This window comes from Dreissena polymorpha, chromosome 10, assembly GCF_020536995.1.
Source record: "Dreissena polymorpha isolate Duluth1 chromosome 10, UMN_Dpol_1.0, whole genome shotgun sequence".
Classification (NCBI taxonomy): Eukaryota; Metazoa; Mollusca; class Bivalvia; order Myida; family Dreissenidae; genus Dreissena; species Dreissena polymorpha.
In genome coordinates, this window is record NC_068364.1 from 42,159,917 (window position 1) to 42,448,274 (window position 288,358).

Sequence of the window (288,358 nt, forward strand, 5' to 3'; positions counted from 1 at the left end):
CATGTTACTACGATAATATTACATTATGTGGCCTTATAAATTTTAGATCAAATAGGTATTGTTGTTCAACAAACTGATTTATGCTTTGACAAAATATTAAAATTGTTTCCGAAATTGACCAATAAACGCGTAAATGTATAAAGCTATAAATAAGCCGTCGTTCAAGCAGTGGAATTGTTACCTTACTTTAATACATTGCTTTCAAACCCAAGGTATCAAGGTCAGCTCGCATAAACTATGTACACATTTTTAACAGAAAGATATTAAAAGAAGATATTCGGCAATATAATTTGGTGTGTCAATCTAAATTTTGAATGTGTTTTCAACAATTGAATAATAAGTACCAGTTTTGATTAATTAATTATTATAAATATAAACCATATAGACCAATTTATTAAGCATAGGCGCGATTATTCACGATAGCATTAATAATGGAATCAAATTACAATGTCCGACAAATCACATAAACAGGGTTTCATCCAGAGCGTGAGATCTCGAGTTTTCGTTGACTTTCACCGCACAAAAATGCAAATCAAAAGCCTGCAATTTACCGCATGATTGAAATGATGCCAGCATTTATAAACAGCTGCGCTTGTTTTTAAAAATAAATTTAGACATTTTTTGAATCCTGAAAAGATAATTTCTTACCCATTAAACATTGTTCGACCGAAAATCATAACATTACTAAGTTGTTTTGTTGACAATTACAACAATTGCTAACGATCATTTGTTATTTCCCATGAAAATCACTTATTTCCCGAAAAAACAACTATTTTGATTGGCTAAAAAAGTATTAATGAGTAACTTTCCCTTTACAGTCGATATGCGACTTCAAAGAAGATTTAGAAAGTGAGTTGCAAATTCCTGGAAAAATGGATGCTTCTAACGCAAAGGGAAAACAAAGCAACAAAAATTAACATAATTCTTTAGAAAAGAAAGCGAAGAAAATAATGTAAGCTCAGGAAATGACCAAATGTTAGGTTCGCTATCAGATGATGTCTCAAAAAGTACAGAATTCAGAATCGGAAATGGAATCGGTGTCGGATCTTATAAACATAACCACAAAATTCTTATCTGATCAGTGTATATAAACAGTTTAAACAGTTTTAAAGTTCTACAGTTAACTATATTTTGGAATTTATTTCTTCAATGTTAATGAACTGACAAGTTCAGGATAGTTTCAATATGAACTTACGTTGAACATATTCCTAGTTTAAACAATGTTGGTTCTTAAAGAGATTTGTGGGACAGGCAATAACTTTTCAGGTATATGCTGATACTGGTAGATAGAGTGTAGTTTCATTTATATAAAAGGGTTTAATTAATCTTTTCTTTGAGTCCCCTATTTTAAATGTATGATGGGATCAAGCTCCCCTTTTTCTGAAGTGAGGGGGCCAGAACTCCTACCGGGTATCTACGTTTTTCTAGATGCAACCCTGTAAAAACAGGTCTGTTCGAAGAACGCGCTTATAAATATTTCAAATATGTATGAATGATATATGTGTTGCCGACTGACCTATATGCTTTCATTTATGTTCATTCTTCTTGTGTTTTTCTATTCTGTAAATATTAATATCTGATCAATAAAATCCAAGAAAGCGAAATAAGCCACGAAATCTGTTCATATTTCTATTGTACAGGAAAAGAACTGTTGGTCTGGTGCGGAGACGAATTCGCAAGAGAACTTGGCCTCATCAGAGACAAAAACGTGTGCAGTGATTCCAGTAAGCACAGAAGTCACTTGAAGATACCCATGAGGAAACATACAGGAGAAAACATTACAAGTGTGAGGTTTGTGGCTATTTATGTAAACAGAGTGGTCACTTGAAGGCACACATAGGATACATACAGGAGAAAAACCGTACAAGTGTGAGGAGTGTGATTATGCTTGTAAACGAAGTTGTGATTTGAAGAGACACATGAGGATACATACAGGAGAAAGAGAGTACAAGTGTGAGTTGTGTGGCTATTTATTTAAACATAGTCATCACTTGAAGACACACATGAGGATACATACAGAAGAAAGACCGTACAAGTGCGATGAGTGTGATTATGCTTGTAAACGAAGTGGTGCGTTGAAGATCCACAAGAGGATACACACAGGAGAGAAACCGTACAAGTGTGAGGTGTGTGGCTTTCAATGTAAACAGAAGGTACACTTGCAGAATCACATATTGATACATACAGGAGAGAGACCGTACACGTGCGAGGTGTGTGGCTTTCAATGTAACATAAGTGCAAACTTGAAGATACACATGCTGATACACACAGAGAAAGAGACCGTATAACTGTGAGGAGTGTGGCTATGAATGTAAACGTAGTAATGATTTGAAGATACACATGAGGATACATACAGAGAGAGACCATACACGTGTAAGATTTGCCATTATGCATGTAAAGTGAAAGGTTCGTTAAAGAAACACATGATGATACATACAGAGGAAAGACGGTTCAAGTGTGGGGAATGTGGCTATTTATTTAAACATAGTGGTCATTTGAAGACGCACATGAGGATACATACAGGAGAGAGACCATACAGGTGTGAGGAGTGTAATTATGCGTGTAAACAAAGTGGTGATTTGAAGAAACACTTAAGTATACATACAGGAAAGAGACGTTACAAGTGTGAGGTGTGTGATTATGCAGGTAACAGGAGTGATACATTGAAGACACACATGCTGATACATACAGGAGAGAGACAGTACAAATGTGAGGTGTGTGGTTATGAATGTAAATTGAGTTGTCACTTGAAGACACACATGGGGATACATACAGAAGAAAGACCGTACAAGTGTGATGAGTGTGATTATGCCTGTAAACGAAGTGGTGCGTTGAAGATCCACAAGAGGATACACACAGGAGAAGGACCATAAAAGTGTGAGGAGTGTGATTTTGCATGTAAAAACAGTCGTCACTTGAAGATACACATGATGATACATACAGGAAAAGACCGTACAATTGTGGGATGTGTAATTATGCGTGTAAACAAAGTTGTTTGTTGAAGACACATATGATTATTCATACAGGCGAAAGACCGTACAAGTGTAAGGTGTGCGGTTATGCATGTATCCAGAGTGATCGCATGAAGAGAACATGAAGAAACATGCTTGGTTATACTATTAATCTATATGGAAGAAAAACTCTTAAAAGAGTAAGGTGTGTGGTTATCCATGTATCCATAGTAGGAAGACTTTACAGAGTGTTAGGTGTGCGGTTATCCATGTATCCATGGGAGGAAGACTTTCAAGATTATTAGGTGTTTTGTTATCCATGTATTCATGGGAGGAAGACTTTAAAGAGTGTTAGGTGTCAGTTATCCATGTAACGATAGTGGTCCCTTGAAAACTTAAAGAGGCACATGAGAATATAATATGGTATAAGAGAAGAAAGAGCTTAAACATGAACATATAAACAAATCTCTGAACTAGTAGAGACTCCGTGACGCACGTTATTTTCATGACAATATGAAGCAATAAAACAATGTTTTGTTAGAGTTGCTTTCAATCTGAATTTTAATTCACTCGTCTTTTAGTTTTTAGCTCGACTTTTCGAAGAAAAATGAGAGCTATCCTACTCGCCTCGGCGTCAACATTGGTTAAAGTTTTTTTTTATGCCCCCGGATCGATATATCGTTGTATATTGTTTTTGTTCTTTCTGTCAGTCTGTCTGTCTGTCATTCCGTCATTCTGTCATTCTGTCACTAAAACTTTACCCTTGGTTAATGTTTGATAACTTTTTTTAATATTGAAGGATAGAAACTTGATATTTGGCAAGCATGTGTATCTCATGGAGCTGCACATTTTGAGTGGTGAAAAGTCAAGGTCAAGGTCTTCCTTCAAGGTCGAAGGTCAAATATAATTGTATTTTCCTAAAACTTTGACCTTCTTTACAGTTTTGTCATAACATTTTGAATATTGAAAATAGAGACTTGATATTTGGTGCATGTGTATCTCACGAAGCTGCTCATTTTGAACGGTGAAAGGTCAAGGTTGTCCTTCAAGGTCAAAGGTCAAATTATGGCTGCGCAATAGGGGGCATTGTGGTTCTGACAAACACATGTCTTGTTATAAAGTCAAATAACTTAAACACTATCAAAGATAATTAAATCAAACTTGGAGTACTTCTTTATGGCAACAAGACATTGTGTATGCTAAGTTGCATAACTCTGTCAGCATTTTTTTTTAGTTATGTCCCGTTTCATACTTAGAAAATTGAAAATTGTTAAAGTTTTGTGTTTGGGTCCATTTATTCCTAAAGTATCAAATTATTGCTTTCATACTTGCAACACTTACTATCATCTTACTAACTATCATAAGGGAACTGTGCAGGCAAAGTAATGCAACTTTAACTGGCATTTTACAGAATTATGGTCCCTTTTATACTTAGAAAATTGAAAATTTGTTTTAGTTTTGTGTTTTGGTCCATTTTACTCCTTTAGTATCATAGCTATTGCCTTCAGACTTAAAAAAACACTCGCTAACTATTATAAGGGGACTCTACAGGACGAGTTGCCCAACTCTGGTTGGCATTTCGACGGAATTATTTCCCTTTTTTGACTTCGTAACTTTGAATATTTTGTTAAATTATGTGTTTAGATGCACAGGGGGGCACGCGTATACGGGAGCTTACCGCGTTTAAGTGAGAAAGTTGTTGCAAAACTTCAAAGATGGCGTCGTTTGTTGGATTTTCTTAAAGGAAGGGAGGATATTTTCACCCGGTTAGCCCTTTGTATTTATAATTATTTTAAATGAATACGCCGTTTCGGCTCTCCGTGTGTGTGCTTCGCTCGGTTTTTTGTTTCAAGATCGTAGACGTCGGGATAAAAAAGTTATTGAAGGAAAACCGTCCACAAATCTGTTGTCTACTTACGGGACGTTCGAGAAATTGGATGTACAAATATCATTTTCTCTTATAATACACAGTATTGACACACGTGAACAGTAAAATATAATAAAATCATGATTATTTCATTTTACCGACGCCGTTTTATCACTGATAATTAATTTATTGGCAAACATTATTGGTTTAACCCCCTTATTTGGAACTGACTTCCTTTTAAGCACATTTTGGGACCTGACTTCTATATGACAAACAGCTCTTTCATATGTAAAAGAGCTTTACATGATATACCTACCCATCTCAAATAAAGTGTATATGTGTACTTCAATATTGTAGTTTATAGCATGTTACATGGTGCAATATAAGTGTTTTCTTAATCACGTTACTTACTGTAGAATAATAATAATGCTGTTCGAAAAACCTGCCGACCAATTGAATCAATTCACCTATTTTCAAGAAGATGGGTTGTGTGGTGGCTGATGTACGAGATAATAGAACGTTTATCTTTCAGTAATATTATAATTAATTTCATGTATTTTATTACGTGTCTGCTATGAACTTTTTTTAACCATTCTTTTACTGTCTTTTCAGATGATGCAGGTTAAAGGGCGAAAATAATTGCATCTTTCGTTGCAGTATATGTAATGAGGAATTTTACATCAGGGGAGGATTGAGATATCATGCCCCACTCATGGACCACATGAGTTTAAATGTAGAATATGCAAGAAAGAATCCTTCAACAGAGCCGGACTAAAACAGCAAATAAAAAACACGAACATAACAAAACATGTACAGCTGATGTTTGTGTAGTGTTTTGTTTTATTTATAAGTCTACATAGACACGTCTGACACATAATTGCTATGAGTGCTACTTACTTACACGTTTTATTTCGTATATGTCATGATGCTAGTTTCTCTCTTTGTTATGAAATAAAACCATTATCTGTGTTACGTCATTTCTTCTTCCTACGATGTCTCTGCATAAATTTTCAATTGTATTCAGCACTTACATACATGATAAAAAAAGATTTGGGTCGGATTTAATTCGTTATGCATTTGACATATTAAAATTACTTACGATTAGAAGGCAATGTTAGGAACAAACGAAATAATCTTTCTAAGTGCAACCAATACTTTATTCCCTCAATACAACAGTCATAAATAATATGTATTCACATAGGTATAAAAGAGTAAAAACATACATGTATAATAATTATATTGATCACTTCTACTGAAATCATATCGTGTATTGCATTTGCACAAATCTTTCTATCCACTACAAATTCACTTTTTGCGATTATAATATAGTGACCAACTCAGAACTGGTTCAAAAGAAGGTCGACCAAAACGTGCACATCAAAGTCACATACATGTATCAGTATCGTTATGGTAAAACGCGTCAAATGTCATTGTATTAAATAAACAATTCATATTTAAGTATCATAAACAAGAAATATCTTTGAAAAGATATACGGCGTTGATTGTGGTTGGAGTTTATGGAAGGTAAAGATTTAAATGAATGAGATCAAGGATAGCTAATATCTTTTTCTGTGCAGTTTTTAGCTGCATCAAACGCAGTACGGGATGTTACGCGGAGTTTTCGCGGCTTATTTAACATTATTAAATATTGCTGGTCATAAACCTATAGATACAAAACAGAAAACCAAAGTCAACCGGCCACACGCGAAGTCTCCGTACATATTTTAAATATGTATACGCGCGTTCTTCGAACAAACCTGTTTGAGTGGTTTATCGGGCATTGCTAGTGTATTTGATTCGATTATTACAGTATCGAGAATCATCGCGCTCATACTTAATACATTAGTCAATATGCTGCAATAATACATTAGTAAATATGATGGAATAATTCTTGTTAATTAATTAAAAATCATATTATCATGGTATTGTTGAAAACAATTAAGAATCTATTATTGACATGCCAGTAAAATAATATCGCTGGATATCTTCATTTCACATCTTTCTGGTGGTAAAGAAAATTCACGGTTTACCTAGTTCACGCTATAGCGTCTTATTATATAACTATTATGTTACTGACCGCGAACTCCGAACAGCACATAAGGTCTGACCTGTATATAAACTCTGTCAGTCAAACACACTAACCGCGAAACATATATTTCCGCAAATTGCTCCTTATGTATGTCGCTTATAATATTGCTCTAGCAGTAATAATTAACAAGCAACTTGTTTACATCAAATATACTTGTACTAAATTCCCACAGTTTCACCTAGCGATAGCGTCGGGGCACAAGCTATGTGATAAAGGTACTTTTAATTAGCAAATTTAATTTAAAAAATAAGTACGGTGTATTCTTTTTTACGCCCTATTTAAAAACTAATTTATAATTTTAATGCTTCACGTACATTATGTGAATACTCTGTTTTACGCCAACTGTACACGACCAAGGCAACAGCTGTGCCTAAAATATGGATATATCGACAAAGCGACTAAACGAACTATTTACTCCATCAGACAAAAAATAGCATAGATTCCAATTTTTTCCTTCAATGAAAAGATCGCAACCCCTACTGCGAACTCCGGTGATGAACTGTATATAAACTCTGACTTCCACACACTGGCCGCGAATTGACCCGAAACCTCGCGAGTTGAAATGCAATGCAAGTAAGTACTAAATATGAGAACATAGCCTTTAGTATAAACGCTTTTGCGCTGGTAATTCTCTGAAAATAAAAGGTGAACACACAAACTGTATTTATGTCGAAATTGATTGTAAAACTGTTCTATCTATTGAGCCTTTTCATTAGAGAATAAAATTGTTTCATGCAGTAAAACATTGTTACAAAGACGCGGATATGTTTCCAATGTTCTGGTGTTATACTCAACTCAGCCAATGGAATAAATGAAGTGTATTCATCGTACCTAGCCGCGGGGAATTTTATTTGAATATTATTGGACACTTACAAAGGTCAAGTCAGGGTGAAAAGCTGGCTTAATACAGCTTACGCACGAAAAAAACATCCACCGATATGCATCTTCTAAGCAGATGTCAGGTATTCCAAATTGCTTCATGTATTCCGAATCGCAACAATGGCAGTATTTGGTTACATCAACCTTATACTAGTATCAAAACCGGCTTTACCCTCTTCTGTTTTTCATTACACTTTTATTGCACGTATATGTGATTGTTTGGCAATGGTACTTCGACGTAATCTTTTTTGTTTGATTGGTGGGTTTTCATGTACCTATTGCATTCTAGAGCGGTACACACTTCCATACGCCGTCTTTTTTAATCCTGGCATCCTCAACATATATAACTGGCGTCTAGATATCTGGAAATAGTAAGCATAGTATTCCGTTGGATGCATATTCAAACATAAGTATGTCCATATGTGTTAAAATAAACAGGTAAGAATTACACTGTGTTAATAATACCGTCGAATGTCTTATATTACACACACTAAACGTTAGCGTTAAGTACGCGATAATAGCCGATAAAACATATAATAATAAAATTAATAATATAACAATTAATAGAAAAAAGATAACTCTTGATTTCTTCAAGTGAAAATATTTTCCAAGACATTCGCACCAATGCGGAATTCATTCACGAAAGTTATTTCGCATAAAACCTTCTAACATAGGAAAGAGCTGTTTATCAGTTGGAAGTCAGGTCCCAAAATGTGCTTAAAAGGAAGTTTAGTTCCAAAAATGGGGGTTAACCCGTTATAATTCGGCAATTGAATGAATTAATAGACATAACAACGCGTCGAGATAATAAAATATTCGTGATTTATGCTATATTTTACTATACACATGCACAATACTGTTTATTATGAGAGAAAATGATATTCGAACTTCCAACATCTCGAAGGTCAAGAAATTAAACAACAAATTTGTCGACGGTTTTGCTTCAATAACTTTTTTATTCCGACGTCTACGGTTTTGAAACAAAAAAACCGAGGAAAGCGCAAACACCGTAGAGCCGAAAGGGCTTATTCATTTAAAAGAAATATAAATATAAACTGGCTTACCGGGTGAAAATATCCGCTACTCCTTCACGACAAACACTTAAACGACGCCATCTTTGAAGTTTTGCAACAACTTTCTCACTTAAACGCGGTAAGCTCCCGTATACGCGTGCCCCCTGGATGCACTTAACTTCTAAAGTAGCAATGCTATTGCTTTCAACTTCAAACACTTTTTGAGTGATGAAAGGTCTAGGTTATCCTTCAAGGTCAATGCCAAAGGTAAAATTTTGCAATATTGAAGATAGCAACCCGATGTTTGGCATGCATGCGTTTCTCATGATAAGTGCAGATTTTGAGTGGTAAAAGGCAATGTCATCTTTCAAGGTCAAGGTAAACGGTCAAATATTGCTGTGTTGAAAATAGCAAATTGATATATGGCATGCCTGCATATCTCATGGAGCTGCACTGTTTGACTGGTGAAAGGTCAAATTGAAGGTCATCCTTCAAGGTCAAAGGTCAAAGTGTGCAATAATGAAGATAGCAATTTGGCATGCATGTGTATCTCATGGAGCTGCACATTTTGCGCGGTGTAAGGTCAAGGTCATCCTTCAAGGTCAAAGGTCAAATTTGCAATATTAAAGCAGCGATAATTTTAGGTCTGCGTCCTGTACGCATAAAAATCGCAGGGGACGCAAACATTTGCTATATATGAGTCCCGCAGACGCATGTGTCTTAAAAGTGTATAAATTATGATACTAAAAATTATTTCGCGAATGGAGAAAAAAGAATTTAAGACCAAAAAACTTGCAAATCGACCAAAAATGGCCGCCATTTTACTATTGCGCAATCTATAATCTGGGTCATTGACAAGCTTAATTGTGTTTTCAACAATAAGACACGTCATTATGATATGGAGCATGGGTTGCATTGCACTATATTTTTCTGACAATTTTGTAATTTTCTTGCAACAAATTAACAGTGCATTTCATGTAAAACATGCGAAAATACCTAAGAAATCATGAAATTCTTCCTCGGCGTAAGCCTGGACTTTCAATTTGAATGTTAAATAAAAAAACCTAATGCTTTGTTTGGAAACTTTTAATGTTAATTACGTTTCATCTTAATGGCTATAGCCGTTGAGATATGTAAGTAAATCTACTCATCTAATATAATGGTCAAGTGGGGTTATTGTTTGTCGTACCACACACGCGTGAATGTTATGTACACTGGCCTGTTCAAGTCTTGAAAAAAGTCATACAACTGATGAGTAACCCAACTTAAGCCCTTAAGGCGGAGCGTCGTTGTGTTGGAAAATCGCTATTGGCCGATGAGAGCGCACGCTTTGAGTGAGTGACAGCACTCGTAGGCAGTCAATACCTGAATTAAAATTATGCAGACGAGGCGTGACGTAATTGACATAAGTGTCTGGTTTTGAGGCACTTTGTTTGCTTTGTTACACCTAATACACATGTATTTTAATATTTCGCTTCGTTTTTCACCTACACGATGAAATCGTGGCTAGTTAGTTAGATAACTGATGATGGTAACCGGGTGTAATCATGGTAGAAATTGTGCATCTCATGCGTTATATTGTCGAAACGTTTATTCGACTTGTAAACGGTTTAAACAAATTATATATGAATTGATTTCGCATAACTGTAAACGTTTTTTTTAATTCGCAAATGGGCATAATAAAATTAGTAATTTGAAAAATCCTAATTTTGATGTTCAACATTAAATGTTAACTCGACTGGATTTTGGGTAATGGATAGAGTTAAAACATGTATGCATCTATTGATCAATACGTACGATAGAGTTAAATGTATCTGCATATAAGCATACGTTAATTTCTGTTGGAGGTTTGAATAGAAAATTCTTACACATCAGGAGAGATCCACTATTAATTGTATCATTGAAATTCTCGCTTTACATTTAGTTGTCCTCGAATGTTTTGAGCTTTATGAGTACACACGTACAGCTCATAAGGAAGGTCTCTAGCTGGGAATAGGATTGTTGCAACTAACTTTACATTGTGGCACTTGATAATAAATTTTAATATTGATAAATTTCTTACCTCTTTAATTGGTCATTTTTACCATCACGGATTTTCTATTAAAATATCAGACTCTTAAGCTTTGAGAAACAGGTTAAACCCATACACTCAGGACATGGATAAGTATAAGTGGCAATATTAGTGGCAAGGCTAAACCCATCCACTCAGGACATGGATAAGTATTAGTGGCAATATTAGTTGCACGGCTAAAGGACCTCTTTTGAAGCGGCCTTAGAGGCATGGGAAAGAGCTGTGCTTAGGAAATAGTTTTGACCAAGAATAATTGAAATCTCCTAAGTCTATAGTTAAGTATTATCTGAAGTAAAATTATATTGGATTTAGTTTTGACTTGTTTTTTTGTTATAAGTTGTACGATAGCAAAACTGTAATCTGAAAGTTTTTTCATGATTTACAACAAATGTCCGAAAAAAATTACCATTTAGGACCAAGGAAATTGATGTCAATAAGAAATACTCTGACCACAATGTTTTTCTTGTGCTCATAGATGGGTCCCGTACTTTTTCTCTGGGACCCATAGATTTAAAACCTTCGAGTCCTTTGGACTCATACTTTTGATTTCTAAAATTATCCCTGATTAAAGAAAGCAACTCGATATTTGGCATGAATTCGTATCTCATGGAGTTGCACATTTTGAGTTGTGAAAGGTCAAGGTCATCCTTCAAGGTCGAAGGTAATATTTTGCAATATTAAATATTATCATCTCATACACCCAAGCGATTGCTGTCAAACTTGAAATATAATCTTATTAGTTTGTTTTATGTCTATACGCATGTTCAATAGATTGCCGAAAATATACCTGAACTCAGAATCGTTTATAATGCCCTACTTCTTTAAGACATTAGCGATCATTATGTTTCACTTCTGGTCTTCTTCCAGTTGGAATACGACTATATTACCTTAACCTTATTGAATATAAAGATTTCCCCCATGATAGCCTACGCTATAATGTCAAGCACTCGAAAAATCGAGCGTGATGACTTCTGCAGGTCGTCAACTGATTCCTATATTCCTATATGTTCCTATATTTCGGAGAATTTTCCCATATTTTTCAAAACCTATATTTCCTATATTTTTAACTTTTTCCTATATTTTGTTCTGAAAATGTCCTCACTTTAAAAAAATACTTATAAGAAGTAAGTCTGCCTTTAGATATTTTAATTTACAGAGTAAAAAGCTGTCCCTCCTCTTCCAAAGCATCACCATCTTGCAGGAGTGCTGTTGTACACCATTCTGATATCTATATGGACACCTTTGATGGAGAATAATACAACCATTTCAAAGGTGAGAACAAATCCTAGCAGATAGTTGTAACAGGTCTTTCCCCAGGGATCCTGTTCTGAGGGGATATTTAATGTTCTTCCTGATCTTAGATAGAATTAAGTGTATCTACAGGCTGCCAATTCTTTTGAATATTTGGTGTTAATAACACAGTGCAATTTTGTTTAATTAATTATTTTGTTATTCAACTTCAAATATATTTATATGCAGAAGCTGCCAGAAAAATCTTATATTCTGTATGTACATTTTATCATATAGGATTTTTTGGTGTTCCAAATATGTTTGATAAAAGAGTATATAGAAATTTTAATGTGCATAAAATACAGAATTTATATTATATACCATGGTATGATACTACATGTATGTGATTCATGTTTTTGGTTGCAATAATTTCATATTCAATGTTATGTTGCGTTCTTATGTTAGGTTGTTAATCTATGTTTCATAATGTCTTGTGTTTGGTTGATTGTTAACTATTATAATAAAAAACTGCAGGTGTCCACATTGATGTCCACATTGATGTCCACAGTGTTTTACTTCATAAGCATATCTTCCTTGTTGGTGAAGATGAAAACCAGTAAGTAAGAAGTTCTCTACATATCTCTAGAACATTACTTTTTACCATAAAATTCCTATATTTTAACCCTAAACAAGCCCAAACCTCCTATATTTTGATGAAAAAATTCCTATATTTTTTCCTATATTATCACCTTAAGTCAGTTGAACAGTGCGTGATGCGCACACATCTCGTTACCTGCTTTTCCCATCTTCAATTCGAAAATCCCCGTCGCATAATTTACTGTACACTTCACTTCGAAAAGATGGCGTACTTTTGTTCATATTTCACATGAAATGTCATAATTTGCATTTAAATAGATATTTTTATCCTAGATAAACAGCTTTTATTTTCATGGACAGCAGAAGAAGGAGTACTTAAATTTGGGTAAGTTTAAACTCGCGTCCGTTTGTAGGGGTTTGCATAACGTAAGCATTGCTCTTCTGGTTGTAGTTATGTTGGTTACTGGAATGTCATTTACGACAAGTTGATTGCTTTGTTCATTTTTACCTTTTTCAAAGTTTGCAAAATATTTTAGCTAGTTTTTTTTTCCATAGTATTTTTTTACTCTCAATCTTAGGAGTATTCCATCAAGATGTTTATTGTTAATGTCTTTTTACACTTACTTTTAATACAAAACACATTTATTAGTGTGCATATACTAAAATGCACATTTATATAATTTTCATAATTGTCATAAAATGCACATTTATTAGTGTGCATATAGTACAATGCACATTTATTAGTGTGCATATACTAAAATGCACATTTATTAGTGTACATATTATAAAATGCACATCATATAATAAAATGCGCATTTATTAGTGTGCATGTACTACAATGCACATTTATAAGTGTACATATTATAAAATGCACATTTATTAGTGTTCATATAATAAAATGCACATTTATTAGTGTGCATATACTACAATGCACATTTATTAGTGTGCATATACTAAAATGCACATTTATTAGTGTTCATATAATAAATTGCACATTTATTATTACACGCTTGACTTATTCTTGGCGACTCACACTTGCATAATGTTAATGTGTGTACTTATGCTTTAACATTTTATTGCATGTATGCTGTTTCAGGGCTTCCCCTGGATCAAAAATTTCTTTAGCCAAATTGCCTTGCTATTGCAAAATATTTCTATTTTTGTTATTTTTTAAGTTTTAATGAAGAAAATTTTGTTGCCAAATAAATTAGTTTTAGCCAAATACATGTAGGTCAATTTGTAGGCATTGGCTAATTTGGCGAATGACAGAGTAAGCCCTGCTGTTATATATATTTAAATGGACTTTTTAACATGGCTAAATGACAATTTTTAAAGATACGTCATGGATTCAAAAACAAATATGTTCATTACAATTGAACAAGCAAAATAACACTCCGGATTAAGACAAACGCTAAAAATACATGAAGTTGTTCTTTTATTGATACACATCAATCGCAGTCGGAAAAATTGTCGAAACAGAACGTGAAATGGTTTACATTTGCATTTATAATTAAGCATTGTATGGACTAACAACCATTCAAATTTAAAGCCCGCGTTTAGTAATGGTAGCACGTTATCTATTCGTTCTAGTGGTACCAGGTTCTAACTGAAGGGCATGCACATGTTTGTCCCCTACCTGTTTCAGAATGTGAAAAGGTTTACATTTGCATATATAATTATTCACATAAGTGTTTTATAGACAAACAACCATTCAAATTCAAAGCCTGCGTTTTGTTATGGTAACACGTTATCTATTCGTTCTAGTGGTGCTAGTTTCTTACTTAAGGGTAGGAACATTTTTTGGTGTTCTCTTGCAAACAAAACTTAGGTTAATACTACGCGTTTCGCCACCATTGAAATATATATCGTATGTTAATATGTTATCAGGTTTCTTTTCAAAACATTCAAATCACACTTTCATAACCGCATCATACGAAAATAGGTCATAGAACTTTCGGCCAGCGTAGCTCAAGCCCAGCCTGTGCATTTGCGTACGTAGTATGGTCAGAGGCGATGCTGTCCGCTATAAAACACTCAATGTATTATGGTCTAATCATGTATCTCTCGACAAGACTGAGACATGTACAGGCTGGGTGGGCTATAGCTATGATGGACACGTATGGCATAAGACCCATTTTAGCATGGCACGGGTCTTTTCAAAACAAATTGCGAGTTGTAAATGGTATATTTTAGCACAATGCATTTCGATATAAAATTGAATTCAACAAAGCAAATACAGCAAACTTACAAGTAAAGGTAGCCTATTCCGGCGTTCATGAACGATTTCCAGACGTGCGGACCGGGTACGGCAAACATTTGTATTTAGAATGTATTAATTCGTGCCTGCTGGCATTATTCAGAGCTCATTTAAGGTGAAAAGCTGGGTAAAACAGGTATGCCGAAAAAGCGAGTGTTCTATACCGATGATAAGCTCATAGACTGGTTTACACCGTGTGAACTTTAGGGTAACAAGTAATGCATAAACAACAAAGTAAGGGCCAACAGCGCTGTCTTTATGACTACCTAATTTGGGAGTAAAAAGTATTGCTTGCAAATTTTTTATTATTTATTTTGATCAACTAACTTGTTGTTGTTTTATTCGACTATTGACAATGCCTTTGTTTTATATTCAATAATAAGTAAATGTTTATGTCGTAAAAAACGAAAAAATATATGTAGCATTTGTAGATTTTAAAAAAGCATTTGATAACGTCAATAGGAGACGGCTACTTTTAACTCTAGTGAAAAATAATGTTGGAGGCAATCTTTTTTTGGCTATAAAAGCTCTTTACAAGAACGTTAAAACACAAGTAAGTCAAATAATACATTGAGTGATGTTATTGAATGTAATATCGGACTTCGACAAGGCTGTAATTTAAGCCCTATCCTGTTTTGTTTGTATATCAATGAATTATATGAATATTTAAAAAGCAAAAATATAAGAGGTATACAACTAATACCAGATTATGATGAAATATTTATGTTATTATTTGCTGACGATGTAGCACTTGCTTCGGATAGAGTTTAAGGTCTACAACAGCAGCTAAATTATCTTCGTGAATTTTGTGTTGTCTCAAAATTAAATGTAAATGTTGATAAGACAAAAATTGTTGTATTAAACAATGGTGGTCGACCTGCTTTTAACGAAAAATGGTATTAGAATAATACATTATTAGAATGTCTGCAAGATTTAATTATGTAGGTGTTCATTTTTCGTCTAGCCTGTCTAAGCTTAAAATGGCAGAAAACAGGTCTTGTAAAGCATAACGCGTCATTGTATCTATGCTTTCGTCCATGTACGACTATATGCATATGCCATATGATTGGTACTTTAAGATTGTTGATGCCAAACTGATGCCTTTTTGTCCCCTACCGGTGAAACCGAAGGGGACTTATGGTTTGCACTACGTCTGTCTGTCAGTCTTTCTGTCTGTCAGTCCGTCACCCTTTTCAGGATCCTGCGATAACTTTAAAAGTTTTTCATATTTTTTCATGAAACTTGAAACATGGATAGATGGCAATATGGAGAGTATGCACGTCATTTAATTTTGTTCCTACGTCAAAAATTCTGGTTTCCATGGCAACAAATATAAAAAATAAAAAAATACTGATTTTTTTTCTGACAATGGTGGAGTTTCACCGGTAGGGGACCATATTGCATGGCAATCTCTTGTTTATTATATGGATCGGAAATATGGGGGCTAAACTATTTTGAAGTTGTAGAAAGAGTTCACACATATGCATGTAAAAGATTTATGTTAGCACTAATATTCTTTGTTAATAATGCTTTTTAGGTGATTGTGGCAGATATTCAATACATATTAATTCATCTATGAGAGTTATAAAATATTGGTTACAAATACTGGATGCACGTCACTCCCGTCATATTAAAAAGTGCTATGAAATGTTGAAATGCTTTGATGGCATAGGACATGAAAACTGGGTCACCTTATTACGCAATAAATTGCAATCCATAGGTTTCGGATATGTGTGGGCACAAAAATCGGTTGTTAATAAACCATTGTTCTTGCATAATTATGCTCAACGATTGAAAGATATTTTTGAACAGCAGTGGGTAGAAAAGTGTAATAGTGCCCCCAAACGTAAAACATACCATGGATTTAAAAGTAACTTTGATTTTGAGGTATATTTAAAAAATTTAACAATTTGTTAATTTCGAAATGCATATGTATGTCTTCGAATTTCTTCCCATATGCTCATGATTGAAATGGGCCGCTATTTGAATATAGACAGGGACCAAAGGTTCTTTCCTTTTTGCAAAACTGATATTGAAAATGAATTTCATTTTCTATTAATATGCACGTCATACTTAGACCTCCGAGAAAGGTATATACCAATTAAGTATCTTACACCCGCTAATATAAATTTAATATAATCATGAGCTCCCGGGAAGAAAAGGTGTTCAGGGTTACTGCTATGTTCTTGTATTATGCTTTTGAAAGAAGAAATGAGTTACTAAATAGCAGCTAATTATGAATAGCTGTACCATTACATATGTATGTTTGCTTATACTTTGTATATTTTGAAATTTTGTTACAATACGATGTTATTTGTACTTGCAAGGGCCGGAGGCGAGATAGCAATAAACATCGAAACTGAAACTGTTCATTTTGAACTGTATATGGTGTCAAAAAGATTTAAAAAGGGAATTTCCATCATAAAATATGTTCTTAGTGTGATTGGTATTCGATATTCACTCAATATTCATTGAATATGATGGTGATTGCAATTTTTTTTTTATTTACTGGTTCACATTATACCATTTTCATTATATTTTAATCCCAGGTAACTTCCTATATACGGGTATATAGTGATGTGCCGATTTTATGGGGTGTGTTTTTCGACTAAAATTATAGAAATGGGTATGGTTTTGAGAATCTAAGTACAGATATGGGTATTGAAATCAGAAATTTGCTTGTATATAAATGCATATAGATTTGAAAGTATCAGTATCAAAATGGGTATGATAAATGTCATTCATCTATATAAATGGGTATCAAAAGTAAATTTCGGTAGCGGGAAAGATACAGAAACATGACTGTTTTTATCTGTTGCTTGATTGACCAAGATGATACTGTGAAGTCATATATTACATACATCATATATTAAGTGACGAAATCGTAACATAATCAAAAAGTGCCGGGAAAGGTGCAGTTACTGCAAATGATATATGAAAATTGTGTCGGAATTAGACGACTGTCAAAATAACCGACTTTACGCTTCGTGTGTACACGGAATTATACTCTGTCATTCCCGGCTGTCATTGTGACATCTTGGATAATATGTTTTTTAGAAAATTTTGATTATGTGTGGAATCAAGAAATCGTTATCACAGGCTTTGAAAGTAAATTAAGAAAACATATTTAATTTCCGGTCATATTTAAATATAGGATTTTATTAAAAGTTGAAAACATATTTAAAATTGAGATTTCTATTAGGATAGACGAATAGGAAAGTGACCAATCTGTTTTCGTAGACAGTTTAGATATATCTCTAGCTCAACTAATGGTCCAGTAAATCAAAATTCTTGTATTGAAATGGGTCCACTTTCTAAATGGTATCGTATACAAATGGGTATGCTTTTTCAAAAATCTTGTTTGAAAATGGGTCTACTTTATCAGAGTTCCGGTATAAAATGGGTAACATTTCGAAAGTCTCAGCGGGACACTCCTACCCTAAAATTTTGGAAGTTACCACCCCGGGATTTTAATGCTTTTAGAATGTATAAAAAAGAGACGTGCTGTTAATCTTTTGTTTAAGTTATCTCTATAACATCAATATGATGATAAACAGTGCACACACATATCGACCTGTGCGTTGTGTTCATTTTCCAACTTGCAATTTGAAGAGCTATAAGATCATTTTGAAAAAATGAGTTGCGTCTAAGATTATGCAATAGCGAACAATTTCAGTGCCTTCAGCGCTTTGATTTTCTATCTTTAAAGCTTACCTGATTAGTCAGGTGAGCTTTTGTGACCGGTCTTTGTCCGTCGTCTGTCCGTCCGTCCACATTTGTTCTTTCACACTCTAGAGGCCACATTTATTGTCCGATCTTCATGAAACCTAGTCAGAAGATTTGTCCTAATGATATCTCGATCGAGTTCGAAACTGGGTCATGCTTGGTCAAAGCCTGGGTCTCTAGGTAAAAAAAAAGAGAAAATTCGTATTTTATGCCAAATCTTCATGTAGCTTTGTCAAAATGTTTACCTTAATGATATGTTGGTTGAGTTCAAAAGAGTAGTTCTGATCCGATGAAAAACATGGCAGCCAGTGGGCGGGTCAGTTTCCTTATTAGGATAAAAAGGAACCTTTTGAACACTCTAGAAGTCACAATACTACTGCTTTACTCATTAATCATTCAAAAAGATTTTTATTAAATGAACAATTGAATTATATCATTACATTATATGTCACAATTACGTCAATTTGACATGTAGAACCCATACATGTCTGTGTAGTTCTACGTTAAATAACGTTTATTTGATAATGATTTGTATATAGTATGCGATACAATCAAGTGGACCACTTCATGTATGTAATATTCCCTGTAAAGGATTATGTATTAACATAAGATTATCTTTTAATTAGTATTTATTCAATGAATTCAGGCCTAGAGCCCCCCCCCCCCCCAGCTGGCTGGAAGCAACTGATACAGGCCGTTGCAAAAATAAATAATGTTGGGGCCAATAAAAGAGGTATTAATAGGCGTCAATTTTATAACGGGTTAGTTTCTATGTCTTAGTTTAAGAACCATAACTTCGCAAAAATCAATAGACCGGAACGTAACTCATATTTTATCTGTAAGTTATATAGTTAGACTCACACACCAAATATCAGGTCAATATCTTAAAGCGTTTTAAAAAAAAATAATTCCGGAAAATAAAATGCCGGATGGACAGATGAACGCAGAGACGAAGTGCAATATGCCATTCTATCTGGGTCATCAAAACTAAATCAACGTATGAAAGAGTTGCGTAAATGCCTCTGGACATCGGTTACTGTAGTAAAATGTTACTGTAAAATTATTAAGTCCAAGGCCCATAACTTCGCAAAAAATCAATGAACCGAATCGACTTTCGCAAATCTGAAGGTCATGTAGGAAGACTCACATACTAAAAATAAGCTAAATTTCTGAAAGCGTTGCGACAAAAAAACACCGTAAACGGTTATTATATAGAACATTTCTGACTGCAATCTAATGTAGGAGTTGTAGACAATTGTGATAGTGTATCTGTGTTGATGATGGTGAAAGTAAAAATGCGTTTTAGTTGGGAAACATTTTATTGGGGAATTTACTTTAAAACTGCATAGGAGGTTTGAATTCAAAGCGAAAATGATATTATGTTTATATGTCAGTCATACTTTATGATACATTTCTTAATAAAGGTTTTTAATTTTCAAAGTGTTCTTTCCTTTTTCACCAAATTTCTGAAATCTAAAGCTTTAAACATTGTTATGAATTTCAAACCAATTTTTAAAGCTTAAGACTTCAGATAGGTACACAAAATAAGTTTTTTAAGCTTTTAAACTCGCATGGCAAAATGCCAAATTAAAACATATTCGGTCGAGGAGACCCATCTTGCATCCTTCCCGGTTCACCCCCACCCAAGTAAAAAATTACTGCGTACGGCCCTGATGATTGCTTAACGGTTTATCAATAGACTCTTAAGAAAATTAGCCACTCCATTCATTATGTTATCCTTCAGTCTCATAACTCTAACGTCATGGTAACAATTCAAGGTGAACAGTAAAATTTGGCCATGAAAAGATTTGTCAAGACTTAACTTTATTATGCATTTAAAATAGATATTTACCACATTTTCAAATTTGGTAACTGAATGCCATGTTTAACAATCTTCACCTTAGCATTTAGGTCACACTCAAAAGATGGGTTAAACCAAAATGTACAAGTCAAATGTTCAATCTCAGCAAATTACAATTTGTCTTTACTGCAATTTAATTATTCATCATGAAACTGTCATGGGCATGGCATAGATTGTTCAAGAATTGCAAGCATTTATAGCTCGACTATTACATATGGAATATATACTGTGAAACCATTATTAATCGTCAGGCATTAATTTTCATAAATTTCGTCAGTCGACCGATCAGCGAATTTAAGATCCTAACGAACAATCATGCTCTATGTTTGAACAAAAACAAACACCAAGTTGAACAATATTTTAAAACTTTACCGTAGACATGAGGCATTAAATTCCATCATAATCCATGCACACATTCACTGCTGTTTCGTAATCAAGATTAATCCGGTTTTGACACTAAGGGATGTCGATTACACAAGGTACTTAACTGACACGTGACACTTCTTAAAACGCGTGTGCAGTACAGCTGTATCGAATGCGTTGACTTCGTTGATGTAGTATGGTAATGAATTAGCGCTAATTGTTTATAACTTTATTACCCATTAGGTGCATTGTGTTTTTCAGGGGTGTTGCATATTAGCCATCACGCAGCGAATGCCAATGAAAGACAATGAACCAAATGAAAAGATGACGATGTGTGATCAACATGCGTATTTATCACAAATTAATAAAGAATATTTTAATTGCTGTTTGTAGTTTGATTGTTTGCGTTTAACCACACTTATTACTATTTTATATGTATCAATTTATTTATTTTTCAATTATTGACATTATTGATTTATATACCGGTAGTTTACTTTTAAGAACAAACACACTCATAGAGTTTATAATTTTAATGTTGATATCAGAATAAAAAAAGCAATTTATTTGGAAAAAAAGCACTTAACAAACTGGAACCTCTTTCGTATAACACAAACAGTTTTAAAACGGTATTGACAGCATTTTAATAAAAATCATACCAACTAGAACACATACACAAGAAAATGAACAAAAGTGACTAGTTTGATTTGCTTGCAAAAAAAAAATACTTCATTTTTGTTAGAGAGCAAAAAAAACAGGAAACAGCATTGTTTCATCAACACAACATGGACATTTTTTTTAAATCAGTCCAGCTTTCCTAAAGCCTGCCGTAATTAAATCTGCTCTTCCTTCCATCTTGGAATGGGTTGTGATGAGCCATTCGGCATGGATCGGCTTGAACGTGTGAATGGCATACATTAAGAGGGTCCATTACTGTCCATTGATAACAAAAGACTAGTTAATTGGCATGTGACAAACAGGCCCCACCTCCTGCAGTGATTCTCAAGTGTGTTCCCGCATTCGTACCACGATTTTTCGCAATTGCGCTTGATCCAAATATGTATTACACACAAATCGGATATTGACTGACGCATTTTTTATAAATTCAAAATCAGAAATCGGCGAATTTAAGTGCTGACGAAATCGTCATTTTTATAAAAATTACGAAATTTTGTGCTGTCGAAAATGAATGGTTTCACAGTATAGTGGAGCTATCCTTCTCACCCCGTCGTCGGCGTAAGCGTGAGCGTGCAAATGTTAAAGTTTGCGTACCACCCCAAATATTTCCTATGTCCCTTGACATATTGCTTTCATATTTTGCATACTTCTTACCAAACCTATAAACAAATGCAGGCAACTGTATCAAGCATTTGGTAATAATAATGACCCTTTTTCCACTTAGAATATGCACATTATTGATAACTCTATGTTAAATTTTGCGTACCACCTCAAATATTTTCAATGTCTCTTGACATATTGCTTTCATATTTTGCATACTTCTTAACCAACATGACCCCAACCGATAAACAAGACAAGAAAACTGTATCAACCATTTTGTAAGAATTATGGCCCTTTTTCCATTTCAAATAAGCATATTATTGATAACTCTATATTAAAGTTTGCGTACAACCTCAAATATTGTCAATGTCCCTTGACATATTGCTTTCATACTTTAGCAAACTTCTTTACCAACATGACCCCAATCTATAAACAAGAGCAGACAACTGTATCAATCATTTTGTGAGAATTATGGCCCTTTTTTGTCTTAGAAACTTAATATTTTGTTTGTGTTTAAATCAACTTGACTTCTAAAGTATCAAAGCTATTGCTTTCAAACTTTTCTTACTATCATGAGGGTACTGTACCTGGCAAATCCAATTTGACCTTGACCTTTGAATGACCTTGACTCTCAAGGTCACAAGAATAAATTTTAGTTAAAGTGACATAACTTCTTTATTTATGATCAGGTTTTATTAATACTTTGACAAAACAACACTTACGTTAATACCACAATTGATTCCACCCAAACAATACCCCACGCCCCACCCAAGGATCCCTGACACCCCCTCTTTTATTTTTGAAAGATCGTCTAATAATGACTACACCACACATTATACCCCCCCCCTTTTCAACCCCCCCCCACCCTACCCAAAAAGAATATTTTTTCTTTGAAACATGACATGATTAAAAAATAATAATATTTATTTACTTTATTTTTGAAGGACCGTCAAAACTTCCCATCCAAGCTATTGCTATCAAACTTAATATAAAATCGTATTAGTTTGTTTTATGTCTTTAAAAATGTTCAATAGATTGTGGAAAATATACCTGAACTATTACCTTGACCTTATTGAATAATTTGAACGATTTCCCCATGATGGCTTACGTTATACTATCAAGCACACGAATAGTCGAGTGCGTTGTCCTCTGACACCTCTTGTTTATAATGGGTATATTATACCGCCAACAGGGCATCTGTCTATTATAGGGAAAACTAATTATTTATAATTTAAAAGGGCAACTTCACAGACATGATAAAATAAGTAATTATTTTATTATTATTAATGAGATGTAAGCGACATACCGCTCCATACATACTATTTATCCGGATTTTCCTAACATACATAGGCACAGCCTGTGGTAAGGCAGCTTAAATAAAGAGGCAAATTCTACGTTTTGACAGTTAAAGTAATGATGCAAAGCCTGCGCTTATGCAGCCGTTGTAAAGAGGCCAAGGCCTGTGGTTATGCAGCTAAATTACAGATTAAGCCTGTGGTTAGGCCGCACAAGTACAGAGGCAAAGCCTGAAGTTATGAAGCTAAAGTATAGAGGCAAATCCTACGGTTATGCAGCCGTTGTACAGAGGCAAAGCATGTTGTTATGCAGCTTTATTACAGATAAAGCCTGCGATCAGGCCGCTCAGGTACAGAGGCAAATCCAACGGTTAGGCAGCTGTTGTACAAAGACAAATCCTTCGGTAAGGCAGCTTAATTACAAATTAAGCCTGTGGTGAGGATGCTAAAGTTTGGGGGCAAAGTCTGCGGTTTTGCAGTTATTTGCGGAGGCAAAGCCTGCGGTTAGGCAACTCATGTACAAAGGCAAAGTATGCGGTTAGACGGAAAAAGTACAGATGCGAAACCTGTGGTTCGGCAGCAAAATCTCGGAGGCAAAGTCTTCGGTTAGGAAGCAAAAGTTCAGAGGCAAAGCCTGTGGTCAGGCAGCAAAAGTACAGATGCAAAGCCTGTTGTCAGGCAGCAAAGGTACATAGACAAAGCCTGGGGTCAGGCAGCAAAAGTACAGAGGCAAAGCTTGCGTTCAGGCAGCAAAAGTACACAGGCAAAGCCTGTATTTAGGCAGCTAAAGTAGAGAGGAAAAGCATGCGGGTAGGCAGCTAAAGTACAGAAGCAAAGCAGATAAAATGGATTGTTCTCATGCCACTTTGATTCTTATTTTAGGCATTTTTCTTAGGCACTTAAGTAACAGCGGTATCCCAGCTATTGACAACATGACAGTAGTTGTGCAAAACTCTGTAGTTTTGAGTTTAAAAAAAATGTCAACATATTATTGTGACTGCAAAAAACATATTATTACAATATTATTTTATATGTTGGCATGCCAGTTATATTTATGAATTTGACGACTGCTGTGTTAAACAAACAATAATTTCATCAATAACATTGAGTTTACAACAGAAGTGAATACTTGAATGGATTTTAAAAAAGAAACTATATCAGTGTTTAGGACCACAGTCTAGAATATAGATCTTATTATTATTTTAGTACATCTCATCTGTGATTGTAAGTTGATGTCTTTTGTTTATTATAAAACAAATTATCAATATAATATGTCTAATCATTAAGCAGGTAGCCTGAAGAACAATGTATAAAGAGTTGTGTTGACTGGTGTTAAAGAGACAGTTCTTGCTTATAGAATATATTTTTTAAATATCATTATATTAATTATTTGAAAAAAAGGTGTACCAACCCTTTGGATCATACCAAAGCCATTTTTGAATTTGTAACGCAGTGTAAAAAAAATCTATAACTGCATATCAAGCATTTGCTAAATTAGCAATGAAAATCTTACAAACGCTATATAATTTAATATTTCAATGATAAACATTCATAATAAAAACATTTTAATTAAATTCAAATTTTAAACATTTTTGTAAGGGGTGTTAGTTTGCTCCTTCGAATATAATCCATACATTCTGTTTTTGAATATTTGACAATGTTTGTGCAAAGTGGCGTTTTTTTTTAAGTGTGAACAAGTCTGTGTAATGCTTTTCGTGTATAGGAAGCCCTTTACCTTACACACAATCATTTTCAGCAATATTTATATTACCAAATGTCGACTTCGAATCAGCAAAACGCATGGTATGTTTTCCCTTTCATGAATCAGTATGACACAGAAAAGCATATAAGGACAAAATGGATTTCTTCCCTTGTTTGTTAATTAAAACTGATTTTTTACTTAATTGAAGAGGCAGCCTAATGCTTATTGAAACACTCTCGAGTCCGTTTCCTTGGTAGCATCAGTATTTTGTGCCTATGGACGAGATCTAAATACCTAAAATGTGGTGAAATACGGCGACAAAATCGGTATTTTTTGTGACATCATGACAAAGAGTAGGGATATCTGCTTCAAGGAATCTTCATGTCGCAATCAGGCGTGTACAAACAGCAGTTGATAAAACGAATTGCGGTCGACGTGGAAAATGACGTGAATCTTATCAGCTGTTCGGTGGTAGCGAACTCTATCGTGTTATGCTATATTAAAAGATAAGTTAAAACATTTGTTGAATTAAAAATGTTAGAAGAAATTAACTTTTTGCAATTCATATCAAAACGCACCTCAATATCAAGGGATGTTGGGTTTGTTTGACAATGCTTTTCTTAGGTACGGTTGAGAGTTTGCGTCAAAGTCTGAAGGTTGAACTCTGTTGCGCTAAAACGTTCATAGCCTCTTCTACTATTCGTGACCTTTCAGTTGCTATGCGGACACCATCTCGAATACGCAACGATGTTGACGATTTCTTTAATCATTCGTGTTTCTCCTATTTCAACATGTTAATAGTCATTACTAGCAGACTTCATGTTTGAAACAAAAATGCGTTTAAAAGTATAAACTTTGATCACATTGTTTTTTTCATTCGAAATCATAGATATGGACGATCATTTCCTCAAAGGCAACCATTTTGACATTTTTTATCCAATACATTAGTTATAGCGGAATCGATAAAATGGGCCATAGCTATTTTGTACTTATTACTTCAGGGGTATTTCGTTACTGTAGATTCTAATATATTGACGCATTGTTCGTCAAAAATCTTATTGTGTGTATACATTTTTTATTTTACAATAACAAAACACATTTAACGAGCTCAGTTACAAACACAGTTGAATTTAACCTCCAGTTCGAGAGCGATGGTAGATTGTCGAGCTCACATTCACCAAGGGAGATAACAAGAACTTTCACTACAGGGATTTATATTGGATGCAACAAACTCTAAATATAGTTAATTAGCTGGTAACTTTCGATATATTTTGCTCAATATATACTATATGGGCAACGTTCTTTCATGATAGTCACAAATATGTGCATTTAAATTAAGAAGTGATGCGATCGAAATTCGTGCCGGAACTCTCACTACTAAAAAAGATAGAGGGGACTATTGACGCCGGGAGTTTGCTAAAGCAAAACTCATCAAAATACTCTATGACGGCAATTTTTATTGACTAATTTCGATTGAAGCAAATATATGTAAATTCATATTCATTCACTGACATTTGATAGCAGCTGATGCTTTTACATTTAAATAGATGAAAACGTAAATAAGTAGATTATTTAATCTTACCTTAACCATGGGAACCAGACTGAGTGTTGCTACCGTTTTTAAAGGTGACCGTATTGACTCATTTAGAACTTGTGCTTCCGGTTAAATGTAAACATTCCGTTTTTGGCAATTTTCATGACAATAATTGTTCAATCAGTCCGCAAGGAGGTTTACAATGTGCAGTTCTTACTGTGTGTAGTGTTACTACTGCTTGCACATACAGGTAGGGGTCATTATAGGTTAATTAACTATAAATAGTTATGGACATATCACTTTCTGAAATGGTCAGAAGTGGGTGGGTGATATAAAGCAATAATTCCTTATAAAAACATTCTAAATTAATTACAGTTTGGAACAGTGTGTACAATTAAAATAACATATACTTCAGTGATACATTAACCAGTTTTATTGAAATCTTTCAAAAATAGTAAATAATCACATGTTATCACCTTAGTTGCAAGAATTCAACTCTCAGCTTAGGCTGAGAGTTGCAATGCGCTCTCTCTTGTCCATGGGTGCAAAAAGTTATCAACAATTCAAAGGTTAATGAACACTGAAACTGCAAGAGCTTATTAAAATTTACCTATCTAAACCACAAACTCATCCAAATGGTACCATTAAAGGGGCCTTTTCACAGATTGTGGCATATTTTGAAGATTGTCATTAAATGCTTTATATTGATAAATGTATACATTGGATCTTAAAAGCTGCAGTAAAAAATCAAGAATAAAATTTAAAAAAGGGAAAAAAAGTAGCCGGTACAAGGGCTCGAACCAGTGACCCCTGGAGTCCTGGAGTAAGTCTGAAGTAAAAACGCATTAGCCCTCTCGGCTATTCCGCCGGGTATATACAGTTGAAGTATTTTATACCTTATATAAGCAATCTTCGTTGTTTCGTAAATTTGAACGACAACAACAGAACTCTCCAAATTATTCAATTGTTTCCCGTTACAACGTTTTATAATTTTTAGGTTTTCAAATCGTCAAAAGATGCATATAATGGCTATATTGGACTATGGTAAATGTTCAGTAATACTGTTTCCTCACAAATATCATAACTAAAACGAAAATTTGCGAATCTGAACCAACTTTTTTCAATTTTGTCCATATACCACTCCGTGAAAAGATCCCTTTAAAGCAAGAAATAATTGATATGCATTGACTAAGGTTTTGTTTTGTACGCTGTATCTGCCATATTTGAAAATTGACCCATTATACTTATAGGTCAGGTCGCATTACACCAATATTTTGTACGTCGCGTTATGTGTTGGAGCCAAAATGTCCATAACGATGTGGTATTTGATACAGAATACACTGTTTCAAATTTAAACATAACAATGTCAGCGAGAAAAGTGTTTTTAAACATCGTTGTGTTTTTATCGGATGCATGCAAAGGATAACATCCGTAGGTTTCCATTCAAATATATTTAACATGGTTATGAAGTTTATTCATTATTTTCCTTAATTTGTCTCGAACGGTGTCTGTAACTCTGTTTAGTGAAGCGCACGGATTCCGTGCGCTGAACTGCACCCATGTGTATGAAGGAGTGCATATGGACTCCCAGAGCCGCCATAGCAAAAATTATCAAAGGTTCTGGGAGTCCGTTTATATGGACTAGTTATCACCTTATAAACAGCTTTTTTCTTGGGCGTTGGAAGTCCTTATTTTCTTATTTTGTTAATAAATCCATTGACACCAGCTGGAACCTACACTATTATAGAAGATAATGTTAGAGTTTTATTAAATATAACACAATAGAAACACTGAAAAAGGGATACTTGTGTGCACGAAAAAATCGTTTACGTCTTATTTGCAAGGATAGAGGTCTACCCTATGTAAAAGATCACTATATGGAGTGCTATAGACATTGTTTATAAAACGAATTGCCCTTTCCTGAAGTTTTTCCATCTTTTTAATATTAGTTTCTGAACAGAAATACCAGGTCATTGAGCAAAAATTAAAATTTGATAAAACAAAAGTATAGAAAATTAAAAGCTTGTTTGCTACACTTAAATTTTTGCCAACTCTTTTTAAGATGTTAATCTGAATGGCTACCTTCTTACATAATCCTTGTATGTATATGTGTATCAAAATTAAGTTTATAGTCTATGTCATTACCAAGTAGTTTAACAACTTTTTCACAAGTAATATCTGCATCACCTATCTTATATGAGTTTTTTTTACTAGAAGTTGATTTGCCTATTGCAAAAGATTAAAATTTGTCAGGGTTAGCTTGCATTTTGTTAAAGTGAAACCAATCAATAAGAATGTTGCATTGATGTTGTAAGACATCATCATTATTGTTGTGTAAAATGAAAGATTAGTGTCATCTGCATAATTAAAAAGGGTAGATTTCTTAATAAAATAAAAAAATATCATAAATAAAGACGTTGAACAGTAGGGGCCCCAGGATATAACCCTGGGGGTACTCCTTTTGTTATACTGGTCCATGTACTAACTGTATCTCCTATTTTAATTTGCTGTTTTCTGTTAAAAAGGTAAGACTGGAGGAGTTAGGATGCAGGCTCTGACATACCATATGCTGACAGTTTTGACAGTAATATATTTTGCGGCAGGCAATCGAAGGCCTTGGACAGGTTCATGATAATTGCTGCAGTGTAATGGTTTTTATCCAGAGCCTGCCTCCATTCCTCCAGAAGTTTTAATAGGGTGGTTTGACAGCCATGTCCCTTGACTTAAGCACACAAAAAATTATTAAAAATTGTATCAAAATGAGAGTTAAGATGTTTAGCAATAACTTTCTAAAGAGGGCATTGGTAAAACACTTACTGGTCTATACTCTATAGTTAGATTTGCTGAAAGGGTCATTTTTCATGTATAATGGTGTGACTTGTGCCATTTTGAGTTTATCTGGAAAAGTACTTGTGGCAATAGAAATGTTAACAAGATTTGTAATAGGCCGGTTTATCAATATAAGCCGGTTTATCAATTTTAAAAAGCTGAGCTGATTAAGTATTGTGGGCCAGAAATGATAATTTAAAAATATAAAAAAATATAGAAATATTGAAAACATTTAAAAAAATCAATTTAATTGTATAGGGTATGTTAAAATATGTAGATAATGATATATGAATGTGTTTGTTAAAGTGATGTTTTACACTGTTTCTAAAAGTTTCAATCAAATTTATAGTTGTCATTTCTGGTCGACAATACTTTATCCTACTTTTTATGCCCCCGGATCGAATGATTTGATTGTTTTTGGCCTGTCTGTCTTTCTTTCTGTCTGTCATTTCGTCATTCTGTATCAAAACTTTACCCTTACATTAAAGTTTTGAAATAACTTTTGAAATAATGAACATAGCAACTTGATATTTGGCATGCATGTGTATCTCATGGAGCTGCACATTTTGAGTGGTGAAAGGTCAAGGTCGTCCTTCAAGGTCAAAGGTAAAAAAAAAAACTTTAACCTTACATTAAAATTTTGCAATAATGGGCTACCTCCCATGCGTCGTTTATCTTATCTCTTTTGATAAATATGTCACCGTCTAGTATATTCTTGAATCTTTTTCTATAAATATAAAGAAGTGAAACTCCAGCTGCTGCAGTAGTATTGAATTATTATTATAAACAATTAGTAGGTCCTTTATTTAAGGCAAGTGACCGATTGCCCAAACAGTACAAAACAGCACAATACAGCACAATACAAAACAACATAAACACAAATAAGAATAAAGCTGGAGTCACCGCCTTGGAACGATCAATGCAAAGCATTGGGGTTTCAAACCGGTTTTGGAGCGCTCAATCTCACAATTGGCCCAGCAATATTAATAATACATTTAAGTGTAAATAAAATTTAACCTCATAGCATTGTAACTCAAATTAAACAATAATAAAAGGGAATTAAAACGCATTCAATTTAATAACCATTTAATTACTCAATGGTATTGAAGATACCAGAGCAACAGAGTTACAACTTTTTGAGGAACGATGTAATGAAACTATGAACAAGTGTCAACTACATTCCTTCTTTATAGAAAAAAGATTTAAAAAGATAGCATCATGAAGTTTATAGTTTAGATCATCATCGCACTAATACAGGAAGAAGCAGCAATAATTGGTGTTAAAGTTCCAGATTACATTTTTTGGTTGTTTATGTACTGCTAAAAAATAAATCAAACAAGAAACGCTTGTCACAGAGAAAATAAAAATAAAATTATAAACCCAATAAAAGGAATGTAGTTGATACTTGTTTTTAGTTTAATTTCATCGTTCCTAAAAAAGTTGTAACTCTCTTGCTCTGGTATCTTTCCTACCATTTAGTAATTAAATGGTTATTAAATGGAATGCGTTTTAATTCCCTTTTATTATTGTTTAATTTGAGTTACAATGCTATGACGTTAAATTTTATATCAAGATCAGTTTTAAGCTCACCTGATTGCTCAGGTGAGCTTTTGTGACCGGTCTTTGTCCATCGTATGTCCGTCCGTCCGTTAACATTTGCTCGTAAACACTCTAGAGGCCACATTTCTTGTCCCATCTTCATGAAACTTGGTCAGAAGCTTTGTCCTAATGAAATCTCGGCCGAGTTCGAAACTGAGTTGTGCCAGGTCAAAAACTAGGTCACTAGGTCAAAAAAAGAAAAACCTTGTAAACACTGAAGAAGTCACATTTCATGCCCAATCTTCATGTAACTTTGTAATAATGTTTGTCTTAATGATATCTTGGTTGAGTTCAAAAGTGGTTCCGATCCGTTGAAAAACATGGCCGCCAGTGGGCGGGGCAGTTTTCCTTATTTGGCTAAAGAGAAACCTTTTAAACACTCTAGAAGTCACAATTTTTGTCCAATCATTATGAAAGTTGGTCAAAACATTGGTTCAATTGATGTCTCGGACGAGTTCGAAAATGTTCGAGATCGGTGAAAAAACATGGCCGCCAGTGGGCGGGGCATTTTTCTCTATATGTATATAGTGGCAGTTTTCCCTATTTGGCTATAGGGAAACCTTGTAAACACTCTAGAAGTCACAATTTCTGCCCAATCCTCATGAAAGTTGGTCAAAACATTGGTTTTATTGATATCTCGGACGAGTTTGAAAATGGTCGGGATCGGTGAAAAATCATGGCCCCAGTGGGCGGGTCATTTTTCTATATATGTATATAGTGAAAATATGTGAACGCAGTAGAAGTCACATTTTTGGCCCAATTTTCATGAAATTTGCTCAGAACATTTGTTTTCTTGATACGAGAGTTGAGTTTAAAAATGGTTCCAGTCAGTTGAATAACATGGCTGCTGGGAGGGGGGCAGTTTTCTCATTATGCCCCCCCTCTCCCCTTTCGAAGAAGAGGGGGTATATTGTTTTGCTCATGTCGGTCCGTCCGTCCACCAGATGGTTTTCGGATGATAACTCAAGAGCGCTTATGCCAAGGATCATGAAATTTAATAGGTACATTGATCATGACTAGCAGAGGACTCCAATTGATTTTCAGGTCACTAGGTCAAAGGTCAAGGTCACGATGACCCAAAATAGTAAAATGGTTTCCGGATGATAACTCAAGAACACTTATGCCTAGGATCATGAAACTTCATAGATACATTGATCATGACTCGCAGATGACTCCTATTGATTTTCAGGTCACTAGGTCAAAGGTCAAGGTCACGGTGACTCAAAGCAGTAAAATAGTTTCCGGATAATAACTCAAGAACGCTTATGCCTAGGATCATGAAACTTCATAGATACATTAATCATAACTCACAGATAACCCTTATTGATTTTCAGGTCACTAGGTCAAAGGTCAAGGTCACGATGACCCGAAATAGTAAAATGGTTTCCGGATGATAACTCAAAAACGCTTAGGCCTAGGACCATGAAACTTAATAGGTACATTGATCATAACTTGTAGATGACCCCTATTGATTTTCAGGTCACTAGGTCAAAGGTCAAGGTCACGATGACCCGAAATAGTAAAATGGTTTCCGGATGATAACTCAAGAATGCTTAGGCCTAGGATAATGAAACTTCATAGGTACATTGATCATGACTCGTAGATTCATCGGTACATTGATCATGACTCGAAGATGATCCCTATTGATTTTCAGGTCACTAGGTCAAAGGTCAAGGTCATGGTGACCTGAAATAGTAAAATGGTTTCTGAATAATATCAAGAACGCTTATGCCTAGGATCATGAAACTTCATAGGTACAATGATCATGTCTCGCAGATGACCCCTATTGAATTTCAGGTCACTAGGTTAAAGGTCAAGGTCACGGTGGCCTGAAATAGTAAAATGGTTTCTTGATGATAACTCAAGAACGCTTATGCCTACGTTCATGAAACTTCATAGGTATAATGATCATGACTCGCAGATGACCCCTATTGATTATCAGGTCACTAGGTCAAAGGTCAAGGTCACAGTGCCAAAAAACGTATTTACACAATGGCTGTCAAGGTCACGGTGACTAAACTTAGAAAAATGGTTTCCGGATGATAACTCAAGAATGCTTACGCCTAGGATTATGAAACTTCATAGGTACATTGATCATGACTCGCAGATGAAATAATGATGAAACTTGACCAGGATGTTTGTCTGGACAATAACTAGGTCAAGTTTGACATTTGGTAAATGTTGAATGAATCGACTCCTCTCAGGTGAGCGAACTAGGGCCATCTGGCCCTCTTGTTAAGACTAGTTTGCGTTATGATTGTAAATGTCAAGCAAATGGTAATACCTTTACAGATTTATAAGTTTTGTGGCCATAGCTTGAAATTTGCTGTGAATGAACATGTTTTATCTGTAAATTATTTCCAGAATGACGCGTACATAGAGGAGTCCTCTTCTGGCGACCTCCAAAAAGTTCAAAATAAGAAAACGAATGACAGAAACCAATACCAGGGAAAGTGATATGGAAAGGGAGAGTACGATTCTAAAGGAATTTTAATTCCACAACCCAAACTAGCGTTAACACTATGTCTGATACGGTGAGTGTGGTAACCTTAAATTCAGACCAAGAACAAGGTGACCTGAACTCTGTTTGCGTCAAAATCGAGACTGATGAGTGGTATAATGCGGCTGCTGGTTTGTATTCTGTGTGTGCCAAATCAGAACAGGTTGTATGTGAAGAGAGACAACCAGATTGCAACAAACAAGATGGCTTGAATGTAGTACATGAACAAACAGTATGTTTACAGATAGATCAATATTGCACCAAACAAGATGGCTTCACTTTCAAATGTGTTCAATCAGAACAAACAGAATATGAAATTATGCATCAAGATGCCAACGCACAAGATTTCGTCAAGTATACAAAAAATGATCCCAATGCTTTATGTGATCATACCTTTGACCAATATTGTTCTAGACCAACTGTGGGTGGGGAGACAATACAAATGGACCATTGCTCGAACTTCAATGTTCAAAGACATTCAAACTCCGACAAAAATTACTCAGGTATTTTCTATTTAAGCTCATATTGAGCTCTTGTAAACGCCGTTTATCCGTCGTGCGCCATCAACATTTTCTTTGCTAACAGTCCAGAGGCCACATTACTTGTCTGACCTTCATGAAACTTGGTCAGGATTTGTTTGACAACTATATCTTGGGACAAGTATAAAAATGGTTCTGATTGATTGAAAAACATGGTCACAACAGTGCAGGACATTTTTCCTTTAATGGCTCTAGTAAAACTTTGATAACACTCTAGTTGTCACATATATTGGCAAACCTTCATGAAACTCGGTAGGAGCATTTGTTCTTACTATATCTTAGATGTTTTGAAAAATGGATGCGGTGTGTTAAAAACATGGCTGCCAGGGGGCGTGTCATTTACCTCATATTGCTATAGTAACACCTTGTTTATACTTTAAAATTTACATTTATAGTCCAAAGTATATAAAACTTGGTCAGGACATTTGATATATTTGATTAGTTTTAAAATGAGTATGAATATACAAAAATAAAGCTGCCAGTGAGCGGGTCATTTTTCGCTCGGCTATTTTCGGAGAAAACCTGACGTATTGTCATAGCCAGCTCGCCGTCCGCGTCGTGCTTAAACCTTGACATTTGTCTCTAAAATCAAAGTGCTTCCACAGAGCTCCAGATAAGGATTCGTGAAATAAGTAACGGTACTGCCACTGACAGAAAGAAAAGGAGTAACGCTGAAAATCAATTAGTACCCGTACTGCCATATCCAAAAATACAGGTAGTACTGTACTACCAGTGGGTAGTAGAGTACTAGGGTGTTCTAGGGTGTATAATAGACTTTACAGAAACATTTGCACCAATTATAATAAATATATTTAGCTTCTAAAACAGTTACTTTATTAGGTTTTCCATTCTGAATTATGATGCAAATACAACTACACATTAAAACTCATGACTAAATACTATTTCTTCATTTTTCTTGACAAGAAAACACAAGCAAACAAGTAAGCTAAGTAAATGAACACCAATGTCACTGTCTCAACTCAAATGAATCATTGCTTTAGGAGTTAAATGTCAAAGTTGGCATAGTCTTCGATGAAATCAAATCGATTAATATCGGGTCGACGATGTCTTTTTCTGGGTTTACACGATTGAATGTAAGGATGGTTAGACGACCGTATGAAGTCATTATATGACAACAAAGTGTTTTTTAAACCGCTTTTGGTTTAGCCGGCCTTACCCACGCGCAGACATATTGTTTTTGACGGGTTTACGAGTTACCGGAAATCACGCGACAGAATAGACAATAATACCCAACCCAGTCTACAACTTTTCGGTAATTTAAATTAACGAAAAGCGCCGTTAGGTTAGAGACCAACAAATCACGCCGCGCTGATGCAGACGTATCAGTACGGCCAGATTTTTTTTGTAAATGCGTAAAAGGGATAGTAAAGTCAAAATTGTACGTCCAGTTTATAAAAATAAATGCGTAAACCTTCATGAAAAAGCCGTATTTACGGCTGTACGGCCTTTACATGTATCTGGAGCTCTGCTTTCACCTACAACTTTGCAACTTAATATGTAGGTGCACCTTGGTGAGTTCTACACGCCACACCCATTTTTGGGGTCACTAGGTCAAATGTCAAGGTAACTGTTACAGGACCCAAGAAAATTTACATTAAAATTTATATTTTATTTCACAGAATGCTGTATAAATGTGTAAAGTATGGATTCTCAACACACTTCAGTAATTTTTTTCGTTCAATTTCGGATGTAGTTGGGAACGCATTTCTTATTTTAAAAAGTGTAAAATTTTCCCAATCGAAAAACAAACAATCTTAATTTTAATCTTATTTTTAAGCCCCATTTCCATAATTGTGAAGAAAAAAAACACTGCTAAGTGGTGCATGGGTATTATTTATGTTTATGCCAAAGCTCTAGTTGAACATTCCTTATTGAAGGTTTCCAAAAAAGAATTATTGTTTTGAAAAAAAAGAAGTTTTTAATAAGTCTAAACATGTCATTCATCTCCTAATCCAGCTCCATTAGTTGAACCTTAGAAAAAATAATATTTCATTCACTTTTGTTATACTATTTTTAAGTATGTGACATTGTGTAAGCATTAAAAGGGTCACAATGAAGATTATTTTGGCTAAACAAGAGAGTTTCTTAAAACTTACGTAGCAATTCCGTTAGTTAAATTCTAATGACATATTTTCAGAGAGTGCAGAGAATGCTGTGACAACGGCTGTTCCTGTTTTTCTGAAACCAGCTAAGAAAAAAATTAACAAAAAGGGTGACCGAGTGAAGATAGTTAAGGTATATATTAGTATGGGGTATTTTGTTTTCCTCTTATCCCAACCACAGATATGGATGTATTAAGCATTGCGCTGGTCCATACGTACGAGAGTCCGTCCGTCGTAGGACTTGTGTTTCGAAACTATCTTTTACTACTGTGTGGCTCGTGATCAATCGTGCACAGTTGAATGACATTTAATACATGTGCGTTAAGTGTCGTCTCATAAAGCATTTGCAGTCTGCACAGGCTACTTATGGAAGACACTTTCCACTTTTATGATATTTTTCGTTTAAAGACTTTTCTTAGCAAAAATCCAGTTCAGCTGGAAAGTGTCGTCCCTGATTAGCCTGTGCGGACTTCACATATAATCCCTCAATTTTATGTTTTAAAGGGATCTTTTCACGCTTTGGTAAATTGACAAAATTGAAAAAAGTTGTTTCAGATTCGCAAATTTTCGTTTTAGTTATGATATTTGTGAGGAAACAGTAATACTGAACATTAACCATGGTCTAATATAGCCATTATATGCATCTTTTGACGATTTTAAAACCTAAAAATTATAAAGCGTTGCAACGCGAAACGATTGAATAATTTGGAGAGTTCTGTTTTTGTCGTTAAATTTTGTGAAACTACGAAGATTGCTTATATAAGGTATAAAATACTTCACGTGTATGTATTCGGCGGAATAGCTCAGTAGGCTAGAACGTTTTTACTTCAGGACTCTGGCAGGACTCCAGGGGTCACTGGTTCAAAACCTGGTCCGGGCAATGTTCTTTTCCTTTTTTAAATTTTATTCTTGATTTTTTACTGGAGCTTTTACGATCCAATGTTTACATTTATCGATATAAAGCATTTAATGAATAAGTTAAAAAATGCCAAAATCTGTGAAAAGGCCCCTTTAAGTCTTTAGCTGCTAGGCTGAATAAGCTCATACTTTCACTGCTGGATAAACCTTAATGTGTAGACGATGATAAGGATAAAATGTGGTGAACATTATTCGTAATCTAAATGCCCATAATCTGTGTTTTTTTATTCTCGCACTTTATAAGGGGAATATTGGGGAGAGCTATATAGATTCGCCAAGGACAGTCGTAGCATATTAACTTGTGCAAATCCATATTTTGGTTCGGATATTTTTGGCAGAATATTGAGTAAGAACTCTCTTTTCTCCAGTAACTCAAAAATTATTGCTAATGAAGAGCTGAAACTTAACATTATTATATCATCTATTGCAGAGAATTAAGAAAGCCAAGATCCCAGAAAAAGAAAAGACTATGTACAATCTTCAAGAGAGGAACTTAGCCAGCTGTATGAATCTAGCTGCTCGAGATAATGACCATTTTCTCTGTAAGCCCTTAAACAAAATATCCGTAAGCTCACACTACCAAGTCTCATTAAAGACAAACAAACATAGTGATCATGTTAAGCTCCCTGAACACTTACTTTAGTTATTTGATTCCTATTTATTTACGCTTTATTGCACCTAAAAACCTAAGATCATGTTATGAACAACTATAAATTAGTTTAATATTTAAATTGGATTTTTTTTATAAATCTTTCATTGAAAATTATTATACCCCCACTAAACGAAGTTTAGGGGGGGTATATAGGAGTGAGCTTGTCTGTTGGTTGGTCGGTCCGTGTCCGCTCTCTTATTCAAGTAGTTTCCATCCGATCTTTACCAAACTTGGTCAGAAGTTGTAACATGGGCCTTGCCGGGTCAAAAACTAGGTCACGGGGTCACTTAGTGCGTTTTAAACATTCAGCATGTTGTCCGCTCTCTAATTCAAGAGGTTTTCATCAGAGCTTCACCAAACTTGGTCAGAAGTTGTATCAAGATGATGTCTAGGCCAAGTTTAAACATGGGTCATGGCAGATCAAAAACTAGGTCACGGGGTCACTTAGTAACTTTTAAACATTGATAAAGGTGTCCGCTCTCTAATTCAAGTACTTTTCATCCAACCTTCACCAAACTTGGTCAGAAGTTGTATCTAGATGATGTTTAGGTCAAGTTCAAACATTGGCCATGCAGGGTCAAAACCCAGGTGACGGGGTCACTTAATGTGTTTTAACATATGGTGTGCGCTGTTCTTTCTGAAGACAACATGCAAAATATTCTGTGTCAATGCGGCATGTGGGGGTATTCGTCACGTCTGTGACCTGGGTTGGCACTAATCGACCGCCCTCGGTTTTAACCGGCGGTTTTTACCGGTTAAAACCGCCCCGGTCAATACTCCCAAAGTGGTCATAATTGGTCAATACTGGTCGATTAAACTTTACTCCCAATTTTGATTAATATTCCATGCTTAATTAAACAATATTGATAATATAAATTAAACAGACATGTTGCCAATAATGTCTTAAGCTATTAAACCCACTATTTTATACCTGTTCATGCAATTTTTAGACCAATCTCTCAAAATTTTGCAAATGAGTCAAGTTGGTCAATTGGATTTTGCTGGTCGATTGAATTTTTTGTTCAATTCTAACGAATTATGAATGCTCAGAAAATTCTGATTCAACAAGAACCTGTCAATTACTGTGTATTAGTTGTTCCTCATTCCCCACTGTCTCCACAGTCTTTCACAGTCTTCAAACATATACAGGTTAGAGCACCCAAAACTGATAATAGGGCCTTACATGGCTCCTTTGACACAACCCTTACTTGTCATGTATTCTTGCCTGGATTTCTTTAACAAAATAGTGAAAAATATTTTATTTTACCATTGATATAAAAAAAAACTTAATAGGAAATAATTATTAAAAGAAAGAAATAATTGAAAAGAAGAGTCTAGAGTAGACACACAATTGGTAAACATTATTTGTTGCCAAAATCAAGAACTTTGATTGCTTATTCATTTGAAGACCAATTGAACTTTAAAATAAGAAAACCCTCTTAATATAGAAAAGAGACAAGTTAGAAGTAACTATCAAATTAATAACATTAATAGCAAGTTATCTCATTTTGTTTGAGTGAAATGAAATAGCATAAGGGCAGATTTGCTTCATTGTCACTATCAGAGACATACCAGTGCATGCATTTTATTACCATTTACGGCTTAGGGGCCAGATCATTTATGACCCTAGAAACCACAAGAGTTCTGTTTTTCCATCAGCTTATCAAATAGAGATATCAATAGATCAGTGAAATACTATGGTAACTACAATAGTAATAATACTTCAGTAACAGATGTGATACACTGAGATAAAGATATTGCCTTAGTTCTTTTGTATTTGAGACCGTTTCCATAAATAATAAAGAAGTATTTTTTACAGCTTTAAAGCTTTTTTTTTACAATAGATAACTCAAAAAAAGTTTATCAATTACAGAATAATGATTGATTTAATATAGAATAGATTAAATTCTTCCTTTGTCATGTTTAAATGCTACAATTTTCAATCGACCAGTATTGACCAATAATGACCAGTATTGACCGGTTTTAACCGGGAATTGACCGCCGGCCCGGTCAATACTCAATTGACTGGTCAATATGCCAACCCTGTCTGTGACAAAGCTCTAGTTTATAATAGAATACTTGACTTTTGGAAATAGATTGACTTATTAGATCGACTATTACATTTGTATGTATGAAACATATATAGTAGAGCTATCCTACTCACCCCGGTGTCAGCGTTTGCGTTAGTGTGAGCGTGCAAATGTTAAAGTTTGCGTACTACCACAAATATTTTCAATGTCCCTTGCCATATTGCTTTCATATTTTGCATACTTCTTCACCAACATGACCCCAACCTACAGTACAGCCAAAGCGGAACAAACGTATTTCGCGATCCGCGGCGGCAAGGCGAAACGAGTCGATGCCGCGTCAGTCGTTGAAGCCGCGTCAGTATGCGGCGGCAAGTCGCATTTCGCCGCGAAACTTCGCATCTGTCCGCCGAGGCATGCTGCGGTCCGCGACATGATGCCGAGTCGATGCGATCATGAAATATTTTTTTTTTAATTATTAGTTACATGTAGTTAACAAATTTTGAAAGAACAATTATAATAATAATTAAAATCATAATAAATTTATTGTGCGCGGATTGTATTAGCATATACATGTAAGCATAGTTAATGTGTCTGGCCAATTATTAAGTTTGTTTCCCGCCCGTAGCGTATGTATTTCACACATAAACAAGGTCACGTAATTATGTTTTCGCACATACAAGTGGTCAAGGCTCCAGCATATGGTGGATTTATAAATTAATTGCATGTTGATTCCGCTATTATATTTTAGCTGAGAAAATTAGCAGTTTGAAGCCACATCAATAATCAAGACGGTGACGACGTATTTGTAGTTTTGTTAATTATCAGCTTATTACAACTATTGTTTGAATATGCGTATATAAACACGTTTTATTTTGTTCATATTATACAGTTAATATCGCTACTAATTACCCGATAATCCCGTATATTCCAGTTTTAAAGCAAATGCTGGTAAATATTTACGATACACAAACATTCTCGATATTCACTTAAGTATCAAATACATTTGGGCATTTGTTACTATTTATAGAGATGATGAAATAACGTCTAATCGGGGCGTTTTTTTTCTCCACTGAACACGCGATTTACGCCTGACGTGATGTTCATGTATTTATACAACACAAAATACACCCAAACTTTCCAAACGACGTTCTACATGTCTGCATAATTTTCGCGCGCTTTTTATGAAACAAAGGATATTTTAGCACTGTTTATTTGACGCATGAATTTGCCAAAGGACGCGTTAGCATTAAAATTCTGAAGTGTGTTTCGGATTACAAATATAATAATGATAATCGAACGAAGATAAACAGTTGCGCGTAATTAATTCTACGCTACACATACATGTATGCACATGTAGGTGGATATCTTTTCACTCGATCCGCCGCGTACGTATTCGGCGGATTTACTCCGCGAAAGTACGCGAGGTTAATACAGACTCGGCGTCGTTGCGCGGATCGATGCCGAGTGCCACGGCGATACGCCGCGTGAACACACGATTCGGCCGCCGCGGACTAATAATCTGGCCGTGGCGTAGCCGCGGATTATGTTTGTGCCGCTTTGGCTGTACTGTATCAACAAGAGCAGACAACTCTGTCAAGCTTTTTGTACTAATTATGGCCCTTTTTCACTTAGAATATGCATATTATATTGATAAATCTATGTTTAAGTTTGCGTACCAACCCAAATATGTTCAATGTCCCTTGACATATTGCTTTTATATTTTGCATACTTCTTAACCAACATGACCCCAACCTATAAACAAGAGCAGACAACTGTATCAAGCATTTAGTAACAATTATGGCCCTTTTTTTCACTTAGATTTCCTATGTTAAAGTTTGCGTACCACCTCAAATATATTCTATATCCCTTGACAAATTGCTTTTATATTTTACATACTTCTTTACCAACATGACCCAGATTTTGTAAGAATTATGGCCGTTTTTTCATTTACAATATGAATATTACTTTAGTTACATTGCCATAACTTCTTTATTTATGATCAGATTTAATTTACACTTTGACAAAACAACACTTCCCTGAATACCACAATGGATTGCACCCAAACAATACCCGACGCCCCAACCCAGAATCCCTGCCTCCCCCCCATTTTTTTTGAAAGATCATCTTATCAATGACCACACACCAAATTAAACCCCCTCTCAACCCCCCTCCCACCCTACCCCCCCCCTCCCAATTTTTTTTCCTTTGTTTGTTTTTTTTAATCGTCTAATACTAGTAAATTATTGAATATGAACCATTTCCCAATGATTGCTTACGTAATACTGTCAAACATTCGAATAGTCGAGCGCGCTGTCCTCTGACAGCTCTTGTTTTAATAAATGTACCTTGATATAATGTTAGTGCTTTAAAGGCATCATGGCTTCCTCATTACGCTCCTTCTTTTGGATGGGAGTATTTTCACTTTTCTGTCATACTATGTGTTGCATATAACTTAAAATTTAAAAGAACATTACATTTTGATGAAACCATATGAGCCTTATCTTGTGTCCTGAAGACTCTGGGAATATTTATAATAAAGAGTGTTGTGACCCAAAGCAGTCTTTCAGATATGTTTCTAAATTAGCAGTTTAATACTATTTATAAGATATTATTATTTGAATACTATTTCACACCCACCCCTGAATCTCCTGTAGACTCATGTTCTATTGTTGTTGTGTATTTCTGATCATCAGCAGCATGGAGTTCCTCCGTCGTCAATTTTTTGCCCCTGAACCATGGACATCTTGGGAAAGAGGAGCCATCGTAGCTTCAGTGTGAATGTCGATAGCTCTACTTCTTCCGAGCTGCTTCATCTCGCCTCAGTCACAGCCAGCTGGACGACCGCTCTGCAGCTTGGCATAGTTTCTGGATAGTCTGCCGTCTATCCCTGCCATTAGACCGGACTGCTGACATCAGTCGGGAACAGGAATTGTGCACAGAACCCTCCACCGCCTTCTTCCATGCGGTAAACCAGCCTCTTTGGTTGCAAGCTTCTAGCAGGTCTGTATACTTGGACTCTTTCCTCGCATATGCCTCATCTCATCTGGTTTCTAAAAGTACAGTTAACTCGATTATGATGAGTCGTTTCTTTGCCTTTGACCACATCACGATTTCAGGGCTGAGTGTTGTCTGCACAATACATGGGAAGAGCAGCTTGTTGTCAAGGTCGACCTTCATGCTCCATCCGATTGCGCCGCTGAGGATTGAAGTTTTCTGTGTCGGCTGTTTCTGTGCAGTTTTATTTGGCTTTGCCAAGTTGATCAACTGTTGTCGCGGTGTGCTACTGCGTTCCTTTTTTCCATTCTTGTTCCAGCCAGTCATTTACCTCCCAGAGGACATTGTCGTGGCGCCATCTGTATCTTCTTTATGAAATAGCTGTAGGGCAGCAACAAAAAAAACATGTTCTAGAGTGCTTGGACGGTCACACAGTTGGTATTTAGGGTCTGGGACATAATGAGTCCCCAATGGTAGAGGTTTGCGGGTGATGGCAAGACTTTATGGACTGATCTAAGGAGGAAGGAAAGTCTGATGGAGTCATACTTTAAGATGTCGTCCCAGGACAATTTCCTGTCAAATTGTTTTCCATGTTGTCCATGATACCTGTGTTCCCATTAATACCACTCTAGCTTGTCTCTTGTTTTCTACTGGCTTCCTGACTTCTGCCTGGATCATGGTGCGCCTCTCTTTTTTGTCTGCTCGGCTCCACAGAAGTGTTTCTGTCGCGCCAATCCCTTGACGTCCAACAGCAGTCAACCCTACAATGTCTCTGTGCTTGAGCAACTCCTTCGCTTGGCTGACGGTCTCTGTAGCCGACCATTTCCTGCTGGTGCGGGTTACAATGCCTGCTTCTCGTATCTGCTCATCTTTGGAGTCTCTCAAGGTTAGTACCAGTCTGGTCTTGGCTTTCTTGAATTCCGCCATCAGTGAGGACAGTGGAAGTTGAAGCTTGTTACTCTTTCCGTACAGTCCTACGCTTGAGAAACTAGGGGGTTATTCCTAGCAACTTTCTTAGGTGTCGGCTCATGGTCCTCTCTAGGGCTTTTTTAACTGAGCTTGATACCTCATACAGCATCATTAGCCAGATAATGATTGGTTGTAAGGCATGCTGGTATAACCAGGGTATGCACTTTCCAGGGATGTTGCTACGGCCTATCTTCTTCAGGCCCTGATTAATCTGGGTTTCAAGATTTCTGATATTGTTTCTGTATTGTTAGCTTGCATCAAACCATTTCCCAAGAAATTTGATAGGGCTCTTCATTATCGATGGTATCTCCTCGTTTTGTACTAGGCGTGTGAATCTGTCTGTTGGGTTGCCCTTCTTGATGATCAGAGATCTAGACTTAGCTGCCTTGAATTTCATCCTGGCCCATAAAGCAACATGTTCCAGGACATTTTACATCCATCTCGCCTGTACATAGGTGGTAGTGGTGAGATTGAGGTCATCCATGAAGCCTCGACTGGATGGCTGGTAGATCCTTGATTCCATCTTTGGTCCACGTATCTCTCCTACGGCTGCATTGATCAGAAGATTCACTCCCATGATAAAGAGAACTACAATAACTGTGCACCCGGAGATAAATCCAACTACTACCAGTTCGTCAGCTGGTCCCCTACGGAGAACCTGAATTGACATGGCGCCTTATCTATGATCGCTCCGCCCACTAAAATTGATCCACCAATCAGCGATCGATTAATCGGGCGCACTCGTTAGCAACGACCTGTCCGCCATTTTCTAGACAAGCTATATGTTTAGGTTCACTTTTATTCCAACGAGTTTCTTTTCTTTTCCTCTTTAAAAAAACGATTAAAAATGGTTAAACGGTGTCAATGGGGATTATGTAACTCGGACAATCGATATCCTGGCAGATGGTGACATTGAAGATAAGTTAGATGAATTAGATTTATACCATTTCCAACGCGGCAATGCGGTCTTGACAAGAGCGAGTGGAAGCTTCAAGAATTACCGAGATCCCCTTTATAGAACATTAATTTATTTCACAAACTTGAAATGTCATATAAGCAATAACTAAGCATTATTATAATTTATAATAGCCTGACCGTAATCCATTTCGTACAACGCTAATTTTATTCAGACAATATCCAAACTTACTGTGTTGTTTTTGCGCTTTAAATTATAGTGATTGATAAATGTCCAATAAGCAATGTTTAAAATGATTAATATCACTGTTATACGCAATAACATGTGGGATTGAGGTACCCATCCGGCGTCAGAAAGCGCGTAAAACTTCACCGAATTCCCAGTTATAAAGCGCTATTTCGTGTCAAATACACGGGTAGGGGGGAATGTTTCGGTAATAATTTTTTTAATCACACGGGTAAACACCGGTGAAGTGTTAATTTATTGCAAATACCACCATTACACGTAATAAAGAGTTCGATTTCGGTAAGCGCGCAAGCGTGTTTAATGTACCGATTTACCCGTTATAAATAGCTGATGTTCTCTTTAATCGTATATTTTTTGCATTTGCAGAATAACTAAATGACATCAACCCCTTTATAAGTGTAATATGGTGTTAAACAAGTCCATAAAATCATCCGGAATATCGCGTAAATCTATATGCAGTCTATAGGCAACGAAGCCATTTTGGTGTTAGCTTGTCTAGGTTTTCTTCCCGCTGAGCCACGTGATTAAGTGGGCGGAGCGATCACTGATAAGGCGTCATGTCGATTTGATACCATTAAGGTAGCTCGTGATGATTTTCGTGGTACTTGCTTGGGCATGGTAATGCTGGAGGGCTGTGAAGATCAACTGGTGATGGATGGGACCATAAGCATTTGCGAGGTGAAGCCAGACGACTGTAAGGTCCTTCTTACTTTTCTTTTGCATCTTGAATCAGTTGGGTGATCGCCTTGGTGTGCTCTACTTAGCATGAGAAACCGGGAACATCTTCCTTCTGCAAAGAGGTGTTGATGTACTTGTTTGCTGTGAGGTAGCTCATTAGTCTTCTAGCGAAGTTAGCAAAGAAAGACTTTCCTTCCACGTGTAGCAGTGAAATGGTCCGGAACTTGTCGATGTTCTTAGAGTTCTTTTCCTTGGTTGTGACGATTTCTTCTGCTTTCTTCCAGGCTGCTGGTACTTTGCTTTTCCTCCATACCACCTTCACCAGTCTCCATAGCCTGTTTAGTAGACGAGTGCTCATCTTATAAACTTTTTACGGGATTGTGTTAGGTCAAGGGGCAGAACCAAATCTTGCCTTTTTGATGGCGTCCTTTATTTCCCCCAGTGTTGGCTCTGAAGTAATTATATCTCTGGAGGTGCCACTGGTTTTATATGCGATCACAGATTCCTAGTGCGTCATTTCTACTCGCGTCGGAATGCGTCTCGTGGAGGTAACTTTCTACCTCTTCCACTGGGATTTCGAGGACCCCTGACTGCTCTTTGTCCAGAAGGTTATGCGCAAACTTGTATGGGTTAGCAGTGAACGCTGACATGTTTTTGGTCCACTCCCTTGCTTTTTCAGTCGAGTGTGAGCTGTATCCCTTAGTTGGGATATACCAAGACGTTCCAGCGATGAACTCACTCTGTATCGTCGCTTCAACTGTCGGAGTTTCCGTGTCAGGTTCACAATGCGGGTTTGCCATATGGAGAGTCTCGTAGGCTCCTGGCGTACCTTCGCTTCCTCTAGTCCAAACCGCTCCTTTCTAAGTACTGAGTAGACTATTGCGGTGAGGATTCGAAGCTTCCGGTACGCTTGTCCTTGCATGGATACTTCTATGAAAGATGCGAGGTCCTCGTGTAGCTGTTTCCACAGACTCCTGTCAGATGCCTTGAGCCACTTGATCCTTGGTCTCTTATGTCTACTGGTCGGGTCTTGTCGTGGTCTATCCAGAACATCTTCCTGTCGCGTTTCTTGACTGCGGTCGAGCTCAAGAAGCTCCATAAGGGGTTTTCTTCATCCAAATATGGTTCCTGGATAACATTGTGCGTTGTCTCGAAGACCGAGAGTTCCTCAGTACTGTTTGCTGACTCCTGCCTGGGGTACTCCTGCGTCTCAATAGTCAAGGTCACTAAGCACTGTGTTCTAGGCTCCACACGTTGACATCCAGATTTTCGTTGGTGTATTCGCAGACCGTGTTTGGTCTTGCAGACTTTTCGGTATAAGCAGGTCACTGTACCTGGTGTTGTATTCGTAGTCGATTGGGCAGTCCGTGTGGATTCCATAAAATCTGTCCATGTGAGTCTCTTCCACTCTGTAGACTTTGTGGGTATCTTTAATGATGGTCTGTAGCTGGGTGGTGGGTGTCCTCTCACGAGAAATGCACGTAGGGCTACTAACCCTAGTGTCCCGGTGCCTAATACCTGCTATGGTTTTCTTTAAATCTGATGTTCAAGTGCCTGAAATTTTGTCTTTTTCTTGGTTTGATTATTGCCTTTTGTTCATTTTGCACTCTTAGACTGTGGAGAATGCAACACGGAGTTTGAAGGGGACTGCCCTGTCCATGGACCCTATAACTACATACTGGACAAAGAGGTGAAGTTGTGTTCATCTTAAAAACATTAACTACATGTGGTGGAGAAAATAAGGGAAAACAAACATATTATTAAAGGCTTATGAGACTGTTACTTGAGGTTTGTATTACTGGTAATGAATGAAGAACTTTTCATTGTTTCAATATGTAAATAAATTGAATAAATGCATTAAATATGCCCTTATTAATCTATTACTTATGAGTGCTTTCAGTGCATTCTCATAAATGTTAATATAAAATGCAGGTGCCAGAAGGGGACCCTCTTAAAGCTAACCATACCGTTCCCGATTGCCTTGAAATCAAAACGTCCAAAATAGCTAAAGCTGGTCTTGGGGTATTTTCCAAGAAGGGACTGGAATCCAGGGTCATGTTTGGACCGTATGGGGGCGATATCGTTGCTGAAAACCAGAAATCAGGATATTGCTGGCAGGTAAAGGATATGTGAACCGTAATGCTTAGCATGATGCATTGAGACCTTTTTTAGTTTGAAATGCAAGGGTTTTTTCATATAGTTTAAATGATTGAAAATAAAGAGCTGCATTTTCAACAAATGAATTATCTACCTAGCAGTCTATAAAATGGATGTAATGTTTATCATGCCACCACAGTGTGGGAAGCATTAAACATGCTACTTGTCCTTCTGTCCCTCAGCATGTCTGTTCACCTGAAAGCTTGTAATTTTAACTACTCTTTAACTTCTGGGTGGATCTCGCGCAAATTGTCAATTGACTTTTATTTGTAGATGATCGTAAAAAGGTATTAGGACTTCAAGGAGTTTGGGAAGGATTATGGTCCTTTGTCTGTTTTATCAGTCCTGACGCATGTGTTTTCTGTGTCCCTTTCTGGTTGAACCTCTCTCAAACTTTCAAAGATGAATGACCTTAATGCAAAGATGATTGAAACGAAATGAACTTTGGCAGCAGCAAGTTTTGGAAGAATAATGGCATTTTTCTGTTTTAACACATCTTAAATTACTAATTTGATCTAGTTCAAGTTCTCACAGTTGAGTTAAATTTATTTTCTGGAGATATTTGTTATGAAAGGAACTTTTGCTGCGACAAGTTTTGGCAGAGTTTGGGCCCTATGTCTGGTTTTGAACTAAAGAAAGTTTGCTGTGGCGTAATGGATAAGGTATCCGCCTATCGATTGGGAAGTCACGGGTTTGATCTCTACACGGGGACCATTCTCTAGATCTTTCCCAAAGACACCAAGAACTGGTTATAGGCACAGGAAACGGACTCGGGAACGTTTTTATTAGCCTGAGGCTTTCGATGCAATTGAGCTGAAATAAATAGGTTTAAACTAACTATATAATAAAGAGTCCCAAACTTTCGTGTTAAATGCCTCAAAATTCACGGCAGATTTTGCTGAGACTTAAAAAGCTGCTCGTCCTTAGTGTGTAGATAATGGTTTAATGAGTTATTTCAACTGTGACAATTTTGGCTGAAATATGGAATTTTTCTATTTGTCTGCTGTAGTATTCAATGTTGTTTCATCTTTGTCCAAATATAATGATTTAGCCTTTGTATCGGTGACATATTTCAAGTTAATATGTTCTGAATAATCATGCTGGTATGAATAGATTTCACACATCTTATTTTAAACTGATTCAGTTATTATTAAAAATAAGTATGCATTTCAAAAATGTTAGGTTTTATACTATTTTACATGAATGAAACTTAAAATACATTTTAGGACCCAATTACATAGTCTGTTTGTTCTGTTGAAAATATTGTATGATAACTGCCGCTTTTTAGTAAAGAAATGCATTCTTTTGGTATTTGGTATTCTTTTCTTTGGTATTCTAGTCTAACAATAGAATTGTGCTCTTATAAACAAGGTATGTATATTATGTTTTATGTTTTCCTGTGTATCCATCTTGTTTAGTTGTTGGTTTTTGATGGTAAAATTCTATGCAGACCTTAAAGGAAGGCAAACCGAGCCATTTTGTGGATGCCCAGAACAAGGCCACCTCTAACTGGATGAGATACGTGAACTGTGCGATGACGGAGGCAGATCAGAACCTTGTAGCATTCCAGTACAAAGGAGGCATCTATTACTGCACATTGAAGCAAATTTTACCAGGTATACAGGCTTGTTGTATGAATAAAGATAAGTGATACTCAAAGAGGTTTTGTCTAATGAGAGCAGTCTCACCTTGGCAATACGGGTTCTATTCCATGTACCAGCGCATATAAGTTTGCTCGATTGTCCCCATATAGGAAAGGTGTGGTTTTCTCCGGGTTTTCTTGGGTTTCACAACAGCACAAGGCTGCACAGATATAAAAACATTGGGTATTAAATAAAAAGTATGACTTTGGAGCTTTAATTCAAACTTCTCAAATTTCAGATCTGTCAGAGATTCAATTCCGGTCCTTGCATACATTAGCCTAAAGACCTTATAAACGTCAAGAAATGAGCATGTTTTTTTTCCTTATCACTTTTGGTTCCACCGTCAGTAATTATTTGAAAATTGAATTATCTTTCCTATTATGAGCTATGTAAAACAAAATGTGTTTGGCAAACAAAGAATATTACACGCCCTAATTTTTGTGATCATAAATATTTGTTATCTAGGTTTTATGACAATAAAAGAATGTTGTGCCGAACATTAGTATTGAAACTGGAAACGGCAAACTCTTTTGTAAACAATCTGTTTTCAGTGTGTTTTCCGGTGTTGCATCACAAATTTGTGAGCAATCTAAAATAACCATTGGAACTCATCTGAGCACAACTTTTGGGATCGCCTTTTGTCCGTCGTGCGTTGTGCGTCCGTCGTCAACATTTTGCATTGCGAACTTTCTAGATGTCACATTTCTTGTCCTATCTTCACGAAACTTGGTCAGAACAGTTGTCCCAATGATATCTCGATCGAGATCGAAACTGGGTCACGCTGGGTCAAAAAAAAGGTAACTAGGTAAAAAAAGAAAAACCTTGTGAACACTGTAGAATATAAAGAAGTGAAACTCCAACTACTGGAGCAGTATTGAATTCTCATTATACACAATTAGTTGGTCCTTTATTTAAGGCAAGGCAAATGACCAATTGCCAAAACAGCACATAACAGCTCAATACAAAACAACATACATAACACATAAATGAATAAAGATTGGGTCGTCTCACATTTGATGCCAAGTTTTAATGTAACTTTGTCAAAATGTTTGTCTTATTGATATGTTGGTTGAGTTCAAAAATAGTTTCTGTCCGTTGAAAAACATGGCCGCCAGGGGGCGGGGCAGTATACCTTATATGGCTATAGAGAAACCTTGTGAACACTCTTAAGTCACAATTTTTGCCCAAGCATCATGAAACTTGGTCAAAACATTAAATTCATTGATATCTTGAATGAATTCGAAAATGGTCCAGATCGGTGCAAAAACATGGCCGCCAGGGGGCGGGGCAGTTTTCTCTACATGAATATAGTGAGTTAAAGTCCATCATATTTTTTCATGAAACTTAAACATGGATAGATGGCAATATGGAGATTATGCACGTCATTTCATTTTGTTCCGATGTCAAAATTACTGGTTGCTATGGCAACAAAACATATAAAACATTGTGACAATGGTGGAGTTTCACCGGTAGGAGACCTTATTGCTTGGCAATCTCTTGTTTAACATTATTATATATTGTTTATCATATATCTGAAGATATGAAACAGGAAAACAAAAGAAGAATTGAAGTGAAATTAAAACATAGAAGTCAATCGGCCACGCGCGAAGTATTCGACATATTTTTAATATTTATACAGGCGTTCTTAGAACAAATCTATTTTAGTCGTGTGTCGGGCATTGCCATTTGAATCAACTAATAACAATATCAAGAATTATCGCGCTCATGCTTAAGAAATTGGTCAATATAGTGGAATAATGCTTGTTTAATTAATCAAAAATACTATTTATTATAGTATTGTTGAAAACATATTAAGAATCTATGATTGCCCTAACATAGTTTCATTGCCGACTATCTTCATTTAACATATTTCTTGTCTGAATACAACTACAGTTCACATAGTTAACGCAATATATTATATAACGATCCGTTTACTGGCCGTGAACTGACCCTGATACCTTGCAGGTTGGAATGCAATGCATTAAAGTGAGGCCACGCTTCCAATTCTGCAACGACGGCTTGTTTAAAACTTTATACTTTTTAATGTTAAATGTTCAATTTCGAAAACAATTAAAAATGGTTTGGCCAAAAAGAATATCAGGATAGGGAAAAAAGATACTTATATTAATTTATATATACTAGTACACCGACAGGAATATGGAAGTAGTTACTAAATATATAAACATAACCTTTAATTACAAACGCTCTGGCGCTGGCAATCTGGTGAAAATAAAAGGTGGACGCACAAACTGTATTTTTGTCAAGAGTTGAGTGTAAAACTGTTCTATCTATCAAGCTTTTTCATTAGAGATAAAATTGTTTCATGCTGAACAAGCAGTTAAACAGTTTAACAAAGACGCAGTCCTGTTTCCAATACTCTGGTGGTATGCTCAAATCAGCCAATGGAATAAATGAAGTGTATTCATTCGTATGTAGCTGCGGGAAATTTTATTTCAATTTTATTGGACACTTTCAAAGGTCAGTTAAGTTTAAAAGCTGGCAAAGACAGCTACTCCGACATAAAGCTTGTGAATACTCTAGAAGTCACATTGTTTGCCTATTCATCATGTAATTTTGTCTAAACAACGATTTTATCGATATCTCAAAGGAGTACGAAAATGGTCATGATTGGTGGAAAAACATGGCCGCCAGGGGTGGGGCAGTTTTCTCTACATGCTATAGTGAAAACATGTAAACAGTCTAGAAGACACATTTTTTGCCCAATCTTCATGAAATTTGGTCAGGACATTTCTTTCCTGGATACGAAAGTTGAGTTCGATAATGGTCTGATCTGTAAAAAAACATGGCCGCCATGGGGCGGGGTTCCTTATATTTATTTAGTTAAAAAATGCATCTGAAATCTCCAGAAGTCTCTTGGTCAAAACATTGTTTTTAGGGATATCTTGGTTGAGTTTGAAAAAAGTCGTGATCAGTGAAAAAACATGGCCGTCAGGGTGTGGGGAGTTTTCTCTATAGGGAAAGCATGTGACCAGTCTTGCAGACACATTTTTTGCCCAATCTTCATGATATTTGTTGGTCAGATTTTTTTCCTGTAAACGACGGTTCAAAAATGGTTTTCCTAATATTAATACACTAAAAAGCCCGTGAACACTCTAAACGTCACTTAATATGGCCAATCATCATATGATACTTGGTTAAAACATTTGTTTCATTGATATTTCGGATGAGTTTGAAAATGATCATGATAAGTGGAAAGACATGGCCGCTATTGGATGGGGCAGTTTTCTTTATATGTATGAAAGAAGCTTTTTTCCTTATATATATATATATATATATATATATATATATATATATATATATTTTTTTATTATTTTTTTTTAATCTGGTATTAAAATCATGGCCACCAGGGTAGGTTTGGTAATTTTCTGTATAGGCCTATTGTGAATACTTTGGAACACCTTATTTTTTAAGTCAGTATTGTCATACAAATAATTTGAAATATTTGCAGAAGAGTTTAAATCTTTGTTTCTTTTAATCTAAGTCTTTCTCAGGGGAAGTCGTTTAGTAGTAGAAATGTATCAAATCGATTGATGTTTACTTTACAACAAAAGTTGGACACCCAAGAGATTATGGATGTCACAATAATTGTCTCGACAGAAAAAAACGTGCTAACGTTCACAACACTGAATTTCAGGAAAATCCATGCTAATTCAAGTAATAGAACCTGCGTCTAAATAAGTCTTGTTTGGTATGAGGCTATTTAATTTGTGAACACATAAACAAATAATATGGTTGTGCATTGTGAAAAGGGGTTTAACGCATGTGCGTGAAGTTTCGTCCCAGATTTGTCTGTGCAGTCCGCACTTTCCACTTTTATGTATATTTTTTGTTTTAAGAATGTTTCTTTTTTGCAAACATCCATTTTAGGCGGTAAAATGTCGTCACTGATTAGCCTTGTGCGGAATGCACAGACAAATCTGAGACGAAACTTGAGCCTGTGAAGACTAAACATGCTAATCTGGGATGACACTTTACACACATACCTTTAACCCCCTTTTCACAGATTGAGGCTCAAATGATTGTTTTTAAACCTTGCCTTTCAATTCTACCATTCCATTTAAAACATTAAAAATGGCAGGAAAAAATGAATAACCAAAATTTTTTGCTTGACTTGAAACCTGTCCTACATTTCAGTCCAAGAATCAACACTATAAAAAATGTTGAGATTATAAAGAATAACTAATAATATAATGTTATAAAATTAACGTACATGTTCATTTCAAGAAATGAACGTGTGGCATCATTTACATTTGTGACAAGGTCTAGTTATGCTATTAATTGTTTCTTGGACGTTATTTTTATAACTTGTTTATATTTCTATTGCTACAGGAGAGGAACTGCTGGTCTGGTACGGAGACGAATTCGCCAGAGAACTTGGCCTCATCAGAGACAAAAACGTGTGCAGAGATTCCAGTAAAAACAGAAGTCACTTAAAGATACACATGAGGAAACATACAGGAGAAAGACATTACAAGTGTGAGGTGTGTGATTTTGCATGTAAACACAGTGGTTCCCTGAAGAGACACATGAGGATACATACAGGAGAGAGACCTTTCAAGTGTGAGGTGTGTGGTAATGAATTTAAACATAGTGGTAACTTGAAGACACACATGAGGATACATACAGGAGAAAGACCGTACAAGTGTGAGGTGTGTGGTTATGCTGGTAAACATAGTGGTAACTTGAAGAAACACATGAGGATACATACAGGAGAAAGACCGTACAAGTGTGAGGAATGTGGTAATGCTTGTAAATCAAGAGGTGCGTTGAAAACACACATGAGGATACATACAGGAGAGAGACAGTACAAGTGTGAGGTGTGTGGCTATTTATGTAAACAAAGTGGTAGCTTGCAGATACACATGAGAATTCATACAGGAGAAAGACCCTACAAGTGTGAAGAGTGTGATTATGCTTGTAAAGATAGTGGTGTGTTGAAGACACACATTATGATACATACAGGAGAGAGACCGTACAAGTGTGAGGTGTGTGGTTATGAATTTAAATTAAGTGGTAACTTGCAGACACACATGAGGATACATACAGGAGAAAGACCGTACAAATGTGAGGTGTGTGGCTATGAATTTAAATTAAGTGGTAACTTGAAGATGCACATGAGGATACATACAGGAGAAAGACCGTTCAAGTGTGAAAAGTGTGATTTTGCATTTATAAACAGAATTGGGTTGAAGAGACACATGCGGATACATACAGGAGAGAGACCGTACAAGTGTGAGGTGTGTGGTTATAAATTTAAATTAAGTGGTAACTTGCAGACACACATGAGGATACATACAGGAGAAAGACCATACAAGTGTGGGGAGTGTGATTTTGCTTGTAAACAACGTGGTGATTTGAAGAGACACATGAGGATACATACAGGAGAAAGACCGTTCAAGTGTGAGGAGTGTGATTATGCGTGTAAACAAAGAAGTCATTTGAAGATACACATGAAGATTCATAAAGGAGAGAGATAGTACAAGTATGAGGATTGTGGCTATGAATGTAACCATAGTAGAAACTTGCAGATAAACATTATGATACATATAGGACAGTTAAAGTTTGAGGTGTGTGACTATTTATGCCAATAGAATGCTAACTTGAAGACACACATGAGGATACATACAGGAGAAATACCGTATAAGTGTGAGGAGTGTGATAATGCTTGTAAACAAAGTTGTGAATTGAAGAGGCACATGAGGATACATACAGGAGAGAGAGTGCACGTGTGAGATGTTTGGTTATTTATGTAAACATAGTCATAACCTGAAGAGGCACATGAGGATACATACATGTACAGGCGAGAGACCGTACAAGTGTAAGGTGTGTGGCTATTTATGTAATCATGGTCATGACTTGAAGACACACATTGGGATACATAGAGGCAAGGGATAGCATGCGTGTGAGGAGTGTGCTAATGCGTGGTGTGTTGACAATACACAAGAGAATTAATACAGGAGAGAAACCGTAGTGTGAGGTGTGTTGCTTTTAATGTTAACATAGTGGTCACTTGCAGACTCACATGAACATACATACAGGAGAAAGGCCGTTAAAGTGTGAGTGTGTAGTTATGCATGTTACATGAGTGAAACCTTAAAGATACACACAGTGATACATACAGAACAGAGACAGTATAAGTGGTTATTAATGTAACTTTAGTGGCCCCTTGAAGGAAAACATGAGGATACATACAAGAGAGAGACCGTACAGGTGTAAAATGTGTGATTGTGCATGTAAAAACAGTGGTCACTTGAAGATACAAATGATGATACATACAGGAGAAAGACCATTCAAGTTTAAGGTGTGTGGCTATTTATGTAAACAGAGTGGTAACTTGAAGAAACACATCAGGAGACATACAGGAGAGAGACCGTACAAGTGTGAGGAGTGTGATTATGCGTGTACAAAAACTGGTTTCTTGAAGACACACGTGATGATACATACAGGAGACAGACCGTACAAGTGTGGGGTGTGTGATTATGCATGTAAACAAAGTTGTTTGTTGAAGTCACATATGATGATTCATACAGGCGAAAGACCGTACAAGTTCAAGGTGTCCGGTTATGCATGTATCTAGTATGATCGCATGAAGAGACACATGAAGAGACATGCTTGGTTATACTTGTAAATATATTGGTGATTTGAAGAAACGCATGAGAGTACGTATGGAAGAAAGACTTAAAAGTGTAAGGTGTGTGGTTATCCATGTTTCCATAGGAGGAAGACTTTACAGAGTGTTAGGTGTGCAGTTATCCATGTATCCATGGGAGGAAGACTTTCAAGATTATTAGGTGTGTTGTTATCCATGTATCCATGGGAGTAAGACTTTAAAGAGTATTAGGTGTTTTGTTATCCATGTATTCATGGGAGTAAGACTTTAACGAATGTTAAGGTGTCAGGTTATCCATGTAACCAGAGTGGTCCTTTGAAAACTTAAAGAGGCACATGAGAATATATAATGATATAAGAGAAGAAAGAGCTTAAACATAAACATATAAACAAATCTCTGAAACCAGTAGAGAGACTCCGTGACGCACGTTATTTTTCATGACCTTATGAAGCAATAAACAATGCTTTGATAGAGTAGCTTTCAATTTGAATTTAAATTCTCTCGTCTATTAATTTTTAACTCGACTTTTCAAAGAAAAAAGAGAGCTATACTACTCGCCTCGGCGTCGGCGTTGGTTAAAGTTGTTCTATAAAGTCAAATAACTTTAACACTATCAAAGATAATTAACTCAAACTTGGATTACTTCTTAATGGCAACAAGACAATTGTGTATGATAAGTTGCATAACTCTGTCAGTAATATTTTAAGAGTTATGCCCCTTTTTATACTTAGAAAATTGAAAATTTGGTTAAGTTTTGTGTTTGGGTCCATTTTATTCCTAAAGTATCAAAGCTATTGCTTTCATACTTGCAACACTTACTAACTATCATAAGTGGACTGTGCAGGCAAAGTTATGCAACTCTTACTGGCATTTTGACAGAATTATGGCCCCTTTTATACTTAGAAAATTGAAAATTTTGTTAAGTTTTGTGGTTTGGTCCATTTTACTCCTAAAGTATCATAGCTATTGCTTTCAGACTTGAAAAACTCACTTACTATTATAAGGGGACTGTACAGGACGATTTGTATATTTCTGGTTGGCATTTTGACGGAATAATGGCCCTTTTTGACTTAGTTAATTTAAATATCTTGTTATATTTATATGAGTTTAGATTCACTTTACTTCTAAAGTATCAATGCTATTGCTTTCAAACTTAAAATTCTTTCTTACTATCGTGAAGTTGCTGTACCTGGCCAAGTTGAATTTGCCCTTGACCTTTGAATGATCTTGTATCTCAAGTTTAATTCAGTAAATGTTGCTTAAATTGCCATAACTTCTTTATCTAGGATCAGATTTGATTAATACTTACAACAACACTTACAATGTACCTGATAAACTAGTACCATAATGGACTCCACCCAAACCATCCCCTACGCCCCCTTCCAAGAACCAACCCCCCCCCCTTAAAAAAAAATTCCTCTCGGTAGTTTCGCATATAGCAGTTAAACTGTCCGTCGGTCTGTGCGTCCGTCCGAAAACTTTATCATTGGTCATAACTTTGCAATATTGAAGAAAGCAACTTGATAATTGGCATGCATGGGTATCTCATGGAGCTGTACATTTGGAGTGGAAAAAGGTCAAGGTCATCCTTCAAGGTCAAAGGTCAAAATTTGCAATATTTAAGATAGCAACAATATATATGGCATTCATGCATATCTCATGGAGCTTCACATTTTGAGTTCAAGGTCATTCTTCAAGGTCAATTTCAAAGGTCAAATTTTGCAATATTGAAGATAGCAACTCGATATTTGGCATGCATGCGTATCTCATGGAGCTGCACATTTTGAGTGGTAAAAGGTCAGGGTCATCTAAGATCAAAGGTCAAATTTTGCAATATTGAAGATAGCAACTTGATATTTGGCATGCATGCGTATCTCATGGAGTTGCACATTTTGAGTGGTTAAAGGTCAAGGACATCCTTCCAGGTCAAAGGTCAAATTTTGCAATATTGAAGAAAGATAGCAACTCCATATTTGGCATGCATGCGTATATCATAAAGCTGCACTTTTTGAATGGTGAAAAGTCAAGGTCATCCTTCTAGGTCAAAGGTCAAATATACGGCTTCAAAGCGGCACATTAGGGTGCAATGTGTTTCACGAACACAGCTCTTGCTTTTTTCTTATTTTTGAAATATCATCTAATAAATGACCACGCCCCAACATCATTCCCCCTCTCAACCCCCCACACACAAAAAGATTGTTTTTTCAACATGGTAAAAAAAACATTTTATTATTTTATTTCTGAAAGACCGTCCAACCATCCCACCCAACTATTGCTATCAAACTTGAAATATAATCTTATTAGTTTGTTTTATGTTTTAACACATGTTCAATAGATTGTGGAAAATATACCTGAACTCAGAATCGTCTATAATGCCCTACTTCTTGAAAACAATAGCGATCATTCAATTTCACTTATGGTCCTCTTGCAGATAGCATATGACTATATTACCTTAACCTTATTGAATTTGAAGATTTTTCCCATGAAAGCGTACAATTAGTATTTGTTCAATGATTGCTTTTACCGTTTATCGATAGACTCTTAGAAAAAATAAGCCACTCCATCCATCGTGTTATCCTTCAGTCTCCTAAATTTAACGTCATGGCAACAATTCATGGTGAACAGTAAAATTTGGCCATTTAAAGGTTTGTCAAGAGTAAACTTTATTATGCATTTAAAAATATTATTAACCACATTTTCAAATTTGGTAACTGATTGTCATGTTTAACAATTGTCATCCTAACATTTTATTCACACTCAAAAGATGGGTCAAACAGTAACGTATAAGTCAATTGTTCAATTTCAGCAAATTACAGTTTGGTCTGAACTGCAATTTCATTATTCATCATGCTATGGTCATGGGCATGGCATAGCTTGTTCAAGATTTGCAAGCATTTTTGATAATGGGTATTTTATACTGCCAACAGGGCATCTGCCTAGTTCAGAGTGTACTTATTATTTATTATTTTGAAGAGGGCCAATTCAAAGACATGGTGGAATAAGTAATAGTTATTATATTATTATTTATGAGTTGTAAGTGAAATACCGCTTCATGCATGCTATTTATCCGGATGTTCCTAACATACAGAGCAAAACCTGCAGTTAGGCAGCCGTTGAAAAGAGAAAAAGCCTGCCGTTATGAAGCCGATGCAGAAAGGCAAAGTCTGTGGTTAGGCCGCTCAAGTACAGAGGCATAGCATGCGGTTAGGCAGCCATTGTAAAGAGGCAAAGCTTTCGCTTATGCAGCCGATGTACAGGGGCAAGTGCAGTAAGGCAGTCGATGCACAGAGGTAACGCCTGTGGTTAGGAAGCCGATGGACAGAGGCAAAGCCTGCGGTTAGGCAGCAATTCTACAGAGGCAAAGCCTGCCGATAGGCCGATAAAGTACACAGGCAAAGCTTGTGGTAAAGCAGCTCAAGTACAGAGGCAAAGCCTGTGGTTAGGCAGCTTAAGTACAGAGGCAAAGCCTGCGGTGAGGCTAAACAACAGAGGCAAAACCTGCGGTTAGGCAGCAATTCTACAGAGGCAAAGCCTGCGGTTATGCAGCCGATGTACAGGGGCAAATCTTTCGTTAAGGCCGTTGATGCACAGAGGCAACGCCTGCGGTTAGGCAGCCGATGCAAAGAGGCCAAGCCTGCGGTTAGGCCGCTCAAGTACAGATGCAAAGCCTGAGGTTAAGCAGCTTAAGTACAGCAGCAAAGCCTGGGGTTAGGCAGCCGATGCACAGTGGCAAAGTCTGCGGATAGGCCGCTCAAGTACAGAGGCAAAGCCTGAGGTTTAGCAGCTTAAGTACAGAGGCAAAGCCTGCGGTTCGGCAGCCGTTGTACAGAGGCAACGCCTTTGATTAGGCAGCTAAATTACAGAATTACAGAGGCAAAACCTGCGGTTAGGCAGCCATTGTACAGGGGCAAAGCTTGCGATAAGGCAATCGATGCACAAAGGCAACGTCTGCGGTAAGGAAGCCGATGCTTAGGGGCAAAGCTTGCAGTAAGGCAGTCGATGCGCTGAGGCAAAGCCTTCAGTTAGGCAACGAAAGTACAGAGGCAAAGTATGCGGTAAGGCAGCTAAAGTACAGATGAAATGTCTGCCGTAGACAGCTTAAGTACAGAGGCAAAGACTGCGGCGGGCAGCTTAATACAGAAGCAATTTTTATGAAGCTGATGGTTCGCATGCTACTGTAATTTATTTTTCAGGAATTTCTCTTAGACTTTTTAATAACATCGTCATCCGAGCTTTTGACAACATGAATGTAGTTTTTTTAAATTCTGTAAGAACTAGGTGTGACTTTGAACAAACAATGTCAACATATTATTGAGACTGGATAAAAACTATTATTACAAGATGATTGTTTATATAAGTTTGCCAGTTATATTTATGAATACGTAGACCACTGGGTTAAGCAGACACATGCATATACAATTATTTCATCAATACAATTAATTTTACAACAAAAGTAAGTGTTTTATCAATGCTGTTTAAGCATGGCACGGCGCCATGCCTTTTTTTGTAGCGCCACGCTGCCCCTTTCAAAGCCATTTAGCGCCACGCTGGCCTTTCCAAAGACCGTCGCCCTGCCCTTTCATGAGTATACCAATATACATTACATACAACTGGCTATCATGCACCCTAATTGACAACATCTTAATTACCGCTTGACCAAACTTCTAAGCCGACTGTATCTGAGTATGGCCCCGATGCAGCGAAGATTCCCGCGGTTCTGAATTTGTCATGCGTGTAAAACCTCGTGTCAATATCAATCGATAATGTCAGTGGCTTTGTCGTAACAAGCACGCTAATAGGCCCTTAATGTGTACTCCTCCACGATAAAATTGTGGACAGTTAATCCGGAGACCTTGATGTTATCCTCATGGAATGGACTGATCCCGGAAAAGCACGAGTTTAGAAAAACCCACTAAGACCCCGGTACAAACAACGCTGGTCCATTATATCAACCAATGATAGCTTCCTTTAAATAATAACGGTTGATACGGTGTGTGGTATACTGTGAGCTACGTGTACATATAAGCTTGCATGCTGATGAGGCTCTACTCATCAGTTCTGTTCTTAAATAACTGTAATTTAATACCGCAAAACACAGAAAAATATTGTATAAAACACTGTTATTGACCACCTTAAGTATTGATAATGTAAATAATACATCCAATACAAAAGGTAATCGTCTTTAAAAACTTCAAAACAAAAATATAAAATAGAAATAGTATCATGTTGAACAGCAACGCGTTTAGAATTGTCACAGCAAATAACTGATATTAGCGTTTGCGCATAATTTCGATGTTTGTCGTTTGTTTAAAAATATGCGATAAAATGGGTAGCTATCCCGCTTGCTTTAAAGAAAGATTTTATCGTACAAATATGATAAGGTCAGAGCATGATGTCGTTATCAGCATTTCAAACAAACGCCGACGCCTAAATAGTTTGCTGTTCCATATGTGACTTCTACATCCGCACAGAGATATGCTATTATATCCTTGCCGCCATTTCACACGATGATGGTTGATTAAAATTGTATTGTTATTTCATATGATTTTAAGTCTGTTTTATATTTTGCTATGCAAGACAATATATAACCGGTTTTAAACCAGGGTCATTAATTGATTTTTTTTATAAACCGACTAATATAAGATGTTATTAACGAAATATAACACGTATGGTCTTTATGCTTTCAGTGCAGAATATTTTTGTAAAATAAATTTTGCTATTTAAGTTTTTATCAAATTAATATTCTCCGTTACGCGACCAGTTTTAAGCTCAATAACATAATTTTAACAAACTTCCTAGAGGAGCACTTTCTTTTATCGAAACAAGAGATGTGTTTGTCAGAAACACCATGCCCCCTATTGCGCCGTTTTGAAGCCATATATTTGACTTTTGACCTTGAAGGATGACCTTGACCTTTCAACACTCAAAATGTGCAGCTCCACGAGATACTCTTGCATGCTAAATATCAAGTTGCTATCTTCAATATTGCAAAACTGATTGCAAAAGTTTAACCAAGGTTCAAGTTTTCCACAGAATGACAGACAGGCCAAAAACAATATACCCCCGACCATTCGATCCGGGGGTATACAAAAACAAAACTGTTTCAAAGAAGACTTAAACTTGTTCATAAATGTTTACATAAAAAAGTAAATACAAAACACTTGACCCTATGCGTGTGGCCATTTTTACATAACAGGTGTTATTTGAACTAACTTATGGTAAAGAACCACTAAACGGTCTTACGGCACACATATATACACATTTTTTCAGTTCATAAAGACAACATCAAAATTGTACAACCGGGGCGTGGTCAGTATTAATCCCATGAGCATAGTTTGAACCACCTTTGCAGATGATCTCTTTATAATATGGTATAACAAATAATGGTTACAGGTCCGTATAAAGCATGTGACCGGGGGTCGTAGCGAGCTTGACACCAACAGCAAGATATGAAAAATCTACGTTGAGGAATTCTATATGATTTTACATACCAATATATCAAACCTTTGAGCCTTGTTTGTAAGCTTTGTTCGGTGTTTTTTATTCGTTAAAATTTAGAAACCACGCAGATCTAAGATAATAAACAGCCCAGAAGGCGATATATTGTGTTAAATATATCGTGCGTCGCCGCGGCTGTCGCGCAAAATACCGTGCGTCGCAGCGACTGTCGCGCAAAATATCGTGTGTCGCCCTTGATGAAAGAATTCAGACCGCGACACACGACGCACGAAGCGATACTCGATATTTTGCGCGACAGTCGCGGCGACATGCGATATTTGTACTGTTCAAATATCGCTGTAATAATATCGCCTGTCGACTGTCGCGTTTTCAAAAAATTAGAATGCGACAGTCGCCCTTTTATATGCGATATCTCGCCCTTTGAACAAGACCGTCGCACTTTAGGAACGCGACCGTCGCCCTTTTATATGCGATATCTCGCCCTTTGAGAACGCAACGTCGCCCTTTTATAGGCGATATATCATATATAAAAGGGCGACGGTCGCGTTCATAAAGGGCTACGGTCATGTTCAAAGGGCGACAGTTTTAGTTGTCTCAAAAGTAGTTGTAGTTATAAGAGCAGTAGTTTTGGTAGGAGATTTTGTTTTTATTGTAGTTTTTGTTATAGTATTACAAACAGTACTATTTAGAAATCTCATGATGGCGAATTATTTGAAATAGGAAAGTTAAATATGTATACAATAAATGTAAATCTCAATTTTCATTGCAAATACATTCACAAAAGTCACATCATATAATACAACACTGGTACAAGTTACAAATAAAACTTATTTCGTACATATTTCTTCATAGACGTTCAGTCGTTCTGGCAATAAAACTAACTAGTAGATTTCCCCTTGCTTCCCACTGAATCTGGAAATTAAATTTTAAAAAATGTTAGTCTATACAAAATATTGGCAATCATTTCCCCGTTTGGACCCCTTAATAGTGTACCAACATAATAAAATAGCGCATTAATAACCCAGGTGAATTTTTGGAAGAGAAAATGCACATATTCATTTAAATAGTATGGTATTACTTAAAACCTTATCAGCCAACATATGTATGCATTAAAGGGGGAAGTGGCAAATATCTGTGTATAGTTATATTCAGGAAACACCTCTTTTTTAACTTTACATAATAAAGATTTCAATAGCATAAAAGTTATGATACCCAAACATTTTTGGAACTTTCGTTGTACAAAATCGACGTTACTGTGCCGATGGATGTCGAAGTGGACTGTCGTGTTATGGTGCTTGGAATTTGTATGAAGTTAGAAGTTTCTGTATTTACTGGCCTGCCTCGTATGGGCTCCATCGCACCGAAGGGCTCCGTAATGTCCGTAGCGGAAAATAATTTTATCCCGGACAGCCACAGACATTCCGGCGACGGAGGAGTAGCCGCTAAAATGTGTTTGGAAGGTATAAGTGTGTGGATTCGCGATGGATCTAGTTGATATATTTATAACATAAAATAAACGGAATTAATGTGTCAATGACAATGGGTAATTTATAGCAGAAGGTAAGATAACCATTTTTACTATCATTCGTTTTTATGTCGCCGGTAGGATGGTATATAGTAGTTGGATTGCCCGTCCGTCAGTTCGTCCATCCGTCCGACCCGCGTCGATTTTTGAGTTTTTTCCTTATCCCTTTGAGATACTCACCCGATTGTTTTGTATGTAAGTATCGAATTTGTCGAAAATAATATTTTTTTCCGGAATTGTTTGGGAAACGCGTTTAGATATCCTCGTGATGTTTGGTGCGTGAGTCTGCATGCATGGCTTTGATATCACGTTTGAGTTTTATTTTATATATCAGGAGTTTTGAGACAAAAGAAGAATCTGGGCAAATATATTGTTTTCTTGTTAAATATTTTCGTTCATATTATTTATTACCGTGAGGCATGGCAAATTATTTATTTATAAAAATCAAATACCGGGAATACGTGTCAGTTTTACTACTGTTATTTTTAAAGTTTAAACAATATAGAACACATCGATGAATGTATCTGCGTCGCCGACACCATAAAAAGATGTCGAGTTGGCGAACAGACTCGCCACCGCATGAGCGTTTGTGATATCTCGGCTGAAGGCGGTCAACCACCTATATCGGCAGCATGGTGTCGCTCCTTAGCCACCTCTGCTATTTGCATTTTTGGTATACACTTAAACATAAGTCGTTTGAATTAATTCAATATTCTTCCATTACTAAGTAAATTGAGAGCTATACATTATAGTTTGCGTCCCACTTTTTATAAAAATATTCCTTCCGGTTAGCTCAATTGAAAGAGAACATGGTAATTCTTTTGGCTGTCGTATGTTCGAGCCCACCAACGGGCACAATATCTCTCTGTTATCGCTTTCATAGTTTCCCATGTGAAATGTTATCTCGCTTAATGGCAATGGTTTCTGTTTTAGGTAAATTTCTAAAACATGACATTAAAATTATATATTAACCATGTTGCGCCACTTCTCTTTGACCGCCCGAGCCGTGGTTTACTCTGAGTTTATGAATATTTATTATATCCAACTCTCTATCACTTAAGGCTCATTTTCCACAAGTTTCACTTTTATCAGTAAGTTTTAGTGACCATTTAAAAAATGTTCGCCTCTAAAATTTATAAAATGTGCGAAACTGGCGTCATCTTTAGGGTCGCTTAATTTGTAATGTTACGGTTGTTAGTTTATAAATGTCGATGGTTAGGTTATCGTCGTTTATAGAAATAAAAGACGGGCTATTAGAACCAAAGAGTGTTTGGAAAAAGAAATTTCGATTTGTATTGATCCAGTCTTTTCCTTTAAGGCCGGTGAAAACGGAAAAAGGAAGCATACCGAAATTAAAGCAAAAAATCATATTCTTAGAAAACCATACAATGCGGGATATAAAATCAAATACTCAACGAAAGCATGACGTTCTTTTTCATATTTTGTATTGATTTATACATCTACATATGCTGTTGCATTTGCGTGTTTATGTTGCTAAAAAGCTCCCGTAAAGATCATCGCGAAAAAACATGACGCGGATAGAACTAATTCGTGTTGCATAGCCTAAATGTGTCAGAAAACTGATAATTGAAAGCGGTCAAGAATGAAACTCAAATTTTGGCGTAGGATTCTTGAATGCTTGTGGTACACACTCTAGCCCAGCACTTCTTCTGCCAATTTATTTGCACTACGATCCATGTTCGGAAAAAGTGTTAATGGTTGATTTTGTTCGAGACAAACGGAAATCATAAAGCATCAAAGTTGAACATGCGTTATTTAAAAAATCCTTCCATGCATCATCAAGATGCACAGTTCACAAGTCTTACTTTCACAAACAAGTATTTAAACCTTTGACCTTCAAGTATGACCTTGACCATGGTTCTTGCTTGTGAAGTAACAGTCTGTTTTGGACCAGCAGACAGAGCGACAGACTTACACTTTATCTATTAAACATAAGAATAGTCGGCGTATAATAATCATACACATGTTGAACCAGAGAATAATGATGCCAACAAAAAGTTGGTAAGTTAAAGTTTGCAATAACAAAGTCAAGAACATTGTTTATTAATTTAATTTATTAACAACGTAACTTTATTTTTCATAATATTTTCTGATGTAAAATTTGTAAATAAATGCATCACATTTCGTGTAAACTAAAACAAAGTATTGTTCAATAAGTGGACAGCAAATTTGTGTTGAACATAGGGAATTATATTTTAAAAAACATGAGTGAACTATATATATGTACAAGCAAAAATAAAGAGGTTACTATTCGTACAAAATATTTGGGTACTAGTTTTATTTTAAATACGAATTGTATTGAATATTTTGTTTACTAAATAGTTTTTTTTAATATTCTTTTGGTCATTATTATGTGTTTTTTTTCAATATGAACATTACAAATAAATGTATGTAAATATACAAATAAATTGGACGGAATAAAATTGTGTAATAAATGCAGTTTACCAACACAAACATAAATAGCTTTTAAATACCTATAAAGAAGTCAAATATACAGTATTATAAATAAATCTGTCAGAATAAAAAGTATATATTTTACTTTTGTGAATTTGATGTGATACAATTTTGTAATAGGTGAAGTTTACCAACAAAAACATCAATTAAAATGTATATTATGTAGTCAAATATACAGTTAAAAAATAAATCTGTAAATATAACAATTATATATTGTACTTTTGTGGGAAACGTTGTATTAAATAACATGATCAATTCACGAGCAATAAAAGATAGCTGCACACAATTTTACAAAAAGGTAAAATGCATAAATACAACATCAGAACAGTTATACTGTCCACTATTGACTTACTGTTATTGAAAAAAATCTCCAGAAGTATTGCTAAATGCATCAAAATTTATAATTGCACAAACATTCAAATACCATATATGTGACACATGTAGATTTTATTATTGATTGTCATTCATAGACATTCATTAGTACTTTGATGTTGTCAGATGTAAGAAGCAGGTTTGATACTTCAGAAAAAATATTGATAACAATGTCTTCTTCAAAAGCAATTTCAATTATAAAGTGTATAGTTCTTTTGTTTTGTTGGTTAAAATAAAAAAGCATTTCTTCATACTAATTTTCTAAAGAACATATTTTGTGATGGTTAAGTTATAAACTATTAATTCAAATGCTATAAAGAATACACTGCATCACAACAAAACTTTCATTTTGTGTTAGAAAATTGTAAGTTGAGCTCAATTCCTCATTGCTTTATTTTGAATGTATTAATCAAGGCTTACGTTTGAAAAAAAGAAAAGAATGAATCCATTTTGCATCTGATCATTAACGAAAAGGCATTTTGATATAAAGTCGAGTCAAGACTTAGAACACAGCTAACGTATATCACAAAATATCGCACAGAAAAAGGCCTTAAAATATCACAGTAGCGTAACAGTAATGACCAGAGTTAAAACACATCGATTCTTCAATTTTCAATGCACACAATCCTTGAAAATAAGACTTAGTGACAACATGTTATTTTTCTAAAGTATTAAACCACAGCAAAGTGGGGCACATTCTCAGAATTCAATTCAGATAGATATCTTGTAGTTAAAACAGTGCCCTGGGCCGACAACATTGTATTTTTTTACTACTTCATTTCTTGGTTTAAATCATTCACATGTTAAGTATGTAATATTCTAAACAAACATATATAATATGGATTAGTGATCATTTAGCCCTGTTCAACCTTTAACCGCAAAAGATTAAATCACTAAACTTCCATGAAGTTATACACAGTATTTCTTTTGAGAATATAATGATAATTATTTATAGTAGTGGATCTAATGTAAGCATACAGATTGTTGTATATAAGTTTTGTTTCATTTGAAACAAAAATTAAAAAATAATAAATTCAAAGATGCAATTTATGTTATTTTTCAACTAAAATGTACTTGATTAATTATTTCGTTATTTTTTTACGGAGCATTTGTAATGTCAAATGTTCCAACTAATAGGAATATATGTGTGATTCATGGTTTGGTTAAAACTGGGCTATTGTTTATGTTTGTATGTCCATATTTAATCAAAAAAGTTTATGAAAACACATCAATTTATTTATTTCTTGGCCCGCAACTCCTTTTCTTTCTTTGAAATGTCAGCCTCGATGGTTGCGATGCGTTTCAAGAGATCGTTCTTCCTAACGAGTTGTTTCTCCAGTTCTTCACTCGCTTCTCTCACGAGATTTGCTTGAGACGAGTCCTGCTCCATGTGTCGTATTCCTTCACGAAGGCCCGCCTCCATTTTTAGCACGTCTGCAAGTTCTTCGTTGAGCGCGTCGTTTGTTGTTTGGAATTCTACAAGCTGCGTATCTACGACGTCTCGCTGCGTGACTATTGGTGGAGGTGGCGGTGGCTTTCTGTGATGACTAAACAAAGGAAAATAAGTCATTGATTGAGTCATATTGAAATGCAATACTTGTTGTTGCTGTCAATTATAAATGTTTCATGTTTTTAAGTACCGACTGAAAATGTGTTTGTTTGTTTGTATATATATATATGTGTTTGCTGTCTTTTAAAGTACTTTAGTCCTATCACAGTTTAAAGTTAACCTACTGACGCTTGCGTGGCAGGCTTTGCCAATCTATATCAGAACTAATCATAGCAAATCTGTTAAAAAAACTGACCAAGGCCAATCTATGCCAGAACTGACCAGAGAAAATCTATGCCAGAAACAGACATTTGGGTGGCCCTCTTAATCTTACCTAGGTTTAGAGGTGACCAATGGACCAGACCCTCTCAGCTCATTCATGCGGTTAGCGATGAAATCTGATGTTGCTAGATAGCCTCCCTTGGATTCCAGGTACTGCCGTAATCTTGCAGTGCTCGACATGTTTTCATAGCCGTACATTCTGCGATTTATTTGCTGATGAAAACGAACAAGATTTACTTTTAATGGATGTTATCTATTTTGATCAGATTTCTTATGTATTGAATCGAATTTAGATAGCTTGTAACTGGATTAAATTTTACAAAACATTCCTTTGTTTTTAATTCAGCTGATCTGCACTTCTTTATCTCGATTAAAGTTGGTTTTCACAAAAAAAGATTAAAACAAAATCAATCTTAATTGATAAATATTCATAAGCTGTGCAAAACTAATGTCCAAATTTGATTTAAAAATCGTTTATAAACATAAACTAGAAAATATTAGGGAAACATTTCAATACAATATTTTGCAAACACTAGACCAGAAAACATTTTCGGCCGTCCAAAGAGTGTACCTGTGGTGAGAATTCGGCACGTCCTGGTGTCTCAACCTTCATGTCTACGAGCTCGCCGACGGTGTTAGTTCGATCCTCCATCTTCTTTGTGAGTGGCGCTAGGGCCTGCTCCAACGCTGGCCTGCCATTGGTCGACTGCTGGCCTGTCACCTGCTCCGTCACGTGACGAGTGGTCGGCGTGGATTTGGTGCGAGAGAAGAACATGTCCTGACAAACGACCTTTAGGCACTGCAAAACAATTATACATGCACATTTACTTTAATGTGCTATTTAAAATTATATTAAAATATAGAACTTTAACTATAATTATACATGCACATTTACTTTAATGTGTTATTTAAAATTGTATTGAAATATTGAATTTTACCTATACATGTTTATGATACAACCTTAAAGTTATGTATCGTTACACACACGTAAAAAGACAACTGCTTTCCGGGCGGTCAAAATGGGTACAATCATGCATCATAATTGTTGAATTGGGCTGGCACAGATTTTTAGATTTGCAAATATTTCATGTTCTAGACTCCAACAATTAAGATTTCATTTGTTCAAACATATTTATGTAACGATGGCTGTATAAACAACCTCAGTCTGTTCCCTGGTTAGAACCAGTACTTCATGTCTGAAACGATCTCGTAAAGTAACTCTCCAAGTGGGCATAAAGCCTGTGACCCTCTGGTTGCAACCCAATACCCATTTAGCCATGGTAACATTCTTAAATCCACACCAAAAGTATTACCTTGTAGAAAACTCTCAAGAACTGAGCATTTCCATCATCCGTCATTTCTCCACACTTCACGTGAGCCATTGAATGCAGAATTAACACAACAAATTCACCGATAGAGTCAATTCTCTCCTTGCGCACAAACAGAATGTTTCTTGCGTGTTCGTAGTATATAGAGTTGCGGAACGCATTGCGTTCGTAGTTGTTTGGTGGAAGATTTGAGGCAAGAAGTAAGGTAGTTTCTGGCGTACCTATAAAAATAACAAATCACATTTAAAGTAAAATATGGCAAACATTATCGCGATTTCCTTCCAATCATAAATATATTGTATATAGCTTAATAAATTGATAACAAAATAACAGATAAACAGTTTATAAACTTTGCCAAAGCAGTTTTAATTCAAATTTCACATTACTAAAGATCAGCGATTAACATAAATTTAATTCATTTAAGACATTCTTTCAAATTAATAAATACGAACAATTTCTATTTGGTGCATAAAAAGGGTAGACAAAATGATTGTATTTATGTATTACCACTTTAATAAAATGTAGATATAAGTCCTAATGTTAGTTTTTTATGTTGATCTTTTTTCACCTCAATAGCTTTAGTTACTCACCAATCTGCTCATGGAGAAGTTTGATAACGAAAACACCAAATCTATACACGACAAACTGACTAGACGAGATTTGACCAATGTCCACTGGGCTAAGGTCACCACGGCATGTCCACTGTGCGTCCTTGACATCGATGTATGGCGTTGTGTAGTCACCACCTGAAAAATTGTGTCAAATGAGTGCAAACTTGACTTAAAACTAGAACAGTAAGTAAATATGACAAATATCCCCGCAACTGCTCTTCAAGCAGGGGCTAAACTAGAGTACAAGTAAACTTAATCTCAACATTTTGTCGTTTGCCACTTTAAATTGATTACACACCAAAATGGGATAAGAATTCACAACAAAAAGTACACACATATACTGATGTTAAGTCTGAACAACTTGCCTAAGTTCAACGCTACATAGTTTTAATTCATACTATTTCCAATTGTTTAAAAAATTAGAACACCGACAGTAATACAAAAAAAAAATCTTAAACCCATTTTGTAATAAGAAAAACGAATAAATATTACCTTTGACATGCGGGCGAACAGGTTCCTCCATTGTAGCTTCAGATTTCTCCAGCATGTCCGCGAGATCATTGATCTGTTTGAAGAGTGGTGACGCCATTAGGAGATTCACCCAGTCTTGTTCCTGGTTACCGGTCAATTCCACTCCAAGGGAACCTGACGATGACACCTTTCCGTTCTTGTCTCCACTCGGTTTCACGACACCTGTTGGCAACTCGCCAATTAGCACTGTGGACGTGTCCGTCTTGTTCGCGGAGTTATCTCCCATAAGCTGACTCTCCTGAGATTTCCGATCAAGGTTTTTACGCTGCAAGTTATCCTCCTCCATTTGCATTTGCTTTGAGAATTTGGCGTATTCTGCTCCATGACGTTTCTTTTTTCTCGCTGCCAGTTTGGATGCCAGAGCCATCTTGGATCTATGGAGAGATGAATATAACGCAACAATTAATATCCTTTGAACATTGGAAAGATTGGAATTTACTTCAGGTTAAAGCTGTTCATGTCAAAATTTTTATGAGAAATATCACTTTTGAAAAAAATTTCGCTTCATTAAGACTGCAATGACTTAATTACACCCTGTTGGATAAACTCATATAGCATTGTTAAGAAGATACGTTCCAGCTAAACCCTCGATTCTCGTTTAATCACTAACCTCTCCTGCTCGTCCATAAAGTTATCACGAAGTTTCTCCATATTGCTCTCGTGCTCTCTCAGCAGACGTTGCTTTTCGGACTCGCTGGCCTGCGACTTAAGAATGGATTCTTCCTCGTTTTTGCGTCTTTCCTCGAGCTGTTTCTGTCGCAGACGGAACTTCTCGTCATCACGTTCGCGAAGTCGCTGCTCTTCACGACGCTGTTCGTCTTCCAGCTCTGCCTGTAGACGTCTGCAAATGAACACATTTATTTTTGTTTAAAATTTATTAACTTTTATTGACCACATTTTGTGCAAGAAGGTAGAATAGTGGAATAAGTTTATAAGAATAAGTAATTGATGTTTACTAAAACTGTAAAGACACAGCCAGCAATATAAGTGGACATTTTAATTGAATAGAAAAGCCTTGACCTTTGAGTTCGGAAATCAAAACAATTCAATGATATGTCTTGAATTGTTTTTTGATTTTGAATAAGTTATTGACTTTTATTGATAAAATTTTGCATATATTTGGAAAGTGCTCACATAAATGCAGCACTTGCTATTGTAATTGATGAGACCACAAACCTGTAATGTTCCTCCAACTTCCGCTGCTTCTCTGCCTCCCTTTCCTCTTCCTCCTTCTTTCTTCTCGCAAACTCTTCCTCCATTTTTCGCAGCACCTCGTTCCTGAACCTTTCTGCCTCAAGCGCGGCTAGCCGAGCCTCCTCCGCGTACTTCTGCTTCATTTCCTCCGAAGGAGAATAAGCCTGCATGGCATCAGAGAGTTCCTGGAGTTGTTTTCCTTTGAGTTCAAGTCGCTGGTGCGTCTGTTGGATCTCCATCTTTGGCGTGATGTCCTTCTCAGCTTGCTGTACAAGTTTCTCTGTCAGCTTGTCAAAGTCAAGCCTCTGGCGCTGTTAAGTTTAAAACAATAGAATTTTTAAACAAATGTCTTTCGCTTTCATATTACTTTATCCAACATATGTTTTTAATTCAGGATTATTAAGCGGGTTTTATGAACACATAGCGACTTCCCTACACCTCAAGTGTTAATATGTATCAATCACCTTTTGTTCTCGTTTTAGGTCCTGTTTTCGAGCATTCAACTCCTCTTCACTCATTCCCTTTGAATTTGCCACGAGATCCATCATTTCCTGAAATAATACAAAAGTTTTTCAAAAACACGCAACTACAAAATGAGTTTGAATCTATCGTAACTGACATTGAAATGATTGAGACATGGTCATAAAAGAGAATGACTATGAATTAAGATAAAACAAGTTGGAGCTTAAAGATGGCAATTGTAGGTGAATTAAATAGCGCATACAAATATTAAAGGCACAATACTACCTGTTCAAACCAGTCAAATAAGTGGAGCCAATAGACGGCAATAATGGCTAATTAATTAGCGCATAACAACTCAACATAACATCATTACCTGTTCAAACGCCTGCATGAGCACCTCGCGTTCCTTCTGTCGACTCTGCTCCACTTCTGCCCTCGCTCGTCTCTTTGCGGCGGCCATTTCCCTTGCCAGTTGATCCTCGAGGTGAATCGCCTCTTTAAGGTGACGCTGTCGGAGCACAGTGTATATCAGGTTCTCTGCTTTGTCGCCATCGATATTCTTAAAACGGGAAGATTTTATCATTTACAAAAATACCTAATTAGGTGAATTGGAAAATATGAATGGAACATTGTGTCAACTTTTATAATATCTTCTTATAAAGAAACAAGAAACGAATATTATATCGATCTATAGATATACTAGTTTTGACTGTCTTAATCTGGTGCTGGTGTCAAATATTAATTTCACACAAGGTTGTTTTGATATTCAACACAGAACAGCATCTATAAATAATTTCTGTCATAACACACGCACAAACAATGTAGACCAAATACTGGTAATACTGTATTACACATAAATAAGCCTGTTATCATATCATTTCATCAGCAAGTGGTTAATAGCAAAAACACTCTTGCATAATGCATACAAACACATATTTCCATACCAGTAAGGTTATGAGATACTTAAAGAACAGCATTAATTGCCCAATTTCAAGCAAGCACAGATTGCAGATTGGGACCAAACTTCATAATTTTCATTAGCAAAGGACCAGCTTAGTTGATTTTAAAATTTAAAGATTGCATAGTTTTTTTAAACAAAAACAACATAACGTAATACATACATATTTTATAAATATCTTTGATTATTTTACGGTCAAATAGGAATGAAACAAAGGTGTGTGGGAAAATCTTAATGCATGTGTTATAAAATGTGAGCAGCCGGTATTCAAGTGATTTTTTGACATTTGTGAGCTTTTATTATAGACTGTATTGATGCTATAATCATCATATGAATCTGCACATTTGCTTTTGTTCTATTCCATAAACATGCATTACCACATAAATGTTTCCACAACATTGCATACACGTACACAAAACACACACTTATCATGTTGACCTACTTTGGCTCCTCTTAAGCGTCGCGTTTTAAGATGCTAGAAATGAAGAATTTGATGTCATGTATTTTGTTCAACAATGTGTTGATTTTGTGTATGGTTCAAACTTCATTGTTAAAAAACAATTAAATCGCACAGCCTCATTTTATCATGTTTTTTTTTTCTCAATAAAATCATTGAAATATTTAAATACTTCGATTTGAACATTTGAATCCGATATAAAACGGTTAATTAGTTTAAACATTATATAGTAAATAAAGAATGCGACTTTTTTAAAATTCTTCAGTTAAAATAAGCCCAGAAAAATAACTTTATATTTTTTAACGTAAAATAGTTTCAAAATACAAAATATTTTTATTTAAATACACAACTAATTATAATTAATCAAAAGCATAGATTAATTCATTGTTAATAAAAATAAAAATTGAAAAAAATCTAACTAGAGCTTTGTCACAGATGTGACGAATACCCCCACAAGCCGCATTGGCACATAATATTTTGCATACCGTCTTCACAAAAAACAGCGGACACCATGCTCAATTTTTAAAACGCACTCAGTGACCCCTGACCTAGTTTTTTACCCAGAAAGGCCCAATTTATTGTTCTAACTTGGCCTTAAGATCATCTCCATAAAACTTCTGACCAAGTTTGGTGAAGTTCGGATGTAAACTACTTCAATTAGAGAGCGGACTCCATGCTGAATGTTAAAAAACGCACTAAGTGACCCCGTGACCTAGTTTTAGGCCCGGAATTGCCCATGTTCAAACTTGTCCTACAGATCATTTAGATAAAACTTGTGACCAAGTTTGGTGAGGATTGGATGAAAACTACTTGAATTAGAGAGCGGACAACATGGTGAGGTTTAAAACGCACTAAGATACCCCGTGACCTAATTTTTGATCCGGCATGATCCATATTCAAACTTGACCTAGACATCATCTAGATACAACTTCTGACCAAGTTTGGTGAAGATTGGATGAAAACTACTTGAATAAGAGAGCGGACAACATTGTGATGTTTAAAACGCACTAAGTGACCCCGTGACCTAATTTTTGACCCGGCATTATCCATATTCAAACTTGACCTAGACATTATCTAGATACAACTTCTGACCAAGTTTGGTGAAGATTGGATGAAAACTACTTGAATTAGAGAGCGGACAACATTGTGATGTTTAAAACGCACTAAGTGACCCCGTGACCTTGTTTTTGACCCGGCATGACCCATATTCAAACTTGCCCTAGACATTATCAAGATACAACTTCTGAATTTTGGTGAAGATTGGATAAAAACTACTTGAATTAGAGAGCGGACAGCATGGTGAGATTTAAAACACACTTAGTGATCCCGTGACCTAATTTTTGACCCGGCATGGCCCATGTTCGAACTTGACCTACACATCATCTAGTTACAACTTCTGACCAAGTGTGGTGAAGATCAGATTTAAACTACTTGAAATAGAGAGCGGACACCATGCTCAATGTGTAAAACGTACTAAGTGACCCTGTGCCCTAGTTTTTGATCTGGCATGGCCCATGTTCAAACTTTGCCTTCAAATCATCTAGATAAAACTTCTGACCAAGTTTGGTGAAGATCGGATGAAAACTACTTGAATAAGAGAGAGGACACCATGCTGAATGTTAAAAAACGCACTAAGTGACCCCGTGACCTAGTTTTTGACCCGGCAAGGCCCATGTTCGAACTTGGCCTTAAGATCATCTACATACAACTTCTGGCCAAGTTTGGTGAAGATCGGATGAAAACTACTTGAATTAGAGAGCGGACAACATGCTGAATGTTTAAAACGCACTAAGTGACCCCGTGACCTAGTTTTTGACCCGTCAAGGCCTATGTTCGAACTGGGCCAAGACATCATGTAGATTTTACTTCTGACAAAGTTTGGTGAAGATCGGATGAAAACTACTTGAATTAGAGAGCGGACACTTAATACGGACCGACAGACGACCGACTGACAAACAAGTTCACTCCTATATACCCCCCTAAACTTCGTTTGTGGGGGTATAATAATCAACAATAACTACTAGGTAAAAAAAGAGAGAATACTGACCTTGACATTCTTTTTCAGCTCTGCATCTTCGACCTGTCGCGCGATCTGGTCGTTAAGTTTGTCTCGCTTTTGTTGTTGTCTCGTCATCTCCTCCTCCATTTCCAGACGATGTTTCTCTTCAAGTTGAGCGTCGCGCTTCTTACGTCTCTCCAGAATCTGAGATACCAACGCAATTTAGTTAAAAACGCATATCGCATTCTTACTTATATTCTCTATGTTAGCAACAATTTCTGTTCACCTGTGTTCAAAGACACGGACGGAATAGTGTATCTTAGATGGCACTTTTTGTCAATAATTACCTTTTCTTGCCAAATAAAAGCACAACATTTATGTCACAATAAATACGGCACCTTGTCCTTGATGGCACGTTTCTGACGATCCTTCTCGAGATCCATATTGGCGACCAGCGCCTCAAGTTCCCGCTGATGATCGGCCAGCAGACGACGATATTCTTCCTCCGTCATGCTCTGACGATTGAGCAGCATGTCACGATCAAACTTGTTCTTCTGCTCTGCCACTGCCTAAAACATTTACACAGCGGATTTATAGTTTAAAAGAATCAAGGACTTATTTCAAAGTTTTTTTCAGAGATGAAAAGAACAACGGGTATGTAAGTTTCATCCATTTTGTTCAATATTTAAATACAAGTATATTGCTAGGACTGCAATTTCAATATGGCCACCATCACTACAATAAACTCCCTAGCATTATACCTTGAGAAACCAGGTTCAATATCCACCCTGTAAAATGCAACTCAAATCAACCTTATCAATCTCAAACTACACATCCACACACAAGATGTTTTTGCTCAAATAGTTCAAGTTGAATAAATCCTCCGTTTAAACATATAAACAATGCAAGCAAAACATCAAAATACCAGACGTTTCTGCTCCTGAATCTGGTTGTCAACCTCCATCTCCTCTGTCACCATTTCCTCATTGAACGTTCGGTTCATCCCGCGTTGTTCATCCCGCTGTCGAGATTCTAGCTTCTCAGCCTCAAGTTCTTGTTCCTCCAGAAGCTTGACTTGCTCAGGCGTCAGGTTGTCACCGTTGACCTTCTCGTTAATATCCATAATGACGTCTGCCGTGTCCTGGTCGCCTTGCGTCACCTTTAAACACAAAGATTGGTCGCCTATGTTGTCCGTGAAGAGACTTTCCCATTATCTGCCAAAAACTTACTTTTTTAACTCCTTAAGTTATATATAAGTCTTCACTATTATTTTACCAAAAAAATGATTCAAAGCCAGTAATGCATATTTATAATCAATCTTCTAAAAACAGATCAAGAAACAGAATAAAACTATTGGCAAAATTTACAGACTTGAAAAAAAGTCTTCTCAAAAGTCATAATACTTTTTTTCAATTATATTTTAAGGATGCATACTATTACCAATATTCATTCACATAAACGGCTTATAAAATCTAAAAGACGTATAGAAAAACATTTATTTTTCAACTTCACAAACTTAATTTCATATAATATACTGGCTTTAGTATAAATCTTCGAAATTCGATCATTTTCGAAAAATGTATACTTTTTTAGATTGTGTATAGGGTTAAATTATGGCTCCCAATTGGACAAAAAGCAAACAAAAACAAACTGCAATAACTAAAGACTTGCAGGGATGTTTGAACTCACGTGTCTCTTGGTAATTCTGTCCAGTTCTCTAGCCACCGCTTGTTCTTTCTCGACCTCCTCACGCAGACGCTTTCTTGCCGCAAGCTTTCCAACGATCTTGTCCCGCTGCGCCTGCCTTGCGTCGTCTTGACGACTAACGAGCTTGTCAAGCTCCGATTGGTAGAGGGCAAGGATACGGTCGCGTTCGTCTTCTTTCTTGCTGCGGAGAGCATCCCGGAGGGCTTGTTCTTGAGCCAATCTTTGCTGCTCCTGTGAATTAATATAGTCAAAAGTTTTCAATTTTTAGTTTAGTCATTTGTAAACGCTCCATCAATTTAGGTTTGAAATAGTATGAATTCAATACAGAAGGTGAAAGCCAGATAAATATTGCTTCAAGGTGTTGTCAATAAAAAATAACGTGATGTCTGATGCACCTGACTTAAACCACTCAATCCATAAACATAGCTTGAAATTAATTTGCATTTTGTAATGATGAACAAAAGACGCGAACCTTCTCAACCATTCGTCGCGCCTCTAGAAGAGCCAGCTCTTCCCGTTCGCGATCAGCCTCGCTCTGAATCCTGCGAGCATCAATCAACTTCTCCTGATCCTCAGCCGCCAGACCGCTCTGTTCGTCTGCCGAAAGTTTGCTCAGTTTCACGCGATCTTTACGCTGCTGAAGCTGATCTTTCATTCTGGCGATCTTGTCTTGGAGCTCTCGGTTCTTCTGACGCGCTTGATCAATCATCTGCTGTTTCGTTGCGTCATCAACGTCAAGTTTGCGGATCGCTCGCTCAAACTCATTGTCGATTTCTGGCACCTAAGTTACAAGTAAATGCTTCAAATGAAATAAGGTTTTTCAGATATTTTAAATATTACCAACCACAATTTAGTTAAAAGTTTCCTTTAACAAATACACACTACCATCTACTGCCTGACAACAAATGGCATATGTTGTACTAATTTCAAAAGAATTTAATGGGAACTTAAAGGTATTACTAACAGGAATGTATTCTATAACTGAATCAAAATCTTCCAAACAACTTCATCCCTTACCTCAACCTCATTTCGCGCCTTTTCTCCCTCACGTTGCATCTCTGCGAGAGCTCTTTCCTGGTCCTCCTGGAGTCGCAACAAATCCCTCATCAGATCGTCATAACCAGGGATATTTACGTCGGGTACCGAGTCAATCCCAACGCCCTGAGCCTGCGCCTCCTCGCAGTGTTTCCGGTACAGATCCTTCCGACGCGTTCGTCTGCTCTCCAACAATTTTTTTCTAAGAGTCTCTAACTGTTGGTTCTTCTGCTTGTCAAAGGCGTCATTCACCTTTTGCAGATTCACTGCATAATCTGCCATGAGTTTATCGCGCTCTTTCTCAGTGTCACATTTCTCGAGTTTCTGTCTCAAGTCCTCGCGAGCCTCGTTCATCATGTTCTTCTTCTTTCGCTCCGTCTCGTTGATGATATCCTGCATCCCGTTAATCTCGTCTGACTTGAGATCATTCTCAAGTTTGGCCGCCTCGTAGGCTTGCCTTTCGAAAAGTTTACGAACGAGTTCCTTCCATGCAGCTTCAGAATTGGCACCGGATTTTCCCTGCAAATCACCAGCTTCCTTCTCCGATTTAGATCTCTTTTTCTCATTCTTATCTTCTTTAGCGCTCTTAACCAAAGCTGCTTTAACTTTCTTCTTATCTTTTCCAGAGTCGTCATCTTTGCTTACTCTAAGCGAACTTCCACCCTGCCGTCCTTTATTTCCGTCCTCTCCGCCAATGTTTATATTATGCACGTTACTAGTGTGAACGTTACTGCCGCCAGCAGCGTTCTTGATCACATTCAAAAGTTCAGAGGACAGATAGAACGGACCACCAGACTCTAACATCGCTATCAGCTGTTTCAACAGTGGCACCAATTCAGAGTCTTTCTCAGTTTCTGTCGTAGCTGCGTCGCCATAAACGCCGCTCAATTGGGCATCGTAATCACCCGCAAGCAATGCACTGTGGGTAAGAACCACCTTTGCTTCCTGGCAACAGAGCTCAGAGCGTTGTCGAGCGTACTCGAGAGCCGAATGTGCCTCGTCAAGGTTTTCAACCCTTGTTATGATTTGGTCCTGTAGTTCGGCTAGTAGACGATCTTTGGCCTGTCGGTATCGCTGGTTCTGAACATGTTCAGCTTCATCATTGTCGCCACCTATTGGAAATACATTAAAAAGACATCTAAATACTAAGGATAATTTGAAGTAAGGCAGATAAATTTTATAGAAAAGTTTCATTGACTTGTCATATTTTTAGAATGTATTTCCTCTTGAGTATGTAAGACGTACATGTAAAAGAAATGTCTGTTTGAAGCTGATATTTAATACTTATGTCAAAACTCTGACTTGATTTAATCACTGAATTATGACCGTATAAGGCCCAACATACGAAACGCTCTTTTAAAGTTAAATATGATGATACTGAACAACGGACATAATGGTCTTTTTCTAAAATAAAACGCTAATTACTACCTGCACATGTTGATTATGTAAGCCACGTTCTCAGAACAACTTGGCCAAATAAATGTGTGTTAAGTGTCAACAAAGATAAGCATGTGAAGTCAACACAGGCTAATCAGGGACGACACTTTCCGCCGTTATGGATTTTTGTTTAAAGGAGGTCTCTTCAAAACCGAAATCAAGTGTAGATGGAAATTGTCGTCCCTAATTAGCCGATGCAGTCTGGGGCAGCACTTTACGCAGCGTATATAACAATCAATTACCCCGAAGTTGCTCCATTTTGTCCTTATACTTCTTCTCCTCCTGCTGAAGTTTGTTGAAGAACTTCCTCACAGCGTCTGCAAACTTCACATGTGCGCCAACATGCCCCTCCTCCATCTCGCACTCTCGGGCATCACAATCAGTCAACACCGCGACAACCTCTGGTGGCAGCACCGAACTATACTCTTGTTCTGCCGCACCGCGTCTCTGAACCTCACGTTTGCCAGATTCCGCAAGAGAATTTGCACCTGAGTCTATTTCCTCTAAAGCACGAGCGACGAATTTCACAGTCACACTATCGACGTCGCGCAACAATGTTTGTGCCAGGTTGTGCTCAACTGCCGTTATCTCTTCCTCGCGTTGCCGTTGTCGTCGCCAGTAGCCGCGTCTGGCAACGATCTCTTCTTCCAACATGGCCGCAGCACCAGGTGGCGCTGCTTTCTTGCGATGACTGCTTGAAGACAGCGTTATCGGGACCACAGTGTCTGTCTCGGCATTCAGTCGCACTCCTATCACCGGACTTAACTCGCCAGAAATCGGATCGATCGCTTTCTTGCCTATGCTGATTGGCACTAGACCTGGTTTTAATGATATAAATAAGCAAATTGATACATCAACTCTTAACACACCTGTTCAAACGATAATCAAGAACTTTATTCTATTTTTAAAACATAATATTGTACTTCTTCAAAAAACGTTTAACATATTGTTTTAAAGATTTTTTTTATCATTTATACATATTTTGTCCTGAAAATGGTCATGGTAGGAGATAACCCATGCAAGTACAGACAATTTATTGTGTAACCCCTTAGTTACCTGCTCCTTCTGGGTCCTCCATAGTTCCACCAAGGGGCATAATCTTGCCTGTCACTCGGTGCTTCTCCGCCCCAAGGATCGGCACTTCCTGTCCAGAGCCGGCAGTATCAGTCATCGTTGTGCCCACCAAGATTGGTAACACCTGGCCTGTCTTCTCAAATTCGTACATTCCTAGAAACAAATCACGGAGAATAATAACATCAGTTTGACAGAAAAGCATTGGCAATATTACCCGATTCCTGTTTTAAAAAGTAGATTCCCCCCTCCTTCTAAATGTCTGTTTATGAAAGCAATATATGTTAGATCCGTCTTGACAAACAGTTGAAATATCTGACTTTAAAGTTAAAAAAGACGAAGAAACATTTGCTCCAGACATTTTCATAACACACAATTTTGTGAAATCTTTACGAGTATTTCTCATGTTCGTAGCAAATCAAATAATAATTGTTTTTCAACAAAGAGAATATAAAAATGTGCAAATGTTTCACTTAACAAAATCTTTCCCAAATCCAAATGTCACAGAATTATAATAGCATTTTCGATACCAAAATGCAGATATTACCAGGTGAGCCTCCTGTGGTTGCTAGGATACTAGCCCGCTCCTGGCGACGTTTGATGTCCTGTTGCGTGCGTATCAGATGAACCTTCATCTTGTTGCGCGAGTTCTCAAGCTCCTTAATTGCTGACTCGAGGGTGGCTTCCTCGTGTCGAACGTTAACCCCATTGTCCGTGGACGCTGAAAAGGGAATTTTGAAAGTTAGTCTTAGAAGTCGTAATTAAAAATAAAAATCCCAAGGAGGAAATCTAGAGAGTTGTCAACTGAAGTGGTATTCAACTCCTAAATTAATAAGTCTATGCACTGATGCTATTGTGTTTTTGGTCTTTTTAGTAGACTTAATTCACAATCAAAGATAAGAAATGTACATAATTAGCAATTGTTAAATGTTGTAAAAAGAACCATTATACACTCAGCCAGAGAAAATAATCCTTGAATATGTGTTGAAATAACAGTAAAAAGTCGCATTCTCTATTTTTAAAGTGAGTTGACAAGTAAAGAATTCCAATTACCGCTTAATGCTTCCAAATAAGCCCGGATGGCATCATTAACACGAGCCTCGCATGCAAGAACGGTAGAGTTGAGCAAGGCTTGGTAACCGCCTGCCGATGGTTGGACCTGCGTCGTGGCAAGATGGCCGCCGTGGACTCGGACTCGTTTTCCGCTGAGAGTGTCGGTAAATGTCTGACCAGGAAGGATTGGCGAGTTGTCAGGGTGAACACCTCCAACTGGAACAACCTCACCTGTGGAATTAGAACAAGATTGTGTAAATATCATGAACGATCTTTCATTTGATTTCACAATAATTGGATGTAAGCAGCTGCAAGTGGCTCAAAATTCAAAGAAAGGACTTAACAGATTATGTTCAACATCGTAAACAGTTTATGTTCAACATCGTATTTAATCGTCTATTGAAAAAGCAGACACACAATGGCAATCATTAAGTAACTCGACATACACACCATGCTGTTATCATAGTTTTCCTGGGAATCCATTTTCAAGTCTAACATCAAAAGGGAACATATTTTTAAGTTAATTATATTCATCAATACCTAACATGAAATAATATACTGTACTTGCAAAGTCTGATCAGCTTTTTTATTTTCTGTTGACTCAGAAAAGTTGCTCAACGATTAACTTTGTGAACTAACTGTTAAGAAGAATTTTAGAAGTCCAAGATTTAGACTTGTTACCTGATTCATTGTCCAATGCTACTGCCAAAATGGGAACCGGCAGACCGGAGTTTGGATCAACCATCAGCGATCCAACCTCTATCGGCGTGGGCAAACCGGTAACTATGTCGATGTGCGTGCCTCCGACAGGCAAAACTGCACCAGTCGAAGGATGGATTGTAACCGCAAGGATCGGAACATGCAGGCTGGTTTCTGGGTCGGACATTGGGGCTCCGTATCGAAGGTCTGTGGCGTGCTTAAGAGGCTCAAGTTTTGTGCGCACAGACTGACCGTTGTGGGTGGGGTAAGGAACGAATGGAATGTAGGAATCCTCGTTCTTGGGAGCTTCTCCTAAAAATAAAGGTATATGAAGAATTTACAATCACTATCAATAGATTAACTTGTGTTGTTTAAAAAGACAGCTCAACATAAATTTACAGCAGAAAGATATTAGCTAAATTTGGGCTTTACCTGTGGCAGAATCCACAACGAAAACCAGTCTAGAGGTCACAGGGTCAAACGCCACATTTCCTTGCACAGGGAGAACGTTTCCTGTCTGAGGATGGATGAAGTTGTGTTCGGGAACTGTACGTGTGGAACCATCGCCCAACAGCATGTGCGAGCCAGTCTTGGCTCTCAGCAGACCAGTTGATTTGTCTGTCTCGACAAGTGGGCATGATTTGCCTGAAATACAATACGAGACTGCAAAGCATCTGTCATATTTCGTGGAATCCCTTTTATTACACTGTCATCTTGAAATGCTCATGTTTGCCGCCATTTATATGAAAATGTTTTCTCGTTAAACGCTTTTTTAACTACATTGTGAACGTTGTGTTGGATTGTAGAGGCCCTAAAGTACGTAATGACTAATTTCTGAGCCATGAACTGTTATGTTATTTATAAAAATTTAATGTATAATTATTATTCGTTTCAGTTCAGTTTAATGCATTCTGAGATGGTGGGTACTTTTTAAATGATTTTTGCAAAGTTCCTTTTTTATTCATTTTTTTATTTTTATTTTATTTACATACATGCTTCGAAACCTTTATGTGAAATGTTTTAATGCATATTACATTTGCTGCATGCCGGTTCTTAATTATACTATCACTATAAATTCAAGCCTTTGGTGTGACGTAATAACCTAATCTTCTTAAAATGTAAAAAAAATCCTTATATTTAAAATAACAACAAATAAACAACATGGCCCGTGTTAAAATGATGATTTAATTTATCCAACATAGTTACATTGAAAAGTCAATCCCCAGGTTTAAATATCAAATTTTGTTTACAACTGATTTTTAATGTGCTAAACACTTCATGGTTGTTTGGCGCGTTTCACCATGTGCATGACCTACTTCTGTTCTTTGTTTTAAAGGTATATTTAGTTACATTCAGTATTAGGGAAGGGACAGTACATATCTTTCTGCCAGAGACATCATATTTATTTGTCTTGTAGTTGGGCCCATTGATAAGAATAGTTTGTGAACTAGAAAAACAGTGTGTTCAATGCAAAATAAATCTCTTAAAAATTATGTGCGTCTTCATTTCAAACTAGGCTGTACGTGGAAAATAACCACAAATCTTGAAAAATAATTAAATACATAAAATTAGAGGAACAGCTGCTCCCAAAATAATTCTTGAAACTCGTGCTTTGGAAAGTATAACCAAAAACGCTGACAAATATGTTTAATGCTTAGATAAAGAGTCACTTGAGGCAAAAACAGTTTCTCACCGAATATTTCATCGCGTGACATCGGGTGGTTCCCGTTCAACAGCTGAGCACCGGTGCCCTGCCCTAGAACGCCCCAGCATCCCAATCGCCCACTCTCGTTGGTCAGTTCCGTGGACATTTTTGAAATCAGAGAGGACACGCGATTCTCCATAGCTCGCTGTCCGGCTGTGTCAAACTTACCGCTAGCGTCCACTAACTGACCTCGCTGCTGTTTTTCAGTGTGATCCTTTAATGTGCGGTGTGCCTCCCGTAGTGCAGCTTGGAAGTTGACCTGTTAAATAGAAATTTATAAATATATTTCAGCTTTCCGATTTCTTTTTTCAGTACAAACAAATCTATTACGTTGAAAAGCAAGTGTACTGCGTGTGCATGAGGTTTTGTCCCAGATATGTCTGTGCCAGAAGTCTGAATGTTGTATGTTCATGATTAAGAAACAACCTGCAGACACATTTTATCTACAACCAAGCCATACAGACAGACGTTGAGAAAGGTAAATAAAGAAAACCAAAACTAGCCACTGCTAGCGTCTAGAAAAAAAGCCTTGGCAAACAGCGTAGACCCAGATGCGGCATCTCATCTGGATCTGCGCTGTTTGCTTAAAGGAATTTCTGTAAGAAATATTCTAAATATAGAAATAAATACACTAGACATCCCTAATTTTGGAAATAAATTGATCCAATTTAGAAGGATGTGAGAGTCCACTAGGCATAAATGGGTTAAAGCATCTCCAGTTACCTGATGAGACTCTCTATGCTTCTCGTCCTCTCCGGCCAAGAACTCCTGCTGATTCAGGATTGCCTGGAACCTGTGACCCACTTCCTTCCTGCGCGCCAGCTCGTGTTCAAGGTCGCTGAGTTTTCGTTCGTAGTCCTGGATATCTTCTTCAGTTGCCAGGGCCGCAGTCCCCTGTAGGTTCATCTTGGCTGCCCAGAGGGCTTTAAGGGAGTCAGTCTGAGCTGCGACCTTCTGGTACATCTGCTTCACCTGTGGGAATAAAGCATTTGTAAACGAGCATGTTTTAATCTTGTAAGCATTCAGTTAGCTAGGGTAAATCTTATCAATAATTTCTTTTTTAAAATACAAACTGTGTTATTTTAACAATATCTAAGGAACAACGTATATATTTACACATTACCTCGTCTTTCTGTTTTCCAAGGGTCATTGTGACGGCACGTGACTGTCTTGCGAGGGTGTCATACACGCGACGAGAGCTGAAGCCTTCCAGGTCGACCTGGCGATCGTAATCCCAGAACTCATCCTGTACACTTTCACCAACATCCGCTGTAAAAGCAAGAAGTGCTCTTTTGATATGTTTTAAAGCAATTGAGTCATTTCAGGACAGATTGTTACCCACTGCAATCGCATCTTTCTTATGCAAGCTTATTCATCTTAGCAATTAACCTTGGTTGTGGTGGCAATGCCATCGAGCTTTCTCTGGTTCGATTCCATTCTGGAAGTGTTCTTATATGTTTTTCATAAGACACGATCCCATTCTGGAAGAGTTCCTAATATGTTTTTCATAAGACACGATCCCATTCTGGAAGAGTTCTAATATGTTTTTCATAAGACACGATCCCATTCTGGAAGAGTTCTAATATGTTTTTCATAAGACACGATCCCATTCTGGAAGAGTTCCTAATATGTTTTTCTTAAGACATCAAGTCGTGGTTCTACAAAATAAACCGACTTTAAAGTGTCTCATTAAGCCATAGGCTTATGATGCTATCCACTTAAAGAGGTTTAAACGAACCAGAGTTATATGCACATTCTTGTTTTAAGTGACAAAGAACTGCCCTCCTTAAATAACAATAAGTCACAGGTAGGGGGAGACAACTTATGAACCCCAAGATAGCCTTCCTGTGCTCTACCTATTGAAATCAATGCAGGCATGATTCACAGACACATTTCAGCAGTATAATAACAATACTGTCAACTCAATTACAGCTGAAGATAAAACAATTTTGAGAGCTTTTGCCTTAGGTTCAGACTGTTTCAGACGATTCTACAAAAAAAACAATGCACAATTTAAATAAAAAATAAAATAATTTACTCTGTGGGGTGGCTGAAGCTTGAATGGCGGGTATGTTTCCAGCCTGTATAGCGGTCATGTTTCGGTGGTATTTGCGTACAGGGTACACGGTGGAACCCTTGCTGGCGTAGTTGTCAAAGTCGAAACGGAGGGTTCGATCGCGGTAGAATGGGTTAAGGTAATTATCCTTCAACCAGCCGTACTTCCGGAACAGCACCTGAAATAGAAAATAGCAGTAGAGTAAGTACAACTACATCTTTTAAAGTGCGACACATAAGCATCAATGTATGAAATATCACAATTATCTTCTGGTCCCAATTTTTCAATGTCTGGCACTACTCTGGTATTGTATTGAAGGCACGAACGCAAAGAGAAAATTGTCATGAGAGGAACACCCATGTGTTAAATAATCTATTTTTACACAATAATATACCTTACCAATTATTAAATAATTTACTATTTTTCAGTTTGTTTGTCTTTTTTAATTGTTTAAGTGAATATTTTTGCCCTTATAATATTGTCATTACGTCAAAACTACGTCATTTCTTGGTCTTCAATAAAGAAAACAACTCACAAGGGCGATAACCATCAGGATGATGATCAGCAAGCCAGCTCCGAGAAGGATAAAAATAACCGGCCAATCAGGGGCCTGCAGAATATCCTGGTTGAAACCGATACCGTTGGAAACAATATTTGACGTTGTCACAGGGAAGAATGGTCCCGTCTGGGCGCACTGGGTTGCAGGCTGCATTACACTGATATACTGGAAGGTTCAACCATTCTATGTTATTGTTGTAGCAAGGTGTATAACCCATGAATGAAAATATTACAAATCATGTTTGTTTTATAAAGGAAGTAAAATATCTATGAATGTATGAATTTGAATAACAATGATTAATTGGAGGTTAAACGATATTAAATTAAGATTTCTTTCTCAGGCTGAATTGAACTTGAGGGAAAATTATGAAAAGTTGTGTTGTTTATCCTTTTTCCCAACTAAACACATAATTTCACATATCATGAGATTGGAGTACAATGTCTTTAATAAATGTATTTAAAAGAAACACAAACAATTGCAACAGCATGGCTTAAGTAGGTGTTTTCTATATATTGTAAACTACAATATCTTTGACTTGGCAACAAAATCGTGTTTAAACATAAATTTATTCACGAAAATAATGTTATGGACACATGAATGAGTCTAGGCTTATCTGGGACGACACTTTAGGCACATACATTAAGTCCAGTTTTCACATAACGTGGCTTGTATAAACATTACCATTTTCTTGAATTGGTCAGCGCTGGAGTAGAACACATAGGTTCCCGGATCGTTGAACTGGTAGGCAAACAAGGTGGTTGTCGTGCCGACCTGCGCTTGTGCCTCTGCCAGGGCACGGAACCCACCATAGTCAAATTGCGAGTTGGTATTGAAGAGATTGTTCCTAGAATTAGAAATGAGACAAATAGTGTTTACATATGGATTACCGGTATACACAGTGAGCAAACACAGTTGTTCTCGTGCTGGCCTGTGACTGGGCCTTTGCCTTTGTGTGGAAACAATGGCAGTGTTTAAGAGTTTTCTCCTAGAATTGGCAATAAGGCAAAGGGGTGTTTCCATAAAAATATATGGTAAAAATAGGCAAAACAACAAGTACTTAAAATTGAATGTAACTCTTCTTTCCATCGTTTTTGCATAATTGTTCTTAGGAACATTTATTTTAGTTTATTTTCCATCAACATTTTATCTTTGTTTCAAAGTGTATTTAACATTGATTCCAACACAAATTAAATTAGGTAGATGGTTTGTTAAACAAATAACAATTCTACAACAACTGTTACTTCAAACCAAATTCAATTAGGTAGGTGGTTCGTTAAACAGCTTACAATACTACATATGTTAAACAAGTAATAACAACTATTACTCCGACTCACCTGTCGTATACCGGATAGTTGGTGTTATCCACGGCCCACATCATGAACTCTCCATTCTTCAGACAGATGATTGGGTTGGTAATGCCTGTGAAGTTTGTGCCCTGGTATGTGGTTGTAGCAAGGAGGCGTCGACGCCCGTAGTACGTGATTTCACTGTCGTCGGTGGCGTTACCAGTAAGGTTGGTCTTTACTTGACTGTCGACAATGGAGGTTAGGGCGTCCGCATCAGGTTCATAGACACCTGTTTTTGACAAAATTGTTGTAGATTGAAATTATTGAAATATCTATATTTGGCCATTGGCATCATCATTATTATCATCCTTATTTTCTCAAAGTAAAATTGTTATCTTAATCAGCATCAGCAGTACCATTATCATATGAGGCTTGAAAATAAAAACATCGTCATATTGCTGTTATAGCTCTTCATAGATTTTTTTTTATTTTAGAACATGTGGATGGGGAATGCAGGTGCGTAAAGTGTTGTTCCAGATTAGCTTGTGCAGTGCACACAAGCTAATCAGAGATGACACTATAGCCTAGACTGGCTTTTCTTTAAAAGATTAAAAAAAGAGACTTCATTTAAACGAAAAAATTCATTAAATAAAAGAGGAAACAAATCGTCCCTGATTCGCCTCTGCGGACTAGACAGGCTTAACTGTTGACACTTTACACACATGCATAAAGCACTGTTTTCTCAGAGCGCGGCTAACATAATTCTGTTTTGCGTACCTAAGAAGCCATCAGGTGTGCTGATCATGAAATGGACAGCATGTGACGTGTCATCAAGGCTGTCACACTGGTCACGGGTCAGAGCGTTCTCTGCGTTGATCACTGCAGTCATTGCGGATGATACCCATTGTTTCTGAAATATGCAGAACAAAACTGTGGACAGAGTTTCATATTCAAAGAATCATGGTAAATTAAAATCTGTTTTCAAGAATAGCCATTATTAACAGATTACTAATAAAGTTCAATGTTCATTCTTGAGAGATAATCTGTTAACCTTGTAAAGAGTTTGAATAAAGAAAAACACACCAACAGATATGAAATTTCGAAATGCATAAGAGCTTTAATAGAAATAAATATGTTTTAATGCTGATTACGAAAAAAAAACATGTGAATCACCTACCTTTTTTTCACAAAATTTCAGATGCTTTATTTTCGGATTGTTTAAACAAAATCTGTTTCTTAAAACGTGTCAAAGATATTATATTTTGCCAAAAGCAATGAACAAAATATCACGCTTTACGAAATTGACATTAATTTGTCACCTTGATGTTTCCAGACTTGTCTTGCACTTGAAGGTAGGAGTCTTTAGGAGCGCTTGAGCAGACGAACTGCATCCGTAAGGCGGAGGCCTTGCGACAGGCTGTGTTACACAGCGCCTCAAGGTCGTCTGCCTTGCACAGACAGATTCCCTTCTGGGCTATGAATCCCTTGTACTCGCCTTCCTTGCAGTACTGAAAATTGTTTTGGGAGAAATGGAACCATCTGAGCCCTTATTCACATAGCTCCATAGGGAAAATCTGAGGCAATTCCTTAAATTAATGAAATACTTCAAGACTCTGACTTTGTGCTTTACAGGTATTTCAACATTAAAAAGTTTTAACCAAGTGCATATTACTACTGTGAATAATATTTTAACCTTTTGTAAGCAGAAAACACCCGATTTCTCATGGAAAACTTAATGTGAAATGTTCCCTTATATAGAATTTAAGTTACGATTTCTCTAAGGCGCTTTTTGAATATTGGCCCAGGCAAACAGATGGTCTATAAAATCTATACATGCTCGTTTAAGACATAAAAGTCCCCACATTCATGCTTTCCAAGAGCAAAAACACTGAATATTATATTTTTCGAACAATAATTCTAGTTATTAAAAATAAAAGATGCTTAAATCAGTTATTATAAAGAAATATGCTTTAAACAAGTGCATATTACTACTTAAAGAGTTATTATAAAGAAAAATGTTCCTAAAATACGTACCTTGGTAGAGCAGACTTCCTTAAATCCATCAGCGTTGAGACATGAGCCGTCCATGAAGCGATACTCGTCACTACCGCAGTTGTCAAGCACATCCTTGATGCAGTCATCATCCCCATCGATCTCCTTGAACCCGGCAGCGCACGGGCACTGACGATCGGTTTCCTAGGCAATACAAATGATATCAAAATGCTTTTGCTGCCCTCACATTAAGGTTTATTTTATTATTGGTACATTGTCCATAAATTTTGCTTTCCTGAAAAAAAATTGTTAAGTATTGACATATTTCTGGCATTTGAAACTTTGTTAAACTTATTTTCTTTAGCTTGATTGCATCAAAAGCCTGAGGCTTATTGAAAGACTCTTGAGTTCGTTTCCTGGGTAATCAAAATGCTTTTGCTGCCCTCACTTCAAGGTAGATTTTATTATTGGTAAAATGTCCATAAGCGCGATGCTTTCTTAAAAGTTTTGGGACGATTGAACTTTACCAGTAGGCAACACTTAACATCAAACAGCGTACCCTAACCCTAACACTAACCCTTAACACCTAACACATAACAACTAACGCAACACCTTGTAATCCTTTTTGTCATATTTATTTCCTTAGTATCGGGGGTTACCGCCCCGTAACTCCCGCTTTGATGATAGTGGTAAACAACTATGTACCGGTAAAGTTCAATCTAGCCAAAGTTTTTTGTTAAGTATTGACATATTTCTGACTTTTGAAATTTGTTAAACCTAGTTATTTTAGCTTGATTGCATCAAACGCCTGAGGCTTATTGACACTCAAGTCTATCTACTGGGTAGAACCAGTACTTAGTCTGTTTTGAGGAGATCGAAAGACTGTTCCCACAATGGGGTTCAACCTGTGACCTTCCAGCTGTTAGGCGGCACCGTATCCACTACATCTACCCAACAGCAGTTTTATGAATTTATGAAATAAAAGCTGCGCCATGAGCGCATGATACGCCCGTCGTTCGCCAATGAAGTAGTAAGGTAATAAATAACCCTTTGAATAATTTTTTTACTTCAGTTTATTTGTATTTGAATACATGGTTTATTTTATAAGTACATGAGCATGGAAATCACGAAATTTTGACGAACAAAGTCCCATAACTCTGGAACGACAATTCAGAATTCCGTCAAAAACGAAAGGGGATCAGGGTTTATCAATATTAAGATTGTGTTGAAATTTGAAAAAAATCCATCGAAGGATATTTGAGCTACAGTAGGACATTCAATGAAATCACGAAATTTTGACGAACAAAGTCCCATAACTCTGGAACGACAATTCAGAATTCCGTCAAAAACGAAAGGGGATCAGGGTTTATCAATATTAAGATTGTGTTAAAATTTGAAGAAAATCTGTCAAAGGATATTTGACGTAGTGTACGACATTAACAGACGGACGGACGGACGGACGGACGGACAGACGGACGCGGGGTATACCATAATACGTCCCGTCATAGACGGGCGTATAAAAAATCCATCGGGGGATATTTGAGCTACGGTAGGATACATGAACAACAATAACATTTAAGGTCACAGTGACCTTGACCTTAGAATGAATGACCTTGAAATGACCAGTGGTCATCTAAGTGTGCTTGCAAACCTTCATGTCAAGTTTGAAGACTCTATGTCCAAGCATACCAAAGTTATAACAATTTTAACATTTTAACATTTAAGGTCACAGTGACCTTGTGTGACCTTGACCTTAGAATGAATGACCTTATAATGACCAGTGGTCATCTAAGTGTGCTTGCAAACCTTCATGTCAAGTTTGAAGACTCTATGTCCAAGCATACCAAAGTTATAACAATTTTAACATTTTAACATTTAAGGTCACAGTGACCTTGACCTTCAAATGAATGACATTGAAATGACCAGTGGTCATCTTCTAGTACTGGCCAATCTTTATTTCAAGTTTGAAGACTCTAGGTACAAGCATACCAAAGTTATAACATGAAATAAGAACTTTAACATTTTTACATTCAAGGTCACAGTGACCTTGACCTTCAAATGAATGACCTTGAAATGTCCAGGGGTTACTTACTAGTTCTGGCCAACCTTCATGTCAAGTTTCAAGACTCTAGGTCCAAGCATACCAAAGTTATAACAACTTTAACATTTTTACATTCAAGGTCACAGTGACCTTGACCTTCAAATGAATGACCTTGAAATGTCCAGTGGTTACTTACTAGTTCTGGCCAACCTTCATGTCAAGTTTCAAGACTCTAGGTCCAAGCATACCAAAGTTATAACAACTTTAACATTTTTATATAGCTACAGTAGGACATTCAATGAAATCACGAAATTTTGACGAACAAAGTCCCATAACTCTGGAACGACAATTCAGAATTCCGTCAAAAACGAAAGGGGATCAGGGTTTATCAATATTAAGATTGTGTTAAAATTTGAAGAAAATCTGTCAAAGGATATTTGACGTAGCGTACGACATTAACAGACATACGGACGGACAGACGGACGGACGGACAGACGGACGCGGGGTATACCATAATACGTCCCGTCATAGACGGGCGTATAAAAATTATCAGTTCTGAAAATTCTTGTTAAAAAAAATACCAGCCTCACAACATATTTTTTATAATGAAAATTATTAATGAAATAAAATGACATGCACTAAATTCCCAATGAAAATTGAAGAACAAAAACCATAATTAGGAAATGCCTTCACTTTTTTTCACAGCACAATTGAGCCTAGTTCTAGGAAAATTAAGCTTAATGTATAAGCTTAAACTGCTGTCTTAGATAGAAATTTTACCTGGAAATCTCGACCATTTCCAGAACATTCGCAGCTGGCTTGACCTGTGTGCGGTTGTTTGGCCTCGCCACCGCAGAAGAAGCAACCGGTTTGACCAGTCAAGTGGTTGAAGTGGTCAATCGGGCAGGCAATGCAGTCGCTAAGGGACGTCATACCGAGTTCGTAGTTGTACGTTCCAGTGGGACATCCAGTTTCGAAACCACTAGCTTCAGGGCAGTAGTAACCTGTGTAAATAGTTACAGTGCTTACCGAAATGTGCCATTCCACCATATGGCGTAAACTGCATGCATATTAAGAGAACAATTTCAATGCACAATACATTTTTCTGATAAAAGAAGACAAAATCCGAAGCTAACAATAAATGTTTTACAGACACAGATGCCCCTAAAACACATATTTGGACACAGGCAAGTCCACTATATATTCTGTGAACAAAAAAGGCAAAGGGCCATTATACAGCCAATGCTGGTCAAAGTCAAGAATCCTTTCTTTAAAATCATCTTCACATTAAGGTCAGCTGCTGTAAAAATTTGAAAGAAATCCATCAATCACTTAGGAGTTGAAAAAAATCATTTTAAGGCTATATTTCACTATGATCACAACAACAAAGGGCTATAATTCTGCTCAAACTCACCTCTCCTAAAAAAGGGCAATTTTGTAATTATTAGTCATAAAGGCATGGCGATTATTGTGCTTCTTGTTAACATGAGATGTATTACCTTCTCTATTCTTCATATTATTTCATTTACCTGGTGGGCAAATGTATGAGTTTGTTCCATTCGGTCCAAAGATGTACGCTAGATCGCTGTTGTTTGCCACAGGGTTGTCCATTGTGGCTTTATCAAGACAGACAACTCCTGCCCGACAAGGGAGACAACCACTGCCGTCTGCTGCACTGTAGTAGCCGGCCCTGCACGGCGCGCAAGTGTCGTCAAGCGTGATCCACTTGGCCCCGATCTTTTCTCCCCAGCCGGGGGGGCACATGGTTGGTTCAATGGCCCCTACAATATTCATATTTAGTGATATGTAACAAAAACGAAAACAATTTTTTTAAGTAAAATTCATTTTAATATATAAATACTTATCTGCCATCCATAGCTTACTCCCTTCCAAGGGGCATTAACCCATCCGGAATTTTCACTGGGAATCGGCCACCTCCATACCGCAACACAGCTTAGGCAAAACATAGTGCAATGCAACCCAGACAAAAAGCAGAGGTGGCCGATTCCCAGATAGCAGGTTAGTATTTATGACATTAAGATATCCGTATTTAGTGGCATGTAACAATCCCTAGAATATCCATATTTATTGGTATGTGACCCAATCAATGCTTTGTTATTAGTATTCTAGTCATTAATTTTATAATAATATATTTAGACTGTGGCGATTGCAAGAGTCTTTAGCACAAAGACCTCCCCTATAACATTGCTTCAATATCATTGAGCAGGGGAGAGAACTGGCCACAAGGGCAATAAGAACATTCCGTGATCTCAATGGACTGGTCTGCTTTGACAATTGCTCATCATATCATGGTGTTTGTTTGATGGATTATCTAAAGATATAATTATAAATTGTTAATAAGGCATTTGTAACATGTCACCTATAATTACTTAAATTTGAAATTTCAATATCATTCTTGAATAACCATTTTTTTTAATTGGCTTATAAATTGATATCACCTTCAACCGAATTGAATTTGAATTAAGAATTTATAAGAATGAACAATCTCGTACCGGCATCGGTGCAGTTGCAGGTGTCAAAGTAGTTTCCAGTACAGTAGCTACCACGTGGACACTTAGTGGGCTGGGTGGAGTTCTCAGGGCAGTAGTACGCAGGTGGACACGATATCTGGGTCTCGGAGTTGTTGCAGAAGTAGCCTGTAAAGGACCAGGTTTGTGTAATACTGTACAATCATTATCATTTGTGGGACACTCATTGTATGAGATTTCGTGAATTTAACACATTCTTATCGGATAATAACTTAGGCTAATTCCTCTTCTTTTTACTTAAAATAAAACAGTTCAGGAGTCCACCACAAAGTCATTTTTTGAAAAACCATACAATTGTATGCTAACAAAATATATATTTGATTTTAAAGGATGAGGTGTGGAATAAAACAAAAATATCACTTTTAAAGATAAGCAAAAAGAAATGCCAAAACTACATTCTTCTTATAAAATATATTTAACGTGTAAGCATATTATATTGGCAAATCATTACAGCTGCACATTATGGCAGAAGAATTTGAAAAACGTGATTTAAAAAAGTTTTTTTTGCATCTATTTGCTGTATGTGCCAAGATTATTTGATCGTTTTGCTAACCAACTGAGCTAACAGCACATACCAGCTTTACACATGCGCTTAATCTGAGCCCCTTCAGGACAATATTCCCCATCTACACACGGATATCCAGCAAAGGTCATGTTTGTGTCCGGACAATAGGAGCCTCCTGGACAGGGGAAGCAATCTAGTTCACTCTCTGCAGCAATTATGTCCCTTGAAAAAAAGATTAATTAATTTAAGTTATGAATAAGATTCATGATGACTGCTTGAATACCGAAAAGATAAAGCAAAAGTTTTTATGTTGGGTTGCTATCTAATTAAATTGTAAAACTTAAAATTGTAGGTTCATTGTAAACAAATTTCAGATTAAATTTTATCACATGCTATACTCTGTTTCCAATGTAATACAACCATTATATATTGTTTTTTATTACACATGTGTATAATACAACATTTTTAAGTGTTTTCATTGGCTTAGTTTTCGTTTATTGACCAATCGCATTTTGTTATTTTGCTTTGTAAAAGCCAAGGCATTCCAAATGACGTCAGGAAATGTAAACAATATTCAAGATTTATCATTACGTTTGCGTAAATATTTATTTAATTTGCTCATTTAACAGCATGTGATAAAAAAGATCTGACACTCGTTAAGGCTCGCTTACTTACAAAATTCCTGAACTCATTTAATAAAATATGGTATGATATGAAAACTCGTGCCAGATCCTATATATATGTACCGGTTTATGTTATATGAGATTTTCATTGTTCTATTGATTGCATTTATGTTATAAATTAATAGGTATTTGTTTTAAATGGTAATACAAATTTTGAGCAACTGTGCCTTGTTTATATTGCCTGCCTGAAGGTAAACTATACATATGAGCCTTGTTCTAGGAAAGCAGGGCTTAATGCATGTGCAGTCTGCACAGGATAATCAGAAACAAGACCTTCCGCTTTTATGGAATGTTTTATTTACAGGAAGTCTCTTCTTAACAAAAATTTAGTTTAGGCGGAAAACGTTGTCCCTTATAAATCTTGCAAACTGGAAGGCTAATTTGGGACGACACTGGGGCGGTTTACCAAACTGCACAGGTTAATTTGGGACGACACTTGGGAAGTTTCCCCCAGAATGAGGCTGATATAATGGTTGTGATCTGATATTTTTGCCGCTTGAAGGATAAACCCTTTGAATGCTGGGAAATTTGTCTTCTGCTAAAATGTCGTCTGCTGAATTTCTAAAATTAGCATTTTCTTTGATTTTTTTTCAAAGAATACTATCAGAATAGCAAACAGTTTGGATCCTGATGAGACGCCACGTTCTGTGGCGTCTCATCTGGATCCAAACTGTTTGCAAAGGTCTTCAAAATTCGGTTCCCGCACTGAAAGGGTTAACATACCTATATGTGCCCATAGGACATGGTTCCGGGATAATGGTCGCATTAGGACAGAAGTAGCCGAGGGGGCAGGGGTTGGTCGTGTAGTTGGCGATGGCCTCTTCGTCACAGAAGTAACCAGGTGGGCAGTGTAGGCAGGCACTCGCGTCGCTCATGCCCGTCTTGCTGTTGTACGTACCATTCCAACACTTTGCAGGAGATTCATTGACCTGTTGAAATGCGATTCTTTTCATAAGCAACACAAGTCGATAATTTAAATTTATAGCAGTCAAGAAACTTGTTTATATGAGATCAACACGATGTGAAAGTACAAGTAGATAAGACTAGCCTGGGCCCCGCTTTGTTACAATACAATACCATATGATAAACAATTATTTTGTAATTGATCATGTTAATAGTACATTTTGTTTGAACACTTCACATGATTTCCGTGATTAACAAGATTGACTTAAAGATATGATAATATCAAATATGATATGATATGATCACCAACATGATAACGACCACTATTTTATTCGGTGTGCCAATCCTGAAAGTGAAAGGGGCTGCATACATTTATGAATCCATATGCCAGACAAGAGCACCGCAAAACGGGTGCCAACGCACGGCTGCAGATGCAGTTTTGAATAAATGAAAGCTTGTCAGATTTTTTTTTTATAGGTCACAGGCGACCTTGACCTTTAACCTAGTGATCCAAAAATGGGTGTGGCATGTAGAACTCATCAAAGTGCATCTACATATGAAGTTTCAAAGTTGTAGGTGGAAGCACTTTGATTTTAGAGCCAATGTTAAGGTTTTATCATGGCGGACGACGAGCTGGCTATGACAATACCTCGGGTTTTTCTCCGGAAACAGTCGAGCTAAAAATTAAGAAATGAATAGTATGGGAATTTTTAAATTTTATGTTAAGACTGTGGGATATTGACAACCTTTTTTTTTTTTTTTTTTTTAGAGGTCACAGTGACCTTGACCTTTGACCTAGTGACCCAACAAGAGATGTGTTTGTCAGAAACACATAATGCCCCCTACTGCGCAACATTGAAATAACATTTCTATTTATCATTTGGCAGGTAAAGAAATCATCTCCCTTTAAAAGTTATTACTTCCCTTGAAATTTGTCCAATGCAACCGGGCGGGGGGGGGGGGGGGGGGGCTGGGGAGGGTCTCACAGTTAATTATGACCATGTCAGACATCACTGACAACCAAGGCCTAAGGTTAAAAAGAGATCATAGCCAGAGTTGATCATGTATCTATGGACATAAGTACACAGGTATGTCATGAACATCAAAGAAATTATAATTATATCATTAAAAAAAACACTTTGACAAATCATAAATCTGTACAGTTACTGTGAAAAGAACTTCAATTCTTGGTAAGGAAATATATAATATGAGATTTAAAATTATATAAATTACTTCCCCTGAAAATAACTGTCTGTAACAAATCTCTATTTTTAGTAGCAAATAATTAAAAGCCACTAACGTGACTGTAGATTCACCACTCAAAATGTGCAGCTCCATGAGATACACATGCATGCCAAATATATTAAGTGGCTATGTTCAATATTAAATAATTTTCTCCCCTTTTAAAGCTTATAACTTCCCTTAAATCTGTACTTTTTACCATAGACCGTAAAGAATGACCTTGACCTTTTACCACAATGTGTTTGTCAGAAACACAATGCCGCCTACTGCGCCGCTTTGATTTATTTAACAAAAATATATACGTGGGCAGGTTAGATAACTATGTCAATTTAAAGCTTATTACTTCCCTTTACTTTGTTTTTTGCACCCTAGACCTTGAAGGATGATGTTCACCTTAAAATTTTACCACTCAAAATGTGCAGCTCCATGAGATACACATGCATGCCAAATATCAAGGTGCTGTCTTCAATATTAAAAAAGTTATGGCCAATGTTAAGGTTTTAGCACGACGCCTACGGCGGACGGCGAGCTGGCTATGACAATAGCTCGGGTTTTCTCCGAAAACAGCCTCGCTAAAAATCAAGCTATCAATGTGCAAATTTGTTCTTTATTACCATGCAGTAGTATCCAGCCCAGCAAGGTTCAGAAACTGTGGAATTTTCCGGACAGATCCTTCCACCCGGACACGGCTGACATTCTCCTTGAGACGCAGCACCTTCTTTGTTGATGAATTGATTTGGTGGACAGGTTTCCGGTGTTTGCGTTCCTTCTACACAGTAAAACCCATAGTCACAGGGCCCGCCATTAGGTTCATATGAACTGTCCGGATTGGATACCCCAATACCGCTCCAGCAAATGAATCCGGCTTGACACGGGCCGGAAATCTGACCTCCTGTACAGTACTTTCCTGAAAATATAATTATTGGTATCATACTTTACCATGTATTACGCACAGCAATGTATAATGTGCATCCAAATTTTAGTTTGCCAAATTGTAGGAAAACAATTTTATAAAGATAACTTTCAAATCGGCAGTCATCTTACAATTGCACAATCAGTTGTTTCATTTTATAAATTTGGGGGCATAAAACTCTGCATAATACATAGTACATAGCTGGTCTTTGTTGTAATTAACTAGCATGTACCATATACCAAGCGCAAATATTAAGCATCAACCAATCAAAAACTTAAGTGCCATTGTCAGAAAGATATTCGTTGCACTTTAACCCCAACCTTGGAAATATGGACATGGAGGTGTTCGCGTGAAACATTTCATCTTACTATACCGCTGGCAACTTTCACTTTGTTTACAAATTCATCATCGCTGGGCATAGTTATGCTTTGCACAAAGTTCAACAGATTGATTTTCTTATAATTTCAGCTTTCTCAATACATAGTTCAAATAGATACCTGCCGACTCATTAATTTCCATCACATGACCTGTTTTTCAAACATGTTATTTCAAGGGTGATAACTCTTGCACTTTTGAAGTCCACAAAAGCTATCAGGGAAGGCACTTTTTGCTTTTATGGCATTGTTCCTTTAAAGGTTCTCTCTTATTTGCAAAAGTAAAGCAAAGTAAAGCCACAATAGTCATCCCTAATTAGCATATGCGAACTGCTTTTCGCACATGCCTTAAACCCCGTTTTTCCCACAGTGAGGCAAACGTATAATATAGATTACCTGCAGTGCAGGCTTTGCAATCTTCTGGTGCCATAAGATTCATGTAGACATCATTGAAGGTCCCGTTGGGACACAGGGTAGGGGCCCGGGACCCCTGGGGGCAGTATGAGTAGTTCCCGCAGTCGATAGGGTTGGTGGTGTTGGCGGGGCAGTAGTAGCCTGCAGGACACGGGTCACAAGTGATCTCTCCCTCGTTATCTTGGTAGGTCCCGGGGTTGCAGGGAACAGGGTCAGCTGAGTCTGAAGAGGGAATAGATCAATTACAGATTTTTATTTATAGTCTTATTAGGTCTTTTATTCTTTCAAGATTCTTTCAAGACGAAAATACAATTTAAGATTTTCACTGTCTTTTATCCTTTCAACACAAAAGTCCAAGTTTATATTTTATTTGTCCTTTCAACACATAAGTCCAATTTAATATTTTAATTGTGTTTTGTCTTTTAAACACAAATGTCCAATTTAAGATTTTAATTGTCTTTTATCCTTTCAACACGAAAGCCCTATGCAAGATTTTAATTGGTTTTTACCATTTTTATCCTTTCAACACAATTTTTTACACAAAGGTTTTTCAACCTTTTAACATGAAAGACCAATGTTAGATTTTAACTGTCTTTTATCCTTTCAAAAGTCCAATTGTTCTCCCAGATTAGCCTGCGCAGTCTGCATAGGCTAAACTGGAATGATACTTTCCACAAAGACTGGAGTTTTGTTTCACAGAAACTTTCTTTAAACAAAAGAATCCATTTAGGCAGAAAGTGTCTTTCCTGATTAGCCTGTGCATTCTGCAGAATGCATAGGTTAACCGGGTACGACATAAAATTTAAAGACCATTTTTTCCCAGACATTTTCATTTACCTGCTGGGCAATAGGATCCAGTGGGGCAGAGGAATTCAGTGGGTTGTGGATCAAAAACGTCAGCGATGGCTGGGCAGTAGTAGCGCTGAGCACAGGGACCAGAGGGCGCAACGAGGGCCAACCCATTGCAGTATTTACCGCCCGTGCAGGGGAGGCAATCGTCAACACTTTTACCGTGGGTGCTGTTGCGCAGCGTACCATGGGGGCAGGGTGTTGCAGCAGAGGTACCTATCGTAAAGTTGGATCATTTATGGATTAGTTCAAACCTATTTATTTTATCTACATTGCATTGAAAGCCTAACAACTTGGGTTTGGGAAAGATTTAAAGAATGCTCCTACAGTAGGGATCGAGCTTGAGACCTCCCAGTCGCTAGGGGAACACCATTTCCACAATGTCATGGCCACCTCAATTAAAGCTTGAAATGTAAACAGTTAAAACCAATGTATTTATAATACCTCTCTTATTAATTTATCTTAATAAACCATATTAACTGCAATATCTGCTTCAAACAACCAAATAGAAAAATTCAGAAACTCTCAGAGCACTATGCAAGCATAATAGTGTTGTTCCAGATAAATCTGTGTAGTCCACACAACAAATACAGGAAGACAATATCCACCTAAACGGGATTAACGCTAAAAAAAACATTAACATGAAAAAAAAAACATTAAGCCGAAAGGGGAGTCTCTGATTAGCCTGCACAAACACCACAGGCTAAATTGGGACGACACTTTTTGCACATGCATTAAGCCCCGTTTTTCCAGAGCAAGGCTCATTTAGTGCGTCTTTGAACAGCCCTTTTTTTCATGACAAGCAAATAAGACAAGAGCTTAGATACACAGTTTGACGCATTTGTAGTCACTGAATTACACAATAAACAACAACTGAAGTTGCAAGAATAACCAACATGCCATCATTATAAGTAAAGTTTACCAAATAAAAGTAGGAGGTAATACAGCTTACCATATTCAATTTGATGTTACAATAGCAATGCAGATATGATAAAATCTCACCTTCTAGGCAGTAGTGGCCCACGGGACAGGGCTTGTTGTTTCCAGTGTTTGGTGTTGGTGTGGTAGCGTTACCCAAACAGAGATAGCCTGCGGAACAGTTACCCGTGGTAGCAGCCGGGTTTACTCCATCGCAGTATTTCCCGGGCAGACAGGCGAGGCAGTTACCCGGTGTGTCGACACCCTGGTTGGGGTTGAAGGTGCCTTGAAAAAGAATGTGCATTGTTGTAAATTTCAATTAACATATAAGTGCAGATAATATAAAACTATTATAGTTTTTACTGATGTTAGTTAACCATGATTGTTTTCACTGATATAAGTTTACCAATATTACCATGATTGTTTTCACTGATATCAGTCAACCATGATTGTTTTAAGTGATATTTGTTAACCATGATTGTTTTCAATTATATTGGTCAACTATAATTGGTTTCACTGATATTAGTTTACCATGAATGTTTTTACTGATATTAGTTGATTTTTTCACTAATAATAGTTAACCATGATTGTGTTCAATGGTATTATTTAACAATGATTGTTTTCCAAGGGTTTAGTTAACCATGATTGTTTTCAATGGTTTGAGTTAGCCATGATTGTTTTGACTGATAATAGTTCAACATGTGGGTTTTTACTGAAAATAGTTAACCATGATCGTTCTGACAATAGTTAACCATGATTGTTTTAAATGACATTAGTTAACCATGATCGTTTTAACTGACAATAGTTAACCATGATTTTTTTAACTAGTTATATTTAACTATGACTGTTTTGACTCATAATAGTTATCCATGAGTGTTTCAACAAATAATAAAAATCATGATTGCTGAATGATAATAGTTAACCATGATTTCTTTAAATGAAAATAGTTAGCAATGAATGTTTTGACTAATAATTGTTAACCATGATTGATTTGACTGATAATAGTTAACCATGACTGCTGTACTGATAATATTTAACCATGATTGCTGTACTATTAATAGTTAACCATGATTGCTGTACTATTAATAGTTAACCATGATTGCTGTACTATTAATAGTTAACCATGATTGCTGTACTGATAATAGTTAACCATGACTGCTGTACTATTAATAGTTAACCATGATTGCTGTACTGATAATAGTTAACCATGATTGCTGTACTATTAATAGTTAACCATGATTGCTGTACTGATAATAGTTAACCATAATTGCTGTACTGATTATAGTAAACCATGATTGTCTTGACTTTTAATATTTAACCATGATTGTTTTACTAATAATAGTTAACCATTTTTGCTTTAAACAAAAAATATTTAACAATGTTTGTTTTGACATATAATATTTAACAATGATTGCTTTCACTTTTAAACATCCCATGACATACCTGGCAGGCATGGTTCTCCATTGTCGACTGTTCCGTTCGGGCAGTAGTATCCGGCAGGACATGGCAAGGTCGCGTTCATCGCCGTGTATGGACATGTGGTTCCAGCCGGACACACGTCACAGTAGTCTGTGAATATAGGTCATATTTAAAATGTGACGTGTTCTGAGAAAACTGGGCATAATGCATGTGCGTAAAGTGTCGTCCCAGATTAGCCTGTGCAGTCCACCGAGGCTAATCAGGGACGACACTTTCCGCTTTTATGGTATTTTTAGTTTCAAGGAAGTCCCTTCTTACCGAAAATCACGTTTGGGCGGAAAGTGTCGTCCCTGATTAGCCTGTGCGGACTGCACAGGCTAATCTGAGATGACACTTTACGCACATGAATGAAGCCCAGTTTTCTCAGAACGCGGCTCAAATTATTTTCAATTTTACCCAATTAACACCTGTGGATATCTTGATACTACAAGAATAATTTGTCTTTTCACGTGTATATTTTACTATGCCAGATCATGTATCAGAAATTTAAAAAAACGATTCATTGTAATTTTCACTGTTATCTGCCAATAAATATAAACAAATCTTTTTTATTCTGATGGGCAGCTAAAGTTCTTGTTGTTAAAATCATTGCTTTTTGTAAAGCATTAATTTTTGTTGACCAATCTACAAATTAGATACAAATAAAACTGAAAAAGACCGTTGAAAATTGCTAATTTTTCTCCGACAAAATGTATCATTTTACAGTAAACAAAAATATAAAATTCCAAACTACTGTTTACTGATAAAAAAGCAACCACAAATCCCTCTTCAATAAAATAGAACAACTCACCTTTTCCAGTGGCCTGTTGGTATGTGCCGGGTGCGCAGGCTAACTCAATAACTGCGCCCTCCAAGCAATAGTAGCCCACAGGACAAATGTAACCAATGACTCTATCTGTCGGGGTGGCCACGTTGGAGCCAGTCATGCAAATGTAACCTGCCGCACAGCGTAGACTGAAACCTGCAGGGAAATAGGATTTTTAACCCATTTATACCTAGTGGACTCTCCCATCCTTCTAAATTGGATCAATTTATTTCCAAAATTAGAATATTTCTTACAGAAATTCCTTTAAGCAAACAAAGTAGACCCTGATGAGACGCCACATCATGCAGCGTCTCATCTGGGTCTACGCTGTTTGCCAAGGCCTTTTTTCTAGACGCTAGGCATAAATGGGTTAACATTTCACTGCTCAATATGCATGTTGATTCATTTGTAGTCCCTGAAAAAATCTAATTAAATTAAAGACCTTTCTTAATAGATATAAGTTTTTTTAAGCTCAATTTCCAACCCTAAGATACTGATGTGCAGTAACCAGCATACAATTTAAACAGACTGTGAGTTACTCTCAGACTGCTATGGTTTTATTCTGATATGCTGCAAGATATTAGTAAAAATAATAAGAAGAAGTCCTACATGAGCACCGCATAACGGGGGCAAACGCTCAGCTGCGGGTGCATTTTTTAATAAATGAAAGCTTGTCAGAATTTTTTTTTTTAAGGTCACAGTGACCTTGACCTTTGACCTAGTGACCAAAAAATGGGTGTGGCATGTAGAACTCATCTACATCAAGGTGCATCTACATATGAAGTTTTAAAGCTGTAGGTGGTAGCACTTTGATTTTAGAGCAAAATGTCAAGGTTTTAGCATGACGCCGGAGGACGGCAGACAGCGGATGACACGACGGGACGCCACAGCTGGCTATGACAATACCACGGGTTTTCTCCGAAAACGCCGAGCTAGTAATAAAATTATGAATATTAAGGGTGCGTATGCTACTAGGCTACTGAGACATATGCAGGAAATTTCTTAAACATTCAAATAATACTTTACACTTATAAGGGACAAAACTTACTGCCTTAACTGGAAAAAGAGACTTCCTTTGAAGAAAGAGGAAATTGTCATCCCTGAGCAGACTGTACACACTGCGCAGGCTAATCTGGGAGAACACTTTACACACATGCATTTCCCAGATGCTCTTATCATTTTTCATTGAAATTTTTTAATATAAAAAATGTTAACCTTAATAAAGCTACAGTTAAGATATCTTTGAGTTTTGGGAACACTTGCCTTAGCAAGTTAAATGAAATATTCAGTAATTAAGGGCATAAGGGGTTATGTTAATCTTGATATTTATGCCCCCTTCGAAGAAGAGGGGGTATAGGGTTTTGCACATGTCGGTCGGTCTGTCGGTCCGTCCACCAGATGGTTTCCTGATGATAACTCAAGAACACTTAGGCCTAGGATCATGAAACTTCATAGGTACATTGATCATGACTGTCAGATGACCCCTATTGATTTTCAGGTCACTAGGTCAAAGGTCAAGGTCACAGTTACTCGAAACAGTAAAATGGTTTCCGGATGTTAACTCAAGAATGCTTAGGCCTAGGATCATGAAACTTCATAGGTACATTGATCATGACTGGCAAATAACCCCAATTGATTTTCAGGTCACTAGGTCAAAGGTCAAGGTCACAGTGACTCAAAATAGTAAAATGGTTTCCGGATGATAACTCAAGAATGCTTAGGCCTAGGATCATGAAACTTCATAGGTACATTGTTCATGACTGGCAGATGACCCCTATTGATTTTCAGGTCACTAGGTCACAGGTCAAGGTCACAGTGACTCGAAACAGTAAAATGGTTTCCGGATGATTACTCAAGAATGCTTACACCTAAGATGATGAAACTTAATAGGAATATTGATCATGACTGGCAGATGACCCCTATTGATTTTCAGGTCACTAGGTCAAAGGTCAAGGTCACAGTGACTCAAAATAGTAAAATGGTTTCCAGATGATAACTCAAGAATAATTAGGCCTAGGATCATGAAACGTCATAGGTACATTGATCATGACTGGCAGATGACCCGTATTAATTTTTAGGTCACTAGGTCAAAGGTCAAGGTCACAGTGACAAAAAATATATTCACACAATGGCTGCCACTACAACTGACAGCCCATATGGGGGGCATGCATGTTTTACAAACAGCCCTTGTTTTTGTAAACCTTTTAACCCAAGAAAATGTTTAAGAAGATGTAACAAGATTTAATTGCATTTCTCTGGCACAACAAAGATTAACATCTGCTTGAACTCCCATTAAATTTCTAGCAAAAGTGAGTGGTTCAGATCGATTTTAATCAAATTGACATACTATATCACAGTTGTTATCGCTAAAAATAAAACACAAGGTTAAGAAACCTGATGTTTTGTACAATGAATACAGTTAATATAAACAGAAAACAGTATATGAAAATGCCACATTACCATATTATGTCCAATGTCACATAAATATTATTAAAAGTTATTGACACAAAACATGGATTATGCAAGCAAATAAGCTACAAGACTCACAAATGTGCCTTGATCTTGGAAAACAGGGCTTAATGCATGTGCGTAAAGTTTCATCCTAGAATAGCCTGAGCAGTCCACACACACCAATCAGTTACAACACTTTCCGCTTAAATAAAAACCTACTTAAGGCAGAAAGTGTCGTCCATGATCCGCCTTGGCACACTGCACATGAAAATCTGGGACGATCCTTAACGCACATGCATTCAATCAGGTACGACACTTTCCGCTCAAGTAAAAATCTACTTAAGGCAGAAAGTGTCGTCCACGCCTTGGCACACTGCACATGCAAATCTGGGAGGACATTTAAGGCATATGCATTAAGCCCAGTTTTCCAAGCACAAGACTGACCAATAATGCACCAGTAGATGAAAACACTTAACCCTTTGCATGCTGGGAAATTTGTCGTCTGCTTAAATGTTGTCTGCTGAATTTCTAAAATTAGCATTTTCTTCGATTTTTTTCAAAGAATACTATTAGAATAGCAAACAGTTTGGATCCTGATGAGACGTCACGTTCTGTGGTGTCTCATCTGGATCCAATTTTGAATTTGTAAGGCCTGACAAGAAAACTTTGAAATAATTTTACGTTTTAATACAATAATGTTTGTTTTAAATGTGATGAAGTCCCTGAATGTGATAAAGTTGATAGAAGTTTACATTATTACCATTTAATAAAAAAACTGAGACATTTTGAAATAGCCATATTAATGTTCTTACTCCAAATGGCATGATATTGATGTGAAATAATATTGATGTGACATAATATTGATGTTACATGGTATTGATTTGACATGATTTTGAATTGACATGATATTGATTTGACATGATATTGTTGCAAAATGATATTGATGTAACATGATATTGATGTGGAAGGATATTGATTTGGCATGATTTTGATGTGATATGATATTGATGTGACATAATATTGATGTGACATGATATTAATTTGATATGATTTTGATGTGACATGATATTGATGTGAAATGATATTGATTTGACCCAAATAACTTGATGAGAGTTCACAGTATCAATGATTCTTGTTGAAAACACATGGACAATTGAAGATTTTAACAAACTTGCATATGCGAACTTATAGGACACATAAGTTTATGAAAGTTAACAGCATTAAGGATGCTGGTTGAAAGAATTGTGGTTGAAAACTCATAGATGGTCACATACATGAAGTTGTGTACATATTGAGTTTGTCCCCTTCTTGATGTAATAAATCTAAGTTTAAGTAAGTTCAAGTTGAAGGATGACACAAACACACACAGACAATTCCATGAGGGAGATATACATGCAGTGCGAGAAATGACAGAGTATTACCCTTCATTGATGTGATGCTTGTAAGTTTATAACATTATCAATGATGCCTGGTACAAACACATAGATACTTCATGATAGGCACATACAAATGTTAACACTAACAAAGTTTTACCCCTTATTGATGTGAGGCATGTAAGTTTAAGCTTGTTACAAGCACAAAGGTACATAATGATTGGCAAGTACAAATGTTAATGCTATTGAAGTATTCCCCCTTATTGATGTGAGGCATGTAAGTTTAAGCTTGTTACAAACACAAAGATGGTAACATTAATGCAGGTGTGTACTTATTGAGTAATAAATCTTATTAAGGTGATGAATGAATTTCTATGTTTGTTAACAGACATGTAGTTGTGTACTAATTGAGTTATACCCCTTATTCAGATAATGCATGAATTTCTATGTTTGTTAACAGACATGTAGTTGTGTACTAATTGACTAATACCCCTATATCAGGTGATGCATGAATTTCTATGTTTGTTAACAGACATGTAGTTGTGTACTAATTGACTAATGCCCCTTATTCAGGTGATGCATGAATTTCTATGTTTGTTAACAGACATGTAGTTGTGTACTAATTGACTAATACCCCTATATCAGGTGATGCATGAATTTCTATGTTTGTTAACAGACATGTAGTTGTGTACTAATTGACTAATACCCCTATATCAGGTGATGCATGAATTTCTATGTTTGTTAACAGACATGTAGTTGTGTACTAATTGACTAATACCTGTTATTCAGGTGATGCATGAATTTCTATGTTTGTTAACAGACATGCAGTTGTGTACTTTTTGAGTGTGACCTCTTATTGACATGATACATGTTTAAGTAAGTTTACAGCATTATCAATAATGCTTCTTACAAACAAAAAGATGATAACATACATACACACGAGAAAACTTGCGGAGTGTTACCTTATTGATGTCATGCATGTTAGTTTATTTAAGTTTACCTATGATGCTTGTTACAAACACGAAGATGGTCTAATACATGCAAGCGTGTACTTACTGAGTGTTGCCCCTTATTGATATGGCACATATAAGATTAATTACGTTAACAGCATTATTAATGACACTTGTTGCAAATACATCGACACATGATTGGTCACATACAAGCAGCTGTGTACTTACTTAGAGTGACGCCTTATTGCGGAAGAAATATATCAGAACAATGTATCACTTCGTCAACTTCTTATTCAATAAACATGATCAGACAGTGGCTTTTTTCTTTTCTTTTTCGATTTATGTTGATTTTAGCATTTAAAAAAAAAGATTTTTCATACTGTTCCTTTTAAATAACTTAAATAACTGTAAAATCATAATTATTTGTTGGACATTAATTTTGGTTTGGTTTGAACAATCCATGCAATATCATGCCAACATGATAAACAATTTTACAGTCTTTTAAATTTTTTAGCATACTATATATTACTTTGTTATATTATAAAGTAGTTACTTCTGTACAACTTTTTAACAATGTTTAATAAAAAGCAATACCATTCTGAGAGCTGATGGCCGTGCAATAGTTCCCGGGTTTGCAAGGCTCGCAATCTGTGAGGTTGGAGTTTCCGGTTCCTGTTGCTATGGTGCCTGATGGACACGGCGTAGGTTCGTAACTTCCTTCAGGACAGTAGTTTCCTATCGGGCAGACAGCAGACGGGGAGTTGGGCAGAATGGTACTGCCGTTACAGAAGAAACTGAAAAGATTTAGAAAAGCAGCCCATGTAATCTGGAATCCAACATCCCTTATGTCTAACATACAGTACAGCTCACGCAAAACCAACAAAATCCGCGGCTACGCCGCGGACACACTCTTTTGTTTTCGAAATTACTCGGCATCCACAACGAGTATTCCCTCGGCATCATGCCAAGGCACTCCGCGATAATTCGCGGAGTTACGCCGCGTCTGTTTCTGCCTCGGCATATATCCGCGGCATCACGCCGCGTCTTTACACGCGGCGATTTGCCGAAAAAAATACATATGTTTACATCTGCGTGATTGTGTAAACCTTTGGTCAGCTTCTCTGCATACGGAACTTGATACATAATGATTTTGTAGGTCATTATAACCATATCAATGAACCTTACACAGTTTAATCCCGAACATGATCTCGGAAACAAGATTTGCTTTAAACATCGAAAATAACATATTGAGTATCATAAGATTTGCGAAAATCCATATGAGAACCAAACAACTATACATATAGAAAATAAATATAAATACTGTTGACAATTTTAATAAAAACTTATATTCGTATATATTTAAAAATGATAACTTTCACTTCGTCCCGATTTTCAGAAATGGCCATGTACATGTTGCATCTAAATATAAATTTAATAAACGAAATTATCGGGCAATATATTGAAACATTAAACTCGGCATAAATGTGACTACCAAAATAATGTTGCGACGCAAAACAGTATCATTATTGTGACAATTAAATACACGTGTTAATCTGCTGTTCTCTTAGAAATTGCGCGAAAATAAAGATGACTTGTGTAATATCACGTTATCTGCCTGAAAAGCGTGAGCATTTTCATTGTAATCTCAATAAATCCGTGCAAATAACAAGTTATACAAGCGTATGCGAATGCAAAAGGAAATGCAGTGAGAACCCCGCCTTAAAATATCGAATTTTATACTGAAACATTAGGCGGTTAATCATTTGATTTGTCGGCATTTTTTTATACTTAAACATTAGGCGGTTAATCTTTTGATTTGTCGGCATTTTGTTTCATTTCGGACGCCAGGCAGTTTTCAGATCATAATCTCAGTGCTTTATTACCCGAACTCGTTAGTTTCTGGACACGTGTGCTACTGAAAATAACCACCGGTTATGGCCCAAACAAGCACAAAGTGTCTAGTCTCCCGTGTGTTTTATCCCTAAATGTTAGATAAGCACGTGCACTATTAACTATTGTGTTGGTCAGTACAAAAGGCCTTCTTAAAACCGCCGACTGCGTCTTTGTTTTATTGCGTAATCAAGCACCGATAAACCAATATCCCGTGTATTACAAAAACACACACTTTAGATAAGCACGTGTCGCCTGTCAAAACCATAATTTATCAGTAAACATATCGAAGTAATTCTCGTATATGATCTCGGAAACGGGACTTGCTTTAAACATTTACCATTACGATATTTTTTTTTCATAAGATTTGCTTCAAAAAACAAATGAGACCCAATCAAACATACACAGACAAAACAAAATATAAATAATTATGACAAATTGAATGGGAAAAAAAACGTTGGTTTATTTTCGAAAAATCGCTTTTCCTTTCTCCCAATTTTCAGAAAATGACTTATACATGTTGCATAAAATCTAAATATAGATGACGCTGTTTATTGGTCGTTGTAAAAGAATATTAACTTTACACGGCACTTTGTGTGCAATCAGATACAATACAGTAATTGTTGCAATATTGAACGAACTAAAATATGAAAATGATACAGCGTTTTTGACTTTTATTTTATTCAGGAAATGTTGTCTGCGCTTCGTAGTTTTGTGTACCAATAAATTCACCAAAGATCTATTAATATACCAAGATTAGAATCATCAATGCGATAAAGAAGGAAATCTCGTTAGTTCTCCAGGCCCGAGATTTGACGACGTGATTTCCAGTGGCGCAGAAATATTAATAGATCTTTGAGATAACAGAGTGAGACTAGCGGCTGCTCGATTGATGTTAGGTAATATTGATCTCGTTTTCGTTGCGCTAATACCCGATATTTTCTGTTGGTCCGAATAGATATTGTGATCCATAGGTACATAATTCTACAATTTTCATATTCTAAAAGCAATTAATTTGAAAACAACAAACATAATTTTGAATTAAGTTAATCATTTTAAATAAATCATTTATTAATCAAACAATGTGTTTGCATCAATTAATAACCCGTTTGATTCTTAGACAGCCGACATCGATATAAAATTCTCGATATCACGTGACCGATTACGTCAGGGAATCTCGGAGGCCGGGCGAATTAACGGGATATCTCGATAACACTTATCTTGGTATATTAATAGATCTTTGAATTCACCCACGCCTATTTTCGCGCGCTTTTTGTTTTAGACAAACACTGGACACGAAAATATCATGGGCTTATACATGTTTTTATTTGTGTTACCCTTTTCCCGATTGGACACCTATTTCATCAAATCTTTAATTAGAAACATATGCCGAAATTCCTTTGATATTTTAGAAAAATGTTGGATGTCTGTGTTAATGAGTTTTCTTGAGCACTTTTCTCGTCAGTATTAATCAGAATTTGCATTTGAAAATGGAATATACGGGATTAGCGGGAAATGGATAGAGACGGAGAAATCGCATGTATGTGGTAATTGAGAATGACAGTCATAAACGCATGTATCGGGGAAACGATAGACTCGGGATTATACGCATCTATCAGGGAAAGGGTTAAGAAACAGTTAATAAAGATAATTTGGACATTTGGATAATTTGGACAGATGATGCAAAACCTTGTATTATGTAGTGAATTGTTTCGCAACGTAGTAACACTCCATGTAATAAATTTCATTATGCGAAACTCCATTTCTATCCGAGGTACATGTACATTGTAAATTATAATTAATACGATTGTCCGCCGAATGACTCGACATCATCAACAAATTCCTCGGCATCATGCCGAGGCGTGTCGCGGAGACGAGATGCGGAGTGCCTCGGCGGACAGACGCGGCTACTCGGCGACCAGATAGTCGATTCCGAGTCGACTCCGCGAACACAAGATGGCGTCTGACTCCGCGGATCGCGGAATATGTTTGTTTTGCGTGAGCTGTACTGTATGCATGTCTTTATCACGGATGGTGAATATCATATTTGTAATTTTCGATGTTTAATCCAACTTTAATTATGAATTAAATATTAATCATCATCATAATCTACCTCCACCTAATCATCATCAATATATATATATAAGAAATGACCATCATCCATTTCACTGAAGAGACTTTATTGGTCATCAGTATTATCATCAGCAGCAACAGCATCACCAACATCATCACTTTAATCACGATAATTATCATCATAATCCAATTCCACCTCATCATCATTATCATCATCAATATAAAAAATGACAATCGTCCATATCATTTAAGACTATTAATATGTAAGCATGACAAGATGGCATACCCTGGGAAGCACAATCCCTCTGGTTCGGGTAGTCCCTTGTTCTGGCAATAATATCCGGGCACGCATGGTTGACACTCGCTCACTGCAACAAGCATCGTCTTGTTGTTATATGTTCCTGGTGGGCAGGCGTATTCGTTAGACCGGTTGACGCCACCTGGGCAGTAATAGCCATTGGGACACTCGTAGTTGGAGAGGTTACCGATTGGTCCGTTTGAATTGTCACAGAAGTAGCCTGTAAAATAACAAAATCATCACTGTTTTTGTATTATTTGTTTTTGGTAAAGTTTATGCCTTTTGCAAGTACTGTAAATTGCTTTATTCTTAAAGTGTTTCCCAATGGGAATGTTTGCTGCTAAATTGTTTGAAGCCTTTTCTAACCAAAAATCCAACTTAGGCAGAAAGTGTCGTCCCAGATTAGCTTGTACAGTCCACAAAGCCCAATCAGGAAGGACACTTTCCACTTCAATGGATTTTTTAGTTTAAAGGAAGTTTACCTTCTCACTAAAAATGTCAGGCATAAGTTAAGGCTCATGCATTTAGCCCAGTTTTCCCAGATTGCAGCTATTAAACTTAGGGTTGAAACTCACACGGTGGACATAGCTTGCAGTTCAGTATGTCACCATGAACTCTTGACCTATTGAACAAAGGGTTACTACTCACCAGGTGGACACAGCTTGCAGTCGTGTTTCTGGTACTCATTCTGGTAGTAACCATTGGGGCAGATGACCTGGTTAGCTGACCTCGCAATGCAGTAATATCCAGGAGTGCAACGGTACGGGAACGGGTCTGGCTGGGACTGACCGTCTGGGCAGTAGAACCCTGCAAATGTTCAATTCAATATTAAAACAGTTCAATGAATAAAATATAAGAACAGTATTTAACTGGGTTGTTCCTTTGAGAAATTTATAAATGGCAGTCCGCACAGGCTGATCAGGGACGACACTTTCCGCTTAAATTGGATTTTTGCTAAGCAGAGACTTCATTTAAACGAAAAATATCATAAAAGCGGAAAGTGTCATCCCTGATTAGCCTGTGCAGATTGCACAGGCTTATATGGGATGACACTTTACGCACATGCATTAAGCCCAGTTTTCTCAGAACAAGACTCTATTCAAGTTAAAAACTACTGTAAAATCACTATTATTTGTGGGACATTAATTTGTGTTTATTTCATGGGTTGACTGATCCACAAGTTTAATACAAAGTTAAAATGACCAACAGAAATTCCTCTTATCTTTTGTTCAAAATCAGAAATCCACAAATTTATGTGTCCACAAAAATGTAATTTCTTTTAAACCATGAAATTTAAGTCTGATGAATATAAATGATTTTACAATATTTGTGAAGCAAATAATTTGCATTCCAAAGGAGGCAATTAGCTTTAAGGAGGAAAATTCACTCTCTGAAAAGGACGAAAAATCACACCCCTGAATCAACAAGACTACTTCCAAGCAATATAAGTCCCCTACCGGTGAAACTCCACCATTTTCAGCAATATTTCTAGTGAATTTGTTGCCATAGCAACCAGGATTCTTGACGTACAAACAAAATGAAATGGCATGCATAATCTACATATTGCCATCTATCCATGTTTCAAGTTTCATGAAAAAATATGAAGAACTTTTAAAGATATAGCAGGATCCACCATTTTCAGCAATATTTCTAGTCTATTTGTTGCTATAGCAACAAGAATTCTTGACGTAAGTACAAAATGAAATGACGTGCAAAATATCCATATTGCCATCCGTCAATTTTTCAAGTTCCATGAAAATATATGAAGAACTTTAAAAGTTATCGCAGGATCCAGAAAAGTGTGACAGACTCACAGACTGACAGACTGACGGACACACCGAGAACGAACCATAAGTTCTCTCCGGTGAGACCGGTAGGGAACAATTAATTTTAAATCATCAATCTCTCCCTATTTACCAGCATCACACTGTCCAGAGACTGCAGACAGCCCAGTGCCATTGCAGTAATATCCTCCGTCGCACAGTAGACACTCCGCCTCAACCTTGAGCCTCTTGACGGGCCCGTACGTCCCGTTCCTGCAAGCCTGCGGGAGGCCCGTACCATTGGGGCAGAAGTGGCCCACCGGACATTCAATCTCCTGCGGGCTCTTTGCACCTCCTGAAGGTGGGCAATATTGATTGGTTAGAAAAGGCATACCTACCAAATTTGATCAAAAGCATTTAAATCATACAAGGGGTGTTGAGGCAAACTAAAAGTTTGTATAAAAAAAAAAGTTTTAAAGGATGCATAAGACAAATGTATAGTTTTTTAAGGTGGTATTGAAAGGATTTATAGTTGGAAAGTTTGAATTGGACATATTTATACTTGTCATTTGTAGTTATAAAGGTTGTGATAAAATGATTATGTTTTATTAAGATAATTCTACATGTTTTTAAATATGTACCATCAAGAGCTTAATTCTTTGAATTTTACTAGTGGAATAATTATAATATATTACGATTTTAGTTTAATCAATGCTATAATTCACATTTCAATATTAACCCATTTATGCCCAGCGTCCTGAAAAAAGGACTTTGCAAACAACGTAGACCCAGATGAGATGCCACATGATGCGGCGTCTCATCTGGGTCTGCGCTGTTTGCTTAAAGGAATTTCTGTAAGAAATATTCTAAATATAGGAATAAATATACTAGACATTCCTAATTTTGTAAATAAATTGATCCAATTTAGAAGGATGGGAGAGTCTACTAGACATTAATGGGTTAAACTAAATGAAATTAACAATTTAACACTTTCCCACTCAAAAGCAAAGTGCAAATGACTTAATGCGACCAGCATAAAACCAGACTAGCCTGTAAGTAACTCGCAGTCTGTTAAGGTTTTAAGCTGTTTCCACTTCTCAGTATGTAAGGGTTGAAATAAAGCGTTTAAAACTTGAATCTAGTTACAAAAGACTTTCATATAATTTGATTTTGTAAGGAACTACAAACACGTTATAGTGTTTATCTGAGTAGTTATAGGTTAACCCTGTCCAACTCAGAGGCCAAGCAAAAATGGCTATGTGCAAACAGCATAAAACCAGAACAGCCTGAGAGTAAGTCACAGTCTGTTCAGGTTGTATGCTGTTTGCTGCTCATCAGTATCTAAGGGTCTGAAATGTTTCAAAAACTTGAAACTTTAAAAATTGAATAAAGTTAGAAAAGTCTTTCATATAATTTGATTTTCTTAGGGACATGTTATGGTGTGTATCTGAAAAGATATGGGTTTACTAAAGGAGATAACCCAAAATGGTGACAAAAAGCCACACAGTCTTGCATGTATACAGAAGAAGCCTACCTGGACAATAGTATCCCCCGTTGCAGAAACCCTGCGGCGCATCGAGTTCCGCCTGACTGCAGTACATTCCCAGAGTGCAATTGTAGGCGTAACTTGCTCCGGCGGGGCAGAATGTGCCAGCCTGGCATCTACCTCCCTGGATTGTGGGCTGAAACAAGGTGTTAGTGTTTTGAACTACTTGTTTTGGAATGTTGGCTGAAACAAGGTGATGATAGCGGTAGAGTAAATTGTCATGTAAAACTAATTGTTTTTTAATGTTTTAATGCTTGATAAAACCAGGTTTTGGACATAAAACACTTGTTAATTCATAAATTTAATTTACATTTAAAAACTAAAAATAATATATTTAACAATGTTACACTTTATTGACTGCAGTAAAATCTTTTTTTAGCTGTAGCGCGTGTATGTAATTTTGACCTTAACAGTATTGCATATCAGTGTAAGGGGGTGAAATGGCTTTAGGAATAAATTCATGACCAATGAAAATGCAACTTATGTTGCCAGGCCTTAAATTGTTCACTTGATGTTTGGATTTGTACCAACTGGGCAAGAAGTTTTAACTAAATGTAAAAACATATAAGTAACTCTTTATCATAATTCATTAGTATTGTGCTTAAATATATTATAAAATAAGTTTTATAATAATTTTGAAGCTGTTGTGAAATTATCTTAGGAACTCTTCTTTGTTGAAAACATCAAGTTTTGCTGCATAAGCCTAACATAAATTATAAATGTTTTCACAGTGATTATATATTATTTTCAATAAGTCAATACATTGTAATTTTTGGAAATTCACCTTACATTACATTTAAATGAGCCGTGCTCTGTTAAAATGGTGCTTCATGCATATGCTCAAAGTGTAGTCCCAGATTAGCCTATGCCGTCTGCACAGGCTTATCAGGGACGACACCTCCTCTTTTATGATATTTTCTGTTTAGAGAAATACTCTTCTTAGCAAAAATCCAGTTTAGGCAGAAAACGTCATACCTGATTAGCCTGTGCATACTGCATTTAACCGCCTTTCACAGTGCACGGCTTAAATACATGCCTGAATAAGCTCATTGTCTACATATATAGCAACACATACGATTTCCTATTGTTTCAGTGCAAGATTAGAGACCCAATATAGACAATGAGATGCATATTATGACATCATGGAATTAAATTGATGAACAATTATTGACAATCATAGCCAAACAACAGAAGCATTATTAAAACAAGAGATGTGTTTGTCAGAAACACTATGTCCCCTTCTGCGCCGCTTTGAATATTTATATATTTTTGACCTCTGACCTTGAAGGATGACCTTGACCTTTCACCACTCAAAATGTGCAGCTCCATGAGATACACATGCATGTCAAATATCAAGTTGGTATCTTCAATATTGCCAAAGTATTCATCAAATTAGCAATTTTTGCAACATATATTTGACCTCTGACCTTGAAGGATGACCTTGACCTTTCACCACTAAAAATGTGCGGCTCCATGAGATACACATGCATGCCATATATCAAGTTGCTATCTTCAATATTGCAAAAGTATTCATAAAATGAGCGATATTGGCCACATATATTTGACCTCTGACCTTGAAGGATGACCTTGACCTTGACCATTCACCACTCAAAATGTGCAGCTCCATTAGATGCACATGCATGCCATATATCAAGTAGCTATCTTGAATATTGAAAAAGTTATTGCAATTGTTAAAGTTGGAGCAAACAGACCAACATACAGGCCAACAGACAGGGCAAAAACAATATGTCCCCCACTATAGTGGGTGGTCCCACTATAGTGGGTGGGGGACATAAAAAGAGGACCAAAAGCGTTAGGTTCCTAAACTGAGACTATGGAAACTGAACTGATCTAAGCAACTTTTGTGAAACCGTTTTCGAAATTGGCCAAGGTAAGTATCAGTACAAACAATTATATGAGCAAGTTTCAGGAAGATTGGACTAAATTTGGAAATGTATTTTTAAGTTTCCACTATACATAAATTATGTAAGGTAAACTGAAAACCTGCAGGACAAGGCCAATGTTTACCCCTAATGGAATTATGCGAACATGCTTTTTAGAGAACCATCATATGCTGTTATACGTGGTTTCAGCAGAGATGAGCTTGCCTTGAACAAACTTGGAAGAGGACAACCATAAAATGTTACACATTAAATATTAAGGATCATTAAATTCCACAAAGCTGTTCAGAACAAATAATTTACCAAAAAAGCTAACGGACACATTCACAAATAGACTGTAGAACAACGGAAAAAAACACTGCATCCTACAAAACCAGCAGTTCAAAACAAAAAGATGGACAAACAATTAGACACACAGGGTATGGATGGGTTCAAATGTGAATTAATACAATTGTGATTTCAAATAATAAGACATTTCACAAGATCTTAGATAAAACTTGACCATTGTTTTAATAAGTTGATACATATTTGTGATATTTAACATTTACACCAACTGTTATGCAATAAATTATATAATGTTGACACAGATATATGCATGAATGTGACAACAAAAACCTTCCAATTAGTATTAGTCACAAATACATAAACACCATGGCAGCTGTTACCAAATATAGTGGCTGAAAATAAAAAATAAATTATGGCATAAACATTTGTAATCTCTCAATCAAATGGTCACAGTAGTGTAGTGGATATGCCTCCGCCTAGCAAATGGGAGGTGCCACAGGTTCTATCCCCATTGCGGGAGTGTTCTTAAGATTTTCCCATAGACACAGTGTGTTCTTAAGATTTTCCCATAGACACAGTGTGTTCTTTAGATTTTCCATAGACAACAAGTACTGGTTCTAGTCCCAGGAAACGGACTCGAGAGTGTTTCAAACAAGCCTAAGGCTTTCTATGCAATCGAAGGAAACTAAATACGTGTTTGTTTAAACTAATCAAAACTGTTGAGGTGAAACAAAGATGTATTACGCCAATAATAACTGAAATATATGCATATATATAAATAACTTTAAAGGGACCTTTTCACAGATTTTTGCGTGTTTTGAAGTTTGGCATTAAATGCTTTAAATTCATAAATGTAGACAATTTAACTAAATAGAAACAGTATAAAAAATGTTTTCAATTGAAGAAAGAAAAGATAGTAATCCTCAACTGGGCTTGAACCACTGACCCCTGGAGTAAAAGACATTCACTTATATCACTCAGCCATACACACAAGTATAGGAAATACCTTATGTAAGCAATGCTTGTTATGTCACATAATATAACAATAACAACAGAACTCTCCAAATCATTAATTAATTCGCATTTGTAAGGCTTGATTATTTTCAGGATTTTAAATTGTAAAAAGATGCATATTTTGATGTTTTACAGCGTGGTTAAGGTTCAGTATTATTGTTTTCTCGTAAATATCATACGGTAACTGCAACAAAAATTGGAAATCTGAAGTTGTTAAATTTTTGTCAATTAACCAAAGCGTGAAAAGGTCACTTAAAGGCTCAATCCCATCAGAATTAAAGTACACGCTTTTCACCAACTTTATACAAAATTATTCAGTATTTCAATAGACAGCATTTTACCTTAAATTTTAATTTAAAAAAAAATGAGAACAACAGTCTACTCAAAATCAGACTTTCACATCTTTTTTCCCCAAATTAAAAGAAAAAAACTTGCCAACTCACAAAACAACAAAATTAATGAAAGACAACCAAGATTTTGTTCATTAAGTTTTCATTTATAATTCAAAACAATTGAATACATGTGAAACAAGACTATTGCCAAGCAATAAAAGACCCCTACCTACCTACAATATTTTGTTGTCTATTTGTTGCCATAGCAACCAGAATTCTTGACGTAAGGCCTAATAAAATGACGTGCATAATCTCCATATTACCATCTATCCATGTTTCAAGTTTCATTAAAACAAGGTCTGTTTGTAAAACATGCATGCCCCCCATATGGGCTGTCCGTTGTAGTGGCAGCCATTGTGTGAATACGATTTTTGTCACTGTGACCTTGACCTTTGACCTAGTGACCTGAAAATCAATAGGGGTCATCTGGGAGTCACGATCAATGTACCTATAAAGAGTCATGATCCTAGGCAAAAGCCTTCTTGAGTTATCATCCGAAAATCATTTTACTATTTCGGGTCACCGTGACCTTTGACCTTGTGAACTCAAAACCAATAGGGGTCATCTGCAAGTCATGATCAATCTACCTATGAAGTTTCATAATCCTAGGCGTATGCGTTCTTGAGTTATCATCCGAAAACCATTTTACTATTTCGGGTCACCGTGACCTTGACCTTTGACCTAGTGACCTCAAAATTAATAGGGGTCATCTGCGAGTCATGATCAATCTACCCATGAAGTTTCATGATCCTAGGCGTATGCGTTCTTGTGTTATCATCTGGAAACCATTTTACTATTTTGGGTCACCGTGACCTTGACCTTTGACCTAGTGACCTCAAAATCAATAGGGGTCATCTGCAAGTCATGATCAATCTTCCCATGAAGTTTCATGATCCTAGGCATATGCGTTCTTGAGATATCATCCGGAAACCATTTTACTATTTCCGGTCACCGTGACCTTGACCTTTGACCTAGTGACCTCAAAATCAATAGGGGTCATCTGCAAGTCATGATCAATGTACCTATGAAGTTTCATGATCCTAGGCCCAAGCGTTCTTGAGTTATCGTCTGACAACCACCTGGTGGACGGACAGACCGACAGACCGACCGACCGACAGACCGACCGACATGAGCAAAGCAATATACCCCCTCTTCTTCGAAGGGGGGCATAAAAATATGAAGAACTTTAAAGTTATCGCAGGATCCACCATTTTCAGCAATATTACTAGTTTATTTGTTGCCATAACAACCAGAATTTTTGACGTAGGAACAAAATGAAATGACATGCGAAATCTCCAATTTGCCATCTGCCCATGATAAGTTTCATGAAAAAATATGAAGAACTTTTAAAGTTATCGCAGGATCCAGAAAAGTGTGACAGACACACAGAGCGCAAACCATAAGCCCCTCTCCAGTTTCACTGGTAGGGGACTAAAACAAATTTTTTAAATAAAATTCATTTTAATTATTAAATACTTACCTGTTATCGTATGCTTATACTTTCCAAGGGGAAATAACTCATCCGGAATTTTAACTGGGAATCCGCCACCTCAATACCGTAATACAGGCAAGGTTAAACATAGTGCAATGCAACCTAGCCAAAAATCGGTAACCAACCCTCAATATTCTTTCAATATATATACAAAAATATTAATCGAATAGCGGGGTGGGAGGTGGGACTTACCGATAACAGGTAAGTATTTAATAATTAAAATGAATTTTATTTAAAAAATTTGTTTTAATGTCATAAATACTGACCTGTTATCGTATGCTGATTTTGCAGCTGCGGTGGGAAGGTTCGTATTTATTTTCCCAACACAGTAGAACCCATAAACAGGGTTATCAGCTAATGATATCAAGTAATCTTCGTTAAAACGATATTAATTATGACTTCTCGGACAGAGTAATATGTCTATGTCGTAAAGAAGACACTACCGTTAGTGAAACCACAACAAGCCCAAACGTATACAAATTGTATTGTTGGCACTTCAGAAAACGAAGATAAAAAGATGACAAGGTGGTCGGATTCCTCCAGTAAACAGCTTAGAGCACGTCAAAAAGTGGGGTGTGATTAATATATGCCCACAAAACAGACAGAGCTCTTAATTCATGCGGTCAGATCCTAAAAAGGAATGAATCCTTAGATAGGATAAGATTAACTTTCCTTAGTCGAGGTCTAACCCCGAGAAATAGAAGCCGCAGACACATCTCCCCCCCCCCTTTTTTGGGGGAAATGAAGAGTGTCTTTGAGAACCTCGAATGGACTTCTGACTAACACTGCTGAGATAGAACTTCAAAGCCCTGATTGCCCAAAGAAGTTTATCCTCATCTTCATGACTACCAGTTTAAGAAAACTTGGAAACTTGAAGGTAGAAGCCATATAGAGGACTTGATATTAAGCAAGGAATCCTGGCTGACACAACAAAGTGAAAACGACAATAGATCCAACTGGAATTGGTCGTATTCAACAGAAAAAGCATGAATTTCACTTCTCCGTATGGTAAAAGCCATAATAAGAAGGAAAACCGTCTTAAAATTATATTGGAACTGTTAATAAGCCTGATGAAAAAGGTTCATAGGGAGCTCATTAAGCATCCCAACATGTTACATAAGTCAAAACCGCTTAAGAAGGTAAAGGAACGAAAAACATAGTGTTGACGTTCCATAGTTTGGATCAGTTCCAAAATAGGTAAGACAGCACAGAGTTGCGATGACTTACACAAAACAAGGTATACGAGAGCATAATCTCTATCCTTTGATGAAGAAAAGAACAAATTTCTTATCATCAAGAAAAAGATGAGAAAAACCTCTATGTATCTAGCAGAGTGATTAAGGTAATAACTATGCTCTCAATTACCCAGTAAAAAAAATGAATTTCCATAGAACCTTTATACAGTTCTGATGGAATTATCCTTGCACAAGTAACAAGGATTGAAACTCTAACAGAAAAACGTTCTTCTGTAGAGATAACTAAAAGTTATTAATGGCCAGACATGAAGTGGCACATGTTTGGATCAGTAAAAATATGTCTCAGTGAGATATGATATTTGACCTGTGAAGAAGTTTCCTGAAAATAATTGTACAGGAGACTTAAAAGGTCGTAGAACCATAATCCCATGGTTCATTACGTATATTTCATGAAATTATGGCAAAAACTCAGTTATTGCAAAAACTCACCAAGAAGGCAAGATATTCCAGTTTATGTCAATGGACGAATGTATAACAATCGCACACCCTGCTGGATCGATTTCTGTGAACTGCATTGTTGACGTTGTTCAGCATACCGGTATACACTGCGATATACGATCGCATAACGCTAATAACTAGCGTTTGATGATAAACAACATTCTTTGATATACTATGTACACCATGCAACTCGTCTGCAACTTCACTGGCGCGCATGCGCGATTACATTATTGAACCCAACGGAAAAATAATTCGAAAGAAAGAACTGCAGGACAAAAGGTCCAACAGGGCGTTGAGACGAACTGGTATGAGAAAGACGATAGAGAAAATTTGTTGTTCTTGCAAAGAACGAATAAGTTCCTGATTTCCAGTTACAAGGAGTGATAATATGATCACCTCCGTGTCTGTAAGTAAACCACGACCGATGTGTGATAGTTGAAACCATCACAAAGGAATCGTGAAAATGTGTTGTAAATGAAAAACAGCTAAAAAGAATTTTTGCTTTTCAAGATGTATATGTGCAGGTGATATTCGTTAGGATACCACATAATTGAGAAAATCAAGATACGTTGTTCTTTGTGATCGTCCATAACCTTATCTGCTCACATCTGTATAAGATGTAAGGAAGGTTGTGGTAGAATAAACTATATTCTTGCCAAGATAATCTTCTAGTCTAGACACCACTGAATAGTGGTAAATAATGACAAAAAGATGGAAATCTGTGTCATTAAATAATCCCGAGATTAATACAATTATCTTAAAAATAAAGCTGAAACGGACGTAAGAAAAGACGTCTCAGCAGAAGGACCGGTGACCGGACCGGTAAATACCGACCGGTGACCGGAACCATTTGTCAAGGATGGGTGGGCAAAGAAACCACGGCAAGCCGAACTTTCCCACTCCAAACACACTTGAAAATTGGTAGAATAGGACAGTGTTTAACACTTATAAGTTAATGACCTATCTACAGAATATAGCCTCTTCTTGAACCAATAACAGGCGCCTTTAAAATCCTGGATAATACAGGTCGCGAAGTCATCGATTTGCGAAGTACGGAAATATGATTGATAGTGGTACCTCCGGAATCGGAGGTGTGATGGCAGAAAAAGGTGAAAACCCTAGGGGTAACCTTAAGCGGGTCCACGCTTGCCGGCAGAATGCATGGAAGTCTTAAATTCTGACTTGATTAATCCATTTACTTCAAGACTTCTAACCTGGACGAATTCCGAAAGGAATACGACCAGTTATAGGAAGACGGCCTGTTATGGCCAGAAGTGTAATAGAAGAATAACTTTAAGATGAGGTCCCTCCAGATCCTAGGATCTAAGATCTGAGTTCAATAGGTCCTAAGCCATCTACAAGACTGTAGCCGCTATGCGGTCAATCTGATAGGCAATCCTATGTATCAGAACTCTTGTTGATTCCAGTAGCTTGAAAATATGCACTGCCGTAGGAGCAATAGAAAAGCAGAAGTCGATACAAATGTCGTCTTGCTAATCCTGCTAGCGTCATTAATGTGTCCCAACTGTTCCGTGACACTGACTGCAAAGTCTGTAGCCGACAGGTAAAGGCGGTTAAAACAATTCATCCTTCGGGTCTCGAACATAAATTAATAGAGGTCAAATAGTAATGTTCGACCTCAATGCTAATCTCCGAGCCCACTTCAGCCGATCTATCTGCAAGACCAGTAGTCTGCATGTAGCCGGTTGAGATAGAAGTACAAATAACAGATATAGTATGATTTGGTGACCGTTTCCAGTAGAAAATCAGTATTGAAAAACACAAAAAGTCATGTAGATTGTTGAATCCATAAAATATAGTATTCAATACAATCATAGCCAGGGGTATACAACTATGTAATGTAGACGATACCCGTGATACTAAAAATTGACCGATGAAAACACAGTGGAATACCGGTAATTGGTAAGTGGTGACCGAACCGGACCGGTCAATGGCCGGTAACTGTAGCCCGGTGAACGGACCAGTCATAATATGACCGGTGACGTTACCAGTTAAAGACCGAAAAAATGGTGGAATCCAAATGGTCTGTTATCAATGTCAAGCACTGCTCGGAAAAGAAGATCATGCCAAAAAAATCCAATCCGATGGCGATGAGACATCACTTATTCTGACCGGTGATCAGTGATCGGTGATATGACCGATGAATGGTGACCGATGTCCGGTGATCGGGACCGGTATAATATAACTGCGTCAGAATGGAAATATCTGGTGCAGAAGAATGACCATCCACGAAGTCATCTGATAATGTTAACCGGAAAACAACGGTAGATTATCAGTATTAATAGGCATAAGTGTCCTTGTAGTCGTAGTGGAGAAAAGAACAGCTTATCCCGAAGCCTGAATGTTAAACGAACTAGTGTTCGTATACAACTACGGCTCGGTGACTGCAACATGTGTGGATGCCATAAGAAGAACCATCACACGTGGAATGGAGACATGATATTCCTAAAGGAATAAAATGGAGAACGTCGATATGACCAGTAGGTTCATTAACGCCTACGTGAGAAGTGGCGACATCCATATAACTTCGATGCCGAAATATTGTTCGGCTACGCTGGAAATATTGTCTTCTACAATATTGTCTCCGTGAGCATTGACATGATCGCTTACGAGCGTATCAACGCCGAGAACTGCTCAATGAAGGAGAGGTATGTTCGATAAATATCCAGTGGTGCTCAATGCAGTCCGCTGATGTCTACGTGAAGGTTGACGACGTCCTCGTTTCCTGCGATGTCGAGATCTGGATCGGCCGAGATGTGGATCGGTTGCGATGAGACCGAGATCTTCTAGAATAACGTCTCCGTGAGTGACGACGTGATCGCTTACGAGAGCCGCGACGATGAGAACTGCTCGACGAAGAAGAGCGTGTCCGATGTCTAATCCTTGATGAAGACGATGTATTCAACGAAGAATAGGAGAATAATTCAATGAAGAAGACCGAGTTCTTCTTCTTGACCGGTGACTGGTGTTATCGGTGGCAGGCCTAACTGATGACTGTTGACCGGTGACCGGAGCGGTGATCAATGACCGGACCGGTGACCGGACCGGACCGTTGACATGACCGGACCGGTGACATGACCGGACCGGTGACATGACCGGTGACCGGACCGGACCGGTGACATGACCGGTGACCGGACCGGTGACATGACCGGTGACCGGACCGGTGACATGACCGGTGACCGGACCGGACCGGTGATCAATGACCGGACCGGTGACCGGACCGGACCGGTGACATGACCGGTGACCGGACCGGTGACATGACCGGTGACCGGACCGGACCGGTGACCGGACCGGACCGGTGATCAATGACCGGACCGGTGACCGGACCGGACCGGTGACCGGACTGGACCGGTGACCGGACCGGACCGGTGACATGACCGGTGACCGGACCGGACCGGTGACCGGACCGGACCGGTGACCGGACCGGTGATCAATGACCGGACCGGACCGGTGACATGACCGGTGACCGGACCGGCCGGTCAGACGTCGATCAATGGTCCGTGATCAACGTCCCCGGTGACGTACCGGTCATATCATGACCAGTGTTGTCACCGGATAATGACCGTATGGCGGATGCCAAATGGTCCGGCATTGGTCGATGTCCTTGACCAATGCCATCGGGCAAAGACCGGCTGACGGGTGTCGCCATATGGTCTGATGTTGACCGACTGTCTAAGAGACTTAGCATAGTACGGTCGCGATCGTGCCCGATACCCGGTGACTGATACTGCAACTATCATCCATGATCTGCGAAGTCACCGGGTATTTATCCACTCTTGTTTCTGCGACCATCATGTAGTCGAATATATGAAAAACAAGAGCAAAGCATATTCAACCATAAACTGGTCACAGACCAGATTATCATACGGCACATAAAATCATTATTTGACCATAATGAAAATTATAATAATACTGCCGTAGATCATAAATTAAACAAAAGTTTAATTCAAAACAGATGAAAAATAAAATGACGATCAATTAGATTGTCATACGGAACGTTAAAATCATTATTGCACACAATGGCAAATGATAAACAATCTGTCAATAGAAGAACACGCTTTGCACGATCTCGTAACACATTAGAAGAACATGCTTTGCACGTTCTAGCAATGTATTAGAAGAGCACGTTTTGCACGTGGTCGTTCGCGCCTGAAAACACCCAGCATGGTAGAAATAAACCATTGTTCGATAAAAACAAGCATGGCTTACCTTTTACAAATGAAACAAAATCCATTAAATCCACACAAATTAATCCGAATGAGAAATAAAAAGATAAATAACACAATTTATCTATTCAAAACCCCAATCAACCAAGTGAAAAACAATATTTTAATTCAGAGCCGTAAAAGACACGTATACACCTGGTTGATCCGGAAAGAATATTGAGGGTTGGTTACCGATTTTTGGCTAGGTTGCATTGCACTATGTTTAACCTGGCCTGTATTACGGTATTGAGGTGGCGGATTCCCAGTTAAAATTCCGGATGAGTTATTTCCCCTTGGAAAGTATAAGCATACGATAACAGGTCAGTATTTATGACATTAAAAAAGATCAATGAACAAGTAATTATGTATTTCTACAGAAAAAGGTATTTATTGTTTTAACATCCATGTTGGCAGATGTTGTTGATAAAGATATAATGCCAAAATCTTTGAAAATCAATCCTTTTCTTCTAAAAAGCAATATCAACCAGAACCATTCCAAGGGGAGTGATTTAAGAACCACCCCGAGCGAGGAAAAAGCCCTACTTTTCAATTAAATATAAATCCAACAAAGCTTGTAATTATTTGTAAAATCAATTGGCGTTGAAATGGAGGAAAACAGCTGAAAGTAGGAAAAATCACACTCCTGATTCCAGAGGTAGTGAGGAAAAAAGCTGATAGGAAGTTACTCACCCTTGCGGTGTCGGACCCGTTGGTACAGTAGTACCCAGGGGCGCAGTCCCCAGTGGGCCACACGTTACCGTAGCCCTCGCAGTACATGCCAGGGATACACGACTCACAGTCATCAAGAGAGTGACCTGCAGTAAAATAATGTATTTGAGCAGCGTTGTGGAAAAATGGGGCTTAATGCATGTGCATAGAGTGATGTCCCATATTAGCCCGTGACGCGTGCACAGGCTAATCAGGGATGACACTTTCTGCTTTCATGGCATTTTACTTTTAAAAGAATCATCTTCTAAACGAAAATCCTGTCTAGGTGGAAAGTATCATCCTGGATAAGCCTGTGAGGACTGCACAGGCTAATCTGGGACAACGCTTTAAGCGTAACTTTTGATTGGTTGTTTTAAACAATGTCTTCTACGAAGCTGTAGGAAGAATTATCATTCAGAAAAATCTACAATACACGTATACCAGTCATTTACATGTACCCATATCAAAATGTAGGTTGTGTTCTAGATAAGTTTGAACATATATATCAATGGCTACAAAAGGCTCTCTCTGCTGCGCTCAATCGACTCAGTTCTTCACCAAATAAGATTTTACTTAATATCTTAAATATATCATTGAGTTCATATGAGCAAACAAGAGCTGTCACCATAGGATGACTTATGCCCCTTATAAACGCTTGATAGAAGTTATGAGCTCTTTTCGAAACCTAAACGCAGATTTCGAAACCTAAACACGGACCCTAAGTTCAAGGTCAAGGTCACTGGGGTCAAAATTTTTGCGCACATGGAAAGGCCTCGTCCATATACACACTCATACCAAATATGATGGTTATATCTCAAGGGACATAGAAGTAATGAGCATTTTTCGAAACCTAAACGCAGATTTCGAAACCTAAACACGGACCCTAAGTTCAAGGTCAAGGTCACAGGGGTAAAAAAATTTGTGCGTATGGAAAGGCCTTGTCCATATACACAAGCATACCAAATATGAAGGTTATATCTCAAAGGACATAGAAATTATGAGCATTTTTCGAAACCTAAACGCACATTTCGAAACCTAAAAGCCGACCCTAAGCTCAACGTCAAGGTCACAGGGGTAAAAAATTTTGTGCGTATGGAAAGGCCTTGTCCATATACACATGCATACCATATATGAAGGTTACATCTCAAGGGAAATAGAAGTTATGAGCATTTTTCAAAACCTAAACGCAAAGTGTGAGGGAAAGACGGACAGATGGACGGACAGTCCGATCACTATATGCCCTCCTACCTGGGGCATAAAAACTGTGATTAACAGCACTATATTAGACACCAGAAAGAAACCATGAAATAATTCTCCTGCTCTATCCTTTGGCAAAGAATTTTGAGGCAAGATCAGGGTCAGATTTCCTGAAACGCCACATGATTTCTTTACATGTATGACTATCAAGGGGTTTTACTTCTGCCATTAAATTGGAATTTCCTATGAATCATAATTACTTATCTAATAACCGGAAGGTACTTAGTGGATGAACAATTACAAAACAAGAGCTGTCACCATAGGATGACTTATGCCCCCTATAAACGCTTGATAGAAGTTATGAGCTTTTTTCGAGACCTAAACACAGATTTCGAAACCTAAACGCGGACCCTAAGTTCAAGGTCAAGGTCACAGGGGTCAAAATTTGTGTGAGTATGGAAAGGCCTTGTCCGTATACACATGCATACCAAATATGAAGGTTATATCTCAAGGGACATAGAAGTTATGAGCATTTTTCAAAATCTAAACGCAGATTTCGAAACCTAAACGCGGATTTCGAAACCTAAACGCGGACCCTAAGATCAACGTCAAGGTCACTGGGGTCAAAATTTTTGCGCGTATGGAAAGGCCTTTTCCATATACACATGCAAACCAAATATGAAGGTTATATCTCAAGGGACAAAGAAGTTATGAGCATTTTTCAAAACCTAAACGCAGATTTCGAAACCTTAAACGCGGACCCTAAGTTCAACGTCATGGTCACAGGGGTAAAAAAATTTATGCGTATGGAAAGGCCTTGTCCATATACACATGCATACCAAATATGAAGGTTATATCTCAAGGGACATAGAAGTTATGAGCATTTTTCGAAACCTAAACTCACATTTCGAAACCTAAACGTGGACCCTAAGTTCAAGGCCAAGGTCACAGGGGTCAAAATTTGTGTGCGTATAGAAAAGGCCTTGTCCATATACACAGGCATACCAAATATGAAGGGTATATCTCAAGGGACATAGAAGTTATGAGCATTTTTCAAAATCTAAACGCAGATTTCGAAACCTAAACGCAGATTTCGAAACCTAAACGCGGACCCTAAGATCAACGTCAAGGTCACTGGGGTCAAAATTTTTGCGCGTATGGAAAGGCCTTTTCCATATACACATGCAAACCAAATATGAAGGTTATATCTCAAGGGACATAGAAGTTATTAGCATTTTTCGAAACCTAAACGCAGATTTCGAAACCTTAAACGCGGACCCTAAGTTCAACGTCATGGTCACAGGGGTAAAAAAATTTGTGCGTATGGAAAGGCCTTGTCCATATACACATGCATACCAAATATGAAGGTTATATCTCAAGGGACATAGAAGTTATGAGCATTTTTCGAAACCTAAACGCACATTTCGAAACCTAAACGCGGACCCTAAGTTCAAGGTCAAGGTCACAGGGGTCAAAATTTGTGTGCGTATAGAAAAGGCCTTGTCCATATACACAGGCATACCAAATATGAAGGGTATATCTCAAGGGACATAGAAGTTATGAGCATTTTTTGAAACCTAAAAAAGTGTGACGGAAAGACAGACAGATGGACAGACAGATGGACAGACAGACGGACGGACAGATGGACAGACGAAAAGGGGGCATAAAAATTAATAATTTTTTACAAAGTCCTTACCATTTGTTAGATTGTTGAACGTCTGAGGTGGACATCTGTACTGTGTAGCATATGTTGTGTTGACTGGGCAATAATGACCAGACGGACAATCAAACAAGTTGTAGTCGCTGGTGTTGGCCGGGCAGTAGTAACCTGAGGGGCAGGCCTGAAATGTATTGAATTCAAAACATAATATTGCTTTGTTTAGGTTTGGTTTTACCAGGAAATTTGTCTGGTGGATGGGATTAAATATACGCTTAACAAAAATAATCTGAACACACCATACATAGTTGAATTTTTAATTATTTTTAAGAAACTTAATGGGTATGTTGTATTAACCTTTCCTGGTTAAAATTTCTCTTTGAAACGTCAGCAAGTTGTTCAAAGAGTAATTATTTGTTGTGTTTGTAATGTTTGTTTATGTATTCTGCTTCAAATCATAGATTTTTTTCCGCCCACATCAACAAACACATTATTAACATTGCTCATCTACCTTACAGTGATCCTGATTGGTCAGATCTTGGTAAGTTCCAGCCATGCAGCCAATCGGCTTGTCCGATCCAATTGGGCAGTAATGGCCAACAGGACATATATCACCAATTATTGGGTGGACGGTTCCCGCTGGACACTGGCTGCTGTAGACCATTGTGGGATTGGAAGACAGGGCACCGGATGTGCAGTAGTAACCAGCAGCGCATTGGGCAGCCGGAGAAGTGAGGTTGGTTCCTGAAAAATCATTTAGTAATTAGTCATTTGCTCACACAGATACGAATTTTGACACATTTGTAGTCCCTAAGAAAATGAAATTAAATTTAAGACCTTTCTAACTAGATTCAATGTGTAAAGGTTTCATTTCCAACTTTGTGATACTGATGAGCAGCAAAAAAGTATAAAACCTGAACAAAATGCGAGTTACTCCCAGGCTGTTCTGGCTTTATGCTGGTTGCATATAGCTAATTTTATTTTGGTTCTGAAATTGAAATTGAGCGCATCAGAAAGAAAAATAAATCAGTCATAGACCTAAATTAATAACTAAATAAGTTACTCTGTTATTTGTTCGAAAAGAACATAATGTTCTTTTCGAACAAATAACAGAGTAACTTATATAACTTATATATGTAGTGGTTTCATTACATGAAGACAATAGTGATGGCAAAGTGTAATTATCCTTCTAATTCTTCTTTTTTAAACAAACTGATTTTTAGAAAATAGTTCTTAGTGATTTGTAGAATTTTAAAGTATACATTTAAGTGAACATTTTTGGAAAAAAGTTAATTTGAAAACAATTTTAGTTTATCTCAACCTCCGAAAAACATACTGTAAAATCATTTTTATTAGTGGGGCATTGTTATTAGAGGGCAATTTATTTTTGCCAAATACATGGGTTGACCGATCCAGGAATTTAACACACAAACATAGCGGAAAACGACCGACACAAATTCCTCTCTGTTTTTTTCCCCCAAACATCAGAAATCCACTAGTTTATATGTCCACAAAAAAGTCTTCTTTTTTTAAAAACCAACAAACAATTTCTTGTTCATAAATATTAATAATTTTACAGTAATTTGCCACTGTGACGTGGCAGAAGACACTTACGGTCGCAGTACATTCCACCGAGGCAGGCGGTACACTCCTGTTCTTTCGTGAGACCCTCGACGGAGCTGAAAGTGCCTTCAGGACACGGTTGCCAGTCGTATCCGGTTCCGTTCCGGCAGAAATATCCGGCTGGACACAGAGTTTTGACCGTGCTGATGTTGCCGGCTTTCACGTTGGCAGCCACACAGTAGAAACCTGTATAATTAATAGTCTGACATTGACAGAGCATCCATTAAATTTTTTTTTTTAATTTACAATAATTTTGTAACCAATTCATGGCATCATGTCAACATACAACACGCGAATGCAATCAATTTTATTAAAAAAAAAATTTAACATATTTATGGCATCATAGCAGCAAACAACACATACAAATGTTGGAAAAAATTGTTGAACACGCCACAGTTACACAAACCTTCTGGGCAGACGGCGCATGTGAACTCGCCCGTGGCGCCAGTGTAGTATCCTGGGGGACAGTCCTGGGGGGTGGCTGAACCCGTGGGACAGTGCTTGCCGATTGGACAGATCACCTGCGTCTCTACGCTGCTTCCCAGTGGGCAGTAGTAGCCTGAAATTGAGGGTATCAAAGGTATCTTCAACAGCAGTCTTCAAAATATTAAATTATATTTTAATCTTAATAGTAAATTATATTTTAATTATTTTTGTTTACAAGTTTCAGATTTGATTATATTTAATTTTAGACTAAGCTCAAGTTTTGGACTCAGACTCAGACTTAGAAAACTTAATTCAAGAAAATGTTAAATTGCAGACTAATAAGTTATTATATTATTGTATTAAGTATAAAATGTGCAGACTTACATAATAAAATCATAATTTAACAATGTAAACATGTAAACATTCCATAATGACTGCAACAAATTTTGGCCCATTATCAAGCCTTTCCTCCAAAACACCTAGCGCTGATTCTACACAGGAAACCGACACAAGAACCTCTGAAAAAGCCGTGTTCTGAAAAAACTGGGCTTAATGCATGTGCGTAAAGTGAAGTCCCAGATTAGCCTGTGCAGTTCGCACAGGCTAATCAGGGACAACACTTTCCGCTTTTATGGTATTTTTAGTTTCAAGGAAGTCCCTCCTTACCAAAAATCAAGTTTAGGCGGGAAGTGTTGTCCCTGATTAGCCTGTGCGAACTGCAGAGGCTAATCTGGGATGACAACTAACGCCCAGTTTTCTTAGAACATGGCTCAAATAAGCTTAAGGCTTCGATGCAATCAAATAAAAAGATTACCGCTAAACTAAATGCCAAAACATCCTACCTTCTTTACACAAGCCAGTCACGTTGGTCAGACCCTTTCCATTGCAGTAGTAGCCTGGGTTACACTGCACGCAGTCGGAGGCAGCCCCAATTCCCAGATTGTTGGAGAAAGTTCCGTTGGGGCACTGTGTGGGGTTCTCAGAGCCAAGCGGGCAGTAGTTACCCACAGTGCACTGCAACTCTGTGGAACTGAGGCTCCCCACGGGGCAGTAGAATCCCACGGAACATGGTCCTACTACTGCACTGAGGCCTGCAAGGAAAACAAAATTGGTGATGAATTAGCAACGATTCTGCTGTTGAAACTGATGAAACGTGGGTCCATAATTTTAAAGCTTCTAATTAAAATTGTAAATTAAGTTGCACTTAGGGAAAAATGATTGATCAAATTTTTGCAAGAAATCTGCAGTTTTCTGATCACAAAAGGTTAAAATATTACCAACTGTGTTCATATTAACTCGTTTAAAACATATAAAATATACAAATAACTAAAAAATAACACAGCAAGAGACTTTTGTGAGTTTGAGTAATTTTGTACAGTGCAGGCTGCACAGGCTAATCTGAGAGGATACATAACGCACATGCAATAAGCCATGTTTTCCCAGAATGGGGCTCAATATATCACATGCTACAAAAGATCATTTAACCCTTTGCATGCTGGGTAATTTGTCGTCTGCTAAAACGTCGTCTGCTGAATTTCTAAAATTAGCATTTTCTTCATTTTTTTTTAAAGAATACTGTCAGACTAGCAAACAGTTTGGATCCATATGAGACACCACGTTCTGTGGCGTCTCATCTGGATCCAAACTGTTTGCAAAGGCCTTCAAAATTCGGTTCCAGCACTGTAAGGGTTAAACTCTAGTAAAATAATAATTTTACATGGTTGTGGTGGCTAGTGGGTATCCAGGAGGTCTTGGATAGAAAAGCAAACAACATGTCCTGGGTTCTACAAAGCAAACGGACTCAAGATTTTCTCAATAAGCTTTAGGCTTCCTATACAATTGAGCTGAAATAAATAATTTCCTTTTTTGTCGCTCACAAAGTCACCTACCTGTGTCATTACAATATTTGCCGCCGGTACAATTCAAGCACTGATACTCTGAATGCAGTCCCTCGCTGGGGTTGAATGTTCGGGCGGGGCACGGGACAGGGTCAGCTGTCTGCTGGGGGCAATAAGAACCCGTGGGACACTTGGCAGCCAGCGGGGCTTGCGTGGGAGTCTGAGACTTGGCGCCCAAGATGCAGTAGTAGCCTGCGGAGCATGGATTCTTGGGATACGTGAGTCCTGTATCGTCACACGCCATACCACCCACACATTGTGTGCAGTTGTCCGAGTGAGTTAAACCTGTGTGAGAGTAATATTATTATCACTATCCAGTCTATTGTTTGAGTGTAAAATAATTATTATTCATGGGACATTAATTTTTGTTGATTTCGTAGGTTGACAGATCCTCAAATTTAATACAAACACATCTGAAAATGATCGATGCAAATTCTGATTTTTTTCTTAATCAGAAATTGTCGAATTTATGTGACCATGAGAAAGTCTTTTTTTTTGACAACATAATTTCATGCTAACAAATATACATGATTTTACAGTTTTACTGGCTGGACCAATGACCATAACCATTGTTAAGCTCAATTTCTAAATTGACCAATCTTAAATATTATTTATTTTTATTAATATTTAAGATTCAGTCAATTAAAAATACGAATTCAAATTAAACAAGCATTCCCATTGGTCCATTTATAGATACATGTAATGTATCAAGCATTCTTATTGGTCATTTTATGAACATATGAAAAGTATTCAGCATTCTTATTGGGAAATATTTGAGGTTGAGACTGATTTTAAATCTGGAATATTTTATGCATCTAAAATGCACTCACCTGTGACATTGTTGAAGGTGCCAAGCGGGCAGAGGTATTGGTCCTCGTACTTCGTGCCTACTGGGCAGTAGCTGCCCTCGGGACACAAGTACTGGGAGTAGTTCGAGATGGGGCCATATCTTCCCTTGTCACAGTAGTATCCTGCAGGACAGCTCTTACATGCTGACTGGATTGGCAGGTCCTGTTTAATCATATACACATGACATATATAAATTGGGGTGCAGGCCATTTTGATCCATTTCCCCCTGGAGTCATTATTGAGTACCAGTTTATGAAAGATTATTACTTTTTAAACACTTTCAGCGTACATTGTTCTAACAAATATTTAATATATAACCTTATCAAATTATCAGGGATCATATTTTTTTCGGTTTTGTCGGTCCTAGACCGATTGGGGTTATGAAAGACCGATTGAAAATCCAAAACAGTCAGTCCGATTCTGTTTGCTTAAATTCCAATGTCATGAAATCGATTACACGGTGGACATGCTAACACACACACTAATTACATTCTAATCTTGATTAGGTGTGATAAACCATTCGCTGCAGTCTCTTAACCGGTCAGGACCAGTTTATTGCATGTCAGCCGTCTATTTACAGAGTATGACCCCAAGCAGCGAAGATTCGCGCAGTTGTGTATTAGTCATGCGTGAATAACCACTTGTCAATATCAATTGATAATTTCACTGGCTTATACCTAGCACACTAATCGGTCCGTAATATGTACTCGTCCACGATAAAATCATTGATAGTTACTTCGGAGATAAAAACCTCGATGTCATCCTCGTGGAAATTGTGCATTACATGTATGATACAGTAAACTTTAATATAAACAAAGAAGAAAATCGGATATTCTGCAATAATTATGGGTGGACCTTATACACTGAAAGCACGCGCTGTAACTAAACAAAACATGCTGATACATTTTCCACCAGCGTAAAATTCCGGCAATAAATGAATGAAAGTCGCAGATCTGATCGAAAGGACAGCAGAAAGTTATTTTTTTGGACGGAACTTCACATAAAATAGTACACAAGAAAAATAATATACATTGTATAAATCTTTAGAAAAAAATCGTGTTAAAATCAAAATAATTCATGTACTTTATTGTTTGTTGTTGAATAACCCACGACCGGAAGTTTCGATGCGTGGTTTCAAATAACTCGTGCTTCGCACTTGTGATTTAATCCCTAGGCATCTTCACTATAGGCCGTGGGTTATTCGACAACAAACTATAAGGTGCACAAATTATTTCTTAACTATTTGGTTTTGTTTTTGTCAGTAGCCAACCTACGCGCAAACATTTGTTTGGTTCAGTGCATGTTTGTTAGCTATTATCGAGTCGACAACGATTTAAAACATTGGTATAGACTTACAAAGATTAATATTAGTATTGACAGCGTTGAAAAAACAGTCAGATTAAACAGCACACAAAACATCAATGAAATAGCAAATGATAAAACCAATTGAGAAAACTTGTATGTTCCGTTTAAAAAAAATGCCTAAGGCAATTAAACTTGTACATTTATCATACCACCTTCATGAATGGGGAAATCAATGGTATATATTTTAAAGTAATTTGTCATGATTTCGGATATATATTTTCGGACACTTTTTCCCATTTAAATCCAGACCGATTGATGTTGCAGGAAAATATGATCCCTGCAAATTATATAGCAACTTTTTATATTTCCAAAAGTGAGCAGAACATTTTATAAATAACTGCACTCTTAACAGCTGAGTTTTGTTGATGATTTAATTTCAACAGTCCATAACCTAGGGTTTAACAAAGCCTATCACACACACTAACACACCCACATTACCTGGTACTGCCCATCGGGGCACACAACCGGGTCGGCCAGGCCTCCCGCGCAGAAGTGGCCCACAGGACAGCTATAGGCAGCGGGGGTGGAGGTGGACTGACCCGCAGGACAGTAGTAGCCCGCAGCACAGTTACCCGTGGGAGTGTCCAGGCCCTCTGTCTCACAGTACTTGCCTGGAAAATGAGGAATTTCTCTTTAAATAATAAGTGCAATGTGAGCCGTGCTCTAGGAAAACCCAGCTTAACCCTTTGCATGCTGGGAAATTTGTCGTCTGCTATAATGTTGTCTGCTGTATTGTTAAAATTAGCATTTTCTTTGATTTTTTTTCAAAGAATGCTATCAGAATAGCAAACAGTTTGGATCCTGATGAGACGCCACGTTCTGTGGCGTATCATCTGGATCCAAACTGTTTGCAAAAGCCTTTAAAATTTGGCTCCAGCACTGAAAGGCTTAATGCATGTGCGTAAAGGGTCTTCCAAGATTAGCCTGTTCAGTCGGCACAGGCTAATCAGGAAAAATACTTATAACTTTGATAGAATTTTTTGTTGATTAGAGTGTGCTTACTGCGCGGGCTAATCTGGGAGAACACTTAACGCACATGCATGAAGCACATGTTTTCAAGAGTAAAATATATAAGCCACACAAATCCATTCATTTCATGAACAACAGTTAAATAAACAAAAATATATGTAAAGTAAATCCTTTTATTTTATCTTTAGTAGTGAACAATAGAAAATATTAGCAAAATAAACCCATATATGTCGCAAAACAAGGCTATTGTCAAGCAATATGGTCCCCTACCGGCTCCACCATTGTCAGAAATTCCACCATTTTCAGAATATTTTTTTTTTTTTTTGGTTGCCAAAGCAACCACAATTTTTTACGTAGGAACAAAATGAAATGACGTGCATAATGTCCATATTGCCATCTATCCATGTTGCAAGTTTCATGAAAAGATATTAAAAACTTTTAAAGTTATCGCAGGATCCAGAAAAGTGTGACAGACAGACTCACAGACAGACGCACAGAGTGCAAACCATAAGTCCCCTCCGGTGAAACCGGTAGGGGACAATAATCCGAGAAAACTGACATATTTTCATTTGCACAAGCTAGCCCCTATTAAAATAGAAAAAATCAAATATATTTGACAAACCCAATAAAATGGACCAATCCAACTAGGCCCCATTATAAGTCTCTTTTCTCATTCAATAAATCCTTTCCCACTCAGATGCAAAGTGAAAATGACTATGTGCAAACAGCTTAAAACCAGAAAAGCTTTTGGGTAACTCTTAGTCTATTCAGGTTTTATGCTGTTTGCTGCTCATCGGTATCTAAGGGTTTGAAATGAAGCCTTTAAAACTTGAATCTAGTAAGAAAGGTCTTTAATTAAATTTAACTTTCTTAGTGACTACAAACACGTCAACATACTTAAATCTAATTGGTAAAGGATTAAAGCAATAAACCTTTGTGTGGGTTAACTAAAATAGGAATGCCACCCTTTATGTCTCTGTATTCAAATATTTCCCCTGGCCATTATGTCAAATATTTGAATTTTGTCAAAATTAATATAAATGGTAGCTACCTTTGGCATTATATCAATGCAGAAGTGCTGGGATTAATATTATTAGTAAAATCTATCTACTTAATGCTAAAAAGATCTATCGGGAAATACTGTAAAATCATTTATATACGTGGGACATTATTTTTCATTTATTTCTTGGGTTGACCGATCTACAAGTTTATCAAAAACCCATCGGAAAATGACCAAAGTAAATTCCTCTTTTTTGTCCAAAATCAGATATCCACAACGTAAAGCCTCCACAAAAATGTCTTCTTTTTTTTAATGTACATTGTATGCTGACAAACATAAATGATTTGACAGTATGCAAAGAAGGCTGATAAGCCTATGTGGCTTTCAACAATCAAAATATACCTTTGGTGCAGATGGTACAACTGGCGTTGCTCGTGCTACCACGAGCATTCAGGAAGTAGCCTGAAGGGCAAGGGATACCAGCCCCGCTACCCATGGGGCAGTAGTGGCCCTTGGGGCACTTGTCACCGACCACTCCGTCCTGGGGCTGATGATAGTAGCTCCCGTTGAAACACCAGTAACCTTGAAGTAATTATTGTTTATTTATTACCGGTACATTATTTATTAATTTAATAAAATTATTGAGTTATTTTTTTATTCAGATAAATTTTCACCATTTTCTTTTGCCTTTATGTGCCTTTTAAAGGGTGCTTTTGAAAAAGCCTATTAAGGCGAAAAATATCAGTTAAATAAGTAATATCAGTAAAATAAGAGTTTTAAAGAGTCTGTCTCAATTGACTTTTATCCCCGTACTCAGTATTTACCAATTGTAGACATTATTAACGTTAATATTATGTTTCACCTTGGATTGTGTGTCAATGAAAATACAGGTGCAGAAGGTAGCCAGATATTTGATACAGACAGTGATTTTAATTTTTCACCAAATTATTTTGACAAAAAAATCTTTGGCAGTTTCCAATATGCTATGCTCTGGTAGGAACAGAAATGAAGTCAAGCAAAGTAAACATATTCAAGCAAAGTATACATATTCAAATGTTCATAGCAATCTATATTGAAAAATATTAATGATGGTAATATGTATTTATTATTTTCTTAATTAATGCACTTAATTTTACTTAAAAGTTTGTGTTTTTTAACAAAACTTACCAATTCATGATAAATATAACATGTATTTAATACACGGTTTGAATATTCATGTTTAAAAACACAAAGTCAAAAATGTTATGTTGTAGAATGTGTAAGATTATGTTAGCCTCTTTTCCTGTATATTCGGCCACTTAACCCTTAAAGCGCTGGAGCTGAATTTTAAAGGCCTTTGCAAACAGTTTGGATCCAGATGAGACGCCACAGAACGTGGCGTCTCATCAGGATCCAAACTGTTTGCTATTCTGATAGTATTCTTTGAAAAAAATCGAAGAAAATGCTAATTTTAGAAATTCTGCAGACGACATTTTAGCAGACGACAAATATCCCAGCATGCAAAGGGTTAAGATTGAAATTGACTTTTTTTACTGAATGAAAAGATTTTCAGCACAAGTGAGACATTTAATTAAACATTTTATATCTTCCCCACAAAAGTATGGCAAAATAATTAACAACCCAGGTATTTCCTTAGTAACAGGCCAATTCTATGTGGGCACCCTAGCAACCCTGATTTGTTGGTATCTTTCCTATCAATCTGTTCAGTCAACCCTTTGCATGCTGGGAAATTTGTCGTCTGATAAAATGTCGTCTGCTGAATTTGTAAAATAAGCATTTTCTTCATTTTTTTTCAAAGAATACTATCAGAATAGCAAACAGTTTGGATCCAGATGAGACGCCACGTTCTGTGGCGTCTCATCTGGATCCAAACTGTTTGCAAAGGCCTTTAAAATTCAGCTCCAGCGCTTTAAGGGTTAATAGGAAAACATAAAACTTTTGAAGTAATTTGGATATAAATCATTAAATAATTATTCTTATAGACTAATAAACACAAAACAACTGTCTAAAGGTGAATATTTTCAGAATTATTGGTATTTACACAGCATGTGTAGCCCATTTTACTTTATTTTTACCTAAATTTAATTTTTCCCTAAAAATAATCTTAAATTAACATGTTTTTAACCAAAATACAACATCTATGTTAAAGATTTTTTAAATAAGCATTACTAACTTAAGTTTAATCAGAAATATGTTATAATTACCAAAATAAGGGGGTGGCCGAAATTATAGGGTTGGATGAATAGATAGGAAAGAAGGCTATTTCTTTTAAAAAAATCCAATCAGGCTGATCTGCACATGCTTTAATTCCAAAATAATAAAAATAAACAAGGGACAAAATTGTCACAAAACCAGGTTTTCATTGTGAAAAAAAAATCTGATAAAGGGAGAAAACTCAAACTGAACTTTTGAAATGAACAAACAAAATTAACCCCCTTTGTAAGTTTGTTTAAAAAAAAATCTATTTTTAGTCGTGGCGACCTTGACATTTAAGATATTGACGTGATTCTTTCATGCGACACACCGTCCCATGATGGTGAACAAATGTGCCAACTGATTTTAAAATCTCACAATGAATGACATAGTTATGGCCAGGACAAGCTCATTTATGGCCATTTTTGACCTTTGAACTCAATGTGTGACCTTGACCTTGGAGATATCGACGTAATTATTTCGCGCGACACACCGTCCAATGATGGTGAACAAATGTGCCAAATGATTTTAAAATCTGACGCTGAACGACATAGTTATGGCCCAGACAAGCTTGTTCCGCCTGCCCACCAGCCCGCCAGCCAGCCCGCCCGCATTCACCAATCTAATAACCAGTTTTTTCCTTCGGAAAACCTGGTTAAAAACATACCAAATATGTGTTTGTTATTAAAACAGTTGAACCCTGTTCTGGGAAAATGGGGCTTAATGCATGTGCACACAGGCTAATCAGGGACTGGGAAAATGGGGCTTAATGCATGTGCACACAGGCTAATCAGGGACTGGGAAAATGGGGCTTAATGCATGTGCACACAGGCTAATCAGGGACTGGGAAAATGGGGCTTAATGCATGTGCACACAGGCTAATCAGGGACTGGGAAAATGGGGCTTAATGCATGTGCACACAGGCTAATCAGGGACTGGGAAAATGGGGCTTAATGCATGTGCACACAGGCTAATTAGGGACTGGGAAAATGGGGCTTAATGCATGTGCACACAGGCTAATCAGGGACTGGGAAAATGGGGCTTAATGCATGTGCACACAGGCTAATCAGGGACTGGGAAAATGGGGCTTAATGCATGTGCACACAGGCTTATCAGGGCCAGCACTTTTCCCTTGCAAGGCTTTTTTGTTCCAATAAATTCTCTTATAAACAAAATCCATCATAGGTGGAAAATGTCATCCCTGATTAGCCTGTGCAGACTTCACAGGCTAATCTGGGATAACACGCACATGCATTTAGCCCCATTTTCCCAGAGAGACCATAATTTTCTCTTGCCTGCATCACATTGGCCTGAAGGCGCACACAGTTTCTCGGTGGAGCAGTAGTAGCCTGGGTCACACACCACTGGGGCAGAGCTGTTACTGGGGCAGTAGTACCTGTAGAGAATACGGGTCAAATAGGTCACAAAAATATTCACTAGCTACCATTTCAATATTCTATGTTACCAATTTACTCAATGACTGCCATTTAAATATGCAATGCAACCAATATGACCAATGACTGCCAACTAAATATTCAATGTTATTAATATGTTCAATGACTGCCAATTAAATATTCAATGTCATCAATATATTCAATGACTGCCATTTCAATATTCAATGTTACCAATATATTCAATGACTGCCATTTCAATATTCAATGTTACCAATATATTCAATGACGGCCATTTCAATATATAATGTTACCAATATGTTCAATGACGACCATTTCAATATTCAATGTTACCAATATATTCAATGACGACCATTTCAATATTCAATGTTACCAATATGTTCAATGACGACCATTTCAATATTCAATCTTACCAATATGTTTAATGACGGCCATTTAAATATTTTATGTTACCAATATGTTCAATGACTGCCATTTAAATATTCAATTTTACCAATATGTTTCATGATTGTCATTTATATATTTAATTTAAACAATATGTTCAATTACTGCTATTTACATATTCAATGTTTCCTATATATTCAATGACTATTATTGCAAACAATTATATTAATACTAATGTACACAATGACTGACTCTTAAATATTAAATAACTGCCACAAATATCTTAAATGACTCTCACCAATATATTCAATGATGGACATACATTATATTCGATGGACATACATTATATTCATTTACTGCCTGGCACTTATAAATTCAACAAATGAAACAAAACAATTAATGTTGATTATACTGCAATTTGCCAAAAATATTAATAAAATGATTTTCACATAAATAAATTTGAATATTTTCTTTATATCAGACTTAGTCTTTCATTTCTCTTAATGGCCTCAAAGTCATTCTCTGCCTTACAAATCATAGTCTGAATTAGTTTAACCCTTTCAGCGCTGGAACCGAATTTTAAAGGCCTTTGCAAACAGTTTGGATCCAGATGAGATGCCACAGAACATGGCGTCTCATCAGGATCCAAACTGTTTGCTATTCTGATAGTATTCTTTGAAAAAATTCTAAAAAAATGCTACTTTTAGAAATTAAGCAGACGGCATTTTAGCAGACTACAAATTTCCCAGCATGCAAAGGGTTAAACCTATTTATTTCAGCTCAAATATCATTGAAAGCCTTGAAACGCTCGAGTCCAAGTACCAGTACTTGGTGTCTTTGGGGAAGATCTAAAGAATGATCCCACAGTGGGGAATGAACTCGTTACCTCCCTGTTGCAAGGCGGACACCACATCCACTACACCACACTGAAATGAATAGTCTGTATTTGTGTATAAAAGCCTAGTTCTGGGAAAATGGGGCTTAACCCTTTGCATGCTGGGTAATTTGTCTTCTGCTAAAATGTCGTCTGCTGAATTTTTAAAATTAGCATTTTCTTCGATTTTTTTCAAAGAATACTATCAGAATAGCAAACAGTTTGGATCCTGATGAGACGCCACGTTCTGTGGCGTCTCATCAGGATCCAAACTGTTTGCAAAGGCCTTCAAAATTCGGTTCCCGCACTGAAAGGGTTAATACATGTGCAAAAAATGTCATCCCAGATTAGCCTGTGCAGTCCTCACCAGCTAATCGAGGCAGACACTTTTGCACTTTTATTGAATTTGTTGTTTCAAGGATATCTCTTCTCAACAAAACAAAAAATCCAGTGGAGACGTTAAGTGTAATCCCTGATTAGCCTGTTTGGACAGCACCAGCTTATCTGAGGACACTTTATGCACATGAATAAAGACCAGTTTCCCCAGAATACGGCACTATTCATAGTCTGTATAGAGTGACCTACCCTTGTCCATTAGTGAACTTGCATTTCCCGCCTTCGGCTGCAACATTCGGGTTCCTCTGAGTAGCACCCTCCGTGCAATAGTATCCACAGCTAAAAGAAACGGTTAAGTTTAAACCTATTTATTTTAGCTGGATTGCATTTAAAGTACTTACTACTTATTTGAAACGCTCTTGAGTCCGTTTCCTGGGCCTAGAACCAGTACTTGGTGTCTTTGAGGGAGATCTAAAGAACGCTCTCACAGTGGGGATAAAAAAAGTGAGCGGGAGGTCGCTAGGCGGACACCATATCCATTATACCAGGGCGACCCAGGAATGGTTAAAGGAATGGTTTAAGTCACAGACAATAAAATAAAATTATATAGATCTTACATTGGATAAAGTATATAACATGCAAATGTTAATTTGATGGAAAACAAGAGTTGTGTTTGTCAGAAACACAATGCCCCCAAACTGCGCTGCTTTGATTTATTAACATTTGTTTTATCATTTGGCAGGTACAGATAATTATCTCCGTTTAAAGCTTATTACTTCCATTTGATTTTTTTAATTTGACCTTTGACCTTGAAGGATGACATTGACCTTGCCTTTTTACCACTCGAAATGTGCAGCTCCATGAGAGACACATGCATGCCAAATATCAAGTTGCTAACTTCAATATTGCAAATGTTTTGGCCAATTTTAAAGTTTTCGGACAGAATCATGGACTGACAGACAGACGGACAGACAGTTCAACTGCTATATGCCATCCTACCGGGGGCATGAAAATGATATTTAAAGTCACAGTCATTTAAGTACTCTGAAAAGGAAAGGCTTAATTGAGCACTTTAAGCATAAAAAAGCCACTTACTCGCAGACTCCAGTGGGCTCAGCCAGTCCCTTACTGCCACAGTACGATCCAGGAGTGCATTTGACACACGCGGCAACGTCCGTCATCTGAAGGTTTGGGTTGAACGTGCCAATGCTGCAAGCGTACTGGCTGGCGGAGGTCGTGTTTGCCGGGCAGTAGTAACCCTTGGGGCAGACAGTGCTTGTGTAGTTGGACGCCTGGACCAAACAGTAGTAGCCTGGCAACAAGAGAAAATGGTGTTGTAGCCTGGCAAACTGCAATATGAATGGAGTATCCATGACTTCATATTGCAGTTTTCACTTTAAACAAGCGATGTGTTTGTAAAACACTATGTCCCAATATATTTGACCTTTGATCTTAAAGGATGACCTTGACCTTTCACCACTAAAAATGTGCACCTCCATGAGATACACATGCATGCCAAATACGAAGTTGCTATCTTCAATATTGCTAAAGTTATGGCAAAATGTTAAAGTTAGGGCAAACAAACACACAAACCAACAGACAGGGCAAAAACAATATGTCCCCCACTATAGTGGTGGGGGACATAAAAAATGTCAGTGAAAGTAGACAAGAGATGACATAATGGAAACATTGGATTGATATGTGTCTCGCTCTGGAAAAACAGGGCTTAATGCATTTGCATACAGTGTCATCCCAGATGAGCCTGTGCATTTTTCAAAGGCTAGTCAGGGATAATAATTTTATTTTAAAGAAGTCTCTCCTTAGCAAAACTCCAGTGTAGGTGGAAACAATCCTCCTTAAATAGATTTTCATGAGATTTCCTTTAAAGGAAAAATACTATAAAAGCGGAAAAAGTGTCATCCATGATTAGCCTGTGCAAAATGCACAGGTTAATCTGGGAGGACACTTTACCCACGTGCATTATGCCCCATTTCCAAGTGTGCATGTCATACACATAACAAAATACAGGAAGCCACAGGTTTTGGGCACGTGGTCAATTCACTGAAACACTATCAATATGTCATAAAACAACAGTTGTCATCACTTTGACAACAAAAAATAATTCTGATATGATATAAATATATATATTATATCAGAAATTAGTTTTTGTCAAAGTGATGAAAATGTTGTCGACATATTGACAGTGTTTCAGTGAACTGGCCACGCCCACAAAACCTGGGCAGGAAGGTAGCTGTACCTGCTGGGCAGCCTTTACAGAAGCTCTTTCCCTGCTCATCTTGATAAGTTCCGGCCACACACGGTGTTGGGAGGGTGCTTCCCTCGGGACAGTAGTGGCCGATTGGACATAGGCTGCCATAACCTTGAATGAGAGTACAATGTGAGGTTTCCTAACCCATCAACAACAATTCTTAGACTTTAGTCTCAAAAATGAAGAGTATTCTTTAAACTTTAGTCTCAAAAATGAAGAGTATTCTTCAAACTTTAGTCTCAACAATGAAGAGTATTCTTCAAACTTAAGTCTCAAAAATGAAGAGTATTCTTTAAACTTTAGTCTTAACAATGAAGAGTATTCTTCAAACTTTAGTCTTAACAATGAAGAGTATTCTTTAAACTTTAGTCTTAACAATGAAGAGTATTCTTCAAACTTTAGTCTTAACAATGAAGAGTATTCTTCAAACTTTAGTCTTAACAATGAAGAGTATTCTTTAAACTTAAGTCTCAACAATGAAGAGTATTCTTCAAACTTAAGTCTCAACAATGAAGAGTATTCTTCAAACTTTAGTCTTAACAATGAAGAGTATTCTTCAAACTTTAGTCTTAACAATGAAGAGTATTCTTCAAACTTTAGTCTCAACAATGAAGAGTATTCTTCAAACTTAAGTCTCAACAATGAAGAGTATTCTTTAAACTTTAGTCTTAACAATGAAGAGTATTCTTCAAACTTTAGTCTCAACAATGAAGAGTATTCTTCAAACTTTAGTCTTAACAATGAAGAGTATTCTTCAAACTTTAGTCTCAACAATGAAGAGTATTCTTCAAACTTTAGTCTTAACAATGAAGAGTATTCTTCAAACTTTAGTCTCAACAATGAAGAGTATTCTTCAAACTTTAGTCTCAACAATGAAGAGTATTCTTCAAACTGTAATGTTCTCAAACTACTTGAAAGTAACCTCTGGCTTGGCAGTTAACACCCATAATTATATAATTCTTCATTTAGAACAAGATGTTAAGGTTATAAGCACCATTTTAAGTATGTATACATAGGAAATTGCAGGCTTTATTTAACGATCTCCAAAGTATGACCCTTTTAGATAGCAATATGGTTCTTGTGCGCAAAAAACCTTCTTGTTTAGTTCACGTTTTTGCCTTGTTGTTATTTAAAATCATAAAATGCACTTTCAAGAAAGGATAAACACACAACTTGTATTATTAATTAATGTAATAATAGTTGGATCCAACTCGTGATCTACTATTTCAAGGTCAAACACATTAATTACAAGATTGAAAGATATTAAAGTTGAGACCTACTTGTGCAAGGTGCTATTACACTCACTACACCTGCTGTGAACTCTATTTTAAATACACAGTGTGTTTTTTCCACCATTTTGGGAATGGGGCTGGGGATTCTTTGAATTGGGGAAAATGGCATCAATATTACAAAACTTGGGAAATCTGTAGTGCGTTTTTTTGCTAACAATTACTAAAGATTTAGAATAAAAATGTTTTTAAATAATATCTACTAAGGTTGAACTTATAGGGCTTGATAAATAATGAGCTAAATGTTCACATTCCTTTTTTTAGAAACCTCAAATTTGGATGGGTAATTTTAGGTATCCATTTGGGGAAAATATATACATTTTAAGTTTGGGAATGGAGCTGAAATATTGCCCCAAATTTGAGCAAAAAAAAGCTCACCAGGAATTAAGCTTCAACTGGTCTATATATCTTTCCATTATTGAAAACATGTTGTTAAGTTATCTCTCTTACCTGTGTGGCCCCCGAGTCCACAAGTGGTATTGTACGTGCTGGGGTCGGCGTCGTTATCAGGGTCTGGTCGATCAACGCCGGACTGGCACCAGTATCCAGCATAGCACTTGGCCTTGACTGCGGTGGAACCTTCAGTATCACAATAGTAACCACCGGTGCAGTGGGTACATTGAGTGGCCTGGATTAGACAAAAAATTGTTTACAATAAATTTTCTACATTTGCAAGTTAATTGGTATTGTTTCCAGTTACTGATTTTTATCACTGTTGTAAATAATGTGCATTGCAGAGAATAAATTAGTTAGGTGAAAAAAGGAATACATCTGCTGAATGTTGATGATTAAGGAATTAATTTATGCATACTGCATCAGTTCATGCTATTCACTAGAAAAACAAGAATATCAGTGAAACTGATGGATGCTCCTCGATGATGCGCTTTGTCAATCTATATGTTAATAACCACCTAAAAAAATCTATTATTAGCCTCGGTGACCTTGACCTTGACCTCAAACCTCATCATAAGGTAGAGGTCCATGCAAGGTACCTACATGCCAAATATGTAAGAGATCTGTAAAACATTGAAGGCGCTATGACAAACTGTAACAAAATTGTGACGGAAAAATCTATTATTAGCCTTGGTGACCTTGACCCCAGTGACCTCAAACCTCATCAAAAGGTAGAGGTCCATGAAACGTACCTACATGCCAAATATATAAGAGATCGGAAAATATTGAGGGTGCTATGAGAAACTGTAACAAAATTGTGACGGAAAAATCTATTATTTGCCTTTGTGACCTTGACCTTGACCCCAGTGACCTCAAACCTCATCAAAAGGTAGAGGTCCATGCAAGGTACCTACATGCCAAATATGTAAGAGATCGAACAAATATTGAAAGAGCTATGAGAAACTGTAACAAAAGTGTGACGGAAGGACGGAAGTAAGGAAGTACGGAAGTACGGAACTTCAAACTGGCAACTATATGCTCCCCGAAAAAAATCACCCGAAATAATTTCGGGGAGCATAACAAATCAAATAACAAATTATTATTAAAACTCGACAGTAGATGATATGCAAAAATGAAAAAAAAATCAATTTTTTTACCCTAATGAAAATATCAAATGCTACAAGCTTTTAAGGAGTAAAATTGATATTCCACTTAAAGAAACAAAAAATATCCTTAATACATCTTACATTTGAGAGACTCAGGGAGTTGCTGAAAGTGCCCTTGGGACAGGGTTGTTGGTCATAGCCCGTCCCCTGAGGGCAGTAGTAGCCCCTAGGACAGGCTAATCTCACCGAGGTAACGCTTCCAGAGACGACATTATCATAGACACAGTAGGACCTGCAGTAAGAAATAAAAACAGTATTATTAAGTTATCACCCTCAGTTATTATCAATGCAACTAAGTATAGACCTTGAGTGACTAACAGTGCAACTAAGTATATACATTCAGTTATTACCAGTGTTACTAAGAAAACACCTTCAGTTACTTACAGGATCACTAAGTATATACATGTACTCTCAGTATTAACTAAGCACTAAGTACATATATAGACCTACAGTTACTAACTGTGTAACAAAGTTTACACCTTCAGTAACTGAGAGTGTAACTACGTATACACCATCTAACAGACTAACTAAGTACATGTATACACCCTCAGTGTTATGAACAGAGTAACTTAGTATAGACCTACAGTTACTAATTGACCAGTCGCCAAATTATCGATCGCTCCGCCCACATAGTCACGTGGTCTAGTGATAAGAAAACTCCGACAAGCAGATCGCAATTATAGCGGATTACGTGAGCGAAATACTATATTTGTAACGAGGTATCATGCTCTTTTCTATAATATAAATTATTAAAGCCGCACAGTAAACTAAACTGCTTTGTAAAACTTTAATACAATCATAAATGCTTTAGAGAAAAATGGCGTAATCAAAATAAATGAGTTAACGGCAGACTGACTATCAGAAACGTTACTTATACATAATATAGGAAGTTGATGAAAATCCGTTGTAAAAATGAGCATTCATTGTATATTGATTTTGAACTTGTATTAAATCGTCTGACAGTTAATCCGGTGGCTATTCATATATAATTTTGAAAATATTTTTATTAAATGCAAATGACACATCCATATCATGATGAGGTTTTTGTTTATTACAAATGTTTAGATCTTTGTTTTATTGTGTTTTTTTTTTAAAAGACACCGATTTTTTTATTTAGATATAAATTTAATTTTGATTGTAACCATAATTTAATACAGGCCTAATTTCGTGGTTTCATTAACAGATAGTCTAATATGCATTTTATTTTTAATGCGAACCTGTTGCATTTCACTATCGAAAAATGAAATGTTGGTATCACGGTGCTGTTCACGAACATTCGAATTGAATACATTTAGCATATTATGCATGTCTTTATTTATAACAAGATGGCCCTTATATGTTAATTGCAATTTTCACATTTCTCCCCGTAGCAATATATGTTGTATTATAAATGTTGTTGTTGATATTGTATTATAAGCCGTACATTTTACACTTGAAGTCGCTTTAAGCTGGCTAAGCCGCGTTGAAATCACCTTTTTGTTGTTTTTACTTTAGTTAAAACAATATTTAAGTTAACAATTTATAATGATTTCCCTTGTTTATGATCCACCGAAAATAAATATATAATTGGAAATCATTTAAGTAATTAAATAGTTTTCTTTTCTTGTGTACAGTACCTAACAATGCCTTAATGTTCCTTCATTCTAAGATCCACGCAACATACTGTCATTTATTAATCATCGACAATTACGCTGAGATTAATTAGCACGTGTGGCAATTATTATGTTGCCCAAACTGCTTAATAATATTGTGCATCAAACGGTATAACACGTTTTTATAGAACACACGATTTATTGTGTTTGTTTTCTTATTACTCGTTCATATGTTCAATAAATAAAGATAAAATAATAACCTTTTATAAAGTATGTATAGCACCTACAATTTTAAATAATGATCGAACAGTAATGATCATGCATTTGATATAAAATCTGTGTAAACTCTTAAAAATTACGTCCATTCCATATGAACGACACGCTTTGCTTGTCGGACAAAATGGCGGCCAGATAAGCGTTGCTGAGGGGTGTGTGAAAAATCGATATCTGATTGGCTGATCGAGAAAATGTGGGCGGAGTTGGCGACTGGTCAATTGTGTAACTAAGTATACACCTTCAGTAACTTCCAGTGTAAATAATAAAACACCCTTGGTTACTTACATAGTAACTAAGTATACACCTTCACTATTAACTGAGTAAATAAGTATACCCCTCGGTTACTTACAGAGTAACTAAGTATTCACCTTCAGTTACTTACAGAGTAACTAAGTATACCCCTTGGTTACTTACAGTGTAACTTACTTTAAACCCTCAATTATTAACAGTGCAACTAAGTATAGACCTCAAGTCACTAACAAGTAAACATAAGTATGCAACCTCCGTTATTAACCCTTTGAGCGCTGGAACCGGATTTTGAAGGCCTTTGCAAACAGTTTGGATCCAGATGAGACGCCACAGAACGTGGCGTCTCATCTGGATTCAAACTGTTTGCTATTCTGATAGTATTTTTTGAAAAAAAATCGAAGAAATGCTAATTGTAGAAATTCAGCAGACGACATTTTAGCAGATGACAAATTACCCAGCATGCAAAGGGTTAACAGAGAAACTTAGTGTACACCTTCAGTCTGTAACAGTGCAACTCAGTATTAACCCTCAGATATTTTAAGAGTTACATGGTGAACTACTATGCATAAAACTTCAGGACTGATGTTCTACAAAAGCTATTAATTACATCCTTTTATCATTTTACCTTCCTTAAAATTGTAAAAAAAAATAACTAACTCACCCTTGTGGACAAGTCACACACTGCCACTGTGTGGTCTGAGTGGTGTAGGAACCTGCTGGACACTCCACCGGGCTAGCGCTGCCTTCTGGGCAGTAGTACGGTATTGGACATTTGGTTGTGGCACCTGCCTTTGAGCCTTTAACACAAAATAGTTAAAAAGTGATTAACATCACAGACTTAGCACTCTTGAAGAAGGTGTTTTATATTAAATAAACTGTAATTAAACATATTTCAAATGCAACTTGGTAAAGTACGCAAAACATTTGGAAATGTGAGACAAAAACAGAATTTTAGCTTACACATATCTGAAAATAAATTTACAACACTCTGGGCAAACATGGCTAAAGCATGCTAATAAAGTATCGTCCCAGATAAGCCTGTTCAGTCCGCACAGGCTAATCAGGGACAACACTTTCTGCCCAAACTGGATTTTTGCTAAGAGACTCCATTAAACGAAAAATGCACACAAAAAAAACAACAGAAAAAGTCGTCCCTGATTGGCCAGTGCAAAATGATTAATCTGGGACGACACTTTAGGCACATGCTTTTTAACCCTTTCAGTGCTGGAACCGAATTTTGAAGGCCTTTGCAAACAGTTTGGATCCAGATGAGACGCCACAGAACGTGGCGTCTCATCAGGATCCAAACTGTTTGCTATTCTGATAGTATTCTTTGAAAAAAATCGAAGAAAATGATTATTTTAGAAATTCAGCAGACAACATTTTAGCAGACAACAAATTTCCCAGCATGCAAAGGGTTAAGCCCCGTTTTCTCAGAGCGAGTGGAGCAGATAAGCTTACTAACCTGTCGGGCAGTAGTAGCCTTGCGTACAGTTCCCCTCTGGTGCAGTGAGTCCTGTGGTGGTACAGTAGAAACCCGCGGTGCACTGGGTGCAGTTGTCAGCGTGGCTTAACTGCGTGGCATTGGAGAAAGTTCCCGTGGGACATCTCGTTGGCGTGTGGGTACCTGAACAAATGTTGGCAATATCGCATCACTATTATCAGTCATTAATTGTACATCATTTCTTTTTGTTACCGTTAAGTCAGAGACTCATACCCTTACTAAAGACATTTACACCTTCATGAAATCTGCTCTTATTTTTGCAGATTTGTTCATATGACACAGTCACATACAAACAATCTTTTGTTTATCAACAAATATGACAACATGTGTCTGTACAGGCTTTAACTTATCATTATACATGAGCAAAGAAAACAACTTTTGATTTATTGTACCATTAACAGATATTTAATTTCTTTAAACATTACTTGTTAATATTTATATGCGGATTAAAGACCAAAGTGTGAGAGCCTGGTCATACCTTCTGGGCAATAGCGTCCTGCGGGGCACACAACAGGGGAGTCGTTGGTGGAGCCAGTCTCACAGTAGAATCCAGGTCTGCATTTGGCAACAGGGGCTGTCAGAGCTTCAACATTACAGTAATACCCTGAAAAACATTACAATATACAGTCAAAACCTGATGGCTTGAACTAATTTGGCTCAAATTTCTGGTTGCCTTGCAGTCTCCTTGAAGCACCAATTCTACATGTGTATATTCCTATATCGAATTCATATACATTTTCTATTATTTTGCTCGAATTTCCGAGGGTCAAATTATTGGATGGCTAAAAATATTGTCTAAGTCCGGGTCACAATTTACATATCCTCCTTTTCTTATAATTTTGCTTGAACTAACTTCGAGTCACATAAAGCTGTTGGTTATGAGCACTTGATTAGTGCCCTGCTGCAAATTGATCATGGAATTTGTCGTTCATTGATTTTAGTAAAATTTGTCATCAATGTTAATTGAGTTGAAACGAGATAGGTAAATACTGCCAAAAGTATATGACATTCTTGCAAAAAGATTTATCCTTATTTAAAAAATTGAAATTCATAAATTTTACGTTACTTTTACATTCAACTAATCTCCACTGAATATAATGCTATAAGAAACATGACCATGCCACAAAGCCAGGTTTTCAAAGTTTTACTAAATTCGAGAAATGTTTTTTAATTTGATCAATCTTGGTTAGCATTCGAGCTACCAAAACAAAATATCAGCATAATATCTTTATCCTAAATAGAGATTTCAGGGTGCAGGATCAAATTAAAGTTTAATTGGGAACCCCACCGTCATGTGATCCTGCAGCCTGGTTATAGAGGGGAAATCTTCTTTTCGTTGTTTTTTTAAATAACAGTGACCTCTACTAAGCTTGACCTACTGGTCCCAAGCCAAGTCTATAAGCAAATGTACTTTATAGCAAAAGTTGTATCAAAACTGATCCATGCAAACAACAGATTTTGCCCTGAAACCACCTGTTTGATAATTCTATTGCTGAGTATCACTCTGATATGAAATGTAAAATAAAAACTTAAACAAAAAATCCACTTCACAACAATTTAATTCTGTCAGCATACCTTGAGTACACTGCGTGCACTGTGACACGTTCATCAGACGGACCGTGTTGGAGAACGTTCCCACCGGACAATTTATCGGCTCCACCGTCCCCTCGGGGCAATAATGGCCGACAGGACACTGGTTGGCTTCGGGACCTTGTGTCGGAGAGGCTGTCTTGGAGCTGTTGAGGCAGTAGAACCCTGCTGAGCACTTGAGGGTCGGTGTTGTCGTGCCAGAGGTGCAGTAGTGGCCCCCTGGGAACAAGATTGTTTGTATTAAAATATAAGTTCAATCATACCGCTAAAGTGATACCTAGCAGATATAAAGCTGCCATATATATATTTTTAAATATCATGTCAACAGGAATAATTATTTAGGTAGTTAACCCTTAAAGCGCTGGAGCTGAATTTTAAAGGCCTTTGCAAACAGTTTGGATCCAGATGAGACGCCACAGAACGTGGCGTCTCATCAGGATCCAAACTGTTTGCTATTCTGATAGTATTCTTTGAAAAAAATCGAAGAAAATGCTAATTTTAGAAATTCAGCAGACGACATTTTAGCAGAAGACAAATTACCCAGCATGCAAAGGGTTAATAATACTATCAACTATAAAGTCATCATTTGAGTACAATGGGATCACGTTGAACAAGAAAAACAATTTGAAGCCAAGATGATACATTTTTTTTTAAAGCAACAAAAACAGCAAAAAACATGATTGCACAAATATTAAGCAGTCAGGTGCGTAGTGACGTCACAATTAACATATAAAACGTCATACAACATTACAAAAATCCAGCAATAATATCTCATTATTTCTTTAAAAAATTGAGATGTTAGGGTATGATAAACAGAATAACATGTGACTGCCCTATTGTTGTGTAATTGAAGTTACTCTAAGGCTTTTCTGGTTTTTTGCTGTTTGCATATAGCAATAGTCACTTGACTTCTGAGTGGGAAAGGTTTTAAAGTACTCACCCATGCATGGAGTACATTCAGTGGAGTCAGTCAGTCCCGTCCCGTCATTGTACGTTCCAGATGGACACGGGTACTGCCTGGCCGTCTGGGTGCCGTTGGGGCAGTAATGACCTGCAATGTCACCGGCCAATATAGACATTTGGATGCTGATGAAAAACAGGAAAATACAATAGGATGGTTATCTAATGATCAGTAAATTAAAAAGTCATTCATAGCCTGGGATACGTTTAGTTAAAAATAAGAATTAAGTTTATTTCCGATCATTGTCGACATACATACCATTGGCGCAGACTGTGAGCGGATAGTTTAGAATGGGGCAGTTCAGAATAACTATAAGTGTAGCTCCGAAACATTGTTGACGTTTGGAAGAAGAATGAAGTTTATTCCCGATCATTGCGGACAAACATACCATTGGCACAGAATATGAGCAAATAGTTGAGCAAATGAGGCAGTTCAGAATAAGAATTAGTACAGTTCCAAAATGTTGTTGACATTCGGAATAATAATTAGTTTATTGCCTATAATTGTGGTCATACATACCATTGGGGCAGACTGTCAGTGTATAGTTGAGAATGGGGCCGTTAGAGTTGTCGCAGTAGAATCCCTTCATGCATTGCTTGCACGCCCATTGACGCGTCTCGTCCTACAGGAAAAAAACAACACACATACCAAATATGGACCATCCTTTGCAGAGTGATGTTATTTTTGTTTAACCCTTTGCATGCTGGGAAATTTGTCGTCTGCTAAAATGTTGTCTGCTGAATTTCTAAAATTAGCATTTTCTTCGATTTTTTTCAAAGAATATTATCAGAATAGCAAACAGTTTGGATCCTGATGAGACGCCACGTTCTGTGGCGTCTCATCTGGATCCAAACTGTTTGCAACGGCCTTCAAAATTCGGTTCCCGCACTGAAAGGGTTAGTGTGGCCGAATGCCACTAAAGGCACAGTCAATATGTGGCCAATGAGCCACAGAGGAATATTTGTGAATATCAGACAATTAATTTTATCTTCAATACATAAGTCGGAACTGCAGCATATCACCAACATACAAACTTTGGAGAAAATTAACACAAATTTCTACACTAAAATCAGGCATAAATGAGTAATAAAATAAATGCGTAAATCTGTCAAAATAGAAGAATGAGGGTGGCTTGATTTCAACCTGGTGAAGACGTTTTAAAGGCCCTATAAAGGTGACATATCCTATTATTACGCATATAGACTGGTCTAATTTTTACCGGATTTCAGTTACTCTTGCATAAAAAATGCTAATTACACAGCTCAGGTGCAACTTTGTCAAGAATTATGGAAGATATACCAATTTCATAATTGGAAGAAATGTTTACAACTTTGCAACTAACGTGGTATGTAGCCTCAAAGCGGTGACATATGCTAAAAATAGCCGAAAGAAAATTCAATTTAAATTCTATTTTAAACAACTTTTTACCAGCAGAAAGTAACTTATTAGATCACTACAAACGTTTTAACCATTTAGAAGAGACCTACTCTGTGAGTGATACCGGAAAACGTAGAAAATCAACAATATATTTTTGGTGACCTGAGTCACTTTCACTTTCCGGAGTAAACAGCGATGTAAATAAATGTATTGTTTATAAACACGATTGACTTGGAGGACACTGTATGTTGAGCTCAAAACAAGTTGTATTGCTCATTTTTTATGGTAATGTCCAAAAGCACATATATATTGTTTTTTGATAACCTTAATAAATAAAATATGAAAAAAATATTTTAAAATCGGTTAATAATTACGGATCGTCACCTTTATAGAGCCTTTAAGTGAATATACATTACAGGTTTGAAGAAAAATACATTGGGTAGTATTTAAGATATTGAAATTGGGCCGTGCTCTGTGAAAAGGGGGTTTAATGCATGAGCTTAATGTGTCGTCACAGATTAGCCTGTGCAGTCTGCATCCATCTAAACTTGATTCTGCTAATTAAAGACTTTCTTTAAACAAAAAATGTTGTAAAAGCAGTAAGCGTCGTCCCTGATTAGCCTGTGTAGATTGCACAGGCTAATCTGGGTCAACATTTTACAGACATGCATAAAGCCCTGTTGCCCCAGAGCCGGCTCAACTGTTTCCTTATTTAAAAATACATACATATGCATTAAACCCCCTTTTCACCGAGTACGGCCCAATTCATTTGATCAATCACTTTGGGTATACCATTACCTGGTACTGCCCAGATGGACAGATGGTGTATGTGCTGACTCCCGACGCACAGTAGTATCCCGCGGGACATTCATATGTAGCGGGCGTGGCAGTGGCCTGACCAGCAGGGCAATAGTAGCCTGAACACAAAGGAGAAGTTACCACAGCTCTTGCTTGTTGTTTATTCAGATTTGTTGCTGTATAAAACACTATTTCAGTTGTCAGCTGTCAATTACAGTTAAATCATTATTATTTGTGGGATATGCATTTTCTTTGATTTCCTGGGTGGACCAATCCACCAATTTAACATTAACACAATGGAAATTGAACAACGCAAATTCCTCTTTGTCTTTCTCAAAATTAGAAATCCAGGAATTTACATATTAACGAATAGGTAATTTTTTATTAAAACATGAAATTTCAGGCTCAAGGATATTAATGATTTTACAGTAAACTTCTCACACTTTGTGCAGATTGGCTGATTTAAGCCCAACAAGATGTGCTTGTGAAACATTATGCCACCCCCCCCCATATATTTGACCTTTGACCTTGAAGGATGACCTTGACCTTTCACAACTCAAAATGTGCAGCTCCATGAGATACACATGCATGCCAAATATCAAGATGCTATCTTCAATATTGCAAAAGTTATGGCATATGTTAAAGTTTGATGCAAACCAACAATCAGACAGGGCAAAAACAATATGTCCCCCAGTATAGACTGAGGGACATAAAAATTTTGCCTGTAATTTACAACTGACCTACTTAAATCAGAGCTAAGGTCAGGCCTTGACCCGGAAATAGTTTGTCACATCAATTGAAAAATAAATTTAACAAGCAGAATCTTTGCCATGCTGACTTTTTCTGACACCTTTCTAAGAAGGCAATCAAATCTGGACCCAAACCGTATTAAAACTAGGAAATAACCTCACAATTGCCCTCTCCCCCCTTCCTTGAATCAAATCGGGACACAAATCGGATGAAAACAAGAACTATCCTCTATTGCCCCCTACCTTGCTACTCTAATCAAATTCAAAACCAGACCGGATTAAATCCAGAAGTAATCTTCATCATCCGTCCACCCTACCTTGCTGACAGTTGCCGGAGACTGCCGACAGTCCCGAGGCCCCACAGTATTTCCCTGCTGTGCACGAGAGGCATTTGGTGATGTCCACTGCCTTGGTGCTTGGGTTGAACGTTCCCGGGGCACAGGGGGTCGGGCTTGGGCTCCCGGACACACAGTAGCTTCCCGTCGGACAGATGTCACCTAAAATTATGTCAGGGAAATATTAACCCACTTATGCCTAGCGTCTAGAAAAAAAGGCCTTGGCAAACAGTGTGGACCAAGATGAGACGCTGCATGATGCGATGTCTCATCAGGATCTGCGCTTTTTGCTTAAAGGAATTTCTGTAAGAAATATTCTTAATATAGAAATAAATATACTAGACATCCCTAATTTTGGAAATAAATGGATCCAATTTAGAAGGATGGGAGAGTCCACTAGGCATAAATGGGTTAAATGTCCCCACTCTGGGTAAACTGTGGATGAATTCATCCCCAAATTGGCCTTTAACCCTCTACCACTTAGATATGTATTTTGACGCATTTGTAGTCCCTAAGAAAGTTCAATATAATTAAAGACCTTTCTAACTGTATTGAAGTTTTAAAGGCTTCATTTCCAACCCTTAGATACTGATGAGCAGCAAACAGCATAAAACCTGAACAGACTGCGAGTTACAACAATTTATTGAATTCTTGGCTCAGGGAGAAGTGTTCAATAACTGTTCTTGTAGTTTTTATATCAGCTGATTTAGCAAAGAAGTATTTAGTAACATGTGACATGATCACAATTGGTACTAATTTATAATTTATAGAATTTATTTATAGTTTACACGAGTTCTGCTTGGTTGATCTATGGGCACGTTATTTTGCTTCTAATGAAAAGCTAAGATTAATTTGATTAGATTACAAATGATTTTGGATTCTTTATAAAATTCCTCGATTCATCACTTTTTTTATACAGATTTAACATAAAATAGGTCACATACCACCAGTTCCAGTTGGTATAGCCGTGGTGGAGTTTCCCGTACAATAGTATCCTGCAGTACAGTTACCCGTTACCGCGGAGAGCATGTCGGTGCTGCAGTAAGACCCGGGGTTACAGCCCGTGGGTGTGTAGCTACCTCGTGGGCAGTAGGTACCCCTCAAACACTTGCCACCTTGAATGCACAATTAAAGGTAACAATCAAATGCTCATTTTGGAAAATTGTAAAAGAACAAGAAAATTCGTTGAATTGATATACCCCGCCAAACTAGAGCTTTGTCACAGATGTAAGCATTTTTCAAGAAACAAAGGGCCATAACTCCGTTATTAACGGATGGTGTACAATGCCATTTGGCATGCATCATCATCTAATCCATATATATACTCATACCAAGTTTCAATGAAATCGGCCAAAGCACTTCCAAGATATGGCTCTGGACACAAAAGTGCCGGACGGACGGACAACTCCAAAACAATATCCCTCGGCCTTTGGCGGGGGATAATAAACATCACACACATGGTCGTTGCAATAAACTGCTAGACATGTAATGAGCTAGTGTTATTAGTGGAGCTTTGTTCTTGGAAAACAGGGCTTAATGCATGTGAGTAAAGTGTATACCCTGATAAGCCTGTGCAGTCTGCACTGGCTAATCTGGGATGACACTTTCCACATTGCCTGTATTTTTTGTTTAGAAGTTTGGTCATTCAAATACAAAATTCCATAAAAAAGGAAAGTGTCGTCCCTTATTAGCCTTTGCAAACTAAACAGGCTAATCTGGGATGAAAATTTACGCACTTGCATTAAGCCCTGATTTCTCAGTGCAAGCTCAACTGTTTTCTAATTTAAATACGATTGACTGGTGTGAAAACGTCTATTGTAGCCTACCCTCTGGGCTTGTGGGCTGCGCCAAGAAAGATCCTGAGGTGCAGTACCAGCCAGGGTCACACGTGTTGGTTGGGGCGCTGAGCCCGGCAGTTCCGCAGTAGCTACCCGGGGTACAAGGCAGGCAGGCAGTTGAGTTCTGCATGCCTGAAATTGAACATATATGTTAGTGTACATCTAAGAGTTATCATGCATTGTGGATAACAATGTTCTATGTGCTTCGCAATTACATTAAATGCTATTATAATATTTTGAGAGTATACCTGAGTGAGAATAAAATAAGCCGTTCTCCATGAAAACTGGGCTAAACGCATGTACATAAAGTGTCATCCAACATTAGCCTGTAAAGTCCACACAGGCTAATAAGGAATAACAAAAGTCTCTTCTAAACAAAAAATTCAGTCTTGGCGGAAAGTGTCATCCCTGATTAGCCTGTGGGGACTGCCAAGGCTAATATAGGAACAGCACTTAAGGAACATGCCATAAACCCAGTTTTCCAAGAACGCAGCTCAAATGTTGATGGCATAAAATGTTGTGAGCTGGCAATTCTCAACAGAAGCATAAAGTGTTGAGTGAATACTGATAAATACATGGAGCACAAATTGAGGCATAATACACACTTTCAGCCAGTCATGTTGCAGCAATAAAATGATGACTGTATACCATAATACCAGTAAATGGGTAGCAATTATTACTGGTAACCGGAGTTAGTATATGAAAATGATCGTTATATACAACAAAGTGGCAGAAAATGATGGTTGCATATCGGTTGATGGTTGACAATAATGTTTGCATACCTGTTGGGGTGACAATGATGGTTGCATACTGGTTGGTGGGTGACAATGATGGTTGCATATCAGTTGGTGTGTGACAATGATGGTTGCACACCACTTTGTGGTTGAGTGTGTGAAAAAATGGTTGTATAAAAGTAAGCTTGAGAGAAAAAATGTGTTGTATGCCAGTTTGAGAGAGACAATGATGGGTATATACCAGTGAGTGCGTTGAATGTTCCCTTGAGACACGGGTATTTCTTGTCGAAGGTGGTTCCATCGAGGCAGTAATGGCCGCTGGGACAGGGGGTGGAGCTATAGTTGGTGCTGCCTGCCACACAGTAGTAGCCCGCCGGACAGAGCTTGCAGGCTGCTTGGGTATCCAAATCCTGGAAGACAAAACAAGTCAAGGGCTGAACGGAAAACTGTTGTAACTCATATTAAATAAAGAAGGAGATACAACAGTTTTCCGTTCAGCCCTCGAAGTATTGAATAAGCCTCATTCTGGGAAAACTCGGCAAAATCCATTTGTAGTCCCCACTCAGAATTGTTCAATTTCATTCAAAATTGGGTCCTGTAATCGGCGCCATTCCCAATTGAAAACAGTATATATTTTCCCCAAATGGGAGCTAAAAATTCCAAAAGTTTCAAAAGAATATTTTTTTTTTTTTTATCTAAATATTTTGTTCAACTCCCATTCATTTTCTACCATTATGATATTTTTCGTTTAAAGGAAGATTCTCACAAGCAAAAATCTAAAACATAATTCATCTGCTCTTGTTATTATCAGTTGTGTGAAATTCTAGGAATTGTTACCATGACTACTAGGCTCCTGACCTGATAATATCCATCCAGACAGCTGTCCGCTACATCACTTCCCAGTGGGCACTGGTGTCCAGGTGGACATATACCACCAACTCCAGTGTTTGATGTGCCATCCGGTTGCGGGGTGTTTACCCCAGATGTGCAGAAGTAACCCGGATCGCAATTACCAACGGGTGCAGTAAGATTGGTTACATCACAGTACTTTCCGGGCAGACACGGTGTGCAGTCGGATTCATCGTCTAGTCCCTTGACGTTGGAGAATGTTCCTGCCGGACATCCAGTCCAGTTTCGTCCAGTTCCTTGCGGGCAGTAAAATCCTTCTGGGCACAATGAGTAACCGGACTTGGAGTTTCCTGGAATTCATGATCCAGGTGTCATATAAACAGTTACCAGCGTTGTTGTTTTTTTGACAAATTTGGAGCAGACATTTGTCCCCAATCAAAATCTTAAACATATATATTTTTTTGCTACAAATGACAGCCTTTTATTCCCAAATGAAGATTTCCCTACAAAAATATTTTTTTTAACATTTTTTAAATAAATGTCAATAATTGCTTCCTTGTTGAGCTCTTAAAGTTAAACATTATAAAATATTATATTGAAAACACTTTTATTCTCAATTCTTAAGTATTTATTAGCAAAAATCAACAAAACAATTCCCAATTTCAGGCAAAACAAGGCATTTATTCCCAATCAAAAGGGACCCAGCCACATTCCCAAAATGGTGAAAAAAATCACTGCTGCTACATCAAAGGCATTGAATGCATTTTAGTACTTAAAACGAGAATTCCAATAAACTGTTGCTCATTAACACACATCTTTTATTCGACCCTTAATTTCTCACCAGCTATGACTTCCTCTGGCACACAATAGAACCCAGCGGGGCACACAAGGCAGGTCGACTGCTGGGTGAGGTTGGTGAAGAATCCTGGCTCACATGGGACTGGGGTGCCAGTACCTGCGGGACAATGGAGCCCGATGGGGCATGGGTATGCTATTGGGTTGGGCACTGACTGACCACCCGGGCAGTAGAAGCCTGGGTCACACTGGTTCACGTTGCTTGTCAATCCTGAAAAGAAGATTTGAACGAAGTTATGATAATGTAATAAATAATTTTTATATCTTCATGCAATCATTGCAGTCTGAATTCAGAAACAAAATGCCTTGGTTTGGAAGAATTAAAGCCATAATCAGGCTTGGCAGTTGGTGAATTACTTTGAAAAATGGGGGGGAACATTTATTAAGGGTTAGGTGTTTATAAGGATATATACAGTCAATCAGCTTACCAATTTCATTTGGTTGTTTATTAGGATATATATATATATATATATATATATATATATATATATATATATATATATATGTAAATCCAATATCAGTGTTGTTTGGGGTGTTTATTAGGAAATATACGGTAAATCAGGTTACTAGTATTGTGCGGGGTTGTTTATTAGGAAATATACAGTAAATCAGGTTACCAGTATAGTTAAGAGGTGTTTATTATGATATACAGTCCAACCCCTCTTAAGCAGCCAGTCAAGGGAAATGGCCAAACTGGCTGCTTAAGCGGGGTGACCTCTTAAGAGGGGGTTGGGTCATAGGGAGTCTAGAGTTGATGAGTTCATGGCCAACTGTTTAATTTTTGTATAAACAAAATGGTAAATATGTGTACATGTACTAAACAATGTATAGACTTAAAATAATTTTATTTTTTCCTTTCTAAAGTCAGCTATAAAACAACATTTCCATTCAAAAAAATATTCTAATCATCTTTCTAATCATATCATCCTCATCAGAATGAAGTAAATGAAAAAGAATCATTCTCATGATTCATTGTTTACAGAATGCGCGTTGTATTGCCCCAATGCACTTAAGATGGGAACAGTTGTGAATCAGTTATGCGTTATTAACTCCCGTGTCACTATCAATCAATCGATAATTTAATTGGTTTATTGCAGTTTTATGTCTTTGTAATACCTACCGCACAAATTGGTCCTGACAGTGATCTCCTCCACGATAAAATCGTGGCCAGTTACTTAAGAGACTGATAATAGCAATCAGGTGTTATCCTACTGGTAATTGTGCTTTTTATGCATAATATTATAAAAAAAACATTTATTTCGCCGCGTAAATGGTTTTATCAAAATTAATATTGAAATCATTGTAAATATAAAACAAATATAAATGTTTTGTTTAATTCCCAAATGAGAATCATAATTTGTAATCCGAAACACACTCCCGATTGTTTATGTTAACGAGACATTTACAAATTCTAGCATAAAAAAGACCTCATGTATTTCCTTTGTCCCGACAAAAGCGCGCAAAAATTTTGCACCAATGTACAATGTCACGTCATACCCATGCGTGCGTGTATTGATTTTCGGATAAAACCTTTGTAGCACAGAGAACATATAGAGCAGTTGATTTCGGTTAAAAGTTGCGTTGTTCTTTTTAACTCTTAATTAGCCGATAATTGTCATAAATGTGTGCTTGAAATAGTATGATTCAACAGCTACAAATAATAAATTATAAATTAAGAATCTCTTTTCCAGTACTAATAGATTATATTCGCATGAGTGGAAACAAAAAGATCAAACGGTCGCATGTTGCTTTTATCCCGATAACCCGATAATATGTGGCTAATTAATTGCAATTTGCAAACCGGCTGTCAACATGTTTATCACACATCACGATTCAGTACTGCAGAGCCTAAACCGCAGAATGGAATTACGTATAGATTTTTTCGCCGTTGCGTGGGTGTAATTTTGCCAGTGTTTATGACTGATCACTTACTCGCGCGTGACCACTCATATGGGGGGAATTTAACATTTGGGATGCAAAATTGCTGGCCGCTGGCCGGAGAAACGGGATTACCGCTAAAGAGGGGTGCATAATATAGTGTTTATCGACGGTCGCGGCACAGACTGGCCGCCTACACGGGGCGACCTGCCATGAGGGGTGACCGGAAGTAGAGGTTGGACTGTATACTGTAAATCTTGTTACCAGTGTCGTTGCAGTATTTTCCGGGGTCACATTGTGTGCAAGAGGACATGTTCCACATCCCCTGGGTGTTGCTGAATGTGCCTGCTGGACAGGGCGTGGGAACTTTGGAGCCCACTGGACAGTAGCTGCCTGCAGGGCAGATATACTCAGTACTTCGGTTGGAACCGATCTCACAGTAGTAACTAAGGAAGAAATAAATAAAAATAAGATTTCAAATAAATGATAATGCAATTAAAAGCAAGGTCAGCATGTATGCTACTTATGCTGTGGCATATATTATAAGGTGTCTCCCTAGCAACCAAGTGGTCACAGGTTTGATCCACCTCACTTTGGGAGCGTTCATGAGATCACCCATAAGAAACCAAGTACTGTTTCTACCCAATGGGGATCGTACCCATAACCTCCCACTCGCAAGACGGACACCATATCCACTACACCACAGTGACCTAGACCTTTAAAAAGCTATTATAGCACACAAATGTTTTAAGCTATACCATTACAATACAATCCACCCATCTAGACACAGTTGCCATTGCTTTACATTGGCATATGACCACCAATCATATTACACAAATTATTCAAGTAAGATTATTACTAGATTAATACAACATTCCTGACACAGGCCATTGCAGTACTTTACCATGGCGCTACCAATATAAGACCACTACTATGTTACCCACCCTTGCAGACACAGTCCCGTGGGATACACAAGTCCCGTGCCATCACAGTACATTCCGGCAGGACACTGCATGCAGTCCCCCTCTGCGTCAAGCCCAGTCATGTTACTGTAGGTGCCGATTGGGCAGGAAACCGGGTCGGTTGTTCCCAATGGGCAGTACTTGCCTGCTGGACAGGTATTGGCATCCGTTCCTGATTGATAGAAAAGAAATATCAGTAAATATTATTATATAAATCACATATAGGCCCCGCTCTGTGAAAAGGGGGTTAAATGCATGTGCGTAAAGTGCCGTCCAAGATTAGCCTGTGGAGTCTGCACAGGCTTATCAGGGACGACACTTTCCACCTAAACTTGATTTTTGCTAAGAAGAGACTTTCTTGAAGCGAAAAATATCATGAAAGCAGAAAGTTACGTCCCTGATAAGCCTGTGTGGACTGCACAGGCCAATATGGGATGACTCTTTGCGCACATGCATTTAACACCTTTTTCACAGAGCATGGCATAATGTATTTGACATTATATGACCCTTGTTCTGGGTAAACTGGGCTTTATGCATGTAGATAATGTGTTGTCCCAGATTAGCCTGTGCAGTCGGCACCCTAATGAGGGTTTTCAGACTGCACAGGCTTATATTTTGGGACTCCTTCTTTAACCCTTTACCACTTAGATAAGTATGTCAATTATGTATTTTGATGCATTTGTTATCCTATAGAAAGTTAAATTTCATTAAAAACCTTTATTATTAAATTCAAGTTTTAAAAGCTTTCTTTCCATACCTTAGATACTGATGAGCAGCAAACAGTGATGAGCAGCAAACAGCATAAAACCTGAACAGACTGCAATTTACTCGCAGGCTGGTCTGGTTTAATGCTGGTAACAAAAGCCATTTTCACTTTGCTTCTTAAAGAGGAAAGGGATAAGGTAAAACTTGACCCAATAAAAGCCTAGGCCAAAAAAAAATTAGGTCCGTATCTGTCTCCTTGGAAAAAAAAAAGGTAGGGAATTAATTTCTTTTTTTTTCAGGTACTTGAATGGAAGGCTACTAAAGCTTATGATAAGAAATACATGGATATATATGCTTTGTGTGCTTGATATTACATCTTTAATGAACGAATTGAACGTTTTTTTGTTTTTTTTTTATTTATTTGTTTTTTTTTTTTTTTGGCAACCCCAATTAAAAGTTGAGGGTGGGCGCCGCTTCAGGAGATACGGTTAGGCGACCGGAAATAAACCAACTTTTTTTGGGGCCTTACCTTGATTCGGAGTAGTGATGTTTGCGCCCGTCCTGCAGTAATATCCGGCCACACACTTGTAAATGTCCAGCATCTGGGTCATTCCTGTAACCGGGCAGGCGAAACCGCCGAGACATGGTGTACACTGAGACACTGCCTCCAAGCCTGAAATAGTTTGAAATTATGTAATCATAGTCATGGACACAAATATATGCCCTTCATAAATAATGGACCCCATATCTTGAAAGTTTGATGACTTTAGAGAGCTGAATCAGGGAATTTTGCACATTGTGTGTACACAACGTACCGACAGCCCACCCATTAATCAGCAAAAGGTTGTCCCATAAAAGTCCCTTCAAAAGGCAGGCGTTTAAAGAAAGGGCAAAACTCTTAGTAGTTTATGGCACTGTTTTTAAAACAAATTTTTTAAATAAAATTCATTTTAATTATTAAATACTTACCTGTTATCGTATGCTTATACTTTCCAAGGGGAAATAACTCATCCGGAATTTTAACTGGGAATCCGCCACCTCAATACCGTAATACAGGCCAGGTTAAACATAGTGCAATGCAACCTAGCCAAAAATCGGTAACCAACCCTCAATATTCTTTCAATATATATACAAAAATATTAATCGAATAGCGGGGTGGGAGGTGGGACTTACCGATAACAGGTAAGTATTTAATAATTAAAATGAATTTTATTTAAAAAATTTGTTTTAATGTCATAAATACTGACCTGTTATCGTATGCTGATTTTGCAGCTGCGGTGGGAAGGTTCGTATATATTTTCCCAACACAGTAGAACCCATAAACAGGGTTATCAGCTAATGATATCAAGTAATCTTCGTTAAAACGGTATTAATTATGACTTCTCGGACAGAGTAATATGTCTATGTCGTAAAGAAGACACTACCGTTAGTGAAACCACAACAAGCCCAAACGTATACAAATTGTATTGTTGGCACTTCAGAAAACGAAGATAAAAAGATGACAAGGTGGTCGGATTCCTCCAGTAAACAGCTTAGAGCACGTCAAAAAGTGGGGTGTGATTAATATATGCCCACAAAACAGACAGAGCTCTTAATTCATGCGGTCAGATCCTAAAAAGGAATGAATCCTTAGATAGGATAAGATTAACTTTCCTTAGTCGAGGTCTAACCCCGAGAAATAGAAGCCGCAGACACATCTCCCCCCCCTTTTTTGGGGAAATGAAGAGTGTCTTTGAGAACCTCGAATGGACTTCTGACTAACACTGCTGAGATAGAACTTCAAAGCCCTGATTGTCCAAAGAAGTTTATCCTCATCTTCATGACTACCAGTTTAAGAAAACTTGGAAACTTGAAGGTAGAAGCCATATAGAGGACTTGATATTAAGCAAGGAATCCTGGCTGACACAACAAAGTGAAAACGACAATAGATCCAACTGGAATTGGTCATATTCAACAGAAAAAGCATGAATTTCAATTCTCCGTATGGTTAAAGCCATAATAAGAAGGAAAACCGTCTTAAAATTATATTGGAACTGTTAATAAGCCTGATGAAAAAGGTTCATAGGGAGCTCATTAAGCATCCCAACATGTTACACAAGTCAAAACCGCTTAAAAAGGTAAAGGAACGAAAAACATAGTGTTGACGTTCCATAGTTTGGATCAGTTCCAAAATAGGTAAGACAGCACAGAGTTGCGATGACTTACACAAAACAAGGTATACGAAAGCATAATCTCTATCCTTTGATGAAGAAAAGAACAAATTTCTTATCATCAAGAAAAAGATGAGAAAAACCTCTATGTATCTAGCAGAGTGATTAAGGTAATAACTATGCTCTCAATTACCCAGTAAAAAATGAATTTCCATAGAACCTTTATACAGTTCTGATGGAATTATCCTTGCACAAGTAACAAGGATTGAAACTCTAACAGAAAAACGTTCTTCTGTAGAGATAACTAAAAGTTATTAATGGCCAGACATGAAGTGGCACATGTTTGGATCAGTAAAAATATGTCTCAGTGAGATATGATATTTGAGCTGTGAAGAAGTTTCCTGAAAATAATTGTACAGGAGACTTAAAAGGTCGTAGAACCATAATCCCATGGTTCATTAAGTATATTTCATGAAATTATGGCAAAAACTCAGTTATTGCAAAAACTCACCAAGAAGGCAAGATATTCCAGTTTATGTCAATGGACGAATGTATAACAATCGCACACCCTGCTGGATCGATTTCTGTGAACTGCATTGTTGACGTTGTTCAGCATACCGGTATACACTGCGATATACGATCGCATAACGCTAATAACTAGCGTTTGATGATAAACAACATTCTTTGATATACTATGTACACCATGCAACTCGTCTGCAACTTCACTGCCGCGCATGCGCAATTACATTATTGAACCCAACGGAAAAATAATTCGAAAGAAAGAACTGCAGGACAAAACGTCCAACAGGGCGTTGAGACGAACTGGTATGAGAAAGACGATAGAGAAAATTTGTTGTTCTTGCAAAGAACGAATAAGTTCCTGATTTCCAGTTACAAGGAGTGATAATATGATCACCTCCGTGTCTGTAAGTAAACCACGACCGATGTGTGATAGTTGAAACCATCACAAAGGAATCGTGAAAATGTGTTGTAAATGAAAAACAGCTAAAAAGAATTTTCGCTTTTCAAGATGTAGATGTGTAAGGTGATATTCGTTAGGATACCACATAATTGAGACAATCAAGATACGTTGTTCTATGTGATCGTCCATAACCTTATCTGCTCACATCTGTATAAGATGTAAGGAAGGTTGTGGTAGAATAAACTATATTCTTGCCAAGATAATCTTCTAGACTAGACACCACTGAATAGTGGTAAATAATGACAAAAAGATGGAAATCTGTGTCATTAAATAATCCCGAGATTAATACAATTATCTTAAAAATAAAGCTGAAACAGACGTAAGAAAAGACGTCTCAGCAGAAGGACCGGTGACCGGACCGGTAAATACCGACCGGTGACCGGAACCATTTGTCAAGGATGGGTGGGCAAAGAAACCACGGCAAGCCGAACTTTCCCACTCCAAACACACTTGAAAATTGGTAGAATAGGACAGTGTTTAACACTTATAAGTTTATGACCTATCTACAGAATATAGCCTCTTCTTTAACCAATAACAGGCGCCTTTAAAATCATGGATAATACAGGTCGCGAAGTCATCGATTTGCGAAGTACAGAAATATGATTGATAGTGGTACCTCCGGAATCGGAGGTGTGATGGCAGAAAAAGTTGAAAACCCTAGGGGTAACCTTAAGCGGGTCCACGCTTGCCGGTAGAATGCATGGAAGTCTTAAATTCTGACTTGATTAATCCATTTACTTCAAGACTTCTAACCGGGACGAATTCCGAAAGGAATACGACCAGTTATAGGAAGACGGCCTGTTATGGCCAGAAGTGTAATAGAAGAATAACTTTAAGATGAGGTCCCTCCAGATCCTAGGATCTAAGATCTGAGTTCAATAGGTCCTAAGCCATCTACAAGACTGTAGCCGCTATGCGGTCAATCTGATAGGCAATCCTATGTATCAGAACTCTTGTTGATTCCAGTAGCTTGAAAATATGCACTGCCGTAGGAGTAATAGAAAAGCAGAAGTCGATACAAATGTCGTCTTGCTAATCCTGCTAGCGTCATTAATGTGTCCCAACTGTTCCGTGACACTGACTGCAAAGTCTGTAGCCGACAGGTAAAGGCGGTTAAAACAATTCATCCTTCGGGTCTCGAACATAAATTAATAGAGGTCAAATAGTAATGTTCGACCTCAATGCTAGTCTCCGAGCCCACTTCAGCCGATCTATCTGCAAGACCAGTAGTCTGCATGTAGCCGGTTGAGATAGAAGTACAAATAACAGATATAGCATGATTTGGTAACCGTCGCCAGTAGAACATCAGTATTGAAAAACACAAAAAGTCATGTAGATTGTTGAATCCATAAAATATAGTATTCAATACAATCATAGCCAGGGGTATACAACTATGTAATGTAGACGATACCCGTGATACTAAAAATTGACCGATGAAAACACAGTGGAATACCGGTAATTGGTAAGTGGTGACCGAACCGGACCGGTCAATGACCGGTAACTGTAGCCCGGTGAACGGACCAGTCATAATATGACCGGTGACGTTACCAGTTAAAGACCGAAAAATGGTGGAATCCATATGGTCTGTTATCAATGTCAAGCACTGCTCGGAAAAGAAGATCATGCCAAAAAATCCAATCCGATGGCGATGAGACATCACTTATTCTGACCGGTGATCAGTGATCGGTGATATGACCGATGAATGGTGACCGATGTCCGGTGATCGGGACCGGTATAATATAACTGCGTCAGAATGAAAATATCTGGTGCAGAAGAATGACCATCCAAGAAGTCATCTGATAATGTTAACCGGAAAAACAACGGTAGATTATCAGTATTAATAGGCATAAGTGTCCTTGTAGTCGTAGTGGAGAAAAGAACAGCTTATCCCGAAGCCTGAATGTTAAACGAACTATACAACTACGGCTCGGTGACTGCAACATGTGTGGATGCCATAAGAAGAACCATCACACGTGGAATGGAGACATGATATTCCTAAAGGAATAAAATGGAGAACGTCGATATGACCAGTAGGTTCATTAACGCCTACGTGAGAAGTGGCGACATCCATATAACTTCGATGCCGAAATATTGTTCGGCTACGCTGGAAATATTGTATTCTACAATATTGTCTCCGTGAGCATTGACATGATTGCTTATGAGCGTATCAACGCCGAGAACTGCTCAATGAAGGAGAGGTATGTTCGATAATTATCCAGTGGTGCTCAATGCAGTCCGCTGATGTCTACGTGAAGGTTGACGACGTCCTCGTTTCCTGCGATGTCGAGATCTGGATCGGCCGAGATGTGGATCGGCTGCGATGAGACCGAGATCTTCTAGAATAACGTCTCCGTGAGTGACGACGTGATCGCTTACGAGAGCCGCGACGATGAGAACTGCTCGACGAAGAAGAGCGTGTCCGATGTCTAATCCTTGATGAAGATGATGTATTCAACGAAGAATAGGAGAATAATTCAATGAAGAAGACCGAGTTCTTCTTCTTGACCGGTGACTGGTGTTATCGGTGGCAGGCCTAACTGATGACTGTTGACCGGTGACCGGAGCGGTGATCAATGACCGGACCGGTGACCGGATCGGACCCTTGACATGACCGGACCGGTGACATGACCGGACCGGTGACATGACCGGTGACCGGACCGGTGACATGACCTGTGACCGGACCGGACCGGTGATCAATGACCGGACCGGTGACCGGACCGGACCGGTGACCGGAACGGACCGGACCGGTGACATGACCGGTGACATGACCGTCGACATGACCGGTGACCGGACCGGTGACCGGACCGGACCGGTGATCAATGACCGGACCGGTGACCGGACCGGACCGGTGACATGACCGGTGACGGGACCGGTGACCGGACCAGTGACCGGACCGGTGACATGACCGGTGACCGGACCGGTGATCAATGACCGGACCGGTGACCGGACCGGACCGGTGACATGACCGGTGACCGGACCGGACCGGTGACATGACCGGTGACCGGACCGGTGATCAATGACCGGACCGGTGACATGACTGGTGACCGGACCGGCCGGTCAGACGTCGATCAATGGTCCGTGATCAACGTCCCCGGTGACGTACCGGTCATATCATAACCAGTGTTGTCACCGGATAATGACCGTATGGCGGATGCCAAATGGTCCGGCATTGGTCGATGTCCTTGACCAATGCCATCGGGCAAAGACCGGCTGACGGGTGTCGCCATATGGTCTGATGTTGACCGACTGTCTAAGAGACTTAGCATAGTACGGTCGCGATCGTGCCCGATACCCGGTGACTGATACTGCAACTATCATCCATGATCTGCGAAGTCACCGGGTATTTATCCACTCTTGTTTCTGAGACCATCATGTAGTCGAATATATGAAAAACAAGAGCAAAGCATATTCAACCATAAACTGGTCACAGACCAGATTATCATACGGCACATAAAATCATTATTTGACCATAATATAAATTATAATAATACTGCCGTAGATCATAAATTAAACAAAAGTTTAATTCAAAACAGATGAAAAATAAAATGACGATCAATTAGATTGTCATACGGAACGTTAAAATCATTATTGCACACAATGGCAAATGATAAACAATCTGTCAATAGAAGAACACGCTTTGCACGATCTCGTAACACATTAGAAGAACATGCTTTGCACATTCTAGCAATGTATTAGAAGAGCACGTTTTGCACGTGGTCGTTCGCGCCTGAAAACACCCAGCATGGTAGAAATAAACCATTGTTCGATAAAAACAAGCATGGCTTACCTTTTACAAATGAAACAAAATCCATTAAATCCACACAAATTAATCCGAATGAGAAATAAAAAGATAAATAACACAATTTATCTATTCAAAACCCCAATCAACCAAGTGAAAAACAATATTTTAATTCAGAGCTGTAAAAGACACGTATACACCTGGTTGATCCGGAAAGAATATTGAGGGTTGGTTACCGATTTTTTGGCTAGGTTGCATTGCACTATGTTTAACCTGGCCTGTATTACGGTATTGAGGTGGCGGATTCCCAGTTAAAATTCCGGATGAGTTATTTCCCCTTGGAAAATATAAGCATACGATAACAGGTCAGTATTTATGACATTAAAATATCTTACAACAAATATTAATTTGATTTAATCTTAATTTACAACTTTTTTTAGCTGAAAACAAAAACAAAATTATGATCATTGTGTTCAATTAATGAATAATTTGTAGATAATACCATGTAAATGAAGAAAAAACTCTCAAACAAGCCTTTCATTATTGCTGGTGCATGCGCAGCAAATTAAGCTTCTTAAAAATTTGTATTATAACTTTATATTTCTTGTAAGCCATTTAGTAAGATGGGCTCCAGATACACAGCATGTTAACCATGGAAACCCGTACAGTTAAAATCCTATTTCTTTGAAATTGAACTCATTAGTTATTGGTCCATTAAATATGAAAAATCAAATCTTAAAAAAAGTTACTGAAAATCATTTGCGAGGGCCAATACAATTGACACTGTTGTCCTCGTGTTGGAATTCATATTCATCAAGAATAAATCCTTGTATATTGACCAGTAAACAACAGTAAATGATCCTCACTCTAGGAAAATTGGGCTTAAAGGGGCCTTTTCACAGATTTTGGCATTTTTTAACTTATTCATTAAATGCTTTATATCGATAAATGTAAACATTGGATCGTAAAAGCTCCAGTAAAAAATCAAGAATAAAATTGAAAAAAGGAAAAGAACATTGCCCGGACCAGGTTTCGAACCAGTGACCCCTGGAGTCCTGCCAGAGTCCTGAAGTAAAAATGCTTTAGCCTACTGAGCTATTCCGCCGATTACACATACTTGACATATTTTATACGTAATATAAGCAATCTTCGTAGTTTCACAAAATTTAACGACAAAAACAGAACTCTCCAAATTATTCAATCGTTTCGCGTTGCAACGCTTTATAATTTTTAGGTTTTAAAATCGTCAAAAGATGCATATAATGGCTATATTAGACCATGGTAAATGTTCAGTATTACTGTTTCATCACAAATATAACTAAAACGAAAATTTGCGAATCTGAAACAACTTTTTTCAATTTTGTCAATTTACCAAAGCGTGAAAAGATCCCTTTAATGCATGTGAACAAGGTGTTGCCCTAGATTAGACTGTGGAGTCCCCTTTGTCTAATAAGTGATGCCATTTATTGCTTAATCTGGGCGTTAGCTAAGAAGAGACTTCCTTGAAACCAAAATACTATATAAGCCAAAGCGGCGTCCCTGATTAGCCTGTGAAGACTACACAGGCTTATCTGGGACAACAATTTGCAAACATGCATTAAGACCTTTTTTTGCAGAACGAGGCTCAGATATAGCTTAAATACAACAAAACTATTGTTTTTTTATTTCAAAAGATCAGTACCCGTCAGATTGTTGAAAGTTCCAATGGGGCATGGGTACTGATTGCTGCGTTCTGTTCCGGCCGGACAATAGTAACCCTCCGGACAGATCGATGATGTGTTGACGTACGCAATGTTGACCGTGTTGTCGCAGAAGTAGCCTGGGTCACAAATGTCACAGGTAGACTGCGTCGTCTGCGTCTGATAGTAGCCGTTCAGGCATCGAAGTGGAGCGTCGTTGGCACCAGGACAGTAGTGGCCAATGGGGCACCTGAAGTAGGAAGTAGGAAGTAATACCAGGGGTCAATGTCACAAAGATTCTGATTTATAGCTTAACTTGAGTCATACACTAGTGTAAAATTCCCTTTCAATTTGCCTTGTGAAAAAAGTTTTGCTTGTGAAAACATTGCGAAAAACAAATATAACTTTGTACCTTTTTCTTGTATCTAAATAATCAGATATCCTTCCGTATACACAAAGCTTCATAATTGGCTAATATCCCATTAACCCTTTGCATGCTGGGAAATTTGTCGTCTGCTAAAATGTCGTCTGCAGAATTTCTAAAATTAGCATTTTCTTCGATTTTTTTCAAAGAATACTATCAGAATAGCAAACAGTTTGGATCCTGATGAGACGCCATGTTCTGTGGCGTCTCATCTGGATCCAAACTGTTTGCAAAGGCCTTCAAAATTCGGTTCCCGCACTGAAAGGGTTAAGCCCTTATGTCATATATATGCGTCCTAATAATATACTGTGTTAATCCCTAGCGTCGTAAATATACGACAACTTAGATGTAGCTCCGAATGCCTAATGACTTTAAAACACGTCTGTTCAAAATGGCATTTAAAGAAACAGTTATTTATTTTTCAGTAAGTTTTCCGACCTAAGAAAATTCTTATAACACATACTTTCTTAGTCTGGAAAGGGATTTTGTTTTACCATTTCTGGTCAAAATATGTGAAGATAGGATGAAAAAATAAATTAATGAACTAACGTCATCATTACTCATGTTTTTTGTTATTTTAAGGATAGTTATTTTTATTCTATTTAATTTTTTATAAACTTCTATTAAAAGCAGATTAAGATGTTCTCAGATTTTATTTCCAAAAATTACTTGCAAATGAAACATAACTGTGTTTCCTTTCTATTGATGTTTGTTTATATTATTAAAAATATCTTATTATTGTTTTTATGTCCTTAAATAATTAATTTTGTTTTATTTTAAAACAATCTTAAAAGATTGTTTTTATTCATTTAAACAGTATTTATTTGTAAAAATTGTATACATAAATAATAATGATATTGGATACATTACCGGTATTTGGAAATAATCCAATGTTTTGTTTTTTTTGTTAAGTCATGCAAGATTTCGAAATTTTCAAATGTTACTATATTCATTCTTAAATTGGAAATATAATAATAAAGCATTTGTCACATTATCAGTCAACAAAGTAACAATACCTAACCCTTTGCATGCTGGGAAATTTGTCGTCTGCTTAAATGTCATCTGCTGAATTTCCAAAATTAGCATTTTCTTCGATTTTTTTAAAAGAATACTATCAGAATAGCAAACAGTTTGGATCTTGATGAGACGCCACGTTCTGTGGCGTCTCATCTGGATCCAAACTGTTTGCAAAGGCCTTTAAAATTCGGTTCCCGCACTGAAAGGGCTAAACACACCATATCCTATTTCACACCACTATAAGTAACAATGAACAGATAATCTCTCAGGCATTCAGAGCTGGTGAGCGTACTGATTATCTAGGGATAGATAAGGCTATTACTGATAGGGGTTGCCTAGAGATAAGGCTGTAGTATGGAATGAGTTAATCATTAAAATGTTTGTGTATTTTGAAAGGTGATACATAAGATAGTTGAAGGCCCTAGTCAGGCTAGTGATACAAGTATTGGGAATTAAATTTCTCAGAATTGTACACCAATATTTATAAACTCACACATGTATTTATGAACCCAAATATACGTTTATGAACTCACACATATATTTATATTTATGAACTCACACATATATTTATGAACACAAATATATATTTATGAACTCAAATAATTATATATATTAATGAACTCACATTTTTTTATGAACTTGAATATTAATCTATATAGTTATGAACTCACACATATATATTTGAACTCTCAACTCTCATATTTAAATATTTATGCAGTAGCAATTATAATTGTATGCAACGAATGCACATATTCTGTTAAAATAAGTATAAACAACCAATTCAAATTCTCCTTAATAATTTGCAGACAATGAAATGAAATTTGAACTTACACATAATCAACCGGAGCTGAATCATTCTGTCCGGGTGGGCAATAGTAGCCCGGATCGCATGTTCCGGCCGGTTGTGCGTTACCGGTTCCCTGGCAATACATTCCTCCAGTGCAGATCAAGCAGTCAGACAAGGCATCGGAACCAGTCACGTTCAGGAAGTAGCCGGTGTCGCACGCGGTTGCCATGGAGCTACCCTCTGGACAGTAGTGACCCATGGGACAGATGTTCCCCGTCACATTGTCTGTGGGTGTGGCAGTCTTTGCCTCCAGGGTGCAGTAATATCCTATGTGGAAAGTTTTGATTCATTGTGTGGCTTGACAAATTATCAAAAAGAGTTTAGTTAACTGTTGTTAAAAAAAGAAAGGCAAAAGAAACCAGGTATATATACATTAGCGCTAAATGTTTGCAATCATAATAAAGTCAAATATCATTTAATAGTTGAACATAAAAAAAACACTACTTTTGAAAGTAAGCTCAATAAAATGTTTTTATCTCACTGACATTTTCTATACTTAACTACTATGAAAGTAAAATGTTTCATGCCCAATTCTCAACACAGATAATCTATACAAACCAGCCGAGCAGTTGTTTGTTGGCGCTGCAAGAAGTGCCGTCTGGCAGTACATTCCTGGGTCACATGACCTCTTGGCGGCCGACCCCACTGGACAGTAGAACCCTGGGTCACAGGGACCGCCCATGGGGCCGAGAACAGGCGTGGCACTGGAGGAGGCGTTGGAGCAGAAGTAACCTGATGACAGAGAAAATGGTGTTTAAGAATTGTTGAAAACGTTACAATGTATGATTTTGCGATCTAATGAAACTTTATCTGTTGTTATTTTTAGGCTGCTTGGGGTGTGGCTGAGAAGATCAACCCCCATTACATCCTCTAACAGAGTTTCAGACGCTTTTAAGCAGAAGTAACCTTATGGTAAAGTAAATGGTGTTTCAGCATTGTTGAAAACATTGCAGTGTATGATTTTGGGATCAAATGAAACTTAATCTGTTTTTTGTTTCCTTTTTCTGCCTGCGTGGGGAGTAGCTTTTTTCCACACTTTTTACATTAAGACTTGAAGACTTATACAAAGAGGAATAAGATATGTCTGGAATTTGTATCATTTTGTATATTGACCTCAGTTGAAAGCAAAACAATATGTCTCTATTTATTTCATTTTGAAATCACACCATTGGTTTCTGAAAAAAATACATATATATCCATGAAATGGAAAACTGCGACGCACTCTGGTAAAAATTGTTTTAAAATTGTTAAATGATGATGTGGAATTTAGCAATATTAACAAAACGTTGGTTTCGAAAAAGAGTTTTTATCTTCAAAGGCATCTATACATCCATACAAGAAAACTGACACACCTATTAAAGCTGGCATTTGTAACTAACAACTATAAGAATTAAGAGACTACTTCAATTGTCTAGCTTTTTTCACTTGAATGTAATATTTCACTTTCTGGCAATTTTCCTTTGGGTGCCATTCTCACCTGGTTTATATTGTCCTGATGGATCAGAAAGACCAGCTGACATAACCACTGAAGTCATTGTTTTAAGTGCTGACAATAAAAATAAAGCTACCATTTTAATTGCTAAGTTGTTTTTACTTGAAGGCAATTTCCAACTTTGTGGCAATTTTCCTTTGTGTCCCATTCTCACCTGGGTTACACTGTCCCGATGGATAGGAAAGACCAGGGTTCAGGCAGTAGTAGCCGGGTGTACAGTAGATGCAGTCGTCAAATTCTGTTGCCATGGTATCGTTGTAGTATGTTCCAGCGGGACATGGGAACTGAGTTGCGACGTACGTTCCCGCTGGGCAATAATGGCCCGCAGGACATGGTTGGTCTTCATAGTCACCAGTACCTGTGTTATAAGAAGTAAAAAAAAAAAATGATACCACAAAATCTTTGGATTTATACTTAATGGTAAATTCTTTTTTATTTCAAAGGAAATTGTATATAATTCCAACATTACATTTATAAAATAATAGAACTAAATTTTAAAATCAAATTGTTATCAAACCCATATAATTTCCTACATAATAATTTTAAATAAACACATTAAATCTCCTGAATTTGTTTATGAATAATTAAAATTCACTGCACATGCATATGATTTATTGATTTATTTGTTCTCTCTTTCTTTCTTGAGTTTTGGTCGTGACAGATATTGATGTCAAATAACAATTTAAGCTTACAATCAGCTCATTTTATTTAGCTTCCAACTGTACCACAAACACCTCAGCAAAAAACTTTTTTGTTTTAATTTTCGTTTTGAATTTTGTCATATTGTTTACTCAATCACACAAGCACATATTTCACCCATTGTTATGTCCACCTTGAAAACCACAAACACTGCAAATCATACAATAAGAACACAAACACTCAATTGTTAAATATTTCAAAGCTTTGGAAATTACTGCGACAGTTTCCCCACTGCATAAATAATACAGAACAGTTCCCATAAATAATAACAAAGTTGATAATTCCTTCTGTTTTGGTTCAAAAAGAAATTACCAACACACACACACTGAAAATTTATAAACTTTGCAACAAACATAAACAAATATTAATTACAAACATCATTAGTATAAACATGTAGCCAACCTGACTTCCAAATCTAATAAAGACATATTTTTAATTCCACACATACTGAAATCCTTACCGGCCCATTCTAAAATTTTGCAAAACAATAAGCAAGTATTGATTAAAAAATAAATCAAAATTTAAATGTTGAAGTCTTGAATTAATTGCAATTGAGAAGATTTGCAGATTTAGCAATAAAAAAGGGGTTTTAATTGAATGCATTAGGGATTTTATACCAACAAATAATCAGATAACAAGAAATGTGAAAACCCCAAATATGTCAGGAAAAATAATGTTGATAATTTATTTGTTTTACTTATTTACAAAAAAAAACGAGAGAGAAAAGTCATGAGCACTATCTTACAAAAGACCTCAATGTCACACAACAAATCTTATCGCAATTTAAACTAACCACAGAACATCATTGCTTAAATGGAGATCAGAATGTTCCCCAAATATATGAAGGTGAAAGAAACTACAGAAATAAGCAAAATGAAATGATAAAGACAAGTGAATGAAACCACAGAAATAAGCCGAATGAAATAAAGGTAAGTGAATGAAACCACAGAAATAAGCCAAATGAAATAAAGATAAGACAAAGAAACCACAGAAATAAGCCAAATGAAATAAAGGTACAAGAAAGAAACCACAGAAAAAAGCAAAATGAAATAAGGGTAAGAGAAAAAAAACACAGAAATAAGCCGAATAAAATAAAGGTAATAGAAACGAACAGAAATAAGCAAAATAAAATAAAGGTAAAAGAAAGAAACCACAGAAATCAGCAAAATAAAATAAAAGCAAGAGAAAGATATTAAGAAAATAAACAAAGACTAACTACCTAATACAAAGTTTCATACATCTTTGTACTGAGCATTCGTGTATATTTGAATAAGAAGGGTTAAAGTATATAGGTTCAGTTATGGATCAAAGGTTTACACTTTATAGATGTAAGTACTTTGCAATTTAAGGGTTTAGTGTGAAACTGTTGTATCTGCTTCACATTTCTTCATAAGATAAAATAGTTTGGTGCTAAACCCTCCATTTAAGCTACTTTGAAAATAATATACTGTTATTTAGGTGAACTACAATATTCAATAACAAAGGTCCAAGATTGGGGTCAATTATGACAAGCCCAAACTGTATACCTTCTGTGCAGTAGTATCCCGCTGGACAAGGGTTGCATGTATCCTTTCCAGTCATGTTGTTATAGAAACCCTGAGGGCAAGGGAACGGATTGGTTGTGCCAGCAGGGCAGTAGTGGCCAATAGGACAGATACCACCATATCCGGTCTGGGCGCCTGAAATGCAACCTCTCAAAACTATTTTGTATGCGCATTCAATGCATTTTAGCCTTTTTCTGGAAAATTGGAGCTTAATGCTTGTTGGTAAAGTGTCATCCCATATCAGCCTGGGCACTTCGCATGCTCAGGCTAATAAGGGAGGAAATTTTCCCCTTAAACTGGATTTTTGCTAGGAAGAGACTCGTTTTAAACAAAAATACAATAACAGCTGAAAGTGTCGTCCCTTATAAGCCTGTGCAGTCTGCACTGGGTTATCTGGGACAACACTTCATGCACAATTGCATTGAGCTTGGTGCAGCAAGTGTTATTAATGCACTTGTTTCTGCATTTTTTTCAATTCACAGTCATGCAAGATTTTCTAGTCTCAATAGCAAACAGGGTAGCTCCTGACCATTTATCTGTAGCTACACTGGCAGCATAAGGCACATTAGGACCGATTTTTGCAGGATGCAGGTAAATTTATATAAAATACATTCAATATTTGACATACCAGTCAATAAGTGCATTAATATAATATTCACTTATCCATATTGTTTCATACCTGAGCAGTTACACGCATCAGTTCCGTTGCAATCCGACGGGTCGGCACGATCCAGTCCATACTGGCACCAATATCCAGCAGTGCAGTTGGGTCCCGGACTGGTCGCATTGTAATCCGGACAGTAATGACCTCCTGTACAAGCCTTGCAATCGGCCTCCGCCTTCAATCCGGTGTCGTCGTTGTACGTTCCGGGAGGGCATGGCTGCCAGTTGAAGTCCGTGTGATCCGGGCAGTAATATCCCGCCGGACAGGGACCCACTACCTCTCCATTCACGCAGTAACTGAATTTTTTAGATATAATTTTTGTAAAATATTCAATGTATGAAAGCGACTGTCAGACACTTCTGATCCAGCCAGACAAATATAGGTAGAATTGCATAATATTCACATTGTAATAAAATAAAATAAGGATTGATGATTGATGTAGCATTACATAAATAATATTTCATCTAAAAACTTTCACCATTTTTCTCTTTCTGTCAGACACTTACGATCCTGCCGGGCAAGTATAGCAAGCCGCCCCCTGTGTGTGGTTCATGTAGGTGCCATTAGCGCAGGGAATGGGTATGACAGTCTGACCAGGGCAGTAGTGAGCCAGGGTGCACGGGTAGGTTACAGGTGAGGCCGTGTCCTGACCCGGCGGGCAGTAGAAGCCCGCAGCACAGGGCCCGGATGTCGTGTTGAGACCCTCCACACCGCAGTAATCGCCCGCCAGACATGGGGTACACTGGGTCTCGTTAATGAGACCTTCGTAGGTGTTGAATGTGCCCTGAAAGCACCAAAAATGGTAAATATAAGTATGAACTTGTATAAGCTTTATTGCTGAATAAATGTGTTGTTGTTGTAAAAAAAAATACTGCTGATTCATCTGACAAATGCTGCTACAAGCAAAAAGTTTAACCCATAAAAGTCTAGTTGTTAAATCTAAATGGTTAATAGGTTAATTGATTTTTACACTTTCTTTAAGAACCCTTAATTAGCCCCCTTTTTATAAGTACTAACTGTAAGACAGATTAAGAACCCCTAAATAAGCCCATTTTTATAACTATTAACTGCTACACAGGTTCAAAAACCCTTACTAAGGCCCTGTTTATTACTATAACTGCTAGGCAGATAAAGAACCCCTAAATCAGCCCCTTTTGATAACTATAACTGCTAGATACATGTAGGTTAAGAACCCCTTAATAAGCACCATCTTATAACTTTCCACCTTAGAAGCAAACTTAAAATGCCCATATGCAAGGTTTCATTCTGTTAGCTGCTCATCAGTATTTAAGGGTAGAAAATTAAGCCTTTAACACCTGAATCTCTAAAGAAAAGCATTTTATTTAGTTTCATTTTCTAAAGGACTATAAAAGGTTACATTGTACTATGCTTAACCTGATCTCTTTTCAGTAGCAGAGGTGGCCGAATTCCGGCACTTGAAGATTTCTGGAGAAGCTAACCCATCTGGGAAGGTATAGCTAGGGAAAGCAGGTAAGTATTTATGATATTAAAATGAGTATCTGAGAGGTATGTGGCTAACTGCTTACCTCAGGACATCGTTCAGGCATGGGAGAGCCTTGCGGGCAGTAGTGTCCTGGTGTACAGATGTACTGCATGGAAGTGTTGGACCCCTGGACGCAGTAGTATCCGGCCACACACTGGCCCTCCACAGCGGTTAGTCCCGTGGCCGTACAGTAGTGACCAGCTGTGCATGGGGTACATTCGCTCTCTGCTCCTAGTTTTGTGGCCGCACCGAAAGTTCCCGCAGGGCACGGGATGGGATCCTCAGTACCAACTGGACAGTATGAGCCTGGAATGTGGGTTAATTAAAATTAAACATATTTATATTAGCTTGATTACATCAAAAGGCGAAGTCCATTTCCTGGGTAGAACCAGTACTTGGTGTCTTTTGGGGAGATATAAGGAATGCTCCCACAATGGGGATCGCACCTTTGACCACCTGGTCACTAAGCAGACACCAATTTCACAACGCCATGAAGACCTTGAAGGTGGGTTAGAATTACAGGTTAAGAAATTTTACATTTATTATAATCACAAAATATATTAATGTGTTGAAGTTGTGATTGTAGTAGACATGCATTGACCAAATAAAATCTCAGATATATGTTTTGCAATTTGAAACAAAAAGTAATATATTCAATTTCTTTATTTGTAAATTACCCATATACATATAGAATTATTATGTAATAAAGCAGACTTTTTTAATATGCTTGTTTAATTACTTTTTGTACAAACATTGTTTCATAGTTTCCTATTCTGAGAATATTGAGTGAAAGCCCCAAGACAGAATGAGCATACCCGGTTATAAGAATATACAATTTTGTAGAAAGATGAATTATAAGCAGCACTTCTACTGCCATGGCAATTGAGCTAGCGTTTATAGTGGGTTTTTTGCCTTGAAACTGTGAGGTCCCAGATTTTGCCTTGCTCTGGGATCACAGGGCTTAATGCATGTGTGTTAAGTGTCATTCCATATTAGCCTGTGTATTCTGCACAGGCTTATCTGGGAAAACACTTTTCACCTGGACATGATTGTCTTTTAGAGGAGACTTACTTAAAACAAAAATTCCATCAAGCCGAAAGATTTTTCCCTAACTAGCCTGTGCAGGAGGGACACTTAATGCACATGCATTAAGCCCCGTTTTTTCCCCAGAGCATGGGTCAATAACATACCTTTGGGGCAAACATTTGCGTAGATCCCCTGCGTGGGAGATGCAGTTTCAGCCCCGGTCTTGCAGAAGTAGCCTGCGTTACATGGGCCCGTGGGTACGGTGAGACCATTGGTTGCGCAGTAGTAGCCTGCAGAGCAGTTGGTGCAGTCGCTTGATTGGTTGATACCCGTATAGTTGTTGAACGTGCCGATATCACATGGGTAGATGTTGGATCTAGGAGTGCCTATAGAACAGAAAGGTTGTAAAATTAGTGTTATCTGTGACATCCCCTAAAACAATTTAGACTAAAGTAATAGAAATCTTAATTATTTAACAATAAATTAAAATGCTGTTATACTGCTGCACACTTATTCAACCATGTTTGTTTTCAATTAAACTTTATAAATAGGTTGATTGCGTACAAAATACTGGCAGACACGGCCATATTTGATGAAAAGCTGAATATGCTTAATTGAAAACGTATGAGCCTCGCTCGCGAAAAAGGGGTTTAATGCATGTGCATTATGTGTCAGTTAAGATTAACCTGTGCAGTCCCCACACGCTAATCAGGGACAACACTTTCTGCCTAAACTGGATTTTTTTGGTAGAAGTGACACTTTCCGCCTAAACTGGATTTTTTTGTAGAAAAAGCAAAAAATACAATAAAAGCAAAAAGTTTCGTCCTGATTAGCCTGTGTGGACTGCACGGGCTAATCTGTGAGGACACTATGCACATGCATTTAACCCCCTTTTTATAAAGCAAGGCTCATATATTAGGTTCTGTCCCAACAAACACATACCTGGAGGGCAGTAATAACCAGTGGGACACAAAATGGCCGCCGAGATGTTGACAACCCCAAGACTGTTATCACAGTAGTAGCCAGAAGGGCACACTTTGCATGTGGGTTGGGCCGAGAGGTCTTGGTACTCTCCGTTAGGACACAGCTCATAGATGGCGCTTCCTGATGGGCACCTGTGACCCACTGGGCATGCCAGGCGATTTGCAGTGCTCTCCCCTTGGGGACAGTAGTAGCCAGCACTGCAGTTTCCTACACAAAAATATTTAAAAACAATTATTTAATATTGTTTTTTGTCGATTTATTACTGATTGATTTGCTGAATTCTTTAATTCTTTACTGCTCAGATACAAACTTTGACACATTTGTAGTCAATTAGAAAATCAAATTTTATTAAAGACATTTGTAAATAGATTCAAGTTGTAAAGCCTTCATTTCAAACCCAAAGGTGCAGATGAGAAAAAAACAGCGTAATATCTGAAAAGATTGCCAGTTACTCGCAGGCGGTTATGGTTTTATGCTGGTTGCATAGAGCCATTTTCACTTCATGCTTCTTAGAGGAAAATGGTTACACAACAAAATTTCTCAATAGAAGAATATTGACACAAAATGATCTTTAATGATATATAATAAAGAATAAAATGTACCTGGTTATTGAATACTCTGCTATGAAAATGTTTGAAAATGATAGCAATATTTAGTTGGTTAGATAATCTGTACCAAACATATTTTTTATAGAAACTGCCAGTAATAAAGAAGTATTTTTGACTTTGAAAACACACACACCCACATTTTTTTCTTGTCATCACAATATGACAAGTCAGGCATGGGATTTCAGCACCCATGGTGAATGTATTGTCTAATTGAGCCACATTCTGGAACACTGGGTTTAAGGCATATGAGAAACATATCATCTCAGATTAGCCTGTGCAGTCTGCACAGGCTAATCAGGGACAACACTTTCCACAATTACATAATTTTTTGTTTAAAGGAAGTCTCTGTTAACAAATCCAGTCTAGGCAGAAAGTGTTGGCCCTTATTAATCTCAGGCGACACTTAACGCACATTAATTAAGCCCAGTTTTCCCCGAACGCGGCTCAATTTTTCATAAACCACACAAATTCTCCTTGCTTACCGCTGGTGGTGGTCATGTTGTAGTGGGGGCAGTACTGCCCAGCCGTGCAGGGGTTGCAGTCTGCCACCTTGGTTTTCTGGGTTGAGCTACTGAACGTGCCGGGGCTGCAGGGGGTGGGGCTGGACACACCCTCCTCACAGTAGAAGCCTGCCGGGCAGACGTTACCAGTGACACCGTTGGTCGGCTTGGCAACGGATGCTGGAAATAAATCAGTAGTCAGAGTGAACAAAAATTCAGTACAAACTTAGGTTTGGCTTTCATACAAAAGTGAAGGTAGAAATAACTCATTAAAAAGAAAAGAATTTTGATTTAAATACTATTATTATAAAAATATCAATTCTTAACCATGTCACCAGTAAACTCTTTATGGGTTTCATACTATAACTAGATATTTATCTAAAAAATAAAAGCACACTTTTTGTTAATAACATCATAGTTTCCATGACAATTTTAAACACTGATAAAATAATTATTGAACATTTGGTGGGGAGGAGTTTAAATTTCAGCCTCATTCTGGGAAAATTGGGCTTAACCCTTTGCATGCTGGGAAATTTGTCGTCTGCTAAAATGTCGTCTGCTGAATTTCTAAAATTAGCATTTTCTTCGATTTTTTTTCAAAGAATATTATCAGAGTAGCAAACAGTTTGGATCCTGATGAGACGCCACGTTCTGTGGTGTCTCATCTGGATCCAAACTGTTTGCAAAGGCCTTCAAAATTCGGTTCCCGTACTGAAAGGCTTAATGCATGTGCGCAAATGTTTCCAAGATAAGCCTGCTGAGTCCGCACTTTCTGATTTATTGTATTTTTTGTTTAAAGGAAGTCGCTTCTTCCCAGTCTAGGTGGAAAGCGTCTTCCTTCATTAGCCTGTGCAAAATGCACAGGCTAATCTGGTAAGACACTTAGTCCACGTGCATTTAACCCCATTTACTAGAGTAAGGCTGATTTGTAGAGGCAAAACCCCCGAATCTATCTGTTCTCACAGGGCCATAGTTTACCTTGTAGAATGCAGTAGTAGCCTGCGCTACAGTTGCCTGTGGGTAGGGCCAGACCTTCCGTTTCACAATATTTTCCTGGGTCACATTTCTGAGGGTCAGAGGAATCTGAAAAATAGAAGTCGATATTTCATAAATGTCAAAGATGTAAACATTGTTTTATTTGTTTATTCAATAATGGCATGTGATTTAATATCACTGATGTCAAAAATAATTTGCTTTATTTATGATCCAATAATCCAATGTGAATATGGTAAAACCATTTAATGCAATGAGAACTTGTGTTTTGTAAGTGATTTTATTACGAACATGTGGAAATGTTAGTGGTTTGGATGAATGGCAAGTAATCGTTCAACAAAAGCTAAAGAGGAGTTTAAACTGTTTGTAGAATTTCGCGGAATAGCCTATGGGGAACAATGTATACTTTGTAAGGTTCAAATATTATGATTGTTCAAGTGTAATTCTCTAAAAGTTTTTTATCATTAATTAATTTATGGGAAGACTGGGCATAATACCTGTGTGTAAAGTGTTGTCACAGACTAGAAAATTTTATTGACAACAAGTGATGTGTTTGTCAGAAACACAATGCCCCCTACTGTGTCACTTTGAATCCATATATTTGACCTTTGACCTTGAAGGATGACTTTGACCTTGACCTTTCACCACTCAAAATGTGCAGCTCTATGAGATACACATGCATGCCAAATATCAAGTTGATATCTTCAATATTGCAAAAATTATGAACAATGTTAAAGTTTTCGGACGAACGGACAGATACCATATATTTGACCTTTGACCTTGAAGGATGACCTTGACCTTTCACCATTCAAAATGTGCAGCTCCATGAGATACACATGCATGCCAAATATCAAGTTGCTATCTTCAATATTGCAAAAGTTATGGACAATGTTAAAGTTTTCTGACGGACGGACAGACTGACTGCCGGACAGTTCAACTGCTATATGCCACCCTACCGGGGGCATAAAAATCTTTTAAATATTTGCAACAAACAGATAAATATGGAACAAACTTGCTTTGACATTAGCTTTGACATTAGCTTTGTCATTTGGCAAAATAAGCAAAATGCAATAGGTCAATCACGCTTAAGTTAGAGAATGAAAAAATTTTAAATGTATTTAAAAGTATACTTATACATGAAAAAAAAGAAAAGCATGTGATGTAATTTAAGGCATTATCCTTTCCAAACAATGAAAGCTATTCCCAAGGCATTAATGTAGTGTTCTACACATTAACTGCTTTTGCACTGCTATTAAGATGTATATTAATCAAAATAATATAAGCATTGCTGGATAGATCTTATGCCATATATATGCAGCAAACATATCCCTAAACCAGCCTGTGCAATTGCAGAGGCTGGTCTGGAGCTTTCTTGTCCGCTAACAATACCACAAAACCTTGGGTGACTTTTATATAAATATGCAGGCTGTTCTGGAGCTATGCAGGGGTTTTCCTAGCCATTTTGGGAAAAGGAGTCTTGTCAAATTGGGATTTTTAATATCCATAAAATGGCAAACGTGACAATGGTTTATCTACTAAATGGACCAAATTGGAATTCTTTTAACAATTTTGTTTTGGGATTGAGTCTGTTAGTTTTGGGATCGGGTGCTCTTTGAGACCTTTTTTAAATAGCAGGAAAGCTTCTGCTTGTCTGGCCACATCTGAAAGAAGGCTCACATGCATTGAAAGGGGCTGTAGAAAATTCACTTCATGTCTGTGTGTGTGGGTCTAACAATGTTATTGTTTTCGTAAAAAGGTATCATAGAGGTCAAGGGTATCCAGTTTATACCTTACAAAGCTCGAATAAGTAGTATAGAATGATATGGATTATAGGTACTTACTAGCTGGGCAATAGAATCCACCGGAGCATTTCCCGCCGTGCGTAGTCGTATTCGGCAGACTTGACCCGCCGGAGCAATACCATCCAGCGTAACATCCGCCAGTCGGTGCCTCGTTACCTTGCCCAGCACAGTAGAGTCCGCCAGGGCATGCAAGACACGCTGCGATGCTAATGGCGCCCTCTACAGGGTTGTAGGATCCAGCAGCGCACTTGTATGCGGTAGATACGCCAGTACCAGCAAGGCAATAGTGACCTAGATAAGATATGTGGTGGTATATGTTAATGTACCTTGTACAGTTTTCAAAAACCCATTCATAGACTTAAGAATTAAGAGAAGACTCAGAACTAAGAAAGATATTTTAGCGTTCCAATATGTACAGACTACTAAAGTTGCTTAAATCATTAACATTACTATTCACTAACCCATTCTTACAATTAAGAATAAATTAGAGTCTTAGACGCAAGAAAATATAGATATACAGGCTGGTTATATCAGTACCATATTTCTCCAAATTTAAGAATAATAATAGTTGATAAGGATGCAACTAAGGATGATACAATGAAAAATTCAACAAACAAAAGTTAAAGCTATAAAAACCCCTTCAACATATTTCTTCATTACCCTTTGAAATATTTACGAAACCAAAAGTAATACTGACCCTTTGGACAAGGGAAGCTGATGTACTCAACGGATGCGGCCACACAGTAATATCCCGCGGGACATATGGTACAGGCGGATTGGCCCGTCTGGTTGTTGAACCTTCCTGCCTCACACTGAGACGGGATGGTGGATCCCGGGGGACACTTGTGCCCCACCGTGCATATCCCGCCGGTTCCCGTGTTGTTGGTGCCGTCTGGTGTGGGCGTGTCAACACCCAGTGTGCAATAGTGGCCTGGATAGGAGTGGTTAGATTTTTAAAAATGAGTTTTGTAACAGACCGTTTGACAAAACCCCTTTAACAGCACTGCTGCTTTGATGTGACCAGCTACTATTTTGCAATTAAAGCAGGTGTAACAAGAAATATCATTAAATAGATGTACAGCATTGCAGTTAATTAGTTTTTTGTTGGTTAAAAACAAGTGTCACTAAAATCAGAGATCAAAGAATTGTGACAAATTCCTGGGATATTTTCTGCATAGTTGTTAGCCGCTTTGTATCTACATACATTTAAATTAAAACAAACATAATTTACAATCTCATTGGAGACCCTACGCCAAGATAATATTTTTAACAAATGTGAACATTTGGCCTACTGGTAAAAACATTTAATTAGCTGTTGATTACGGAAAATTAAGGTGAAAGCCTGTATTCCATACCTGCAGTACATTGACCGTCCACAGCTATGTTGGCCTCTCCCTGACAGTACTTCCCGGCGTCACACTTTGTGCACTGCGTCACGTTGGCCAGCCCCTTTGAGGGGTTGTAGGTGCCCGCCGGGCAAGGTTGCCAGTTTTTGCCAGTGCCTGAAAAGATTTACATTTATACATCGATCTGTTAACTCTATACCACTTAGAAAAGCATTTTGACGAATGTGTAGTCCCTTAGAAAGTAACATTTAATTTAAGAGCTTTCTTACTAGATTCAAGTTTTAAAGGCTTCATTTCCAATCCTTAGTTACTGATGAGCAGCAAACAGCATAAAACCTGAACAGGCTGCGAGTTACTTGCAGGCTGTTCTGGTTTTATGGTTTATGCACATAGCCATTTTCACGTTGCTTCATAGTGGGAAAGGTTTAAGTCACTCCAAAAGAATTTAACACTTGATACTGTAAAATAAATAATATTTGTCTTCATGTCTACATAAAATATCTAGCGTTGTTTTTATTAAAGAGACTTATCTATGAACACATACATTTGTGGATTTCTGATTTTAAAAACAAAAATGAAGAAATTAGGTAAGCAGATTTTCATTTTTGCATGTGTATGTTTTATGTTCGTGGATGTCAGACAACCCATGGAATCATTTAAAACAAATGTCACACATATGGTAATCATTTTACAGTATTAAGAATGGGGCTGTAATATATCAACTTCTATGAAATTCTAACAACTACATTAAAAAATTTTTAACGGTATATTTTACATAAAATATATTGATTTCATTTGATTTACAGTATGACCAGATGCGATGAAAGATTCTCAGACTTCAGCATCTAGATGCAATTTTTACTATAACCCTAAACTGCATATGATATTTACAATACTATAAAATATTTGTTCTTCATGAGACATAATTTGTTTTGATTTTGTGGATTCATGGATCCATGAATTTAACACGAACATATTGGAAAATGACCTATGCACATTTTATCTTCTATTTTCTTCAAAATCAGTAATCCATGAATTTATTTGTCAATTAATAAGTCATTTGGGGAAGAACACAAAACTTCAGGCAAACAAATATTATTAATGATTTAACAGTATGTCATGACATGAACTTAGTCACGTTAGAAGCAAATTTGTGTAGCGGCCTGTTTTGATTAGTCAGGAAGGCACTTGCCCTAGCTGATTTCAAGGGGTCTGGGTTTTGAGTCCCAGAGACCGCACAATTTTGTTCACCCTGTGACAAGGAGGTTACTTCCATTATAATTAACAAACCAGCCTGAATCTGGAAAAGGTGGGTTAAATGTATGTACATAAGTGTCCTGTCTATAAGCCTGTGCAGTTCACACACACTTATCAGAAATGACACTTTCTGCCTAAACTGGATTTTTTTTTGGAAGAGACTTTCTTTAAACGAAACAAGATATGTGTTTGTCAGAAACACTATGTCCCCTTTAGCGCTGCTTTGAAGCTATATATTTAACCTTTGACCTTGAAGGATGACCTTGACCTTGACCTTTCACCACATAAAATGTGCAGCTCCATGAGATACATATGCATGCCAAATATCAAGTTGCTATCTTCAATATTGCAAAAGTTATTGCAAATATTAAAGTTGGCGCAAACCAACCAACAGACCAACAGACCAACCAACCAAAAGACAGGGCAAAAACAATATGTCCCCCACTATAGTGGTGGGGGACATAAAAATCCGTAGAAGCCGAGAGTGTAGTTCCTGATAAGACCGTGCACACAACACAGGCTTATCTGGGTCGACAGTTTACTAACATGCATTAAGGCTAGTTTTCCCAGAAAAGAGGCCAAAACGATCCCCCCACTCACCTGCGGGGCAGTAATAGCCCGCGGGACAACTCTGGGAGTTCAGGGTGGCGTTGGCAATGGTTACGGGAAGACAGTAGAATCCAGCCGGGCATGTCAGGCATGCAGACATTCCTGAGGCACTTGTGTACATTCCTTCTGGGCATTGCTGGAAATAAATGAGCAGTGCTTTGTTTAATGTGCTAATCTGGGACAACACTTTACGCACATTCATTAAACCCCCTTTTCATAGAGCACCTCTCAACTTATTTACGCAATGAAAAAAAATGACTCTACTTTGTTCACTTTCCTTTATTTCTCTTTGAAAGTCAAAATAGCAATTCTTTCCAACTTTTGCAGCATACCAAACCGCTACATAATTATAGTATATGTTTTTCTTGTTGGTAAAGTTAACTTTTTTTTCAATTTTTGTATTATAACAAACTATAAATAGATCCATTACTTTTCTTTGAGATGTTTAGATGACAATTATTCAAGTCTTGCTCTAGGAAAACAGGGTTTAATGCATGAGGGTAAAGTTTCAATCCAGGGATCGTATTACAGAAACATCTTAAGTCATTTCTTAAATATTTTCACTTAAGTTCAAAATTACAATGTTTTGTCTTTCTTAACTAAATAAAGACATGCATATTTTTTTGGTATTCCTCAAATAACCTTAACATAATGATGTTATGTTGATGTACTTTACGATGCCAAACTATTGCAGTATGAAATGAAACACATAAGAAAAATTCCCAATTTAAGGATAAAAATAAAATTTAACTTAAGATGCTTCTGGAATACCACCCCAGCCTGCATAGGCTAATCAGGTATGACACTATCCGCCTAAGCTGGATTTTTGCTAAGAAGAGACTCATTTAAAAAAAAAAAAAACAACAGAAAGTGTCGTCCGTGATTAGCCTGTGTGGAGTGCACAGGCTGATATGGGAGAACACTTTAGGCACATGCATTAAAACCTTGTTTTCTCACAGTTGGACATATTTCAAATTTTGTGTAGCTTACCAAAGCCTCACTCGATTTTTTTTATTTATTGGTATTTTTCTTCTTAATGTTGAGATGACAATCATTTGAAATTGTTCATAGCTTACCAATCCAGTGCTGGATCCATTGGGGCAGTGAAGACCCAGGGGACAGATGAAGGCCGAGGGGTTGGGTACAGAGGATCCAGCCTGACAGTAGTAGCCACCCCAGCACATGTCAGTGGACTCCGTCTGGCCTGAAATACACAGCAGTATTGTTTCACGATTTATGAAAAATCCCTTCATGTTGATTAAAATTCAGAAATTGCAATAGCTGTGTTATTTGCTAACAAATACTTTAAAATTGAGAATTAAAGCGTTTTTAATACTATATTTACTTAGGTTCAGCTTATAGATGCTCAATTGGGAAATGAATGAACTATTTCAATATGTTTAAACAAAAAAAAATGCCTTTTTTATTATGACCTTCAATTGGAAAATTTAGGCAGTAATGTTGGAAAAAATATATTCTTTTTAAATTGGGAATTGGGGCGATTTTTTTTGCCCAAAATTTGACCAACAAAACACTGGACTGGACACACAACTCAAACAGCCCAAGTACTCACCAGCTGTTGGACAGTAATAACCCTCGAGACACTGAGTGCACTCATGGCTGCCGGTCAGTCCCGTGGTGTTGGAGAATGTTCCCATGGGGCAGGGCACGGGTTGAGCCGCCCCCTCCTGACAGTAGTGGCCCGCAGGACAGAGGGTGAAGTTGGCAACATTCGCCTTGGAAGTGCAGTAGTATCCTGGACAAGTGTAAAAAAAGTTGTGGTAAATTGACAAAATTAAAATAGAATGTTTCAGGTTCACAAATTTTCATTGTAGCTATGATATTTGTGAGAAAACAGTAATACTGAACATTTACCAGTCTCTAAAATATCCATTGTATGCATCTTTTGACGATTTAAAAACCTGAAAATTATAAAGCGTTGCAACGCGAACTATTTAATAATTTGTAGAATTCTGTTGTTGTCATTATATTATGGGATACTATGAGGATTGCTTATATAAAGTATGAGCACGGATGGCTGAGTAGTCTAAGTGTTAGACTTTTACTCCAGAGGTCAGTGGTTCAAGCCCAGTTGACGTTTACTTTTTATTCTTTCTTAATTTTAATATGTTTTTTACTGGAGCTTTTTAAATGCAATGCTTACATTTATCAATATAAAGCATTTAATGACAAACTTCAATACATGCGGAAATCGGTGAAAAGGCCCCTTTAAGATACAACTGAGCCTCATTCTGGGCCAACATGGCTGAATGCATGTGTGGTTAGTGTTGTCCCAGAATAGCCTGCGCAGTCCATACAGGCTAATCAAGGACGATACTTTTGCTTGTAAGGCAGTCTCTTCAAAACAAAAATCCAGTTTAGGCTGAAAGTGTTGTCCCTGTATAGCCTGTACAAACTGCGCATGCTAATCTGGGACGACACATTAACCCTTTGCATTCTGGGAAGTTTGTCGTCTGCTAAAATGTCGTCTGCTGAATTTCTAAAATTAGTTTTTTCTTCGATTTTTTTCAAAGAATATTATCATAATAGCAAACAGTTTGGATCCTGATGAGACGCCACGTTCTGTGGCGTCTCATCTGGATCCAAACTGTTTGCAAAGGCCTTCAAAATTAGGTTCCAGCACTGAAAGAGTTAAGAACATGCATTCAGTCCTGTTTTCTCAGAGTTTGGCCCAATAAAAAGTTGATTGAGTAATGGATTGCGCAATAGGCCCATGAGTTTGCTATGTATATTATATGGTAATATTAATGAAACAGAATCAAAGGTCAAAAACACTATAAACTACAAAGTGTTTTTTTTCACTACTTTTGGGAAAGGGACCGGGTACATTTGGATTGGGAAATATCGAGTTCTTTTGACTAAAATTGGAAAATTAATTGTTGTTGATTTTATGCTCACAAATACTTTAAATTGATAATAAAACTGATTTCAATATTATATTTTCAAAGGTTTAACTTATAGAGCTGGATTTGGAGATGAATGACATTTTAAGACTTATTAAAAATTATTCTTTTTTGGAAACCTTCGTTTGGAATTTCTATGGTCCTATTTGGTAAAAATATATACTTTTTCCATTGAGAATGGGTCCGCCTACCGAACCCAAATTTGAACGCAAAAACAAGAAATGTGTTTGTCAGAAACACTATGTCCCCTTCTGCGCCGCTTTGATTTAGTTTTTTTGACCTTTGACCTTGAAGGATGACCTTGACCTTTTACCACTCAAAATGTGCAGCTCCATGAGATACACATGCATGCCAAATATGGAGTTGATATCTTCAATATAGCAAAAGTTATTGCAAAATGTTAAAGTTGGCGCAAACAAACCAACCAACAGACAGACCAACAGACAGGGCAAAAACAATATGTCCCCCACTATAGTGGTGGGGGACATAATAACACTCTACACCAGATTATAGAATGGAAAACTTGCACAATTTTCCCATAAGTTTACAACTTAAAGTTTAACATGCATAAAATAAAAGATCAACCTCATTATCAATTGTGTAACTCAAGTTCTACATAGAATTATAGATGTGCCTTATCACTCCAAAATATCATACTTGATGAAAGAAAACACAAATAATATATGTGTATTTAGTTTGTTTAAGTGTGATAATACCTTCATTACACTTTGAACGAGAAACTACTTCATCTCAGTTCATGCAAGCAACTACACAAGATTTATTGTCTTCCTATAAGAAGATTACAAAACAAGAGGGCCAAGATGGCCCCAGTTCGCTCACCTGTGAGGAGTCGGTTCATTCAGTCTTTACCAAACGTCAAACTTGACCTAGATATTGTCCAGACAAACATCCTGGTCAAGTTTCATCATTATTGAACCAACACTCTGGCATATGGAGTGATTTTGTTTTTGTAAGATTTGACCTGGTGACCTATATTTTGAGTTGACCCCCCTTACCAAACATCAAACTTTGCTTACAAAAATAAATATTATGACCAAGATTCATAAAATTGTGACCTCTAGAGTGTTTACAAGGATTTTGTCTAATATAATGAAAATTTTGACAATCTTGAGGCAATAATTATGGCATTAATTATGTGATATATATAAAACCAATCTTTTCGACAAGTTTCATGATGATTGGGCAAAAAAATGTGACTTCTAGAGTGTTCACAAGCTTTTTTTACTATATAAATAAGAGAAAACTGCCCCCCCCCCCCCCCCCCCGGCAGCCATGTTATTCAACTGACCAGAACCATTTTCAAACTCAACTCTTATATCAAGGAAACAAATGTTCTGACCAAATTTCATGAAAGTTGGGCCAAAAATGTGACTTCTAGTGTTCACATGTTTTCACTATATACATATAGAGAAAAATGCCCCACCCACTGGCAGCCATGTTTTTTCACCGATCTGGACGACGTCCGAGATATCAATAAAACCAATGTTTTAACCCACTTTCATGATGATTGGGCAAAAATTGTGACTTCTAGAGTGTTTACAAGGTTTCTCTAAAGCCAAATGAGGAAAACTGCCCCGCCCACTGGTGGCCAAGTTTTTCAACGGACCGGAACCATTTGAACTCAACCAATATATCATTAAGACAAACATTTTGAAAAAGTTACATGAAGATTGGACATGAAATGTGACTTCTACAGTGTTTACAAGTTTTTCTTTTTTTTTTTGACCAAGTGACCTTTTTTTTTACCCGAACAACCCAGTTTTAAACTCGACCGAGATTTAATTGGGACAAAGCTTCTGACCAAGTTTCATGAAGATCGGACAATAAATGTGACCTCTAGAGTGCTTAGGAACAAATTTGGACAGACGGACAACGGACGGACGGTCGACGGACAATGACCGGTCACAAAAGCTCACCTGAGTAATCAGGTGAGCTTAAAACGTATCAAGAAGCATAAAAAAAGCAAAATTCATATACAATTTATTAATTATATTTTGAACTGCCAGCATTACCTTTTTGGCATTTCTCGGTAGACAACACGGAAGTCTGTCCGTATCGGGGACAATATCTCCCGCCCGTGCAGACCTTGCATTCTGACACGGCCGTCTTACCCGTCTGGTCGTTGTAGGTCCCTGGGGGACAGTTTAAGGGTGTGGTCGTACCCTGGGGGCAGTAGTTGCCCGTTGTGCAGATGTTGGCGTCTGTTAATTGGTTCGGGGTTTTGCTTTGGGCCCCAGTTGTACAGTAGTAACCTGAAGGGGAAAATATACAGATATATGAGCCTATATTCTGGGAAAACTGGGCTTAATGCATGTGTGCAAAGAGTTCTCCCAGATAAGCCTTTGTAATCAGCACAGGCTTATCAGCAATGACACTTTTCATCTACAGTGGATTTTTGCTTAGAAGAGATTTCCTTTTCACAAAAATACCATAAAAGCTGAAAGTGATTTGCATGGGCAGACGCTTTACCCACATGCATTATACCCCGTTTTTTTCAGGGAGCATCTCATATATATTACAGCTTTATTTGGAGACCATTATGCCCAAAGTTTATTGGCGTGATCTCATGGCTGAAGACAGTTAGAACCTAACTTTGCTCTTTTTTACAAATGTAGTACAATGTAGCGTCAAGGTAAAAACATTGCATATTAAATATCTTAAAGTTATATTTGTGATCTTTTTTTCAATAGTTTTTACAAAAATAGCCCAGCAAAATTATAGCAAACATCAAAACACTTACCTAAGAAGATAAGCCTAATTCTGGCAAAACTGGGCTTAATGCACGTAAAGTCTTTACATGCATATCAGGGACAAAGCTTTCAGCTTTTATGGAACTTTTTGTTTAAAAGAGATGTCTTCCAAACCAAAATCCAGTGTAAGCGATAAGTGTTGTCCCTGATTACCCTGTGCGGACTGTGCCAGTTTTCCTTCGATGCGGCTCATATGGATTACTGGGCCAATAACATAAAATAATAGCTCCACACTTTCTTACCAGCATCGCATGGTCCCACAGGGGCAGACAGCCCCGTCTGGCTACAATACATCCCTCCAGTGCAAGGAAGGCATTCACTTGAAGCTGTACGGTGCGTCACGTTCACAAAAGTTCCGATCTGGCATGGATATTCAGTACTGTATCGCGTTCCTGCCGGGCAGTAAAATCCAACAGGGCACCAAGTGTTATTGTACAAAACCACTGGACTCATTGTACTGTCACAGAAGAATCCAGCGGGACACATCTTACACGAGGATTGTCCTGTTTCATCCTGGTAGTATCCAGATGCGCAGCGTTTCGGCTCGTGGCTTCCGCCAATGCAGTAATGTCCCAGCGTGCACGCGAGGCCGACAGGGCTGGCATTGTCTTGACCACCGGGACAGTAGTAGCCTGCAGAACAATTTGCGGTCGGCGCGGACAGTCCGTTGCCAGCGCAGTACTTTCCAGGAGTGCACGATATGCAGGCACTGACATTTTGGCTTCCGGTTGTTGGGAGGTAGAAACCAGGCACGCATTTGGTTGGTACGCTGCTACCCGTCTCACAATAATGTCCGACTGGGCAGATGTTTCCTGAAAGTTATGACATGTTGATTCGTTACTTTTGTCCATCATAATTCTTTTTATAAAGAAAACAATAGTGATCAACTGTACAGATATTGCCTGAAAGTTTTGACATGTTGATTCGTGACTATCGTCTATCATAATTGTTTTTATGTAAAAAAAAACAACATTGAAAATAGTGATTGCATCCTTTAATTTAGTTCTCTTAATATTCTGAAAATACTGCATCATGTGAATTCGGAATAAAGACTTGGAATGGATATAAACTCTCTCATACCAATCTGTTCAATTTATGTTCCAAATGTATTCATGTAATATTATGTATGTTTAATTAGTAGAATAATCACCTTTCCATGATATTTTCATTCACAGTGATGACATTTTTTATCATTTAACTCATTATTTAAACTGTGCACACATAGTTTGATCAATTCAGCTTAAAAATAAAAATGTTAACATCCAGTTTTGTAGTCTAATAATTGTTTAAGATGCAATTATATATGAAAGTGTCTCTTTTACTTATACTTTGTAAAAATTGATAAATGCATCAGGTAAACCTTCACATAATGCATAAGAAAACAGAGTTTATTCCAAGATAAATGTTTTATTCCAATTTCACATAATAGCAGATTGAAAAAAAAAACAACAAACAAACAAAACTTTTCCCCTACCTGTGGTACCAGTAGTTGGGTTTGCGGTCTTTGCCCCAAGGGTGCAATAATACCCGGCCTGGCAATTGCCTGATGTATCGTTCAGATTATCTCCCGCACAGTACTTGCCCGGCAGACAGCTGGTCATCTGGGTCGAGCCCTCGGGACAGAAGTTCCCCGACGTGCAAATGCCGCCCCCTTGGCTCGTGGGTGTGGGAGTGCTGGAGCCCGCAATGCAGTAGTAGCCCGCAGAACAGAGGCCCGTGGGCTGTGAGAGCCCATCTGTCTCGCAGTACGAGCCCGCTGTAGGGATGGGGAGGATAAGAGAAGACGGTTATTGTTTTTAAAAGATTGTTCCATAGTTCCCGTAGAAGTCCCCAATCTGTTGCTAGTCACATATTCTGGTAATCTCTAAGTTTCTACTGTTCCAAGTTCCACTTAACTCAAGGAAATACTTAACCATAGCTTTTGTTTCAGCCACTAGGGTCAGTTTTTTAGTAATTTCCTTTTAGCATTTTTACATGACTTGTTCATTAAAACATTATGGTATTGAATGTTTTTTTAGATAATGTTTAGTGTACTGAACTGAATTATAAACAAAACCTGCTTTACATTTCCAGAACTCTATGAAATGCAATTTTTTTAATGTTCATGCTCAAACCTCCAAACCATACAAACTCTACTCACGTGTGCAGTCAAAGCAGCCGTCAATGTCTATTTTGTGTGTCCCATTGTTGAATGTTCCTGCCGGACATTTATACTGATACGGCTCCCTGGTACCAGGCCTGCAGTAATGGCCACTGGGACATGGGAATGCCGTGTAATCCGAGGTGTTATCCGGGCAGTAGTAGCCTATCCGAGGTAAAATTGGTAAAAGTTACATTTGAAAGGCAAGTTTTATACACATATATTGGTATGGTGTGCAGATTGCAGTCATGTGATGCCTTGTGAGCCGCTGATACAACCATGTAAAGGAGATACTCACAGTAAGGGTAGAAAAATCGTGTCTGGGAAAAGAAACTGTCTAGGGCCCAGTGTAAAGTTAAAAGAGGGCCATTTCCACAAAAAGACCTATATATCTGCAGTTATGAACTCCAAGAATATTTCGCCTCATCCAAGCTAAAAGGTACCATGTGCCTTCTAACTTCAATGTCACATGGTACCTTTTGGCACCAAGATGGCGAGTTTACTTTCTAGGCTTGTTTCACAATATTTTACCTTCTACTCATTTATCACATGGGACATTTACAAGATTTCTTTTAATCTGACATTACAAATTCCAAGAACACCTTACCTTCCTCGCATGTATGGCAGGTCGCCTGGCCGAGCGTGTTGGTGTAGGTTCCGTTCTGACACGGTGTGTACGTCTTACTTCCTGTCGGGCAGTAGTGACCAAGAGGGCAGATAGCCCCATCGCCGGCGTTGTTGCCGTCTGGACTTTCCATGTCAACGCCAGATACGCAGTAATACCCGGCAGCACAGTTACCTGCAAAACATTGAATCGAGATGAAGGTTTAAGAAATATTTTTTATCCCACCCCATTCACACTTTTCCACCAAAAACAACAAAACATGTGCCCCCAACATTCCATTTCTGTCTCAAAACTCCACTATTATGTCAAAAACAAGCTGTTCAAGCTATTCAATGGCCAAATTTGACAAATGTGACCTTGACCTTTGATGTCTGGAAATGGGTGATCCACTGGACATGTCATCTCCTCATAATGTTCATTTGTGGTAAGTTCTTTTTAAATTGCATGATGATTAAGCGAGAGTACAGACAAGCTCTATTTCAGCCAGATTTTACCTTTGACCTCTAAGTGTGACCTTGACCTTTGTGGTAGGGACACGGGTGTTACACTTTACATGCTGTCTGCAAATGGTGGGGATTAGTGGCAAGTTTATTTTAAAATTGTATGAGGTATTAAAAAAGTCACAGTACAGACAAAACTGTTTTTATTTTTCTATTATCCACATTTGGCTTTGGACATCTAAGTGTAACCTTGACATTTTAGGTAGAAAGATGAGTGTTACAGCCTCAAGTGTATTATTTAGTCAAAGCAGACATCATCATATAATTATTTTATTAATAAAAAATGCTGACAATTATTTCATGAATCTCACCAGTTGGTTGAGTTAGATGTTCAGTCCCACAATATTTTCCGGCATCGCACGGCGTACACTGGCTAGAGTTATGTAATCCGGTTGTGTTGCTATAGGTACCGCGCGGGCACGCCTGCCAGTCTGCTCCGGTTCCTTCAGGGCAGAAATATCCCGCGGGGCAGACCACTCGCATGCCGATGGTCTCGTCACAGTAGTAACCTGCGGGACAGGCATTGCACTCCACAGTGAGAGTGGTTGGAGCCTGAAAGAATGGCATGGTTGATAAGCAAAATAACCTAAAATTGTGTGCATCAACAAAAATACCAAATTCTGGTTCTACCCAGGACACAGACTCTATAGTGTTTCAATAAGCCTGAGGCTTTCAATGCAATCAAGCTTAAATGAATAGGCTTCATTTTCAACTTGTTAAAAACTAATATAAAATGCTTTGCTAAATTAGATTTATACTCATCTTGATTTGATTCCCTTTTTTTATACTCAGTCATGTTTTTGTCCAAATTAAGTAATATTTTTCTTAAAAATAATTATCAGAATTTTTAAGCAGTTTTTTGGGAAATCTTTATAACTTTTAGCAGGGAAATAAAGGTGGAATTTGAAAGCCAAATTGGCCCTTAAACTTTAACTGAAGCACATGTAAAATATATGACCAAGGATATATGTGAACCTAATGGGTTTAATATAGAAATGCTTTGCAAAATTGTCATGTTTATCACTTTAAATATCATTTTTCTTAGAATTCATATCTGAGCATGTAACAATTGTATTTTATATAGGAGTATTAAGCAAACCTCAAATTGTGTCTTACCACTGTTTATGTATGTGAACCTTGCTATAAGAGAACAGGGCTTTATGCATGTGCGTTGAGTGTCTTCCCTGTGCAGTTTGCACCGGCTATTCAGGGACGACACTTTCTGTTTTTATGAAATTTTTTATTGAAACAGTCCATTATGTAAAGTTGGAATATGACATTAATTCTAGAATGGACTGTTTCAGCTTTATTTGCTTGGTTTTGACCTTTCAAATGTCAGTGGTCATAAAAACAAAGATTAAAGCCATAAATTATAGTTATCAATTAAAAATATACTAGTATGGACCTTTGCTCATGAACCGCATGGGCAAACCCCCCTTTGCTGATGTTTAGCATGGGCAAATCCCCTTTGCTCATGCACGGCATGGGCAAACCCCTTTTGCTCATACACATGCGGTGCATGAGCAAAGGGGATTTGCCCATGCAAAACATCAGCAAAGGGGGGTATGCCCATGCGGTGCTGAAACAGTCCATCCTAGAATTAATGTCATATTCCAACTTTACATAATAGACTGTTTTGAAAAGAAGATTCTCAAAAGTGATATTTCAGTCCCAGCAAAAAGTGTTGTCGCCAAATAGGCAGGCTAATCTGTGACAACACTTTGCCCACATACATTAAGCTCAGTTTTCCCAGAACACAGCTCATATAAATGTGTGGACTACCTCAGTGTAGTTCTTGCATGGTAAAGCCTGGGACGATCCGTTAGGACAGTAATGGCCGACAGGGCAAGGGTAGGCACTGGGCTGCTGGTAGATCATACCCTGGGGGCAGTAGTAGCCTGAAGTTAGAATGATGATTTTATTTCTAAATCCCTTCGTGCATAAGCTATAAGCGGGATATTAACATGTACCTTCAATATATACATACAAGAAATTTGCAATAAATCAAAGTGTCAACGGTGAACTGGACCTTGAATAGCATTGAGGGGCATGGTTGTTGCAGGTGGCACTTTGTCTTGACACGATGATCATTTGTTCCAACAAATTTTGAAATCCCATCACAACAAAATTATGAGCAGTACACTAACATACTTCTAATATTTACATATATGGAATTAGCAAATAACTCCAAGTGTCAACTGTTACCCTGACCTTGTGAGCGACATGGTTTTGCATGAGACCCATTATTGTCGTATGATCTTCAATTGGGTCAATTTATTTTAGAAATCGCATAATGTACAACACAATTATGACCCAAAATGTCCAACACAAACAAACACATACATGGACAGGAGTACGGTAATACTTCCACCATTATCATAGCGGGGCATAACAAAGTGATAGCATTAGCAGCACTATAGGAAAACTGGGCAAAAAGCATTCGCGTAAAGTGTAATCACAGATTAGCCTGTGTAGTCCACACAGGCTAATCAGGGACAAAACTTTTGGCCTCAACTAGATTTTTCTTTGGAAAAGTCCCTACAAACATTTTTTTAAAGCATAAAGTATTGTCCTTGATTTGCCTGTGCTGATGGCACAGGCTAATCTGGGACGATACTTGATGCACCTGCAATAAGCCCAGTTTTCCCGGAACAAGGCTGGCAATAACATTTACCTGCACCACAAAGTCCACTGGGTGCCTCTAGTCCCTCCTCCAGACAGTAATAGCCCCCGGGACACGGGTCACACTGCGACGTGGTCATCAAGTTGGTCTGGTTGGAATATGTGCCTGGAGAGAAATACAAACAGGAGTAATTTTATGATGGGTTTGAAAAAGTAGAAATGTTCAAAAGGGAACTGATGGGTTAATTGAAATTAGCCGTGCTCTAGGAAAGTGGGGCTTAAAGTATGTGCACATAGTTGATTCCCAGAAAAGTGGGGCTTAAAGTTTGTGCACATAGTTTATTCCCAGAAAAGTTGGGCTTAAAGAATGTGCACATAGTTTATTCCCAGAAAAGTGGGGCTTAAAGTATGTGCACATAGTTTATTCCCAGAAAAGTTGGGCTTAAAGTATGTGCACATAGTTTATTTCCAGGAAAATGGGGCTTAAAGTATGTGCACATAGTTTATTCCCAGGAAAATGGGGCTTAAAGTATGTGCACATAGTTTATTCCCAGGAAAATGGGGCTTAAAGTATGTGCACATAGTTTATTCCCAGATTAGACTGTAAAATCTGCAAAGGCTAATCAGGGACCACACTTTCCACTTAAACTGGTTTTTTGCTAAGGAAAGGCTTCCTTTATAGTAAAAATTTTAATAAAGCAGAAAGTGTTGACTGCACAGGCTTATCTGGGACTGCACTGTTTGAACACACATGCATTAAGCCCTGTTTTCCCAGAACAAGGCTCTTATAATGGTTATTAATGTAATTAAGGTATCACCTTTAGGACATGGGGATGGTGTTGCTGTTCCATTGCCACAGAAGAATCCCTTGGGACAGTCCACCTCCCGCGGACTGCTGGATCCATTAGGGCAGTAATATCCGGCGTAGCACGTCCCATTTGTGGTGGTCATTCCGGCTTGCTCGCAAAACTCTCCGGCGGTGCACGGGGTACATTCGGCAGCGCTAGTCAGACGCACGCTGTTGGAGTAGCTGCCTGCAGGACATTTCTGGGGCTCGCTGGTTCCCTCGGGACAGAAATGGCCAACTGGACACTCGTATGCATCGTCGTCCTGCATAGGAGTTCCAGTCTTGGCACCTTGACGACAGTAGAAGCTGGAATCAAAACATTTTTTTAGTTAGTTACTACAAACATATTTATTTAAGCTTGTTTGCATTAAAAGCCTAAGGCTTATTGAAACGCTCTTGAATTTGTTTCCTGGGTAGAACCAGTTCTTGGTGTCTATGCGGGGAGATCTAAAGATTGCTCCTACTGTGGGGATCAAACTCGTGACCTCCCAGTCTCTAGACAGACACCATATCCACATCACCATGGCGACCTCCTAACCAAACATGTTATAGAGGAAATAGGTAAAAGTCGTTGTGTATGCCTTTGTGTACCCATTTATGCCTTGCGTCTAGAAAAAAGTCCTTGGCAAACAGCGTACCCAGCTGAGACGCCGCATCATGCGGCGTCTCATCAGGGTCTGCGCTGTTTGCTTAAAGGAATTTCTGTAAGAAATATTCTAAAAATAGAAATAAATATACCAGACATCCCCAATTTTGGAAATGAATTGATCCAATTTAGAAGGATGGGAGAGTCCAATCGGCATAAATTGAGTTAAGTTTTCTGACATTATTTACTGATACGATTGAAGTATTTGAGCCCGAGTAGTTTGCACAGCCTATTCAGGCACAACACTTTCCGCTTTTATAGTATTTTTCATTAAAAGGAAGTCTCTTTTTAGCAAAATTTGAGTTTAGTCCTGAAGTGTCGCCCATGATCAGAGTGTGCGTACTGCACAGGCTAGTATTGGACAACACTTTATGCACATGCATTAAACCTGATTTTCCTAAAGCGATGTTCATTTTAATGTGATAATCTTCTATGTTATTTACTTCATTCCAGTAAAAAAATAATCTGATATACTCAAATTAATGAAATAAAAAAATAATGGAATAATCAAATTGATACTATTCATGCACTACAAATATGGCAAATTAAGAAAAACAAGAGTATTGTCAAGCAATATGGTCCCCTACTGGTGAAACTCCACCATTGTCAGATTTTTTTTTATTTGTTGCCATAGCAACCAGAATTTTTTAAAATAGAAACAAAATGAAATAACGTGCATAATCTCCATATTGCCATCTATCCATGTTTCAAGTTTCATGAAAAATATTAAGAACTTTTAAAGTTATCGCAGGATCCAGAAAAGTGTGACAGACTGACTGACTGACTGACATACTGACGGACACACAGAGCGCAAACCATAAGTTCCCTCCGGTTTCACCGGTAGGGGACAAACAGATATTATTCATGCACTATAAATATGGCAAAAAAGCTAACCATAACGAAACAGAAACACATACCCTGGGTTACACAGCAGCGTACTTACCCAGGGTTACACAGCAGCGTGTACATGGTCTGTGCCTGCTGGTCGCAATAGTATCCACCCGGGCATGGGGTACACTCGGAGATCTGGAACAGACCCGTACTGTTGCCATAGGTACCGGTCGGGCAGCGGTACTGGCTGCTGTATTTGGTACCATTGGGGCAGTAGTAACCTGAAAGATATAATATGTATCTTGTTCTGAGAAAACTGGACATAATGCATGTGCGTAAAGTGTCGTCCCAGATTAGCCTGTGCAGTCCGCAAAGGCTAATCAGGGACGACACTTTCAACCTCAACATGATCTTTGCTAAGAAGAGACTTTCTTGAAACTAAAAATATCATAAAAGCGGAAAGTGTTGTCCCTGATTAGCCTGTTCTGACTGCACAGGCTAATCTGGGACGACACTTAACACACATGCATTAAACCCCTTATTCACAAAGCACAGCTCATATGATAATCATTACATTTTAGTTGCACTCTGGGAAAATGGTGCTTAATGCACGTACATGTACGTAGAGTGTTGTAACAGATAAGCATGTGCAGTCCACACAGGCTTATCATGGACGACACGACTCTTTCATTTTATTATGAGTTTAAAAAAGTTTCTTCTAAGCAAAAACCAATTTTTAGCAGAAAAAGTTGGCCCTGATAAGCATGTGCAAACTGCACATGCTAATGTGAGACAACACTTTACGCACATGCATTACAACCTGTTTTCACAGAGCGAGATGCACTTTTTGAAGCAATTTTCGTAAGTTTTAACTCTTTTATTTTTGCTTTATTATATCATTACGGGCCTTTACAGACACTCTCAGGTCTGTTTCCTGCAAAGGACCTGCAATAAGTGTACATGGAAAAAACATAATGTTCAAAGGACAATGAAGCTCCCGTAACCCTTATGTCACAAAAGGTGTATATCAGGAAGATGGCAAATAGTATTCTACCTTGTGGGCAATGGCTGTTGTTGAAGAGTACGACTGGAGCGATGGTGTTGTCACAGAAGTGACCCTGAGGGCAGGTTTTACACGAGGACTGGCCAGTCTCATCTTGGTATGTTCCAGAAAGACATCGCACCGCCTCGTGACTTCCGACCGGGCAGTAATGACCTAGACGTAAGCAAGAACAATAGCAATACTTGTTTAATAGTGTTATGATAATTTTATTTTCTTCACAGGCAAAATTAAGGCCTAAAATAATGTTTCTTTTTGTTTTTTTTGGCAAAAAGAACACCTGAACTTGTATACAACAAAAATTAAGAAAAAAAGAAATCATTTAAGTAAATTATTTTTGGTATTATTTGCAAAACAAATCATATTTTCAAAAGTTAAATCCCACATGTTTACCCAATATTTCCCTTAATGAACAATTTGACTGACATTAAAGTCAAATTAAAAGTAAAATGATAGCACATTATAGTGATGACTATAACAAACTATATGACCACTATTTTATACCTGTTACCAATTTATCAAAATTGGTAATTTCCTTTTTGAAACAAATGCAACTTTTTTTCACAGTACATGTACAAGTAGAGCGGGAGCATCTAATGCCAAACAGTATTTCTATTTATAATTATTTTTTTTAGTTTCAATTTATTGTCACACTTTTGGTCAAATTCTCTATAATTTCTCGGATTGTTTCCCCAAATTGTGTAATGTCTTAATTTTTTACAGACGAAGTTCATCCCACACACAGTGTTCCTATCACCATTTTGGGAATGGGGCAGGAGCCGTTTGGATTGGACAAAATTGTGTAGTTTTGACTACCATTGAAAAATTGGTGTTGTTTCTTTTAATAGTTTTTAATTGCAAATAAGAATGTTTTGAATATTATATTAACTATGGATAATTTCAAAGAGCTGAATGGGAAATGGAAACAAACTATATGTGAAAAGTTATTTAAATTTAAAAGATATATATATTTTATTTTTTTGAGGGGGGGAGGGGCAATTGCACTCACCTTGAGGACAAGTGTATGTCGAGGGATTGCTCACGTTCATCCTGGGAGGACAGTAGTAGCCGCCAGCGCACTGACCAGGTCACCGCAATGTTTCCATAACCTGCGCAGTAGTAGCCCTGCGTGCACTCAATGCAGTCCGACTCTGCCACTCCGCCCGTAGTGTTCAGGAATGTTCCCGGCGGGCACATTGCACCGCTAGCACTGCCCTGGATGCAGTAGTGGCCCTTTGGACAGATGTCACCTGAAAACAGCAGCATCAGCTATCAACTGTCAAAGTATTTATTATTATCCCATTTTTATACTGACATTGACGGAATAACACCATATGGAATAAACTAGCCTGTCTCCCACCTTGTTGAATATACCTGTTGCATGCACGGACTACTTTTTATTCAACCACTGAATGATTTTTCATAAGAAATCTCTAGAGTTGAGAAAACTCTGGCCTTTAAAATTATAAATACGACCTACAACCTTTAGATCTAGTAGAGGGACTTAATTTTTCGACATCCGTAAAATGAATTGATTGATGGCGTCATAAAATGACATACTTATTGCGTCATGTTTGTGATGTCATCTTTAGGTGTACACAAAATAACTTTACAAGTATGTGGGAATACATTGAAGACGCGCATTTTTTTCGCGTTTATGTATAGTGGATGTTATTGTGAAAAAGTGCATATTCTATGGACTACTTACCTTGGATGGAACCTGTGAGACAAAGGATTTAGATCTACATGTAGATCTAGCTTATTCGTGTTATTGATGTTCAGAATGTGCGTGCCGATTTGGATGTGAAATTGTGTGTGTAGAACATACTGATGGGTGTATATTTTGGTTCAGTTTTCTATTTGAATTGTTTTGCTTTTGGATGTAACTGTAAGTAAAGGTAAGGGTATTTTTTTGATGAATAAACTTTGTCTTTGTGATTTTATGAAAGAAAGTCTAGTCAGTAAGAATAACCCGTTTGCAACAAGTGTTTCAAAGCTTAATATAATTTTTACGGATTATCTTGTGTTTGGATCGCAAACTAAAGGATGTGAAGGCTAAATCTAGACGCCATCAAAATCTGCAGCGTCTATAAACAAATAAGGCAAGTAGTTTTTAAAAAATAATTTATGTTTAGGACCACTCTGTGTGTAAATCTACATGTACATGTATGTTGGAATCGACATCATTTTGTCAGGAGCAATCGCCGCCATATTGGATTTTGATCATTTTCTTTGGAAAATAAAATGAATATAATCTTTTTTTCACGGTCGTAATGTATTTAAATGTGCATGCTGCATAAAACTGAATCAAGGCATATGGTGATGTTTTTTCTCCTTGTACAGTTTTTGTGTGATTTTTCAAAGACTATTTTGCATACCAGAACAAATACATTCTTTAAACTATGCATGGTTGCATTCGTTCGATTTTAAGCACTTTTAAGAATGAATTAAAATTATTGTTAAGGTTATTAGATCTATTTATTTTAAATGTCACGTTGACAAAAATGGGATAAATAGAATACTAGGTTAGCGTTGAATACAGAAAAGTTTATGTTGCTCGGCTCGAAAACCAAAAGCGCTCGCCAAGGCTCGCGCTCCCAGCGTTCTAAGCCTTGCAACATAAACTTCTCTGTATTCAACGCTAACCTAGTATTCTCTATATACCCCTGGTAATTTTTGAAGTAACACAATCATAAATGCAAATGCACTACTCTTACGCTGAGGAACCATGCTGCACTTTGATTGTTTACCATTGCAAACTGTTGAGGAATTTCATTGACTATCAAATATGATATTATGCAAGTTGCAGTGAATTTATATTACATACTTGTAGTGGGAAATTGCTACCAAAAATTGCTGAAATACTATGAACAAGAAGGGATTATCAGACATAAATATTTCCTGCAAACAACAGAATAAACCATCAATCAATTGAGTCGTGTTCTGTTCGCTTTTATAACATTCGTTTAAATGAAGTCTCCTCTTAGCAAAAATCCAATTTAGGCTGAAAGTATCGTCCCTGATCTGGGACGACACTTAACGACACTTAACGACACTTAATGACACTTAACGCACATGCATTATGCCCAGTTTTCTCAGAATACGACTAAATTCTGGAATGACCCATTTCTTTGTAGATAACGATTCAATTAAATATTGCCTAACAGACGTTTTAAATTAAAGATATTTCATGGCTTAACAATCAAGTAACTTAAGCAGAAAATTTGATGTACCAATGATATATAGCTTACCAAACGCCTGTCCGACTGGCATGGCCATTGTGGATGATCCAGAACAGAAGTAGCCTGCTGAACACGTTCCATTGGTACTGGATTGCTCTGCAAAATGAAGTGCGTTAATTGTTAACCTAAAAAGTAAAAACACACTCACATTTTTTACTAGTTATACAATTTTGTTGATTTCTCATTTGCCAACATTCCAAATGATGGGCAGTAACAGCCTAAGGCACAAAAAAGCTGTACATTTAATTAGTTAAAGTTTAATTTAAATCAATATCATACCAGTCACACTGAACAACACATAATAACTAAAAGAACCCAATGTTACATTGTTAATCAACAAATTTTGAGAAATTTATATAAAACATTTCATGAATTTTTCTTTTTTTTTTTGTTGGGAACTAAAAAAAGTGGAAAAGAGCAAAAAACATAATTGGGTACATGGGTGATTTTGAATTATTGGTTGCGCAACTTAAAACCTATATTTTTATAATAGAGCCTAGAAATTTATCAAATCTTACCATCATTTGCACAGAAATGACCGGGATCACACTGGATCTGGGCCCCACTTCCTGCTGGACAGTAGTTGCCCTTTTTGCACTGACCGCCCTGGGCTGCGACCTGGGGCTGAGCTGTTACCGCAGAAACCGTGCAATACCACCCTGGGTCACACTGACCCGTGGGGTAGGCAAGGCCCTGTGAGTCGCAGTAGTAGCTGGAATTTATTACATGTAAAATGAGTTTTTTTTTATTGAATCTGGCTTTTTTTATGAAAATGTTGGGCCTGTAAATGGATGAATGGCCTAATTTCATAAATATAAAATACAGGCTAGCTATTAAGGAAAGTTTTGGCTTGCATATCGTGCAGGTAGCCACAATATTAGCAGCACTTTTCTTTAAAAACTGGTACTCAATACCCATTTAGATGCATTAAGCACAGTAGTTTTGGAATTGTATTTATTTTGCATTTAATGTGCATTTAGCTAAGCATATTTTGCTGTACTGTTTCTTCAGTTTTTACACAAAATGGCTAGATTAAATTTGAAAATAATTTGAAAATACACTTAAAATGCACTTATAGCTATTTATTTTATGGTAAAGTATTTTTTCAGAAGATTGTTTTGTATTGCACTTAAACAGTATATAGTCCAAAAATTAAGAAAAAATAATAATTTAAATTTAAAAAGATACAAGGACAATATTGCTGCATGTATAAATGCATATTAAAAACACTTTTTTTTAGAAAAGGTGGAATTAATTTAGTGAAAAATGTTTTCTTGTATTTTAAACAGTTTCTTACTGTTGTATTTACTATAAAATGCTTATCATTTATCATTAAACATCTCTAAAATAATACAGCATACGTTAAGTTTTTTCAACTCTTTTTTAAACCCTTTTCCGCTCAGAAGCAAACTAGAAATGGCAACCAGCATAAAACCAGAACAGCCTGCGAGTAACTCGTAGTATGTTCAGGTGTTATGCTGTTTGCTGCTCATCAGTATCTTAGAGTTAGAAATGAAGCCTTTAAATCTTGAGTTTATTAAGAAAAGTCTTCAAGTTAATTTTATTTTTGAAGGGATTACAAATGGGTCAAAATGCCTTTATGAACGGGAAAGGGTTAAATAGGCACATACCCTGCTGGACAGTTGATACAGTCAGACGCCTGAACGCGCTCAGTCAAATTGTTAAACTTTCCAATGGGGCATGGGAAAGCTCGCTCTGATGTTGTATCCAACGGGCAGTAATATCCCATGGGGCAACTGAATGGATTTGTGGTGTTTTGTGGGCAGTATTTTCCCACGGGGCAGTCAAGACAGGATGACATCCCTGCTGTTGGGGCGTAGCTGCCTGCCGCACAAGGGCGGGCAGCAGAATCGCCTTGTAGACAATAGTAGCCTGCAAATATATGAAACCAACCATAAGAGTCGTGTTCTGAGAAAACTGGGCATAATGAATGTGTCCCAGATTAGCCTGTGCAGTCTGCACAGGCTATTCAGGGACCACACTTTCCACTTTTATGACATTTTCGTTTAAATGGAGTCTCGTCTTAGCAAAAATCCAATTTAGGCAGAAAGCATCGTCCCTGATTAGCCTGTGCAGACTGCACAGGCTTATCTGGACACTTTACGCACATTCAGAACACGACTCATATGACTGAATTACCTGCAAAAAATGACTTTTGTGGACACGTTAATTGGAGGATTTTTAATTTACATTATGCCCAGGTTTCTCATAACGCGACTCAAATGACCAAAAATCTGCAGGGTCAGACAATTAATTCTTAATTCTTGTGCATCAGGTGTCATCCCAGATTAAGCCTGTGCAGTCCGCACAGGCTAATCAGGGACTACACTTTCCACCTTAACTGGATTTTGGCCAAGAAGAGACATCCTTTAAAAAAAAAAAAATAATAATCGGAAAGTGTTGTCCCTGATTAGTCTGTGCATACTGCACAGGCTAATATGGGACAATCACTTAACGCACATGAATTCAACCCTGTTGTCACAGAGAGCGTCTCATATTACAAATAGCATTAACCTCATCAAAACTCTTCGTACCTGTTGGACAAATGTCTCCATACGACTTGCTCACAGGCTGCGTCTCTATGGAGTTGGAGATGCAGAAGTATCCGGATGAACATATTGAGCCCTTGGCTGTCATATTTTGGAACGGGCAGGCGTATCCGGCGTCACAGTCAGTGCAGTCCGATAGGGCTTGTAGCTTCGCTGAGGCTCTATATAAGTGGTAATTTATGGTTGGGAGCAAAACTGACATATCTGCTGCATATTCCTTTACCAGATACAATAGATTAAAGCTTGATTTTTTTTTATATTGTTTATTTTATTTTCAACGGCTATTTCGTATTCACAGTTTATGGTACTGAATAACATTTCTCTTCAAATGGAATTCTTCAATACAAATTTGACTAGTCTATCATAACTTTTTAAATGTATTTGGTTGGAGTTAAATAACACATTATTTTACATGTTTGTAAACCTGGAAAATGTCTACCAGTTTTACTAACAAAAATAATAATAACCAGTGTATGTGCATTGCATATAGTTAACAGAAAAGAAAAAAAATTAACAAAAATCTAACAGAAAAAAAATGGGAATGATCCTTATATTTATTCTGTTTCCCATTATGTGGCGTTTTAAAAAGATCGCATCAACTAGTAGATTCAAACTTAATGTGTCCCTTCCAGAGATCCACTGAAGAAGTCAAATTACCCTAATGTCACTGTCATCTTTCAAGATCTAATCGACTCATCTATTTGCGCCCCTTAAACCCTTTACCACTAAGATACGCATTTTGACACATTTGTAGTCCCCTAGAAAGCTACATTTAATTAAATACGTTTCTTACTAGATTCAAATTTTTAAGGCTTCATTTCCAACCCTTAGAAACTGATGAGCAGCAAACAGCATAAAACCTAAACAGATTGCGAGTCAATTGCAGGCTGTTTTGCTTTTATGCTGTTTGCACGAAGCCATTTTCCATTTGCTTCTGAGTGGGAAAGGGTTAAAGTACAAAAGCAGGTCAATGTCATGGTCAAATTTGAATAATAGGGATGTGAGTATGTTGATAGTTTCAGATTTTCAGTATGTATACTTTTAAAAGATCCAACAATCTTGTTGACTCACCAATAATTATTTGCTCCTTTAAAGTAAAATAAACTATATTGCTCACCCATATGTGCCCATGGGACAGGGGTTGGGGGTGGTGGAGCCCTCTGGACAGTAGAATCCTTTGGGACAGAGCCCAAAGTTCGGGTCATCCTCGGTCAGCGGCGTGGCAACAGTTGCCCGGGTAAGGGCCCAGAAACCAGCTGCTAATTTTGCCTGTTACGTTTGTCAGTCCTGAAAAAAAGCAAACAGAAATGTCATATCAAGCCATTCAAGTGATTTAAATTGAATGCAAAGCTATTTGTTTGAGCGTCTTGCTAAACGACCACATTTTGATGTTACTACTCCAACCTTATCTGAATTTTATTGCAAATTAGTTACCAGGTAATCATGGCATCAGTTACATTCACAAGCAATATTTGAAAAATATGTAGCTTTGATCTAAAATCTTTAAAAAGTAAAATATTCCTTTTTGAAATAAAACACTTTTCTCTAGGAACTTTATAAAAAAAAGCATTTAATTGAACAAATTAATTGGTAAAAATAGTGGCCAGCATCACAAGGTGTGCACTTGGAGAACCAAAGCACTCCCTGTCTTCATATAATATACTCTGTTTTGATACCAATTTACATGTAAAAAAGTTCCCCACCAGTGACAATCACCAGCAATATTGCAGTAGTGATCCAAAATCACAGGGTGTGCCCTTGGTTAAAAGACCAAGGCCCTCCCTGTCTATGCATGATATATTTTAGTATCATATCAATGTGACAAAGTTCCCCACCAGTGACACTCATCAGCAATATTACAGTAGTTGCCAGCATCACAGGGTGTGAACTTGGTTAGAAGACCCAGGCACTCCCTGTCTGTGCATGATTTTGTTTTGTATCATTTCAATGTGACAAAGTTCCCCAACAGTGACACTCACCAGCAATGTTACAAGTAGTGGCCAGCATCACAGGGTGTGCACTCGGTTAGTAGACCAAGACCCTCCCTGTCTCCATATGTCCCCAGTGGACAGTCAATTCCTTGAGTAGTTGGGATCAGCTCTGTGCTGGCTGGGCAGTACTTCCCTGAAAATAAGATTTATGCATGTCTATGATATCTTCTTGCACACAAAAATGTCCAAAATTAAACCAGATAATTATGTATCATACCTTCTCACAAAAGTACAGCAAAGTTCCAAAGTGAAGTTTATGAATGAACCCAGGCTAGATAACCATGTACGCTACCTACAAACGAAATTTCATAAAAAAAACTCAATCCTAACTGAAGGTTTTTTTAAAGAAAATCTTCAGATATGTTTAGCAACATAAACCATTCCAACTGGCCCCAAATGCTGGATCTCAATTCAGGCTCGATATAACTAAAATTTTCTCAATGTAGTCTATTCAAAATACCAAAGGAGCATAATTCTGGTAAAATTAAAGTCAGAGTTATGGGCCTTGGTCTTTGACCTCATATGATGATCCTGAAGACATGTGTGAAGTTTCAATCCAATATCTGTAGCAATTACAGAAGTAGTTACTTGTTGAATGAATACCTTAACCTACAGTTAATCTTGCCCGCAAACCTAAGCCAGACTTTTTTAGTACAAAAGAAGGCAAAATCCTGTTAGTCACTGTCACAGTTATATGTATTGGTCAGTGTATGTTCATAAAAACACTGAAAACATATGTTAAGTTTTATTTCAATTTCTGTAGTAGATATAGATAATTCAAACAAAACTTAAAAGATTTCATTTACAACACAACAGTAACCAACAAACCATAAATCACACACACAAAGAACCAATACCTTGTGGACAAATCTGCGGAGCCGTCTTGGGAAAGCACAGGTATCCCGCCAGACAAAGCTCGCATGCCGCTTTCCCAGTACCGTTGGCCATTTGCCCGATCGGGCATTCCAGTGGGACAGATGACCCATTGGGGCAGTGGTAGTTCTCGGGACAAATGTTTCCAATCACGCCATCGAACTGGGTTCGGGATGTGAGAGCCATTGTTGCAGTAATATCCGGGGGCGCAGTTGCCTTCAGGAGAAAAGGACGCAGATGAAATATGGATGTAATGGATGTAAACCTTAGCCTTGTTCTAAGAGCACAGGCTATTAAAGGGTGCCACTTAGCACTTTTATGGATTTTTTCTTCATTAAAAGAAAGTCTATTCTTAGCAAAAATCCAGAATAAAAGGAGAGAGTTGTACCAGTCTAGTCTATGCAGACACCCCGCATTCCCAGAATAAGGCTGGTTTGAATATTTTCTCACATGACAGAATATTAGAATCTTTCTCATATCACATAATTTTAGAATCTTTCAAGTTAACTCAGATTTCACTATTTTACTTTCAATCGTATTGAGAAGTCATATTATTATTATAATATTTTTGATGAAGTAAATTGAAGTAGATAAAATAACTCTTTAAAAAAATGAAAGTGGAGGAACTATGTTTAGACCAAGAGCTGTCAGAGGACAGCGCGCTCGACTATTCAAGTGCTTGACAGTATAACGTAACCCATCATGGGGAAATTGTTCATATTCAATAAGGTCAAGGTAATATAGTCATAGTCTAAGTGGAAGAGGACCATAACTGAAACATATTGTTCCTTATGGTTTAAAGAAATTGTACTCTATAGACAATTCTGAGTTCAGGTATATTTTCCACAATCTATTAAACATTTGTTAAGACATAAAACAAACTAATAGATTTTATTTCAAGTTTGATAGCAATAGCTTGAGTGGTATTGTTGGACAGTCCTTCAAAAATAAAATAAATAAATAGTTGTGGCTTTTATACCATATTTTAACCAAAAAAAAAATTTGTGGGGGTGGGGGGTTGGGGTAGGGGTGGAGAGGGGGGTAAAATGTGGGTGTGCAGTCATTTATTAGATGAAGTTTAAAAAATAAGAAATAAAAAGGAAAACAAAAATTGGGTGTGGGGTGGGGGTAATTCTGGGGTGGGGCGTGGGGGAAGGTTTGGGTAGAGTCCATGGTGGTATGTCAGGTAAGTGTTGTTTTGTCATAGTATGATTCAAATTAAGAGGTTATGGCAATTAAGCAAAATTTATTAATTTGACCTTGAGAGTCAAGGTCATTCAAAGGTCAAGGTCAAATTCAACTTGCCAAGTACAGTACCCTCATGATAGTAAGAAAGTATTTGAAGTATGAAAGCAATAGCTTTGATACTTTATGAATAACGTGAACTTAAACACAAAACTAACAAAATTTTCAATTTTCTAAGTGAAAAAAGGGCCATAATCCTTACAAAATGCTTGATACAGTTGCTTGCTCTTGTTTATAGAATTGGGTCATGTTGGTAAAGAAGTATGCAAAATATAAAAGCAATATGTCAAGGGACATTGAAAATATTTGAGGTGGTACGCAAACTTTAACATAGATTTATCAATAATATGCATATTCTACGTGAAAAAAGGGCCATAATCTTTACAAAATGCCTGATACAGTGGTCTGCTCTTGTTTATAGGTCGGGGTTATGTTGGTAAAGAAGTATGCAAAATATGAAAGCAATATGTCAAGAGACATAGAAAATATTTGAGGTAGTACGCAAACTTTAACATTTGCATGCAGACGCCGACGTGAGTAGGATAGCTCCACTATATATATATATATATATATATATATATATATATATATATATATATATATATATATATATATATATATATATATATATATATAGTCGAGTTAAAAATGTATATTAAGAAAAGCTGTTATAAATATTTTGATTTCATAAGAACATATAAAATTTGAGATTTACTTCTGGATTGATCATATGTTTATGAATTCATGGAATATTAAATTATAAATATATTAATTTCAAACTCCGTACAGGCTAATCAGGGAAAACACTTTCTGCTTTGGAATTTTTCGTCTTAAGGGAGTCCCTTCTAACCAAAAATCAAGTATAAGCCAAAAATGTCCCAGATTAGCCTGTGCAGAAAGCGCATATGCACTAAACTCTGTTTTCTGAAAGCGAAGCTAATTTCTTATTACAGCCCTATCCCTGCCTACCTGTAACGGCAGTATTGTTGGTTCCGCTGCAATATTTTCCGGGGTCACAGATTATGCAGTCATTGACAGACTCCCCGAGGAGGTAGGGTCGGTATGTGCCCTCAGGACAGGGGACCATCAGAGTGGTTCCCTCAGGGCAGTAGAAACCTGCATGACACCTGAATCAGAGGGATAGGTCATTGAAATATAGTGCAATCTAACCTGAGTGACACCTGAGTCAGGGAGAGGTCATTGCAGTATAGTGCAATCTAACCTGAGTGACACCTGCATCAGGGAGAGAGGTCATTGGAATATAATGCATTCTAACCTGCATGCCACCTGAATTATGGTGAGAGGTCATTGAAATATGAAGCAGTACACAATAAAACTTTGTACAAAGATCTTAATCAAGAAATTTCACTTTTATTCACTTTCCTATTCCTGATAAGGTATACCATGCGCAGGCTATTTCACAAGGAGTAGTTGAAATAAACGATATCAAATGCTGAGAGCATTCGGCAAAAACAATGTAAGAGTAATATTGACGTATGAGTGGCATCATGCTTAAAGGGGTCTTATGCCATATTTGGTAAACTAAGCTTCAGACCTTCAGCCAGCACACTGCCTAGTTCAGTCAGGCACTTACCATTTCTGCTAATGAATTAATTAAACCTTGCTTGACTTTATATCAGACAAAATAGCTACTGTCTAGACTGCGCTAATGATGAGGCTTGTCTGTAACAATACTGGCCGCATATTGCATAAGACCAATTTTCATGTAACGAGGGATATATTTAAGATTATATATTTAACAAGGGATATATTTAAGATTATATATTTTTATTACCAAAATGATTTACATCTTTTGTATTTCAGTCAAATTAAAAAACAACACGCCATTATATAAAAAAATCTATTTAATTAATCTTCGATATGTTGAAACAGTGTTGCATATTATCATTTATATTAGGTTGTACTAAACATTCTAAAGGAAATTACTAAAAAATCACTCCCCTTGTAGTTTTCAAGTCCCCAAAAATTAATAAAGATTTTATTGTCCTTAAAAACATGAGGGTCAGATTTTATTTTTCTAAGAAGGGTTGCCTGCGATGTACACATCAAGGGTTGCCTGCGATGTACACATCAAGGGTTGCCTGCGATGTACACATCAAGGGTTGCCTGCGATGTACACATGAATTAGAGCCTTGGTCTACCAATGAGGCTCGATGTATGAGCCCAAATAATCATCCCAGATCAGCCTTTGCAGTCCGGCACAGGCTAATAAGGGACGACATTTTCCGCTCTCATGGAATTTTTCATTTAAAGGAAGTCCCTTCTATGAAAAATCAAGTCTACGCGGAAAGATAGTGTTGTCCCTGATTAGCCTGTGCAGATTGCACACGATAATCTGGGACAACACTTTAGCCAAATGAATTTAGCCCATTTTTTTGTACAGAAGGCAGCTCAAATAATAATTACTAATAAACTTGCCTGTCTCCATAAGTGATAATCGTCAGCCCCGTACTGGCGTCGTCGTTATAGACAGGGTTCTTGGACGTTGCGTTCAGGAAGCAGATGTGACCGGCCTTACACGGGCCAGTGACCTGGAACAGGCCACGATCCTGGCAGTAGTAGCCCGTGGGACAGTCAATGCAGTCTGTTATCGCAGACTTGCCCGTCCTGAAAAACATTGTGCCAAATCATGTAGATCATTTATAGTAATTCAAATTAAGGTCATTCAACCTTTCTTGTGTTCTTGTAATGAGAAAAGGGAAATACTGCATAGTTTTGTGTGAATAATGACAGTTTTAGTGTCAGTTTATTGACAGAATCAGCAAATAAACACCTTTGGCCACATAATAAATAAACAAACAGACGATCGAACTAATGAAATACGAAACTGAAACCATAGTACATAAGTAGATAATTAAATTAATACATACATAACTTATAACAAGATAACTTGTTTTACATAGTAAGTTATAGAAAGAGGCAACAAATGAGCTAGTAAATAGTGTGGTTATCTTTTTTTAAACTAAGCATTGTAAATGAATTAAGAAATATATTATTAATATTACAACCTGCAAATAACTATTTTATTTCTAGTTAAACAGTTAAAGTTATTGTTTATTTTGCACTGTTATCTTTTACGTTTGAAACAGTAAATTATGAGGTGTGTTTTATTTGTTTTTATTCCAAAAAAAACGCAAAGCATAAAACAAACAACATTTTCACTTTCAGCCCTTCAGAGTCTGTGACATTTAATTTATTATCGGAGTAACAATTGTTTAAAATGTTACAAACTGTGCAACATCTGGACACATATTCCTGAAACATTCTCAAAGACTATAGGACCCGTATTCATAAATACTATCTTGTACTGATGCAGCAAGAGTTTCATATATAAATATCTTCTATTCGAATACGCACTCATTCAGGAAAGTCCCTGGTGGGCAGGTGTAATACTGGTAACTTCCAGCGGGACAGTAGGCTCCGACAGGGCAGATAACTGTGTAATTCATTGCCTTGTCGGGGCAGTAAAAGCCGCCGGGACACTGGAGGCACGCGCTCGTGTTGTGGTACGGCGCGTAGGTCGCGATAGGGCACTCCTCCTGGGCGCGGGCACCCTCCAGTGTGAAATGGCCTGGGAACATAACGATATGAGAAAGTGTGAAATTTGCCTGGAAAAATAATGATATGAGAAAGTGTTAAATTTGTCTGGAAAAATAATGATATGAAAAAGTGTGAAATTGGCCTGGACAAATAATTAAATAAGAAAGTGTGAAATGGCCTGAGAAATATGAGACAATAGAAAGTGTGAATTGACATGGGGAAATCACATTATAAGAAAGTGTTAAATATGCAGGATCTACAAGTATGAAATGACCTGCAAGGAAAATAACAATATGGGAAAGTGATAATTTTTTAGCAGCCTCTAGTGTGAAACGACATGGGAAAATAACAATATGAGAAAGTGTGTAATATAAATGAAATCAGAAATAGACAAACAAAGTGTGAAATCACCTGATTATGCAAAGACATGAACCTGAAACTGTCCCTAAAAATGAACATGTTTGACGTTAACTGGATTTAATTATACAAAGAGTGAAATGTCCATGAAATACCTTTAAGAAAGTTTGCAATATTGAGCTGAAAATGTCCACCAAAATGCCAAACATTTGATATTTTTATGTAAGTTTGCAGAGAGTCCACATTTAAAAGAGTTTAAAAGAGCTGCTTAAAATTTGATTATTTTTTTCTTCAAATAAATTCATCATAAATTCTGAGATGAATTTAAATTTAAACAAGAGATGTGTTCATCAGAAACACAATGCCCCCTATTGCACCGCTTTGAAAAAAAAATAAAAAATTGTTTGACCTTTGACCTTGACCTTGAACTTCCACCACTCAAAATGTGCAGCTTCATGAGAATGCCGCTTTGAAAACAAATATTTTTTTTATTTTTTTTTTACCTTTGACCTTGAAGGATGACCTTGAACTTCAACCACTCAAAATATGCAGCTTCATGAGAATGCCGCTTTTTTTTTATTTTTTTTATTTTGTAACCTTTGACCTTAAAGGATGACCTTGACCTTTACATTCCACCACTCAAAATGTGCAGCTTCATGAGATACACATGCATGCAAAATATCAAGTTGCTATCTTCAATATTGAAAAAGTTATGGCCAATGTTAAAGTTTTCGGACGGACAGACGACATATATTTGACATTTGACCTTGAAGGATGACCTTGACCTTCACCTTTTACCACTCAAAATGTTCAGCTCCATGAGATACACATGCATGCCAAAATATCAAGTTGCTATCTTCAATAGTGAAAAAGTTATGGCCAATGTTAAAGTTTTTTTCAGACGGACAGACAGACTGACTGACATACTGACTGACGGACAGTTCAACTGCTATATGCCACCCTACCAGGGGCATAAAAAACAAACTGTAGGAGAAAAACATCCAGGAAAATGATTTTTGACACACTCGTTGGCAGGTTTACACACAAAAGCACTGAAAAAACACCAACCTGGGGTAGCGGAGAACTGGTACGGGGTTCTTGCCTCCTGTTCACAGTAGAAGCCCTGCTGCGCAAGGTCCTGTAGGCGCACCACCCGCCACACTGCTGCAGTAGTAGCCGGGGTCACAGATGGTACATTCCGAGGTGTCCACGGCACCAGTGATGTTGCTATAGGTACCCGCGGGGCATGGCAACGGCTCATAGGATCCTTGAAACAACATACGTTTGAGAGTGGTCAGAACTAAAGAAAAGTTTATATGAGGTTTCTGGAAAAACCGGGCTTAATGCATGTGTGTAAAGTGTTGTACCAAATGAGCATGTGCAGTCCCCACAGGCTAATCAGGGACAATACTTTCAACAAAATAAATATATAACTAATTTATCATACAAGAAGACAACGTTTGGACTGTTGTTTTTTATTCTTTTTTACGAGTGATATTTTTCTACATTTACATATTGATTTTTACATGATTAAAACATTTTGGTATTTATAAAAGCAAGAGCACCGCATAACGGGTTCCAACGCTTGGCTGCAGGTGCAGTTTTGAATAAATGAAAGCTTGTCATAATTTTTTTTATTTTTTTAGAGGTCACAGCGACCTTGACCTTTGACCTAGTGACCCAAAAATTGTTGTGGCGTGTAGAACTCATCAAGGTGCATCTACATATGAACTTTCAAAGTTGTAGCTTGAAGCACTTTGATTTTAGAGCAAAATGTCAAGGTTTTAGCACGACGCCGGACGACACGACAAGCTGGCTATGACAATACCTCGGGTTCTTCTGAAAACGACGAGCTAAAAATAAAAATTTCTTAATCAACATGCAAAACATAAAATGGGTAAACTGTCAGAAAAGAATGCCAGTTGCTTGTAAGCATTAATAATGACCCCCACATGAAATGAGGTTTAGCTGGCATGAGCTTTTCTGGTTCATTATATATATTATATAAACTTTCACCAGAAATTTCCTTTGCATACCATTATTAACAACAAATGTCCCCTACCTAGTGGTAGCCTCCCCTGGCACACCTATCAATCAAGTAGTAACCTCCCCTGGTACATCTACCTATCAAGCAGTAGCCTCCCTTAGTACACCTACCTATCAAGCAGTAGCCTCCCCTAGTACAGCGCTCACCACCCTGGGTGGCGTTGTTCGTGGGAGTGGATGTGGTTGCACCGCTGTAGCACAGGTATCCAGGGTCGCACTGACCTCTTGGCAAGGTCAAACCTGGGGCGTCACAGAACCAGCCCGGATCACAGGCATTACATTCGTTGAGGGCTTTTAGGTCTGTAAATAGAATAATTTGCTCTCACTGTATCACAAACATATGTAGTATGTATAGAACTCCAGAGATTTAAATGAAGCTAGTTTTGGGAAAATGGACTTAATGCATTTGCATTAAGCCTTTCCCTCTTAAAAACGTATTTTCATGCATTTGTAGTCTCTTAGAAAGTTAAATTTAATTAAAGACCTTTCTTACTAGATTCAAGTTTTAAAGGCTTCATTTCCAACCCTTAGATACTGATGAGCAGCAAACAGCATAAAACCTGAACAGACTGCAAGTTACTTGCAGGCTGTTCTGGTTTTATGCTGTTTGCACATAGCCATTTTCACTTTGCTTCCTTGTAAGTGGGAAAGGGTTATGTGTTATCCAAGATAAGCCTATTCAGCCTGAGCAGACTGCACAGGCTAACCTTGAAACAACAGTTTACGCACATGGTGTAAGTCCTGCTTTCCAAGAGCATGGTCAATGAAAAAGCATCCTACAAAAAATGATATATTTACTAACTTGAGACATTTCCGTACGTTCCGATGGGACATGGTTCTGGTTTGGAAGAGCCGGCAGTGCAATAATATCCTCTATCGCAACTCAGTGGCTGATTGGTTGCGATTCCGCAGTAGTACCCAGCGGGGCACTGTTTACAGCTGGCAAGGTCGGGGGTACCGGTGGTGTTTGCATAGGTACCGGCGGGACATTTTTCCTGGAAAATCAGGTTAAAATCTTTTATTGATAATTGTACATATACAAAGAATGAATCTAGCGTCAGTGTAATTTATTTCAGATGAAGTAGAAATTGAATTTATTTGATGAACTTACAGTCTTGAAAGCCTTTTACATATAAAACATTATAGAAAATGGCATGTTTAATTTTCGATGATGAGAATCAATACATTGTTTTTTACCAAAAAAGGTAATTCCATGTTTTTGTGGGGGTTTTCAATACTCTTTTGTTCTATATTTGTTCTATTTTATGTTCCATGCAAGGGAGAAAATATACTGTCACCTATTTGACATATCGAAATTAAACAGGGTCTTTACAGATGAGCTATGAAAATAGGATTTACCTCATTTATATGAGTCATGCTCTAGGAAAACAGGTCTTAGTACATGTGTGTAAAGTGCAGTCTGCACAGGCTAACAAGGGATGAAACTTTCTGATTTTAAGGAACTTTTTTGTTTAAAGAGTCCTTTTCTTTATAAAAATAGGAGTTAAGGTGGAAAGGGTCTTCCCTCATCAGCCTGTGCGGAACTGCACAGTCTAATCTAGGACAACACTTTACACACATGTTTTAAGCCACCTTTTCCAAAAACAAGGCTCACATGTTTTTCAATACATTGCTACTAAGGACATAATAAAACTACAATGAACTTACCATATCGTTACCATACGAGCCAATGTATGCGGGTTTCTTTGTATCAAATGGGTTTGAAAAGTTTGTAGGACAGTAGTAGCCCTCTTTACATGGGCCTGTAACAACAGACGACTCCTCCAGACAGTAATAACCAGCAGTACATGGGGCACAGTCGTCAACTGACCCGCCATTGGTCGTAGTACGCATGGTACCTACTGGGCAGTTTATCATTTCAACGGTTCCTGTAAGAAAATAGATGAACAGTCATGTTAACTGTGGATATGAAATTAAACACGTTTTGTATAGAGTTGCTATAAAAAAAAAAACGGACAAACAGTCATGTTAAGTGTGAATATGAAACAAAACATATTTTTTTATATGTTTTTATGATCTCTTAAAATTTAGCCATTGCCTGTTATAAGGACATTTAAGTATGGGAAAAATCTATTCGATTGATAATCCTAGTAATGATGATATGATGTTATCAATTATATTCAATATCATTAAACATTAGCCATGCTCTTGAAAAACTGGGTTAACCCTTTCAGTGCGGGAACCGAATTTTAAAGGCCTTTGCAAACAGTTTTGATCCAGATGAGATGCCACAGAACGTGGCGTCTCATCAGGATCAAAACTGTTTGCTATTCTGATAGTATTCTTTGAAAAAAAAATCGAAGAAAATGCTAATTTTAGAAATTCAGCAGACGACATTTTAGCAGACGACACATTTCCCAGCATGCAAAGGGTTAAATGCATGTGCGTTAAGTATGAGCCCATAATAGCCTTTCAGTCCACACAGGCTTATCAGTTTGCGTTTATGGTATTTTCCTTTTAAATGAAGTCGCTTATTTGCAAAGAGCTAGTTTAGGTGGAAATTGATGTGCAAACTGCACAGGCTAATCTGGGTACACACTTTATGCACATGCATTAACCCTTTGCTGGGAAATTTGTCGTCTGCTAAAATGTCGTATGCTGAATTTCTAAAATTAGCATTTTCTTCGATTTTTTTTCAAAGAATACTATCGGAATAGCAAACTGTTTGCAAAGGCCTTCAAAATTCAGTTCCCGCACTGAAAGAGTTAAATCTTGTTTTTTTCTAGAGCGAGGTTTATACACGTGATGGGAAAAAATCATAAATGACCATATACTGACCAGACGGACAGTAGTGACCAGTTGAACAATCCACAGCCTCTGGTTCTGATCTAAGTCCTGCAACGCAGTACCGACCGGCCGGACATTTCTTGTTCGTCCGCATGTCTGTTTCTGACGTGGTGGCATTGTCACAATAGTGGCTGAATAAATGATATTAATATTGTAAAATCATTTTTATCCTGCCTCGGATTAAAACAGTGACCGAATAAAGGAGTGGCCAATAAAACTATAGTTGAATTGTAGGAGGCCTGACCAGAATAATTATTTTGTTTTGACATTTAATCATTTGTCTTTGATACAATGTCTTAACGGCATAAATTAACATAAAGCAGGATAAATTGAATACATGGGTGGTTTCGCCCAAAAAAGAAAAATAGGGCTGGCTAAAGCTGTAATCATTTTTCCCAGCCTCACTGGATAAACTTTCTCCATTCCGGCACCAACCATGTATTCTCCACATATAAGTCAGCATGAAATATACTTCTTTTTTTTTCAAAACAAAATATACTGAAAGTGCAAATTTTTAGATTTTTAGATGTCTGGTTAAACATAAAAACAAAAACAAGTTGTTTTTTTGAAAGCCCTGTTCATTCCATGATTTACCCTTCCCACTCAAAACCAAAGAAAAAATGGTTACATGCAACCAGCATAAAACCAGAACAGCCTGCAAGTAACTCACAGGCTTTTCATGTTTTATACCATTTGCTGCTCATCTGTATCTTAAGGTTGGAAATGAGGCCTTCAAAACTTAACAAGAAACCGTCGGAGACAGGTGATGCTCCCCAAAGTGTTTTTTTGTCACAATATTGCACTATATATTCAGATGAAAGGAAACGTCTTGAGGGGCATAACTTTGGACAAAATAATACGATGGATGGTTTAAGCAACTTAAAAATTTCAAAGGGCCATAACTCTCTGAATAAATCATCTAACCAGAACCCACAAATAGCATGCGCATCTCCTCAAGGTAGTTAAGCTTCCCATAAAGCTTCATTGAATTCCAGTCAGTAGTTGGGGAGAAATAGCCAGGACAAGAATTGCACTATATGTACAGTTTATAGAAAATTTCACATAACTCTGTGAAAAATCATCCGACCATAACCGGCTGATAATATGCACATCTCCTGTTGGTAGTGAAGCTTCCCATTAAGTTTCATTCAATTCCTGTAATAAGTTGCTGAGAAATAGCTCGGACAAGAATTGCACCTATATGTACAATGAAAAATTTCAAATGGCCATAACTCTGTGAAAAATCATCTGACCAGAACCAGCTGATAATATGCACATCTCCTCTTGGTAGTGAAGCTTTCCATAAAGTTTCATTGAATTCCAGTCATTTATTGCTGAGAAATAGCCCGGACAAGAATTGCACTATATGTAGTTATTGGAAAATTTCAAAGGGCCATAACTCTGTGAAAAATTTTCCCACCAGAACTGGCTGATATTATGCACATCTCCTTTTGGTAGTGAAGCTTCCCATAAAGTTTCATTAAATTCCGGGCAACAGTTGCTGAGAAATAGCCTGGACAAAAATTGTGCACTGACGGACACACGGACGGACACACAGACGGACGCACGGAAGGACAGACGAAGCGGCGACTATATGCTCCCCCAAAAAAATTTTTGGGGGAGCATAAAAATATACTAAGAAAGGTCTTTAATTCAATTTGATTTTCTTAAGGACTACAAATGTGCAAAAGTGTTAATCTGAATGGAAAATTGATAATACCACACACTTGTAAAGTCTTACCCTATTTCGCACACTTTACAAGATGTAGATCTAGGTGGAGAGTAGTTCCCAGTATTGCAGGGTGATGGTGTAATTGTTCCATTCAGACACCACGACCCACCTGGGCAATCTAGACACTCAAACTGACGTTTGGCAGGATTACCTAAAAAAAAAGCGCCAATATAAACAAAGAGTTAAAATGTGACCTCATCAGTTAGATTTAACAGTGACGATGAGTAAAAGCATGACTGTTGTTAAATACTGCTGGTAATAAAAGGGTCTTAACGTGATTGTAAGTAAATATTTTCGGTAGGAAAAAGAGTAGTCCTAATCATATATAACATTATTCCAAATGAAAAATGATTTTAATAAATTTCTACAATTTATGAAGCCGAATTTTTGTGATAGGTTAAAAAACAATATAGGGATCATACATTTTCTGAGGTCTTAAAATTATGCAAATGACAAACAAATATATAAAAATACTAAATATGAAACTGCATTATTAATATTACTATGTCACTAATAAACATGTACATGACAAGGCAAGAAAAGCTTGCTGCTTATCATAGTACATTTATTACGATAAGCAACAGACTTTTGCCCAATAACAACAATTTTAACAGCTTAACTCTTTCAGTGCTGGAACCGAATTTTGAAGGCCTTTACAAACAGTTTGGATACAGATGAGACGCCACAGAACGTGGTGTCTCATTAGCATCCAAACAGTTTGCTATTCTGATAGTATTCTTTGAAATTTTTTTGAAGAAAATGCTAATTTTAGAAATTCAGCAGACTACATTTTAGCAGACGACAAATGTCCCAGCATGCAAAGGGTTAAAAATCACTCACCTCCACCTAATACTGTTCCATTTATTGAAGCTGGATCAACTCCGTATGGCATGTAGGTCCCTTCAAAGCATTGGGTGGGTGCGCTCACTGCAAACTCGCAATAGTGACCTGGAAAAAAAAGTGAAAAATAATGAAAAAGAGAAAAATCCAGGGTGAAATAGAATGGTATTGTGCCCTGCTCCTTTTGGTTTCCCCACTCCTGCAAATGTACTATATTTTTTTGCAGATATTACCAGGCGAATCAACAGTTAAAACCTCAATTTTTAGAAGTAAAAGTAACATTTGTCCTTAAAATTACACACATCTGCTGTATTATTATTTATATGGTCATACAAAACATTATTTTTTTCCACTCTCACCTTGTGTACATTGCTTGCACTGTGAGACATCTGACAGTCCCTCCACGTCGTTGTACGTTCCGTTAGGACAGCCATACGCAGTGCCTATCTTGGTGCCCTCGGGACAGTAGTATCCACGGGGACAGATACCCGTCGTTGCCTTTTGGCCCCCTGACAATTACAATATAAACAATGAACGCACTATAATGGGAAGTTGCAATAAGACATCAATCTTGCAAACAACTGTGAATTCCCAACCATGCAAAATATGCACTTTTAAATATTGTTAATTGATAACGTTTATTTGATGTTTATTTAAAATAACCATCAACATCAGCATGATTATCAACTTATTGCCATTGTATTATTTATTCCAGCATGAAATGCACAGGTTTTCTAGAAACAAACAATAGTTAGTTGTCCTAATCGTCGTCCTTGTTGTCCTCGTCACCTTCACCATCACGGTTTTGGTCACTATTCCTGATTCATACCTGTACAATAATATCCTGCAGTACAATTGGTACACTGGGATGCGTCAGACAGGCTGCTGGATGTGGTAAAGGTGCCCGCCGGGCAGGGGTACTGGTCTGGGGCTGTGGTCATCTCCGGGCAGTAGTGACCTTGGGCGCAAGGCTGTGGTGGTAGGGTTCCTGAAAGAGTTGTGCAAACAAATAATACACAGTTCAGGTACACAAGGTTACAATCAAAAAGATTTATTTTCTTATTCATTAATTTGAGACACATGTATTTACGACATTGCTTAATGAATGGTTTACAAAAACACATTTATTTAAAAAAAAAATGATTCTATATATATTAATTTTAGAATTATTATTGTAACATTTTTGCCACCCACTCAAGTATGAAAAAAGGGGTTTAGTTTCTGAATGGTTGCAATTTATCTGTTATTGAATTATATTGTGTGATTTTTTGTTAAACCAGACCAATGTTTACACTGAAAATGATGGGTTACCCAAAACCCAAAATCTTCTTTCACAGAATTGCATAAAAAAAAACATTCTAGCGCTGATAGTTTACCTCCTAAAGGTGTTGTTGCATATCCACAGATATATCCCGCAGGACACGTCTTGCACTTGTCAGCTGATGTGAGGTTAGTCGTGTCTCCATAGCTACCAGGTAGACATGGAAACTGATTGGCTGCCTTTGTTCCATACGGGCAGTAATACCCTGTCATAAAAAAACAACATGCAAACTTTATCTTTTATTACAGCCAAAAACATAGGGGTTGGGGGGGTAGGGTACAAACACAAACTTTTATCTTTAAGGGCATTAACACCGTGTCATAAGAAAACCCACAAACTTCTACCTATTATTATGGACAAAAAAAAGGGGGGGGTCTTTTGTTTAAAGCAGTGAAACACAGAGAGGGGGTATTTTTTTCAATTAGTGCAACACTGAAGTAGATGACATCTTTCCTAAACTTAAATTGATTGCATCAAACACAGATTTAGATAACATTATGTTTTTTCATTTAAAAAAATTATGTACCCTTGTTAAAAAAACAAGAGTTATTGTTGTCCACAAATTATTTTGGTGATACTAGTTTTGATAATTATATGCATGTAAAAATTCCATAGACTATCATACCACATGTGTATCTTTTAAACAGATGGAGAGAGAGTTCATTTTAGTAAGTCCACGTTTGGGTGATAAAATAATATTTTTTACCCTTTCCCTCTCAGAAGCAAAGAAAAAATGGCTACATTAAACTATAATAAAATGATAACCCTGAGAGTTACTTGCAGGCTGTTCAGGTTTTATGCTGTTTGATCCTCATCAATATCTTAGGGTTTGACATGAAACCTTTAAAATTTGAATCTAGTAAGAAAAACTTTTTCCTTTTTATGATTTTCTAACACATGGGACAAAATGGCGAAAAGGGTTAACTGAATAACACATAATTGAATGTGGTCAGAATACAGGGATTAATAGGTCGCCATTGTGTAGTGGATATGGTATCCTAGCAACAACAAGGACTGTCACAGGTTTGATTCCCACAGTGGGAGCGTTCTTGAAATCTACCCCACAGACACCAAGTACTGGTTCTACCCAGGAAAAATGGACTCGCTAGCATTTCAAAAAGCCTAGGGCGTTCAATGCAATTGAGCTAAAATCAATGGGTTTAAACTCAACTATCATCTGTATTCTGGGATACCGTCTGATATCTTCAGTATACTAACCAACTGCGCACGCCGTCTGAAACGAGTGTGTCATCGCCACATTGGGACATGCCCATCCCTGCTCACACTGATGACAGTTGACGAGGTCGGAGGCGTTGGTCGAGGGGTTGTACGTCCCTATAGGGCAGGGTATGGGGTCTGTCATGGGGTCGTTCTCGGTACCGCCGGGGCAGTAGTAGCCCGCCTCACAAATCTTGCAGCCAGAGCTCGCTGATGAAGAGAAAACATTGATACCATACTTTACCAGGTATTACAAACATTTGAGTCACGTTCTGAGAAAACTGGGCTTAATGCATATGCGTAAAGTGTCGTCCCAGATTAGCCTGAACAATCAGCACAGGCTAATCAGGGACAACACTTTCCGCTTTTATGACAGTTTTTGTTAAAATGAAGTCTCTTCTTAGCAAAATATCAAATAGGCGGAAAGTGTCGTCCCTGATTAGCCTTTGCTGACTGCACAGGCTAATCTGGGACGACACTTTACGCTCATGCATTATGCCAAGTTTTCTCAGAACGCTACTCATTTTTAAAACTTAGAGTTTCAATTTTAAAAGTTGGTGAGAGTGTTATTCATTAATACAACACTATTTTGATTGCTAATTTGTAAAAAAAAATCATTTTGCTATCCTTAATATCCATAAGAGATGCTCTGTTTTTCACTTTTTAAAGTGATTGCGTGTTATTCATTGTTGAGCATAACGTACAGTAATCAGTTGGTCATTACCATAGATCTTACTTTTAAAATGGTATCTGCTTTTTTTACAATTGCTCTAGATTTATATAGGTATTGGTGAGTGAATTATGGTTGCTGTTTTAGGAATGTGTATCAAAACTTAAGTTCAGTGTATAAAATAATATAAAATAATTGGAAGTAATAATACTAAATATTATAAAATAATACAAAAAATGTAATATTACAAATTAATATAAAATAAATCAAATTAATATGAAATAAAACATAAAAGAAACACAGCTTGCTAGGATTGAAAAATTAAAAAATCATCTCAACATTATGAAAACCACCAAACATTGGCAAGTAATTATTCTGACTTTGACACCCACTTATGTTTATATTGCAAAAGTTTGCAGAAAGATCAACTGCTACACCAACATAATTATTGTACGTAATAACTCAATGTTTTTGACAATCTACACATTAAGACATGTTATATGACAACGGTACTTACATCAAAATTGTGACCTGGTTACATTAATCTGGTAAACATTACCCACAAGAAATTAATGATGTTTATAAAAGCCGGCTGATGAATTAATAAATTATTAATTGAACCTATTGGCAAGTACCACTATCATGATTTAGCATGGAAAATATCAGAACATCATTCCAATATTGTTTATGTACACCCTTTTGCATACCAATCCTTTAGATTTGTTATCAAAATTTCGAGACAAGAAAACATTGAGCCCTGCTCTGGAAAAACAGGGCTTAGAGCATATGCATAGTGTCGTATATAAAGTGTCGTATCAGATAAGATACAGGGGTCGTATTCTAGAATCATCTTAAGTCATTTCTAAAATATTTTCACTTAAGTTCAAAATTACAATGTTTTGTATTTCTTTCCTAAATAAAGACATGAATGTTTTTTTAGTATTCCTAAAATAACATTGACATAATAATGTTATTTTGATGTAATTTTCGATACCTAACTATTGCAGTATGAAATGAAACACTTAAGAAAAATTCCCAAGTCTCTTCATAGCAAAAATCAAGTTAAGGCGCAAAGTGTCGTCCCCTGATAAGCCTGTGCAGGCTGCACAGGCTAATCTTTGATGACACTTTACCCACAGGCATTAAGCCCCGTTTTCCCAGATCGGGATCAGGATGCTTACTCGTCAGTCCAGTAGCATTGCTGTAATACCCAGCCGGGCATGGGTTCTCATTCCCGGAGGTCATCTTGGGGGATGGGCAGAAGAACCCAGGCGGACATGTCACTGGAGCTTCTGAAGCCTCCGGACAATAGGACCCCGTGGGACAGTCCTGACACTGGCCCTGGCCTGTTAAACCTGTGTTTGGATTGTATGTACCACCTGAAAAATGTAATATTTAAATATAAAGAAATTGAACATTAAACAGAAAGAGACACAGTTGCTTAACCCATTTATGCCTAGCGTCTAGAAAAAAGGCCTTTGCAAACAGCGTAGACCCAGATGAGACATCGCATGATGCGGCGTCTCATCAGGGTCTGCGCTGTTTGCTTAAAGGAATTTCTGTAAGAAATATTCTAAATATAGAAATAAATATACTAGACATCCCTAATTTTGGAAATAAATTGATCCAATTCAGGATGGGAGAGTTCACTAGGCATAAATGGGTTAAAACTTCAACCACCAATTGAGCTAACATACATTTAATTTTTTAATCAAGTTATTTATGTGACTTGTTAAACCATTTTTATATATGTGTCAATTTTAAACAAATGTGTATGCTCGCCAAGTTTATATATGTTTTATAATAAAATGACTATGAAATTGATTTGGGTCTGAGGAATAACTGCATGCGGATGATGTCAATACTGATGATGTTAATGATGATGATGAAGTATGTTTAATAAGATAAAGATTAGAATTTGGAAAACGAAAATGATGATGATTGTGATAATGATATCGAAGGGGTGATGATGATAATGTGGATGACAATACTGCTGATGATTGTGGTGATGTTTGACTCCATACTAGGGCTTAGGTTACACCAATGTTCAATGTGTGGCCCACTGCAGATTAAACTAAAGGAGAAGAAGAAAAACTAAAGAAGAAGAAGAAGAAGAAGAAGATGAAGATGAAGAAGAAGAAGAAGAAGAAGAGAAGAAAGAAGAAGAAGAAGAAGAAGAAGAAGAAGAAGAAGAAGAAGAAGAAGAAGAAGAAGAAGAAGAAGAAGAAGAAGAAGAAGAGAAGACAAAACAGAAGAAGAAGAAAATGAATATGATGATGACAACAGTAGCATTAAAATAATAAGAATGACAAAAACAACAATCATGCTGATAATCATTATAATGATGGTGATGATATTCACTATAACAACAACCACAACAATAATGATGACATTTGTCTTACCTGGGCAAGGATAGGAAGTCCGAGATGTCGTCCCTTCGAGACAAAAGTGTGCCTTGGGACATGGGTATGTAGTGTAGTCGATTTCTCCAGGGCCCTCGCAGTAGTAACCTTGAAAACAACGACAAACAAATGATTGCATTTTTTCTTGTACGTATATGCTGTAGTTATGTTGTTCATTTTTTACAAGAAGTCTTAAAAATGCCCATTACCATTGAAAAAAACACCACAAATCATAATGAATAACATCCTCAATACAGAGGCAATATGAATCTCAGTTGTACTTAATAACAATGTTGCATCATAATGTAAACAAACTAATCACATGTGAGTCTTTCATAAATTCATTTTAGCTCTCACGCACTGAACAAAAGTCATGAAATTTAGATATCAGCCATTCACCTTCTTACAGTCTTATTCCAACTCTAACACAGCTTTTTCAAGTTGACTCAATTATTATAGAAACAAGATTCAGTGAAAAGTCTATTTCTTGTTCAAAAATTTAATTTTTATTTAATTCACAATTTCTGGACGCCTGCAATCCCATTTTAGGCTCATTCCAGGAAAAGCACGACTGTGCATGTGCGTAAAGTGTCATCCCAGTTTAGCCTGTGCAGTTAGCACCAGTAAATCAGGCAAGACACTATCCGCTTTTATTGAATGTTTGGTTCAAAGTAAGTAATCCAGTCGAAGCCGAAAGTGAAGTCCCAGGTAAGCCTGTGCGAACTGCACAGGCTAATCTTGGATGACAATTTATGCACATATTTTTGTAAGTACACTTTCTTTAAACAAAAAATCCAAAAAAATCATAGTGTTGTCTGTGATTAGCCTGTGGAGACTGCACAGGCTTATCTGGGATGACACTTTTGGCATGTGAATTAACCCCATTTTGTATCTCACCAGCAGGGCACAACACGCATGAGGCCACTGATGTCGAGGTATTCAACTTGTTGTATGTTCCGGCGGGACACGGGTAGAACTTTTCCCCGTCGCACCAGCCCCCTTTGTCGCATTGGTCTGTGAGGGGGGTCGGTGTGTCTGACTGCATCTGACATCGGTAGCCTGCGCTACAGGGTGAACAGGCCACGGCGCCAGCGTTGGAGTAGTAGCCAGCCTTACACTGCTGCTTGAAGGACGCTGTAATGTAACAGTGAGTCGCGTTCTGAGAAAACTGGGCATAATGCATGTGCGTAAAGTGTTGTCCCAGATTAGCCTGTGCAGTCGGCACAGGCTAATCAGGGACCACATTTTCCGCTTTTATGACATTTTTCGTTTGAAATGAAGTCTATTCATAACCAAAAGTCCAATTTAGGCAGAAAGTGTCGTCCCTGATTAGCCTGTGCAGACTGCACAGGCTAATCCAGGATGACACTTTACGCACATGCATTATGCTCAGTTTTCTCAGAACACAACTCAAGTGATTTCAATTGAAGCAGAATACTGCATTTTGATGCAAAAAAGTTGCTTTTTTTTTCCTCCTGCAAAAAATTAGCCTTCCATCATTTTGACACATTTGTTTTCCACAATACAACTTGAAAAAAGGACCAAAAATGATCATTTATGGAAATAAAAAAGCTTAAATCTTAAACATGCATTTAGGAACATTTCAAGTAACCTCAGTATTTTGACCATAATCATTTTAATTTTGACCCATAATTATTTTGAGACCTTGAGTCATTTTGACTCCTGATTTTCAAAACCTACTGAAATCCCTGCTGTAATCAGAACCAGTGAGGGTTTTTTTTTGGTAACATTTGGGGTAAAAATTTAGCCCTTTTTCCAATGTCAACAAGCATATATTTTGAAACAGTTTCTCTATGCATATAATATCCCCTATGGAAAAGACAGTGATTCTCATGGGGTTCTAATTCTCTTTTGTTAATTAATTTTTTTTTTCTAGGGATAAAACTGCCAAATAAAAACAGTTAAAATTGTTAAAATAGTTCTTTTCATGCATCATTATAGAAAATATTTTTAGACCAATTAAAAAAAAAGCGAAATTATAAAACAAACTTATACATTATATTCATCAATAATGCAAAAAGTTTGGACAGTAAATGACAGAACCTTTAAAGTGTGGACAGTAAACAACATTACTTTTAAATTTTGGACAGTACCTTTAAAGTTTGGACAGTACCAGCCCTGTTCGCATGTTGTACAGTTGGTGGACCCAGCATCACTGTACTCCCCATCATTGTCACATGGTTTCCCACTGTTTATTGTCGTTGGGCAGTATTGACCCTCTGGGCACAGCGTGCATTCTTTCTGGTTGCCGAGTGAGAAGTACCCAGGTTCGCAGGGGGTGCTGCAATAAAAGTTTTAATTTTTTATTTGAGCCTTCCTCTGAGATAAATAGGATTTGATGTAAGTGTGTAAAGTACTGTCCCGTATTAATCTGTGAAGACATCCCAGCAGTCTGCACAGGCTTTTCATGCTGGACACTTTCCCCTTTAATGGCATTTTTCGTTTAAAAAAATTCTCTTCTTTGCTTTAATCCAGAGGGTAGAAAGCAAACTTCAAAGGGTTGAAAGAAATCCTTAGATTGCTAAAATAAATTATTATAAAGACAAAGTTTATTAAATATTTAATCCTTCTTTCCTTGTTCGATTTTTTAGTCTTTATTAACTTTAATATCAACTTAATCAAAAATACTGAACAGCTGGTTTAATGACTTAAGCTGTATTGTCATCAGTGTTTGGGCAGGTATAATGAGTTACGCATAATCGCCAGTTTTTGGGCTGGTATAATTACTTACGTTGTATTATCACCAGTGTTTGGGCACTCAAAGCCTGCGGGGCAGGGGGTGCATTCTGATTGGTTGCCCACAGAATAAGTCCCAGGCAAGCAGGCTACCTCCAGCTTCACAGTTGTCGAGGGACATTTACTTAAAACAAAAAATAGGAGCAACTTATTTTTAAGTCAGAACAGCACTAAATAGAAAATAATGCAATCATTACATAAATCACAAAATTCAAATAGTGACTATCTCTTAAGAATTGAATCTATTTTAAATCAAGTTAAATAATATGTTTTCCTGTGCATCAATAAACAAGTAAGTTTGAATCCACATAAATTATTATGTCAAGATTTTATTTATAAATTTTATTTTTTTTAATTAAATTTAAATTTATAAAATATTGTCTGATTCCTTATGTTCTGATAAATGAATGCTAATATACAGACAAGTTAAAATTGGAAACTATCCAAAAAAATTCTTAGAAATACAACAAAACACTTACAAGGAAGCTGGACAGATTGAGCATTCAGTTTGTTCGCCAGTAGAGTATTCCCCAGGCCTGCACTCTATTGTCTGACTCGAGTTTGTGTTAGGGCAGGCAAAACCTTTCGGACATTTTGTACATTCGGTGGCCCCAGCCTCAGAATACGACCCCGCCACACAAGCCTCGTTACCAGTTCCGTCAGTGTTTGGGCAAATAGAGCCTGCCGGACAACGGGTGCAGGTCGTCGTGTTGCCAAGGGAGAAGAAGCCTGTTGGACAGTTGATGGGGTTGCCATCTCTGCAAAGATACGTTTAAACAAATGATTGAGCCTCGCTCTGGAAAAACTTGGCATAAAACATGTAGGTGAAGTGTCGTCCCATATCAGCCTGTTCAGTCCATAAGTCTTCTTTTTGATACACAAAACAATTGATACCATTTAATTATAAAATAAATTAATAATAAAACAAGAGATGTGTTTGTCAGAAACAAAAGACCCCCTATTGCGCCGCTTTAAAATAAAATTTCAATATATCATTTGGAAGGTTTAGAAATTATCTCCCTTTTAAAGCTTATTACTTCCCTTTGATTTGTTTTGTAGACCTTTGACCTTCAAGGATGACCTTGACCTTTCACCACTCAAAATATCAAGTTGATATCTTCAATATTACAAAAGTTATGGCCAATTTAAAAGTTTTCGGACGGACTGACGGACTGACGGACAGACAGTTTAATGCTATATGCCACCCTACCGGGGGCAAAAAAAAGAAAGCAATTCAACATTAAAAACATTTTGTAACATAAAATGCATTTCTTTAGCAACCAAAAAAGAAAGCACCACTCACACATTGGTCGGACACATACTGCCAGCCGGACACTCTTTACAAATCATGATGGTCTCGATTGAGTAGGATCCTGCAGCGCACTCATAGTTTTTCGAGGGGTCTGCCATGTCAGGGCACGCGAAACCTGCAGGGCACGCCCAACATGCCAGGGAGCCATTACTGCTGATGAAACCTGGAAATGTTTGTAGAAATTACATTTTGAAGACTTCAAATACAAAATAAAGCTATCCAACGATGCAGATTATTTGAAATGGCTATAGTAACATGGCAGCCATTTTTGGCACAATTTGCTTGTTTCTTGGCTTGACAATCTTTTTTTCCATTCTGGCATTAACCAACTTTATACATGATTGTACGTGGTAAACAGTAAAGTACAGTTTATGTTGTTACTCCTGCTGTATCCTGGAATTGTGTGAGAAAAAACAAGCTTTAAAATTACATTTTTGTGGGATATTTTGTTTTGTATGGGACAAACTTTAATAACAATAATTTTATATTTATATTTTATATTATATTTATATTTAGTTCATTCCTTAGACAAATTCAAGGTAAAAAAAGGGTGGGTGGAAGGAAAATGTTGCTTAAAGATGCTCCTTGGGGAAAAAAGTAAAATCTAGTTAACATTAGTGAGTCCAAAAGGGAAATCAGTATGTGATTTAACTCTTTCAGTGCTGGAACCAAATTTTGAAGGTCTTTGCAAACAGTTTGGATCCAGATGAGACGCCACAGAACGTGGCGTCTCATCAGGATCCAAACTGTTTGCTATACTGATAGTATTCTTTGAAAAAAAATTGAAGAAAATGCTAATTTTAGAAATTCAGCAGACGTCATTTTAGCAGACAACAAATTACCCAGCATGCAAAGGGTTAAGAACCACCTCAGGTGAGGAAAATGCCCTAACCCCCTTACAGGGCTCAACTAAACTCTTCATTTGTATGTAGATCCATAAAAGTTAATAACTATTACCAAAAGAATATTGAAACTGAAAGGGAGGATATTAGCTGAAAGGAGAGGATGTCACACCCAAACTTTAATAACAATATTTTTTCTATATTTAATAGTTCATTCCTTACTCATACCCTACTCAATGTAAATTAAAAGGTTGGGTGGTAGGACAGGATTGCTTTGAGGTATCTCAGGGCTCAACATTAACCTTAGAAACCAACTTGCCCTGCCGGGCAAGTACTTAGAAAATCTACTTGCTCTGAACGTAAAGCCACTTGCCCAAACATGAAATATCACAGTAACTGTAAACCTCATAATTTCTTATAAAGATCAAAATTATACACACAAAACCTTTTTTATTTTTGCACATTTAACAAAATGATTACTGCAATAAAAGTCTAATTAAAGTCTAAATTAAATGCTCTTTGTTCTTTTTTGCAATTGCCTGGGCAGACAACTAGATTGTAAAATAACTTGCCCGGACCCAACTTTTACTTGCCAGGGGCAATAGGACAACTGTTAGTGTTGAGCACTGTATCTGAGATGATCATAACCAATATCTTCGTCAGTATCAAAGTGTTGAGTCAAACAACAAACACTGCTATTCGATAACTTCACCAAGAAACAGAGGCTCTGAATGATTAAACAGAACATTACAGAAAAAAGTTTATTTTTGACTTATGCATATACAGCTCATCTTCGCAAACAATAAAGAAATAGCGCCAACAAAAATACACATGCGTCAAAATAACAACAAAAGCAGAGAGGATAAAAAAGGAAATCATGCAGCAAGAATTACTTACCTGCGTCACATGCCTTCTTGGTAATCGTTGTCGGACACTCGTAACCTCCGGGACAGATCTGACACGTCTGGCCGGTCGGAGACGACGCCTCGTTGTAAGTTCCGGGGGGACATTCAGTCGGCGTGCCGTCCAGTGTCAGGCACTGGTAGCCTGGAAAAAATACCATGACAAATATGTGAGGGATTATAATTCAATTATGTTCATTGCTTTTCTTTTAATGTCTTTTAAATAAATTAATAAATACAATTTATATCACATTAAATAGCATAAATATAATAAATAGTATTATAAGATTGTTATTCTATACACAATCTTATAATATTAATGCCACTTTTTTATTATTAATTTATAATACTAATTTTAAACTTTACAATTCTAGTTTGTGTGTTTTTTATGAAAAAGAGATAAGCTTTTTGGAGCCTTTTTCTAAATATTTTGTGCATACATTAGTTTCCTAATTCAGTGAGGTATTCTTATCAAGTATTAGCAATTTTTTATTTTTTTTTAATTCTTTTGTGTGGGAAGTACCCAAGTTAACAACTAGTATTTCCATATTTGCTCACACATAGCATGAAAACCATGCAGAATATCTTTTTATCATTTTTTTTAAAGTTTAACATTAAAGTTAAAGGATACATTTCAATTTCTTAACTGGCATTTAGTTTGCAATGCAGGTTAACATTTTTAACGTTAGTTTATACTTTGGTGATTTGGGACTCTTAGGGATAAATTTACCAAGGATAAAACATTTTTTACTAGCACTCTCACATGACATTCTGTTAATAAAACATCACTTGTAACAAGACATCCATTCTTGTATGGTATAAAACCACTGATGGTACTTATCCCATTCTTAGTGATTTTTTGGTCTCAAATTACAGCCTCTTTCAGGCGCATGCTTTCAAATGGCAAAAAGTAACTTATTTTTCAAAAAATCTGACACAAATTTCCCAAAAAAAAGATGTAGAACTTTTATAATAGCTTTAACCCTTTACCACTTTGATATGTATTTTCACGCATTTGTAGTCCCTAAGAAAGTCTAATAGCATTAAAGACATTTTTTACTAGATTCAAGTTTTAAAGGCATCATTTCCAACCCTTAGATACTGATGAGCAGCAAACAGCATAAATCCTGAACAGACTGCGAGTCACTCGCAGGCTGTTATGGTTTTATGCTGTTTGCACATAGCCATTTTCACTTTGCTTCTGAGTGGGAAAGGGTTAATACATGTAATTGGTTTATTGAGTTCATTTTACAAGGATATAATTCTGTAACACTTTATAACCTTAAGTTTAAAATGAGGTTAAACATTCAATAACAATTGGAATACTGTTATTTATAATCATATTAATAAGATTTCATTTTTCCCTGTTGCATGGTTTATCCAGCTATTTTTCCAATTAAAAAGGCACAGGCTGTAAGATATAAAGACTCAAAAACACTGATATCCCATAAACTCATAGCTACATTCAAGAACCCTTTCCCACTCGGCTTTGTGCAACCAGCATGAAACCAAAACGGCATGTACGTAACATGCAGTCTGTTCAGGTTTTATGCTGTTGGAAATACAGCATTAAAACTCTAATCCAGTAAGGAAGGTTTAAATTTAATTTGATTTTCCAAGGGACTAAAAACTCATCAATTGCATATCTGAGTGGGAAAGAGTAACAAGGATACCCCTTTGCATGCTGGGAAATTTGTCGTCTGCTAAAATGTCGTCTGCTGAATTTGTAAAATAAGCATTTTCTTCATTTTTTTTCAAAGAATACTATCAGAATAGCAAACAGTTTGGATCCAGATGAGACGCCACGTTCTGTGGCATCTCATCTGGATCCAAACTGTTTGCAAAGGCCTTTAGAATTCGGTTCCCGCACTGAAAGGGATACCGGTAAATGCTACAATCAATATTACCTGCGGGGCAGTTTGTACAAGCAGTTTCGCCAGGTCCACTGTAGGTTCCACTTGGACAAGCATTGATCGTCTGTGTATCAGGGCAGTACGAGCCTGCAGGACACTGGGTACAGGTGGCGGCCTTAACTGCGCTGTAGTATCCAGTGGAGCAGGCCTGTTCAGCTGTGGCCCCGATGGGGCAGTAGTTTCCGGCGGTGCAGTCAACACAACCAGAACCTGTATAAAAGTATATAGTCTTTAGTATATAGATTTACAAGCTTTTTCTTTAATTTTATCTAGTGACTTTGTTTGACCCAGTTTTAGGCATCTGACCCAGTTTTAGGCTCGGTCATGATAACATTTGGACAAATGTCCTGACGAAGTTTCAAGATCAGCCAATAAATATTGCAAATTGAAGGCCTTGTCAGCATTGATTTATTGGCCAATTTGATTAAGTCTAAGTCCAACAGTAGGTCCATGTCAATGTCAAAATGAAGTCAGGGCCTGTGGGTGTGTTTTAAAGTATTGACCCTGTTAGACTAAATATATTTATTTTCATTTATTTTCATTGACAATTTTTAATGTCTTTGTTTAATATACTCTAACTTTAGTGTTAATAGACGAACAAACATGAACTCCTAAACATAAAGTTCTTTAAAATCTTTCTAAAACTCACCTCCAGCAGGGCTGTATTGGCCTGCAGCACATGATGTTGCGCCTGATGCACCACAGGTGGAACCGGCTGGACATTGAGTGCAGGAAGTGGCACCGGCCTGAGAGTATTCACCTATAAATAGAACATGAAGTCATTCATATGGAACCAGCTGGGCATTGAGCGCAGAAGGTGAAACCGGCCACAGAGTATTCACCTATAAATAGAACATTATGTCACTCATGTGAAACTGGCTGGGCATTCAGTGCAGGCCATGTAACCGGCCTGAGAGTGCAGGTATAAATAGAATGTGATTCTATAAATAGAGTGTGGCTTCATCCGTGAAGATAATGGATGATGGAATATTCACCTGATGTTATGATGATAAGAGCTAATTAAATATTCACAAACACATGTATAAATACAACATAATGTAATGAAGATAAGGGAAGATGGAAGATTCACCTGCAAATAGAACATAATGTCATGAAGATATGGGAAGATGGAGGATTCAACTATAAATAGAACATAATGTCATGAAGATAAGGGAAGATGGAAGATTAATCTACAAAAGAACATAATGTCATGAAGGTAAGGGAAGATGAACGATTCACTTATAAGTAATACAAGCTGCCATGAAGATAAGGGGTGATGGAAATTTACCTATGAATAACAAATTATGTCACACACCATATTTTACCGCAATTTGCCTATCCATGTCCGTTTTATACGTCTTTATTGAAAGAAGATATTCTTCATTGCATTTTTTCTTCCATTTTAGGGGCTGAAATTTGGGCCAAGTACCCCCAGCACTAAGTATGTATTTTTGCTTGCAAATTAGAAAAATCCCCTCTAAAGAAATAAACAAAAAAAATACAATAAGAATTTCTTAATGTATGTTTAGTAAAAGAAGTTTGAAATGATATAAACAGATTTTCTGACTTTATTATATCATTATATATATCAATCAACTTGTTAGTCAAGAAAAATTTTCTTAAATTTACCCAGCCAAGATATTCAGCACACAAAATTGCCCGGGAAGGGCCCCAACTGCATTACCCCAAGAGCAAGAATATGCCCTGTTGTTGTTGGTGGTTTTTTCTTTGCCAAAATTTTAGTCCAAGCAACAAACTAATGAGACCATGGGCTATAGCTTCAAAAACTGAAATTACGAGGTCTCAAACAAGAGGCCCATAATGGCCTGAATCACTCTACTGGTTGGAATCAATAGGGCTCAAGCCCTTGATAGTATGAACAATCTGAGTAAGTTTTAAATAAACAGACCCAAAATGGGAAATTTATCGCATAAACAAGAAGAAACGGAAAATTTAAACTTCAAATGGCTCCTTCTAAACAATAAGTTGGCCAAATTTTCTTCACTCTCAATGGGATTCTTGCCTTGATGATATAAAACATCCGTTGAAGTTTCAAAAGGATAGAACTTTATATGTAAACAAACAAGAAATGTGTTTGTCGGAAACACTATGTCCCCTTCTGCGCCGCTTTGATTTTTTTATTACCTTTGACCTTGAAGGATGACCTTAACCTTTCACCACTCAAAATGTGGAGCTCCATGAGATACACATGCATGCCAAATATACAGTTGCTATCTTCAATATTGCAAAATTTATGGCAAAATGTTAAAGATTTTCATTTTTTTCTCAAATTCAAGGGGAGATTATTCTTGACATTTAACCCCGATATTGCTCATGTTCAATAGGGTTTGACTCATCACGCAGATAAAGACACTGTGCATGTTGGGAAAGGATTGGATGAAAACTGTGGACTTGATTGCATAAACAAGCCTTATTTCACAATTTTCTCAAATTCAAGGGGAGATAATTCTGGACTTTTTACTCTGATGTAACCCATTTTCAATAGGATTCGATTCCTCATAAATATAAAGACACTAAACAAGTTTGAAAAAAATCGGATGAAAACTGTGGACTTTATCGCGTAAACAAGAAAAAGTCTAACACACGCACACATGCACGCACGGACGGGCGACAGATACCACGCCATGACATAAGCTCTTCAGGCCTTCGGCCAGTAGAGCTAAAAACTCTACTCTTAATTTTTTTGTTTTAATCAAGCCTCATTCTGTAAAAACTGTGCTAAATGCATATGTATTAAGGGTCATTCCAGATAAGCCTGTGCAGTCCACATAGGCTCAACAGAGATGCTAAATCCAGGACTACACTTTAAGCAAATGCATTTAGCCAAATTTTCCTAGAATGAAGCACAATTAATGATGCCATGGACTAGAAAGTCCATGCTATAGTTTCCAAAACTGAATGAATGAGATCTTGAACATTTCTTCTGAAGTCTTTTCATTTAAATTTTACTGACCTGTTCCACAGGGTGTTGGTGCGGCGGTAGTTGTGGCGCATGATGACATGGCGGGACACTGCTTGCAGACGGCTTCACCCAGAAGCGAGTAGTAACCAGCAGAACAAGATGTAGGCGTATTCCTGGGAAACATATACCTTGTTGCATTAACCCTTTACCGCTCAGAAGCAAGTTAAAAATTATTATACGCAAACAGCATAATGCCAGAACAGCCTGCAAGTTACTCGCAGTCTGTTCAGGTTTTATGCTGTTTGCTGCTCATCAGTAACTTAGGGCTGAAATAATGCCTTTAAAACTTGAATCTGTTAAGAAAGGTCTTATATTAAACTAAATTGTCTAAGGGACAACAAACAGATAAAAGTGCATATCTGAGCATGATTCAAACAAATTTAATCTGTTAACCTGTTTTGCTCAGAAAATAGAAATTTAATTATAAAACATAAGGTGGTTTAAATAACAATAGTATCAATATTCACAGAATGTATCATGCCCATATTTACAGCATTGACCTTAACATGTGACCTTTGAACATATGGTACAGGCCTTGCATTCATGTCATAACAAAAAGGTAAACATTTGACTCCCATCATGGCCACATGACCCACGGCCACATGACTTTGGTGTGGATCGTCATGAAATTATTTCCTTGGCCAATATCATTAATTCTAGACAACATAATTTCAGTGCAATACCTCCATTAAAAAGTAAATCAATTGAGCGGAAGCCATTTTTCTATCTTATGTTAAGGCTGACCTTGACCTGACTTGACTACGACCTCATACAATACCAAGCTACATCTGAACGCAAGCTTGTTATATCTACGTTTTATGAAGATTAGTCAATGCAAACTTCAGTTACTGACTGGCCACCTGTTTGAACATAATCTTGACCTGATTAACCCAGATTTTTTTTTAGTCTAACCCATTTAGCCCTAGTGGACTCTCCCATCCTTCTAAATTGGATCAATTTATTTCCAAACTTAGGGATGTCTAGTATATTTATTTCTATATTTAGAGTATTTCTAACAGAAATTCATTGAAGCAAACAGCGCAGACCCTGATGAGACGCCGCATGATGCGGCGTCTCATCTGGGTCTACGCTGTTTGTCAGGTCCTTTTTTCTAGATGCTAGGCATACATGGGTTAAGAAACAGTGACCTTGACTTTGCTCTGACTATCTCCAAATGCAATCACATGTTAAGTCTCCATTTAAACTTTCTGTATCCAAAGTCTCATCATGATAGGTTGATGTCAAATGAAGTTATCTATTGGAAACCACGTTTGACTCACCCAATCTTATAAACAGGCTTTTGAATTTTAATAAAAAACATGGTTTATAAACATACTTACAAAAGTAAAACAATAGATGTGAAATATAAAACAATTTAAACCACTCACGCTGGGTTGGTACATTCTTTTCCTGCAGGACATGATTCACAAATGCTTTGGGTAGAACTCGGAACTTGATCTAAAATAAGGGTTCACAATTAAGTTTTACTATGACAGTTGTCTAAAGGAGAAGATTGATTCCAAAGAGAACTATATAAATCAATTAAAATTTAATAAATAGTGCTTATGAAAAATGTATATGAGTAAAAGGGAAATCATTTTAAATAGATCCATATTAAATAAAAAATAAATACATATAATACAATACCCCCCCCCCCCTCAAAAAAAATTACTATCTGCACCCTTTATTTGAGAAAAAAGAAATTCATCTTATATAACAGTGATATCAAAATAATAAATAATTCAAAAAGACAATAAAAACCTTACTGATTGCACATTTTTTAGACAAAGGGAAATCATTTTTATATAATATCCATATCAAATGAATAATAAACAATACAAAAAACTTACTGTTTGCATATTTCATTGAGGAAAAAAGGTATTATTCATATCAAATAAATACTACAATAAAAGAAATACAAAATGCTTACTGCTTGCACATTGGGTACAACTGGTGGATCCAGCACTGGCCACATACCCAGCGGCACACTGTGTTCCCGCAGTCATTCCTGTCGTTGGGCACTGCTTTCCAGCCTCACACTGGGTACAACTGGTAGCGCCTGGTATGATAATGATTCTAATGCTTAATGTGGGAGAAAGCTAGCTAAAGCAAGGTAGATATAGGTAACATGCCTCTTTTGGCATACTGGTTTATGTACTTTAAAATCTTTTTAATTTGTTGGACATTAATTTTTGTTCATTTCATGTGTTGACCAATCCACGAATTAAATAAAAACATAGTACAAAATGACTGCGGCAAATTCATCATTTAATTTTTTCAAAATCAGAAATGCAGAAATTTGCTGTCAACAAAAATTTCATTTTTTGAAAAAACACCAAATTCTTTGACCACGAATAGAAATAATTTTACAGTTATCACTGCATCATGCAATGTAAATGTTGGTTCAGCTACAATATATTGTTATTCTATAGTTGTAGTAGCGATCTATATTATATTAATGGATGCTTACCACAAATCAAATAGTGAGCAACATTCTTTTATTCACTCAATTATGCACCCCTGAGCATAACAGTCCAATAAAATACTGTCCAAAAGGCAATTCATACCATAAGGCTTGGCCAATGCATCACATTTCTCAAAGCAAAATATTTTGAAATACCATCAAGAAATTAAATTCCTTAAGTAAGAACGTTTCTAGAAATTTACAAAATTCAATGAAATCATTAAAAAAGGGCAACAGATTTAAAAAAACAAATGAGAATCTTACCAGCTGAACCACTGTATTTTCCAGCAGGACACGCGGTACAAGTCTCTTGTCCAGCAGTACTGTAATAGCCAGCCAGACACTGTGTGGGACTTAACCTACTGATGCACTCGTGTCCCGCTGTGCATTGGGTACAAACGGTGGCACCTGCAATAGTATGAAACGTGATAGTAAATGGGGCCAAAATATTAATATTTATCTCTTCCCATCCCACAACCCATACTGATCAAGGATAGATCTTTACCTCTAAGTTGAAGAAATTGTATTGCACTTGTAAAGCTTTACTTATTTTATCAAAGAATTAAGAAAATGCAACTCTTCATTAATGAAGGTAAAAAAGGAATCAATATAAAAGTCATCAAAAAATGTTCTTCATTTAGCAGACCTGCAGTAGAATATGTTCCGGAAGTACAGAGCGTAGGAGATGTTGAAGGTGAATTGCATATTGATCCTGCGGGACAAGTCGTGCAAGTTGAAGCTCCACCTGTGGAATACGTCCCGGCCGAGCATGCAACGGGGGTGGCAGTACCAGCGTTGGGACATTTCTGACCTGCAGGGCACTGAAGGCAAGCTGAGGCACCGGCTGCGCTATACTGGCCTGCTGGGCAATTCTGTAACAGGATATTATGATCAAGATGTGTAACTTAATAGCCTTTATCATTCCAGGGCCAATATTCAACAAATTATGCTGAAACTTAAGTATAAGAAAAAAGAATATTCTTTAAATAGGAATGTTAACAAAATTTAATTGTTAGTCAAACTTGGCATTGACCTCCTCTATCTTAATAATTGTCACATAGAACATTTTTCTTATTGCCATATATACCAGTGGTAGCCTGTATCTTTTCAAACACTTGTGTATTTTTCTTTGTTCGCAATCTTCTCTGTAATCTTAAGTCTCAAGAAGGGGCTGTTAATTGCACAAGGGGGGGTTACTTGCTACCTTTGAAAGGGAAATTTCTCAATATAATTTAATTAATTTACTTTTAATAATGGATATTGTCCTTGAAATAAATATATACATATATACATACATGTATAATGTGAAAATGTAGCCTTTGCCAAGTTTTGACCTGGGAAAAGGGATAAATCTTTACCTCTATATTTTTATATAAATTGCAGTGCTATGAACCGATATACCTATAGGTATCCCTGGCATCTGCTATGACTGTATTTATCCCCCAATTATTTTTATTTTATATGCTAAAATAATACTTAAGAACTTTATTATTTCCAAAATTGCTCAGATCTGATAAAATCACTCTGCTAGATTTTTAGTCACATTTACTTTGTTTATTTTAATACTATTCCACCTAAATTTAATTAAATTACAGCAATGCTAGTGAGCTAAACAATATTATCAGTTCCAATAAATCCTTACCGTACAATCAGAGGCTTCATTATTTCCAGTACTTGCGCTGTATTTTCCTGCAGGACAGTCTATGGCCTGAGCAGCCCCGCCCGTACAACTTAAATCATACAAAGAAACATTTCATGCAGCACATTGTTAGCACCCACTTTATCAACTAAAGCTATGCAAAGGAGTATTAAATCTTTTAATGATGCATACATTAAGGTTAAAGTAGAACCACATATACAACTTAAATCGTTAAAGGGATACTTAATTAAGATGCAGGACAACAGTAGGCCAGTTCAGCCTTACCCGTTCAAATCTTATCGTACAAAGGAAGATTATTCTTGCAGGACATTGTAAGGCTTGAGCACAAAATCAAATAAATAGAGGATATTTGTTGGATTCGGTGGAATATCGAATTTATTTCACGAGTGATCATAGAAAACAATATTTTCACGAGTGGCGAAGCCACGAGTGAAAATATATATTTTCTATGATTACGAGTGAAATAAAATCGATATTCCATCGAATCCAACAAATTTTCTTTTTATTTTGTGCTTTTTTGACCGTTTATTTACATTGTAAATGAGTTTAACTGGATAATTTCGCTGGATTAATGACGTCATTTCGTCGAAAAAATGACGTCATTTCACAGTAAAACAGTGAAAAATATCGATATTTGTCACTGTTATTTTTCACTGTTTAAAACAGTGGAATACCAATTTTATTTCACTGATATTTCTCTATAAACCACCGGAAAGCATAAAATAAATATGCATAATAAACATACGCGTCAGTTGAAATACAACATTTTGCGTTGTAAATCAACGAGTTTTGATGACAACAGCAACTTTAACAACCATTACCGCAACGACGCCGGTATCGATCTATCTAGATTTTTTTTCATGAATGATCTCATTAGTTCAGACCATAGGGACCCGACACAGTGTTGGGATTGCATAAAAATAATTATAGAAAAAAAATCATACATGATATAATTAATATATATAGACTTATATATCATATATGATTTTTTCTATAATTGTTTTTTTATGCAATTCCAACACTGCTGGGTCCCTATGGTTCAGACTATAATTTTAATCAATTTTTGGACGAAACAATTTTGACTTATGACTGCATTTTTACGGTACATGTATTTGACAATTTGATTGCTGTTCATTTGATAATGGACTGTACGATGCACTGATTTTTGAAATTGGTTTCAGATTGAAAAATGTATTTTAAAACTTATCTGACAGAATATTTAGAAACAATATTCAAGGATATTTGCTAAAAAAAATGTTCAATGAGTGAAAAAAAAATCAACTTTTTGAATGTTTTAAGACTGATAAATGATTATATAAAAAAATAATAAAATCAAAAAATATATTCTGCCCCTGACAAACATACTTTGAAGATCTACTAGTTGCAAAACATGTATAAAATATATATCAAACATGTGCAACATGAAAATAAAGTCATAAAAAATATATATTAAATGAAAAGTTAAGCTCTACAAGTAGATTTCTTACAAAAGTTTTAATTTGTTAACAGTTCACAAGGCTTAAAGTAATTTACTTCAATTATCAACGTCTGTAATAAAAATAATTTCTCAACGGCTTTTCATAAAAACCTTTTAAACTTCTATCTATACTATGACCGAAATGTTTTAACAACCATAAATTGCGACCACATTGAAGCCTCTTGACAATTGAAGGTCTGGTGAAAATTCTTTTAAGGTCGATGTAATTATCCTTTGTATGGACTGAAATATATTGACAAAGATACTTGGCAAAAATTCAATCAGTTTAAATTACATTTTCAGAGTTGGATTCGAAAACTGCTATTGACTTGTCTAAATTTCAACATAGGATTTTGTATGATCTGGAGAAATGGGTATTGATTTAGTGTTGCATATGGTTTTAAATTAATGTAAAACTTTTTATCAATCCAGGTTGAAGCAGGTTGAAAGATATCCTGATAGGCTAGAGGAGTCAAAAGTCTTGAATTTGCAAGATTTTTATATTAATTAGTTGGAATGATTCACTAAAATGTTCCACAATCAGAGAAATTAATCAACAATTAAACTGCACCTTGTTTTTGAAAAAAATTATAAAAACAAGAGATTGTCCCCTACCGTGAAACTCCACCATTGTCAATATTTGTGTCCATAGCAACCAGAATTCTTGACATAGGAACGAAATGAAATGACGTGCATACTCTCCATATTGCCATCTATCCATGTTTCAAGTTTCATAAAATAATATGAAGAACTTTTAAAGTTATTGCAGGATCCAGAAAAGTGAGATGGACTGACAGACTGACAGACAGACTGATAGACTGACAAACAGAGCGCAAACCATAAGTCCACTCTAGTTTCACCGGTAGGGGACAATAAAACGTGCAATTCAAGTGCTAAATCGTTAGAATTATTCTATTAGTTATAAAGTGTATAACAATATTGAACATAATAAATTTTATGAGGTAAAAAACTTTAATATCCCTCACATCCTAGGGTGGGGACAATTTAGAGGTAAATAATATTGCCAGTGCAATGAAATTTGTTCGGGCCATGGTAGTACTTTGGGATATTTTCCAGGTTTTTTAATAGTTTGTGTTTATGCCTGTTTTAAAGCAACATGTCTCAAACAAGTAAATATTGCTTACATTTAAGATAAGTATTTTGTTTTTGATTTTTTCCAGTATAATCATTGGACTTTAAAAAAAAATAATTGTTATCTGAAATCTTTGCTTAAATTGAAACTGAAACTTAGGTGCAGGGTTTCCCTAGGAGCTTTTTTAATACTGCATGACCCTGCACAAGTTAACGTTTGAACCAGTCTTTTTACGATTTTCATTATTTTATGAGCAGGCGTTCAATATTTTCTTGCTGTTAAGTTAAATACCAGACACAGTTTAGTATGCTACTAATTCTAAACTATGTTTTTCGTTCACTAAATATGTTTCAAAATAAGACAGCCAATAATTTCATTTAAATGACAAATAAAGCAGTTAAACATCAAAATAATTTGGCTCATGTAAAACATATCTTTTTTTTGTTCATAAATTAAACAGTTATTTAAAAATATGTTGTCATAAAACAAGTGAAGCAAAAACTGGCAAAAGTTTAATAACTATCATTGAAATTTTATTTTTATTATACTGATTAAGAAAGTTCCATTCAGGATTATAGCATACTTATTCTGTTAAATGTATAAAAATGGAAAGATATGCAGACATACCATTTCATACAATTAAACAGTTATGTAAAAATAAGTAGTCATTGAACATTTAAAACAAACTACAGAAGTTTAAGAACTAACATAAACATTTTATTGTTATGAAATATTTTAGAAGTTCCATTTAGGATTACAGAATATTTTCAGGTTTTTTTTTATATAAAGCACGTTTCATGGACCTGAGCCAAACCATTACCGCTATCATCGTATGACGGTCTGTATGCTCATAATGCCACTGTCAAAGCAAGATTATATAAATTTGGTTAAATTCCAATATTCCAATATTTTAAATTTCAGATAATTCTATGAGATAGGATTGTAAAAAATGCCTCTAATTGGTCAATTTAAAAGCCAACAAAAGACTGAGGTTGTTTGGTTTAAGGATTATTGATTTACAGGTGTTGTGAAACACACATCTTTGAAGCTTTATCCATGTTTAAAAGCTATTCTTTTTGATGACATAAAATGCTTCTGCTCCATGTTGTTTTGTACATAATACATCATTGAAGGCAAACTAGACAAATGTTCAAACTAAACAGTAAATAACTTTTTTTTTCTGTATTTATGTTTATAATTTATACACTATATGGAAAAACATTGGCCAACAATGTATTGTTGTACATATGTTTTATATCAGTTTGATAAACAAAATGTATGATAATAACAATTTTTGTAAATAAACAACTGATGAGTAAAAGAAAATTAGAAGCAGCCATACATGTAATGAAAAGTAAATGAGATACCAAATATTTCCTTTTAAAGTCTTAAACTGAATAATTATTAAATTACCAAAAAATAATGAAATGCAAATCAAAAGCAATAACAAATCATATTTTATTTAAAATTACACAACAAGTTAATGTTAAATTCAAATTGTGGCAATAAGTAAACAGACTTGGTAACCAATAAACATTGGACTTTAAAAAGCCATAAAATAAATAAAAAAGGACCGTTGTGATATTAAAACCTGTGGTCTTTAACACAGTAGGTAGGACGCTATAAAAATATTGACTATTGGCTAATTCATCAATAAACCATGTCCCCGTATTTCTCTTAAATCCTGAAGTAAACATACCAGCTTACGATCAACAGTGAGAGCAGTTTAAAACCGTTATATACGATTTTGTCAAATATTTATGAATTTATATAAAATGTGTAAAAAACTTTATATATATATATTTCAATATAAATTAAAATAAAAGTTAAGAAGAACATGTGTCGAAAAATGCGAAATAAGCCAGATATTTAATTCTGAAATTGAAAACGGCTGTACAACCGAATTTGCCAGCATGTATACTATACATGTACGATGTGAATATAAACTTAGTTTAACGGTTGTTTGAATTCCTGCAACGATATCTATTCATACGACACATGAACACCAACTCCGATCCTAATACAAAGACGAATGCTTCGGTTATTGTAGGAAAATATGTACGTCACAATCGGCTCGGGCGCTAATTTAATTGTCTTTGCTGCATTTTATGAAATTTGGCTTTAATGTATAATTTTTATTGCCTATTTTGTGTTATTGTAACATATTTTATCAATATATTACATTAAACACATATAAAAAATCGTATATACCCGCTTTAATATGAATGCTTGGAATACATTACCAAAAATAATGTGTGGACATGAACCACCAAAAAAAATTGAGATGATTAAAGATATGTTGGTTTTTAGCTGCTCTCTGAGAACACTGGGTTAAATGAATGGGCATGAAATCTCATCCTAGAATAGCCAGCGCTGTCTTCAGAAGCTAATCAGGAAGAACATGTTCCGCTTTTATGGAATTCTTTGTTTTAAACAAAGGATGTCTTTCCTAAATAAATATTTAGTCTAAGACTGCACAGGCTAATCTGGTATGACACTTTGCGCACATGCAATAATGTGTGTTACCCCAAAACGAGGCTCATATATAAAGTGTTTCAAGGTCTTTTTGTGAAAATTTATCTGAAAGTAAACTGAAATGCTCATGGGTTTTTAATATTCACGTTTTCAGTTGTAAAAAAAGTTTTTAAATACCAGTTCATAAAATTATGTATTATAAATTTTGTAAATAATATAATAATTACTATAATTGCTGCATATTTGATGATGACAATGATGATAATGATGATGATCATCATCATGAAGAAGAGGAAGAAAAAGAAGAAGAGGTTGAATAAAAAGAAGAAGAAGAAGATAAAGATGATGATAATGATGATGATGATGATGATCAATATCATAATGATGATGCTGCTGCTGCTGATGATGATACAGTTCAATATCATAATACTGATGTTGATGACGATGATAATGCATGCTCAATATCATAATTATGATGTTGATGATAATGTTCAATATCATAATAATGATGTTGTTGTTGTTGATATTGTTGTCAATGATGATGATGATGATGGTGGTGGTGATGATGATGATGATGATTATGATGATGATGATCATGATGAGGGTGTTGTTAGAGGTGGTGATGATTAAGATTATTACAATGATGACAATAATGATGCTGATAAAAAAAGATGATGGTGTCATGATTATGATTTCTTTTTTTTTCATTTTAATATGAATACTATGTTGATGATGATTAAAAACATTTTTTTCTTAAACATACCAATTGTTCATTGTTTTTCTCTACGAAAGGATGAAACACTTAATGGCTTTAAAAACTGTCAAAATCTGTAACAAGAGCCTTCAAAAGAAGACCTTTACAATTTTTATTTAAACATGTTTACCATACATGCACTCGAGTATAATTTATTATCCTTTATCAATAACATAGATATATTGATCGGAGTAACCCATGTCTATGAATTTTGCATGGAGAGTTTTGTAAACTAAGATCAATCTATGCACCAACGCTTATCTGGAACCAAATTGATTTTACGGTGAGGGATTTATAAAGACATGATCATCATTAGGATTTGGAGGACTTGAACAATAATGTAGAATATGCTGTTAAAATCTTAAATATGGAATCATCTGCATACAGATATGAGCCTTGTTCTGGGAAAACTGGGCTTAATGCATGTGCATAAAGTGATGTCAAAGATCAGCCTGTGCAGACTGCACAGGCTAATCTGGGACAACACTTTACGCACATAAATTAAGCCCAGTTTTCTCAGAACAAGGATCATATCAAGAATTAAAGGTCAGAACAACTCTTACATTTGTCAAATGAACCTCTGGACAAAAGTTCAATTGAACAAGTATCATATAATTTGATCAAGCAAAAATTCTGGACACCAGCTCAAATGAACAAGTTTTTTTTAATGAGGTGTATTGATGTGTTACTCAGTCTCATTTTTTATTTTGAGAAAGTATATATTTATATAATTTATTTAGAAACTATGAAATATAAGCAAAAAAGATTTTCTGTTATGTTTAGTAATACAAACATGTCTTTTAAATTAATCCAGCTAGTTTTCTCAACAAAATACAGGTCTAAATTTATTTATATTTGCAAATTTTGTCTGATTTTGGTAAAATTTGGTTAACATGCAGCTATTTAAAATAATCTGGGCGAGTTATTATGTATATATATGTGTTAAACAAGTGGAATAAGGGGCCCTAAAAATGAAACAAAAAAGCCTGGTGTAGGACATTCCTACCACTCTGTTACTTGCAATTTGATGATCCCCGTGGCTAGTTGACATGGTGTCCATCTAGTGACTGAGGAGGTAACGGGTTGACCGTTCAATCCCCACCAAAGACAACAAGTACTGGTTTAACCCAGGAAACAGACTCAAGAGAGGTTCAATAAGCCTTTGGCTTTCGAAGCAATCGAGCTAAAATAAATAGGTTTAAACTACTTACTATTTTCCTTGTGGACAGACATCACAAATGCCGTTGTTGAGATACTTTCCCGCCTCGCAATTTGTGGTACAGGTACTACAGGTACATTGTCCTGGAAACGAAAGCAGAGACATCAGATACCATCAGGTGTACAGGGCTCACTCTGGCTCAAAATTTTCTTTAGCCAAATTTACCTTTTTATTTCTTAATTCTTATTATTTAGGATATTTATGGGTGATTATGTAGAAATCCTTGTAGCCAAATGGATTTTTTTTTAGCCAATTGTCGTATTTGTTGCCATTGGCTAATTTGGCGAATGGCAGAGTAAACCCTGGTGTATATAGTTCAGCGATTTTTGGCCCAATTGGGAAAAGTACCGGGTACCTGTACCAGTCTACATATTGGGAAATTGGTGTATTGTATTTGTTTATTCCCAAATACTTAAAAATTGATAACTAAATGTTGTCAAGTTGACAATATTATATTTACTTAGACTCAAGTCATATGGCTACATTATGGAAAATAACTTAATGTTGCATTTTATTTATAAAAAAAATAATGTATATTTTTATTTTTTTGTTAAACCTTCAACTGGGCATTGTTTTGACAACAATAGGGAAATTTGTAGTTTTTTCCTTATTAGGAAAGTGCCGTTTTCTGGTACTTTATAGTGAAGGAAAATATCTTGCTGTAGTTATTTACTTTTCCTATTTACTAATTGACAAAATAATATTTACATTTTTGCTCTGGCCTAAGCTGAACAAGCCAAAATGTGTAAGATGAAAAGATGTATACTTACCATGGACTGAATTAGCAGGGCTTTTTTGGCTTATTTTAATGGGTCATAATCCCAAAAGTTTCTTTTTTCCCAAATAGGGACCACCCATTTTCATATGATGTTATACGATACAGTTATTATGATGTTTTATGTTTAGTCTTATAGAGATGATTATTCTAGAAAGAGTTTTGAAGTTTTAATATCCATTTTACTGATGTTTATGTTTGGAATTTACTGTTTTAAGTAAGCTTTATCACCAATAGTTCAACATTTATATACCAAACAATTAACCCATTTATGCCTAGTGGACTCTCCCATCCTTCTAAATTGGATCAATTTACTTCCAAAATTAGGGATGTCTAGTATATTTAGTTCTATATTAAGAATATTTTTCACAGAAATTCCTTTCAGCAAACAGCGTAGACCCTGATGAGACGCCACATTTTGCAGCGTCTCATCTTATTCTAAGCTGCTTGCAAAGGCCTTTTTTTCTAGACGCTAGGCATAAATGGGTTATTTTTTCCCAATTTACAATAAATTGACACTAAAATTCCCAATGTCACAGCTAAAGGTCATGTTCCCAAAATAATGAGATAAAGTCCTGGCTAGTGTTTTGAAAACTAATCCTGCTAATCCTTATCTACATACAACACTTATGTATGTTATAATGCACCAAATGTAATTTCTTTTAAAATAAAACAAAAATTATTATTAGGGTTGTTATGGAAAAGGTTTTTAAAAGGATTTTAGAGCGCTGTGTTTATGCCCCCAGATAAGTGACTTTTTCAGAAATCTAACATGTTACAGCATACGTCTATTCAACCTTATTATTCCTATATAGGACCTATACAATCAGGGATTTTTTAGCCCAAAATTAAAGCATTTTTACAGGCTGTTTCCCAGTTGCAAAAAAATACCATTTTTTTCTTCTTAGTCTTGTCACTAAACAAAATTCTTCAGCTTTCTGCTTGTGCTTGAGACTGTCTCAAGCACAAGCAGAAAGCTTAAGAATTTTGTTTAGTGACAAGACACATACGGTGGATATATTTAGACAGTTTAAACTGAAAGATGCAGGAGTGCCTAAAGTCATTCTGAGAAGGTTAATTGGAGAGTAGTTTAAAGACAAAACTTAATGCCCTGTAAGCTCAAATACAACAAAAGGATAGTTTGCTTGTCTTCCTTTGTTAACCCTTAATGTTACTTTACACCAATTTCTGTACACCGGCTTCAGCAGAAAGAATTTCAAGTGGTTTATAATCTAAAAAAATTCTGCCAGGGTTCCACTTAAAGGGGCCTTTTCACAGATTTTGGCATGTTTTGAAGCTTGTCATTAAATGCTTTATATTGATAAATGTAAACATTGGATCTAAAAAGCTCTAGGAAAAAATCAAGAATAAAATTTAAAAAAGTAAAAAAGTAGACCGCATCAGGGTTCGAACCAGTGACCCCCGGAGCCCTGGAGTAAAATCCAATTAGACCGCTCGGCCATCCTGCCAAGCATGTATGAATGACGTATTTTATATTATTATACCTCACTTTTAATCACAATGCTAAACTCCCATAGGCCATCATGACATAGAAATACTGTCAGACCAGGCGGGAATAAATTAAATGTCCAAAAAATACTGTCGCCTGCTACCTTAGCAATCACATGCTACCAGCGGGAAAAAAATTTACAGTCCAAAAAATACTGTTGCCCGCAACCTTAGCAATCATGTGCGGAATGGTAAAAAATTATACTGTCCCATTCGCGCATGTGCAGCATGCAGTTTTGCATTTCCGTTGTATTTGGATAATTAAAATATCGATTGCAGCTGAAACTGTGCTGTTTAATAGATTAATGCCATTATTTAAGCTTTGACAGGAGTCATAAACAAATTCAATTTAGTATAAACAAAAAGCTTTCCTCAATGGCAATTTTAATTCAATGCTAATAACAATAGTGTCTGTTCTTTTTGAGGTATTATGCATGACAAATACACAATCCGAAATACGTTTTGGATTTGTTTGATGCTTTAAACATATGATATATCTTAGTGTTAAAAAACTGCCACGTCAATATTGTTGTCCCAAAATGTTTCATCACCGTAATGACGTCACACGAATACGTCATAAATTGCGTAATCAAGTGATGAAAATAAAATACGGAAAGCTGGTTCGGTGATATAATTTTTAAAGAAATACTGTAATTGATGACTAAGAAAATTGATGGGATAAATCGATTACTAGGTTGGTGCCGAATAAAGCGAAGTTCATTTTGCTCGGCCCAAAAATCTGAACCACTCAACATATTAATGGTTGTTCATTGCTGAAATTAAATACAATTGTTGAATATTTAAATTGTCAAATAGGTTGACAGCATTTCCTCAAGTTGACAAATTTACTGTCACCCTTTCAGACTTGTAATATTTATAAACTTTATATAAGCAATCTTCGTAGTTTCACAAAATTAAACGACAACAACAGAACTCTCCAAATTATTCAATCGTTTCGCGTTGCAACGCTTTATAATTTTAAGGTTTTTAAATCGTCAAAAGATGCTTATAATGGCTATATTAGACCATGGTAAATGTTCAGTATTACTCTTTCCTCACAAATATCATAACTAAAACGAAAATTTGCGAATCTGAAACAACTTTTTTCAATTTTGTCAATTCACCAAAACGTGAAAAGATCCTTTTACAACAGGGGGGGGGGGGGGGGGCCTGAACCAGTGTGTGACAGTTCCTTATATAATTTGCTAAATCCAAGTTTTTCATGATTCCATTGATGCTCATAATAAAGAGGATATTTGTTGGATCCGGTGGATTATCAATTATAATTCACAAGTGATCATAGAAAATTATATTTTCACGATATTATATATTTTCTATGATCGCAAGTGAATTAAAATCGATAATCCACAGAATCCAACAAATTTTCTTTTTATTTAATGCATTTTTCACAGTTTATATACATTGTTTAAGAGTTTAACTAAAGAATTTTGCTGGGATTATGACGTCATTTCGTCAGCAATCCAAAACTGTTTGAAACAGTGAAAATTATCAGTTTTAATTCACTGATATTTCTCTATAAACCACGGGAAAGCATTAAATAAATATATATATATATGCTTGTTTTCTGTTTTATATTGGCATAAATATTTTCAGGGAGTCTGTGTTAACCAGAGGGTCAGCAAGGTGATCCCTACAAAAACAACTGGGGTCTGTAGTGAATTTTTGCAACTTTTTATATGGATAATAATTACAATGTGGTTATGTGAATTTAGCCCCACATTATAAGAAGCACAAATGCCTATCAAATGTCTCATTATATTTGACTTATTGAACCCCCCAAAAACAATGAGTTGCTACATTTGCCTAATCAAAACCTTGCATTACATAGGTATATACTTATGAATACATAGATACTGTTTTACAATTTGTTCATGCCTTTAACGGCATCGTTATATGATTTTGTAAAACTGTACTTAATGTTTATGCATACAGTGTCTTCCTAGACTAACTTAAGCGGTTCACACAGGTTAATCAGGGACGACACTTTTTATTTATTTTGTTTTTGTTTTTAGGAAGTCTCTTCTTAATAAAATCTATCTTAGGTGAAAAAAATTGTCCTTGATAAGCCTGTGTAAATTGCACAGGCTATTCTGCACTAACACTTGTATTAAGCCCAGTTTTTCTGCTTCTATCCTCTATTCCTATAACTTCGTGCAGCCCTATAAGATCGTGTACTTTTTTATGACGTAAACTTCTAAGCAACATTCGAACGTACGTGCCTGAAAACTGTTCACTTTTGTAACGCGAGAATTTCCACAGCGGATAAGACAAAAATCATGAGGAAAAAACAATAAATATGATATAAATTGTCCGTTTTTCTGACCTCGTTCCAAAGAAATAGCCAAAACAATGTTTAAAATCTGCACATTTCCTTCACCGGACGGCTATGTTTGTCAATGTTTTGATCGTAAAATGTTGTAAGAGTAGTTTCCCTTGGAGGCCCGTCTCGAATTTGTATTGTGCTCTCTGTACTTTGCATTACAATACGATTAAAGTATGCTGTGTATGCGGGAAATTTCACCCCTAAATGATGCCACGAGACCATACGTTAAGATCATGTCCGGCCAATTGTGATAATGGTTCTCACTGCGTCAATTTGGGATTTTGTCACAAAACAACTGTCATTAGAAGGGGTGACAGCCTTTAATGCCCCCATTGTGAATAGAATTTTATTTAGCTATTTTCCGTTAGTAAATACACTTTAGCTAGACCTCTGAATACAGTTATCACAGTTCATATTTCGTTTTTATGAAGACCAGTGTTGTTTAAACCATTATTTTCAATACAGTTTATTCACGAAATTCATTTACAACAACACATATTTAATACAAATAAACACATATTCACAAAAACATATATCGGCTATTATAAACACATCCCAGGGCCTCGCTGTGACGTCATCAAAATCGGTGCACGATCTTATAGGGTTATTCTGTGTGACGCAGACTACCATATACATGAATGTTTAAAGGTACGTAACTCCATTATTATTATCTGTCAACCAACATATTTCACTCGTTATTTGTTAAACAAAAGATAAATCATAAAGTATATATCAAGTTTAGTTATTGTCTAATGAATTTTCATGAAAGATATGCCATTGAAATTTAAGGTGCACGAACTTATAGGTTTAGAGGCTATAATCTTACCGTTAGCCGTTTCCAGTGTCAACAGTGCTAAGACAACTATTGACAGCAAGGTCCGAAATCCAGGCAAAGGCATCTGAGATCTGCGGTTTGCAAGGCAAGCTTGCATCCTATCTTCAAAACCACATCAGTGGAAACACGCAAATAATCAAATCTGCTGTGTGTGACACTGAGAATATGTATATTTTTATAATTTCTTCCTCAAAATTAACAGTCTTAATAATAATGTCACGAAAAGCGGAAAAATAGAAATATCTACAAAAATCACTAGATACAAGGTATATAAATGCAGAAAACTTTAAATGCAAATAAAATTCTCACTAAAAAATATTTCACAGTTTCTTTCAATTCCCTGTTTTCAGAGTCCAGCTCCGAAACGTGAAACGGCTTGTCAAATAAATAATCATAAAAATATCCGAATTAAGCGTTCTTTTCACATTGTTTCTGAGTTATGTAACGCAACAAGCGGCATATTGTGATAATTTTTACTTCGAAACGTGTTCTCTTCTTTACTTCCTCGACTCGACTAACTTGACTATCTTGTTTATCGACTATTGATTTGTGTACATAATCACCATTTCCGCTCTACACGCTGGTTCTCGTTCTTCCGGCATGTATGGCTATTAACGCAAAGAATATTGAAACCAATATTCTAGGCTGCACACTACTAAAAGTACTTCTTCTAATTACCTCTTCAAATATTTCCACGTATTCGTTTAGTCCATTATGTATATATACTTTCATTTCCTCCAGGGTAGGAGAGCAGAACATATATACAGCAAGCAATCAGAATAAAGTACAGTTTCACAACCAAATAAAATATATTGAAGTAATGAAAAATATATTGAAGTAATGAATAGGCACATTTTAAGAATAAACATTCTGATAATTGAAGTAATGAATACGTACATACTGTAAGGAATATACATTTTGACAATTGACAATATCACCATAAAGTAACATAGGCAATAAACAGTGCGAGAGAAACTGTCAACAAATTTATAAAATTCAGTGACATGTTTGAGCGATTCGTTTTTACCCCTGACTATTCACTGAGGTTCTCTTGACGAAATCGAAATTCAAGAGTTAATTATCTAGTGAGTAGTTTATATTAGTGTAAGGTAATCTCAACTGATCATGAGAGTAGCAGAATGGCGAGCGTGATATAATTGTAAGATACATACGCATCTTTCAAAAATCATTTCATGAGAAATATAAAGAAAGTGAAAATATATAATTTAATACACTTTAACTTTTAAAAGCTGAACAGCAGCCATCGTGATAGAAAAGTTTGAGAATCGCCCTTTTTCATTTTCTGAGCTGAGTTTCAGCAAAGATACAGTTTGCCCAATGGCGCTTATTGACATACATTCCGCAAATCGGAATATACCGATACGGTTAAAAACACGTTCCCACAGCCGCTTTCGCCGTGCGTTATTAGTGGTACAGAAACACATCAAATGTACAGTTATATTGTCAACGGTAAGGTTGCACAGGCTACACTTTTGAGAGAATGGGCGTGACGTCACTAATCCTATACTATTAAGAATTGTTTGACAGGCAGTCAAAAGATTTGGATTTGCCCTGGCTATATCCCACAGTGGCGAGCCATTGCCTGGTTTAATCACATTTTCTTGAAGGGTGTACTGGTCACTGCACAAAAGTCGCTGAGCCACATCGAGTTTCGTCTGCAAATTCACTGTTTTGTCAATTATCATTTTCCATGTAAACTTTGTTGGGAATAGTCCAGTTTCAATGTATTCATTGAGAAACTGAAGGAGACCTATTTTCCAAGGAGCCTGTACACGTCTGCCATAAAACCTACACTTTGATTTTCCAGATTCATATATCTGAGCAACCTGTTGTGAAATACATCTTTCACCAGGTACTTTGGCGATAATCTGCATAGCTGTCCTAGGAATTTTAACTTCGAGCAGTCCATGTATGTTTCAATCGGTGATGCATTTGATACACACATACAGTAGTCTGTAGAGATACTTTTGTGCAAACCCTGCATGTGTTTTATACAAAATCTATGTACAGAATCTAACCGAGTTACATCACTTGCTGCGTAGTTATTCCAGAGTTCACAACCGTACATTGCCTTCGGAAGGACGGCTGTCTTATATATCGTCATCAATGTTTTTGCACTTACATTTTCTCTGCTAATACCAATACCACATATGTTGAAATATGTCCCACGTAGTTTTACACTTGCTTCCTGGATAGATCCCTTCGTTGCAGCGCACTGTCACAGATAATGCCAAGATGCGTGTATTTTTCTGCGAAAGGAATCGGATCAGGACCCAGTTTGAATGAATGTTGGTGCTTATGTCAACAACAACAGCGCATTTACTAGGGTTGTACAAGAATCTCCATTGCTTCGAATATTCATAACAAATGTTTAGCATATTGTCAAGTCCACGCTTTGAAAAAGACACAAGCACCATATCGTCGACGACTGTCGGGGCACACAAATTTAGATCGTACAGGCACACACCATTTTTACTATTCATAAGTTCCGTTATTAGTCCGTCGATGTACACAAGGTACAGGAGCGGCGAGCTCTTACCGCCCTGTCGAGTACCTTGGAGTACCGGAAGTTCACATGAGTGCAATCCCTGGTAGCGTACCCGACTTTTTGTGTTACGGTACATATCTCTGAAAGCTGCCAGCGTGTTGTTATCGACCGATGGCGCTAATGGGTCATTATTTAACGCTAGCAATTTGTGGAACAGGCCCTCGTGCCAAACTCGGTCGAAAGCTTGTCGAGCGTCCAGGTAGCATACAAAGACTGAGGACGAGTTTTCTCGAGCGTAGTGTAAGCATTCGCGGAGCGCAAAACTCGTCATTATGCAGCCCAGCTGGTCTTGGAAGCCCCCTTGCCGTCTGTTTAATTGATTCAGAATATTATTCTTACAGCGGTCTAAAAGTATCATTTCATAGAGCTTTAATAAACTTGATGTGTATGTTATTGACCTGTAATTATTTGGTTTATCTTTTCTTTTGTTACCTCCCTTATGTAAGGTGATTATTTCTCCTTCCTTCATATTATCGGGAATATGCCCGCTTTGCAACATCTGTGTATACATGAGAGACAATGGCTCCGCTAGAGTAACGGCACCGAATAACAAGGGTTCGTGCATAATCCTATCGGGCCCACACGCTTTACCTTTTACCAACGTTTGTATGCAGGACAAAACTGATGTTGGGTGTACAATTGCTGTGGAGTCAAGGACCATATTTTAAATGACTCAGATAATTTCGATAGTCACAGTCTGTTTCCACTTATCATCGAACTGCGGAATGTCTGTCGGAGTGTAGAGATCTGCAAAATATTGACCCCACTGTTGCACAATGTCCTCTCGACTTCTATACACAGTTCCATTGAACACAAGTCCGAAGTAGATTTTTGTTCTATTACCTCTTTTCCTGTTATTCACTTTTTTCCAGAAGTTCACGGTATCCGACTCTGCCGCCGTTTCTAGCTTGCGGTCGAGATGTTGCATGTAAGACAGTGAGGCGCGTCTGTGTTCCCATCTAAATTCAGCCTTCCGAGACTTGTATTCACGGTACACTACCGATGAGTTCCCCCGCGGTCGTCCTTCGCGACACCAGATATCTCTTGCACGCTTTGCACGTTCATGTAGAGCGGAAAGTTCCTCAGCCCAGTAGGGCTTTAAGTATGTCTTAAACGTTTTCTTTGGGAATGCGCTGTCCGCACTCACACGAAGTATTTCACAAAGCTTGGCATACATGCCATCACTTTCCATACACTGAGATATATCATCCCAACTGCTTGCTTGAGCATATCGTTGTAGCATTTGATGTTTAGATCATTAGCTTTCTTCCAGTTGATACAATTCTGTGTAGCACAATTTTCATTTACATTAGAATAATCACAGCTAAAGTTGAGGCAGAAAAGTATAGGTCGATGCCTAGACACGTTTAAACAACAATCATCTGCCAGATCACAATAATGTATACAGTCTGAATTTTCAATAGGCACAAATACATAATCAAGTAGAGACATAACGCTTCCGTCATATGAAACATAAGAGTGCATTGCTCCACGTCTGAGATTAGTCATGTTAGCTGCTGTCAAGTAACAGTCATGTACAAATTTCATAAAATGTCTATCTCTGCTTTTATAATTGTTAGTACCAGCAAGTTTTGCGTTAAAGTCTCCCATAAAAATAGTCACGCCTTTATCACAATAAAGATTATACAAGTCATACAAAGTAAGCAAATAATCGTAGAACAATTCAATTGGGTGATTACTACATGGCAGATAAACCTGAAAAATAAAGAAATATTTACCGGGATACAATTGCATTTGAATACCAACTATTCGGTCATCATCAATAGATAAGGGTTGTATATATGCATGGTGACGTTTGTGCCATAAAAGCGAGACACCACCCTTACCCGTTAACCTATATGAAAAATTATTATGCTTACAACAAACAGTATGATGTTTATAATCGCATATAGCGGTGTCCATGAAGTGCACGTTTTTTGCTAAAAGCCAGTGTTCAGATAATCCACAAACATCTATATTACCGTTAATCTGTATATCACTAAGGTTAGCGGCACTGGGCATGAGCCCTGTGACGTTCCACGTTAGAAGATTTAAGTCAACTGTCATTATAATAAAGTAGACGTGATTACAATATTCACAACACTGTCCTATGATAGCCACATCTAGTCTACATCTGCTGAGAGTGCACTACAGCGAATCATCGTCACAATACTGTCTGAAGGCATCCGTGTTCGAAATCTAGGTGGTTGGTCCATCGGCCCCTTAAGTCGGCGTTTGTATTCCTGGGTCATTGATCAGTGACCCCCATAGTTATAGCGCGACCCCTTTTCACTGATGGCTCGTGTTGATGGATGCTTTCGTTGAGCGTCTCTTGATATCCACGGTACACATTTTACATAGTCCGGCCAGAAGTTGTTTGTGAGTACAAGCCCTGCTTGATCATTGGACGTCAGAGTAAGTTTGAGCAGCACTTTCCGAGGGTTCTTTCGCAGAGGATAGACTCTCGTAGATCTCACTTGTGGCCTTTTTTGTTCTAGTACAGTCTTTAAGACGTCCGTGTTTACTCGACTGCTCAATCCTAGCATACAGAACCGCTTAACACGTCTGGTTTCAACCCGCCGGAAGTCACCTGCTGATTGTGTGTCGGCATCATCATTTCTTATTGTTACTCTGACAGGGATGTATTCACCAATCAGCTCCGTATGTGGTTGTATATTAGGTCGTTTATGGAGACTGTTCACACAATCCTCTGTGTCTGTTTGTGTCCGGCTGTTACAGGGTGTGTTTAAGTCTCCCGCATCGCAATAACAGTTTATAACATTTATGTTCTCCGACTCCAGTTGTACCTCTACATTCCTCACGCGGTCTTCAACCTCTACTATTCTAGAAACCAGGGAGCCAGTGAGATTCCTCATCGCTTGTAGTGTCGCTGTCGACACAGAGTGAACGTTATTCAGACAATTTAGAATGTCCGTCTTGATATTCAGATTACCAGTTTTAATATAGTTCATCTGCTCCGACCTCAAGTTGTCACTAATATGTAGATATTGTTTAATGCAGAGTACGCTAGCCTGAAGAGAAGTAACCGTGTCCTTTATAACAACCAGCTCTTGTGTACATTGAAATCTCTCAGATTTTTGACGTACGACTGGAGATCTTTTATTATGATGTCGATGAACGGATGATTTTCTTGCCTTACTAGAGCTTATCATATTTTTAATGATACTGTAGTCACCCCCTTTAATAACCTCAATTATCGAGTGAATGTCTTTTGCTAATCTGACAGCCACTGATTCGCCAGAACTGTGGAATTAAATTGTCAATGTGGCATTCCGCTATTTTCTTTTTGCATAATGTAACATGCATATTAAACATTATGTATTGCAACAGATACATGCCGTATGTAATTGAAATTCACTCGATCAATTCGAACCTCAAGCATGAAATTCACATAATGTGAAACATCAGCTTAACATTTTAAATGAAGCATAGAATGATCATAGGCCTCAGTGAAAACGTTAGGTTTCTTTTTTATTGACTTATATTTTAAAAACGAATTCGTTTTAAGCCAAACCATTTTAAAATTTGCAAATGTGGCATTAGGGGTGCGGTGGGGGCCGAGCAACTAAATTGTCGCGTCGCTCGAGCATAACTAAAGTGGTCTTTAGAAAACTCATAATTTATATAGCACACATATCAGCGTGCAGGATCACGTTACTTTGTGCGGTTCACAATTAAACTTTAATGGATGTAAACACACCGGTATGTGGTGCTTTTTTAAAATAACTTTTTAAAACATGTTTCTTTAGAATTTCAACTAGTGCTAAAAGAGAGTTTTATGCTGGTTCTGGCAATGTGAAATACATCAGCATTATTTCATTTAGTAAGCCTGTATACTTGGCCAAAGTTTCGATGTGTACAGAATTCATCTACACATTATTCAGCACGCACGCAACGTGAAACTTTAGCACCGATTTCAGACGTATTCACGGATATTTATTCTTAAATCTTAAGATATCGGCACAAACTGCAAATAAAACAGTCTTGCATGCACTGAATATTTGTGCAAATGTATTTCAGTAACTTTATATATTTTCAAAAATAAAGTTCTTAACGGTTTGTTAACATTCTGTACAGCCCGTGTGTAAACCCCTGAAAACCCCGTTGATCCTGCATCCTGATATTATAGGTTTAACAAACACATTTAAAAAATGAACAGTTGTCGCTGACCAACACATTTCCCGTCGTTCCATGCCGGCGGATATTAATGACTGCTTTTAAATTAGTACACCAGTTGTGTCAAGCCAATAAATCTCGATAGGAACATGTTTTTGAGGATTGCATTCAAATAAAAAGATGCAGTATAATGACGACTTACCACGACTTAGTTATTGACTTTTTGGAAAGCGTTCTGCATTTCTCTCTAAATGATCTTCATTTCTAGCGATCTTTCCTTTCCCGTGACAGCCTATACTATTTATATAGCGTCAAAGGGATGTTTTTCCCCGTTTTTACAGGCATCGCAGCGTTCGTCTCAAATCACTTGCTGATCACTAGCTTTAGGAACTTCAGCGAAAAGGTGTATAGTATTGGCTAGACCTGTTAAATAGCGCAGAGTCAGAATTTACATTGTTAAAGTAAGAAGTAATTTGAGGGGCGTTGATACCTTGATGAGATACTCACCCCACACTAGGAATTTGTGAGATATCTTTCGACACTTCTGCATGAATTCATATCTTCTGTCTCCCCTTTCGTTTGAGAATATTTGCTGCACTGTAGTAGCTGTAACATATACACCAGATTCTGACAGGAGATGTTTAAGAACAGCTACTCCGTACAAAAACCCTATTCAAGCGAATAACGACATTAACAAATGCATGCCCCCTTCCACAGGAATTACCCTTTTCATATTGTGGTCTGACTCCAAACAATTTCAATGGCCTTAGTCAGTAGTCCCATATCAACTACCACTGGAATTGGAGACTTCCCCCAGGGAGTTCACCACTCTTTTGGCTCGCAGGAGCGTTATGTAGACCGTACTAGATCTATAATCGGTAGGATTTGGCAAAATGATAGTGTTGTATGATATCTGTTGCCCTTTTATGCATTTTATACTTCAGGTACATCATCAATAAGTAGCACTACGTCCAAATAACTACAACATTTTTTTGCAACCTTTAAAGGGATACTCTCTATAGGTTCGCTTTTGTCGTTTGTTTCAGGATGTTTATTTACCGGTGTTTGCCTATGGCTAGATTGACTCTATGGAACGATACTGCAAAGACCAACGCATGTTAACTGCTGAATGTCAAACATTCTGTTCATGGCTTTCGGTAAGCGTGGAATCGGTGTCTCTTTTGCAGAAGCGCTGGTTACAAATATGCTTGTCATTGCATTGGATTTCTTCTTGCCATCGAATGTACACTCGTTGCGGTTCGCGCTATCAGCGACGGAAACTTCGAGCTTCCCTTCTTGAGCCATCAAAAGAATATTTTTTGGTACGACGCTCCCAGATGCAGTCTCTATCTGAGTATAACTCGCGTGCTGTGCAGCTTAGAACAAATGTAGATCGGGATAGGAAGTTGATTAGCAGAGAGCATACATATCTTCTATCAGGTGACGGCAATTTAATTTATTTTAGCGATTAACACCTAGACCAAGATTTTTTTGAGATGGATTAGAGGTCACTATAGAGTGTAAACGTTGCAAGCTATTGCCAAACATTTTCTTTTTGGGTTTTTAGATTATACCGTATAACATTTTTCTATTTGACAACTAACATACATGTACTATTTATTAAGCAGAGGATCAACAAATTCCTTCTGTGCAGAAGAGTTATTTATTCTAGAGAAAAGTATTCATGGTCATGTCTTGAGCTACTGCCTATAACTGTTTGAATCAGTATGCCCATTTCTTTGAATCAGTATGCCCATTTCTTTGAATCAGTATGCCCATTTCTTTGAATCAGTGTGCCCATTTCTTTGAATCAGTATGCCCATTTCTTTGTATACTATTGACTCATCTGTACCCGTTCCTGTTTCTGGGAGTTATTCATATAAACACTCACAGGCATATTAAATTTCTGGTTCATATTGCTCTGCTTCTCGTATGGGTTTACTGATGGTCGTATGGGAAAAGCAAAAATGAACTGTTTTATCATTATTGTGATACATGTATAAATTTCACATTAACCCAACTCGATAAAATATAGAAATGAAAGTTGTAAAGACAAGTGTTATTTTTTAAATCAAACGTTAAAGTACCGGTAACTTAAGTAACAATTAAAGAAGAAATACTTTAATTTTGGTAAAAGGTATTGTTCTGAGAAAACTGGGCATAATGCATGTGCGTAAAGTGTCATCCCAGATAAGCCTGTGCAGTCTGCACAGGCTAATCAGGGACGACACTTTTTGCCTAAACTCGATTTTCGGTAAGGAGGGACTTCCTTGAAACTAAAAAATACCATAAAAGCGGAAAGTTTCGTCCCTGATTAGCCTGTATGGACTAAACAGGCTAATCTGGGACGATACTTTACGCACATGCATTAAACCCAGTTTTCTCAGAACGCGTGTAATATGCCGCCTCTACGGAAAAAGTATGTTTAATTGCATTTTTTATAACACAAATGAGCTTAAAAAGTAAGTTTGACGGAGAAAACAGAATTTATATCACACATAAAAGGATAAAACATACACAGATTTAATGTCCGTACGTATATTAAAGCCTTGTCATCGACCTTCGTTTTTGGCGGCTACCTTGAACGCCATCTTTGATTTCTCAACCCCAACAGTTTTGAATCAAACGAGTTTTCATTTCGCAATCGACAGTCTAACGAACATTATGAAATCCTCTGTTAATGATCGGAGACCGGTCGGGTGGTATGAACCTCTCTATATTTGCACAGCTAAAAAGCGTTAGTTATACAAGTGTATAGTTATATAAGTTTTAGTTATATAAGCATTCGTTACATGGATAAAAAAGAAGAAGACACCATTCGGAGTGTTACTCTGCGTGGAAACCCAATTTTTTATGCTGTTTTTATCATCACAATAATTATTACTCAATGGAGAATTGCATGCTAAAATTTCGTATGTATGAATATTTTAGTTCTGGAGTCCATGGAATTAAATGTCGCTTTCATTGCGAAACATAAAAAATCAATGAAACACCGTATGCGATCTTACAATTCGTGAGGCAAGGTTTGTGCTTACCAAATCCTCCCACGATCAATCAAAAAGCAAAGCGTATTTGTACGAACGTGGGTTGCGACGGTAGCAGTTACTGTACAAATGTTAATCTTCTGATTATCCTTGCTACCCCCCCCCCCCCCCCTCGTTCACACATAGATGCCGCTTCTACGTCTACTTCGATCAAAATGTGGGCGATCGTGACAAATCGCAGGAGAAACGTAGTGGAGTCTTCATAAGCGCAGCATGATCGCGGTAGAGTCTTCATAAGCGCAGCATGATCGCGGTAGAGTCTTCATAAGCGCAGCATGATCGCGGTAGAGTCTTCATAAGCGCAGCATGATCGCGGTAGAGTCTCCATAAGCGCAGCATGATCGCGGTACAGTCTTCATAAGCGCAGCATGATCGCGGTAGAGTCTTCATAAGCGCAGCATGATCGCGGTACAGTCTTCATAAGCGCAGCATGATCGCGGTACAGTCTTCATAAGCGCAGCATGATCGCGGTACAGTCTTCATAAGCGCAGCATGATCGCGGTACAGTCTTCATAAGCGCAGCATGATCGCGGTACAGTCTTCATAAGCGCAGCATGATCGCGGTACAGTCTTGTAGCTTGATTGGACAGCTCTACGCTCTCGACACGCTTATTTTTGAACATGCTCAAAACAAGCTTAGCAGGATCGTGGCTACAGCTGGGTTCCAACTGCCGATCAGATCAGCTCATCAAGCCCGACCAAGCGGTCGGGTACTAGTCTGGTTCGGTCGGCATGATTGGTCGGTAGATCGGCATTGGTCGGGCTAAATCCCAAAATTTTTTGACATGTAAACAAATATCGAGTAGCGATCGAGTAGGAAATGGATCGAGAAGCGCTCGGGAAGTGGTCGTGCATTAGTCGAGTAGAAGATCGAGTTGATCAGGAAGCAATCGTGTGGCAATCGTATTGACATCTTTTACACGATCTGTACCCGATCCGCTCGACCTCTACCCGAGTTTTTTTTAGATCGCAACACGATCCACGCGACCTCTATTCGATTTGATGTACAGATTTACTAGACTGCTGTAACCCGACGGCTACTCGACCGTACACGATCACTTCCCGATTGCTATTCGACCATACACGAGCTCATGTCACTAAAACAAAACTAACGTGCAAAACGTCGTGCTTGTCTCTCATAACCTTCTTAGAATCGGACGAGTAAAAATCCAAAGATGCCATGAAAGTGCTAACAGGCGACTGATACTGCTAAAACGAGTAAAACTAGTGGTAAATGTACAGTCGCTGAGACTTAAGTAACTGTATCCCCACATGAAGAAAGGAATGATCCACCTACACCTCCAATTGAGCTAGTGGAAGAACACCCTTATTTTCCCGACAATTAGGTATCAACATGCTTCGCCTTTTCTACGATTCTATACAATAAAAAAATGACATTTATTTTGTTTGCTAAGTTATTCGAAAGTTATTGTCATACATTTATTTATACTTTTAAACGGTTTGTCATGAAACTTAAACTTAAACTTGCTAATTTGATGAAACGCCTATTTATATAATTATATTCAATGGCGTTGTACAAAACATATATATGTACATAATATTGATAAAACATAAGAGGTATTGATAATATTATGCAGCATTAATTAAAGGATTAATGATCTTAAAATGTGTGATATAAATAATAATGCTGTAAGGAACTTAAGCAATAAAACAATACCGGCTACACTATTAAAACACAGTAAAAGTAAAATATTATGTAATAAATTGATATAACTAGAGTTAAGACAATAATTATAATGATAATATGAGCAAATATTTGGCAACATAAAGACACTGTTTTTCATTAACTAAAAGGATACGTAAAAGGATATTTCTGCACTATGGCTGTCGGATCCCACAGCTACCGGTCATCTGTCATACTCAAGGACACTTCTTTTGGGTTTTAACCTTATTTGAACTATCGTTACTACAAGTCACAAATAGACAGACCAAGTGTGACTACAAGACACAACTTGAAGGTTAAAATTATAGTGTGACTATAAGACACAGGTAGAAGGCCTAAGCATGACTAAAAGACAGCTGGTTGATTTAACTCAATCATTGAGCAAAAAAGCCCTAATGATGTCATGTACAAATGTATTCATACAGTTAGTATACGGCTGTATTTTTCGACAGTTTAGGCTCAAAGGGCCTTTTTTTTTAAAAACCCATTAAATTAATGGTAATTCTCATTGATAATATAAGTGTTCTTTTTATTTTGGCAGACTGAATTCAAACCCCGGAAAACATTACAACGTACACTCACTGAAGACGAAGATGTTGCGTGGCTGCGAGAGAACTCGTTCCTGTCATCAGCAGGGTTTAAGTACAAGGAGAAGACAAACAGTACATGGGCCGCGAAGGATGCTTCCTAGTCCTCTCACTCTAATACAGCCATGACCCTGTCTCTCTGGAGCTCTAAATCGACCTAAGGTCCACTTGGTCGAGCTGAGATCGTATAGGGCTCGCGTATAGGTCGAGATGATCGAGCGGAAATCGGAAAGATGGTTGAGTGGACGTCGAGAATGAGTCGAGTGGGGGTCGTTTGTTATCGAAAAGAGGTCGTGAAGAAGTCGTGTATACCCTTTTTAGTCGAGCTAGGTCGGGTTTGGTCGGAAAATTTCGGTGATCGGGATGATCGAGTTGATCGGATCGGCAGTGGGAACCCACCTTAACAAGAAACAAGAAGACAAAACAAACAAGTCGAAGTGAAGACCATAATCTGCCAAATTTCTCGATTTAGACTCCGATCGGCCCCGATCCAAACCTTTTTCAGAACATGGCTTGATCGGGATGATCGTCGTAAAGTCGCAGCTCTGTGAGAACGAGGGTTTATAGATCCAAGTGTGACCATTATTGGGTTTCCCTATACAGACATTTATATTCGTTAATTTCCTTTATAAACCTACTACAACTTATTGTTTTTTTTATATTGTTGAAGTGGGCGTCTTCCGGTGGCAACTTTAAACAATGCAGCTTTACCATTATTCAAACGCTACATTATAAACAATATCTTTCACGATGGTTTCATTTACGTATATGTGAGAGCATGGGACGACAACTCTGATGCGACATTGCGTTATGGAGTGTAGAGACTACAACCGTAGGGTGATTGGACTTTGGACTATAACTGATATCAAGGCTAACAATAAGTTAATTTTGTTTCCAGTGTTCATCGTCAGTGGGCAAACATCGTTTAGTTATTTAAATGACCTATGTGATATACTATCTACTTCCGAGTCTTATATACTGCATACAAGTATTTAATTTATTTGTATGACCCATGCATTGGGAAAACGGTGCTTAATGCGCATGGGCATAAAGTGTGTCCCAGATCAGCCTTGGCAGTCCGCACAGGCTAATCAAGGACGACACTTTCCGCGTAAACTGGATTTTTGCCAAGAAGAGACTTCGTTTAAGGAAAAATACCACGACACTTTACGCACATGCATTTAACCCCGTTTTCCCGAGGCAAGACACATACACATGTTTCTTGCCCAGGGCAATGTGGCCTATGCTTCCTGTTGTACATGAGTGGGATTATTGCTGTATTATTTGGTATTATACCATTAATAACGTGGAAGTATATACATACTAATGAAGAACTTAAAACGAATGTTAAATGAAAGACACAAACAATACTTACTTTATTTTGCCTGAGTAATATGTGAGTTTTTCGTTACAAAGTTCATTGAAGTTATTGCGAATATATAGCTGGCCACTCTAAGATTAGATTACTTAGTGAACACGTGTAAATAGTTATAATTGGTATTATAAATGGAAAATACTTTTAAATACTTTTATATCAGTATTATCAACATGTTTACGTCTACGTTTCAAAGTACGAAATAGTGATTATCAGGACTGCAATTACGCAATTCGGATGTTGAACTTGCACGTAAACAACAAGAACGGATTGCGGTCACATATAATTGTATATACGCGCAAATTCTCTTGATCAATTTTTGAAGGCAGCTATAAATTGTTATTCTTTAAACATGGACTTTCGGGTTTTACCAACAGTGCTGAAAATCGGACTATTTCTTCTGATAATTCAATTCAGCCATTCTGCAAACGCTGGGTCTTCCTGTCAACTTCTCGATATTCCTGTACAGGAAAACTTCGATTTGGACAGCTTTGAAGGTATTTCATATGTCTGTTTGTCTGAAAAGATATTCTGACTATCTCTGTGTCTGATTGTCTGCAAATCTGACGGTCGTATATCGTGTATGTGTGAGTCTGACTGTGTGTTTTACTGTGTCCCTTTGCATGCTGAAAAATTTGTGGTCTGCATAAATGTCGTCTGCTTAATTTCTAAAATTAGCATTTTCTTCGATTTTTTTCAAAGAATATTATCAGAATAGCAAACAGTTTGGATCCTGGATCCAAACTGTTTGCAAAGGCCTTCAAAACTCGGTTCCCGCACTGAAAGGGTTAAAGTATATGAGTTTTATTGTGTGTGTGTTTAACTTTGTCGGACTGTGTGTGTGTTTGACTGTATCTGACTTTCCGCGTGTTTGACGGTGTCTGACTGTCTTTGTATTTGACTGTGTCTGACTATCTGTTTATTGGCCTGTGCCTGACTGTCTGTTTGTCTGTGTTTGACGGTCCGTTTGATCGACTTTGTTTGGCGGTCTGTGTGTGTTTGACTGTCCGTGTGTCGGACTGTCCGTGTTTTTGACTGTGTCTGACTGTCAATTTGTTTGACTGTGTCGGACTTTCCATGTGTTTGACTGTGTTTGACTGTGTGTGCTTAGGAATGACGTTCTGAGTGTGTTGATTGTATGTAACTGTCTGTCTGTTTGACTATGTCTGACTGTATGTGTGTTTTATTGTGTCTGAGTGTCCGTGTGTTTGGCTGTGTCTGACTGTCTATACGTTTGACTGTGTCTGACTGTATTTGTTTTTGAGTGTGTCTGACTGTGTGAGTTTGACTGTGTCTGACTGTGTGAGTTTGACTGTGTCTGACTGTATGTGTTTGACTGTCTCTGACTGTCTGTTTTTCACTGTGTGTCTCGCTGTCAGTGTTTGACTGTGTCCAAATGCCTGTTTTTGACTGTGTGTCTAGCCTTCTTTGTATCTGTCCTCGTATATTTGAGTGACTGCGTGTCTGTGTGTCGTTCTGTCAATTATAGTGAATCTAACTATCTGTGCGTTTGGCTGTTTATGTGTCCGTTTTTCTCTGTGCATCAATAGTGTCTGACTGTCTTTCCGTGGGCCTAAATGTATTTGCGTGCCAATCTTACTGTGCGTGTATCGGACTATATCTATGCATTTGTGTTTTTGACTGTCTGTCTGACGGTCCGAATGTCTGGCTATATGTGTGTTCCTTTTTGTCTGAGTTTCACTGTATGTTCGTCTTTCTGCTCGTCTAACTGTCTGCGTATTATACTGTCTATGTGTATGACCGTGTGTTTTTCCAGTCTGTGCGTCGTTCTGTCTCGGTATATGTTTGGGTGTCTGACCTGTCAGTCCGTGTTTCTGGATGTCTGTGTGTGTCTCACAGTGTCTAATTGTCTACTGTCATATTCCTGTCGTTCAGTAGGTATGTCTGTGGAATTGCAAACAACGCATCCACCTTGGGGACCGAATCCGTGACCTCCCAGTCTCTAGGCGGACACCATATCTACTATGCCATTGCGACTTTGTCTGTCTGTTTGTCTGATCTATGCTTAAAACGAGTTATATCTCTAGATGGAAATTAAGAACCGTATCCCTGTGGCCTGTTTTCAGGGAAATGGTTCGTGAGTTTGAAGACGGGCGTCAAGGACTCGTTGTTGGCGTTCTTCATGGAGATCTATGACGGCAGGATCCACTTCCGACAGAACGCTGCCGGCGGCTACGACCTTCAAGCTGGTAAGTAATATAGGCAGACAAATTGCAACGAATGATTGTAATGTAAAGGTACTAGTGTTTTTTAATGTTATTTTATGTATTAACTGCAAACACGTAAGTTTCATTAAAAGTATATATATATGTAGTGTTTCACATGTAAAAACATGCTATATTGGGAATTTGTACCAGCTATCACTGAAATGAAAAAAATGCTAAGCTATTCGGATCTAAGATTGAATAATATTGTCGTATCTAGTTTGATTGATGTTATACAGTGGTGTTATATCCTGCATTTGATTATGTTGTCTATCCATTTGATCCAAGTTTTACAGTGGTGTTAATTCCTTAGATTTGACTATGTTCCATTCCAGTTGTATCCAAGTTCTATAGTGGTGTTTTTGCTACGATTTGATTATATTGTCATTCCAGTTTGATCAAAGTTCTACAGTGGTGTTATATCCTACATTTGATTATGTTGTCATTGCAGTTGGATCCAAGTTCTACGGCGGATGGTGCCCCAGGGGTAAAGGGACTGCTGTTGTTAAAGACGCGCGGGAGCCCCAGCGTATGACGATGTACTTTGATACGAGTATCGGCCGGAAAGTGGGTATGAAACCGGCCTGGGTCCTTAAAACTGACTATAATAGGTAAGCAATGGCCTTCGTCTGAGAAGTTGCGATCAGATGGAAGTTATACTATTAATATCAGGAAATTGTGGTGTTTTGGCTATACAGGGGTTTGTCATTCTGCTGTGTTGTTAAACATGTATATGCTTCGGTGGAAGTCGATAAAATATTTCGGGTATTTTGTTTATTAATCTGTATATTTAGTAGCATATGATACATCGCGATTAAAATGTTACGAGTTGTTAATTCAATTAACTCTAACTTTAACGCACACAATTTCGTTGTAGTTACGCCGTGTTCTACTCTTGCTGGAAGGAGACTTCCGCTGGCGCCTGCCACCCCGACAACACTTACGCCTTCGTCATGCAGCGCGGCTCCAAGCCCCTCCCCTCGGGCAAGCTCGAGGAAGTGGCGACGGCTCTAAAAGGGGCGTGCGTGGACATTGAGGATCTCTCGCCCGTCACCCACTACGGCTACTGTCAGGACAAGGATGGGCTGTAGCGGTGGAAGGACCATCCATTAAAATGTGAAATTAAATAAAAATTGTCACATCATAATATGAGCCTCGCTCTGGGAAAACGGGGTTTAATGCATGTGCGTAACGTGTCATCCCTATTGAGAATTAGGGTATGTATGGTATTTTTCGTTTAAAGAAATTTTCTTTTGAATGAAAATCAAGTCTAGGCGGAAAGTGTCGTCCCTGATTAGCCTGTGCGGACTGAACCGGCTTATTTGAGATAACATTTTACCCAAATGAATTAAACCCAGATTTCCGAGAACGAGGCTAAAATAAAACATGTCTCACATGAGTATAAAGCATCAGAATTTTATTATGTTAAAAATGACCTTTTTTAAATGCTAAAAAATCGATATCTTACAAATTACAATTAAATACATTAAACTCAGTAAAACAACAATTTGTTTGCAATACTTTCATCATATATTTTCTTTATGCCACAGCTGAAATAATCACAACTTTCATTCGCGTGTAGACTCGAAGTTTCGTAACATAAACTAAATGTTATCAGCAGTCTATAAACAACACTTTAGACTAGTAAAATATAATCTACAGTGTTTAATGTGTAAGTATTAAGCGATTTACAGTATGTAATTGCATTTCTAGTAAGAAATCGCACGCATACCAATTTGATTTAAATTGTATTCAATAGCCTTAGGTTTTAAATCATGCGGAAGACATAATAAATATACATGCTATAAATTATGTGGATGACATAACAAATATTAGCCGCGCTCTTTAAAAAGGGGGTTTATTGCATGTGCGTAAAGTGTCGTCCCAGATTAGCCTGTGCAGTACGCACAGGCTAATCATGGACGACACTTTCCGCTGTTATGGTATTTTTCGTTTCGTAAGGTCTCTTCCTAGCAAAAATCCAGTTTAGGCGGAAAGTCTTGTCTCTGATTAGCCAGTGCGGACTGCACAGGCTAATCTGGGACGACATTTACGCACGTGTATTAAACCAATTTTTCACAGAGCACGGCCCATATACATGATATAAGCCTTCGCATTACGAGCACCAGTGTGTTGTTACATTTAGAAATGTCACTGAGTCTTTCAGTGCAACTCAAAATTTGCAATGTTGTGTTTGCTTCTTGTACCAAAATTTTAAACACTGAACTAATGTCTGCAAACTTGACCCGTACATTTATTCATTGTTTAAATTGCGAAAACTTTAAAACAATAAATGTCAAGTTGGAAAACCAGTGCGGCCTATGCTCTTTGTATTTTATATATGAGCCTCGCTATGTGAAAAGCGGATTTAATGCATGTGCGTACAATGTCGTCCCAGGTTAGCCTGTGCAACCCGCACAGGCTAATCAGGGACGACACTTTCCTCTTTCATGCTATTTTTCAATTAAAGAAAGTCTCTTCTATGCAAAAATCCAATAAAGGCTGAAAGCGTCGTCCCTGATTAGCCTGTGCAAAATGCACAGGCTAATCTGGGACGGCACTTTACGCACTTTACGCACATGCAGTTAACCCCCTTTTCAAAGAACGAGGCTCATATGCATGTGATAGCGAGGAAAATGTTTACCAACGACTTTTGTAAAGTATTTGAACTAGTCTACACAATACAAGAATGCGTTATTATATGACAATGTATCTTTTAATACCTTTGGTGAGTTAAGCAAAGTATCATGCTTTGATTAAATATCACGTGGGTTTAGCGGATCATGCTTTATCCGATCAGCACGCAAAGGTTTGTATTTTTTATCATTGCGATTCCTTATTCTCTCAGATACTATTTCTGTTATGTTTGTAATATTTGCTTTTTGCTTATATCTCTTATTAAGAAAAGTTGTAAACCATTGATCGATGTTGGCAAATCTCGCTTAAACCTGGACACTTTTAAGAGTAGATTATGTTAAAGAAAGCAAATTTGGCTGCGCCGAGTTTTGGCAGAATTATTACCTTGTGTCCGTTTTTCAACTATAAATATATAAACTCCCTTTTTCCTCTTCAACTACTGGTTGAATCTCGCCTAAACGTTCAAAGTTTAACCCATTCATGCCTAGCGTCCTGAAAAAAGGACATTGCAAACAGCGTAAACCCAGATGAGACGCCGCATGATGCGGCGTCTCATCTGGGTCTACGCTGTTTGCTTAAATGAATTTCTTTATGAAATATTCTAAATATAGAAATAAATATACTTGACACCCCTAATTTTGGAAATAAATTGATCCAATTTAGAAGGATGGGATAGTCCACTGGGCATAAATGGGTTAATGACCTCAGTGTGTATATGATCGCCAAGAGTGAAATTTCGACAGCGACAAGTTTTGGCTTGATGATGGCCCTTTGTCTTTTTGCCCACTATAGAATATACAGTGGAATTGTCTGTGTCCAAAACATGTATTGCGGGGGCATCAGAGTGTATGGCACAAATCGCGACATTATTAAAATAGTTCAAATTGGGCTTGAACTTAGAATCAGTAACCATTGCAGAGTAGCATGATGAAATATCAGATATAGTATCCGTGGCGCAAGATAGTCATTATTATCACATGAGATGTGTAGCTAAAGTAGGATTGGTTGTAACCTGCTTTAAAGTTTTACATATACGAAGCAAAAATGCGATAATTTTAATATTTCTTTTCAAGATTTTTGTTTATCTCATTTTAATGTAATGAATAATCTATGTTTTAGATATTATAATAAAGTTGACAACAATCGATTGCAACAAATGCTACGTGAAAACAAAAGAACTGAACTCTTTTTTGTCACACTACTGTTTTAGATCTGGGGTCGTTTTGGTAAATCTATAAACGCGTAGTTTAAAAACCAACAATTACTATGTGGGTTTCATTTTACCAACAAACACCAGTTAAATAATATATGCTTTTATTCGCATGCATGGAACACTCATTATACAATACAAGTTATCACAAACACAAAACTCCTCACAGTGATAAACCTTAATGCTCTACATTGACCATTGCCGCCGCTTAACAAAGTGCGAATTATTATTTATTTTATTAAAATAGTTTTATTCTTCATATTGTATTTTATCATTTTGGTCACAATTGTGGAATATTTGTGTAAAGCGCAAGAATGACATTGTACTTTATGAATACCAAATCTATAACAGGTACATTACTAAAAGCATGGTAAAAATAGCAAGCAACCTGTAAATAATCAAGAACATGTAAATTATATATTTCAAACTTAAAAATATTTATCTTTCATTGCGATATTTTATCTGTATTTTTTTTACAGATATATAACGTAAATTTTAAACAGTCATTACTGCAATGTTTCAGCAATAATCACAGTGAGGATTTTGACGTTTCAACGATGGACACCACGAATACATACATATTTTTACCACATTTGTCGTGAAATATGTTTCGTTTCAATATAATATATAGCATTGGCAGAAATAGACATCGGGAAAGAAGTTTCGATTATACAAATCATTTAGTTTTTTTGGGTCACAATATTTAATTTAACCTGAATATTAAATTATGTCACACAATTATATGATTATACTTATTACTGCATTAGTTTGCCATTACTTAATTATTCATTTCCAAGTATAAAATACGATATTTATTGAAATAAAAATAAGTTACGCATACACTAATCTGTGACGTTTGATGAACGAACTCTCTGTGCTATAATCCTTTCCCAATCTACTTATATACTAAAATATTTATATGGAAACATTAAAAACATATCAACACATAACAAACTTTACGAAAATGCATATCGACATGTAATATTATCTTATGATATAAATGTAATATACAATACAAACTCAGCATTTCAGCTGCATGGCCAGCATGTCTAGAACCCGAAACATGTTGTTTACTAAAAATAAATTTTACAAAAAAGAAAAATGTTTTAAAAGACAACAATGTTAAAATTTTGGAACAAATCTCACTATTTAATTTCAATTTATCTGTGAATCTCGCATGTGTTTAAAATAGTACTAAAAGTTATGCACGAACACAACGTAATTTTTTATGGTCGTAAAAAACACGTTTTACACATGCTAAAACCCATTACAAATCAATAAGAGCGATACAATAGTGCCAGATAGTTTGCGTTTATATAATGTTAAAACGTGTATACAGACATAAGAATTATTCGTTATTTTAAACAAAATTTCTTTTAAAAGGTCTATTTAATTATACCTCGTAACATTAAAAGTAGTTATTGTATTCGATGCATAACAGCATAATTAAAAAACGACATATTTGATACATGCAGCTTTGAAGCATACATTTTAACTGTAAGAATAATACCCTAAGTAAAATTTAAATATCGAACATACAAACATAATTTCTTTTAAGTAATCTTAAACCTTACGTCATATTAATGTTCTTGTTTAAGTCATCAAACATATATTACCACAATAAAACAATTGGTGGGAATTCGTTTTCGGCAAATATATTTAACAGCGTAGTTATTTTAGTCAGATTTGTTGACGAAATTCGGCCTCATTCCAAATCTTAAAAAATAAATATTTTTCATTCACACAATGACGTCACTATACTGCGCGTGTTATGTGTATCTCAACAGTAGGATGTTATTTCAATAGTGCGTTCATGAGGATCGGTTGAAATAGACAATATTGTATGTCATATTATCATGTTTCAAATAAAGGGGTATAACCTCTTTAAGTATATATTACAACAATAAAAAAATAAAGTACCACATTTTCATAAAGTGCATTCACACGTATTCATGAGATTAAATGAATAATTAAAATTTTACGTTTGTATTTTTTATTCGAACCCATCATGTTTTTTTAGAAAAAATAAATCTGGAAAAATGGCAAGGGATTATCATTATGCGATAATTTCGAGAAAAATACAAACAATATAACAAAACAATAAAAACTAAAGAAACCCTCATTAAGCGGCATGCCACATGTCTTAAATGTTAATATTTAAAAACACATTGAGATAGATGATACTGTAAGTTATATCGTTAATACATGAGTGGCAATCGCATAATAACGAACTTACATATTTCAAAAATTGACATTGTACACCTTACATTTGTAAGGTTCAGATACGCATTTTAAAATGTTATATTCACACACTACAATGTAATACATCATAGATCCTTTTTTATTCACAAAATAAGTGTGTTTATATAACACGCACGCATAGGATATAATGCATTCAAACAAATTCATACAATAAAGAAAAAGCTTTTACATATGTAAGTTGGCAATACTACAACAGTATGGGATACAATTACTATAGAGATTATAGCCATTGGCGCCTCGTTGTATATCAGATCACCTATAAATCACACGTTTTGTGATGTATGTCTATGTATACCACAAAAGATGTATGTACTTAATGTGTTTTCTAATACAAATATATATGTCAATATATATGTCAAAGTCGTAACGAGACATATAGATAAAAAATGTGAACTTGCAAATAATGATCAACATTTTATATGTAGCATACTATAAATGATACATATTTATATACATCTGAAATTAAGCATATTATGACAAATTTGATAACAAAGCATAACAATCGCTTTTAAAATGCACAATTTAAATAAATGTTAGTTTAAAAAATATGCACAGGAACGTACTTTTATGTGTTTTAGTCGAACAATTAGAATCAGATTTTTTAATTTCAATGACACTCCTTGTATTGACATGTACAATTATTTCTAAAATAATTCTTTCTTTTAAATGATTAAATGAATCTCTAGAGGCAGTAATTAAGGAATGTCTTACATAGTATAATACAATATGTACATGCAGAGCTTTGTATCAATAATGCATGCACGTTTGAACTTTCTAGTTGTAAAGTGTTTAAGTACTGACAGAATGTGTTTTTGTCTACGGTTGACGGACGGGCAGACTTAAGACTTTCATAGTGATGCCCGTATACCACCTTCTAATTTGATTTTACATGTTAAACCAAACCATCTATTGAAAAAATAATATACACACATGTAAAGCAGGCTATATACAATGTCATGATATGAATAACAAATAAAAATACAAACAGAACAGTATAAGAACCAATGGTTTACATATATATATATATATATATATATATATATATACCAATACATAGTGCCAGTTACGCGGTCTCTGTAGTTTTCAGACTGTACTTACGAGGTCAATAAAAAAAACGGGGTCTATATACAACCCCGCAATCTAGGCTCCTTTAATTACTATGAGGGGGGTGTAGGGGAGGTAATGCAATCAAATCTCACAATAAGGTCTTAAATCGAAAACCACAATCACGTCTGAAATTGAAATTGTATATACCTCGCAAATAAGTTCGCTATATATATTCCTTGTATAAGACGTTAAATAAATGGCGTGTTCATAAATAACAATATATAAGGTACCCTTATATACCTTAATTCGTGTTAATATCGGATAAAAAAGGGTATGGAGATACACGTGTTTAAAGTGGGAACCCCATGACCTATGTCTAAATCAGAGACCCCGTAACTGGTCATATGTGTGAATATATATATATATATATATATATATATATATATATATATATATATATATATATATATATATATATATATATATATATATATATAATATTGAAAACTCTGAACAAGACATGCATCTATAATTCATTGTATATTTTTGATGAAAACAAACAATCATACATTGTTCCAAACCAAATTTCAAACCGCTCTTGTCGAGTACAACATTTATTTATTACAAGGTACCAAAACTGCAAATGATTGTGACAAAAACAAAACAACAATGTATTAAAGCGAATAAAAACGAGTTCAATGTCAACATTTTATTCTCGCAATCCAAACTAACATGTGAATATGAACGAAGAAGGTTATAGTTAAAAAATGCAATCGTTATATTGCACCATCAATCAAATGCTGCTTAGTTTAATGGTATTTATTGCAAAAAAGTATACTCCGATACCTAAACATTCACTCGCATTTGCTGAAAAACCAGCTCTGTGACTATGTGTCGACATATTGACGTGGTTTTCCCTAACATATGAATATGAACGAGGAATGTTATAGTTAACCCAGCGTTATATATATATATATATATATATATATATATATATATATATATATATACCAATACATAGTGCCAGTTACGCGGTCTCTGTAGTTTTCAGACTGTACTTACGAGGTCAATATAAAAAACGGGGTCTATATACAACCCCGCAATCTAGGCTCCTTTAATTACTATGAGGGGGGTGTAGGGGAGGTAATGCAATCAAATCTCACAATAAGGTCTTAAATCGAAAACCACAATCAGGTCTGAAATTGAAATTGTATATACCTCGCAAATAAGTTCGCTATATATTTCCTTGTATAAGACGTTAAATAAATGACGTATTTATATACAATAATAATAGTAGGTACCCCTATATACCTTAATTCGTGTTTATATCGGATAAAAAAGGGTATGGAGATACATGTATTTAAAGTGGGAACCCCATAACCTATTTCTAAATCAGAGACCCCGTAACTGGCCATATGTGTGAATATATATATATATATATATATATATATATATATATATATATATATATATATATATATATATATATATATATATATTCTATAATAGCGTATAGAAAAAAGGCCTTGGCAAACAGCAAAGACCCAGACGAGACGCCGCATGAGGTCTTATCAGGGTCTGCGCTGTTTTCTTAAAGGAATTTCTGTAAGATAAATTCTAAATAAAGAAATAAATATACTAAACATCCCTAATTTTGGAAATAAATTGATCCAATTTAGAAGGATGGGAGAGTCCACTAGGCATAAATGGATTAAAAATGCAATCTTTAGGAGACTTCCGCTGGCGCCTGCCACCCCGACAACACTTACGCCTTCGTCATGCAGCGCGGCTCCAAGCCCCTCCCCTCGGGCAAGCTCGAGGAAGTCGCGACGGCTCTCAAAGGGGCGTGCGTGGACATTGAGGATCTCTCGCCCGTCACCCACTACGGCTACTGTCAGGACAAGGATGGGCTGTAGCGGTGGAAGGACCGTCCATTAAAATGTGAAAGAAAATAAAAATTGTCGCATCATAATATGAGCCTCGCTCTGGGAAAACGGGGTTTAATGATTGTGCGTAGCGTGTCATCCCAATTGAAACGACACTTTTCGCATGTATGGTATTTTTCGTTTAAAGAAATTCTCTTTTGAATGAAAATCAAGTCTAGGCGGAAAGTGTCGTCCCTGATTAGCCTGTGCGGACTGAACAGGCTAATCTGAGATAACATTTTACCCAAATGGATAAAGCCCAGATTTCCGAGAACGAGGCTAAAATAAAACATGTCTCACATGAATATAAAGCATCAGACTTTTATTATGTTAAAAATGACTTTTTTTAAATGCTTAATAATCGATATCTTACAAATTACAATTAAATACATTAAACAAAAGTTGTTTGCAATACTTTCATCATATATTTTCTTTATGCCACAGCTGAAATAATCACAACTTTCATTCGCGTGTAGACTCGAAGTTTCGTAACATTAACTAAATGTTATCAGCAGTCTATAAACAACACTTTAGACTAATAAAATATAATCTTCAGTGTTTAATGTGTTAGTATTAAGCGATTTCCAGTATGTAATTGCATTTCTAGTAAGAAATCGCACGCATACCAATTTGATTTAAATTTTATTCAATAGCCTTAGGCTCTACATCACGCGGAAGACATAATAAATGTACATGCTATAAATTATGTGGATGACATAACAAATATTAGCCGCGCTCTCTAAAAAGGGGGTTTATTGCATGTGCGTAAAGTGTCGTCCCAGATAAGCCTGTGCAGTACGCACAGGCTAATCATGGACGACACTTTCCGCTTTTATGGTTTACAGAAAGTCTCTTCCTAGCAAAAATCCAGTGCGGACTGCACAGGCTAATCTGGGACGACATTTACGCACGTGTATTAGACCCATTTTTCACAGAGCACGGCCCATATACATGATATAAGCCTTCGCATTACGAGCACCAGTGTGTTGTTGCATTTAGAAATGTCACTGAGTCTTTCAGTGCAACTCAAAGTTTGCAATTTTGTGTTTGCTTCTTGTACCAAAATTTTAAACACTGAACTAATGTCTGCAAACTAGACCCGTGCATTTATTCATTGTTTAAGTTGCGAAAACTTTAAAACAGTAAATGTCAAGTTGGAAAACCAGTCCGGCCTATACTCGTTGTATTTTATATATGAGCCTCGTTATGTGAAAAGCGGATTTAATGCATGTGCGTACAATGTCGTCCCAGATTAGCCTTTGCAACCCGCACAGGCTAATCAGGGACGACACTTTCCGCTTTCATGCTATTTTTCAATTAAAGAAAGTCTCTTCTAAGCAAAAATCCAATTAAGGCTGAAAGCGTCGTCCCTGATTAGCCTGTGCGAAATGCACAGGCTAATCTGGGACGGCACT

The 288,358-nt window shown here is 37.0% G+C and overlaps 4 protein-coding genes, 1 long non-coding RNA gene and 1 pseudogene across 13 annotated transcripts in view; 3 read left to right on the forward strand and 3 right to left on the reverse strand.

The window, feature by feature from the left end:
- LOC127847816 (zinc finger protein 479-like) overlaps positions 1-5,571 on the forward strand; it is a 123,324-nt gene extending 117,753 nt beyond the window's left edge. The window contains exon 4 of the mRNA XM_052380011.1: positions 5,431-5,571. Coding sequence (XP_052235971.1) covers positions 5,431-5,457 — 27 coding nt within the window. The 3' untranslated portion in view covers positions 5,458-5,571. The remainder of the gene's footprint in view (positions 1-5,430) is intronic.
- LOC127847814 (zinc finger protein 737-like) overlaps positions 1-58,482 on the forward strand; it is a 128,307-nt gene extending 69,825 nt beyond the window's left edge. For 2 of the 8 annotated variants that reach the window (XM_052379995.1, XM_052379996.1), the window contains exons 3-9: positions 33,802-34,141; positions 36,336-36,433; positions 37,649-37,760; positions 47,317-47,393; positions 47,636-47,821; positions 49,311-49,476; positions 53,854-58,482. In XM_052379995.1, coding sequence (XP_052235955.1) covers positions 33,802-34,141; positions 36,336-36,433; positions 37,649-37,760; positions 47,317-47,393; positions 47,636-47,821; positions 49,311-49,476; positions 53,854-55,001 — 2,127 coding nt within the window. In that variant the 3' untranslated portion in view covers positions 55,002-58,482. Of the gene's footprint in view, positions 1-26,826; positions 26,961-33,502; positions 34,142-36,335; positions 36,434-37,648; positions 37,761-47,316; positions 47,394-47,635; positions 47,822-49,310; positions 49,477-53,853 lie in introns of those variants that run through there. The other 6 variants (XM_052379997.1, XM_052380003.1, XM_052379998.1 and 3 more) reach the window with 5 other exon arrangements.
- A 7,693-nt stretch (positions 58,483-66,175) lies between these two features.
- LOC127847812 (uncharacterized) lies at positions 66,176-215,150 on the reverse strand. Its single transcript, XM_052379990.1, is given in 117 exon segments — positions 66,176-68,512; positions 68,849-69,009; positions 69,368-69,595; positions 70,110-70,345; positions 70,715-70,870; positions 71,228-71,640; positions 71,877-72,107; positions 72,443-72,771; positions 72,925-73,011; positions 73,296-73,481; positions 76,385-76,540; positions 76,735-76,905; positions 77,262-77,495; positions 78,026-78,274; positions 78,516-78,824; positions 79,061-80,190; positions 80,758-81,333; positions 81,572-81,742; positions 82,134-82,307; positions 82,640-82,870; positions 83,321-83,650; positions 83,771-83,983; positions 85,032-85,302; positions 85,767-86,015; positions 86,167-86,312; positions 87,082-87,277; positions 87,635-87,823; positions 88,340-88,502; positions 88,993-89,233; positions 89,722-89,854; positions 90,264-90,452; positions 90,979-91,140; positions 93,758-93,981; positions 94,507-94,758; positions 95,491-95,634; positions 96,102-96,253; positions 97,438-97,643; positions 99,474-99,766; positions 100,543-100,782; positions 101,398-101,625; positions 102,412-102,612; positions 103,771-103,896; positions 104,597-104,767; positions 109,614-109,625; positions 109,980-110,179; positions 113,635-113,866; positions 114,295-114,453; positions 115,564-115,764; positions 116,944-117,091; positions 128,650-128,774; positions 131,561-131,705; positions 132,033-132,265; positions 133,136-133,330; positions 133,551-133,703; positions 134,413-134,661; positions 135,460-135,753; positions 136,299-136,479; positions 138,121-138,293; positions 140,054-140,233; positions 143,140-143,240; positions 145,100-145,189; positions 145,946-146,162; positions 147,108-147,230; positions 148,859-149,036; positions 150,049-150,199; positions 152,746-152,881; positions 153,550-153,711; positions 154,067-154,192; positions 155,164-155,397; positions 156,119-156,229; positions 156,659-156,761; positions 158,315-158,433; positions 159,381-159,560; positions 160,343-160,513; positions 161,225-161,368; positions 162,212-162,380; positions 162,829-163,169; positions 163,661-163,885; positions 165,817-165,998; positions 166,497-166,686; positions 167,749-167,892; positions 175,772-176,019; positions 178,042-178,324; positions 178,616-178,789; positions 179,704-179,907; positions 181,775-181,927; positions 182,472-182,752; positions 182,963-183,240; positions 184,004-184,266; positions 185,151-185,372; positions 185,929-186,177; positions 187,061-187,258; positions 188,057-188,161; positions 189,913-190,164; positions 190,571-190,804; positions 191,229-191,375; positions 193,077-193,221; positions 194,162-194,289; positions 194,659-194,841; positions 198,043-198,282; positions 199,023-199,592; positions 200,255-200,536; positions 200,921-201,085; positions 201,528-201,719; positions 202,357-202,597; positions 203,828-203,943; positions 204,720-204,833; positions 205,486-205,820; positions 207,104-207,272; positions 208,046-208,207; positions 209,061-209,136; positions 209,138-209,301; positions 211,303-211,389; positions 211,812-212,005; positions 212,925-213,186; positions 213,849-214,024; positions 214,981-215,150. Coding segments are annotated over 117 exon segments (24,240 nt in total). The 5' UTR covers positions 214,995-215,150; the 3' UTR covers positions 66,176-68,202.
- A 700-nt stretch (positions 215,151-215,850) lies between these two features.
- LOC127849075 (multiple epidermal growth factor-like domains protein 6) lies at positions 215,851-262,799 on the reverse strand (annotated as a pseudogene).
- Positions 262,800-275,658: 12,859 nt separating this feature from the next.
- LOC127848524 (retinol-binding protein 4-like) overlaps positions 275,659-288,358 on the forward strand; it is a 119,847-nt gene continuing 107,147 nt past the window's right edge. The window contains exons 1-4 of one of the 2 annotated variants that reach the window (XM_052381036.1): positions 275,659-276,134; positions 277,725-277,847; positions 278,314-278,473; positions 278,740-280,174. In XM_052381036.1, the coding sequence (XP_052236996.1) occupies positions 275,990-276,134; positions 277,725-277,847; positions 278,314-278,473; positions 278,740-278,953 (642 nt within the window). In that variant the 5' untranslated portion in view covers positions 275,659-275,989 and the 3' untranslated portion in view covers positions 278,954-280,174. Of the gene's footprint in view, positions 276,135-277,724; positions 277,848-278,313; positions 278,474-278,739; positions 280,175-288,358 lie in introns of those variants that run through there. The other variant, XM_052381038.1, reaches the window with a different exon arrangement.
- The window catches only part of LOC127848527 (uncharacterized), an 11,343-nt gene continuing 4,781 nt past the window's right edge, over positions 281,797-288,358 (reverse strand). Inside the window, exon 2 of the long non-coding RNA XR_008034566.1 lies at positions 281,797-281,886. This is a non-coding gene — a long non-coding RNA (uncharacterized LOC127848527). The remainder of the gene's footprint in view (positions 281,887-288,358) is intronic.